Raw genomic sequence first — 288,358 nt, forward strand, 5'->3', positions numbered from 1 at the left:
CTCTGCAGCGCCGGTTCGATCCCCGGCTGCTCCCCAGCCACCGGAGGAGGGTCCCACATGGCGCGCAGACCTCTCCTGCCGCCCGCTGCTCCCCTCAGCAGTGTACTTCGGTCCTTCTGCCTGCTCTGCTCTCCGCTCTGGCTCTGAGAATTCTCTCACCCTCCCGCGCTTCTGACTGTACCCAGTGCATGTATAAACAAAAAAACAAAACAAATGAATAAATAAATAAATAAAACATGCCTCTATTTAAAAAAAAAAAAATAGTTTAAAAAAAAAAATAAAGAACTGGTGACAGAAAGTCGACTAAATAAAGTAGAGGAATCCTTTCGTGTAAGCATTAGAAGAGGGGCTCCATATTCATCTGGAATCCACTCAATATTGTATTTATGAATAGATATATATGCATAATGGGAACCCCAGGATTTAAGGTCCAGGTCAATTGTGGCCACAATGTAGCACTTGTGCTGAGCTACTTTTTGTACTAAGCAGTCCTCTGCCTGGGTGTTTTTGTGTGGACAGGTAATTGTTCAAATTTTGGATCCTTGGAGCCACTGGATACTTCTGCCCTAATTTCTCAATAACAGCCATTACACAGGCAGTTCAAGGGATACACTTGGCATACAAACACTCCATCATTGATTACACTAAGTCCAACTGGGCTTTAGTGGAAAAGTTGAAAATTTGTTATCAACCAGGATGTTGTCAGGTGGGTCCAGTTGTGTGTTATAATATTGCCTTTGAATGCTCTGTTTAAGAAATCTTTCCAGGGTCTATCTGCTGGGGCAGGGGTGAAGTCTCAGTGCTATCAAGCTATAGATGGAGCTATAGCCATTCACTGCAGCATGAGTTCAATCCCTGGCCAAGGAGATATCACCCATGGCGCAGCAGACCTCTTCTGTTTCACCCACTGCTCCCCTCAGCAGTGTATTTCAGTCAGTCTGCCTGTTCTGCTCCCCACTCTGTCTCTGGTGAATCCTCTCACCCCCCACACCTCTGATCTATACCCCAGTTCTTGTATGCATAAATAAATAAAAAATAAATCTTTAAAAAATCTTTCTATATCTCAAGTTAAAGGTAATTTCCTAAATTAGGTCTGTTTCTACTCTCTGTGCTGTCTACTCTTATACCGATACCTTACTGTTTTCATTTTATAGTAAGTCTTGATATTAATCAAGCAAGTCTTCTTACCTTACTATATTTCTTCACTGATTTTTGACTATTCTTAGCCATTTGCACTGTCATGTAAATTTAGTTTCACTTTTTCAAGTCACAAAATTCCTGTTGAGATTTGGAAATATCATCGAACTGGAAAGTCAATTTAGGAAGAATTTACAGCATTGCATTTTTCAATCTAGAAACATGTTCTTTTTCTCCGTTTGTTTAGGTTTTAAAAAATTTATTGCAACATTTTATTAACTGAATTGATTACCATGCATTTGATATTTTTTAAACTATTGAACTGTATTTTCAAAAGCTAATTTTTTCTTTTGCTGCTGGGATATAGAAATAGAATTGACTTGGCATCCATCAATTTTAATGAACTCTCATTAAATCTAATTATCTATACATAAATTTTTGAATATTTATACTTTTTAAATTAAATTAAATTTAAAAATTTAAATAGTTTTATATATTTTACTTGCAACCAATGACACCTTTATGTTTTGTTCACAATCTTTATAACTTTCACTTCTTTTTCTTGCTTTATCTCACTGAGTAGTGCAATACTGAATGGAAAGTAAACATCCCTTTCTCTTTTTTTTAGAAATATTTTGACATTTTGCTATTAAGTATGTGGTTCCTATAGGTGTTTTGGAAATGTTATTTGCATATTAGATAAGTTTCCTGTTTTTCCTAGGTTTCTAGGATTTTTATCATACATATGTAAGGTACAGATTTGAAATCAGAGGCTCGATCAATTACCAGATTTATTTTATTTTATTTTTTAATTAATATTTTATTTTATATAATTCTTACATCATTTTTCATTTTTGCACAATGTATGCATTTTCATTTTGGTTATAGTCCCCATATAGTTGCACCCCCCACCTATTTTGACCCTAGTCCTCCTTCTCCCCTTCCCTCCCCACGCCCCAGTGTGTCTCTGGTTTATGGTTGCTTGTTGATTTTGATTTTTATGTTGTATTAGTCTTTTTCCTAGTCCCTTATTTAGGTTTTCTAAATTCCTGCTATGAGTGAGACCATACGGTGTTTTTCTTTTTCTTTTTGACTTATTTCACTGAGCATGAATTGATCAGATTTTTTTTTTTTAAAGATTTGTTTATTTATACAAGCACTGGGTAAGTCAGAAGCTCGTGAGGGCGAGAGAATTCACCAGAGTTAAAGCGGGAAGCAGAGCAGGCAGACTGATGAAATACACTGCTGAGGGGAGCAGCGGGCGGCAGGAGAGGTCTGCGCGCCATGTGGGACCCTCACCCCATGGCTGGGGATGGAACCGGCGCTGCAGAGGCTGTGGGCAACTTCGCAACCCAGTGCTTAACCCCTGCGCCACCGGGGAGGCCCAGATTTTTAAAATTATTTTAAAATAGTGTTTTTTATTGAAAACTTACACAGAACTTCAATATATGAAGGATATAAATTGAAGTTCTCTAAGCATTTTGGAGCTCTGCTTACACGGTTTATTTTTGTTGCCACCAAACCACAGCTTCAGCAGTAGCCTTTCAGAATATTTGAAAAAACCGTGGTCCCCAACCAACTTACTTATTTCAAACCATCTCTTTATTGCCCAAAACTTTTATGTATATGTAATTTAACAGAAGTGGAATAGTAAGTAGCTAACATATGTTGACCATTTACCTGTGCCAGTTATATTTGCTGTTAGAGTTTACATGAATTCTTTTGCTTAATAGTCTCAGCATTTCTAGGCAGTAGATAACATTAATACAGATAATTTCTCATTTTTCAGATGAGCAGACTGAGGCTTGGAAACCTTAAGTAACTTAACTCAAGATCACGTAACTAATAGGTGATGGACTTTATTCCATTATCTATGACTCTTAATGGGTAAGCTAATCTGCTCTCTAATGCAGACACCTTTCATCCCAAACTAATATAGCTAGCCATGTTTGAAAACACCTCATGCTTTAAATTCTAGGAACATCTGTTACATGTTTGCTTTTGCCTACATTGCAGCACAGCTGGCTAAATAGGTGATGAAAGACATATAATCGAAGGTGACAACAAGAAATGCTGCTTGCTATTTGAAAACTTGTATCCGGAGTGCAACACATTCCTTTTTGAAAATGTATTATCGAGGCTAAATATATTAATTATTCACATCATCTCAGATGTGGTACTTGTCAAAAACAGAGAGGCTGTTTTCCCAAAACACATCACACTCAATGTGCCTAATATCAGATGCTGTTTATGTTCATTCTAAATTACTTCAGTGCTTCGGTTTGGACCTTTTCTATTAAATATGCATTGCCTTGGGTGAGTTATTCATTATGTTAAAATATCTGGAGACTGAGATACTGATTTATTTTATGTTCCAATATGTTGCAGTATAGATGACATCGAACCTCGTTTTCTTTTTCTTTTTTTAAATACTTTTTAAAAACGATTTATTTATTTATTTATCTATTTGTTTGTTTGTTTGTTTGTTTGTTTATGCAAGCACTGGGTACAGTCAGAAGCGCAGGAGGGTGAGAAAATTCACCAGAGCCAGACCGGGTAGCAGAACAGACAGACTGACGAAGTACATTGCTGAGGGGAGCTGCGGGGGTGGCAGGAAGGCTGCTGTGCCATGTGGGACTCTTGCCGGTGGCCCAGGAGCAAACTGGCAGCAGCTGCGGGCAGCTTCACAGCCCAGCGCTCAACTGCTGCACCACCAGGGGAGGCCCAGTGTTTTTTGTTTTTTTTTTCTGGTGGAGTTTCTGAACCATTTCTCTCTCTCTCTCTCTCTCCCACTAATAAACACCAATTGTATTTCCTTCTCAACAACTTATTCTTTGGTTTAATACATCATAACTTGGAATTGTATGGTTAGATGTTCCACACCAATGGCATCTTTCTATTTATTTACATTCATGATTGATGCTCTTCACAAGATAAAAAAGAAAGTGCTTCCGAGATATAGATACGCTGGCAGAAGTCCCCGAATGGAAATTCCATATGACTAGGTCAAAGGAGCACCTTTTTTGTCTATAATTCTGTCTTTACCTTCTCCCTCGTTGGGGAAGACCCAGACCTTTAATTCTCCTATTCATCTCTCTTCCCTTTAATTTGACAAATATTGTCTCAGTTCCTCCACTCTTTCTTTCCCCAAAGTAGGTCAAGACCAAGATAAAATACTGAGAAAATGTATCCATTTGTTCCTTGGTAGGGATAAGCAGGTTAAAAAGTACATATAGAAACACTGCTGTAAGTGAAGATATATCCAGGTCCATACTAGTCTTTAAAAAGTTAGATTCTGGGTCTCCCTGGTGTGCAGGGGTTAAAGACAGCGCTGTCAAGCTACCACCAGCCACTACAGCACCATTTCCATCCTGGGTCAGCCAGGGAGCTACACACATGGCACAGCAGACTTCTCCTGTCTCACCTGCTGCTCCCCTCAGCAGTGTACTTCAATCAGTCTGCCTGTTCTGCTCCCCACTCTCTCTGGTGAATCCTCTCACCTCCTGCACCTCTGACTTACACCCCAGTTCTTGTGTGCATAAATAAATAAATCTTAAAAAAAAGTTAGATTCCTCACAGATCATTGGTCATTCAGATCTTCACCCCAACTTTATTTATTTTTTAAAGATTTGTTTGTTTGTTTATTTATTTATGCACAGAAGAACTGGGGTATAGGCCAGAGGTGCAGGGGGTGAGAGCATTTACCAGAGACAGAGTGGGCAACAGAATAGGCAGATCTAGGGAAATACACTGCTGCGGGGAGCAGCAAGCAAGACAGGAGAGGTCTGTTGCGCTGTATGTGGGTCAACTCCCTGGCTGGGACTGAACTCAGGATGTAGCAGCAATAGTGCTGAGACTTAATTAACCCCTAGGCCACCAGGGAGGCCCTTCATTTCAGCTCTAGAACTGTAGTTTAGTATCGATACTACTTAGATTCGTATATGGTTGTGAATCTAATTATTTATGTCTTCTAGGAAATGAAATTATTATTTAATCAACAACTCATGTCAGAGTTTAATGATTCTAAATGGTTCTCCTGCTTTCATCAGAGATCATTTTAATCTTCGTGAAAAGCTTGGATCTGAATTCCAATTTAGGCTTATGTGAGTAAGAGCCACTCTTTCACAGATTGTCTACCCTGGCTACATTGGGGAATTAAAAAGAAAAAAAAAAAAAAAAACCAACACTGTGAAAATATCTGTATGGAAGTCAGAGGTTAGTTTGAATATCTAGCATTGTGTACCAAATCACCCCAAACTTAAGTGGTTTTATATACAATAATAATCATTCATCACTCTCATTGTTTTCGTGGATGAGAAACTTGAAATGACTTCACTTAAGGATTCCAGCTTGGGCCACAAATGAGACTGAACTCAAATGATGCCTGAGACTGCCGTTATCTGTTGAATCTTCACTCACATGCCTCACATGGAGCTGGGAAGATTCTGAGTCTGGAACAGCTTAAGTGCCTGGGGAATCTCTCTCTATTTTTATGTGGTCTCAGCTCATCATCACTCCAGGCATCTACAGGATACCAGAATTCTTTTTTCTTTTTTAAAAAGATTTATTTAATTTATTTATGCATACAAGAACTGAGGTGTAGGCCAGAGGTGGGGTGTGTGTGTGTGAGAGTATTCACCAGAGACAGAGTGGTGAGCAGAACAGGCAGATCTACTGAAATACACTGAGGAGGGGAGCAGTGGGTGAGACAGGAGAGGTCTGCTGTGCCATGTGGGTTAGCTCCCTGGCTGGGGATGGAAGCTGTGCTGTAGTGGCTGGTGATAGCTTGATAGCTCTGTGCCACCAGGGAGTCCCAGGTACCAGAATTCTTAATGTGGTAGTTCAGGGCTTTAAAATATGCATCCTGAGAGCCAGAGAGCCAGAAGGAAGCCTCACCATTTTTCAGCCTCACCTCAGAAGTGTCACTGTCAAAATATTCTATTCCATAACTTTCTATTTGTTAGAAAAGAGTCATAAAGTCAGGTCATATTTAAATCAAGAGGGAATTAGACTCCATCCTTTGATGGAAGGATTGTCAAGACTTGACAGATAAGTTTAAAACTACCAGAGGGGTCTGGGTTAGAAACAGAAATCTGGAAGTTGTATATATTGAATAAGTGTGAATAATTGAAGGCATGAGATCGGGGGTGGTGTGGAGGGGGAAGGGAGAGAGACAGAATGAATCAGAATGAGAAGGAAACCAGGACTGAGCCTTACAAATTTTCTAACAAGTAAAGATGGTTTATCAAAGAAGAGTGAGGTACCCTAACCAGACAGAGACAGGAAAACAATGAGGAGGATGTAATAATCATGTTGCAGAGGAGGAGAATGGCTTTGAAGATAATGTACACAGATGCTATTGTGAAGTCAAAAAAGATGAGAATTGATAGACTACACACATCTGATTTAGTAATTTCTGCTTAGTGGGAATTATTTGTTTCAAGTGATAAAGAGAGTGGGTTGCAGCAGGAATGGGAGATAAGGAAATGGAGTCAGTAAATGAAACAACTCTTTTGAGAATGTGACTTAGAAGAGAATGAGAAAAATAAGGCTGTGGTGTGAGAAGCAAGATCTAGGTCACTCAGTCTTTTCAAAGTTTGGCTCAAAGATTGCAACATCTGCATCTCCTTGTTAGAAATCTTGGGCTGGCCCCAAACACTACATATGAATTTGCTGTTTGACAAGATCCCCCACAACACTACATATGAATTTGCTGTTTGACAAGATCCCCAGGTGATTATTCTTTATATGAAAGTTTAAGAAACACAAGTCATATCTTTCACTTTATGTTTTGGACTGTTTTTCAAATGCATCATCTCATATTCCCATTGCCATATTTGAGAATGCCACTGTGGAACAGTGGTCTGCCTGCTGTTTTCCACAGAACCCTTCTGCAAGCTAGGGCAGGCAGGAGTTGGCATGTTCCATGCCCCTACCTCAGTTCACTCAATGAATTGAGAATGATTTTCATACTGAGCATCAGCAATCCTATAAGGAAAAAAGGCTTGCATGGTTTTAAAAAAAGGTTTGAAAATAATTTACCTGGGAGACAAATTATATACCTCGAGCATTATAAACTCAGTAAAACAATGAATGATGAACAAATGAATGAATAGGAAAAAAAACAATGAATGAATAGATTTTTAAAAAGATTTATTTATGCATATAAGAGTTGGGGTGCAGGCCAGAGGTGCCGGGGGGAGGGGTGTTGTTGTTGAGAGGATTCACCAGAGACAGAGTGGGGAACAGAACAGACGGAATGACTGAAATACACTGTTGAGGGGAGCAGCAGGCGACAGAGATTTGCTGCGCCAAGTGGGTAACCTGCCTGGCTGGGGATCGAACTCGTGCTGCAGTGGCTGCAGATTGTTTCATAGTGCTGACGCTTAACCCCTTGCACCACCAGGGAGATGCTGAATGAATAGATTTTCAGAAATGAGATGAGGGTTATAAAAAACTATCTAGTTCTTTCTCTCCATGGTCTTTTTATTGCAGGGAGTTAAGCTGCACAGAGAGAAAGGAAAGGAGAGCGAGAGGAGAGAGAGAGAGAGGAGAGGAGGGGAGAGGAGAGGAAGAAGTAAAAAAAATGGGTAATCTTTTTTTCTTTAGGTTATCCTCTTCCATTTCACTGAGTTTCTAGGGCACAACCAACACCAAACAACCTTCAGAAACTTTCCTCTCTCAGTCTCATCAAAGTTTAGTTCCTACACCTTTGAGGTATTTCGTTACTACCCTTGATGTCCTGCTCATTCATGTCCTTCATCCACTGTTGGTGTGAAGGTTCTTTTCTTCCAGGCAGCCCAGCTAGCATGCTACATATTTATATAATCCTTGATGTTATTGTCGACTAAATAGGAAAACATTCAAGAATCCTGGGAGCCTTTTAGTCCACTAAAAGGAATGTGATTTTTTTTAAATATTAATTTTTTTACATCATTGTTCAATTTTAAACAATATTTGCTTTCCCCCACCCCCTCAGGTGCAGTCCCCATAGAGTTTCCTTCACCAATGCACCTGTGCACCATCACCTCAGTCCCCTGTGCTCCTCCCTCCCTCCCTCTGATCCCTCTTCCTCCTCCTCCCCTACATTATGTCTCTGATTTATAATTGTCCATTTTTGTTTTGTTGTGTTTTGTACTGTTATTATTTTTTTACACTGATGTCTTGTTTGGTTCCCCTATATTCCTGCTATAAGTGAAACCATCCGATATTTTTCTTTTTCCTTCTGGCTTATTTCACTGAGCATAATTCCTTCTAGCTCCACCCATGTTGCTGTGAATGGCATGAGTTTATCTTTTTTGATTGCTGAATAATATTCCATGGTGTATATGTACCACATCTTCTTGATCCAGTCATTTATTTTTGGGCACTTGGGTTGTTTCCAGGTTTTACCTATTGTAAATAGTGCTGCAATAAACATAGATGTATAGGTGTTCTTTTGAATCAATGTTTTTGTGTCCTTTGGGTAGATCTGTAGGAGTGGAATTGTCGGGTCATATGGTAGCTCCATTTTTAGTAGACTGAGGAACCTCCAGACAGCTTTCCACAGTGGTTGGACCAGTTTGCACTCCCACCTGCAATGTAGGAGAGTTCCTTTTTCACCACATCCTTGCCAACATTTGTTGCTGCTTGTTTTTTTTTGATATGTGCCATTCTCACCGTGTAAGGTGGTATCTCAGTGTGGTTTTAATTTGCATTTTCCTGATTATCAGGGATGTTGAACATTTTTCCATATGCCTGTTGGCCATTTGCATAGGAATGTGATCTTTTTAATAACATTTCTCTGTCTCCATGATATTCAAGGTGTCTACACAAATTAAATTGTATTGGTGATGGGAGTGGAGCATTATCTGAAGATAATCAATACTACTTACTTTAACTTTTTTCTTTAAGACTCTATTTCTTGTTCTCCTACTTGTAAATATATACATTTTCCAATTTTGTTGGAGGCTTTTCTTCTTTACAGAAAGAAACATAATTTCCTTAAGGTTAATATTAATATGGAATTCAAACCCATTCATATGATAATTCCATCACTCAAATTTATGGCTGTAATTGAGAATCATACATTATTTGATCTAAGGATAATCAAAATGAATAGGGCTATGATCAGATCAAAGTGGGTTTTCAACATATGTAATACAAAAACTAAATTGGGTAATTTAATACTGCCTAATATAATATTTAATATTCATGGAGTACTTCCCTCAATTTCCTTAGATGAAGTGATTATTCTCTCTAAAGGACAAACCCGAATAAAGAAACCACCATAGATTCTGTTGCATATCAATTTTAACACCTGGAAATTCTTACCAACTATGAACTATTTTTCAAAGACATTAATTCATTCATTCTATAAATATTTGTAGAGCCCCGTGTTAGGCATTGAGGCAACAAAAACAAGAAATGATAATGTTTTGAGCTAGAGATCACTCTGAAAGTAATCACCATGTAAACATTAATTTTCTTGACATTTTCTTCCAAAGTAAGTGGGGGAACAGAACTAAAAATGGTAGATATTTCAGCGTCTTTTCTAACCTAGAAAGGATAAGGATAAGGAACAGGATAAGGAATAGCTAGAAAAGTAGAGTATTCTGGAGAAGGGAGAGTTAAGGGAAAGCAAATTGAGAATGGAAAGTATTTCAAGGAGTATCAGGTGCTGTGCTGAGTCCAGTGATTTTTAGCAAGGAAGAAGCCACTGCTGTCTTTGGCAAGAGATTTGTAGTGATGAGGGTAGAGGAAAGACTGTGCATGGGAATGATAGATTATATTTTCTTTAGGCTGGCAGTAATGGGAAGAAAAGACAAATGGAAGTAACTAGAAGGGAACCTAGGGTAAAGGGAGGGGACTGCTCATTTCAATGAGATGGGGGCGACTGCAGCCTGTTTTCAGACTGAGGGGAGAAAACCAGTCAATAGAAGATAAACATATTAGAGAAACAATAATGGATGGATTAAGGTCTCCAGGAATGTGGGAGAAATAGATACAGTTCTCTGTTGAATAATTACCCATTTTCATTATGGTGATAGGGGATGGATTTATTATTATTTTTTTTAAAGTAGGAAGGCAAATACATTTATAGGTTGACAAGAGAAGTAAAAAGTAGAGGGTTTTTTTTCCCTGATGACTTCTAATTTGTCTCAGTGTAATAAAATGAGGTCCAAGAGATTAAAAATTATGTTAACTGGAGAAATATATCAGAAATGTAATTTGGAATTATCAGTTAGTTCAGACATTCCTCCTCACCTCCCCTCTAGGCTGTCTTCAAGTGTGAAACAAGTATGAGTCCTTGGAATCACAAGGCAGTCACCCACAGAAAAGAAAAACACTTCTCTCTAGGTCTCTAACAGATGTAGAAAGCCTAACACTGGTTCTTTGTACAGACAGTTAAAATCAAAACACCTTAGCCATCATGGACACACACATACCATTTTAGAATTGAAAAATGGAGATATGTATGGTAAAGATCAAAAGAATGATACAAGAATATTTTATGTGCATTTCATGCTGATAAGCTGAAAATCCAGAGGGAAGGAACTTATCTCTAGCAAAATGTAATTGCTAATAATTTTTTATAAAAAACCCACATACCAATATTATAGAAAATATTGCAGAAATTAAATCTACTGCTTAATAAAGGTGTCAGCCTGTCTTACCTATACAAACTGTACTTCAGAGTGGGTAAATAGTTGATAAGAGAATATTCTTCTTTTCTTCCTCTTCTTCCCCAAAGGCTATTCACAACACACAGCTGTCCCTGACCAAGCCCCTCTCTCCTCTACAAAAGCAACTAAAATGAGCCAGGCTACTCAGTCAACACAGGGGTTGGGTGGAGTGGGGGGCCTGTGAGACAATGGCTTTGACCTCCAGGCCATAGGCCTTAAAGGTAGGAAAGGAAGGTGGACAATTCACTTCAAAAGGGTAAGTTGCTAGGAAAGTGGGCAGTCTGACTTGCCCCGGCCAGGATGCCAAGAGAAGGCCCCAAGAACCAGGGGCTGGAGAAGGGAACAGGTCCAGGTCAAAGATAAGGGAGGCAGTTCAGTCCCTTGGCACTCAGTAACCCCATGCCCAAAAGAACACCCCCACAACCACACTTGCATCCAAGTCCACTCACAGCCACACCACACACACACACACACACACACACACACACACACACATACCTGTTGGGGTTCAGATGTGGGGTTCGATTCCCCCTGAGAAAGATTTCATCAGGAATTCCCCTTTAGTGGCACACAGTGAGTTTATTTTATTTTAATTTTTTAAAGATTTATTTATTTATACATACAAGAGCTGGGGTACAGGCCAGAGATGCTGGGGGTGAGAGGATTCACCAGAGACAGAGTGGGGAACAGAACAGGCAGATTGACTGAAATACACTGCTGAGGGGAGCAGCGGGCAAGACAGGAGAGGTCTGCCTAGCCATGTGGGTTGCTCCCTGGCTGGCTGGGGATGGAACTCATGCTGCAGAGGCTGTGGATTACTTCATAGTGTGGTGCTTATTCCCTTGCGCCACCAGGGAGGCCCAAGATATGCCTTTTGAAAGGGACAGATTTATTAAAGGAGATGCTTGCACAGACACAGGCAGGCAGTCTAGGGACCAGATCTGCATTTTGCCAGAGCAAGGGGTATTCTTTCATAGTGCTCTTTGGGGGGATTCATTCCTTTGGAATTTTATCTACTTAGAGTCAAGTTGGGTTGGTTTTCTGTAATAGATAATTATTTCTGAACCTACCTGAGATCCATGGAAAATTGTGTAGCTGGTTTAACAACTGTTTAATTACCTCTACCTCCACCTCTTGTTTTTGTCCTTGTGAGAACTTTCATCCCCAATTTTTCTACTCTAAGCTTGTATTAGATCCACACCCTGGACCCCGGAATGTCTCTGGATTCGTGTCCAATGGGCAAAACTACACAGGGTTGGGGCTGCCAAATAGTGGGTCCTCTTCCTTGTACTGATTGGCTGCCTCACAGGCATCTATCTGATAACTATAAACAGTTCTGCTTTTTACAGATATGTGATGGGCCTCTGGAATTCCTCTAGGCACATGGTACAAGAGACGACTCTGGTGTTTCAGGCACAGTTAATTTTCATATCACAAAACTCCTTGTGGTTGCAGAAGGGACAAGTGAATTGCATTTCCAGGGTGTGCATCATCTTTTTGAGGGGTAGCTTCCATTTTGATTTTCTGCATCTTGTGTCTGCAGGAGGGTGAACATACACTTCTCTCACTAGATATGGGACAGCCCTTATCCAGGAGACAGTCAGTATTCTTTGTTGAACTACTTTAACTAATAAATGCAGAAGGAATGGTAGAATAACAAGTCACTATTTTTTGTAAGCCCTAATGAAACAGGCTCTAAGGAATTTTCATCAATGACTGCTGAAGTTATTAGGTGAAAGGCTGCTAGGGAACTTTATAATGAATGGATCAGGTTGACAGTGCCTGAATTCATCCATCAATCTCAAAATCATTCTAAGTAGGACAACTAGACATTAAGGACAATCATGATAGATACAATATGGTACATCATGCCACATATGAAAAATCTTCAACATCAAACACAAATAAAATTTCTGAAAACAAACAGTAAGACTAGCGTTACTATCTCAAATTAAGGGTATTATCACAATAAACCTTTGCAGTTAAAAATCAAGATTTAACTGGTGAGTTTCTTAAACACACACACATTAGCCAGGAATCAACTTTATCATGATAAGAAACAAATCTCTCAAGAAGGGACCTTCATCCCAATCTGGTTAATATTTACATTTTTAATTTCCTCAAAACTTCTGATTGGTTGATAGCGTCTATCTTTGATCATTATCACTAACAAATTGCAATGGTCAGCCCAGTGTTTTGTAGTCTTAAAATGTCTGTGCCAACATCACATCTACTCCAGGTTCCTGTTATTGAAAAACGGCACCTCTAGTACAACCTTAATTTGAATCAAAGTTGAATCAAAAATATTTGGGACTTAGATTTTTTTTAAATTTCATCTGCTCTAGATCTGTAATTTTGAGAACCTAAAAGTGGGGAAGACTTGGAAGAGATTAATATCATGTAAGGGAGATTACTCTCTCTTGAAGATTTGAACAGGAACATCAAAGTAGCCTTTACAGGAACATCAAAGTAGCTGGCAGCAATAGATCATGATCCAACAAGTTTGAATGATGTAGGGTTAAGTATCAAAAGTACGTATGCCAGCAAGAAGTCATTGAAGACTGTCCTGATCAGACTCCAGAGCCACCACTACTTGGGTGTGCAAGGCAGACTGACCCTATTTTGAAAACATCTAGGGCTTTTCAATTCAGAGGGAATATGGAGACTTCAAGAAGATAACGAAGTTCCTGTGGAAAGGTTTATGGACTGCAGGCTCTGCAGTGTCCTGATATCTAAGTGTGTGGAATACCTCCAAGTGATACACTTATAAATTGCAGTCAGTATCCTCTCCTGATGCTAAGGAGAGTAGTAGAGACAAGGAAAGTGGTAGAAGTTTGAAATAGCTGAAAACAAACAGTAAAACTAGCATTACTATCTCAAATTAAGGGTACTATCACAATAAACCTTTGCAGTTAAAAATCAAGATTTAACTGATGAGCTTAAATACACACGCATTAGTCAGGAATCAACTTTATCATGATAAGAATCTGGCAAAGCAGTCATTGGAGGACTTTCAAGCTGTGAAGCAGAGTAAGCTGAGGTTGAAGAACATTTTTGCATGATTATCTAAGCAGCCCTAAAGCAACTTGAACTGAGGGCAGAGAGGATGGGTGGATAAAGACTGGGGTATGATGGGAGGTAAAGGGGCCAAAGCAAAGAGATGCTGGATGAAGAGATGCAACCTGGGTTCTAGGTGAGTAAAGAAACAAGAGATGACAAAAGGGTGTGGAAGTTAGGGGGAAACACAGGAGGCAGTCCCTAGGGGAAGGAGAGGAGGCAGTCCCTAGGGGAAGGAGCTGACTAGATCAAAGGCCAATTGGAGGAGTAAGATGTGGGGAGAGCTAGAAAGTTGTGGTCAGTAAGCAATTTACTGGAATTCAGTATCAGAGGTGGAGCACATAACGTACAAAGGTCTCCAGGTGTGCCTATGGGAGGAGGTAGCTGAAATGGAATAAAGGTCATTGTATCTGTTAAGCCACCATGTAGCTAGAGGGTTGGATGACCCATCTACATGGATATTAATACTGATGACAAATAGTAAAAAGAAAGACTCTGGCATGAATTTAGGAGAATACCAGAGGGTTGATAGATGACAGAGTGCTTTTATTTAGCACTGTCAGTCCCAACCTCTAGTCTCTATTACATTTGGAGTCCTGGAGAGAAGTTCATGGACGCTGCCCCCCAACAAACACACACCCTAATTCCTAAATTAGGAGACAGTAACTGAAGTTCCTAAACATAAATCTCATATTTCAAAAGAGAAAAAAAGTGAAAATGGCAACAAGTTGTAAGTAAGAGGAATGGTTTCTCACAATATTATCAGTCAAGATATCAGGACATTTATTGCAAGTTTACTTTGTGCTTAGCATAGAGTTTAAGTATATAGGCTTTGGGTTCAGCAGTTCAAAGACCAAATGTGTCATTTAATAGCTGCGTGAGCAGGGCAAATTACCTTCCAAAACTTCAGAATGTTGTCTTAAAATTATACTACTGTTATTGCGTGGGGCAGGCGTGAATGGCATGCTCTTTGTAAGTATAAAGTACTTAAGAATAGGAAGTGCTGTACTATTACAATTTTCTTTCTTCATTCCTTAGGCATTTTTCTCTGGCAGTTTCTCCTTTGTTCATTTTAGAATGAAGAGAAATTCATCCACATGTACTGTTTGCCAGGGAGTGTGGAGGAGCCAGTTTGCACCACTCAGGATTGTGTGTGTCTCTTCCCAACTTGTGTTCTGGTGACGATCCAGTAACATTGGTAGATCCACCATGGTGGGAGTGTTAAAACTAGGGAAATTGGCAAATTGTACAAAATGGGACATTTGGGGTGGATGGTTGACAGATGGTTTGCCAACACACACAATGATTTGGGTTTCTGCTTGGGCGTTTGGTTCTCAGATCTGTAGTGAGACGGGGGTGCTGACAGGCAGCTTTCATCTAGTGGCCTGAGATTTATCTTCTCCTGGCCCCACTATCTCTATTACTCTCTGATTGGCGGGATCCAAGAAACATTACAATTGCCAAGTACCTCTATTTTCACAACTCTTTCTGTCTTGAAGTCTCTACAGTGTTTACATAAGGACTACAGCACTCCAGTATTACCCCAGTTCCTGCCTAGTTTTTTTTTTTTTTTAAGATTTATTTATTTATGCATACAAGAGCTGGGGTACAGGCCAGAGATGCAGGGGGTGACAGGATTCACCAGAGACAGAGTGGGGAACAGAACAGGCAGACTGACTGAAATACACTGCTGAGGGGAGCAGTGGGAGAGACAGGAGAGGTCGCCTGGCCATGTGGGTTGCTCCCTGCTGGCTGGGGATTGAACTCGTGCTTCAGAGGTTGTGGATTGCTTCATAGTGTGGTGCTTAACTCCTTGTGCCACAAGGGAGGCCCCCTGCCTAGTTTTTATCATGACATTTAAAAATTTTTAAAAGAGAAGAAAAGGAAGGAAGGAGAGGATACTCCAGGTCCATTGAAACACAGCTCCCATATGGGGAAAGGTTGACTGTAATTTTTCATGGCTACAGCTTTTCTTTCCTTCATTCAGGGCCAGGGGACAGCTTTCTGACCTGCCTGAAAACTTGCTTCCCCCCCCCCCACCAGTGCCATAGGAAGGGCATACAGCTGATTAAACTTTTCTAAACAATTCCATCTGACTTCTGCTAAATAGAGTTTCCCCCTTGCTTCTGCCCATCGGAAAACTGTCAGTTTTAATTGTGATTCTGGCAATCTTTCTTCTTATGTATTTCAATCAGAAGTTGAAAAATGTTATATCAGGATCTGCTGACTGAATGCCTTTTTACTTTGGAAATCATCCTAAGATGATTTTACTTACAATATTTTTGTTCTACCGCTTTTCATGCCCCCTCCCCCAACTGGTTATTAAATGGAATTATTTTGTTTTAATTCCTTTATAGAAAATGCAGATAGCAAGGACAGGATCCAGTTCAACCCAGTTTCAAGGGATTTCTTGGATGTACAATACTGCCCTGAATAAAAAGATACCCCACTATGCACAAAGTAATTAATAGAATTATGAACTTTGCCTAGAAGGATTGCTGAGAGCCAAGGAATACTCAAATCTATGGAAGTATGTTTTCAAAAATTATCTTTGAACTTGATTAGAAAAAGGCAATATCCAAACTGAAAATTTTAAAATCCTCTCCCCCACCTCAAACAAATGAATTTTGGTTAAGCATGAGACAAAACCTCAAATCAAGTATATACAGTGGGTACCAGTTACCAAAATAACTTTTCTCAGAGAAAATGTCTCTCAAAAACTATGCTAGAAAGACCTGTATTTTAGGAACATCCTTAGGAATGACTTATAGAATTGATAGTGGACATTTTTTAAGTAGGATCTGGTGATTAGAAAATGAAAGTTTATAAGATGCGTTTGTGAGATATTGAAAAGCTGGTCTTGTGCTATGGAGCTCTGTGGACTATGTGTGGGTGCTGGGAGGCAATGGGGAGGCTCTACCCACTTTCTGAATTTCTCATCAATAGGCAGTCTAGTAGGATGAGTAATGCAAGTTTATTTACTTTACTTCATGCTGTCAGGTTGTGATTACCTGTGGAGAGGAATAACTTCTATCCTCTGAGTGAGTCACCAAGTTGTTTTCTCTCTGTGGGAGCAACACCTTCCCTTCAACTTTGGGAGAGCCAGGTGAACATGAGTGCTAGACATTGTTAAGCAAATCGGAATCCTTTTATAGGGCAGTAGGTGCTATTTTGGGTTCATCAGAAGCACGGCAAGCCCAAGTAATCTTATTTTCTTCCAAGAAATTGGTAGATAAAAGAAAAGATACTGATAAATTATTTCTGGTTTAGTGAGACATCTGACAAAGACAACCATATCTTTATGCATAAATCTAGGAAATGTGATATAGAAAATAATACTATAGATTATTTAATTAGATTCTTAGCTAATTTAGTCATAGTGGTCAAATACTTTTAGATTAATCAATCCACATTGGCGTGGAGGGTTTTTTGGATAGCTTTATGAAGGATTCATAATTATTCATATTTTTATTAGCTACTTGATGAAAACCTAGAAATAATGCTTACCAAATAGATAAATGACTAAAAGTTGAAGGAATTGATTATGATTGGGCAATAGAATCAACATCTCCACAGAATGCATGTAAGAGTCTCAAAAGGTAAAATTTGGATAGACTAATTTGGCAAGCAATAATAAGACTACACCTAAATTTTGAAGATTGGTCTCAAAATAGAAGTCAAGGAAGCGGTTGAGAAGAGTGCAGTTCGAGGAAGACAATGGTAGCAGAGCTCTAAGTGTAAATTCTCTCAACGCTTCTGACTGTAGTGCATAAATTAAGAAGTCAAGGAAGACCTAGAATAGGTCTCTAAAAAAAGTGAAGGGTTAATGACACTACAAAGTGATAGTAATTAAATCAGTACAGTACTAGAGTAAAATACAGACACACAGCTCAATGGAACGGAATTAAGAATCCAGAAATAAAACCATACAGATATGACAACTAATTTATGACAAAGAAATAAAACCTTACAATGGAGCAAGGGAAGTTTCTTTAATATATGATACTGGGGAAAATGGAAAGTCACATGCAAGAAAATGAAACTTAGACCACCAATACCACACACAAAAATTCATTCAATGAAAGATTTAGATTAAAATACATTGAAGAAAACATAGGTGATATGTTCCTTGTCTTCAGTCTCAGAGATGTATTTGGGAACTTGACTCTAAGAGTAAGGAAAACAAAAGCAAAAATAAGTAAATGGGACTATATCAAACAAAAAAGCTTCTGCACAACAGGAGAAACTTGCAAGAAATTGAAAAAATATTGTACTGAATGGGAGAAGATATTTGCACATCAGACATATACTCAGAGGTTAATATCAAAATATATAAAAACTCATGAAACTCAACAATAAAAACAAACAACCCAAATAAAAAATGGTCAGAGGATCTCAATAGACACTTCTCCAAAGAGTACATGCAGATGGCCAAGAGACATGTGAAAAGATGTTCATCATCTGTTCTATTTAGAGAAATACAAATCAAAACAAAAATCTCATGCATATGAGAATGTCTATTATTCAAAAGACAAAAACAAGTGTTGGAGAGGAAACAGAGAGAAGGGAACCCTTATATGCTGTTAGTGGGAATGTCAATTGGTGCAGCCATTATGGAAAGTGTCCATCAATTGATGGATGGATAATAAAAACAGTAGTATACATAGATCATTGGAATACTATTCATCTATTAAAAAAGATAAATTTGTGCCATTCACAACAATGAATGGGTCTAGAGGAAATTATGCTTAGTGAAATAAGCTAGACAGAAAAGAACACAGTATGATATCACCTATATAGAGTTCACAGAGAAAACAAACAGATGAACCAAATAAAACAAAAATAAACTTTTGGACTATAAAACCCATTAGTGGTTACCAGAAGGGAAGGAGGAAGGAATGTAAACATAAACTTAGGTTGTATTAATAAGATTACAGCAAAAGAGAACTAGAATGTTTTTTAAACCATCACATCAAAGACATTCATGATTATTTATCATCATGGTTCAGGCTGCTGTTGTAGAAGTTATGTGAATCCAAAGATGAATCAGTCTAAGTTACTGCAGGAAGCTTCCACTTTATTCAGAGGATAAGTCTGCACTTAAATAATGAGAGCAGATGGTAGAAACTGAGGTATCAAAAAGAGAAGAACAGTTAGTCATTAATAAATTCAGAGCCAGAGATTATTTCTAGGAACAGAGATCAAGAAACATATTGATGGGGCCTCCCCGGTGGCGCAGCGGTTGAGCGCTGGGTTGCGAAGCTGCCCGCGGCCTCTGCAGCACCGGTTCGATCCCTGGCAGCTCCCCAGCCACCGGAGGAGGGTCCCACATGGCGCGCAGACCTCTCCTGCCGCCCGCTGCTCCCCTCAGCAGTGTACTTCGGTCCTTCTGCCTGCTCTGCTCCCAGCTCTGGCTCTGGTGGATTCTCTCACACTCCCGCGCTCCTGACTGTGCCTAGTGCATGTATAAACAAAACAAACAAACAAATAAATAAAACATGCCTCTATAAAAAATAAATAAATAAATGTTTAAAAAAATAAAAAGAAACACATTGAGCAGAGGTTAGTTGGAGTAGAGGACATGATCAAATCTCTTTTGTTTTATATGTAGGGAGCTTGTGCCTGTGTCCAGCAGATATTTGGCCCATAGCTACAGAGGGGCTGTGTCAAGGGCTCAGTGAATGTAATTAGAAATCCAAAGTGCAGAAATGGTACAGAAAGTAGTTAAATTCAGGTGAGTTTGCCAAGTGCAATAGTTTTTACAAAGGTTGGAATGATAAATTAGAACCAGATAATTGTGCTTTATTAATATCATTGGGAAGGAATTTTTATGTCTTCAAAGAGATTCTTTCTCCTCAAACATGGGTTGAGTTTCCCAGCTTTGCCTCTCTTCTCTAACAGTTACTGTTTTTAATTCTGGATTATTATTCTCCAATTCATGCCACTGGGGATTTGATACCTCTTCTGTACAAAACTGCACATGGACTGGTTTCCCTTTTCTCTGCTTTCACAGCCTACCTATACTTTCTCCAACCCAATCCCAGTCCATTCATGTCTTGTTAAGACTTGTAACTGGTTCTGAGATCAAGGCATACATCACAAAAACGTCTTTAAAGACTCATCACCCAAAGCAAAGAAAGTCAAGGAAAAGATAAACACCTGGGATTACATCAAACTGAAAAGCTTCTGCACAGCAAAAGAGACATTAACCAAAACAGAGAGATGCCCCACTGATTGGGAAAAAATCTTTGCACTCCAGTCAACTGATAAGGGACTGATCACAAAGATATACAAAGATCTCACATGATCCCACAAAAACAAAATAAATAATCCAGTCAAAAAATGGGCAGAAGAACTTAAAAGACATTTCTCCAAAGAGGAAATGCAAATGACCAACAGGCATATGAAAAAATGCTCGACATCCCTTATAATCAGGGAAATGCAAATTAAAACCACATTGAGATACCACCTTACACCAGAAAGAATGGCACATATCAAGAAAACAAGCAACAACATATGTTGGCGAGCATGTGGTGAAAAAGGAACTCTCCTATATTGCTGGTGTGAGTGCAAACTGGTCCAACCACTATGGAAAGCTGTCTGGAGGTTCCTCAGTCTACTAAAAATGGAGCTATCATACAACCCAGCAATTCCACTCCTAGGAACCTACCCAAAGGACACAAAAACACTGATTCAAAAGAACACCTGTATGCCCATGTTCATTGCAGCACAATTTACAAGAGGTAAAACCTGGAAACAACCCAAGTGCCCAAAAATAGATGACTGGATCAAGAAGATGTGGTATATATACACAATGGAATATTATTCAGCACTCAAAAAAGATAAACTGATGCCATTCACAGCAACGTGGGTGGAGCTAGAAGGAATTATGCTCAGTGAAATAAGCCAGAAGGAAAAAGAAAAAGAAAAATATCGGATGATTTCACTTATAGCAGGAATATAGGGAAAGCAAATAAGACATTAGTGTAAAAAAATAACAGTACAAAACACAACAAAGCAAGAACAGACAATTATAAACCAGAGACATACTGCAGGGGAGGAGGAGGGAGAGGGATCAGAGGGAGGGAGGGAGGAGCACAGGGGACTGAGGTGATGGTGCACAGGTGCATTGGTGAAGGAAACTCTATGGGGACTACACCTGAGGGGGTGGGGGAAAGCAAATATTGTTTAAAATTGAACAATGATGTAAAAAATAAAATTATTTAAAAAAGGCTTGTAACTGCTACACCTCATGCAGAGTAGTTGCATGACAAGCAAAGATGTTTGCATTTAACAGAACAGACACAGAAGTAGCATAATCACAGAAGTAATTTAAACAACTAGTCAAAACAGTAGATTGTAAAGGGGAAAACTGAGGTAGAAAAAGAGGTAATGAAAGTAAGATTTATGGTTGAAATTATAGGAATATATAGAGAAGAGAATGTTTTAAATATATAGTCATCACCAAAGCAGGATTTTGCTTACAGAGGAAATATGATAGATATTGACTGCTCAGTTAGGAACCAGGCAAGAATGGCCACCATCCCCACAAAAATTAACTTGTTTATCCAAGATTAGCCTACAACACTCAGTGGAAAATAAACAGAAGGTTAACAATTATAAAAGAAGAGGTGAGGGCCTCCCCGGTGGCGCAGCGGTTGAGCGCTGGGTTGCGAAGCTGTCCGCAGACTCTGCAGTGCCGGTTCGATCCCCGGCTGCTCCCCGGCCACCGGAGGAGGGTCCACATGGCGCCAGACCTCTCCTGCCGCCCGCTGCTCCCCTCAGCAGTGTACTTCGGTCCTTCTGCCTGCTCTGCTCCCCGCTCTGGCTCTGGTGAATTCTCTCACCCTCCACACTTCTGACTGTACCAGTGCTTGTATAAACAATAAATAAATCTTTAAAAAAAAAAAAAAATTAAAAAAAAAAAAAAATAAAGAAGAGGTGAAATTACTTGTTTCCATGTTAGCTTATTCTTGAAAAAATCAATAAAAATATAAAATTAAAAGCAAATGAAATAAATCAGTCTGTATATTAAATTGGTATTGTAACCCTAAAAAGAATTGTTTCTAGAACAGTGAACTCTGACTACATATCCTTAGTGAGATATGAGAGTAAAAAAAATGGCAAAGAAATCTTACACCTTTTTTGTAGTTACTTTAGTACTGCTACTGTTTTGGAAACTATTTCATGAACATCACAGAATAAAACAAAAGAAATACATATGTTAAATTATTATGAATCAGTGTGAGAGAAAATACAAATATACAAAGTATTTTAGAAAAACTTATGTTAGTTTTGGAAAATTAGAGTGGAACTGTCATTTTGGTAAGGTACACATAACAAAAATAACAGTGGCAAATGCCACCTTAATGGTGAACTATTGAAAGATTCCCGAGTTGGGAAGGAAATAAGAATATTTACTTTTATTACTTTGTTTCATATTGGATCCTAGCTAGTGCAATAAAACAAGAAGAAATAAAAGGCATGCAATTAAAAAGGAAGCTGAAAAATTCTCCTTATTCACAAATAATTTGATTGCATATTTATAGTCAAATTGAGTCTATAGATAACTTTCTAGAATAAGTTGAATTTAGCAAAAGTCAAGTGGATCTGACCTGTCACAGGCCAATGAGAAAAGCATTATATTTAAAAATTTTAACAATAGTCAAGTAGAAAAAAATGTTAAAATTACTGTTTACTATAGCATAGAATAACATCACATACCTAGGAATGAAGTCAAAGATATATAAGACATCTATAATAAAAACTGTAAGATGTTTCCAGGAGAAGCTTAAGAAGACCCAATTAAATAGTGATACACCATTCCAATCAATTATTCCCAATTTGATCTATAGATTTATTGCCATTACATAAAAATCTCACAAGTTGATTTAAAATTTTATATGAAGGGGTCTCCCTGGTGGTGCAGGGGTTAAAAATCTCAGCTGTCGCCAGCCACTGCAGCATGAGTTCAATCCTCAGCCAGGGAGCTAACCCTCAGGGCATAGCTGACCTCTCCTGACTCAATGCTGCTCCCCTCAGCAGAGTATTTCAGTATATCTGCCTGTTCTGCTCCGGGCTCTCCCTTTGGTGAATTCTCTCTCTCTCTCTCTCTCTCTCTCTCTCTCACACACACACACACACACACACACACACACACACACCCTCCCCCCATCACCTATGGTCTATACCCCAGTTTTTGTATGCATATATAAATAAAAATATTAAAAAATAAAATTTTATATAAAAAGTTTATAATAGTTTATCTTGAAGAATGGATTTGAAAGACTTATCTGCTAGAGTCAAGAATTAATCTAAAACTTAGTTTAAAAATTAATTAAGATACAGTGCTATTGGCATAAGGCAGACAAATAGATCAATGGAATAGAGAGTCTGGAAATAAAACCTGCTCTACACTAAAATCATCAGGGCAATTCAGTAGGAACAAGAATGATGTTAGAACAATTTAACATTTAAATGGAAGAAAAGGCCCCCATAACATCCTCGAATTTGTAACAAACCCCCAAGTTAATTTAAGATTAAATCATGAATCTAAGTTTGAAAGGTAAAACTATAATACTCTAGGGCCTCCCGGGTGCAGTGGTTGAGTGCTGGGTTGCGAAGCTGCCCGCAGCCTCTGCAACACCGGTTCGATCCCTGATCCCCAGCCACCGGGCGAGGGTCCCACATGGCGCAGACCTCTCCTGCGCCGCTGCTCCTCAGCAGTGTATCATCAGTCGCCTGTTCTGTTCCCAGCTCTGGCTCTGGTGAATTCTCTCACCTTGAACCCAGTGCTTGTATAAATAAATAAATAAATCTTTAAAAAAAAAAACAAAAAAAAAACTATAATACTCTAAGAAAAACACATTAGATAATACATACTCATGGCGTTGGGGTAGGCAAAAAGGAATACTCATATCTAGGACATAGGTTAATTAATCATAAAAAAAGGAAAGTTGATGAATCGGACTTTGTCAAGATCAGAAACTTCCTTGAGTCAAAAGCACCATGAAGCTAGTGGAATAACACAATATGTCTTGTATGAAATAAAGAGACTCGTGCTAGAATATTTATAACAGGTTTACCCATAATAGCCTCCCAATGGGAACTGGCCCAACTGACCATCAGTGGGAGAACTGATAAATAAACTGTAAACTGTATATATTAGTGAGCACTAGACGATCCTTTCAAATTTTGTATATTTTTGAAATTTTTTCACATTAGATTTTAGGTAGAAAAGTACAGGAAAAAACAAAGACAAGCGGTTGAGCGCTGGGTTGCGAAACTGCGCACGGCCTCTGCGGCACCAGTTCGATCCCCGGCTGCTCCCCGGCCACCGGAGGAGGGTCCCACATGGCGTGCAGACCTCTCCTGCCGCCCGCTGCTCCCCTCAGCAGTGTACTTCGGTCCTTCTGCCTGTTCTGCTCCCCGCTCTGGCTCTGGTGAATTCTCTCACCCTCCCGCCTTCTGACTGTACCAGTGCATGTATACAAAACAAACAAACAAACCAGCAAACAAATAAAGCATGCCTCTAAAAAAAAAAAAAAAAAAAAAAACCAAAGACAACAAGGCACTAAATATGCTTTTTAAATATTCCTGTGTACTTAGATCTGGAATGAATTTATGAACTGGCAAAGACATGCATCACATTATATGAAATTACTTCTACTTTATGTTCCATGTAGGATATCTGGGTATTCTTAGATTTAGAATATATATTAATAAATCATAACTTTTACTTTATCATATGGTATAAAGGAAAAAGAAGCATATGTACATCCTACATAACTGTACCTGTGACAGAGCCAATGCCTAATGATATTTTCTTTTTTAAAAAAAGATTTATTTTATTTACTTATGCATACATGAGCTGGGGTGTAGGCCAGAGGTGTGGGAGGGTGGTGAGAGGATCCACCAGAGGCAGAGTGGGGAGCTGAACAGGCAGATTGATGAAAATACACTGCTGAGGGGATCAGTGGGAGAGACAGGAGAGGTCTGCTGCACCATGTGTGTCACCTCCCTGGCTGGGGATCAAACTCATGCCCCAGAAGCTGCTGATAGCTTGATAGTGCTGAGACTTAATCCCTTGCACCACCAAATCTCATTTTTAATGAGATTTGAAAGGTATGGGATTGTCTGACTTTTTCATAATTATCCTTCAAGTGTATACTACTAATAAAATAGTTATTTTAAAAAACATGGAAAACACAGAAAAAATTATACAAATGACTCATGAGTGCACAAGATGCTCAATATCAGCTTTCAGGCAAGGATGCAATGAATGAAGAGGTAGCTCACAAAAGGGAGGCTACATGAAGAGCACAAAATTTGAGAGAAAGAAGTAAGTCAAACCAAGGATACACGTAGAAGACTAATTCTTGGAGAGCAGGCAGGATATTTCTTTAAGACAATAGGACAGGACAATCCAATACATAAAGACATCAGGAGGTGATGAAATTCAACAGTTCTCTTCAGATGGTTTCTACCTTCACATTAGTCATAAAGCAAGGTCATTCAAATAAAGTGAAAAGTTGAATATTTCATTTAGTTGAGAAAAATAAAGATTTTGAATGAATTCATAAGTTTTATTAGAATATATGGAGTTCTTTTTAAAACTTTTCTTGCCAATGATAAAATCGTAAAACTCCTTTATAGAGAAAAATTTAAGGCAATTAAAGAAGAAAAAAACAATTGTGATCTTCTGACCCTAATCTAACCACTATTAACATTTTGATGAATTTTCTTCTAGTCTAATGTGTTTAAAGAAATCTTAGAGTACTCAAAGTGTACAAGTAATTAATGTCTTGAGGTTTCATTTTGTTTTTACTTCTGAGTCTCCCTCCCCCACCCTCTTCCCCGACCACCTCATGTTTAGGGATTTCATAAATAAATTTACTTATGGGTCTCCCCGGTGGCACAGCGGTTGAGCGCTGGGCTGCGAAGCTGCCCGCAGCCTCCGCAGCGCTGGTTCCATCCCCGGCTGCCCACAAGGGTCCCACATGGCAAGCAGACCCCTCCTGCGCCCGCTGCTCCCCTCAGCAGTGTACTTCATCAGTCTGCTGTTCTGCTCCCGGCTCTGGCTCTGGTGAATTCTCTCACCCTCCCGCACTTCTAATTGTACCCAGTGCTTGTATAAATAAGTAAATAAATCTTAAAAAATTTTTACTTATAATTAAGCAGTAAGTCTCCAGGGGATTGACTATTGGTTCCAACTTTCCAATATTATTAATAATTCCTGAAAATATGTGTTCATGCCTAAATTAACAAGTAAAATGCTTAGTCAATAACTAAAAATAACTTTATGATTTATGCTACATAGTGCTATTTCAAGTACACAATTGGCAAATTGTTATATTGCCCCAATAATTAAAACAAAAGCAAGTCATCATTTTTTCACTAATTAGCCACAAAAAATTTGTTAGTAAGTTGTTATGAATTTTTTTGTTATGAATTTTTATTATGAATTTTTTTGTAAAACAATTTGACAGAAAGTATCAACAAACATAAACAATTGTGTGTCCTGGTTTTGACATATTTTATTTAGGGACATTGCTAAATTAGACCATGTCTTCTATGTACAATATAGCAAGGTATGCAGGATTTTCCATTTTCAAAGAGGTGATCAGCTTGAATATTAAAACCTGAAAACAGGGAAATAGAGCCGTCTTCAGTTGTATATGGCCATAAAACAGCAAACAGGACATTACGTTACAAATTCTGTTGAACAAAGATTTAAGTACTTGTAAAAAAAAAAATGAGTTGCAAATTATTCTCATCGAACATAACATACAACTTCCACGAAGAAGAAATTTCTGCAATTTTGTAACAAATGGATATTTTAATTATTGGTTAAAAAATTAAAATATCAGTAGTCTCCATTTGACCTCTCACCCAGCCTCTGCAAATGTGAAGGGTGACCCTGTGGGGGTGTAGAGGTGGCATTGCCAGAAGGTGCTAACCAGCAGATCAGCATTTGGAGGGTGAGGAAGATTTTTAATTTTTTTCAGCCTACTTTTATATTTTTCATTTTTAAATAAAATATAAGAATATGCAAGTTCTATAAAGTTGAATATATTTATAAAAATGTCAACTTAAAAAATAAGAACGTATTTTTGTTTTATGTTTGTAATCTCTAAAATGTGTATATAGTTCTGTATAAATTATTTTTTATGTTTTAGATATATAATGATGGTTAGTTTTATGTGTCAACTTAGTTAGGCACTTACTACCCACTTTTTCAATCATACTAATCTAGGTGCTGCTATAAAGGTTATTTTGTAGACTTAAATCAGTTGGCTTTCAGTAAGGATTATCCTCAATAATGTGAGTGGGTCTCACTTAATTAGTTGTAAGGCCTTAAGAACAAAATCTGAGATTCCCACACAAGATGAAAATTTTCCTCAAGAGAGTGTGGCATCCACACTTTCCCCAGAGCTTCTGGTCATACTGACCTGCTCTAGGGCCTCCCCGGTGGCGCAGCGGTTGAGCGCTGGGTTGCGAAGCTGCCCGCGGCCTCTGCGGCGCTGGTTCGATCCCCGGCTGCTCCCCTGCCACCAGAGGAGGGTCCCACATGGTGTGCAGACCTTTCCTGCCGCCCGCTGCTCCCCTCAGCAGTGTACTTCGGTCCTTCTGCCTGCTCTGCTCCCCGCTCTGGCTCTGGTGAATTCTCTCGCCCTCCCGCGCTTCTGACTGTACCCAGTGCATGTATAAACCAAACAAACAAACAAATAATAAATAAATAAATAAATAAGACATGCCTCTAGAAAATTAAAAAAAAAAAAAAGATTGTATACTGACCTGCTCTATAGATTTCACACTTATCTACCCTACAATCCTGTAGGATCATTCCTTGAATTATCTCTCTTCTTGACTAGTACATTATGTTTAGAAATAAGGTATATTCTTCTAAAATATTTTGTATTGTTTATTGAAAGTAAAAGACCCAAATAATAATTCATTGATATAAAAATGTAAACTCCAAATATTGAAATCAAACATACCTTACTTTTTTGGGTTTCTTTAAATCTTATTAAATAGGTTTATAAAAATAAAGGCATTCACAATTTCAGAGCTCAGTGTCCATTTAGTTGCACTGTATAAACACTGCAATGGTTCGTGCTTACTGTATTCAGACTTATTGTACCTGTTAAGGATAGTAAGGTAAACGGAAATGACACCAGTTGTTTTAACAGCAAAAACTTAAGGAGTTAGATAAACAGAGGTCAGAGGACTAAGAAAAGTGAAAAGGGATCCTGAAGGTAACATGAAGACAGTATGCCGCAAAGCTGGGAGAATAATGGAGAAGCTAGAATTTTGTGGTAGCACAGAACTAGGGCAGACTTTGAACAGGGAGAGTTGTCTGGCCAGGATGCTGGTTCTGGGATCTCTGCAAAAAGCTGGACATGAGTCAGCTGTCACTGAAGGACTATTGTGGCCGTGATGCTAGCAGGGACACCCAGCAAACAGGAAGGAGGAGTAGGTTCCTGTCCCTCCTGCTTTATAACTTCCTGGAGCATTCTGCATGGCAGTAAGTAGCAAATAGAAATAAAGTTTGCAGAGTCCAAGCAACTAACTCCCTCACAAACCAAAATGTAGAAGGTGGCTTGGAGTGCAGGAGACAATACAAATTTAAGAATAAAACAACTTGTTTACAAGTTGTTACAAAATGTCACTCTGCCACCATATGCTACTGTTGTGAATACAACAATCCTTCAGTTCCTGTAAAACCATGAATTGGAGCACAAAGAAAAACAAGACTGCTTGACATTATTGGGAAATACTTAATTGCATAAAAAAGCAAACAATGTTAAAAATGAACAATGATATAAATAAATTTTAAAAAACCTATTGCTTTCATGCTCTCTGACAAGGATTTGGCAAGTTCACATTTTTTTTTTTTCTGACCTAAGCACTTCAACTGCTCAAATCTGCCCTGAACTTCAAAAAAGTATTGCCCTCCAATGTAGGCAGTGGAACAATCCACAAATTTTCATGACACTGTAACACAATTGCCTTTTGTTTTGAGGATACAGGGCAAGCCTTGTGAAGAAGTATTTTCCCTGGGTCCTGAATAGGAGCATATATTGAGGGTTAGAGGTTGTGCTGTTAAGGATTAGAGGTTGTGCTGTAGCAGTGTTAATGGTAGAATCCCAAGTGGAAGACATGTTCTCTAATATTTTCTTTCTGTGCTAAATAAGTATTGATATTATTGCACTTAATGGCTAGTTAGTATTTATTAATGATGTTCATTTTAATATTATGATACATCAATACCATAATTTAAGTAATTCCCTAATGGCAGATACTTATTTTTCTACTCTTAACTTTCACACCTTACATTTTTATCTTTGCAAATTGGTGCTATTATTTTCTTGAATTACATTTTTTTAGAAACAGAATTGTTGGGTAAAAAGCCGAGTATATCTTTTTGTTGTTGTTGTTGTTTTTTTTTTTAATAGAGGCATGTTTTATTTATTTATTTGTTTGTTTGTTCATTTTGTTTATACATGCACTGGGCACAGTCAGAAGCGCGGGTGGGTGAGAGAATTCACCAGAGCCAGAGCGGGGAGCAGAGCAGGCAGAAGGACCGAAGTACACTGCTGAGGGGAGCAGCGGGCGGCAGGAGAGGTCTGCGCGCCATGTGGGACCCGCCTCTGGTGGCCGGGGAGCAGCCGGGGATCGAACCGGCGCCGCAGAGGTTGCCGGCAGCCTCGCAACCCAGCGCTCAACCGCTGCGCCACCGGGGAGGCCCAAGCCGAGTATATCTTTAAGGTTATCAAATATGTTGTTAAACTGCCCTCAAGAAAAGTGAGGCCCCTGGTTGTACAAGGGTTTTAAGTCTCAGCACTATCAAGCCATAGGCAGCCACTACAGGATGAGTTTGATCCCCTGCCAGAGAGTTAACCCACATGTCTTGCCTGCTACTCCTCTCAGCAATGCATTTCAATCAATCTGCCTCTTCTGCTCCCCACTCTGTCTCTGATGAATTCTCTCACACCCCACACCTCTGGCCTACACCCTAGCTCTTGTATGCATTAATAAATAAAATAAATCTTAAAAAAAAGGTGAGGTCACATTGCCCATTCTGTTTCTCATCGTCTTCATTATTCAACTTTGCTACTTTAGAGATCTCACCCATTTTCCTTTTCCTTTTATCTCACGGTCTCCCCATCTCAATCCATTCTATGCTTTTCTGAAGCTGTTGCAAAGATGTATGTTACTTTGCATTCTTCTGAAGAGATAAAACTTTGCAAAAAGTGTTTTTTTTCTGATTCTTCCAGGAAATATTTTCAGGGACCTGTGAATCATTTGAAACTGCAATAGCCCCTTTTCTTGTTCATGGCATTTCCCCACTGGCTTCATTTTATTATTTGTAGTTTATTTTCTGTATCCTTTGGAGATGTGACATCTATCCAGAGTTCCCTTGAGTGTGTCTTTTGCTTTGGTGCTGCTCTCTCTTCATTGGGGCCCATGAGTCAGAACTATGGAGAATAGCTGGCTGAAGCATACAACTCCTGACCCAATTCAAGTAGGCCTCCATCAAATGCCTACTGGAATGTGATGGAATCTTCTATACTTATGTATTGGCCTGTTCACATTTTGGACAGATTAGTACATTCATAAAAGATTACAGCCTCCTGCATGCACTTCTCAAGGGCTCTTGCCCTTTCTGAGTCCCCACTTCCATGACTCTTCTTTAGGGGCAGCCATATCACAAATTTGTTGCGTGCCTTGTATCTAATGTCTATCTAGTTAACAATGAGATCATTGTGTAAAAATATTTGCACTGAAAATCAACATAAATGACATAACCCTGTCTATCTAGGGAAGGGCCTAGGGTTCAAAGTGTCCACAGTGATTTGGCATTCCATATGTGTTTACACTCTAGCATCTTTCAGAGTTTTCAGCACTTGGTCGGCATTACCTGCAATCCTCAAAACCACCTCACAAGGTAAGTAGGAGGCAGGTATCCTTGACTCTGGGGAAAACAGAGTCACAAAAGAATAAGGTGGTTGATTCACCTACCAACTCAGTAGGTATTGGTGTCTCCCTTACTGCCCCTCCCTTGCTGCTTTCACCCAGGACACCATGCTGCCAGGCTTCATATCTCCTGAGCTTAGTAAGAAGGTCAATTCAGATGAGTCATTCAAACAGTTGAATTGCTTTGCTGCTGCTTAGAAAGTACCCTTAATGTGAGTTGCCTGGCTTGCTGAGAATTTGAGGTGTGGTGCTGGATAGATCTGAAGCTGCCCAGTCTGCCCTGGAGTCCTGGGTCATGTATTTACCTCTCAGATTCCATAAGTCTTAATCCAGTTCATCCTCAATAATAGCTTAGTAATTATGAAGTGCTTCTAATAATAGCAGAAGCAGATGGGCATACACAGTATCTGTCATCCTGAAGGTGCTTTAAGAAACTGCAGAAAGTTTTCTGAGAAATGGAAAGCCATCCTCTGCTCATGGATTGGAAGAGTTAACATTATCAAAATGGCCATCCTACCAAAAGCAATTTACAGATTCAATGATATTCCAATAAAAATTTCAATGACATTCTTCAAAAAAATAGAACAAATATTGATAAAATTTATATGGAATCACCAAAAACCCCAAATAGCTAAAGCTTTCCTGAAAGAAAAAGAAGGGAATGGAGGTGTCGCATGCCCAGACTTCAAACTATACTACAAAGCCATAATCATCAAAACTGCATGGTATTGGAACAAGAACAGACACACAGACCAATGGAACCAAACAGAAAAATCCAGAAATAAGCCCACAGATTTATGGTCAACTAATCTTTGACAAAGGAGCAAAGAATATGCCATGGAGCAAAGAAAATTTGTTCAATAAATGGTGCTAGAAAACTGGGTTGCTACATGCAAAGAATGAAGCTTGACTACTACTTCATACCACGCACAAAAACCACCTCAAAATGGATTAAAGAATCAGACATAGACCTGAAACCATAAAATATATAGAAGGAAATGTAGGCGAAATGCTACATGACGTACACCTCAGTAACATCTTTAAAAACACATCATCCAAAGCAGTGATAGTGGGGCCTCCCTGGTGGCGCAGCGGTTGGGCACTGGGTTGCGAGGCTGCCCACAGCCTCTGCATTGCTGGTTCAATCCCCGGCTGCCAGGCGGGGGTCCCACATGGCACGCAGACCTCTCCTGCAGCCCGCTGCTCCCCTCAGCAGTATACTTCGTTGGTCTGCCTGTTCTGTTCCCCGCTCTGGTTCTGGTGAATTCTCTCACCCTCCTGCGCTTCTGACTGTACCCAGTACTTGTATAAATAAATACAAATAAATCTTAAAAAAAAAAGGGAAAGTCCTTAAAAAAAACAAGCAGTGATAGTGAAGGCAAAGATAAACAGCTGGGACTACATCAAATTAAAGAGCTTCTGTACAGCAAAAGAGACAGTAACCAAAACAAAGAGACACCCCACCGACAGGGAGAAAATTTTTGCACACAACACTAATGATAAAGGACTGATCACAAAAATCTACAATGAGCTGATGAGACCCAACAAAAACAAAGAAAATAATCCAGTTAAAAAATGGGCAGAAGAGTTTAAAAGAAACTTCTCCAAAGAGGAAATGCAAATGGCCAACAAGCATATGAAAAAATGTTCAACAGCTCTTGTAATCAGGGAAATGCAAATCAAAACTACAATGAGATACCATCTTACACCAGTGAGAATGGCACATATTAAAAAAACAAGCAACAACAAATGTTGGTGAGGATGTGGAGAAAAAGGAACTCTTCTGCACTGCTGGTGGGAGTGCGAACTGGTCCAATCACTATGGAAAGTTGGGTGGAGATTCCTCAACCTGCTAAAGATAAAGCTTCCATATGATCCAGCAATTCCACTCCTAGGTATTTACCCAAAGGACACAGAAACATTAATTCAAAAGGGCATCTGCACCCTTATGTTTATAGCAGCACTATTTACAGTAGCTAAGCTATGGAAACAACCCAAATGCCTAAAAAATATGTGACTGGATCAAGAAGATGTGGTACATATACACAATGGAATATTACTCAGCAATCAAAAAAGATAAACTCATGCAGTTTGCAGCAACATGGATGGAGCTGGAAGGGATCATGCTCAGTGAATTAAGCCAGAAAGAAAATGAAAAATACCAGATGGTCTCTCTCAAAGCAGGAATTTAGAAAACCTAAATAAGGGACCAGGAAAAAGACTAATCATAATAAAGTAAAAATCAAAATCAACAAGCAACTATAAACCAGAGACATACTATGGGAGTGTGGAGGGGAGAGGAGGGAGTAGGATCAAAACAAGGAGTGGGGGGTGGGAATTTTATGGGGACTATAACCCAGATGAAAATGCGTACACTGTGCAAAAATAAAAAATGATATAAAAAATATATAAAATTAAAAAATAATAAAAGAAAAAAAAAAAGAAAGCTTTCTGTGTCTGTGTGGTCATAACTGTAACTATGCGTCTAGAACAAGATACTCATGGTACGGTAGATGGGAAGTCAAGGCATTCTATCAACCAGGTTCAGTAGAGAATATAACTAGATCCAGCTGACCACATTAGGCATGTCAACTGCCATGCACTGGCATTCCTAGAAGAATGAAAACCAGCATTTACTAAGCAAGTTTTTAAGAATCTTTTGGTTTCCATGGAATGTAGAACTATGATGGGTACAGCAGGTGCAGAGGGGAGCCAGCTGTGAATGAGTTAATATTAGCCTAAAGCTAATATTAGAAACTCAAAATGTGATCATTTGTTGGACTTAAAGAAATACAAGCTTGGTATTCATGGGGGGATAATATGATTGTTCCTGTTTCAGAGAAGGTAGGGTTTAAATTTACACACTGGAGAGATATGAGGAGACTGCTGGGCTTACAGGAAGTGAGGAGAGTAAAGAAAGCAATTCCCTGGAGAATAAAAATGAGGTTTCACCGATACGAATTTCAGGAGGCTCATGAGGTACTTAAACATTCTTCCTCATTTGTCAGATGAGATGTGGTCCTTTGGCTAGAGCCACACTTCAAGTAGGAGAGGCCAAGATAGAAGTAATGGGGATTGCAGAAGAATTCAGGGAGAGAGGGAAAGAGAATCTGAGATGAACTATGTTTCAAATTCCTGAAACAGAAATACACGCCAAAAACTAGTATAAACATATGCAACATATAAATATCTGTGACTCTTCCAGAAGAAAATCCTGATTCCACGATTTCACCTAGTATTAAACCTTAGATTATTTATTTTGATAAATAAGATTTTATTCATGAAATTAAGTCTATTTAGAAATTTTTCCTATTTATTATCTCATTGAAGGCTTCTGTAAAACCTGTCCTGGGCTGACATTCCTCATCTAATCTGAACACTATGACAATTCAGTTTTTAGTCGAGCATAGAAAGAGGAATAATCTTACAGAACCTGCCTAAGGGAAAAATCACTGTAACACTTAATATACAAGGCATACTTCTGGAGGGGAATATATTCAGTATCAAAAGAATTACCGTGGGTAGGGCAGTTTCGGTTTCACTTCCTTCTTCTTCAGTCATAATTTTAGGGGAGTGCCACGCTAAGCCATAAAACCAGACTTACACACTAAATTGTACTCACAGGCTTCGGTATGATTTCAGGGGCTTCTGGCATGATTGCAAATATTTCCATTGACTTTAAGTGACTAAATTATGCTTTCTTCCTCCCCACCTTCAAATTCATAGCAGGGAAAAATTCAAACATTCAGAAAAAGTTGAAAGAATAGTGAAGACCCATATGTCTTCTCAGATTCAACATGGTTAATATTTTGTCACATTTGCTTTTCTTTCTCTGGGAAGCGTATATGTTCATACACTGTGAAAGTAAGTTGTAGATATCATGACATTTTACTCTTAAACACGTCACCAGGATTGATACTTGTCATGCCTTTCCGAAAGTGAGAATTCTTGAACAAGTAAAGTCAAGTCTTGTTCAGAAAAGGGTGGACAAGAGCAATTGTCAGCATTTCTTCTGGGACTGGAGGTTTCTAGCACTTAGCTAATTCTCACATTGATTCTCTGATACATGGTGCCATTTTAGGAGGCATGCATAATAAATTTCATCTTGGTGGTTCTTGTTTCAATAATTGCAAAAGAGACAAAGAAAATCCATTTTAATTCTCCACTTTTGTGTCCATTTCTTGTTTCCTTCCAAAGATGCATCTTTATTACAATGTCATTTTGTACACACTAGAAAACAGAACTTGCTTTTTTCTTCCCAGAATACTAAGTATTAGAATTATTTTGTAATAAGCATTTGGAACTATTAAGGAGAAAGTTAAATTCTTTCATTATTTTACCTGTGACTTGAATCGTAATAAAATACTCACTTTCCAAGGTGAAAGATGTTAAACATCACATTAACACTTGCTTGAGATTATAAGGCCTTCCAGTACAGCATAATAATGGTTCTCTTCTTTCGAAAACTAATTATATTCCTTTAATGTACTCATAATATCTCTGCAATTTTTAACTGCTGTTTTGTTCCCTACCCATCTTATACACAAATACAGAACTTAGTGCCAGTTAATCAGTGGCCAAATTATAGAAGAGAGAATTTATTCATTAGGAAGTTACAGATGTCTGTCTTTGTTTCAGATCACAACAGAGAATTTAATTCAATGTTCTAAAAAAATTTTGATAGACAGCTCTAAAATGTCAACCCTGCTGTGGCACTTAATCCCTTTTTATCATTCCTTAGTCCTCACAACAGGTCAACATGAGGCATCTATGACAAATCCTCAACAGTAAGCATTTAAAATTAAGCAAAAGCTGTCGTGATTGGTCAATAATGATACACAAAATGGAGTAAAATTGGTTATTTTAGGTAAAAAGTAGTTTGGCTATATATCAAGTGCCTGTGAATACGCATCTACACCATGCATCTTTTTTTTTTAAAGATTTATTTATTTATGCATACAAGAGCTGGGGTACAGGCCAGACATGCGGGAGGTGAGAGGATCCACCAGAGACAGTGGGGAACAGAACAGGCAGACTGACTGAAATACACTGCCGAGGGGAGCAGCGGGAGAGACAGGAGAGGTCTGCCTCGCCATGTGGGTTGCTCCCTGGCCAGTTGGGGATCGAACTTGTGCTACAGAGGCTGCAGATTGCTTCGTAGTGCGGTGCTTAAACCCTTGAGCCACCAGGGAGACCCCTGCACCATGCATATTGCTGCAATTTGGGTAGACATTCTAGTCCAGGGTTCTCAAAGTTCAGAGTGCCTAAGGATGTCGGAGTACCTGTCAAAACTGCTGGATGCTGCCTCTGGACACTAGAGCTTCTGATTTGGCAGATCTGGAGTGGGGCCAAGCAAGCTCCAGTCTATTCAGTTCCCCAGGTGATTCTGTGGAGACCATGATAGAACATTCTTTGACTTATATTGTATCCAGCTCCTAAGGTGCCAAGAGAGTGGGTCATTGATCAGCGTGACTTGGTTGAATAGTACCAATAGTCTCCATCCCATTCTAGACTGGTACACCGGTCAGAAGAAACAAGGAACTCATATTCTGCAACTAAGAAATTCTGAGACGGATGCTTTCTTCTGTGGGTCCTGAAACGTACATATATGACAGCATTCTTGTGTAATAGTAGTTAAGAGAGCTGTGTGTGCAGATGCATTATGTGCATGTGTGAGAGTATGAGTGTGCACAGTTACTGGACCCAAGATTAGTCTTTCATGGCTCTATCTCACTCTTTTGGATAGTTCTGCTATAATGTGATGTATGCCTTCATAAAACTCACATGCTATGCCCAGTAATGCCATAAAACCACAGGGCTTATAGGAAAAGATGGGCTTTGACAGACAACATTTCAAAATATCATAAGTAACGCGTTAAAAAAAAGATATACAAACTGAATAAAAATGGAAGCACAATTTACACAGGCTAAATGATTGGAGAATTCATAAGCAGACTTTTTTTTTAAAGATTTATTTATTTATTTATTTATTTATACAAGCACTGGGTACAGTCAGAAGCACGGGAGGGTGAGAGAATTCACCAGAGCCAGAGCGGGGAACAGAACAGGCAGACTGACGAAGTACACTGCTGAGGGGAGCAGCGGGCACGGCAGGAGAGGTCTGCTGCACCATGTGGGACCCTCGCTGGTGGCTGGGGCTCGAACTGGTGCTGCAGAGGCTGTGGGCAGCTTTGCAGCCCAGCGCTGAACTGCTGTGCCACCGGGGAGGCCCAGTATAAGAGAAAAGAGTTGTTTATTTGGCTAAAACCCCTACAGATTGTTTCCACCAGAAGGTGCCAAAAACCTGAATTCATATATTATTTTCAATAAATAATTGAAAATAATTATTTATTATTTTCGCTGGTGGCTGGGGATCGAACTGGCGCTGCAGGGGCTGAGGGCAGCTAGACTCCTGGTTTAAACAAACATAAATAGATTTGAGATTTGTTTGTTTGCTTTTTCTGCCTTTCTCCCTAGTTATTGAGATAACATGGACAAATTAAATGGTAATATATTTAAAATGTAATACATGATGTTTTGATATATGTATGGTTTCCACAAGCAAGCTAATTAACACATCCATCACCTCACATGGTTAGTGTTTTTTGTGTGTGGGGTGAGGATACTTAAAGTCTTTTTGTGGTTCCACACCACACACTTAGATTTCAAGAGTGGTCCTACTGTTCTCAGAACTGATCACAGTGGTTCACTCTGCTTAAATTGTACAATGTGGTTTATAATGAACGTATACTTCACCTATGGGAGTCTGGGATTTGGGTATGAGCTAAATAGAAGATACTTACATGACCAAGCCCCCAATAAAAATCTTAGGCACTGAGTCTCTACAAGCTTCCCTGGTAGGTAACATTTCACAAGGGTAACAAATCCTCACTGGGGGAAATAAGTGTGTTCCATGTGGCTCTACTTTCAGAGGACTTCTGGAAAATTTTAACCGGTTTCCTTCTATCTTTGCCCATGTGCTTTTTCTGTTTTCTGATTAAGCTTTGCATGTTTACAGTGTAGTAAATCCTACCCTGACTACAATTACATGCTAAGTCTTATGAATCCTTCTAAATGATTATCACACCTCAGCATGGTCTTGGGACCCTCCACTTTATAGGAGACATCTTTCAAAATAGTTTTGTGATGACTCTTTTACACCCTAACACTTTCGTTGATTCTGGAAAAGTTTCTAGGTTAATCTTTTGGTTTGGGGATCCTTCTGCTACAGAGTAGTATGAATTTGTAGCCTCCCATACCTGTGATTTGGGGTTCTGATTTCTAATGGTTGTGACATCCCCTTGGAAGATAAATACTTTATGAACACATCCCTGGACAGTGGTCACTATCCCCACATTTTTTATTATCATGGATGGTGCAGCCTTGTCAACTCAAATTCCTACCTCTCATCCCTATGAACCCACTAATTCTCCAGTTCTTGATCTCTATAGCTATACTGATTTATCAATATTCTCTCTTTTTTAAAGATTTATTAATTTATGCATACAAGAACTGGGGTGCAGGCCAGAGGTGGGGGGTGGGAGGATTCACCAGAGAAAGTAGGGAGCAGAACAGGCAGATTGACTGAAATACACTGCTGAGGGGAGCAATGGGCAAGACAGGAGAGGTCTGCTGTGCCATGTGGGATGCTCCCTAGCCAGGCCGGGATCGAATTCATGCTGAAGTGGCTAGCGATAGCTTGGTAGTGCTGTCTTTAATCCCTGTGCCACCAGGGAGACCCTGATTTATCAATATTCTCTTGAAAGTTTTGACTTTAATTCCTATTTTGTGTCCTTAGCTGGGGATTTCCTTTACTGAATTTCAAGCTTAACTGTGTACTAAAATTTTTGTTATATTTGTTTCCCCCAATAATAGTATTTAAGGGTGATCCTTTTATATTAACTCGATCCATTCTGTTATCTACAAATTGGAATTTTATCTTTCTCATCTCGAGTTCTCTTTAGCATGGAACCCAGACAGGGTATGCAGAGGTATAAATTTTAAATGTATAAATATATGGATCATACACAACTTTGTTGACACTCCTCACCCCTACTTTGGCTTCACCATAGATTGATATCTATAATAAAATCTTTGGTCAATCGGGTCTTCCTGTTCATGATTTAAAACAAAATAAGACAAACAAACATAAAAAGCAAGAACTTGTCCAGTTTGTGGGCACAACCATACCTCGTCAAGATTATAGGTACTGACTTAATTATATAGACCTGAGCAGTGATTATATTCTCAACCCTGCAGAAGGCAGCAGAGAAAAGGAAGCATTTCACTTGAAGTATTACCCCAGAGAGGTTATTTCGACAATCCCATTGTCATTGAAGGGAACAGAAAGGGCTCTTGGAGGGGGTAGGTTATGGAGCAAGATCTGTTATTAATGGAGGTCTCTCAAGTCACTTTGTATGAACGATGAAGATTCACTTTTGGAATGACAGGAATGGAAAGACTCTTATCTGGGATCATCCATAATTATAATTCTTCTATGCACATCATTTATATGCAGGGTAGGATACTATACAAAAAAGAAGTATTGATTTTATAAATTCTGAATGCATGAAAGTGAAACAAATCTAATGATTTTCCAGAATTCTGTAGAAAAAGGTGGGCTAGACTAGATAGGACTGACATAATGAACAAAGGGAAGAGTTAGACAAAGCAGGATTAAAGAGTAGGGGTAAATGCTAAAGGCCTGGAGGCTGAGAAATGAGTTGGGCTCAGGACCCCAAATAATTTTATTTATTTATACAAGAACCAGGATACAGGCCAGATGCATGGGAGGGTGACAGGATTCACCAGAGACAGAGCGGGGAACAGAACAGGCAGACTGACGAAATACACTGCTGAGGGGAGCAGTGGGCAAGACAGGAGAGGTCTGCTGTGCCATGTGGGGCCCTCGCTGGCCGGCCGGGATTGAACTGGCGCTGCAGGGGCTGCAGACAGCTTCACGGTGCAGCGCTCAACTGTCTGCGCCACCAGAGGAGGCCCTCTTACAATAGTTATTGTCATCGCAATGTAATACTCATTTCTACAATCATTTGTTGATTGTTTAGGAGTTCACTTAACAATACATTCCTTGAGACGATCCATTACCTCTGTCTTAGTCATCCCAGGTCTACTGTGGCAGACATATAGTAAACACTTGTTGAATAAACGAACGGAGTCATGAAATCAGCCCACGTTAGGTGTTTCTTCACAATCATTTCCTGACTCTAGATTGAATTTCCAAACTCACTGGCCATCCCACATCTATTAATAAACCCCCACCCCCACACTGTTGTTTCACCTCTCTATTGATACAGCTCTGCTCAGCTGCCAGGTCAAAGCAAAGGAGCTGTGCTCTTTGATTTTTGTTTTGTTTTTCTGTTTTCATTTTGATTTGACTTGCTTTGGTAACATCTAAACAAAGGAAGTGGAAACATCTAAGATCCAGAGGAAAATGATAGCAAGTACTACTGTATTTACAATTTTACATTAGTAGTTCTGTGACAAAAGGTGGCCATGGAAAAGAAAACCAAAACTTCATTTTTTTCCCTTCCAATCATACCTTTGTGCCCAAAGGTTGTCCCTGGCTTTCATTTCAAGTTTGACTATGGATAATGGGCAACCTTTTCTTTGTGACTAAGCTCTTGAAAGTAAGTAACTAGATTCCTGGATTTTGGAATTTTCTTTCTTTCTTTCTTTCTAATTTATTTATTTATATAAGAACTGGGGTATAGCCCAGAGGTGTGGGAGGGTGAGAGACTTCACCAGAGACAGAGCAGGGACCAGAACAGGCAGACTGACGAAATGCACTGCTGAGGGGAGCAGCGGGCGAGACAGGAGAGTTCTGCCGCACCATGTGGGTATCTCCTGGCCAGCCGGGAATTGAACCCGTGCTGCAGAGGCTGTGGAGCGTCACTGTGCTGCGCTCAACCCACTGAGCCACCGGGGAGGGCCTGGAATTTTCTTTCTAAAGTTCACTACTACATGTTTATAATGAAGCATTTATCTTCTGACCTCCATCAACAGAAATGATCTTTGTATGAGTAATAGTTGTTTTAAGTTAATAGACTTTTCTAATTTTAACTTTTGAGGGCAAGGGTGAGTGCTACCTTTGGAAAACATGGTCTTATTAATATTCAGTACAGAGACAGGTAAGTAACATATACAGTTGAGGTGATGTACTATGGTCACTCATTCCTTTTAAAGAATCATGATCAATAAATTTGAAAGGCAGACTATTGTTTAGGATACCAGAATCTGTGGCCAGTTCTGCTTCTAACTGGGAATATTAATCAGAGTTAATGTACTTCATAAATTTGACTGGGAAAATTCCCAAGATGGCTTTTGTTTACATAGTTAATGAATATCTACTATGTGTTGGATATTTTTCTACATACAATGGGTGGTACAAGGATTTTTACCTATTATTATAAATAATTTATATGCATGAAATTAATATCATCAGTCATAACATGATGTGTCAAAAGAGAGGTGCTAGAGAGAGTTCAGAGAAAGCTGAGAAGTAATTAAGGAAAACTTGTGGTAGAGTTGACACAAAAAATGAGGAGTACTTCAGTACATAAAGAAGGGAATGGTGCTAAGAGTACATTGCACAGTCAGGACAGGTCAGGGCACTTCAGAGATGCTGTTGTGTAGGATGTATAGGGAAGAAAGGACATACCTCTGGGAAAATAGGACAGGGCCAGAGGATGTAGGGCATTGAATTCTAGTCTCAGGAATCTGAACTTCATTTTTCATAGGTAACAATAAAGCATTTCACAATTTAAAACAGGAAACCAACAGGAAGGTTTTGAGCAGCACAGTAATATGATTACTCTATATTGAAGTCATTGCTTCCCAAATTAGCAGGACCGTTAAAATCACTCTAGGGAGTTTGTTTTAAAATGCAAATTTATAGGCTACTCTCATATAGCTCTCCCAGATATATACTGATTCTGTTGCCAGGAGAGGCATCTCCCCTAGGGATAGTGATAACGGTGGTTACCTCCCAAGTCCAGTGTAGCAGATTTATTGGCATCCGTCAATTCATCACAGTGATGATAGCTTCAGCAATTTCTCTTGGTTAGACAGCAAGACTTTGGCGGTAGGCCTAGTTGGTTGGCCCATTTTGGTTCATGCTCCTTTTCTAAACTAGGTTCTTTAGGTTTCCTGATGATAAATTTCTTTTCTGCTAAATTTTCCAAAATCTTTGTCTTTTGTTTCCAACTAAGACCTCTTGGTTTTCCAGTAAAAACCAAGGAGTTTTCAGGAATGTCTAGTCTTTGCTCACACCTTATTATCTTCCTGTAACAGAGAGAAGAAAACATACAGAAGAAAACATACAGAAGAAAACATCCTTTGTCCTCTGGGAGAAAACTTGACTGTTTGGTAGTAGTCTATCCTTGGCCATGAAATATGCTTGACAAGACCTTAAAATGCTAGACTGTAAAAGTAAGATTTACACTGAGCATATTCACCCCACCCTGTCTCATCCCCATTGTGTTGCTCCCCTGCCTTGACATAGACTTATTTGGTATGGATTACTTACCTAGTTAATCAAAATTCCTTGCAACCATCTAATGCTTCAGTCTTCTAAAGTCTTGATTCTTTAGCCCCAAACTTCCACTCTTGAATTTAATTTCTCAGATTTCAGAGAAGTTGCAGCTGTGAGGCTGCCAAGACATTTTGGGAAGCAAGCAGCTGTCTACTACAGGTTTTAATTCTATTTGGTATCAGAGGTGACTTGTGTGTCTTTTTTAAAATCCCTATTTGCCTGAAATAGATTTTAGGAAGAAATGGTATCACTTAGTCTAGATGTGGACCTTCACCTCAAAACAAGATTGTGTGATTATATGGAGTCCAAACTTTTTGTATTGACAAAAGAATTTCTTCCTATATTTTACTATTTGCAGGGTCAGGAACTGTAAGTGTATGAGTTTTATTTTAAAATCAGCTCCTTTGTGCTAAATAGATACTTCTCCAAAGAAGACATATGGACATGTGGAGGCTTATAGGCACATGAAAAAAATATTCAATATCACTTATCATGAGGGAAATGCAAAAAAACTACAATGACATACCACCTCATACTTGTGAGACTAGTTCATATGAAAAACCCCAGAAACAACTGTTGGAAAGGGTATGGATAAAAGTGAATCCAGGTAATAATTTAGGTTAAGCAAAACTAATCAAGTTGAGAGAAATATATCATGAACTAAAGCAGGATATTCAATATCTATCAAAGAGATGGAGCTGAAGAGTTAAGAGACGGAGCAGAACACATGCTTCCTGCAGAGAACTGGACTGCTATATAGCAGGTGTGCCATGTAGCTCAGGGTCAGAGAGGATGGAATGAGGGCTCACACTGGAAAAAGAGATTAGAGAATTCTGGAAAAGATAGAAAGCCACCCACCCCATTGAACCATAGTGGCATCCACAAACTGTCACAAGCTCGTAGATCATGCACCTTGCACAATCATTCAAGTGAGAGAGAGCACTGAAGAGAATGATAAGGTGCTTATGAGCCCTGGTAGCTGTGCAAACAAACCAGTCTAGGATTTTCTAGTTACGTATGATCAAGAACTTGTTCAAATAAAAAGGCCTATTCCTGTGATCTCTACTTGACCACTTCTGCTCTGGTCACTAGAGATACTAGAGCACCCCTAGAGGGCAGGGATGGAAGTGTGAGCAGCTCTTCTAACTGGCAAAAGTTGGAGTTGCCAATGGCCTTGAGGAAGTCATACAGGTGAGAGCTTTGCACAGTATCAGGGACTGCTGTGGTGGTTAACCCATTTCTACTTGGAAATGTGCTTTCCAAGGGCAGAGCGAAAGATTGTGGCAAATGATCACAGGATTAAGATAATTTTTCCTAGCCCAGCGCCACACATTAGCTCCACACAATGGCAAAAAGAAGAAAGGTTATGCAAGTGGGTTTGTAATAACCTAGGTGTAGTAAAGAAAAGCCTTCAGAATCACTGCTTAGGGCCTCCCCGGTGCACAGCGGGTTGAGCACAGTGCTGTGAAGCTGTCCGCAGCCTCTGCAGTGCATGTTCGATTCCTGGCCAGCCAGGGTGATACCCACATCATGCGGCAGACATTTCCCCTTAGCAGTGTTTTCGGTCTTCTGTCTATTCTGCTCCCTGCTCTGTCTCTGGTGAATTCGCTCACCCTCCCGTTCCTCTGGCCTGTACCCAAGTTTTTGTATAAATAAATAAATCTTTAAAAAAAAGAATCACTGCTTAAGAATTAATAATAATCACATCATTTATCATCTCTGACTTACAGAATAATAAGAGGTACAATATGACTAGGCTTGCTATGTGCCAAGAATTGTGTAGTGCTTAATATATCCATTATTGCTTATCTTAGTGTGACAGGTAAAATATCCTGAACATATGAAATCTAGGTAGTTCCTGGGATCAAGTCATGTTATGGCTCTCACTTCCAGAACCACTCCTGAGGCATTCAGAACATAGAGGTGTAAATAATAATATAAAGCAGACACCATTTCCATCAGATGGTTAGACTATGAAGCTGCTGTCCCAACAAACAAGGAGGACATAACACAAAGACAATGCAAACTTAAAATCTACACTTTTTGATCTTAGGAGATTTTAAGGGAGAAAGAAGGAATATACTAAGAGAAAGTCTTTTCTTTGCTCCTTGGGGTTGATACTTGGGATAGGGTTAGAAACATCCTGTGAGTGTTAGAAATATCCAGGGAGCTCAAGAATATTATGCATGGTAAGTTCCTTCGCCCGGTGTTTTCCTGGGCTGGGGAAGATTGTTGGGGAGAAGGGCTATTTGAAAGGAGCTGCGGCTTACTATACTAGTACCTACAGGAAGGGGTCCAAGAGAGTGACCTCCCGTGTACACACTCCTCCCTCTCTCTGGTGTACCTTTGGGGCTCCTTACTGGCCAAATATAACTGGAAGCAAGTCAGCAAAGGAGGCAAAGCAGTAGTCTCTGAAAGTCAGCATTGGGACAAAGAGCAGGGCAGAGGAGATTACTGCTAGAAGGGAAAAATGGAAAACGTGGGCCTCCCGGTGGTGCAGCGGTTGAGCGCTGGGTTGCGAAGCTGCCCGCAGCCTCTGCAGCGCCAGTTCGATTCCCGGCTGCTCCCCGGCCACTAGAGGAGGGACCCACATGGTGCGCAGACCTCTCCTGCCGCCTGCTGCTCCCCTCAGCAGTGTACTTCGGTCCTTCTGCCTGCTCTGCTCCCCGCTCTGACTCTGGTGAATTCTCTCACCCTCCCGCGCTTCTGACTGTACCCAGTGCTTGTATAAATAAATAAATAAATCTTTAAAAAAAAAAAAAGAAAGAAAAATGGAAAACGTAGGGTACTTTTACTTGCCTTTATCATGTGTCTCTAAAACCCTTCTATGTCCAGCACACACACTTGCACACACACACCAACTCTCAACTAAGTTTTTCACTTAGTTTACACATAGTTGTACATGCTTTCCCCCTGTCTAAAATGTTCTTTCCTTCACCCACACTCTTCTTCTCTGTCTCAGTTGAGAAAGCATTTCCTCTAGGAATCCCTTCTTGTATGCAGAAGTCCCAAACCAAGAGGACCCCAAGTGCCTCTCCTCTATGGCCTCACAATTATTGTGGTTAACATTAAGTGTATACTATGGTAGGCATTATTCTAAGTGATCACTAACATGTGTTAACTCATTTATTCCTTACAACCTAATCAGCAAGGTACTATCATCATCCCCAGTTTATAGATAAGAAAACTGAGATACAGAGTGGTTAAGTGATGAAGATAACACAGTTAGTGATAGGACCTAAATTTGAATCTGGGCAAACAGGAGCTGGAGTCAGTGTTCTCAACTCCTATACTAGTCTGCTTTCCAAATTCTACCTATCCCTTGACTATTCAGAGTGTCTGATAGAAGGCACTAGCTAAGTGCCAGAAGATTTAATTGGTTACTCAGTTAATTTATGCAGGACAGACATTCTAGGTCATTTTTTTTAGAAGATTTATTTATTTATGCATACAAGAGCTGGAGCACAGTTCAGAGATGTGAGGGATGAGAAGATCCACTAGAGGCAGAGTGGGGAACAGAACAGGCAGATTGATTGAAAGACACTACTGAGGTGAGCAGCGGGTGAGATAGGAGAGGTCTGCCTCGCCATGTGGGTTGCTCCCTGGCTGGCTGGGGATCAAACTTGTGCTGCAGAGGCTCAGATTGTTTCATAGTGCGGTGTTTAATCCCTTGCGCCACCAGGGAGGCCCTCTAGGTCATTTTTTAAGACGACCTAAGTAAGGAAGGATTTGTTATCTAGCTTTTATTTTGTCCCCATTAAATGCTTATATGATGTGCCCAGGACCACGCTAAGAACATCTCATATCCCAGAAGTTATTTTCCTGGTTGCTCTTGGGACTTCAAGTGTCTGTATGATGAAGGATCTGAAAGTATGATTTCTGCAAAAACCATTAATGGTATTCACTGCAGCAATTATATTTATCACTTCCCACCTGGGAATTCAAGCCCTATCCTTTGCTCACATGGATGTGCAGTAACTTATGGATCTGCTGTTGTGTCTGACGCCACAGTTTCTGCAAAAACCATTAGTGGTGTCTGCCTTAGCAATGAGGTACAGGAATTGGCTCTTGGAAAAAAATCAAAGAAAAGAGGAAGGTGGCTATGTAGATGAGCTGTGGGAAGATGGTCTAACATACAGGAAGGAAATAGCTCTAAAAGGGAAAGAATGAAGAAGGCATATTGCATTCGATCAGAGTTAGACTGGGATATTGCAAAATAACTAAAATGTTAGGGTGTACTTTTTATATGACAGGTATGTCTTAAATGATTCATTTAATCATTACAGTAATGCAGAAGGATATTTTTCAATTTACAGATGAGAAAACTGAAGGTCGAAGAGGTTAATTCCTTGTATATCCAGAAAAGGCCATGTTGGGATTCAAAGTCTATGCTACATTTACCGTTCATAGCCCTCATGATACATAGCTTACAACTTCAGTGTTTAATACAGAGGCTGTAACATTACTCTCTCTCTCTCTCTCTCTCTCTCTCTCTCTCTCTCTTGCTCATTCTTTTATACATGAGAATTTATTGAGTGGCTAGATTATTCTAGGCACTGTGCTAAGTGCTGGGGATATTACTGAGATGAAGGCACATCCACAGCTTCAACAATCACATTAATCATTGTGAAACATGCAATGATAGGATGTTATAGGAGTGCAAGGGCACCTAACCCAGTCTTGGTAGAGGAAGAAAGGGACATTGATTACTTTTAAGGAAGGCTCAAAAGAGAAGTGAATTCAAATGTAGCCTCAAGAGATAAGGGATTAACAAGGAGAGGCAGTAAAGCAGTATAGTCCAGGAAGAGATTACAGCAGTACAAACGCCCAGAGGGCTCATAGAACAGAGGGCAGCTCAGCAGGAACTAGAATAACTGCAAGAGACAAGACCAGATGGGGTCCAAATGTATAAAGCCTTGTGTCTACCATAAAGCATCCTGAAAAAAAGAATAAATAAAAGGCCCAATGTGATTTTCACAAAACAGGCAATCAAGGGTGGATTTGCAGATAAAAGGCCACACATTAAAAGCTAGAACAAGAATTTTTCTTAAGATTAAATGAGATAATAAATAATTCTTAAGAATAAAATGAGATAGGGGCCTCTCTGGTGGCACATGGGGTTAAAGCACTGCACTATGAAGCAACCTCGGCAGCATGAGTTTGATCCTCGGCCAGCCAGGTAGCAACCCACATGGTGCAGCAGACCTCTCCTCTCTTGCCCGCTGCTTCCCTCCGCAGTGTATTTCGGTCAGTCTGCCTGTTCTCTTCCTATTCTGTCTCTGGTGGATCCTCTCACCCCACCCCCTGCATCTCTGGCCTGCACCCCAACTCTTGTATGCATAAATAAATAAATCTAAAAAAAAAGAATAAAATGAGATAATATAGAGAAAGTGATCCAGGCAGAAAAAGAAAAAGAAAAATACCGGATGGTCTCACTCATAGCAGGAATCTAGAAAACTTAAATAAGGGACCAGGAAAATGAATAACTATAAGAAAGTGAAAATCAAAATCAACAAACAACTATGAACCAGAGACACTTTTTGTGGGGTGGGTGGCGGGAGGGGAGGGATTGGGGTCAGAATGGGGGGTTTGCAATTGTATGGGGGAATATAAAAATAAAATTTATTATTTAAAAGAAAAAAAAAAAGAAAAAAAGAAAGTGATCCAGGCAGACTGACTGAAACACACTGCTGAGGGAAGCAGTGGGCAAGACAGGAGAGGTCTGCCTCGCCATGTGGGTTGCTCCTCAGCTGGCGGGGATCAAACTGGCACTGCAGAGGCTGCAGACAGCTTCACAGTGCAGTGCTCAACTGCCTGAGCCACCAGGGAGGCCTAGTTTCAACAGCTTTTTATCAAAAGGTGGAAGGTACTGGCATTCAGTGAAATATGGAAAGGAGGAGAAACAGGCCTAGGGAAGATTTGTGTGGATTTAAATTTTAGACATCCTCATGGAAAGATCTGTCACGTAATTGATTGCAAGGGCCTTGAACTCAGGATGGAGTAGAATGAACAGAACTACCTGAATGATCAGTGTAGAGGTCATTATTCCCAAAGTTGTCTAGAATCAGAACTACCTGTGGGACTTTGTGCAAATAAAGGTACTTGAATTCATCTAAGACCTACTAAACCAAAACATTCAGGAGACAGGATTTAGATGCACATGCTTTTAAAGGGATTCTGATGCCACGACAAATTTGAAATTTGCCGATATGGGTGGTTGTCATGAAAGTACACTGTTCAGACCTCCTTCAAGAGAAGTTGTATCCACTGTTGACATGGAACTCAGGGTGGAGATGCGTGATAGCAGTTTCTGGGAGACTTAGTCATATCATGGCTTTATGGAATAGGAGGAATTTGGGGTTCTGTAAAATGTTAGGTATGACTGGGTTGATTATATGTCCAAGGGAACTCTAGTCTGCATGAGCCCCTACACAATGATTTGACATAGTTTTATGATAAGACAATATAAATTTTAAGACCATCCAATCAATAATATCTTTGGGGGAGGGTAAGGAAAAATTATATTAAGCATGCACCCTGGTTTCCGAAACATTAAAACATGACATGTTTATGTCTTAGAGACAAGAAAATGTGAAAGCTGTTTCTATATAACTCTATCACACCCCTGGTTGGTGGAGCCCTTATCAGAACATTTATGTTGTTAAATGAATAAATGAGGAAGGCGTTGAAAGATGACCATTCAAGGAGAATAAGCGGAAATGAGATGAAAGCAGTCTGGATGGAGTTGGTAAGAATTTCCTAATACTGTTCATTCTTTGGGCTGATCTTTGTTAATTACAAAACCAGGCTTACACAAAAAGTTGGTGTCTTCTTCCAAGGAACTCTGAAACATAGAGGATTTTCATTTCTTTGAAATGGGTTTTTTGACCATTAACCAAAAAGCTTGATAATCCCTCAAATTCTCTACCAAAGTGACAATTCTGTTATATCTGTTTTTTAATCCTTGTCTTTGTGTTTACCTAGACATTTTGGGTCCTTACTTATACATAGGGCAAAGTTTTGTGTAATAAAGCTTCATTTAGTCTTCCTTTGAGATTTCTTTAAAATAAGAAAGTAACCTAAGAAAATTCTTAAATTTTCCTTTACTCAATTTACATATCAAAATGAGCATAATGCTAGAGTTGTGATTTGTATACTCTAAGAGGCAAACCCCTACTTGATGTAATTTACTCAAATGCCAGATTCTCCTGAGGAAGCTGGGCCCTCTTTATAACTTGATTCAAATGACTACTCTGATTCTCAATAGCTTTTTATGAAATTACCATGTAGAACCTAAATTGGTGCTGCTGAATTAAATAAATATCAGAGCTTAACATTCTTAATCGCAAACCCTCAATTTAACCAACCATTTATTATAATCAGAAAGCAATCAATATGTTGATTGTGGTGACAAGCAAAATGGAGATAGACTTATTAGTAATTACCCTATATTTGTGGTTCAATGTGATGGAGAAATAACTGGGAAGAAATTTTAAAGCACACTACAGTTAAAGAACTGGTTGCTATGTTTTGGAGCAGAGTGCTATATTGATAGTAGTCTTTAAATAAATTGAATAACACAGGTTGCTGTCAAACATGTGAATTATTCATGAAGCAGAGTTTGGGAACACTGAAGCAGACCCTGTTTATGAATATTCAAATGTGTTAATGTATAAATGACTGACCAAGCACTCACCAATTTTTGCATGAAGAAGAGATCTCAGAAACAAAGTGGAAATCTATTAAACAAACTCACTTGGGTCACTTACTTGAGGCATGCTTTATTTATTTATTTGTTTGTTTGTTTTGTTTATACAAGCACTGGGTACAGTCAGAAGCGCGGGAGGGTGAGAGAATTCACCAGAGCCAGAGCGGGGAGCAGAGCAGGCAGAAGGACCGAAGTACACTGCTGAAGGGGGCAGCGGGCGGCAGGAGAGGTCTGCGCGCCATGTGGGACCCTCCTCCGGTGGCTGGGGAGCTGCCAGGGATTGAACCGGGGCTGCAGAGGCCGCGGGCAGCTTCGCAACCCAGCGCTCAACCGCTGCGCCACCGGGGAGGCCCATGGGTCACTTACTTGAAATATAACTATGTGCAAAATGGGGAATGAAGCTCAAGCTCCAAGTTAGAGTGACATGTGGCCAAGGAGGGAGGCACTGGCGGTCTTCTGTGACTGGAAAAATTTGGTGACATGAAGGGTTTTTCTGCAGGGTCCAGGAACCTAGAGTTTCCATGCTCACATTTCTGGCATGATCCTTATTTCTTTCCTCTCAACATTTGGAACTATATAGCAACATACTATTGTTTGCCCTTTTTTGGTCCTCTTTATAAAAGGATGAGAGGATATTACAGGGCATTCTATTTTTGAAAAATCCTAAATGATAATTTTCTTTTCTCTGAATAACTCTCCACAGCAGCCTGTAAACCATGTTTTAATATTTCTGAAGCCTCATTAAGAAAAAAATCCTTATTTTGTAAAATTTTGGATATCATTTAGTTTTAAGAGGAGATAGTTTAGTAAAAGATAAAATGTAAAAATTGTGTGAGGCAGTCAGACTGTGTTGAGAGAATTTTATAAGAAGTCAGTGACCTGTGATCTACCAGTGCAAGATTTTCCTGGGTCTCAGAGGGTTCCTAAGACCTGGGATCTTGCATTTAGAAGCATGGAGTAATCTCAGGAAAACTGGAATGAGTTAGTCACTCTACCAACTGCCACCCAACTGAAACTACAAAATAAAATTATCAAATTTGGGAAGGGGTTTTACTCAACGTTTATCAAGTTTCCAAAGGACTAATCTACAAAACTGAAAGCTAATCTAGTAATTCATGAATGAGTATATATTTTCCTGTGAGTTCAAGCATACCCTCTGGGGTGTCCTGTCCCATTGCCAACACAGTTAAATTTTTATTATTTATTTATTTATTTTTTATGTGTGAATGTGATAGCAATTTTATTGGCAATAGTCTGAAACTAGAAACAGCTTAAATGCCCCTCAATGGTGAATGGGTAAATAAATCATAATGTAGGCATATAATATAATACTTCAGCAATAAAAAGGAATGAATTACTAATATAGGTAACAATATTGGTGAATTTTAAAACAATTCACTGAAAGTACTTAGACAAAAGAGAGCAGATAATGTCTAACTCCATTCATAAAACATTCTAGAAAATGTAAACTAATGCAGAGTGATAGAAAGGCTATCAGAGGGCCTCCCCAGTGGCACAGCGGTTGAATGCTGGGTTGCGAAGCTGCCCACAGGCCCTGCAGCACTGGTTCGATCCCCGGCTGCTCCCCGGCCACCAGAGGAGGGTCCCACATGGCGCGCAAACCTCTCCTGCAGCCCACTGCTCCCCTCAGCAGTGTACCTCGGTCCTTCTGCCTGCTCTGCTCCCCGCTCTGGCTCTGGTGAATTCTCTCACCCTCCCGCGCTTCTGAGTGTACCCAGTGCTTGTATAAATAAATAAATAAATAAACCTTTAAAGAAAGAAAAAAAAAAAGGAAAAAAAAAGAAAGGCTATCAGAGCTTGTCTGGAGACTGGGCCCCAGAAAGAGACAGGAGTTGGGGTATCATAGGGTAAAGGGATCCTTATTTAGGGTGATGACTTTCTGAAACAATCCAACAATATGTGATTTTGGATGAAGTCTTCCACTCCATTAACCTTCACTTTATCTTACCATTAGCCTAGCCTTCTGTTTTTGTTTTTTTTTTTAAAGGTCTAATATAAATTTATTTTTTTAATTTTATTTTTATATTCCCCAACAATTTCAATCCCCTTATTTTGACCCCAATCTCTCCTTTCCCTGCCCCCTACCCCATAGTGTGTCTCTGGTTCATAGTTGTTTATTGATTTTGATTTTTTCTTTCTTATAGTTATTCCTTTTCCTGGTCCCTTATTTAGGTTTTCTAGATTCCTGCTATGAGTGAGACCATCTGGTATTTTTCTTTTTCTTTCTGGCTTGTTTCCCTGAGCATGATCCCTTCCAGCTCCATCCATGTCGGTGCAAATTGCATGTGTTTATCTTTTTTGAATGCTGAGTAATATTCCATTGTGTATATGGACCACATCTTCTTGATCCAGTCATCTATTTTGGGGCATCTGGGTGAACACAGTTAAATTTTTAAATAGCATCTTTCAGATATGTGCGACCCAGAGTCGAGGGGAAAGGGATATCAGAATCACCACAGGAGCTTTGCAAGAATGTAGATCTTGAGCTCACTCCTGTTGAGATGGGGCTTGGGAACTATATTTTTATACACTCCCCAGATGACACAAGGCAAGTTTAGGAAGAATTGGCTGGGGAAATATTTCATCCAGGCCAAGCTGGACATGATGAATTATTCCTGCCCTTCACTAGGTAACTCAGGGACCACGATGCTGTGAGTGCATTGATTCTGTTTCTGGTGAGATCCTTGGTTTACCCCTGATTCTGACACAGACTGAAACCTAAGCAGGTCTCCTATACTTCTTGACCAACCCTACTTCATAGGGTTGTTTATGGAATTAGGTGATTCAATGTATGTGAAATATTTAGAAGCCTGAGAACCACAAAGTTCAATGAATATTAGCTAAAACCATGACTTAATGCCTCTCCCTGAGTGGTGATGAATAAATTGCTAAATTTTTGCTGTTAGTTTTTCCTTTTACTAAATTCTCTGAAGCACATCTCTTTCTGTTAATGCATTCTTTTTCTTCAGACAGTGCTTTACGTGATTAGGTTTCAGCTTAAAATATTTGACGACTTCAGTGTTTGGTTGGGCAACAATTTCAGATCTATTTGTGTTTCAGATCTATTCATGTTTCTAAAGATTAAACCAAAGTTAGCCTAATTCATCCTGGGGGTGCTATCAGATCTTCAAATATCTGTCTCTAGCCAATTTTGGGGTTGCAGCCATGGATAGCATGAAGCCATTTCATTCTGACAACATGATCATGAGTTGGATGGTTGAGAAAAATAAATCCTGGGATACAGGACACAGTGATAATGCCCTCTTTTGTCATGTCCATTTAATTCTCTCTCATGTTCATTGCTCAATTAAGTGGGAATTTGATGTATTTCGTATATTTGAATTGGTTTCAGCTAGATTAAGTTTCATTGACTCATTACCTAGTTCTTGGAAGGATGCCTCACTCCTGCCTCCATCTCCCAAGTAGAGTTACCATGAGATGTGAAAGTTGCCTCTATATTGTTTATGCTAATATAACAGTAACTGGCAACTTTATTACCAAATTATTTTCTTTTTTTTTAATAGTCACATAACCAGGTGTTTCTCAGCCTTTCTTGCAGTTAGACATGAGTTCTGATCAGTGGAATCAGGCAGGAGTTATTTCTGTACTTGTCTAAGAAAATCTCCTGTGCAACCCTACACATTCCCTTTTAACTCACCTGCCAACCTAGTACAAGGGGTCTGGTAAAGGCACCCACCAGACAGAAAGAGCCTTGGTTCCTCAGCCACTGCTCAGAAAAGAGTTGCCTAAGTAAGCTACCTGATTAGGAACAGCCACACTGAACCACTGTATTTCTGAAAACTAACATTGCATTGGATTTAGTCACCAACATGTAGGACTTATCTGTTTCATTAAATAACTTATCTGATTTTTCAATGAGGAAGGAAGAGCTACAGGTATCTATGACAAGCATCTGGCAAGTAGTATTTTTGACTTCTGACATTTTTAGTACTTTTATAGAATGTATTTTTAAAAAATAAAGTCATGTGTTATATATTTACTCTAGAAACATTGGAAAGAAAGTTAAGAGATGAACCCAGTATAGAAAGCCAGCCATAGATCAGTTCCTGGTTAGAAGATAAATGGAAAAAGTTTTCATCCACAGCAGAGACAGGAAGTTCTCTTTCCTGAGAATATGCCCTCAGAAGAAATCATTGTTCATCTAACAAAACAGTTGTCAATAGGAACCCCCAGAGGGGAGATTATGGGAGACCCTCCTAAACTGTAAGATACTTTCCTAGGGACAAAGCGATGAAGGGAAAAAAGTGGTAATAACATTTTGTTGACAATTTGCCCCATAAATGACAGTATTACTGGTCAGAGCAATGCATTGCCTTTCTTGCTCATGTTCCAGGAAGAGAACTGTCCTCGTCTTGAAAAAGATGTGTTTCTTTGGAGAATCCACTCAATTCCACAAGAGCAGTTACCTCCAGGTCCCAGCAAGAGTCCCTGCAAGGCCCCCTTATCAAGATACCTTATGAAGAATTTCCCTCCAGGTCAGACCACGCCTGTTCCTACCCCTCAGATCACTGCCAGATCTCCGTATCTGGAGAACAACGAGAAATGTTCCATGGAGTCCCCAAATCACACAAATGTGAGAAGTATCTCAAAATCTCTAGATGTTTTCCTGAGTTAAAAGTGCATGGGGGAAGACACAGTAATGAGAGGACGCTTATTGGCACTGAGTGTCCCAAAGGCTTTTTCTGGGAATCAGACCGACACTTGCATCGAGGATTCAGGAAGGTGAAAAGTCTTTCATGTGCAGCATGTACGAAGTCCTGTGGGCACACAGTTTACCTCTGGGACCATAAGAGAATCCATACAAGAGAGAAGCCTATTACTTGTACCTCTGCTAGAGAAGCCACCAACTCCCACAGCCACCTGAGGCCTCACCATAACATGCTTCTGAGTGTTCCCGCCACAAAGAAACTTCCTTGGCTACAGCCCTAATGGAATGTATATAAATATGTATGTGCGTATGAATATTTCCATGGCAGCTCTGCATTTAGAACACACATTATGATTCCTGCTTAGGTTTTCCATTATTATTATATTACTCCACTAAAATGCAACTTTAAGGAGAGCATGAATTTCTGTTTTGTTCTCTATAGTGTCTTAGATGCCTAGCCAAGTGGATAACAAATTTCAAATGACCAATAAACAGTTGCTGAATAAATGAAAACAAAAGAAAGAAAATTAAAATAACGCATACTTACACCATGTATCTCCTGGACTATTTTATATGTACATAGAGATATATTTTTCCCATAAAAAGTAGCACATCCATCTGCTGTATTTTATAACTTTCCCCATTATTTAACATTTAATGTAAACATTGCTATAGTCAGTCATTATTTTTGATGAAAAACTGATTAGGTTTTACTAATTAAAAACATGAGACCTATGATATACTATGAATAAAACAGTAGCACGATGTCATCTCAGTAATGGATATGAATCATACCCATGCACACACAATTCTGGTTCTTTTGATAAGACTCTCCACTCAGGATACCTTTCTCTCTTCAAGTTCCAAGAATGAGATTATTTTTCCATTAATCACTGAATTACAACATCTATTGCCATTTAGTGGAGAAAGTAACCACCATTTCCCAAGCATTACCTTTATCAAAGAACCAGTTCATAGGAGCCTCTCACCCTTCTCCTTGAGAAGCCCAGTCCCTTACTATTGTGAACTGCTGTTCACGAAATGGTAGAACATTTTTTCCTCTCAGCTATAGTAGTTTGATGAGACAAGGCCTGAACATAATAAGCACAATGACTTTTATCATAGTTTTACATTAGTCTCTCTCCTTCCCTGAAAAACATGATAAAAGTCACCACCCACTCTTGAATTTGATAATTCGGTGTCCTTGTTTTTCCAGGGAATATGGATGTGCATGATCCACAGCTAGTGAAGCATGGCCCTAATCTCACGACTGCTTCCCAGAGACCATCACGGAAGACCTAGAAATAATGTATAAGATCAAGAATCTCAATTTCAGGTTGAAAGTCGTAAAAAATTGATCGATATTTTTAATGATTGTACCATTATCTATTTAGGATCATGTTATTGAGCTTTAAGCTTGTTTTCAGTTTTTTTTTTCTACTACAACAAGTCCTGCTATGAATATACTTGTACAATAATCTTTGCATACATCTTTATTTTCTTAAGATAAATTCACTGAAGTGGAGTTGCTAGTTTAACATTTTATTATTATAAATAGTTCAGGGTTGCCTGATTTCGTTGGCCTTTACCCAAACCACAGCCAACTGTTAATATCTTTGTATGTAGGAGGCATGTCAATTTTAGGGTATGCATGTCAATTTTAACTATTACATCATAAGCAATTGACGAAGAAAGTGTGGACTCTCATTATTTGGAATTACAACCTCCCGCCATAAATACTTTTTGAGAAAGTTTATTGCAACTGGAATTCCTCGGAAAATGAGATGTTAAGCCTAGCCGAGGGTTGAAAGATCCATGGTCATTCTCCCACACATTTCTATATCTGAGGTTGGCATGAAAGGGTGCAGTTAAATACTGAGAAATATATTAACTTCCCTGCTGCATTTTATGTAGAAATCACTCTGGCAACGAAAGCTTTTTATTTTCAGATTTTCATAAGAAATTATTTTGTTTAAAAAACTTTAAAATGTTATTATTTTTTCTAGCTAATACCAAAGCTAGATGAAAATAGGCGGGATCAGATATGATTTTATTTATTTTAGGATAAACTCATAAAATGTTATATATACTACAAGTCTTGCTACTGAAAAGTTTTTAAGTCTTAGTTGTCTGGTGGGTTTCACAAACCAGGTATCTCAAGGCAAACAAGGCCAAGGCCTTAGAATTCTTTTTTTTTTTTTCAATTTCAGAAAGGAGTCCCTGCACTCTTTGTAACACCACCCTGGGCTCAATGATGTGCAACCCTGCAGGCCACACACAGCTGAAAAGACTCTTATCTTCCATCTGCAGATGAGTTTGCATACCACTGTCAAACCCGCCTCTTTGTAGGATGAGTGATCCTGGTATTCATGTCCTTCAACAGCTGACTTCAAAGATGTACAAGAGTGCAAGTAGTTGAAGGTATAGATAATAAGTTATATGCTCAATTATTGGTATATGCAGAGATATTTTTGGAAATATACTGGCCAAGAATATACTGCCCTAATTTTTTTAAATCAGGATTACACATAAGTATTTTCAAAATACTTCATGTGAGAACACTTGGTCTTGCGCTAAGCCATTTGGATGGATGGGTTGAGTCTGAAGGCAGATGATGTAAGTGCTTCACAGGGCTCAGTTTTTGAGGTGCCCTTACTATCAAAAGGGTAACAAAAGGACTGAACTATTTGCTTGACAAATTTAACCCTCCACATTTGTATTCCCATCTAGCTGCTCAATCTGAAAGCCCAATCTGACAAGATGATTGTGCCCCATCAATATCATCTGAGTGGTGTTTTTAGTGGCCACATGGGCACTTTTGGTAGTGTCTCTTTAAAATAACAACCTGCTTTTAAGCAACTTAAAGACAAACATTTATTTACAGACCCTAGCAGTGTGAAATATTGAAATGAACTTAACCTACAGTCAGAGGCTGTGGTTTTTATTTCAGTCTTTGTCCAATGAAAAATAAGCAATTGGGGCCTCCCCGGTGGCGCAGCGGTTGAGCGCTGGGTTGCGAAGCTGCCTGCAGCCTCTGCAGTGCTGGTTCGATCCCTGGCTGCTCCCCGGTCACCAGAGGAGGGTCCCACATGGCGCGCAGACCTCTCCTGCCGCCCGCTGCTCCCCTCAGCAGTGTACTTCGGTCCTTCTGCCTGCTCTGCTCCCCATTCTGGCTCTGGTGAATTCTCTCACCCTCCCGCACTTCTGACTGTACCCAGTGCATGTATAAACAAAACAAAACAAACAAACAAATAAATAAATAAATGAAAAACATGCCTCTATAAAAAAAAAAATTAAAAAAAAAGAAAAAAGAAAAATTAGCAACCGTTTCAATGTCCAATGATTTCTTGGGTCTTGACTAAAAATAAGTAGCTTTTGCCCTGAAATTAGTAGCTAAGTTCATGACACTATGCTATTGTTTCATGAAAAGATGTTCTAATGGTAGTGAGGGTTTTTATAATAGAGGTCATGTATCTTGAAATGGGATCTCACTTGAATTGTTCCTGATCAATGAACACAACTCTTTCAGAATTTTCTTTGAAGCAATGAAGTGACTTTTGATGCTGAGTCCTTTTCTCCTGTTAAAGGAGATAATTCCCTGATCGGCCATACCCATGCATATGTTGTAAGTTTAGGGTTGGAAGAAAAAGCTTCATTGGTTATAGGGCTTTCCAGAATTGGGAGGGCAGAAATCTTAAGCTAGGATAGATCTCTGCCCCATACATCCTACATCTGATGTGTGATCCTAGTTTGTCTTTTCTTTCTTTTTTTTTTTTTAATTTTTATTATTATTTTTTTATAGAGGCATGTTTTATTTATTTATTTGTTTGTTTGTTTTGTTTATACATGCACAGTACAGTCAGAAGCGCGGGAGGGTGAGAGAATTCACCAGAGCCAGAGCAGGGAGCAGAGCAGACAGAAGGACTGAAGTACACTGCTGAGGGGAGCAGCGGGCGGCAGGAGAGGTCTGCGCGCCATGTGGGACCCTCCTCTGGTGGCCGGGGAGCAGCCAGGGATCGAACCGGCGCTGCAGAGGCCGCGGGCAGCTTCGCAACCCAGCGCTCAACTGCTGAGCCACCGGGGAGGCCCCTGTCTTTTCTTTCTTTCAATCAGACCATATGATCATCTGCAGTATGCCTGATACTATGCTCAAAATGGGGCAGCAGAAACAATCAAGGATCCCACCAGCTACTGCAAATTGTCCACTCCAGAGACTGCCATATTCATTTTCCTCTCCTATCAAAGCAATTTTTTTACTCTAGCTCCCTGCAACCAACCTGCAAGGGGGTCTTTCAGCAGCCCCTATTTTGTTCCTGAATTCCCCATTTCTTTTACATGCCCCACTTCTTGAATCTGAGCATCTGGGCTTGTTTTCAATAACCTGGCTGGTGTCCCATCTTCTTTTCATACAAACCCTCTCTTGGTTTTTCTAGTCCGGCTCTCAGGCACCAGGCTTGCAACTGTCCCTAGTGCTGACAGACTCTTAGCTTGGAGTACTGGACTTCTAAGGGTGATCCACCTTGAATACCCCATTCCTAGAGTAACCCTGCTGGGTTACTCTACCCTCCTCTGCTGCTTACTCAAAGGTCTGCCATTGCACTCCCCCTGTACCTCACACACACCAGAATTCACTGTGGCTGCAGCTGCAGGTTCCTGTTCCTTCCCTGTGCTTGACTCTTTAGAACAAAGATGTGTCAAGGTCTTGCCACCTCCTCCCCTGCCAGCCAGCCATGAGTATTGCCAGGTCTGGCAGAATCCCATGGAGTGACACAGGTTACAGTCACACATGCATTAAATGCTGTGGCATTTGCTGTTCTGTGTAGATCCACGGTACAAAAAAATAGCCAAAGCTTGAATGAGAAGAGAAATGTCAGGGTCACATGCAAATAAATTCCCTCTTAGTGATATTTTTCAAAGCAAAAACAATGAGCTATATAATTTCACTATTTCCCAATTTTACATTCTGAGACACAACTGTAAAAGTGTCCTTGGGGAATATGCTGTGCAACTTCCTTTTATACCAAATTCCCTTATACTGTTATTATTTTGCATTACTCAATCAAAATCACTTTCATGTGTCTTCAAAGGACCAGCTAGGTAGCAGCATATCTTAGTAGAAAGAGTGTTGGCCTGTATCTGTACCAGTCCAATCTTTCTGGAACATACTAGCTATTTGAACCATGTAAGGCACTAATCTCTGTGAAGTTGTTTTCCCATCTGTGAAATAGGAAGAATAGTTTTTTGCCTGCCTAAGAAAATGCTGCTGCGGGGGTTGTTGTCAGGGATATAAATACATACATACATACATATGTATGACATTATTTGACTTTATTACTAAAGACATTTATTTTAGGTTATTTGTAAAACTTTCTGAAATTTGCTTTTGTGTTATAATTTTATTATAAACCATTTTGTGAAATAAGTTAAAAGGCATTATTTCCATTATTTGACTGAGAAAACTGAGATTACAAAAAAGAAAGTATGACATTTACTCAAGATATTAATGGTCAGCAGTAGAATCAAGGTGATAACCTGGTTGTCCAGCTTCCCCATTGCTAACCAGCTCTAACACTCCAGGCCTCGCTTTGTCTCATCTCCTCCAGCTGAGGTAGAGCTGAAGTGAACTCTCAGGTACCAGACAGGAATGAATAGCTGAACACCAGAGAGTGGGTAGAGGGTGAGCTCTCCAGAAAAGTGGACAAAAGTTGAACTGAAGGGTGAAAGTAAAATTCAGGTATCAATCTAGATATCAACTACCAAAAGAAAAAAAAAATTTGAGTGGGTAAATATGACAAAAGCCAACAGATCAGGATCAAACCAGCTGCCACTGAGCAGCTGTAGCTCCAGAGGTCAGGTCAAGCCCTGGGTGGTCTGTATTAATTTTCTGGGGAGGGATCCATTTGTGCCCCTTTGGAGGCCTGTGTTCTGACTTTGAAGATGTGTCCTCACTCATTTTAAAGGTCTTTCATTTATTTGGCTTGCACCCATGCACCAACACATATTTATTGACTATTTACCATAGATCATTAAATATGTTAAGTGCTAGAGATAGAGTTGTGAATACAAACCTCTGTGTTTCCTGTTCTCCTGAAGCACAGTCTAGTGTGGGGCCTCCAACTGAGCACTCATGACATTTTGTTGTAGGTGCTGTTCTGGGCACTGTAGCATGTTTAGCAGGATATCTGACCACTACCCACTAGATACTAGTGCCCCCTCTTCAGTTGAGACAACCAAAAATGTCCCAAGGCATTGCCAAAGGGGGAGGGGGTGGAGCTGATGTTGGGGAGGAAGGGACACATGGCCTGTGATTAAGAGAAACTAGTCTAGTATTAATAATGATTAAGAATTATTAGTACTGGACCTCCCCAGTGGCGCAGCAGTTGAGCACTGGGTTGCGAAGCTGCCTGCAGCCTCTGCAGGGCCAGTTCGATCCTCGGCCACTGGGCGAGGGTCCCACATGGCGTGCAGACCTCTCCTGCCGCCCGCTGCTCCCCTCAGCAGTGTACTTCGTCAGTCTGCCTGTTCTGTCCCCTGCTCTGGTGAATTCTCTCACCCTCCCGCGCTTCTGACTGTACCCAGTGCTTGTATAAATAATTAAATAAATCTTAAAAAAAAAAAAAAAAGAATTATTAGTACTTATTGAGTGCCAGGTTCTGTTCAACATATCTAGTCAAAAAGTAGCTAACAATAGGAACTCCTTAATAGATTCCACTGAAACAGCCTGTCAGATTCACCAAAGCTCTCCATTTCTTGCATGACCCACAAGGACCAATGCCAAGAGCCCATGGAACACTTGCAGCCAAGGACTCTGGTGTGCTTGTACCCTCTGCCCCCACATTTTGAGGCATATGCTTACAAAAAGAAATTGTCTTTTTACTCCAACTTCTTTGTGCCTATTGTACTCATTATAATCGTGAATTTGATTAAAAGTACATAACTGATTAAATATGAATGAGAAAAGGTGTTCCTAGGAAAATTAACTGGAGTGCCTTGGAAAGATAAGATTAAAAAGAACTTTTCTGTTCAATTTAAAGGATGATTGTAATAAGGTAGAAAAAATTGTAAAAACCTAGAAGATATAAATTCTTGCTATACCTTCAAGAATTCTAAACTGGATTGTTGTCAATGCATTATGGATATGTATTAGTAAGAAAAAAAGATGGGAAGTAATGGTAATCAAAGAAAAGTTCTATGCTTTACATGAAGATGCGTAAAATAAATGCATATCTGTATGGTTAAGTCAAAATAAAATGTTAAATGTATATATGTCACTTTATGATTTTCTGTTTTTAGTTGATCATTTGCCTCAGATCAATTTGCTTCAGATAAGAGGAATTCTCTTACATAACCCCCATTTTAGAGATGAATAGTTGAAAATTAGAGTACCAAGTAGGAGATGCTGAACCAGGAATAAAGTCTGCGTGTGCCTGATCACAGTTCAAACTTTTAACCATGCTGTGATATGTAAACACCTAGCCCCCAGAGGTTTTACATTACATTAAAAAGAGAGATGTCTGTTTAATCAAGGACATTAAGGACAAAGTTACTAGGTAGTAGAGTGAGAGATGTTTGCAATGTGTACAACCTATATGGATTCAACATTTAGAATGCACAAGGAATTCCTGAAACCAAGAAGAAAAAGAAAGCAATCCTTGGGCCTCCCCTGGTGGCGCAGCGGTTGAGCGCTGGGCTGCGAAGCTGCCCGCAGCCTCTGCAGCGCCGGTTCGATCCCCGGCCACGGGCGAGGGTTCCACATGGCGCGCAGACCTCTCCTGCCATGCCCACTACTCCCCTCAGTAGTGTGTTTCGTCAGTCTGTCTGTTCTGTTCCCTGCTCTGGCTCTGGCGAATTCTCTCACCCTCCCACGCTTCTGACTGTACCCAGTGCTTGTATAAATAAAATAAATAAATCTTATAAAAAAAAAAAGAAAAAGAAAGCAATCCTAACATAAAAATTGGCTAAGTATGCAACCAGTAATTGACAGGAGAACAACACCTAAAGACCAACGAGCATGTTAAAGAGTTATCAATAATAATATAATCAGAGAAAAGAAATTGAAAACAATAAGGGATACCACTCTATGCTGTTCAGTGGGAAGATATTAGCTGGAGAAGGTCACAAAGAGGTAGGCGGTGCAAAGATATTGGATTCAGGGGTACTGGTGAGAATGCAGAGGGGAGCAGCCCCTCCAGGGAACAATATGGCCTCACCCTACAATCCAATAATTTCTTTCTTAGATGCATATTCCCAAGAAACTTTATATAGCTTTATTAAGGGATATATAGTAGGGGATGAGATTGCTTCTTGCAGCATAGCTACAATCCAAGTGGCTTAGCTTGGGTCTTTCAAGTAGCTTGCCAAGATGGGAGTTAAACCAATTAAATAGACAAAGATTTTATAAGGGGAAACAGCTATGACAGAAAATGGGGAGGGTTGGGGTGACTGACATACCACTATGCAAGTCTGATACACTATGCAAGAAAGAGAAAGAGGGAGGGCTGGTTGAAACGTCCTAGACTGCAGGTAAAATCTAAGGAAGGCTCATATCCACCAGAAAGTCCACAAGTCAAAATCAGCTGAGACAGCAGAAATCCTTGTCTCTAGGAATGGGCCAGTCTTAGTGTCCCTGATGCACTTAGTCACTGGCTGGGAATGGCTAGTGGAGAGTATGATTTTGGATGAACCACAGAGATGGACTTCAGAACATAGCAGTTAAAACACTCCTGTGGGGCCTCCCTGGTGGCACAAGTAGTTAAGATGCAACCTACGAAGCCATCTGCAGCCACTGCAGCATGAGTTCGATCCCCGGCCAGGGAGCTACCCACATGGCGCAGCAGACCTCTCCTGACTCACCCACTACTCCCCTCAGCAGTGTATTTCAGTAGATCCACCTGTTCTGTTCCCCACTCTGTCTCTGGTGAATCCTCTCACCCTCTGCACCTCTGGCCTGTAACCCAGTTCTTATATGCATATATAAATAAATCTTTAAAAAAAAATAAAACACTTCTGTGGCTGGAGGTCTATAAGGACTGTGTTCATGCCACTTAGTTTTGGAGGTAAAGGGAGAGAAAGGTAAACCTGTATGTCAATCACAGGAAGAATAGACAGGAAATAGGTAGTAGACACACACCAGTTAGAAGTAAGCAATTAGAAATTTGCCTAACTGTAAGGCTAGGTCTTTAAAACAATGTGTGGAGTAAAAAAGAAGAAATGAAATGAGATAGCCAATACAATTTGCCCGCTATCCACCCATGCATTCTATTGCAGCAAGCGGTGAGCAGCAAAGCCCTAGAGGCCCTACTCCAGGAAACTGCCTCTGGACACATACCCGCTTACTCCTCTCAAACTCTTCTTTTTGGCTAACTTCAAGGTTTTCCATTTCCATCTGGTGCCCTGGTCCCCTAGTTCTTTTTTCTTCTTGCAATAGTTTTATTGAAATATAATTCACATACCATACAATTTACCATTTAAAGTATGCAACTCAATGGCTTTTATAAATTCAGAGTTGTGCAAACATTTAAACAATCAATTTCAGAATGTTTTCATTGCTCCAAAAAGAAACACTGCACTCTGTAGCCAACTGCTAAAACCCCAGTTGCTCCATGTACCACCACCCTGCCCTTACTCACCTTCTTCCTAAGCAACCTACTATCTGTCTCAGGTTTGTCTATTCTGGAACATTTCCTATAAATGGAATCACACAATATGTGATCCTTTGGGAAGGCTTCTTTCTTCATGTAGCATAATGTTTTCAAGTTTCATCTACATATCGGCACCTCATTCTTTTTCATTACCAGATGATATTCCATTGTATGGTGATACCATATTTTGTTTATCCTTTCTTCTGTTGCTAAACATTTATTTGGATTGTTTCCACTTTGTAGTGGTTATGAACAATACTGCTATGGCATTTGTTTGGAAGTTGCTGTGTGCTCGTAAGTGAACATTTCTCTTGGGTGTACACCTATGAGTGAAATTGCTGGATCATGTGGTAAGTCTATGATTAGTCTTTTGAGGAAATGACTTTCTGTTTTCCAAGGCAGATGCACCATTCTGCATCCCATCAGCACTGTAGAAGTCCGAATTTTCTATATCCTTGTTAACACTCGTTTCTCAGTGTTACTGATTACTGTCCCCTAGTTCTTGCTATTGGCTCCTGGCTCCTCTGGGGTTCACTGACCTTAGGTGTTCTGCACTTCCTTGAATTTAGGACTCTTCAAGACTCCCTCTAAAAGGCATCCTCTCATGCTGGAGGAATTAGCTTTTGGCTTCCGTAACTACAGAAAAGGGGTTTCAGATGGCGGTGTTCTCAGATTCCACCCTACCACATAAAGAGGACAGTTGGATGAGATGAACAGTTACCTTAGCCCTTTACTTTCTCTTCTGCTTTACTTGCTGGAGTGAAACTCTAAGGGGTCCAGGAGTAGTGACCTGGGGATAGCAACCATTTTAGGATTCCAACTTGCCAGGACAAGATGACAGCATACCCAGAGCAATTACCAGCTTAGAGGTGGACTCTCATTTCTTTCAGTGTTTTCATTTTGTACAAAATACAAAGATAAGGCAGAGGCGTGTCAGCATCAGGCGTGGTAATTATAAATCTCTGTTTTTACTGACAGTGCATTATAATTGCTAATGTTAACTGTCTTATCAACGACTTTGCTTTTATAGCTGGCTTATTTGGAAACAACTGTTGGCATTTGTACCATTTCTATGTGTTCCAGGCTGAAAAGTCCTAGCTCAGTGTGAGACAGATTTCAAGATTATCACAGTTAAAGGAGGAATGCCATCAGCACAATGAGAAAAACTATCAGAAAAGGCATGATTTATGTTTCTATTGAAGTCTCTACTCTGAGGTGCGGATGACTTAGTAGAATTTGCTGCCCTGGAAAATTAACCAGTATCTAGATTTCTCTGGCATATTTGAATTTCACCCTAGGAAAGCAGGTTCAGTGAGTACACTTCCCTACAGAAAATGATTCTGTACACAGTAGAAGTCTTTACTTAACAACCATTTAGATTTGGGAATAGATTAAATTCATTAACTAGGCCAATGTTTTCTCCCTTACTGTGGTCATTAGCTAAATTGCTAACTTTAGTTGTGAAACAGATAACCATGTTTAATGATAACCTAGACCTACTGTTACAGCATTTTTTATTTTAATGGGTATGACTAGAGAATACATTTCAACCTATTTAGTTGAAATTAGTTGCAAATTGAAAATATATAACCAATCAGCTTAAAATACTCACCCCTAGGTAGCCTTATATATAAACCTAGGACATAGTTTCTTCATCTGATGCTGTTGGCATTTTAGATCATTTAATTTTTTGTTATTGGGGTTTGTCCTGTGTATTGCAGGCTATTTAGCAATGTCCTTGACCTCTACTTACTGGATGGCAGTTCCAACCTGCCCTACTCCAATTGTGACAACTGAAAATGTCTCCGTACTTAGCCGAATGTCCCTTTAGGGGGAGGGGACAAAGTCACCTCTGCTGAGAATGACTGCATTAGGGGACTCGAGTTTGAGATTGCTGTTCTAGGAGCCATTAGATTTACAGAACTCATCTGCTACCTGGAAGGAGGGTTCACCAGTTGCAATGTGAGACCCAGTTTTCCTTTTCTTTTTAGTCTATGAAAGCAGAACTTTAATTTCATTTCCAAAGAGGATGGGCAGCAGCAAGAGCCAGCTTATGAGGCTTGTGTGGATCAGGAAAAACTTGTAACTATGGGTGAGGGGAGGCCCCAGAGACAACGTTTAAAGGAAAAGACCTTAGTACGTCCCTGTCATTTAAGTGAGAGGCCTTATTCTGTGGTGTGACATAAAGGGGTTTAGGTATCTGAGGCAGAGGAAAAAGGACTCCAACAGGTGAGAACAGGTGAATAGCAGGGCTGCCTGACTGCACAGTGAAGTCAGAGGACTGTGTTGTTCAGTGGCTGGGCTTCCTGTATAGCTATCACCTGGACAGGTCCAATTCAACCAAAGGCCAGGGATGGAAGTGATTTGTAGGTGAATAAATACGAGATGACTGCTGCCTCTATAATATTCATTCTAAGGATGCGGTAGGACATGTCCATCATCATCATCATGATTGTATGCCTTGGGTCACATCTCTCCAGGGAAGTTGCTACAATAAAACTAGATCCTGATTTATTCAACAAATATTTACTGAATGTACACACACTAGTGTGCAAGCAGCGCGCTGGGCTAATGTATGCATGGAGGGTCTGAGCTGGACCTGTTCTGTGATCTCTTAGGTTACTACTTTTCAAGTATTATGTAACTCAGATTCTTTTCCCTAAATGCATTATTAGAACAAATTGATATGCCATAATTTTTTTCTTTTTTCTAGCTTCACAAACTATTCCAAAAGTTGGCCCTGTAGTTTAGCCCACTTTCCCCCGCTGAAAAGATCACTTACTTTCATTCATAATCATCAAGGTTTCACTTAAATGTTTTCTTTTAATAGGTCTCACATTACTCAGTCACATCTTGATTTGAAGAAGAGAGCTCAGGCTTTAAATTCAAGCAAACTTGGACCCAAAATCAACTCTGTGGTTTTTCAAGGTGGTACATTTTATTATCTGTGAGACTTAGTTTCCTTGTCTATACAATGGAGACCATGACATCCTCCTCCACAGTGGTTGAGGGGATTATATGTAATAATATTTACTCAATAAGTACGGAATAAATTCTTATAAAGTGGATTTACATTTACGTTGCACAAACTAAACGAGGAAATAACTATTTAAATGACATACATATGGTATTCCTAAAATACTTCATAATGATAATTTTAAAAGAAATTGAACTTAAAAAAAAAGCCTCAGTAAATTGCCACTTTGTTGACATATAACCTCTCAAAAAGTTTAAGGGAGCCAATTTTGCTTTAGTATTGGGAGTTAAGTCTTAAGTTGAACACCAGATGAAGAAGTTGGCTTGTATTTACACACCATGCTGTACCAAAAAAAAAAGAAAGAAAGAAAAAAAGTGTGTCTTTAAACACCAGAATTACACTGGTGCAGCAAGATGCTCATACAGTGAGAAGCCAGCCAGTAGTCTAGAAAATTCAAGACTCTCTCTCAAGCTAAACCCAGAGAATAATATTCATTGAGGAGACTAGAGAGCAAAGCCACTGTCATTCCTTAAGTTGTTCATTCTTTCCTCAAGATAATTTATACAGCCATTAAGTCTGATGCTGCCAATAGTGGCCTCATGAACATCCATCAGGAGTCCCTGTTTCCTTGCTCCATGCATTCTATCCCAAATCCAGTTCTCCACACTAGTTGCCCACAGTTTGTGCTAAAATTCTGAAATCTTCAAGTTAAGTTTTTCAAAACTGTCTCTAGTTTCTATTCTAATAGTATAATACAAAACTATGAAGCAATTGTCAGTACTTATGATTGTTTTGTTTAGCCTGTTTTAGTCAATCCTAGAGTAAATCTTCTTTTTTATAATTAGAATTAATAAAAGAAGAAATCTTCACAGCTCACATATAGTTTAGAAATATACATTGAAGTAAGGTCATATTTAATGAAATACACATTGAAGTAGGTCATATTTAATGGTATTACTTCCGTTAGCAAGACTATTGCTGTGATGTGGCAGCATGGATATAGCATTATGCATTGAAAGCCCTTACTTTGTGTGGTGAGTTTAACCCCCTTACCTCTTAACAAATGCTAATTGTGTTGTGCTAACTGTGTCATCAGCTTATCTCAGTAGCCCTGTGTTCATTCTTGATACCTGCATATCTTCCTAAAATAGCTGGTAGTGCCTTTTGATTTTGCACTGCCTGTATACTTATGAATAAGTGCGGGAACATTAGGTTTACCATAGTCTTGCAGCATTACATATATTTTTGAATATCAGTTAAGATGGTAGTTTCTGTATGACAGAACCTCAAACAGAACATTATTTTTGAGATAAAATGTTCCACCCTCACAAAAATGGCCATGTTGTAATAAAAATTATGGCATATTAAAAAAAATTCATTGCTAAATATATTTTAGTTAAAAGTTAAGCACAGTGTGAGGAATTGAGTATTTTGGTTGTTCTTGGGATTTTCTCACAGAAGAGCAGTATATTGTGGAGTGTAAGTAGTGAGAAGGAAAGCAATTTTCATTTAACGACTTTTTTCCTTCTCTCACTTGCCAATTGTCGAAGACTGTATTGCTCATGAAAGATGGTTCTAGAAAGAGTAAAGTCAAGAAGGTAGCATTGGTAGGAAATGGTAAATAATGTTTAGATTTAAGCAAGTGTTTTCAACTAGTCTTAATCATTTCTATAGCATATTTCAAGAAGAAACTCAAACGTTCAGAAACTTCCACATTCCTATTAATACTAGATAAAAATCACAAACACAAATCCTTATCTGATTTCACCTTATAATATTTCTACTTCCTTTAAAATAAAAATGCTGGGTAAACTTTTATTTTTTAATAGCTGATACCTTTCTATCACCAAATATATAAGAAAGGTTTGAAAATAAATGAAATTATTGGAATATTTCTGATTTTTATTCAACCTTTCCTAGTCTCAAAGCAAATACCAAAGTTTAATACTTACAGGGACAAATTTACCAAAAAAATACTTTACCTTTTATCACACAATGTAAACAGCATCAATTTCAGCATAGTATTACATTGAAGAATAATAAACTAAATAATGAGGAACTGCATATTGAATACCCTTGTTTCTATAGCTTATTAAAAAATAAATTAAATTAATGATCTTAACATCATTTTACATCATTTTAATCTTGAACTGCCTGTTTTTAATCTACCTGATAGTACATGGTTTGTAATTTATTTCTCAATGGTTTTTAATGTGTTTCATAATAAGATTAAACATGCTCATTAGAATTTAAAAATGAAGTCAGACTTTCATGAAAGAAAGCAAGTCTGGCCTGACAGTTGGGTTTGACAAAGAGGACAGTCTTTACCAGTTGGGTTATATGGCAGACATTTTCCACAAATGGATTAAATCCACAGCTCTAAGGTTTTGACAAAAATATATTTAAAATGGATGACAAGGTAAGCCATTTTATTTAAAAATATCATTTTGGCAAGAAAGTATTGAAATAAAGAATATTTCCATTTTCCCTACCTTTTCTGAGTTTGGGTTAAACAGGCGCCTGTAAGTGAAAAAAATAAATAATACAATTAACAATTATTTGATAAGTCTTGGCAAAGTCTTTTTGGTATTCTTTTAATCAAAATTAAAGTAATTACGCTGGAGTATAAAGGCTGGGTAAAAAATCCTTTTGCAAGTCAGGTAGTCTTTACTTCTTTGCTTTCAATAAAATTTAAGGAGACAAAATTCAGTGTAAGATCATTAAAAATAATGTTTTATAGAAGATCACAACATGATGTATCATTAAGGAGTACAAGATTGAGTGCTGTTTTAATAACAAAACCCTTCTATTTCTATCTGTTTATTGTATAAATATGGTTTCTTAGAGTTTACTTCTATACAAATAAAAAATAAGAATAGAATTGATTTGAAATTCATTCTCATTCTAGTATTAAGTAAAATTCACACACAGGTACATGAAATAATTTTTTTAAGTTCCCATTCATCTTATTAAGAGATTGATTTTCTTTTCTTTTTTTTTTTAAGGATTTATTTATTCACACATACAAGAACTGGGATACAGGTGAGATGTGCCAGAGGATGAGAGGATTCACCAGAGACAGAGTGGGGAACAGAACAGGCAGACTGAGTGAAATACACTGCTGAGGGGAGCAGTGAGCGAGACAGGAGAGGTCTGCCATGCCATGTGGGATTCTCGCCGACCAGCTGGGATGGACCCTGTGCTGCAGAGGCTGCAGACAGCTTCACAGCACTGCGCTCAGCCACCTGTGTTACCAGGGGAGGCCCATGAGATTGATTTTCAATGCATTTTGATTTTTGCTCAATAATTTTTTTTTTAAATTGCCTATGGAGTCCATGATCCATGAGTCACTCTTTTTTTTTTTTTTTAAGATTTATTTATTTATTTATACAAGCACTGGGTACAGTCAGAAGCTCAGGAGGGTGAGAGAATTCACCAGAGCCAGAGCGGGGAGCAGAGCAGGCAGAAGGACTGAAGTACACTGCTGAGGGGAGCAGCGGGCGGCAGGAGAGGTCTGCACGCCATGTGGGACCCTCCTCTGGTGGCCAGGGAGCAGCTGGGGATCGAACCAGCGCTGCAGAGGCCGTGGTCAGCTTCACAACCCAGCACTTAACCGCTGCGCCACTGGGGAGGCCCTCAATATTTTTTTTTAAAGATTTATTTGTTTATGCATACAAGAGCTGGGGTACAGGCCAGAGATGCAGGGGGTGAGAGGAATCACCAGAGACAGAGTGGGGAACAGGACAGGCAGACTGACTGAAATACACTGCTGAGGGGAGCAGCAGGCAAGACAGAGAGGTCTGCCTCGCCATGTGGGTTGCTCCTTGGCTGGCTGGGGATGGAACTTGTGCTGCAGAGGCTGCGGATTGCTTCATATTGTGGTGTTTAACCCCTTGCGCCACCACGGAGGCCCTGATTTTCCTTTCTCTTGTTCCCATTGATAGCATGTTAAGTATTGCTCAGTTACACTGTAAGCTTTTGAGGGAAAAGGATTTTCATGGTGATCCCATTGTGCCCAGCATTCAGTTTAGGACTTACTTTCTATATATTGCACATGTTATGTAAGTGACAGAACAGTAGGAGTGAAAAGCAATCTTTAATTCCTATTCCCTGGAAAAAGGGGACTTTCCATATGTACCAATTTCAGGAATTTTTTTTTTTTTTTTGTGGGACCCTCGCCGGTGGCCAGGGAACAAACCGGTGCTGGAGAGGCTGCGGGCAGCCTCTGCAGCCCAGCGCTCAACTGCTGCGCCACCAGGGGAGGCCCTTCAGGAAATTTTGTGATCAAAAACAATAAAGTACCTGTGTATATACAGTAGACTTCATATACTTTATCATAAAAAGGATGTGTTATGTAAAACTGGGTGGTAAACTTTTTCTCCAGTGATTGGGAGAGGGGGAAGTAACACTGCTTCCTTAAAATGTGAATTACTTTAGCTACACTTGCCTTTCTATGAATCTTTAATCCTCTGGACACAGATGAATAACCTATGTTCTATGACAGTGGGCATATAAGCAGTCAAAATTACAAGTGTCTGTATAAAATCTTTACAAATTAATAAAATCTGCAGAAAATCATCTGTATGTTTCTGTTATGGCAAAAATGGGACCTAAGACTATATTTATAATTTGAATTAACAAAGTTTTGCTACAAAGAAAATGTTTTTCCTAATATTTGATACGAAGCAGGCTGTTGGAGGTACTTTCATGACGACACAGATCTTCCACTGGCCTGCGGTGGCTCAGATTGTGGTCAAGTAACATAGGACACTGTTTCATGGCTCTGTCACTGGGTGTGTTCCCTGCCACATTTTAAGTTATTCATCTGCACTTAATTTCAAGTCACTTTTTACTATGAAAACTCTAAACGCCTCAGTGAGGACAGTACGTAGAAAGTGTGCCAAGCCTCTGGTTTCAAAGTTCAGCTGATTTTGAGTTATTTGACTGGACAAAAGGTCGAAAGATATCTTTCACAGCAGGGAAAGTGTAATTTTCCATGTCTTTATGATGTTTTGAAGTGATTGAAGTGATTTCTCCCTAAAATTTCCACACACAAATAACTTTTACCATGGGTAATTATAATTTTGAGATGCCTTGGCAAGTAATCCTCTCCCTCCCATCCATAATCTAGTTTCCTGACTCATTTTTCATATGTGCCCTGGGAGGGGGGATTCAAAGGCGACCCCAGGATAAAACTCAGACCTTTCATGCTTGGACTAAAATTATGGAAAGTTTTAGCTTCTTTTTTTTTTTTTTTTCAAAGTTCAACTTTTTTTTTTTTTTAATAGAGGCATGTTTTTTTATTTTTTATTTTATTTATTTGTTTGTTTGTTTTTTTGTTTATACATGCACTGGGTACAGTCAGAAGCGCGGGAGGGTGAGAGAATTCACCAGAGCCAGAGCGGGAAGCAGAGCAGGCAGAAGGACCGAAGCACACTGCTGAGGGGAGCAGCGGGTGGCAAGAGAGGTCTGCGCGCCATGCGGGACCCTCCTCAGGTGGCCGGGGAGCAGCTGGGGATCGAACCGGCACTGCAGAGGCTGCGGGCAGCTTCGCAACCCAGCGCTCAACCGCTGCGCCACCGGGGAGGCCCGAAAGTTTTAGCTTCTGAAAATTTTCTCAACTTTGTGACATTACTGCAAAAGCTTCTGCTCTATCATTTGCTATGACATGTTTAAGCAGTGATTCAGAGAGGAGTTCTGGTGTTTGAGGTCATTCTTCTCTCCAAGTCTCTGTCAGGCCCTGTTACAATTTTTTGATTGTGCTTGCATCTCACTCATCCATGGGACCTTGCAATAGTCTTTCCTTTCCTACATTTTTAAACTTTCTTTTCCATACATGTTGTCACTTCTGCCTCCTAGAAAATCCTATGCCAGGGATGCTGACTTGAATTTCTTGCAGGTGTTATCTCTGCTGGCTACCAACGAATCGTTAGTGAATATTTTTATGTACTTTGTTCAAAATTGTTCATTATGATGAGGGACCTGGTACGAGTTAGACTTACTTTCCTCAATGAAGAGCAAATAGCCATAAGGTATGGGTAGCAGCAAGTGCATCAGTTAAATCTTGTCCTCCCTCTTTTGCTTGCACATAGAACTAGTTTCCTTATATGACCCTTTTGGGAGGGAAGGAAAGGTGGGAGGCAGCTTTCTGAGCCTCATTTCAGGGTATTTGATACGATTCCCCCCTTTTCATAGGTCTAAGTACCAGTGTGTACCTCTGGATTATCTCCTGGACTATTTGGTGATTAACACATCCTAGAACTATATTGTAAAATTTTCCCCCGTACGTGCAGTTTATATTTGGAGAGTTTCTTTTAATTTGCAAGTAAATTCATCATCAGTTCTTTGCCCTGTTGATCTTTTTGCCTTTGCTTCCGTACTGTCACTATCCTACAGAGTCTCGTCTAGCAAGTGACTGCTCCACCGCTGACTCCGTGAGCCGGTACACCACGGTCTGCACCCCCCACGCCCCAATTCCTGCAGGTCTTTGGAGAAACCACGAAGTGCCCGGTTGCTGTCCCCTCATTCTGGACTGACGACCATCAGCTATTACTCTCTTTTCCCGGGGCTTCCTCTCGTCCATCAATCTACTCCGTCGATTCACTCTTCTCCAGCTACTTAGGAAAGTGTCGAGCTGTCCCTTCTAAGTCTCCTCCGCGCGTCCCCCGCGCCCTACCTGACTGAGCGCTCGTCAGTCGGTCCTCAGCCCCCAGGCCGGCTCTGGGGCCTCGGCTGACTGGACGTGGGTCCGTCCCGCGCCCGCGTTTCCATCGCTGCCCGCTTCTCCGATTCGGCAGGAACTTTACCAGCCGGGAGGGGAAGGGCGGGTGCGCGCGGGTGCGGGTCCCCCAGCTCGCCGGGGGTGCGCGGCCGGGGGCGCGGGGCGCGGCGCGGCGCGGGGCGCGGGGCGGGGTGGGCGTGAGAGGGGCCGGGGGCGTCGCGGGCCGCCCTGCCCTATAAGGGGCCGAGCCGCCTCCGCCGCCGGGCGGGTGCCGGGCGGACCGCGGCGGCGGCTGCGATTGGCTCAGGCGCCCCATCCGGGGACTGGGCTCGGCGCTGCTCGTTCGCCCTAAAGGTACCAATATGGCGGAGGTGAGCAGGGAAACCGGGCAGGAGCGGCGGGCTGAGCGGGCGCCCGGCGGCTCCCCACAGTCCCTGGGCCGGCCTGGGGGATCCGGGGCCCCTCTCGCGGCCCCGCAGGGGGCGGCACGGCGGTGCGGGGGCCGCGGGGCGGCGACGGGCCGCGGCGGGGCCGGCCGGGGGGCGGGAGCGGGCGCGGGAGCGGTCTCCCTCCGGGACTAGGCCGCGGCGGCTTCGGCCCGGATCGGGCCGGGCGTCGGGCCGGACGGGGGCTGAGATCCGCGGCAGCGAGCCGGGACCCGAGGACGGCGTCGGGCCGTGCCCCCGGGCAGCTGACGCGGGCCGCCGGCGCCTCTGCGCCGCCTCCCGGGGCCGGGTGGGTGGAAACCGGCCGCCCCCCCCACCCCCCGCGGCCGTATTGCAAAGCGGGGCGCGGGCTGCGCCACTGCCCTGCGAGAGGAGTGTCCTGTGTCCCCGGCCCGCTGGATCCCGGCTGCGGCGCGAAGAATCCTCACGCTCCACTTTGCTCCGGACGCGGAGGCGAGCGGGATGCGCGGCCGCCTGGCTTCGCGGGAGGCGAGCGGGACTCCCCGTCCCGCAGCCCTGGAGGTGCAGGAGCCGCTGGGGAGTGCGGGGAGTTGACCAAGACCCTTGACCCTCTCTCCAGGGACTCCCGAGGCCCCGCTCTGCCCTGGGTCGGAGCAGGGAGCCCGGGCTGGCCAGCGGTCCTGGCCGTGTCCCCCGGGACTAGTGAGCTGGGGGGAGGGTGGTGGCGCAGCACGAACCCCTCGGCTGGTCCTCGCTGCAGCGGGGGGGCTCGCTGGAGGACCTGGGGAGGGACTGGACACCCTGGAAAGAACAGGCACCTTTGGGACTGAGGGGGGGGTGTCTTTGATCGCAGGAGAGAGGCTGGGGGCCTCGCGCGGTGGCTGGGGGCGAGTGTCCGCTTTCCTGCCTGCCCATGCGCGGGGCCCGAGGACAGCCTCGGAGTTGGAACTCCTGGGCCCCAAGGGGGTGAGCTGGGTGCTGGGAGAGCGAGTCCGTTTTAGGGAAGGGTGATGTGTTGCGAAGTGCTGTCTGGGCTGTGGAAGGCCGGGGAGGGGGGGATCTGGGGGCACCCCCGAGGTGCAGGGGCTGAGGGACCGATGCTGCGAGTCTAGTGCTCTGTTTGGCGTCTCCACTTTGTAACGCGCTGAGCTCCGAGGGGCGGTTTGGAGTTGCCTGGTAGACTCCGGGTTTCGTCCCGGGTCTGCGAGTCTGTACACTGGGGACCTGAGGAGGAAGGCGAGGCAGCCAAGAGGGGCCCGAAAGGGGCCGGGAACCATTGGAGCTGAGCTACGTCTTGTACTTTTGGCAGCTGCGGAGGAGCGCGGGGCTCCGCCTCTTCTGCGCCCTGTTGCCGGCGCTGCCTCTTCCCCGGGCTGCGCGATCTAACTGCACGTTTCTTCTCTCTCTCTCTCTCCCCTAGGCTTCTTTTGGAAGTTCGAGCCCAGGTTTGTCCTGTTTTCTTTGCTTTTCTGTGGGTTCCAGAGGGTATCGGGGGTCTGGAGGTCTGTTGCTAAAGGTTTTCCTCCCAAAATTTGTCCTGCGAGCTTTTCATTTCTTTTTAAGAGTTTCAGCGCACATTTGGTAATTAAGCTGTTGGAGGAAGGAACTATATTAAACTGTCCCTTTTCCCCTTGCACGTTGAAAAAATAGCGTGTTACAAAGCTGTTAACAAGTGTTCTTTGTCAGTAATGCCTTTAGCTCTCATACATCTTATTTTTTCTTCAAGCTTGAAACAGGTAAGCCCAAATCAGCTTTCCACTAACCATAGCAATTAAGTTAAGATTTTAATTTTGGTTTCTTATAGAAATCGACTTTATCAAAGTCTGGGTTGCTTCTATTAATTATTAATCATAATTCCCCATTTCCACTTGTTTTGTCTCATAAATTTTACATAATTGACAAAGATGTATACATTGTGTTAAAGTTGAAAAATGAAAGGTAAAGCTGCCTTAATAAAAATGAAAACAAAAACAGTTTCCAAGTTTGGCACAGAAAAGTGGTAGTACAGAATTTTTGAGGTGGGCCCCTTCTTGGCTGCCTCTTATCCCTCTCATAGTCTCATTTTACTATTGAGAATACTTTTAAATAACTCTGAGAGTCACCTACTTAATAGCAGAGCCTGGATGAGCTTCCAAGTCTTCCATTACATGTTGCCTTTGAGTGACAGTCCATTGCATATTACTTTATTATTATGTAAGGTATTATAAAATAACACCAAGTAGAAGAAATTTGTGGCTATTTTAAAAATAGCTGTCTACACCTTTACATTTAAAATATGTTTTAAGGTTTCTCTAATTTTGAATGAAACATTTCTTTGTTATAACTAGTTGACTTCAGGAAAACAGTATTTATTTATGTACATGATGCCAAACATCTGGATGATAATGGAATTTTTCCATTTTGCATCACTGTCTGCTTTTAAGAAGTGGTAATCTAAATAAAAAGCAAAAAGACTGGTTTTGGTCCTTAAGCAGACTTATAATCTGTTTTTAATCAATTACCCGATCTTCTAGAGAATTTTAGAGCTACATGAAATTCTTGAGGTCATCTAAGCCAACCCTATGTATTTACAAATGAAAAACTAGAGCTAGCTCCAGAAAGCTTAAAAAGACTTGCCTAGGTCTCAGAAAGCCAGGGACAAAGCCAAGGATAGACCCTCAGACCCTTCCATTTCTGATCCATGTTGAATACCTTCTACATTAAGGGTGAAACCTTCTGTGCAAGTGATAAGTATGTTACAGAAGGCAGAACTTTGCTCTCAAAGAGTCCTAATTTTGCCCTCAACAAGGTAGAATAGATAAATCATCCCTGACACCAACATGCAGAGGTATCCAGGAATCTCTCAAAAACAGAAATTTCTAATGGTGGATATTCTGCTTTTCAGTTATTGGATAACTATGTTCTTTTCTCTTTAAAAGTGATTCATACCATCTATAAACTTATTAGGTTTTAAGTGAACAGATAATACCTTTCAGCATTAAAAAATTCTGTACTATAAACCTAATGAATTTAAGTTTCATTGGAATTGTATTTTTAAGATTAATGATTAGAGCTCTTTGAACTCAGAATCAAAAACTTTGAAATTTTTGTCTGTTTTTTTTTTTTTTTTTTTTCCCTCCTGTGAAACATCTTTGGCTTAGTTCACTGTATTGGTAATGATCTCACAGCCCTTAATTGTTTGAAATTTTAAATATTTGAAAACAACTAAAAACAAATCCAGCTTTTTATGTTGCATATGCTTTCTTCCACATTTCCATTCCCCTATCCCAAAATTCTGATACTTATTTCCTTCCTTACTCTAAGAATCACTGATTTAATTAGATATTTTAATAAAACAAATGTTTACAATTTCATAGCTTTGATTTTTATTACCTTGGAATTATGAATCTTACTCATTTTGCCACTTGGTTTTTGGATTATCCTCTTGACTTCATATTTGCCATTAAAAAGCATTACGGCTTTATAAGCAAGATTGAATTAATATTGGTTAATTCAACTTGTAAAATGATACATCTTCTGAAAACTTTAGATATGATTTTCTGTATTTCTTTGTATAATTTTTAAGAACTTCATTAATCCAGAGTAATCCAGAGAAAGTATGCTCTGACAGTATGATGCATTATCTGATTAATGTTAAGGGACTTGAAATACCATTTAAGACATAAAAGTGCTATAGTGCTTTTAAAGACTGAATTGCTCTGTTGCTGTTTCACAGAAATTTGTTTTTGTTCCATAAACAGATTTCTGTTGTGTTTTGCACCTTTACTAGAGTGTTAAATTTAGGTAAAATTTATATTCTCTTCTCCCAAAGCATTTGGCCTGAGTGTATAACAGATTCCTGTCAAACTTTTCATTCATAATCCTTTTTTTTTTTTTTTTTTTTTTTTATATAGAGCATGCTTTATTTATTTGTTTGCTGGTTTGTTTGTTTGTTTTTTGTTTATACATGCACTGGGTACAGTCAGAAGCGCGGGAGGGCGAGAGAATTCACCAGAGCCAGAGCGGGGAGCAGAGCAGGCAGAAGGACCGAAGTACACTGCTGAGGGGAGCAGCGGGCGGCAGGAGAGGTCTGCGCGCCATGTGGGACCCTCCTCTGGTGGCCGGGGAGCAGCCGGGGATCGAACCGGCGCCGCAGAGGCCGCGCGCAGCTTCGCAACCCAGCGCTCAACCTCTGCGCCACCGGGGAGGCCCTCATTCATAATCCTTTTGACAGTTTTCTGTTGTTTTTAAACATAATGTATGTTAAACTAACTCATAAGTTTGACTTTTCTTTTAGAACACTTTTTCAGATCCACTCCATTTAAATCACTGTGCTGCTATTATAACTTGTGTTCTCATGAGCTATATTCCTTATAAAAGTGTTTGTAAATTACTCTGCCTCTTCAGAACATATGATCTCACTTTATAACCTGTAAAGGATATAGTAAATGCATTTTATAAAATTCACATATAAACATTAAAAGGAACCAGCAGAAGAACACAAATTATTTTCTTTTATAAGTAACCTGTGAATATGTAAAGTAATTCAGTTTGTTTCATTCCAGTTGGGTCTTTGTCTTCTGAGGATCATGATTTTGACCCCACTGCTGAGATGTTGGTCCATGACTATGATGACGAAAGAACTCTTGAAGAAGAGGAAATGATGGATGAGGGCAAAAACTTTAGCTCTGAAATTGAAGACTTAGAAAAGGTAAAGGAATTTTAGTATTTTAATGCAAATACAGTAAAGATTTTGAAATTCCATTGTAAATTACTATCTACCTGAAATGAAAATAGGATTGCATCTCTATGTTTGCAGAATGTTACTCATTTTTTTGGAGGGTACCTGAATAAATGAATTTTCATTTAATTTTCAAAATTGTATCTGTTAACCTAATTTTAAAATTTATACCAGCACAGTGAAGTGGGTACACCTGATCATCTACAGGTGAGCATATTGAGATATAGAGAACTGTGGATCCTAAACTTAGTTTTGAATCCATGCCTAGCCCTCTTCACATCATACATTATTGTACTGAATACCTGAACTTGAGTTTAACTGATCATTGAAGTAGATACAGGAGAAGCCTTTTCTTTCAAATAATTTATAATCTGGTAGAAAACTGTAATAAAAGTGAAAGAAAAACCTTTATCTTATTTTAAAATATGTTAGTAATATTCCAGTCTCAACCCCAGTTAGTTACCTTTTAAAGAATTGGCAGGAGTCCATGTAATTTTTAACATTTTAAACTGAAACCAATATAAAAATCAAATGAATTGGATTTTAAACACATATTTATACCAGGGCTATAGGGAAAGGCCTCCATAGGGGTCACCTTGAAAAAATGTCGGATTACATTTATCTATAAAGTAACCTTATTTGCAAATTTCTTGTCAGCCCAGAATAACAAAAGCTTTCAGGAATAATACTGAATAATAATAACCCTTATGAGTTTTCATACCTCTTTCTTGAAAACAAAACACATTCTTATATAATTTCCTCTCCTGTCTTTGTTAGGCTGGGGTAAGTTATTGCATTTCTTGCTTCATATTAATACATAATGAAGCAGAAAGCAGAATCTTCAGGGCCTAAACCCCAGGCTTTTCCTGTGAATCTTAAATTTTCTAAACACATCCATTCGACAAATCCAATATAGCTGCAGTTAGATTTATTCATTAAAATATATAATGTATAATATATATGTGTGTGTGTATGTACTTGTATGTTTACATACCTATACATTTATCTCCTGTGAAAGCCAAACAGATTTGGAAATAGAGCAGTAAAATCACTAAAATGAAATACTCAAGAAGAAAAGTTTTGCCTATTGCTCCTTTCAGGGGTAATGCTGAAATGTTGCCTGTTGATGAGACTAGATGAGAAAAGATAGTCAAGCGTGTCACACTCTGCCTTGGCTTTATTCAGGCAATTCCTTCTTACCTCTTAAGAGTGGGTAGCCTAGATAATCCAACTAGCATTGCCAATAGGCAAAGGGTTGTGGTAGTTCCTAGGATTGCAAAAATGAGCAATATGGCAATGTCCCTGAACTGTAGGAGCTACAGTCTAATATAGGGAGTCAAACAGAAAAAAGAGCTGTGGGAAAAAAGGTTTATGTATTTAGTGAAAGATGTTTGGCCTGGTGTGGAATAGACATATCTGTCCTGTAGTTTTTAAAACAGAACACTGCTGTGGGCATGAAGCAAAGGTCCCAGGTGGTCGCATAAATGCACCTTCCTTGATGAATTTGTATTAAAGATAGGTAGATGGCTGTCTAATTTCTGCATGACTTAAGAAAATGATTTAATTGTGCCAGATTGCATTTTAGCCATGCAAGTAGCTGCTTTGTTAGTGAGTGTGCGTAATCTGGTAGACATTTTTATATGCCAATGAAATTTTATTTTTTATTTTTATGTTTTATTCTTTTAGAAATTGTAGTAATAATTGCTTTGATCTATGTTTAGTGAGTTTTAAAAGGAAATTGGGAGACGTCTAGAGAAACAACAGCAAAAAGTTTCTTGCTTAACCATTCTTATAAATACCCAGTTCCTATTCCATAATTTTCGTTTTGTTTAGGAAATCTTTTTGTAACATTTATCACTGAATTTGCAGATTTGGAAAAATTATAGGCCTTTAATTATTTCAACTTCTCTGTACTGGGACAGTTTTATATTCTTGGAAATTGGGACAGGAAAATACAGGTGATTCCTAACAATTCTAGTGAAAACCTAAGAGCTGTGTATCTACTCAGAAGGCTGTGTATCTACTCACTCATTGAAAGAAGGACAAGAGGAGTGATTTCTAAGAGTGACTGCCCACTTCCTTTGAACTGTGATTCTTATCTGTAGTAAAAAAAGAAATTTAAATTTTTTTCTATACAATTTAAAATAATGTTAAATTCACTGAAACAGTAATTTAGGCATTGATACATGTTAATAGTTTTAGGGACTTGATGTTAATGTTCTTTTTCAAAAATTACAGTAAGTTTTTATATTCGTAGTAAATAGTAATAGTTTGGTGGTTACTTAATTTTAGTCATGTAGGTTATAGAAGGTAAGAGAGGTACAAAATCAGTTTTCTTACAGTAACACTTTGCTAAGTATAGAGAATAGTTTATGTGACTAGATTTTTGTTATTAAACATTAAAATAGGATTTATGTAACATCTCTGTGTATTTTCATTTTTTCATGTTACTGTTTCCTGAAAGGTTTTAACTTAATAGTCCTAGATTTGGGGCCTCCCCGGTGGCGCAGCGGTTGAGCGCTGGGTTGCGAAGCTGCCCGCAGCTTCTGCAGCACTGGTTCTATCCCCTGTTGCTCCCCGGCCACCGGAGGAGGGTCCCACGTGGCGTGCAGACCTCTCCTGCCGCCCGCTGCTCCCCTCAGCAGTGTGCTTCCGTCCTTCTGCCTGCTCTGCTCCCCGCTCTGGCTCTGGTGAATTCTCTCACCCTCCTGCGCTTCTGACTGTACCCAGTGCTTGTATTAAAAAAAAAAAAAAAGTCCTAGATTTGGAGCTATAACTTTTTAAAAAGTTTTTAACATTTCTGCTTTTATTAATATGTCAATTTTTCTCTTAATGTTTTTTGTCCAGTGAGAAAGTAGAAATCAGCTTTTTTGCCACTTAGACTTTGCTATAGTTTTCCTTAAAAGCATTTAAAAAAGTTGTGTGTATATTTTCTTGCAACCTTTATTTTAAGATAATCAGAGAGGTATTATATTGAAATTGATCTGTACTCCCCTTAGATAATTTCAGCTATGTTAGATGAGTATTAGCTTACTTCCTTGACTCAGAGACCTTGTTGATTGTAAGATATAGCATAGATTCAGAAATAGGTGGTGGCAGGAAGGAACATTGCTATGTGAAGTCTGTACTTTGGGAATGGGATGCATCCTGATTTCTGATCGGTAAGAATTTGTGTCATAGGGTCAAGGAAATTATGGCATTTTTTCTATTTACAGATGAGGAATTGGAGGTGAGAAGACTTAGGTGATTTGCTACAGTATTAGCGAGTCCTCTGCCTCTAAATCTTTTCCTGATATAAGCCTTTCAACTTATACAGCAGTTTATTTGTAAGTGTGACTAGATTTAAATGTGTCCCTTAAAATGTATGTAGGTTCAACAAAATACCTGAAAAAAAAAAAGAAGAGAAAAATCCTCATACCTGGATAACATGTTGGGTCTAACAAGTTCTTGTAGTCACAAGAGAGCTCAGAGATTTTGAGATTTGCTAATTCAGAATTTGATAAATTTTGAAAAAAAATTATTTTGTGCTTCAAAGAACTAAGTCTTATTGATAGGGTCTAATAGAAAGTTTATTTGTGAAGTGCTTTAAGACTTAGTTCACTGTTCCCAGTTTTGCTTTAAAATTTTTAGTACAGATAATTTGTGTTTCAGCACCTAGCTCCAATTTGGCTCATCCCTTGAATGTGTTCATGAAGTTTCCATTAAATTAGTTACCTTCTCTCTCAATAGATTATCATGTTTATATCTTTATGGAAAAAGTAAGGTTTTCATGAGTGACTACATGGAACCTCCTATTCACATCACACATACAAACTTAACTTTTATACTAATTCTTTCTTTCCTTCCTGTCCCAAAAGTGTTTGCCACATGCCAGACTAACTCGTAGATTTCATCCCTTCTGCCTCAATTTATTCTATTTATTTTATGTCTGCATGGAATCCTACCTCATATTTGGTAGACATTCTCTCTTGATCCTGTTTGCCCTTAATCATTGTTCCTTTGTGGTATGTATTTTTTCTTTTCCCATTCATTCCTTTGACTTTCCTTCTACCAACAGGTTCTAATGTCACCAATAATTCCTCATTGACAAAATATTCACATTTGTCTTTATCTTGCTTGAGTGCTCTTTGATATTTTCTTTTTTTTTTTTTTTGGAAATCTCTCCACCAAACCACCAGTGCTCATATACCCATTTACTTCCTTTCTCTACCTCCTCTACCATTTTCTCTATTCCCACTGGTAACCATTATCTTCTTTTTGCTGAGTTTAATTTTATTCCTTCTACTATCCTTGTATGATTGTTTTTTGGGGGTATCTGTATTCTGCTGATGAGTGAAACCATCTGAAATCTTTCCCTTTTTGACTGATTTCACTCAGCACAGCACAATCACCTTCAGCTCCATCCAGTTCTGTACCAAATGCCACCATTTCATTTTCACAGCTGTCTAATATTCCACTGAGTGTGTAATCCACACTTTCTCTATCCATTCACCTGTTGAAGGACACTTTGGTTCTATAACTTGGCACTTGTGAACAGTGTAATAGGTGTAGATTGATAAATTTTTATGTGTTAGTTTTCATGTTATTTGGATAAATTCCTAATAGAGGTTTTGCTGGGTCACAGAATTTCCATTTTTATTTTCTGGAGAAGTCTCCATACTGTTTTTTCTACAAGAAAAAGGATATATCAGATTGCATTCTACAAGGATATATCAGATTGCATTCCTACCTGTAGTGGATGAGCATTCCTTTTTCACTGTAACTCCCCAACACTTATTAATGCTTTTTGATATTTGACCAAGGACCATCCCTGGGTTCTCTATACTCACTTCTTCTTTAACTTAAAACAGTCTGCTTTCTCTTAGTTGTATGTCTGGTGCCTTTCTCTGTTGTATTTTTGGCTTTTCTTTACTTGTCCACGTATTATGTGATGGTTTTCCCAGCGTTCTGGCTTTTGTCTTCTCACTTTGTCTTTCTGGATATCATGTAAGCCCACTGCTTCATCTTTCACCTTAAATCATCTTCTACTATCCCACCCTCAATTGTGTCTCATAAGGGAGCAATAACTATTTAACCTCAGGCGAGAAAGTCTGTTTAGATTCTTTTGTCACTTTTATTCACTTCATTAAGTAAATTAATCAGATTCTTTTAATTTTGTTTGGATAGCTCCTACTTTAGTTCAAGCTCTCATTCTTCTCCTCCTATAATGCTATTTCCAAAATATGCTGGTATGTGGTAATATTCAATCATAAAAATTTTCCAGACTTAGCCTGTTGCCTGTAGGATAGTGTATCTTAAACTTTTTCTAATAAAGCATAGATCCTCTTCTCTTTGCTCTTTAGCCTCTCCCTGAGTGAACTCATCAACTCCTGTGGCTTTAAATATCATCTAGATGCTAATGAATGCCAGATTTGTATCTTTAGCCCAGCTTGATCCTCTGAGCTCCAGGCCTCTGGCCAACTTGACTATTCTACTTGGATGTGACATAGTTCTCTCAGACTTAACTTGTGTCTTCTGCAAAACTCTTAATTTTTTCCTGCAACATTTTTTTCTTCCTTTAGTCTCTTCTTTTTCAGTGAAAGTTACTATCACTTAGGCAGTTGATCAAATAGAAATTTAAGGCATCATTCTTTCCTCTTCCTTTCATTCCCATGTCCAGTAAGCCTCTTTAATTCCACTTAAAACAGTATCTCATCTGTTCACTTCTTTCCATGTCTGTGTCACTACCTTAACTCAGTGTGAGGCTTCTAAGTAGTTTCCCTGCTTCATTTTCCCCATTTCCTTACAGTTTTCCTCATGTAGCTGCCTAGTATTTAAGAAGCAAAAAAGTGCTATCACTCCTTTTTATAATTCTCCAGTGGCTTCCTTCTCTTTGCCCTGTTACTAAAGTCCAAGTTCTTTCCCTGTGAGGCCTTTTGTGATGTGCTTCCATCTCTCTTTCCAATCTCCTTCATTCTTTTCACCATGCTCTGGCTGTTGGATGAGTGGGAAACCACCTGAGTGTGTCATTTTCTTTGCTTAGAATACTCTTCATGGGATTGATTTCTTCTCAGGCCTTGGGACTGAGCTTACGACAACTTGCTGTCTTCCCAACTGTGAACCTATGAAAATTGGTATCCCGTATTATTCTGTATCTCAGGATCCTATTTATTTTCTTTACAGTCATCATAATTGGTGGTTCTAAACTTGTGTATTATCAATATCCCTGTAGATTGTAAAACTAGAGAAGGGCAAAACCTGTGTTTCATACCAGCACACTGTCCTAGCACACAGTCACAATCAGTGTTGCTAATGACGGGCCTTGTTCATCTGTCAGACACCCTTGTCATAATTCTTTGACCCCTTCCCAGTACCATTATTCCTGGAGTATTTAGGTCATTCTCTCTTATCCACCAATTCATACATAGCACCAGTTAGAGAATTTATTATTGCAGCCATCACATTATAACTATTAACTTACCTTCGCCCCCCCCCCCGAGACTGAACTTGAGAAGACCTTGTTTTTCAAGACATTCCATTTCCATAGCCATAGTTGGTAGACCTTCTCACAATACTAAGAACCCAGTTAATGCTGTATTGATGGGAAGGTGGCTGATCATTGTATGAAGAATAAACATTCCCATCTCACCAGCTCATGGAGGGAATTTGAAACTGTGAGGTTTCTACTGTTTGGTGTTTGACAAAGACTGCAACCCAATCTGTTTTATGTTATAACCAGCATGAGCCAAAGGGAATGGACTCTGTAAGAAGCAGAACTAGGGAGACTCTAAATTAGGTTTGGGGCACTTTCAAAGGGTTCTTTGGTTTGGAAGAGGAAGAATTCATGAGATTTCCCTCTGGCATGTCCATTCTGACTATCCAACTCAATTTGTGTGACTTCATGCTCCCCGAGTGACTTTTTACTGATTTCAGTTCCAGTCTGGAAGGATTTCATGAGTGACCAAATTGATATAATCATTACAATAGTGTATATATCCTACTGCAGATTTATAAGTTAGCAATCTGTCATATGCCCTATTCTAAATTCATTTAGCATGACTTTGTTTTGATCAGGCATGGTAAAAAAATTTATCTTGAAAGGTGAAGGCCAGTCTTTAGACCTTCTACCCTCATGCCCCCAGCTGTGTCCCCTGTGAGCCCTGGAGGGCAGCTAGCCACCTGGCTCTCTTGCTGTCATCACTGACTCCTTTCAGCTCCCTTTGTGATCAGCTGTGGGCATGTTTTACACTCTCTGCTTTAGTATTTTCATGCTGTTTATTTCCTGACTTACATATTTTGTCCTAAAGAGAAAACTAAACCAATAAGCAAGCTTTACAAATGAGTCTCTTAATAGTCTGGCATACACATTAAAGCTATTTAACAAATCAACTAGTCTGTGGATCTATTGCTTTGAAGTTATTTATTTGAATATATATTAGTAGTTAATTAAAATATTTTTAAAAGGAAGTACAAGTACATTCATTCTTAGATGACTTGGGGAGGGTCAGTGACTGGGTGAATCTGTGTGGCATAGCATAGGTTTTTATAACACAGCAACCCTGTAGGCAGAGTTTGCAATATAGCCAGTAAGGAAACTGGCAGCCTGGGATTTAAAACCACAACTAAGCCTTAGTTTTCTTAACTGTAAGATGATGGTATTAATATAAACTTAATTAGATGGTTTTGGGGAAAAAAATCTAAAACAAAAAGTATAGATTATATATACGGTAGTTGGAATTAAAAAGGACAGTTGCATTTTTTTTTTTAAAGATTTATTTATTTATGCATATAAGAACTGGGGGTACAGATAGTTGGAGGAGGGTGAGAGGATTCACCAGAGATGGAGTGGGGAACAGAAACAGGCAGATTGACTGAAATACACTGCTGAGGGGAGCAGCGGGTGAGACAGGAGAGGTCTGCTGCGCCATAAGGGTAGCTCCTTGGCCAGGGATTGAACTCGTGCTGCAGTGGCTGTGGATAGCTTCATAGGTTGCATCCTAACCCGTTGTGCCACCAGGGAGGCCCCGACAGTTGCATTTTGAACATTAATATATAAATTTTCTTTTGTGTTAGCAAATGTTCAGCTAAGGCTTTCTATCAGGTATCTTTTAATTAACATGAAGAATAAACCAAGTGATCAACTGTTATTTGCAAGGAAATGAGCTGAAATTACATAAAATCATTGATTAATTGGAAATTTGTTCAAGACAATTCTTTATACTAATGTGGAAGCTTTAAAAAAGATCTGTACTAAGGCAGGTACTTGAGTTTTTTAAAAAAGCAAAATGATGCTAGAAAATAAAAGCCGTTAGTTGTTAGGCTTTTTGTTAGTGTTCTAATAATGACGCTAGGTTTTTGATTCTATTTTCTGACAGTGGTACAAAAAGAACTAAAATTTGACTTTAATTTTGTACTGCTGTTTTGATAATGTGTTTTATGAACATTACAGGTATCACAATTTTCTGCAGTTTCATATTGTGACATTTTTTGAGTTCATGTTTGTGCCCTGGTTTGAATAGGAAGGAAATATGCCTCTGGAAGATTTACTGGCATTCTATGGCTATGAAACTACAATTCCAGCGGTTGCAAATTCCAGTGCAAATAGCTCCCCAAGTGAACTTGCAGATGAACTACCAGATATGACACTAGACAAAGTAAGTACAAACATTAAAAGAAAAATTCCAGATCCATTACCATGACTGTTTTTATTCAAGTTTCCTTAATTTAAATTTAAAGCATTTCGTAATTCAGAAATGAGAACATCTTTACTGACCCATTGTACCTATAATTTTGGTGATTAATTTAAATATTGTCTGGCTTTGATCACACTACCTTAAAGTGAAAGTAGTTTAAATTACTTTACATGTTTATATTTCTCCCATAATTTAAAGTTTTCTATATAAGCATCATATCTAAACTTATATTTTGCCCTAATTTGTTTTGATCCTATGAACATGAATGCATGGATTGATGAAACTTTCAGATAGTCTGGCTTAGGTATGGCATGGTTGGAGAGATAGTTTTCTTAAGTTTTTGGAGTGAAAGAGACCACAGCAGCCAACATTTCCATGATATATATCTCAAACACAGGCCTAGTATCTGATGAGAAAATTCTCACAGACATGATATCTGCTAACAGATACCTGGAGCATTTTCCTTACCTTTCAGATCTCAAGCAGGGAGAGCAGTCCACATCTTGGAACCCTTTCCTATGAGTTGTTCCCACTGATTAGTCAGATGTGTTATTAATGTAGCACAATCCTTATTAACTATAGTCATTCAGCGAATATTGAGTGCCTAGCCTACTGTGTGCCAGGCACCAGGATGACTATATATTTCAAAATTAAGGTTGTTTCTTTTAATGTTTATTACTGTTCTGAGCTATTCATTAACTGGACTGTAAATGATTGGAAAAGGGGTATTTTTCTTGTTTTATTCATGTTGGCAGAAAGTGAATTTAATTGTTGACCATTTAGAAGTAAGATTATTTTTGTTGTAAATTCACTAAAAGTTAACCTGCAGCTTCATTTCTGCATACCCACAAATAGGCAAATTGTTTATTAAATTATGGGTGTAAAATAACATTATTATTAAATATTATATTGTTATTAAATGTTATTAAATATGTACATGAAATACGTTATAAAATTTCTCAAAACTAAGGTGATTTCAACCAGTTTTTAATTACATCCTCATATAATATGTTTATAAAGAATGTTACAACTTTTTTAAATGGGTGAGAGGTAACCATTTCTAAACTCCCACACTATACTCCGATTCTTACAGGAAGAAATAGCAAAAGATCTATTATCTGGTGATGATGAAGAAACTCAGTCTTCTGCAGATGATCTGACACCATCTGTGACTTCCCATGAAACTTCTGATTTCTTCCCTAGGCCTTTACGATGTAAGAAACCTAATCAATGATGGATTGATAGCAGCTTTGATACTCTAACTTTGTATACATTTTATCTTAGTAGTTTATGTCAGAATATTCTGTCTTAACTGAAATAAAGTGCTAAACTGAATAAAATTATAACTTTTTTGGGATTAGAGGTAAACTGATAATGCTGTCTTAAAAGTAAACCAGTTGTTCCATTTTGGTTTTGTTTTCTTTCCCAAGATTCATCTGCTACTATGGTAACCAGTCTTAGTTCATCCATGAAATTCTATAGGCATTTTTTAGATGTCTGTTAGCTAGCCCTTGTTGTTCTTGTTTTGAAAACTATCAGTTACTCAAAAAGTATTTTTTTAATTTTAGTGATATACGGAATAATCCTTTCCTTTTAGTTCTTGGTATATCCCTTAATGTATATCAGTAATATTTAAAAAGTACTTGAAGTACTTTCTTATGTGCAATCTTGTTTATTTCTTAGATATTTTTATTGTAGAACAGTTTAGTTAGCAAGTTCAAATAAACAAAATGTGTGTTCAAAAACATCATTTTGATGGACCCAATGTCCAGGTTTTTGTGTATCTCATTCTGGATTAGTGTAATCAGAACTCCAGTGTTTTGCATTCTTTTTAAGGTGACTCTATTGGTTTTCTTTTTGTCTCCCCAAATTTTGACTATATACCAAGTAATTATAATACTATATACTTGTTTAGTGTTTTTAATGTCTTGTTATGACTAATGTTAAAATGTGGTAGTTGTATAAGAGGTTTCATATATTTGTGCTGATCTCATTTATTCAATACTTTTTTATAAACTATCATGTGCCAACCACTGTTCTAAATACTGCAAAAAAGTAGGCAGTATTTCAACCTTTTGTTGATTTTCCTCTTTTAAGCAAATACTACATGTGATGGGGATAAGGAATCAGAAGTTGAAGATGTTGAAACAGACAGTGGTAACTCACCTGAAGATTTAAGGAAGGTAAGTTGATTTACCATCATCACTTGGTAGACTATGTGGACTGAAGTAGCTTTTAAAGGCATCTCTGAATTAATTTAGGATAATTTTGTTGTTGCAAGATGAATTTCTTTTGACTTGAACCTGATTAATGAGTTTTGGAACTCTTCTTATATTAATTTTTGTACTAATTTGTTTTAACTTCTAAATTTTCCTGTAGGAAATAATGATTGGTTTGCAGTATCAGGCAGAGATTCCCCCTTATCTTGGAGAATACGATGGTAATGAGAAAGGTATGGAGGGGTTTTGATTTTGATAATATTTTGATAATATTTGATAATACCCAAATATCCCTTAATATATATGTTTAAATATCTGATTATTTACCAACCTTGGTAGTGTAAAGATAGTTTTGGAGTCAGGGAAGATTCCAGATTCAAAACATTTAGGCATGACTTAGGAAAATTGTCCCATACATGTTTCTTAGGTAGTATGCTAGGTGTTTATCTGTTGAAGTAGTGGAGAGCCTCTTCAGGTGCAGCTGTTTGGACAACATCCTGCTCTAGTAGAAGTGGGTAGAATTCTATCACTTTAAATAATGAGAATGTTAGGAATATAGTTCTCTTGGAAAGAAAACTTTTGAGGAGAAAGAAGTTCTTCTGCCCTAACCCTGAAAGAGTAGGTGGTAGAATATATGACATCTGCTTTTTTTATGCTATAGTAAATCAGTTTTCAATCACATTTTTGGTAGATTCCAGCTATGATTGGTTCTGAAAATATGGAGGGGGTAAAGTGGTGGGAAATTAAAATGCAGTTTTACCTTCCTAGCTGAATTTGGGAACCAAGTAGGTTTGACACATCGATATTTAACCTTTCACTGAAGAGTTGATTCATCCCTGTGAAGTCATTAGGGCGAAAGCAGCGCAGTGACCCAACACTTATCAGGTTATCCCTCATTTAAAGGATGTGAAAATTGGCTGCCTTGGGTTCATTAGCTTTGCCAGCCCCTATCAACACAGTTTTCCTAAACAGCTTTCAAAGCAATGTGAGACAGTTTTCCCAGGGAAGCAAATGGTAGTTGATCACCCTCTGATGTCCTAGCCTCTCTTCCTTCACATGCAGATGTCATACATACTTTTGTAGCCAAACATAACATAGGTAATGTTCTCTCTGTTTTATACATTCAGGAGGAATATTTTATCTTCTCTATCTTTTGAAGGGTAAAGCCAGACTTTTTTTAAATCTATTTCAGTTTTGACCAAAGAGTAAAGTAACTGGTTTTAGAAACTTACTCAGAATTGACTCTGACTGCTTCACAGGCATACCTTTCCTGATCCCTCCCTGGGAATGATAATTCCGGCCTTAATTCAGTTGTGAAAATAAAGCACCATAGTCTCTGGTGCCTAGCGAGCTTTCAATTAATTTTTATTACCTATATTTATTATGTACTTGCAATAGATTCCATTTGAAGCAGTAAGATATATACTTGGACAATATATATTATTTTATTGTATAGTAGAATCTTTGTGCACAGCAACAGCATGTGTGTTAATGTATGCCCCTTGTTTTAGTGACATTTTGCTTATCAATTTATTAGTCTTTTTAAGCAATAATGGAAAATTTATTTATGTTTCTCATTTCCAGTTTTGATTATCTTGCTTCCTGTTTTAAATAAAAAATAACCTTTGGGGGTATCGATAAAAAAAATGCCTTAGCTTTTTCACTATTCTATTTTTATTTTTGTTGACAGTTTTTATCCTCTAGACATTCCATGGTACCATTTAGGGAGTTCAAGAGAAAACTCCAATGAGGTTATTAAAGATTTTACACAGGTTATTTTTACCCCCTCATTAGAAGATCGTAAGATGCCATTCTGACTTTTTACAGTAGATTTTACTGCAATACTACCAATAAAGTTACCTGCTCTAGACTGGGGCATTTGGCCCTTAATAAAGTTAAAAAATTTTTTTAAACTTCTAATGAAAGGCTCAATTTTCCAGGCAATTAAATTTTTGATATCCTCAAAGTAAGTTACTTGTTCCAGTTGTGTGTACCTATCAAGGAAGAAGAACAGTTTATATACATCTTTGAGTGTGCATATTATTTTTAATGTGCTAATGGGATTTTCTTTATCAGTGTATGAAAATGAAGACCAATTACTCTGGCGTCCTGGTGTGGTTTTAGAAAGCAAAGTTAAGGAGTACCTTGTTGAGACCTCATTAAGAACTGGAAATGCAAAAATAATGGATAGGATTTCTGCAGGAACTCACACAAGGGACAATGAACAGGTACATTTAAACTTAAGTTGAAACAGCAGCTAACTACTAGTATCTTCTTATATTCAAGTATTTTTTGGATGTCTCTTTTTCTGATAGATTTTCAAACCTTGGGAAATACTAAAATAATTCCTAAGATTTAACAGTGACCACTTTATGTTTTTTCATATATTTTCTTCTGATCTTTTTTCTATACATATTTTACTTTAGATTCCACTTTATATCATTTTAATCATTTAGTCTTATTTTTCTTTGCCATTAGATTTTTTTAATACCTCATTCTTACTGACTATATTCCATCCTGTAGTTGTAATATCACTTAAACATTCTGTGTGGTTGAATTTTTAGATTTTACAATAGAAGTATCTTTTTTAATAATTCCTGAGCTTCGTTTAGGAAGTGGTTAAAAGGTGTAATGTCTATTAAAGTTGTATAAATTATTTTATGAGAATTTGTTAAGCCCTCCATTCCTGTAATGCAGAACACTCTCCTGATTGTGTGTGGGATGGGACTGGAAATAATAACTGTGAAGAGTGTTTTGAATATCCCTAGTTTTGCCCCCTGACGTCATTTTGCCCCCTTGTATCTTTTCACTATGTATCGTTAGCCTAGGTGATCCTGACTACTGAGTACTGAGAGATAGGTGGACTCAAACTTGAGTTCCCTAGTGACATAGAGAAGTCATACTGAACTTCAAAATAACTTTGTTAGCTGCCAGAAAGAAATTCTGTCTAGTTTTTCTATGGATATTCCTGTTAAAAATTATAAGTTAATTTTGGAAGAAATAATACCTTTAAACATTAAATCTCCCACTCCTAGAATATGATGTGAGCATCCACTTTTTTTTACTTTTGTAAAAATTATTGAAAATTTTTTAACAGCATATGCACCTAACAAATTTTACTTCTTTTTTTCTTTTTTAAAGATTTATTTTATGCATACAAAAACTGGGATACAGGCCAGAGGTGTGGGGGGGTGAGAGGATTCATCAGAGACAGAGTGGGGAACAGAACAGGCAGATCGACTGAAATAATACACTGCTGAGAGGGGCAGCGGGCGAGTCAGGAGAGGTCTGCTGCGCCATGTGGTGGCTCCCTGGGCAGGGATCGAGCTCATGCTGCATAGCTGCAGATAGCTTCATAGGTTGCATCTTTTTTTTTTTTTTTAAAAAAGATGTATTTATTTATACAAGCATTGGGTACAGTCAGAAGTGCGGGAGGGTGAGCCAGAGTGGGGAACAGAGCAGGCAGACTGATGAAATACACTGCTGAGGGGAGCAGTGGGCACTGCAGGAGAGGTCTGTGCGCCATGTGGGACCCTCGCCAGGGGCCGGGGATCGAACCGGCGCTGCAGAGGCTGCAGGCGGCTTCACAGCCCAGTGCTCAGCCGCTGCACCATGAGGGGAGGCCCCATAGGTTGCGTCTTAATGCCTTGAGCCACCAGGGAGGCCCACAAATTTTATTTCTTGTTATCTTTTATATGTGTATATGTACTAATGCTATTGTAAATAGGATCTCTGTTATTCAACATGTTGATTTAGAGAAATGTCAATTTTTTTTTAAGTTATTGAAACTTTAATGATTTTTTTAGTTATTTCTCTTAGGTTTTCTAATCATGAAGTTAATAATTATACCTTTTCCCTTTCCTTACCATTACTGTATCTCTTATTCCTGCTATATGTCTTACTGTGTTAGCCATAACTCTCAAGAGACATTTGATACTAATAAGTGCTTTTAGGCTTCACTTGCTTGAAGGTAAAACATCTCTAAGGTTTTTACATTAAGAATAATTACAGGGTTGGGCCTCCCCGGTGGCGCAGCCATTGAGCGCTGGGTTGCGAAGCTGCCCGAAGCCTCTACAGCGCCGGTTTGATACCCTGCCGCCGGGCGAGGGTCCCACGTGGCGTGCAGACCTCTCCTGCCACCCGCTGCTCCCCTCAGCAGTGTACTTAATCACCCTGCCTGTTCTGCTCTCCGCTCTGGCTTTGGTGAATTTTTTCACCCTCCCTTGCCTCTGACTGTACCCAGTGCTTGTATAAATAAATAAATCTTTAAAAAAAAAAAAAAAGAATAATTACAGGGTCTACCTGGTGACGCAAGGGGTTAAGACATTATGAAGCTGTCCACAGCCACTGCAGCACGAGTTTGATACCCAGCCAGGGAGCTGCCCACATGACGCAGCAGAACTCTCCTGACTCGCCCGCTGTTCCCCTCAGCAGTGTATTTCAGTCGATCTGCCTCTTCTGTTCCCCACTCTGTCTCTGATGAATCCTCTCACCACCCACACCTCTGGCCTGTACCCCAGTTCTTGTATGCATAAATAAATAAATCTTAAAAAAAAAAAAGAATTCCAGCCCTTGGTTAGATATAGGCTATCTTTATTATAATAAAGCAATATCTAGTATAACTATTGTAGTTTTTGTCTTTTTAGGGTTAGAAATGGATACTGATTATCAGATTTTTTTAAACAACTGTTGAGATTATTATTATTTTTTTAAAGAGTTATTTATTTATGCATACAAGAGCTGGGGTATGGGCCAGAGATGTGGTGGGTGACAGGATTCACCAGAGACAGAGTGGGGAACAGAACAGGCAGACTGACTGAAATACACTGCTGAGGGGAGTAGTGGGTGAGACAGGAAAGGTCTGCTGCGCCATGTGGGATGCTCCCTGGCTGGCCAGGGATTGAAATCGTGCTGCAGAAGCTGTGGATTGCTTCATAGTACGGTGCTTAACCCCTTGTGCCACCAGGGAGGCCCCCTGTTGAGATTACTTTTAATGTGTTGATTATTAACCCCTTGATGTATTAATAGGTTTACTGATACTGATAGTCCTTGCCTTTTTTGAAACTTATTTGGGAAGGTAGATTATTATTTATGAACTCAAAGCTCTGTTTGCTATTTAGTATATTCATAATCCCAAACAGATTTAGTTGGGATAAATTCTAATTAAAAGAAAAAGACATCTTTCATAGTAGATGGAGTTAACTGAGAACATAACTGAGACCATTATAAACCCCAGTCATTAAAGAACCTGTTCTATCCTAAGTCTGTTACTATATCCCTTTCATTAAAACTCTGAAAGGCAAGGAGTATATGTTAACAAAATATTGCAATAATATTTCCCAGCTAGAAAAAGAATCCTTTAAAATAAGAGTATTCCCCAACTCAGAAGGCCTGGCAGTAAATAAATAGTCAAGAAAAATCCTGGTAGACGTCTTTTGAGAGGTAGAGTGAAAATGAATGAACTCATAGGATACGTTCCAGACTGAATTTCTGGGCAAACATACCGTCAACTTTCCTGAAATTAGAGAGCATTTCAACTGTTTGTCAGAACTCTTAGAGTAGCATATTTCTTTGTTAAAATGCTGTTACTAAGCATGAAATATCAGTGATTTTTTTGAAATAGATTTTTCCCTCTCTTTTAGGCATTATATGAACTTCTGAAGTGTAACCACAATATAAAGGAAGCAATTGAAAGGTATTGCTGCAATGGAAAGGCATCTCAAGGTAAGAAACACTTAGGGTCAAGAGAGGGAAGTGATAGGGGATGGTCATTTGGGGATTGGAATAAGCAAAGTATCATAAAGGACAAAGTAATCCTATAGCATTTTTGTAAGATGTGTATTCATAGCAAATAATTTTTTCCTTTTCTTGCCCTCTATTTTTAGACGTACCAGAGATTGTTCAAATACAAATTAGTTACCCCCCTGTCACCTCCACTTTCTTGAAGAAATAGTTACAGAACAAAGCAGACCCCAGAGATGACAATATATCCAAAGTAATTAACAAGAATGATTTTATGATTTCATTGGAAAAAAAAGTTGTTTTTTTCTTTTTTTTTAAAAATCAGACAGGAAATAAAAAGGATATTAAAGATTAAAAAAAAGAAATGTATAATCCATTGCATTTATTGCAAGAAGTATATTTTTAGTAATCATGTGATAATATTTTTGCAATGCTTAGGTTTTGTATGTGTCAAGAAAAATAATCATTTCATTTTTTAAAATCATACAAATGTATTGCATGCACTGTTGGCTTTCATTAAGTATATGTACAGTAAAATAGTTGTTAGTCATATTACATAAATGCCCGGGGCTTATAGATTGAAGTAGGCTGTTGAAATGTTTTCTTGTAAAAGCTGCTTTGAAAAATTATTTTAAACTTGCAAAACTATAAAAAATTAAGTGCTGGTTTCTTCTTTAGTTAGGATTACTTTTCACCTTTATGGTGAACTGTGAAATGGCTTTGGGGATCTGACCCTCAGTGTCAAATGGATTGAGGTACTTCAGGTGTCCTCTGCCCCAAGCAAATTTGAATGTTAACATCTTCCAGGAAGTTTTGTTAGTTCCTAACGAAGGAACTTAGGTTTTATTGTAAGACCAAAATCAAGTATTTTCTCCCATAAAGAAATAACCTTATTTCTCTAATTAAAAAACGTGGTCATTGTTTTATTTAAAAAAAAAAATCAGAAAAACATTGAACATAAATTATAAAATAAAAACATTAAATTTATATTAACCCCCCCACCCCCATTCGGAGAAAAGAAAACTAGTGTCTATATTTTGGTATTCTAGATTTTTCAGTAAGATTTAGGATATGCATATTTTTGATAATTCTTACTGAAATTTCCTACATACAGAATTCTTTTGTGTGTATGTATGTTTATGATGACCTTTTATAGGGAAAACAAACAAAATAAATCAGTAATTCATATAAACGTTTTGAGGCCACTGAATTTTTTTTTTTTAATTTCTTTAGAAGGAATGACTGCGTGGACAGAAGAAGAATGCCGGAGCTTTGAACATGCACTTATGCTTTTTGGAAAGGATTTTCATCTCATACAGAAGAATAAGGTAAGCTAGGCAACATAGTTTGGACAAATTGATTAGTAGTTACAATGAATATAAGCCACTAATTTATAAGTTAATTGGGTAAAAAAGAAAGTAACAACTTGCCCTGCTTCTAGCATTTCTAGTATTGCTCTAAACATGATTGGGACTTGCTCCCTATGCCAGCCTGCTGATGGGATAACTCATGATATAGTCATATATCGTTTGACATATGCAGATATCATACTTACAGGAAGTAAGTATGAAGAGTAAGGATTCACTATATTTCAGGAAATCTTGCTCATATCTTTCCTTGCCTTTCATTTCTTTCTAAGCTGTTCAGAGATTTGTGGCCTTAAAATGTTTCTTTTCAGCAGTGAGAACTGCATTTGGCAAAAGAAGAAACATCAATTACTAAAAAAACAGCTAAAAATATTCTAACATCCAGTCCTTAGGAGGATATGGAGCAACAGGAACTCTCATTCATTGCTGCTGGGAATGCAAAATGGTATAGCCATTGTGGAAGCATATTTGGTGTTTTCCTAGAAAATCAAGCATACTTTTACTGTATTAGCCAATAGTCAACACTCATTGGTATTTACCCAAAGGAGTTGTCCATGGAGAAACTGGCACATGGATGTTTATAGCAGTTTTTGTTAGAACTTGGAAGCAGTTGAGATTTTTTTTTGATAGAAATAAATAAAATAACTGGCACATCCATACAATGGATTATTATTTGGTGATTTAAAGGAAAAAGCAAGCTATTAAGTCACAGAAAGACACGGAGAAACTTTAAGTGCATATTACTGTATCAAGCCACTCTGAAAAGGTTACATACTGTGTGATTCTCACTATATGACATTCCAGAAAAGGAAAAACTGTGGAGACAGTAAAAAGACTAGTGGCTCCAGGGATTAGCTGGGAGAAAGGGATGAAGAGGTAGAGCACAGAGGATTTTTAGAGCAGTGAAACTGTTTTGTATGATACTATAATGGTGGGTGTATGTCATTATACATTTGTCAAAACCCATAGAATGTACAATGCTGAGAGTGAATTCTAATGGAAATGATGGACTTTGAGTGACAAGGTGTGTCAGTTAGATTCATCAGTTGTAACAAGTACATCAATCTGGTGGAGGGCATTGATAGTGCGGAAAACTATGCCTGAATAGGAGATAAATGGAGACCATACTTCCTGGAAATACGTCAGAAAGAAAAAGAAAAATGTCAGATGGTTTCACGTATAGGAGGAACATAGGAAAACTATACAAGAGATCGAAAGAAAAAAAAAACAGACAAAACTAGCAGTCAAATTATAAATTGGAGACATTCAGCAGAGGAGGGGAAGAGAGAGGAAAGAGCAAAAGAGTCTATGGTAACAGTTTATGGGTGCCTTGGTGGTGTTAATTTTATGGGGACTGTGCCTGAGAGTAGAAATCAAACATTGTGCAAAAAAAGAGCAATGATACAAAAAATATGTAAATAAAAATATAAAAAAATGAAAAGGAAAAGCTGCTCTGAATAGTCACGTGCATATTTTTTAATGGACAAGTTTTCAATTCCTTTGGCTAAATACCAGTGAGTGATTTCTGGGTGATATGTAAGAGTATGTTTCATTTTTTTCGAAAATGCTAAACTGTCTTCTAGCATGGCTTGTACCATTTTGCATACCTGCCAGCAGTGAATGAGAGTTCCTGTTACTCCATATCCTTGCCAGCATTTGGTGTCAGTGTTTTGGATTTTGGCTACTCTATTAGGTGTATAATGGTATCTCATCATTTAAATTTGTATTTCCCTGATGACATAAGATGTAGAACATAAGATGTACAACGTTTGTCATCTATAAATCTTTGGTGAAGTGTCTTATTAAGGTCTTTAGCCCATTGTTTGAGTGGTTTTCAAGTTTTTTATATATTTTGGATAGCAGTCCTTTATCAAGTATGTGTTTTGTAAATATTTTCTTCCACTGTGTGGTTTGTCTTGTAAAAGTATCTTTTACAGAATAAAAGGTTTTAATTTTAATGAAGTCTTACATACCAGTTTTTCTGTCACAGATTAATTATGTTTTAGTGTTTATCTAAAAAGGTGTTACCATCTGCAAGGTCATCTAGGATTTACTCACATGTTATTTTCAAGGAACTTTTTGATTTGCTTTTTACTTTTAAGTCTGTAATTCATTTTGAGTTTTTGTGAAGCATAAAATCTGTGTCCAGAATCTTTTTTTACATGTTGGTGTCTAGTTTCCAGATTATTTGTTGAAAAAACTATTCTTCCTTCATTGAATTGCCTTTGCTCCCTTGTCAAGGATTAGTTGTCTGTATTTATGTGGGTCTGTTCTAAGCTTTCTATTCTGTTCATTTTATCTGTTTTTTTCCCTCCAGTACCACAGTCTCCTGGTTACTGTAGTTTGTACTATGTCTTGAAATTGGATCATGTCAATCCTCTAACTCTGTTCCTCTGCCTCAATATTGTATTGGCTATCTTGGATCTTTTTGCCTTTCCAGATAAACTTTATAATTAGTTCGTTAATATTTATGATTCTTGCTGGGATTTTGATTGCTTGGGATTGCACTGAATCTATAGATCAAGTTGGAAAGAACTGACATCTTTTTTGTTTAATAGGTTTTAATGGGCATATGATACCTACTTACAAAATTTGCATAACTTAACGGCATATTGTAGTAAAGTCCTACATCTTACACACATGGAACAGCTTAGCAGTCTTCTCAAAATGTTTTTCTTTCAAAAATTCCTTATGAAAGGAAAAGGTTCTGTTTTACATGGTCTGTGCTGAAGTTATAAGTATCATTTTCCTCTTCCGTCATTTTATCCTAGACAGAATATTGCAGACTGCTCATCTGCTTGAGATTCTTTAGGTTAAACTAGTCCTTTTCTGCAGGGGACATGTCTGTGCTCTTTTCATCAGCTTCTTCAACATTTTCCTGGTTATTGTCAATGTATTCGTACTTCTACTCCCTCCTCTCTTTCTGTGTTGGCAATTCTTCAGGTATGTACTTTCCATCTGTTTTTCCATTTGTCAGATCCAAAGACTAGAAAAGGATGCTGTTGGCTAACCGAGGGCCCCTAATGTATGTTGTGTGCATTATTTTTTCCCACTTATTCCAAATCAAAGCCCCATGTCTTTTTTTGTTTTATTTCATTTTTGTTAGTATTAAACCCCTGTGTCTTTTATACAATGCTCTCACTGAAGTGAGGAGGAGTCCAGGAATGTAGGGGGATGGCAACAGTCACTAAGGAGGCACCTATCAACTCTGACCCACAGCAGTTAGGTGTCACCTTCTACATTTGGTCTTCCACCTTTGTGATGAAGTTCATTTCTTGAGCAAGCAAAGTAAAATATTCTGGAGATTTCTTAAAGTCCAGAGCAGTAAATTTCAATACCTTATGTTGAGCATCAGCCTGGAACAGGGTTGCACTGGCAGTCTGTACTGGTTTTACTACTTCAGTTCTTGCTGGACTTCCTCAGAGCAAGTTAAGTGGAGACATATTGGGCTGTGTATGATTGTAATTTGTAAACCCTGTGGATGCACAGACAGTAAGTATCTGTTCTATTTTAAGCAATGTCAATAGGTTATGCTGTTTTCCACGTTTGGGAAACCAGTTACTCCAACCCAAATGACTTTGCCATTTCCATGCAACTTCTAAGAAGCTTCCAAAGGCATTCTTTTCCAATACAGACGTCACTTGGGAATGAGGCTGTTTTCTTTCTTTCCTTAATTTTCTTCCCTCTTGTCCTTCAGATTTGTTGAGGCTCTGAACATCACTGTTGGAAATTCCTTCTTTTTGGTGGGACCCTCGCCGGCGACCGGGGAACAAACCGGCGCTGCAGAGGCTGTGGGCAGCCTCGCAGCCCAGCGCTCAAGCGCTGCGCCACCAGGGGGGGCCCTCCTTCTTTAAAATATTAGCCAGTTCTCCAGATCCTCCTTTGGTACCAAATCTGATTTATTTAATACAGGTACCAGCTTTTTCTGTCCGTCCTGAACAGTGGCTTCTTCTCTTGGGGACATCCATCACCAAAAGGACCTCTGGCATCCAGCATCTCTCTAGCACATCAGAGGCTTCAGTCACCTTTAAATTCCTGACAGTACAACTTTGGATTCTGTTTGCCTGACTTGACTTTGTTCTTATCTTCTTACCTTTGCATTGCCAAAATTCCTCCTTCACAAGTTCCATATTGGACCATTCAATTCCAGAGTCAGTTTCAGGTTTTCTTTTTCGGTTCCTTCTGCCTGTCAAGTTCCTGCTGCTGTTTAGTTATCTCGGCCTCTTTGCTCTTCCTCTTCTACTCCCTGAAGAAAAGACTTAAAGGGAGGGCCTCCCCGGTGGTGCAGCGGTTGAGCGCTGGGTTGCGAAGCTGCCCACAGCCTCTGCAGCACTGGTTCGATCCCCGGCTCCTCCCCGGCTACCAGAGGAGGGTCCCACACGGCGTGCAGACCTCTCCTGCTGCCCTCTGCTCCCTGCTCTGGTGAATTCTCTCACTCTCCCGTGCTTCTGACTGTACCCAGTGCTTGTATAAATAAATAAAAATAAATCTTAAAAAAAAAAAGACTTAAAGGGAGCATTGTGTGGAACACCTGGGTATTTCCTAGGTTTCTCAAAATCCCATGGTTGAGCCTCCTTTCTCAATTTTCTGGGCACTCTCAAAACTTTTTTTTTTTATTTTCATTTTTTAATTTTATACTGCGTATGGCAAGTAATGTGTTTACTTGCTTTCTTTAACTTTAGCTACTTCATACTGGAGTTGGGAATATCAGAGAAGGTGTTGACAGTAGCTACAATGTCAGAACTGACATCTTGACAATGAGTCTTCCTATCCACGAATGTGGAATATCTTTGATTTCTTTAATCAGGGTTTTGTAGTTTTCCTCATATAGAAGTTGCATCTATTTTGTTAGATTTATAAGTATTTCATTATTTTGTGATGCTTATGTAAATAGAATTTTTATTTATTTTTTTAAAGAACTCGTGCTGCAGTGGCTGCGGACTGCCTCATAGGTTGTGTCTCAACCCCTTGCGCCATCAGGGAGGCCCTGTATATAGAATTTTTAATTTCAAATATCAGTTGATTATTGGTATATAGGAAAGCAGTTGACTTTTGCATATTAATCTTCTATCCTGCAACTTTACTGTAATTTATTAGTTCCAGGAGTGCTTTTGGTGATTCTTTGGAATTTTTTATATGTACACAATCATGTTATCTTTGAAGAGACACCATTTTCTTTCTTTCTTCTCAGGCTATATTTTTTAAATTTCTTTTTCTTACTGCATTAGCTGGACCTTCCAGTATAATGTTAAATATTTTCATGCTTGTTTGGATGTATGAAAATCCACTGTTTTTCAAAGATGAGATGAAGTGTTTAATTTAGTGAATAGATAAAGCATTTTTAAGAAGTTGCTCTTTTATATCTAAATAACATACAAGTTTTGCAGTGAATTACGAAACTTATCCATTCCTTCCATAAATAAGTCCTGTCGCTTACTGGAAATTATATTAAGCACCAGAAATAGTGAGTTAGACAAGAAGAGCAAATCTTGGACTTATGAAATTATCCTCATTATTAGTGCGAAGACATTTCACTAATGTTCAGAGCTTCACAATTGGGAGGATAGAAAATAAGACCCATGGATTGAAGTTACTGAGTTGTGTGTTAAAAAAAAAAAAAAATTAATAAAAATGGGTTGAGTTTGTTGATCTGTTTTTTAAAATACAACTTTTTTGTTAGGTGAGAACTAGAACAGTTGCTGAATGTGTAGCATTCTACTACATGTGGAAGAAATCTGAACGTTATGATTACTTTGCTCAACAGACAAGATTTGGAAAGAAACGATATAACCATCATCCTGGAGTTACGTAAGTATTGTGGACTTGACTTCAGGGACTTTTGTTTTCAACTGAATTGCAGTCATAAACTAAATTGGGGTGTTTTTTTCAGGGACTATATGGATCGTTTAGTAGATGAAACAGAAGCTCTTGGTGGGACAGTAAATTCTTCAGCCTTAACTTCTAACAGACCTGAGCCTATTCCTGATCAACAGCTGAACATTCTCAACTCTTTCACTGCCAGTGACTTGACAGGTGAATTGAATATCTCTTTATGTCTTTCAGTTTAGCTTGGGGCAGATTGTGTCCTCTTTGCTTCACCTCACAGGATCTCTTATTTGAACCATTTTCTATTTCTTTTTTTTTAGCTTTGACCAACAGTGTAGCGACCGTCTGCAGTCCCACTGATGTGAATTGTTTGGATGATAGCTTTCCTCCACCGGGCAACACACCCCGTGGACAAGTAAATCATGTGCCTGTTGTAACGGAGGAGTTACTCACCCTGCCCAGCAATGGGGAAAGTGATTGTTTTAATTTATTTGAGACTGGATTTTATCACTCGGAACTAAATCCCATGAACATGTGCAGTGAAGAGTCAGAAAGACCAGCAAAGAGATTGAAAATGGGCATTGCTGTTCCTGAATCCTTTATGAATGAGGTCTCTGTAAATAATTTGGGTGTGGACTTTGAAAATCACACACATCACATCACCGGTGCCAAAATGGCCGTTTCTATGTCTGACTTTGGCAGTCTGTCTGCCAGCGAGACCAATGGTTTCATCAGTACACACGCTCTGCATCAGCATGCCACCCTTCACTCTGAGTGACATGAATGAGGGGCCCAGAAACAGTGGGTGTTGCAGTACCAGTAAACTTGAGGAAAGTATCAGGTTTGCTTAGTCTTTCACTGGAAGTTTGAACATTTTTCACTATGACATCAGTGATGTCAGTATGTATAGAACTATATCTTGATTTATCAAGAGTATTTTCATTTTTCAATCCATAAATGTGGAAATGAACTATGATCAGCAGAGTTGGGAACTAAGATTGAACTCTGTGGTGCAGCTTTAAGCTCTGCTTATCTCTTCCTCATCTCCCAATACCTCTTCCCCACTCCCTTTTTCTATTCTTTTCTGTTCCCTACTGCCCTTTCTCCCAATTTAAAAACCTGTAGACAGAGGCCACCAGCTCAAAACCAGCACAGATGTTCTGAACTGAATGGAGTGGCTTCTTTTCATGTAAATTCCTTTTGCCGTAATGGATGCAGTGGAATAACAATGTTTACAGGTACCGATCCAGATCCCTGCTCAATGTAGCATTTTTGGGTTTATTTTCTTAATTAAATAAAAGCAGGGGTAGGTTTCTTTAACTGCACAAACATGCAAGGATTTTTTTTAAATGGAAACTTCTCTCATGTTATTCAACTAGAGCACTTCAGTTTACAAAACACCAAGTCCATCTTGATGGAAGCCAGCACGAGGAACTGCGTGCAAATTATGAAGACGCTTGCTTGGATCCTGTTTCAAAATTTTAGACCAGGGCTACCTTACACAGAATTGGCCATTTTATTGTTGGAAGATTTCTGTGTAACTTCATTCATTGGCTAAAAATTTGGTGTTTGAAATGTGGTATTCAGATGGGGTTTTGTCCACCCTTGTCAAGACTCTTTAATTGTGAAAATAATACCGGTCATTGAAATTTAGTTTATCCAGAGGCAACTGATTTGCAAGGCACAGTCTACAAATCCTAGGATGTTGCCACTCAATGGTTTACATTTTGGGACACCTCTTTAAGTTGTTTGTAGCACTGCAGTTCAAAGTGTTAATATTTTAGGAGGGCCTTCTAGATTTTACACTTAATGCAGTAGAACCTTGAAGTATATTTAAGCATTTTTTGTTTAGCTTGAATAGTTGGCAAGCAAAATGTGAATTCCTATCTGAAACAGAATGGTACGTTACCACTTTTAAGTTTTTTAAAAAGTGATGGACGTTCAGCTGCATCTCAAATTCAGTTTTATTTTTATTCCAAACATTGTGACTGAGAAGCCATTGTCATAAACTTTGGCCAGTTTTGCTCTCCAGACATGCATCTTTAAGTTATAAGGTGAATTCAAACAATATGTAATACAGTGTTAGGATATAATAAGCTTTGCTTTTATAATTCAGTTAAAACACAAAATTTTACTTTTTTGCACTGTCTTAAAATTTTCAATTTCTACTAGTCTTGCTTTGCTAAAACCTTAAATGTTTGGCTGCATTGCTTATATTTGTAAGTATAAGTTGCTTCAAGGTTGTGCTGATGAGTAGATAGGATGTAGTGAGCTTAGTAGTGATGGAAAAGGGAGGGTATTTATTATACAAACTGTGAACTGCAATGACATCCTCGGTTTTGGATGATGTGTATTCATGTTTTTCTTTGCAGCATTTTAATGAAGATTGCTTTGAAGTGTTTACGCAATAGCACATTTACTATAAAATTTAGTTTAGTACAGTGGACAAAGGTAGTTAAATTAATAACTTAAAACCAGTTTCTAATTTATACATCTAAAGTCTAGCATTCCTGTATGCACACAGTAAATAATGGGTAGCCTGGGCTCTGTTTCTCTCAGATATTGTATCCAAGTTGTCAGTTTCTTATTGCTGTGGTGTTGTTCTAAACTAGGATTTCTTTTCTTTTGTTAAAATCAGTATACCTTCTATAATTTAGAAAGATACTGGCCATGATCTTCCATTTTTAGAACTTTAATTTTTGTTCTGGGTTTACAGTGGCTGGTCTGTATAAAATAATTTACAAAGAGGACTGAATGCGAATACCAGTTGCACTTAAATGAACATGCCCATTCTCAGTAGCTGATGCAGTAATATATTCAGTTTATCTATGCATTGCTGGGATCTTGATATAAGATGGAAACAGTGTTTCTTATCTAAACTTTTGATTATCAGCAAGTTGAATGGACACTTTAGTTATTTAAATAAAGATTTTTGACCAAAATCCAGAAAATGATATGAGAGAAAAATAAATTCCAGCTAGTTTAATAGATTTTTAAATGCCGATCTGGTTTTAGCCTCTTAGAGAGAGCTAACTAGCTGGTAACGTTTACTTTTAATTCCTTGTTAAAATGAGGCAATAATTTGCAAGATTTTTGTACATATGTGTAAATCTTCATATCTTTTTAGACTAATTCAATATTTTCTGACTGCTTCTGCCATGTATAATACCATTTTTGTGCATGCTTGATGTGACTTTCATAAATTGTACCACTAAGACTTTATCCATGTAAAATAGCTATTTATTGAATTTTCTTTTTAAGCTGGATTTACTGTTGTTTTTCCTCTCTGTTTAAGCATTTTAACAAAGAATTTGTTACTGTTTATTAGAAGAATTGCGTTTGAGAGCATGAAAATAACTGATTTGCAATCACACAAAGAAACAATGCCTTTATTATCAAGTGTTAAGCACAATTCTTATAACAAACTGTGATAAATTCTTTTTTTTTTCTTTTGCCACATTATTTTTGTATGAACAAACCAAAAATCCATGGTGAGCAGTTGCAGTGTTGGCTGATGTATCTTTTATGTACAGGGAATATGAAGAGGACAGCGGATTCATTTAGAAATGTAACTGGTGCTGTGATTATAGCAATACTTTACTTTTGTTAGTTGTATTTCATCTATTTCATGCTAGCTTTTTAAATGTTTAGTTTTCCTCTTGTCATGGTCAACTGCTGAATTTACTTGAAGGATGTAGAATACTGTTTAAACAATACTAAAGTGTGTACAATTAGGTCAAAGAATTGTGCATTTGTTTCCTTTTTAATTTTTTAAATTGAGGGTCATAAATATTTGAGAACGTCAAATCTAATAGCGCATAGTGATACTATTTAATTTAACCAAAGTATAGTGAATATTTCAACTTTGAATGTAAACTAATGAATGAACATGACCACCAAGGAGATTGTTTGCCCAGAGTTTCAAAGCACATTGTCTACAAAGGAAATTGAAATAATTTATAGAAATATTGACATTACTATGTTTTTTAAGAAGTTCTTAATTTTTTCACTAAAAGGAGGAAACTATTAGTTTTATTGTTAAATATGGTAAATATTAAAATTCCTCTTACATGACCAGTGATTCCAATTGTCCCAGTTTGAAATAAGTACCCTGTGAGTATGAGATTAATTAGTGACAATCAGAACAAGTTTTAGTACCAGATGTTCAAGAGGAAGTTGCTATTGTTGCATTGATTTTAATATTTGTACATAAACACTGATTTTTTTGTGCATTATTTTGTATTTGTTGTACTTTAATACCTGGTGTACAGTTCCAGAAATAAAAATCTGGAAATCTTTTTTTCTTGGTTCTTGTATCTGCCAAATAAATTTTTATTTAAGCTATAACAAATGGGTAGCTATTAAACACTGTTAAATTGGTTTTAGATGGAGTAAATTTGATAGGTAAGTAATAAAGATTGATAAAATAAGTTTTCTTTAAATCCCCTATATGAATTTCTATCAGTAACAAAATTCTAGTCATCCCAAAGTGGGGATTATACTTCGTTTAATTCAGGAAATATTTACTGAATGTCTGCTATGCTTCAAACACTGACCAAGGTAACTATCCTTTAGGAAGACACAATAACTGAAACTTCGTCATAGGTTATTATTTGAAAGAATCTATTTATGGTAAACTGGTTTTATCTATAATACTTATAGTTTCATATGCTAATCATACTTCCCTAAGCCATTGTCTTTTCAAACCTAAGATCTCAGTTTAATTTCACAAGTTTGTCCCCATATTTCATTTGCTCTGACCAGAGCTTGCTTTATATAGTTCCATTCTTTTTTTTTTTTTTTTTTTTTTTTTTTATTTTTTTATTTATTTATTTTTTTAGAGGCATGTTTTTATTTGTTTGTTTGTTCGTTCGTTTTGTTTATACATTGTTTATACATGCACTGAGTACAGTCAGAAGCGCGGGAGGGCGAGAGAATTCACCAGAGCCAGAGCGGGGAGCAGAGCAGGCAGAAGGACCGAAGTACACTGCTGAGGGGAGCAGCGGGCGGCAGGAGAGGTCTGCGCACCATGTGGGACCCTCCTCTGGTGGCCGGGGAGCAGCCGGGGATCGAACCGGCGCCGCGGAGGCCGCGGGCAGCTTCGCAACCCAGCGCTCAACCGCTGCGCCACCGGGGAGGCCCTATAGTTCCATTCTTAATATGCAGTGATAAGAGTGTATATAATATCCAGATTTTTTTTAATGATTTATTTATTTTTGTATACAAGAACTGGGGTACAGGCCAGAGGTGTGGAGGGTGAAAGCATTCACCAAAGACAGTGGGGAACAGAACAGGCAGATTGACTGAAATACACTGCTGAGGGGAGCAGCGGGTGAGTCAGGAGAGGTTTGCTGCGCCATGTGGGTTGCTCCCTGGCAGGCCGGGGATCGAACTTGTGCTTCAGTGGCTGCGGAGAGCTTCAAAGGTTGCATCTTAACCCCTTCCAGCACCAGGGAGGTCCCAAGATTTTTTTTTTAACAAGGATAAGAAGAAGATGAAATGCATATACCTTGACTCCATGCTTTGGTTACTTCCATAAAACCACATTCCTTTGCTTACTGTCACCAAAGGACCTTCATGTACAGACTCTGGAGGACACATATACACAGAGGGCCTTCAGAGCTGGGACAAGCACAAGGGTTTTAAATACAGCCAGGAGCACAGCCAAGTACCATGTGTGAGCTACATAATACTTGAGGCTTTTAGGGAGAAACAGAATAATCTTTAGTGATGTCAGTTTCTATGAATGGTAGAGTTTTTGAGTCTGCTGCTGCTTTGACCTCCCAAAGGCTTTATAGCATTTGTACATTTGTACACTTGCACATTTCACTATATAACCTTTCATCTTAATTTAAACTAGTCCTGTGACCATAACACTTACATTTCCCAACCAGGTGAGTAAGCCCTCATCCTTTTCCTGTCTCTGCTGATTTGCTGACAAAACAGTGCACAGGGGCACTGAATTCATGGTCCTAGACCAGGAATTGACACATTTTTCGAGGTTTAATACACAGTGGCTGACACTTTTAGAGAGACATGCTGTGTATACTTTGATTTTGGTGTGCTGTTTTTTATAGGTGTAAAGCCAATATTGCCACAAATTTGTTTCCTGGTATAGAACTCAAAAGCATTTCACAAGCATGTTAGAAATGAAATCATCCATCTATAAATCTAAAAAATTATTTGAAAAGAAAGATTTTTTTTTAATATCAATGTTTTCATCTTTTAAAAATACTTTTATCCCTCCATCCTAAACCAAGTCATGGTACTAGGCAAGCTGTATAGTCCTGTGAACACATTATAAGCAGGAACCATGTTTTATCCTTCAAATCATAGGATCCTTCACATAATATTCACTAGGGGATCACCTAAATTACTCTTAACCCATTGGAAACTTTCCGCCAACTTTAAAAAGGAAAAAAAAAACTTGTAAGAAAAAAATGGTATAAAGAAGAACTCAGATTAGACATTAGCATTTACCGTATTTGACCTCCCTCTAGAATACACATTTTCTTCCTCAACTGTTTTTAAAAAGTAATTGACACCAAAACATAACTCCTAAATACTTTAGCCCATCTAACCTGTCCATGGGAGTTAGTTTCCATGTTCTACATAAAGTCCCAGATAACAGAATTTTGAGCAAGTAGATTGGCTCTTTTATGAGACCCACTGGTTTCTCAGGATTTTAGTGACACAAATGAAAAGGCTGAAAAAAGAATCAGATATGTTCACAGATATGTGTATATATAGATGAGAAATGGCACAGAAGGCAGGCAGGTGAAATGTGGAGTTTCAGTAGTGGCACATGAGGATTATAAATTTCTATATATAGTTAGATAAGGTTACTAAGAAGGAGGGAATTAATTGTATGGCTGCCTAGAGGAAGAGCTTTGCAGGCAGAGCTAGTATAAAAGCCCTGAGGTGGGATTGTGACAGGCAGGTTTAAGGAGTGGCAAGGGGGCAGGTGTGGCTGGGGTGGAGTGAGCAGGAGGTGAGAGGTAGTGAGCAGCTAGATCATGTGTGTGAAGGACTGTATTTTCTCCATGGTAGGTGTAATTGGAGGTTTTTGAGCAGAGGTAGTCAAGATCTAACATTTAAAATAGTCAGATGTAAAGAGGGCATGAGTGAAAAAAGTAAAGGTAATTAGACGTCTGAAATTCCAGTGCACAGAAAAGCTGTTTAGTGTAGCAATGAAGGTGGTCAGTATCTTGTCATATAAGTTTCATATGAGGATTTGAGGGGCCCAGTAAGTAATATTATTTTCCCTATCCAATTTGGACCTGAGAGTTGGATGCAGTAGTCAGGTCAATGAAGATCAAAGTAAGTATTACTAATAAAACTCTGGAGAAAGTGGCTTCAGAGTCATATTTGTTCGAGTCACTATTACTCCACCTCTGACCTAGACTATCAGTTCAAGAACTCGACTGGGCAGACTGCACAAAAGGGCACAGAGCAGCCCAGGGCATACAATGGTGGCAGAGTGCACAGAGAAGGAACTAGAGGGGCCATGGGTGACTAGTTCTCCAAAGAAAATCTCAAAAAATAATCACTCTTCAACTGGTGGAGTAGATAAGTCAGGAGCATTACTAATAGAAATTGGAAACATGAGAAATGGGAAATGTTTTTTCTACTAGTAACATTGTCTTTTAAGTATATTCTTACGTGAAAAACTTTTATAAATGACTTTTATAAGCTGTGTGTATGTGTGTGTAAATGTTCAAAATAGAGAAAATAGTATGACTCCCCATTTTTCTTTTACCCATATATAATAATCTATATATATACAAACACCCCCTAATTTGTTCATGGCAATATAACACATTTTTGGTTAACATGTAAACCCAAACAGATATACAAAAATAAAAGAAAAATTGAAATTGAAGAAAAATTGAATTAAGTTTTGAAGTAGGTTTTAATTTCAAAAGCTATAATGTATTTACATGGTGTAGCAGACTTCTCCTGTCTCACTCGCTGCTCCCCTCAGCAGTGTATTTCATCAGTTTGCCTGTTCTGTTCCCCGCTTCTGTGTCTGGTGAATCCTCTCATCCTCCTGCACATCTGGCTGTACCCTGGTTCTTGTATAAATAAATCTTTAAAAAAAAAATAAAAAAAAAATTATAGTGTATTTAAGTGAAAACCAATTAAAACTGATTTTCAAATTGCATTTGAAGTTTTAATGAAGCAAATACCTTTTATCAAAATTGAAGCATAAATATATCAATACAAACAAAAAAATTCCCACTCCAATTAGATTAGGTTTCAAAATACTTGTTCTACAGGTGGAACCCAGAGAAATGAGTAACAAAAAACATTTAGAATTAACTCACGCTGAAGTTCCAAAGCTAATTTCCAATTCACAGAGCTAGCTGACAATTGTATAGTAGTTTGAAAAAAGCTCTTCTCCTTGCTTGATATCTCTGAGTGCAACAAGAACAACACATCGAAGTGGGCTGAAAACAAAAAGAAAAAACTACAACCATTAGCAGTAGTAACAGATACAGGTTCAAATTTTTTAATATAACCAACATGGGTTTTATAAGTGTAATTATTCAGATTTCTCACTATCATTTTAGCTTATGTATTAGATTCATAAGGAAATAATTCTTAACCCTGATGGAGGTATTTTAGAGTATGTTTCATGTAATTTAAGTTTATACAACAGACTTTCTTTTGAGAATTTTGTTTTTGAGATTTTTTTTTTTGAGAATGTTCAGGCCTCTGAAACTGGTATAAAAAGCATGTTAAAATGACATTCATCTTGCAGGGAAGAAGGAGAGAGAGGGATCAGAGGGAGGGAGGGAGGAGCACAGAGGACTGTGGTGATGATGGTGCACAGTGCATTGGTGAAGGAAATTCTATGGGGACTATACCTGGGGGTAAAGGGGAAAGCAAATATTGTTTAAAAATGAATAATAATGTAAAAAATAAAATGACATTCATTATAGTTTAACATAAAAAATTTATTTATATCTTTGCAGTCTTCAAAACTGACATGCAAAATGAACTAGAATTCTAGACCATACTATTTATGGACACACAAAACATATATGTACACCCTCAATGTCCCTCCTTATGTAACTTCTCCTGTACTTGCTCACCAGCAATGACATTACCCCAGAGCATTTGGCTCAAAAAACCCTAATTGTGAAATACACAGAGATACAAAGTTACCAACTTTTAAGTGCAGGCAACAGTGAGTTTTAATTTTATCACTTACTTTAAAAGGAAATTAAATCCATACAAAACAAATTTGTAGCAACTGGCAGCTCAGTGAATTGATACAAAGGTTTTTATCTTCTTATGGCATTGTAATAAAGAACTCTAAGTTCTAGAGAATTATTTCTATTAAGAAATTTTAAATTGACTATTCCAGTAGAATTTCTACTTAACGAGCAGCATATAAATGCTACATTGAAAATATGTACCTTCTTCTCAATATTTCCCCCTTTTTTTTCCACTGCAAGTTTAGGAACAGGGAAATAAAGTGAAACAATGTGCATTTGGCCCCTTTCTTTTAGTTAGAGCTCTCATCAGAGGTAGAGAACATGATCCTTACAATGATTAAAGTCAAACAAACTGTTTGAAGATTGTGTAGTATGAAAACAAGAATCACTGGGAAAAACAATTTACACTGATACTTGCAAAGTACTACACAGAATGAAAAATGATAATAAGCAAATGAGCTAAGTTAATGGAAAATTTTTAATTTCAAATAAGGCTACATTAACACATCAAGGTATGATAAACATAAAAATCTAAGTTGTAATTTTAAAAATCTAACAAAAAAATTATCACAAATTCTATATAGCTTTTTCTTAGAAAATATGTATTTTTAAGTATAGCATAAGACAGAACATAGGAATATCTCTTCCAGAAAACTAACCTTTGTTTGTCATAGTTGTAGGCAATGTTTGGAAGGTATTGCTTCAGTTCTATAGGGAAAACTGCAGGCACATCAAATTCCTGATAACAGACATTAGCTGCTCTGTCTAGGAACAAGTACATGCTTTTTATAAACAGAGCCATTTTACAAGATCATGGAAAACAATCCTGAAATATCATACTTGATAGGTAGTTTTCTAAGTTAACAGAACATGTTCAAATTAATAATCACTGTTATGTTCCAGGCAGGCTAGATTTACTATGCAGGCCCGATAGGTCCTCACTTAATCCTTGTTAGGTTCTAGGAAACCACAACTCTCAGCAAAATAACATACAAGGAAGCCAGGTTCTTCAGTAAACTATTTTGTTCAACTTCTTCCTATGTCTTGATGACTTTCTAACTTATAAAGATGATGTTATAATGATACAATGTAATTGAAATAAAGGACCTATTACATGTTTCATTATTTACTTTTTGGAGATAAGGAAACAGTGGTTCAGAAAGGTTAAAGGTCAAGTAGAAGTGTCAGACTGTCTCCCTAACAGCGAACATATAAACTGAATGTAGCCAGATGATACAACTTTTACTTATGGGAAGCCCTAGAGAAGGTATAAGACTCACAAACATAGCAAAGAAAGGGATTCCAGTCATGATTAATCCATAAGGCTACATCACGGCACTGACAAAGTAATCCAAGTTAATCATAGACAAAATGCTAAAATAATAATCAAAAGGGCAGCTGTTATCCAGAGCCTCTATTTACTGCAAAATTAGAAAAAGTAAATAAAATAATTCCAATTAATGTATATCATTTTTCCAAATTCTCTCTTTGATACCTGCTCTCAAAAAGTTATTATTTAAGGGCCTCCCTGGTGGTGTAAGGGGTTAAGTCTCAGCACGATGAAGTTACTAGTAGCCACTGCAGCACCAGTTCGATCCCTAGCCAGGGAGCTAACCCACATGGTGCAGCAGACCTGACTCACCCGCTGCTCCTCTCAGCAGTGTATTTTAGTCAATCTGCCTGTTCTGCTCCCCACTCTGGTGAATCCTCTCACCACCCCCCCCCCATACCACTGGCATATATATACCCCAGCTCTTGTATGCAATAAATAAATAAAATAAATCTTAAAAAAAAGTTATCATTTACTTAAGGGCTTTAAATGGCTGAGAGAGTAAACAATTGCTTCTGGTCCTCAATCATGGGCCAAAGGAAAAGAATTGCCACTGCTGTATTACTATCTTGTCTCACAGCCCCATCACACCAACTTACCATTTGAACAATTGTTGACATATTGTCCTACAGCCAGTGGATTATGAATTTCTGATGTTAGCCATGTACTATCACTCATTTTTAAAGGACCAAGTTGATCCCTCCCATTGCAAGATCTGAAACAGATGAAAGCATTAGCTAAGGGATTATTCTTCTGTATCATAAAATTCAAAATATAAAATTAACCCTAGAACTGCACAAGTACAACTTCTCTTAAAAAGCTTTTGTCTAATCAATAGGGTAACTGAACTGCTACAAAGCAGATGCATAAATAGAATTTTATTTAAAGTATAAGTGCCATTGGTCAATCATTGTGATAAGTGAAGATTCTGTCTCTTAAATTACAACATGGTCACCAACTTACCTGTATACAACTTTTGAAATTCCTTTGTCATTTCCATCAATGAGTACCCCATCCAGGCATCTAAAAATAAATGGGTTTCCAATGGACTGGAAAAAGATTGGTTCATACTTCTGATATACTGTACCTAGTATACAACAAGACAAAGATATCATAATGTATTATAATACAAAAAGCATAAACAGCATAAGGACCTTTGTCTGGAACATAAATGGAAGAACTTGTTTTTAATTTCTCTACCTTTTGTAACATTTTACCTCCTATCTGGACCATAACTATCTCTTTGGCTAACTGCCTCCCTTAAAAAGCACCCAATAGCAGATGGAGCACAGAACCAACCTGTTCACATAGTTGAATAAAATATGACCCTATTCTGGCTAACAAAAATGTAAACACAACATTTTAGATTCAGTTTTACGAAGTTGTGTTTTCAGTAGAGTATGACTTGATAGCTATTAAGTCTTTCAAAAAATACATTAACAAACACATGCTATAACTATACATGGGAATAGATGAATCTGACATTCAGTTTGTTTCCCTTTCACTAACAGTGGAGGAAAGGAGAAAATGAATGTTTACTGGGTGCCTCCTATGTTGCAGATATGTTAATCTATTAAATTTATTTTAGTATTGTTTGTTGCTAGCTTATTCTATCTTATCTTTACAGAGTTGGTCAGTTGTATAGGAAGAAACTGAGACACACTTGTTTAGGAACATAAATCAGAAAATAGCAGAGTTACTTTGGAAACACAGGTGACTTAAACACTCACAGTTTTTCCCACTATACCAAATAATAAAATATTAGTTTAATAAGTAAAATAATCTACTGAACATTCCAGTCAATGATGTTTGGCAAAGAAGCTGCTTTGCCTTCCAAGTGTAGAAATAGTGAGAAGGTCTTCATTGAATGATTTAAATGGATTTTAATTCATATTTAAACCCAAACCACTTTTGCCTTTAGGTATCAAATTAAGCCAAACTGACTTATTTTCTAGTGCTTTCTTAGTAGATCAGGTCCTTGAATAAAGTCGTTTCACTATAACATTGATAAAAAATTCCAGCCAACCTTCAACAAAATGATATTGGAGGAACTGATTTCATCATATGTCTTTTCACTTAAAGTCACAGTTCCTAAGAACATACCAGTGATAGTGAGGATTTATTACAAAATAGGCCATACTATATTATCTGAAATTTAAACCAAAAACACTCTCCTTAAAATAAAAATGCATTTATCGCAACAAATACTACCTGATACTTTACAACAAATAATTTACAAATAGTTAAATTCCATATCAGTATCTTTAAAACCTGGAGATTTGAGCTTCCAGTTCAACCCCTTACTCTAAGAATTACAAGGCTGGGCATTTTGTTGAAATTATAGCTATCTGCAGAAAAGAAGACATGGCAACTAACAGTGCCATTACCAGGATACATAGATACAACCGCGCCTTTTGGCACCAATCCTTTAGTAACGAAGACACCCTTTCCAGCAGAAATCAATGAACTAGTTGCTCGAGAAACACTGAAACCCAATGTCTTATAAAGAATTTCTTCTGGTTTAAAGATATTTTGCTGTTGATGTCTGTGTTCAAGCAGTTCCACCCTTGGATGCTGAGCTGATAGTAGGTCTTGATATTTTGATTTAACAGATTCTGGAAGCATAGTCAAGATATCTGACTGCTTATTGAAATCATTTATGAACAGCGCCTGGAAAACTTTCAGTAATGTTCCTAGGACATCTTCATCTGAGATAATTTTGTCTTTGGATTCCTCTGGAACATATCGGAGGGTCCTGAAAACAGGAAAAGTTTCTATTCACTACCCTTCAACTGATAAAAGTCAAAACAGTCTAGAAGCTTTCTGAGTTAGGGAAGATTATCCTCCTATAAAGGGCGCTAAGAAGTTTGGAAAGAACTGATGGGGACACTTCTAGTTACCTAACTCCCGACAGCACTTTTCAAGTTAGCAAAAGTTAATATGAGAGGCCTCTCCTGTACCAAATGCTGTTTGGGTACTTACATTCACCATCTCATTTTTACAGGCCAGGAAACAGAGACTTGGAGATATTATGGAATCGCCCACATCTAAAGCCAGGAGAGCCAGAAGCAGAAACAGAGCTAGCTCTTACCCTTAGCTTCCCCTATTCACAGCCATTATTTGCAAATGATCACATAATAAGAATCCCTATATTGCAATGGCTCTTACAGTGCAGTTTCAGACAAATTTACATTATTACCTTCACCTTCTCTCCCAAGAGCACTTGTTTTTTTTAAGATTTATTTATTTATGCACACAAGAACTGGGTGTAGGCCAAAGGTGCACGAGGTGAGTGGATTCACCTGAGTGGGGAACTCAATTGCTGATCTACTGAAATACACTGCTGAGGGGAGCAGTGGCGGAGACAGGAGAGGTCTGCTGCGCCATATGGGCCAGCTCCCTGGCAGGGGTAGAACTGGTGCTGCACAAAGCTTGACAGCGCTGTATCTTTAACCCCTGTGCCACCAGGGAGGCCCCCAAGAGCACTTCTTTAATGACTGCAAAACCTTTATTTCCGTAAAGGTGTTATTTTTACTCTTGAAGAAAAAAGTTAACAATTACTGCCTCACAATGATGCATATGAATTCCCAAGTCTGTACTAAGAGAACTTGGGGCAAGCTCCTTGGTTACTGAAGGCCCTTCACGGAGCTAGTGCCAGTGAGCAAAGAATTTTTTCACGTCCCTTTAAGACTGCGGTAACACTCGCCCCAGCACCACCCACTCCGAATTCAGATGCATCATTCAGGGACCGACTCTGTGTTGTAAACCCTACACTCCGATGTGCTTTTAGTGCCTTTTTGCTCGTTTTTATGCGTCAAATACTCTAAGCTGTTACCCTCGCAGCCGAGCTGTGAAAATAAAACTCGGTTTGACTTTTCCAAGAAATTTCAAGCTCTTAACTAAGGATTGGCAGAGAAGGCCATTCACGTAACGCAGTGGGAGCTGTCTTCTTTTTCAAAAGTTTCTCTTTTCTGGCCAGACACAGGCGCCCCAGCCAGCGCAAACCGCAAAAGCTAGAATTTGTGCCACAGCAGGAGAAAAGCCCGGGTCGCGTAGACCTCGCGGCGCAAGGTACGATGGGAAGCAAGCCCCGCGCCCACCTGGCGCTCCACCGGCTTCAGCCTCGCCCACCTAGGGCCTCGCCGCCACAGGCCACGCCCACCTATGGCTCCGCCCACCCAGTGGCCGCCCGTAGCAGGCCCCCGACCGCCTCGCATTCCACCAGCCCCGGTCTCGCCCGCCCACCCGGGCCCTCCGCCCACTGGCTCCGCCCACTCGGGCCCCGCCCACCAGCTCCGCCCACCTCGGGCCGGCCCGCCCGCCTCAGGCCCCCTCCGGCCTCTCCTAGCCCCGCCCGCCCAAGACGCCACCCGCCGCGGCCTACCTACCCCACTCAAGGCGCGGGCCGCTGAGGCTCCGCCCACCCGAGGCCCGTCCGCCCTGAGGCCTGTAGCGGCGGCGGCGTCGCGCGACGGGACCCGGACGCGTCGCGCCGGCCGCTTCGCCCGCTCACCTTGGGTTGTGCCGTAGGTTCAGCGCGATCCAGGGTACGAAGCGGTACTTATAGCGGCGCCATCGCTGCCACAGGCCCCGTAGCGGGCGGCCCGGCATGGCTGCCCCGCGGCGCCGCGACGAGGACGGCGCGGGAGAGGTGGGTCGCGGCCCCCGCCCGCCCGCCCGGCCGCCCGGCCGCCCGGGCCCGGCCGGCCGGGAGGAGCGGAGGCCGCGCTGTCCCGCCCCGCGCTCCCCGCCCTCAGAGTCGCGCTCCTCCGCGGGGGCCGCCCGGCCTCCTCCCGCCCTGGGCTGCGGTTCCGGCCCGTGTTGCCCGCGCCTGGCGGTGGACATCTCCTTATTCCCCTTTTTTTCTTCCTTTTGCTCGTGTATTTTCGCGCGCGCGGGCACACACACTGCTAGGACAGGGGGAGACCACGCGTAGTTTTAATGGGGACACGCTACGGCCCTGCCGCAGTTACCTTCAGATCAATAGTGGAAGGAATAAATGTGTTGGTTTCCTGCTCTTGGCCTGGGAGTGCGGATGAATTGAAATATAAATTGGAGCTGGAAGGGATCATGCTCAGCGAAATAAGCCAGAAAGGAAAAGAAAAATACCGGATGGCCTCACTCATAGCAGGAATTTGGAAAACCTAAATAAGGGACCAGGAAAAAGACTAATTATAATAAAGTAAAAATGAAAATCAACAAGCAATTATAAACCAGAGACCCTGGGGCGGGGGAGGGATTAGAATCAAAATAAGGGGGGTGGGTGGGAATTGTTTGGGGACTATACGATGAAAATGCATACATTGTGCAAAAATGAAAAATGATGTAAAAGTATATAAAAAAATAAATGGAAAAGCTAGGACCTAATGAAAATTCAGGCAAATCCTAGTGGCCTTGGGTTAGCTAATGTGTGCTAGTCCATAAAGAGAAACGATAGAAAGACTGTCGAAGTCTATGTCACTGTAATATACAGGATATTGGCAAACTCAAGAGGTTTTTGCCATCAGGTGCTGTTTGGTAACTTGGCCTAAATCTAGACTTACTTGATTTGCTAATTGCCGTTTATTCAATTCCGGGATGTGTTAATAAATGGTTTCCATGCAATGGTCTTCAAACTTGAACGCAAAAAAAATAGATAGTTGAATCTTTACCTATGGTAATATGCTTATCTTTTTTAAAGCGTTTTTTGTATATATTCTTAGTGCCAGTGCTTTTAAAATTTAGAGTATTAAAATTACCTTTTCGTTATCTGGCAAGTCATAAAAACATTTTCCTTAGAATCATGGTGATAAAGCTAAAGTCTTCTTTAATCAAACCCTATATCCTGTACTTACCCCAATCTTGGTCCTATCTGCTCTCCTCAGAAGTTATCAGGGCGATGTATTTTCTGCCAGTCTTACTTCAGTGTATTTATTTACCTGTATGTTTCTGTGGAAAAATACAAATTTCTATATAAGTTTCTATAGCTACATAAAAAATACAGGATTTTGTGTTTTTAAAATACTCAAGTATCTGCAGCTTCTTTTATTGATTCAAAAAATTTTGCAGTGCATAAGCATATTGTGTTCTGTCATTTCTAAGGTTTTACCTTCAAGTTTAGTATTTACAGTAATTTTTTGGTAGGTATACTTTATGGGTTTGAAAAGTTGTTTTTGGTTTGTCAAGAATTTTTGTCTTAAATTTTAATGATGACTATCAAATGTTTTTCATTGCTCATTATTGAGATGATCACATGATTTCTTCTGTTTTGTTAATGTAGTGAATTATAACATACTTTTTAAAAAAATCTTTTTTTATGCGTACAAGAACTGAGGTACAGGCCAGAGGTGAGGGGGTGAGAGGATTCACCAGAGACAGACTGGGGAAAAGAACAGGCAGATTGACTAAAATACTCTGCTGAAGGGAGCAGTGGGCAGCAGCGGAGAGTCAGGAGAGGTCTCCTGCGCCATGTAGGTAGCTCCCTGGCAAGGGGGCAGGGATAGAGCTAGTGCTGCAGAGGCTGTGGACAGCTTCATAGGTTGTGTCTTAACCCATTGCGCCACCAGGGAGGCCCCTGTTGCACCATTCTTGAATTCCTGAGGTAAGTCTACTCAGTTATGAGTACTACTTTGGTTATCCTCTGTAGGTTTTTTTATGTTTTTGTTGTCCTACTGCATCTATGTTAAAGTGTTTTTAAGATTTCAGGCTCATGACTTGTTTGTAATTTTATTTTCATATTTTGGTATTCAGTCCATGCTGACCTCATAAAATAAGTTAAGAAAGGGTCCCTTCTCTTTTTTTCTAAAAAACAATATTTATATAAGATTAGTATTATGCCTTCCTTGAATTTTGATAGAATTCACCAGCAAAACCATCTGGTTTGTAGCTTTTTTTGGTGATGACCTCCATTTCTTTTAAACATGTAGGGTTATTCAAAATTTGTGTTTCATCTTGTTTCAAATTTGGTAACTTATATTTTTGATGGAATTTGTTCATTTCATCTAAATTGTCAAATTTGTTGACATAAAGTTATTCATAAATAATTGTCTTCCTTTTTATGTCTGTATGATCTACATGGTAATGCCACTTTCATTCCTGATTTTAGTGATTTATGTTCTCTTTTTTTCCTCCATAGTATAACTGGAGGTTTGTTGATCTATTCAGTTCAACAGTTTTGGCTCTATTAATTTTCTATATTAGCTACCTATTTTCTATGATCATAATTTCTTTATATGTTCTGCTCGGGAGTGAAAGTGAATGTTAACCTAACCTGAGGTGAGGAAGGGGAAACAAATGTACACAATTCTTTTCATAAGTTTTTCTGAAATGAAACTAAAGGCAGACAAGTCTGGTAAGACTAAATATCCTCTAGCATTTTTGTGTGCTAATGAGAATTATTCAACAGAAAGAAAGAAATTGAGATGGCTAGGTAATTTCAGTGTACAATTTTTGAAATGCCATGGGAGCTGATTCATTGCCCAAGTGGAGAGGTTGTTCTCTGACAGGAGACTCATCTTGAACTGTAGCAAAAGAGAAAGCAGAGTGTAGGCCCCACAGAAGGTGTGGTAGTGGTTTTCACTGGAGAAATATGAGGACTAAATCTGAGCTTCTAGTTTCTCAGTAAACTATGAGGCAGGATTTCACCTGAGAAGAGTTAGCACTGTTAAGATCATCCTTTAAGTTTTACTCTGCTGCCCTCTTCTGGATGTTCAATAATTGCCTAAATTAATTCTACTTCTGGTCAAGTAGTATAGGCTTAATTGACACTGAAATATAGGGAGTCACTTAAAAAAAGAAAAAAAGGAGGAAATCAAGTTAAAAAGCAAAAAGAAATACAGATCAAAAATATGCAAATTTAGAAATGTTCTCTGATCTTCTTATTTTGAAAATTACTAACTTATAGAAAATACAGTGAATAACCATGTCTTCTATGTAGGTTCACAAGTTGTTAACATGTAATATTTCCCCTATCTATTTGTCTGTCTACCCACCTACCTACTAATGTAGGTATATATGTATTTATATACATATGTCTGTATAAGTACAGATAGGTAAAGATAGATATCTGTATATATTTTTTCTTTCCATTTGAATGTAAGTGTCATATGTTAGCTTCTGAAGAATAATGACATTTTTCTACATAATCCCATTACCATTATCACATCTTATAGTATCTGTATTTATATTTCAATATATTTAAATACAGAATCTATATTTAAAATTTTCAAACAGCTTTTATAGCTGTTCTTTGTTTTTAAAATTGGATCGAAGTTCACAAATTACATTAGTCTATTTAAATCTAGTCTAATTTATTTTTATTTATTTATTTTTAAGGATTTATTTATTTATACATACAAGAACTGGGATACAGGCCAGAGGTGTGGGGGGGTGAGAGGATTTGCCAGAGACAGTGGGGAACAGAACAGGTAGATCTACTGAAATACACTACTGAGGGGTGCAGGGGGGGGGAGACAGAGGTCTGTTGCGCCATGTGGGTTGCTCCCTGGCCAGCCAGGGATTGAACTAATGCTGCAGGGGCTGTGGATAGCGTCAAAGTGCTGTGCTTAACCTCTTGTGCCACCAGGGAGGCCCTAAATCTAGTCTAATTTAATCTACCCTATCTTTTATCGTATTTCATCACATAAAACTTTATGAAGAGATTAGACCTCATGTCTTGCAAAATGTTCTTTTTTTCATCATAGAACAAATGTACACAACTCTTTTAATAAGTTTTTTTGAAATGAAACTAAAGGCCATTGTAGACACGTACCATCCCTCCCACAGACTAAGGCAGGATGATAATATCTCACAAATGCATCTTCACAACATGCATGACACCCCCTTATTGACCTTGCCCAGGGCCTTTAGTCAGGAGTGCTACTTCCATTGCAGGCTGCATTTGATGGGTACTATACGGCTATGTCAGCAAATTTCAGTCTCTCCTGATCTGTAATTTTTGCTAAGAAATCTTTTGAAAGCCTAATGGGGTGACTTTGTAGGTTATGCCCCCCCCATTGTCTTTAAAATCCTTTATTATTGGTTTATGATGGTTTATTATAATGTGTCTTTCAGATGGTCTTTTTGCATTGAGATAAGAAGGTGTTCTATTAACTTAGTGAATTTGTATATCCAGTTCCTTTCCTAGGTTTGTGGATTTCATAGCTATTATTTCTTTAAACCTCATCTCCTCCCTTTTCCTGGTACACCCATATCTTATTTTGTCTCTCCTAGTGAAGTCTTATAACTATCACCTTTTCAAAAATCTTATTTCTCATTCCTTTCCCACCTCAATAATTTAAATACTTCAATAATTTAAATACCTGTTTTTGAACTCTCTTATTCTTTCTTCCATCTGATCAGATGTGATAGGCTTTATTTCCAGTCCTTTGTAATGCAATCTTCATCTCATTTATTGAGTTCTTCAGTTCCTGATTTTCTGTTTTTCTTTTAGAATTTCAGTCTCTTCGCTAAAGTAGTCCTTCTTTTCATTAATTTTATTCTTGAGTTCATGGATTTGTCTTTCTGAGTTTGTAGCTTGTTGAGTTTCTTCATTAACAGCTATTTCGAATCCTTTATCAGTTAGATTACAACATTCTGTATCTTTGGTTCATTTGCTACAGAATTGCCATTTTCTTTTTGCGATGCCATTTTACCTTTTTTTTTTTTTTAAATATTTATTTATTTATTTATACAAGCACTGGGTACAGTCAGAAGCGTGGGAGGGTGAGAGAATTCACCAGAGCCAGAGTGGGGAGCAGAACAGGCAGACAGATGAAGCACACTGCTGAGGGGAGCAGCGGGCAGCAGAAGAGGTCTGCGTGCCCGCGCCATGTGGGACCCTTGCCCTGTGGCCAGGGATCGAACCGGCGCTGCAGAGGCTGCGGGCAGCCTTGCAACCCAGCGCTCAACCGCTGCGCCACTGGGGAGGCCCTGCCATTTTACCTTTTTTAAAAATACTATTTGATGAATGTGCTTCTGTCCATGCATTTGAAGTAACACCTTTATTATTTAGGTAAGACTATTTACTTTGTTTTTTTTAAAAACATTTATTTGTGTATACAAGAACTGGGGTACAAGCCAGAGGTGTGGGGGGGTGAGAGGATTCACTAGAGACAGAGTGGGGAACAGAACAGGCAGACTGACTGAAATACACTGCTGAGAGGAGCAGCGGGTGAGTCAGGAGAGATCTGCGCCATGTGGGTATCTCCCTGGCCGGGCATCAAACTTGTGCTGCAGTGACTGCGGATGGCTTCATAGGTTGTGTCTTAACCCCTTGTGCCTCCAGGGAGGCCCAAGACTATTTACTTTGATTCAACAGGTTGACAATTAGGAGCCTTTCTTGCCTTCCAGGAGGTGGCGTTATAAGGCAAGTTTTTGGTTTCCCTATTAGTAACTGACTTGTTTGTAAGTTGGGAGTGTGAGCCTAACAAACAACAGTGTAAACCATTGCCGCAATAAAAAATAAAAGCTGATGAAGGGGGGTGGGGGGAGAAAGGTGGTGGGAAAGTAGAGGGAGGTATGCTTAACACTCACAGCTTTAGGTGTGCCTACAGCCTGCATGGGGATCCTTGCGTTGCAGAGGGGTGTGGGCAGACCTGGTAGAAATGGGCTGACAGCAGGAAACATGTTTCCTTACATTTGCTTTCTTTGCTTTCTTCCCTTACCTTTTCCTCCTCCAGGTAAGGAGTTCTCCAGTATCCAGGGTGTTGCTAAGGAACACTGGACCCTCCAGATGTAGCCCACAAGGCAAGGGAAACTTTCATTCACCCCTTTTCATTTTCTGCCTCCTTGCTGGAGAGGTCGCCATAGCCTCCAGTGCCTCCTTGGCTCTGTATATCTCCTCTGACATCCTGTCCACTCAATTTCAGATGTACAAATGGATGAATCTCTCAGCTATCCAGGGGGCCTGCGCAGAAGCACTTTTATTGTTATGAGTGTGCAATTTGTTGTAAATCGAAGGGGAGAGAAAAAGGACTCATTCTGCTATGATTCTGACATCATTCCTCCATCTGTTGCCTATTTGTCTATCTTCTTTGAAAAATGTCTATTCAGATCTGTCCATGTTTAAATCAGATTGTTGTTTTTATTTTGAGTTGCAGGTCTCTGGGCTTATTTTATGCCAATATTATACAATTTTAATTACTAGCTTTATAGTATAGTTTGAAATCAGTAAGTGGATGTCTCCAGCTTGTTCTTCTGTCTCAGGATTGCTTTAGCAATTAGGGGTATTTTTTTTGGTTCCACAAAGATTTTAGGATTATTCTATTTCTTTTTTTTTATTATTTTTTTTTTTTATAGAGGCATGTTTTATTTATTTATTTGTTTGTTTGTTCGTTTGTTTTGTTTATACATGCACTGGGGACAGTCAGAAGCGCGGGAGGGTGAGAGAGTTCACCAGAGCCAGAGCGGGGAGCAGAGCAGGCAGAAGGACCAAAGTACACTGCTGAGGGGAGCAGCGGGCGGCAGGAGAGGTCTGTGCACCATGTGGGACCCTCCTCTGGTGGCCGGGGAGCAGCCGGGAATCGAACCGGCGCTGCAGAGGCTGCGGGCAGCTTCGCAACCCAGCGCTCAACCGCTGCGCCACCGGGGAGGCCCAGGATTATTCTATTTCTATGAAAGATATTGCTGAAAATTTCATAGGGATTAAATTGGATTTATAGATGGTTTTGGTAGTATGAACATTTTAACAGTACTAATGTTTCTTATCTATGATATCAGAAGATTTTTTTTTTGTGTTGACTTCAGTTTGTTTCTTCAAAGTTTTTAGTGTCTTTTTACTTCATTGGTCAAAATTATTACTTTTACTTCATTGGTTAAAACTTATTTCTGATTATTTTATTATTTTTGGTGCTATTGTGAATCGGATTTTTTTTCAGATATTCATTGCTAACAGATTATTTCTGTATGCTGATTTTGTATCCTAAAATGCTACCGAAATCATTGATTAGTTCTAAGTTTTTTTTGTGAAATCATTAGGATTTTTGATATGTAAGATCATGTCATCTGTAAGCAAAGATTGTTTTACATTTTACTTTCTTTTTTTTTTTTTAAAGATTTATTTATTTATTTATACAAGCACTGGGTAGTCAGAAGCGCGGGAGGGTGAGAGAATTCACCAGAGCCAGAGCGGGGAACAGAACAGGCAGACTGACGAAGTACACTGCTGAGGGGAGCAGCGGGCTAGGCAGGAGGTCTGCACGCCATGTGGGACCCTCGCTGGTGGCCAGGGATCGAACCGGCGCTGTAGAGGCTGCGTGTGGGCAGCTTTGCAGCCCATCGCTCAGCCGCTGTGCCACCAGGGGAGGTCCTACGTTTTACTTTCTGATTACGATTTTTTTTCTTGCCTGACTATTCTGACTAGGACTTTCAGTACCATGTTAAATAGGAACGGTGGGAATGGGCACCTTTGATTATTCTTTTTTTTTTTTTAAAGATTTTCTTTTTTTTTTAAGATTTATTTATTTTTATTTATACAAGCACTGGGTACAGTCAGAAGTGTGGGAGGGTGAGAGAATTCACCAGAGCCAGAGCGGAGAGAAGAGCAGGCAGACAGATGAAATACACTGCTGAGGGGAGCAGCAGGCGGCAGGAGAGGTCTGCGCGCCTTGTGGAACCCTTACCTGGCAGCCGGGGATCGAACCGGCGCTGCAGAGGCTGTGGGCAGCTTCGCAACCCAGCGCTCAACCGCTTCGCCACCGGGGAGGCCACCTTTGATTATTTTTAACGGAAAAGATTTTTGCCTTAATCATCATGTTAATTGTCGAGCTTTCATGTGATTTTTACTATGTTGAAGAATGTTCCTTCTATACCCAATTTGTTCAGTTTTTATCATGAAAAGATATTATTTTGCAAAAAATTTTCTGCATTTATTGATATGATTTCTCTTTCATCCTTTTTAAAAAAATATTTATTTATTCTATGCATACAAGAGCTGGGGTACAGGCCAGAGGTGTGTGGGGGGGTGAGAGGATTTACCAGAGACAGAGTGGGGAACAGAACAGGCAGATTGACTGAAATACACTGCTGAGGGGAGCAGCGGGTGAGATAGGAGAGGTCTACTGCGCATGTGGGTAGCTCTCTGGCTGGCTAGGGATTAAACTTATGCTGCAGAGGCTGCAAACAGCTTCATAGGTTGCATCTTAACCCCTTGTGCCACCAGGGAAGTCCCTGTCTTTCATCTTTTCAATGCAGTATATTATTTATTGATTTGTGTTATGTTGAATTGACCTTGTATGACAATAATAAATTCTATTTATTAATCATGGTGTGTAATGCTTATATAGTATTATTGTATTTGGTTTACTAATATTTTGTTAAGAATTTTTGCATCAGGGCTCTAGGTCTATAGTTTTGTTTCTTAGTAGTGTTCTTATCTGACTTGGGTATGAGAGTCATAATGGTCTTGTAACATGAATTTGGAGTATTCACTCCTCTTCAGTTTTTGGAAGAGTTTCAGAAGGATTGTTATTCTTTAAATGATAGTTAGAATTCACTAGTGAAATCATTTGGGCCTGGGCTTTTCTTTATTGGGAGGTTTTTGATTTATTGATTGTATCACTGCTCATGTTGGTCTCTTTAGATTTTTTTATATATTCATGATTCATTCTTGGTAGGTTGTATGTATGTAACAATTTATCCTTTTCTTCTGTTAGCCAATTTTTAGTTTCTAGTGTTGTATATTTTCATGCTACTATTTAGCATCCTTTCATTTCGGCTTAAAGAACTCCTTTCAGCTTTTGTTGCATGGCAGGTCTAGTGATAATGAATTACTTCAATTGTCAGTTACTGGAAGATTGTGACCCTTTGGTGGTGTCATGTTTCCTTGATTTTTATGTTCCTTGTAGTTTTGTATTGCTGTCCTTCATTTCTTTATTGACTTCAGGAAAGATCTTTCTTGTCAGCCCTGCTAGTAATTATGTGGAAAAGAAAACCTTGAATGAACCCTGCTGGTGTTAGAATTGGAAGGCTGGTGTGAACTCATGGTTTGTATGCATTTTGCATATGTATGCAAAAAAACTATATACATATCACACACATATACTGTGTGTGTATATATTAGCTCTCTCTATATAGAGCTATATATATTATATATATATTATTATATATATCGATAAATAGTAGCTCTTTTAACTTTGTCTACCAAGGGGACCTGGGAGCAGTGACACCAGGTACAGGTTGCCTGTCTAGCACCCATACCATATTACTTTTATTTTTAAATTGAATTTCATTGATTTACCATTCATTTACAAATCTATAGAATTTCAGGAATTAGGCTTTATACCTTGATACTATATCTTAGTTTTATTTGTTTTTATAGATTTATTTATGCATACAAGAGCTGGGGTATAGGCCAGAGGTGTGGTGGTGGCGGTGGGGGGTGTGTGTGAGAGGATTCGCCAGGGACAGAGTGGGGAACAGAACAGGCAGACTGACTGAAATAAACTGCTGAGAGGGGCAGCCGGTGAGACAGGAGAGGTCTGCTGCACCATGTGGGTTAGCTCTCTGGCTGGCCAGGGGGATTGAACTCATGCAGTGCAGCAGTTGCTGCAGACAGCTTCATAGTGCTGCAACCCAATCCCTTGCACCATCGGGGAGGCCCATAGTTTTAAGTGCCAGTCTCCTCTAAAGGTATCAGACGTTCTTTGGAAAAATGGCTGATGGTAGTTGAAGCAGTGAATATACATTGTGGGTATGAAAGTATGGAAGTGTTAAAGGAATAGTGGTGGCTTGTCAATAGAGAAGCTCTGAGAGTCTCTCTGGCTAAATATGACAATTTGAGCACATGCATGATGACGGTAAGATTTTTATCTCACTGGAAGGGAGTCTACAAATCCATTTTTATATAATGAATAAAAGTAGGAGAAAAGAAAGCTGTTTCTTATAGTAATATGCCCATTAATAAAATATAGAAGGAGTACAAGAACTAGAAAATGGTTTGGCAACCATCAGAGTAATAAGTCAGGCAAGAAACCTAACAGTAGAGAGCTGAAGTTGGATGAAGAATATTTATGTAGTCTGAAAGTATCACCTTCATGAACTACTTAAGTAAAGAGTGGATATTAATTACAAAGAGTAAATTTACAGGATGAAGTTTACTCAGATGATCACAGTATTACCAGAAATGGGACAAATCAACCTCATATTTCTTGATAAAACTTGCTGAGAAGGGCACAGCGTCACTGTGATATTCCTGTCACAAATTCATACTCTGAATCAAATCATGAGGAAGCACAAGACAAACTCAAATGGAGGGATTTGAATAAAACAAAAACATAATCTTAAAAATTATTGAAGTCATAAAGGTGAAGGAAGAACTAAGGACTGGTTCTGGATTGAATGAGATTGAAGTCTTGTGTTCTAACAACTTTTTCATATATATGAAATGATTTCAAAATAAAATAACATTTGTTCAAAAACGTTTATTTACTATAAAGACAAAACACCAAAATAGGTACAAATACTATAAAATTGGTTCAATGGGGTAAAAATTTTAATTAAAATATCTTGATATATTTAAAATAACAAAGGATACATTTAAGCCAAATTTTCTTAACCCAGAGATTTTTTTTGTAACATTTGCTTACACAGTAAGGTGCTAATAGAAGTTAGCCCTTAAGCCCTGGACGTCTTAGGAATCATAGTCACACAGCAAATATAATTTCAATGTGAAAGTGAACTTTGGTAGAAGAAAAATCTATAGGACACCTGAGGTAGTAGAAACTGGAATAAACAGCAGTAGACGTTATTTACAACTTGAGTACCAAATAACATTAAGAACACAAAAATAATTACACAATACAATTTTCAGTCCAGCTTTGATCCAAAGAAAATAAGAATATTACATCACATTTGCATTGAAAACAAAACAAAACAAAACAAAAAAAACACCACAATTAACAGCAAGCTGAGGGAACTGCAAACAAACTCAAACTCAATGGATTTTGACATCTAGAGGCAGTTTGAGTTTGAAATGTGGTGGGCATGGTGATCTACAAAGTAATACTGATTAGCTGAGGTTCCTCAGTTTATACAGTTTACATTTCTGTCAGAGACAGTATTAATATGACCAATGATCTTCCAGTACATAAAATGGCAAGAGTGCATCCTTTAAAGCTTGCACATGAGAGACTTGAGAAAACAATCTTATTAGAATTGTGAAAATTCTAAGTAGTCCAAAAAAAAAAAAAAATAGAGAAAATAAAAAGAAAGTCAAGTACAACACATTTAGAGCTACCAAACTTCACATTTCGGTACTATTTTTAACTCTTCAAATATTGCCAATCTTCCAAAACAAAGGAATGTAAAATTTTACTAAGAAAAACATTCACATAAAAAAACTGCCTTTTAAAAATTATATGCAATATATCCCTGTAAACTTATCTTGTAACTTATTTTACTTCCAATTTCTGTTGTACATTTAAAATGTACTTTATATAGCTTATTTAGTTTATCCTGAGTCTTTGAGAATAACCAATTCTATTTCACTCTGCAGCAATTCAACTGGCTTCTGAAGAGTTAAAACTTAACATTGCAAAAAGTTGTATTAAAAAACTTAATCAGTACTTGATTTAAAAGACTCACAAAAAAAGATAAAAGAGCTGCCATTTTCCTTCAGGATTCCATGCATCTGAATTTAATTCAGGCAAAAACCGTCAGATAATTGTGCAAAATCTAAGGAATTATTAGTGTGTAAATGAAATTCAATTTCATTTTTTTTCTGAACACATTTTCTAAAAGTTCCAAGCAAATTTATTATTTAAAAACACTAGTACTCAATTGATAGTTGAGTAAGTTACTCTTTCTTTACCTATCAGCCATGTCTGCTTTATGTAATGAGTTGATGCATGGTAGAAGGAAAACAGCAGTTACATGTTATCAGCAGTGATGATGAATGATGGGTTGTTACAGAGTAAGACTTAAATGGTGTGAAGTCTCCTATAGTTTGACAAAAGAAACCAATACATTAAAAAAAATTTCAAATATAATTGCAAACTGCATCAGAGAATCATTGATTTTCATTTAATCTATATTTAACCTGCATGAGAAGAGCAGCGACTGACTCAATGAAGGTAGTATTTTATATTCCAATTTTAAAAACAAACAAAATTAAATGTGTATTTAAAAAAACTCTTGCAATAGCAAGATATTTAATAAACTCTAGTTCACACCTAGTTCTATTTTTTTTCTCAGCTTTGATAAGATCACCTTTCCCTGAATATGAAACAAAAATGAAGGTGAAATGAAAATATAGAACCATAATTTCCAAAACGAAATGAATGGGCCAACAGTAAAATGCACAATAAACCACAATTGCCCAGGCATTTAAAAAATAAGGGCCAATTGTGGGTCATGAAGTTATTGGCTTTAAAAAATATATTTATTTACTGCTACTCATAGCATATTCTGACCTAAGGGAGGCAGATAGTGATTTTTTTTTTATAGCCAGTGACAAAAAACTGAACGGAATTGCAGAACCCCTTGCTTGTGATTATGATATGAAATGGAAGAATAATTGAAACATTACAATAGATCCTGAGCCCCTCAGCTGCTAATATTGCTGAAAAAGTGCTCCAAAAAAATGCTTTTGTTAATTAGACATGCAAACTTCATTGCTTTCCTGTTCACCTAGGGCCAGTTCTTTGAAAGGCACAGTTTACAGTTTCTGCACAAATTGTGGACTTTTGCATACTAAGCTTAGGTACAGATCATGATTTGTCAATCACATACTTAGGTAAGGGTTCCCCACTGGTCTTGTTCATATCTGTTCAGTGGCATGAAGGCCAGCAGATTATCAACGTGGTTCCCCACAAAAGTTTTTTTCTCTTATTGAGTATCCTGTCTTCATTACAGTTTATTTTTATAATTGGCTACCATGTAGTACGGAAGACTGGATGCTTCAGTAGCTCTCTTGCTGGAGGTCTGTCCTGAGGTTGAAGTTCTAAACAACGAAGAGTCACATCTCGTAAACCAGGAGACAGATGTGAAGGGATTGACGGAGCAGTAGTTGCACTAGCAATCTGCAGGAGAAAACACCAGGGTTGAGGCTTCTACAATTGGAATTTTCTGGAATAGAAGTACCTATGCACACATTTTATAACCTCCTGTGCACAGAGGAAGTGAAGAGGAATTGAGTGGACTTTTTGCTAAATCTGGAGAAACTCACTCACTGGTTTCCTTAAGAATACCTCTTCATGGGCATCCCTGGTGGCGCAAGGGGTTAAGCACAGCACTGTGAAGCTACTCACAGCCTCTGCAGCACCGAGTTTGATCCTTAGCCAGCCAGGGAACTACCCACATGGCGCAGCAGTCCTCTCCTGTCTGGCCTGCTGCTCCCCTCAGCAGTGTATTTCAGTCAGTCTGCCTGTTCTGTTCCCCACTCTGTCTCTGGTGAATCCTCTCACCTCCTGCACCTCTGGCCTGTACCCCAGTTCTTGTATGCATAAATAAATCTTTAAAAAAAAAATACCTCTTCATGTATATATTTCTCCTAGGAACAATGATTCAGTTTTTTCTCATCAGTGTTCACAGTAACTTTATAGAGCACAAAACTATTGTGAACAGTGAGAGCTAACTATATAGGCTGCTAACATTTACCACATTAAATTCCTGGACATATATACATAGTGTTATTTCAAGGAACATACACCTTCATCTTAGATTGACAGTTAAAGAGAACCCATGAGAATTTCCCTCCTGCCAGTTTTAGCAGGAAGAAGCAATTTTTATCTCACAATTACCTTAAATATCAAAGCAAGATGATTGGAGTGTTTTTCTGCATTCCAAGGTGGTTTAGCACAAGCCATTTCTATAATAGCACAGCCAACACTCCATACATCACAGCTTCTACCATACTGCTGACCTCTTAGTACCTAAAATAAAGCAGAAAGTTAATTTGGAAATATGACTCATCAAAAAAGATATCTCATTTATTTCATCAACAAGCTTAATCTCCTATGTGACATAAAAATATTTTGGAAAACTGAGATTCTGAAGAAGAATCACATTATAGAGTCTTAAAAGCAGCACCAGTGTGCTTAGAAAACTACAGATCAAGAGGACAATCACTAATCACAACATGTGCGTGTGAAGAACTCCGAACACAGAAAAGGCGGAGTTCAGAATAGCAATGCTTAAACTTCTGTCACTACTAAGTCCTGACTCTGTGGGAAAAGAGAGAACAATTTTGAAAATTTCTATTATGTCCATTTTGGGTTTCCTACAAAACAACTAATATATTACTCAATAATTCTGTTAGAAACAGCCTTTAAGCTGAGCTGTTAAAATCTATATTTAGACAAAGGTGGAAAGGAGAGGTTAAAAGTCTGAATTCAATATCATCATTAAAATCTTATTTTGGGGGTCAAGATATACACATACTAGATGCCACTGCAAAATAATCTGATATAATGTCACACAGAACTACAAAATATTTTCTTTCATCATATCCAAAGCTGCTTCTCACCTCAGGTGCCATAAATGCAATTGTTCCCAGTAACTGTCCCTGAAACTCTCCTGCACCAGTTCCTTTTGAGGCCAACCTGGCTGCTGCTCCGAAATCTGCAATTCTCAGTCTCTGACCTGTGCTGTCAATTAGCAAATTGGCACCTGTCAAGAAAAAAACAACAAATGACTTTATATTTTAGAAACAAAAGAAGAGATTAAAAACTCAGTAAAATACAATGAAACAGGATAACAACAAAACAAATGGATTATATGTCAGAGGTCAGAGATTTACTGTCCCTTTAATTTTACTTCATTTTTGCTAAAGGCACAAGGGGCTTCTACAGTGTAAAAAAAAAAAAAAAACTAAAGAATTTAAGAAAAATCTGAAAAAGTATCAAGGTATAAGGGCAAAGAAGACAGACTCAATGAAGTTTTAAATAAGTATTGAAAACCTTTAATATGATTTCCAACAATATCTTTCTCAAAGTTCAAAGTTTAGTGTAGTTTGCATTTTAAAGCTAAAGTTTTGTTGAAACATACTGACCTAGATCAATTAAAACTATAATCTCATAATTGTGGCTTAATCAAAAGTTGAATGGATTATATCAAATACTAGCTAAAGATATTCATTACAGAAAGCCAAAGTTGTGAGTTGTGCTTAAAAATAAACAGCTGCGAAAGACTTGAAAGATTTTTCTGGATGTGTATAATATCTCAATTATTCCACATAAAACTAGAACAGGAGACTTGGATTCTACACCTGGTGTGCCATCAACTAGCAGTTAAGAATGTTAGAAAGTCAGAGCCTGCTGAGGGAAGCAGATTATATGATTCTTAAGGTTCCTTTTCCTTCTAATATTCTAGTGTTTTGAGTTACTCAGGCAAAACATCCCATGGTTGTTTTCAAGTTAGTAACTATCAACAAAGGTCTGAGTTTTTAAATTACATTTACATTCTACTTATTGCTAGTAGGTAGACATTAAAAGAATTCCTACCTTTGACATCTCTGTGAATGATCTGGTTTTCATGAAGATAGGAAAGGCCACGAAGTAATTGTTCAGTATAGTTAATAACTACTGATTCCTTAAAGGCTCCATATTTACTGAGCAAGTGAGCTACAGATCCCCCTATAAGACAATAACATATAATAATAATAATAATGTGCTCCAAACACATTGTGTTTTTTATATATTGAAGGTTTGTGGCAATCCTGGGTTGAACAAGTTTATTGTTGCCATTTTCCCAACAGCGTGTGCTAACTTCCTCTCTCTCTGTCACAATTAAGGTCATAATGCATGGCACACTTAGACAACAATATACCATAAGCATAACTTTAATATGTACTGGGAAATCAAAAACTCATGTAACTTGGTTTATTGTGGTGGTCTGGAACCAAACATGCAATGCATTTCTGAGGGTGTCTGTAGTTTTCTGGAAGGTTAGAAAGTTTTAAAAGTTAACAATTTTGGATGAAACTGTTTCTGAAATGTACAATTTACCTTTTTCAATCACGACAAACAAAATGCCTTTCTTAATGACTTACGTAAACAATACTACCATTTTATTTAGTAAGAAGAGTGTGGGAGGAACCACAGATCCAGAATTAGCCTCCATGTTGTATTATTTAATAGCTCTGACTTGGGCAAGTCACAAAATCCACAAACAAGTCTCATTTTAAAATGTTTATAATAATCCTCCTAAAACAATTACCCCAAATTCAACCAAAATCAGAGAATGTACTATGGAACTGATCTGTAAATAGAAATACACTTTTCAAACATATGCACAAAAAATCTAAGAAGTTCAACCAAGTGCTTATGTAAGTAATTTATTTTACTTTATACATTGTAAAATATAAAACTCAGTCTTTGTTCAAGTAGATTTGACAAAGTTCAATTTTATGCATGAGTGCTAGTTGACCTGTAATAAGTTCAAGTTTTATTTGTATATTGTCACATAAAAATCTCCTAAATCTGTCCAGTTAATGATGGTCAATTAGAAAAATATGAGTCTTATATATGTCCAGTTTAAAATAGTTATTCTCATGAAACAATGCTCACATTCATTTAAAAAGAAACATTGAAAAAGCTTAAGAGGTGGGCCTCCCCGGTGGCGCAGCGGTAGAGCGCTGGGTTGCGAAGCTGCCCGCAGCCTCTGCAGCGCCGCCGGTTCAATCCCCAGCTGCTCCTCGGCCACCGGAGGAGGAGGAGGGTCCCGCATGGCGCGCAGACCTCTCCTGCCGCCCACTGCTCCCCTGAGCAGTGTACTTCGGTCCTTCTGCCTGCTCTGCTCCCCGCTCTGGCTCTGGTGAATTCTCTCACCCTCCCGCGCTTCTGACTGTACCCAGTGCTTGTATAAATAAATAAATAAATCTTAAAAAAAAAAAAAAAAAAAAAAGCTTAAGAGGTGATGGTAATTTTGTTTTTTCACTTGAATATATTTAAATGAAGGAAAATTGTAAATACTATAAATCAATTGGAAAGTTAAATCCATGTGCTATTATTTGTAATTTAAGACATGAACACACCTGCCATCCATTCAATGAAGAGATTATAATTGCTCTTTTCACATGTGGCTCCCAACATCCTAATGATGTTTGGATGATTCAGATGGCTCATCATTCTTATTTCTTCTCTTAATGCTTCCACTACTTCTTCTTGCTCAGAAGATGTGTTTCTGACATATGTCACCTGTTTCAATAAACATGTTCACAGTTTTCAATTGTGATGAATTTCTACTTATAATTCTCATTAACAATGTGATCTAAAATGGACAAATCCAAATTAGCTTGTTTGTTAACAGGTGTCATTTATGCTCATGGATCCAGTGTATATACTTCATAAAAAATTCTATTTTAGAATATAAGAGTGTAGCTTAAGAAGCTACACCCCTCCCAAATAACACCCCTCCCAAAAAACCAGGGCAAAAGTCAATGCCCCAAAACTCTGTGCAGACAGTAAAAAATGAGAAAAGCCCAAACATGGGAGAAAAACCAACACAATTTTAAAATGAAAGGTTCATTATTTTCATAACTTGTTAAGCATACTCATTATAAAAATAAATCTCAAGATGACAGTGCACCAGTAACATTGCTGAAAGGAATATGAAATTAAACCTCTATTAACTGTGAAAACCACAAATAGAAACAATTTCTACAAGTCCCATCTCGGTGTTGCAACTTATAATCATCAAGCTTCATCTTTTAATAATAGAATAATAGTATATAATAGAAAGTAATAAATAATAGAAATGATGTTTTTGGTGCTTTGGCTATATCCTTTATTCTTTTTATTTTTTCATGTCTCATTTTATAATTTTAATTATTTCTGTGCTTACTAAATACTTACCTGTTTAACAGCCATTAAAGTTCCAGTTCCCACATCTTGAGCCTGATAACAAGAAGAAAATGCTCCAAGGCCTATCTGCTGACCCTTTAGCCATTCAGTATCTTCTCTATAAGGTTGTTTAGCTTTGGTATGTCCCGGTAGAGTCTCTGGTGTCTATATATTAAATGAAAGTAATCTTTTTACTGTTAAAAGTAATAGTTTATGAAATTAGCCTGGCAAATTATTACCCTTGTTCAGCCTGACTTCCCAAACCACCTATAAACTTGACCTCTGAATGGACAGTGTTGGTGACCAATGTTAAATCAGAAGTGATCATCACTATAGATCACAGAAATGTCTTTAGTGTAGGCAAAGAATATTTTTGCTCAAACAATGGCAACAAACATATTTTATATTAACAAGTCTATGTGAAAAACCTGTTTGTAATTGTTAACTTACTGTTAAAAACATTTCTGAAACAGATTTTAGTCTGGTCTGAGGAAACTCTAACCTCTTAAAGACTATACTTACATCCTGCTGAATAATGATGATATCTTCCCCATTTTCAACCTGTAGTTGAGGAACTACAGGAAGGGCATCCTGAGACGCTGACATTGCCATGGCAATTGCTAAAGCTTCTTCTTCTTCAGCTTCCATCTTTTCTTTGCACTTTTGATTATGATTCACATCATCTTTGTAGGTATCATCATTTTCATCCTTTTCAGGAGAGAGGACGGCAACTTCTGACTTAAAAGTTACTGTTGTATCACTTGAAGGCATAGATGCTTCAAGAAGGTCCTCAATACTGGAGTTCAGCTCTGTATTGACATCTAATCTACATTTCTCCTCTACTGGGGTGAACACTGTATCATCACTGGGTATAACAGCATTACTACTGCTGCTGCTACTACCATAGCTGTCATCACATTTGGAAGTACTGTTCAGATCAAGTGTCATGCTATTTTTTGCGGCATCTCCCTGTTTACTTGTATTACCTGGGGTAGGTCGAGATGGCTTTGGCCTGTGTATATTACTGGAGGGAAGGGGTCTTGACTGAGTGAAGATTAGGGAAAGTTTATCTGAGTCTTTGTTTTCAGAACAGTTTCTCTGGAACTGTAGAGAAAACTTGCGCTGTGTTTGAGGAGATGCAGAAGGTATTTTGCAGGGAACAAATCCCTGAGGTCGATGCTTAGAGACATCTGTTACAGTGCCAGCTGGTACAGATGGGGCAGATGAAGAAGGGGTTGACAAAGCTGGGAACATTATTTGGGAATGATGAGATAAAAGAGAGGAGTTCAAACACTGACTGTGGGGTCTGCCTTTTGTTTGAACCATTGGCTTTGGTTGCTCCGTTGTTGTTGAATTAGGAAGTCCTACTGAAATGCTGACCAGTCTGTCAGAAATGTCCTCTGAACTGGCACTCAGTTTTGCAGCACAAAGTCCTCTTCCAGTTTTCTCTGAGTGGTTTGTGTGCGCAAGGGAACTGTTCTCTGTGGCTTCTGGATAGCTTTTAGGGACAGATGCCTGCAAAAAGCTGTCATGTCGACCGTCCACAGTGTCTTCTATGCCCAGCTGGATGGCCTCTGCAATTTCAACCTCATCTGCTATAGCCATCAAACGACGACGCATCCTGGTAAAATGAGTGGAACTAGAAACATTCAGCATTTCTAACAATTTTGAAAATACATGGGGTACTGAAGTAACCATCCTTGCAGAACTCAAATATATCCTTCGGGAGAGTTTACCAACCATTGAGTGGGAATTATCAATGGACTGCAAAGCAAAGGTTAAGAGGGACAGCAGCTTCTTATACCTGGAAGAAAAATACATTCAATTACTAAACAATTTAAAATTACTGCAAAATATATACAAATAAAAAAAAAATAGTACTAGCTTACAGCTTGTACATTTCAAAAAGAAAGTCATTTCAGTATCAAGAATCAATATATATTTAAATAGCCTAAACTTAAGATTTTATTAGTATTAGTATTTATTTTTATTATTTAACAATTACTATATTATTAATATTAATAACTATACATTATTACTTTTATTTATTAGTATTAGTAACCTATATATGCTCTGTAGTGCCTCAGTTTTTCAGGACTCTCTCTTGGAGGATGTGAGGGAGGGTGGGCAGGTAGGTGGGAAGAGGAAAGTTATTATAGTTTTGGAAGAAAAGTTACCTGACTTCAACAGGTTCAGCTTGTGAAACATCAGAACTGACAATATGAGGATAAAATTCAGCAGGAAATTCCAAGAGCAGTCTATCTATTAGACAAAGGCGGCCCAGGAGTTCTTGCCAGTTGTTTGATTCAGTTTGGTTTCCAAGAACACAACTTAAGACATAATCAACACCACCAATGCCAATGGATCCTCCGAAAAAAAAGTAAAAATAATTGAAAAACAGTGCTATTAAACCTAAAAGATCAAAAGGCATAAGGCCAACAAAAGTATTCTGAATTATTTTAAGAATTTCCCTTAAATTTGCATTTTTAGTTAGCTGACTGAATCAATTTATAAAATTATTTCAAAATCCTCATCAGTGATTATGAGATTAGACAGAACGGTAAGGAAAACCATAAAACATGATGCATTCATTAAAATTTTTTACCAGCTTTAAGTATTTCTCTGCCAACTGCCAACTCTCCTGCTTGGCCTTTGCACAGCTCCAGCAGTGTTGATATAGACAGCTGACTTGTGCGACTGAAAATGAAAAGGAAGCATCATCAGAGCTGGGCCTCGGATAAAACACACATTTAAAGGAGAGCAATGTAATGCTTTGTGAAAAAGTGGGGAAAAAAATGTTTTCAGGAGAGTTTTCCACTACTGAAATTATATTAACAATGTCAGCATAAATATTAGTGTTTATTATTAGCTCTAATTTCACAAATTCTACCTTATCCTCTACATTAAGCAAAGAATCAAGTACTGGCTTTTACATAGCAAGTGTAGATTTAAATATTAAACCAGATAAAGTTTGATAACCAACCAGAAAAAACACATTCATTATCATATTTTGTTAAGAAACAAAGGTCCATTTTTATTTCTAAATTTTTCACTAGGAATCTCCTGAATTGAAAATAAAAGCTTCCTAGTCAAAACCTTTATATTCTTATAGCCAGAGTGAATTCCAAGTATTATAAAACTTTACAGTATTTATGTTCAGACATTTTTAAGCAATTAGGTAAGCAACCTAACAGAAAGCAGACAACAAGTTACACAAAGGCATTTAAGTTCTCAGAAAAATATTTTAATATTAACAAATGACGTGAATTTTTCTATGCATTTTGCAAATGATTTTTGTAATGCTACTGAAATATAAGAACAAGAAAATCTCTAATATTTCCAATCTGTAGGCTTGTGTAGACAATGTAGATAAAACGAGATAAACTTTATGAAATGAGAAACACATCAAAGCTAATTTTTGAGATCCTCTATAAACTGTATCATGTGACTTAGGAAAGAGACAAAGGTTGCACTGAGAGAACACCAAAGTGGTTGTAGTGGCAGAAGCAAAACAAGGGAGATTCAACAGTGCTCATACACCTGAGATCTGCTGGGACATGAAAGAGAAACTAACTTCCCAACAACTGTTTGCTGTAGTTATGTTTACTGCTGTCCGCAGCCTCTCGGGTGAGTTCGAGCCTTGGCAAGGGAGCTACCCACATGGCGCAGCAGACCTCTCCTGACTCTCCCACTACTCCCCTCAGCAGTGTACTTTGGTCTATCTGCCTGTTCTGTTCCCTGCTCTGCCTCTGGTGAATCCTCTCACCTCCCATACCTCTGGCCTGTACCCCAGTTCTTGTAATCATAAATAAATAAATCTTTAAAAAAAAGTGGTCTTTTGCCCCCACTTTATGGAAAGGGAAAATAAAAGAGAACCACTGGTCTATAAAAGCATAGATTGTATTTATTTTACTAACACCATATCTCAACTTCCCTACCTCATCTTTCTTTACCCACCACCTCCATTTAGGATTAATCTTGTTTGTTGTTGATTTTTAAGGATATTGCAGGGGTAAATGTAATTTGTTGTTTTTGTTATCTGACATAAACTGTCTTATTTAGAATGGAATTTCATTGCACAGAAAATAGTAGAATGTTTGGTCTTGATAATAAGGCAAATCAGGTTTAATGATTTTAATGGTTCCTATCCTGTGTAACTCATTCTCTTAAGATTATACCTTTTATATAGGTCAACCATTATTCTTATCAACTGGACTTCAGATTATGAATATTATCTAAAAAATAAGAAAATCAATTGTAACACAATAATGTGGAGCTCTCTGCAGTTTGTTAGTGTGACTTTTACTTGCCATTTAGTTCTCCCTAGTTCTTAAAAACTTTAAATGCCATATTTTAATTTTAAATCTCACATTACAAAACAATAGTCAAAGATTCATTTAATAAATATATATCAAATATTCACTAAGTATAAGGCTTGGTGCAAGGGTTTTTTTCTCTCCCCCCCCCCCCAGAGAGAGACATAAAAGTTTCAGTTTATTAATTCTCTCATGAAGAATCTGCACAATAACCACAGATAAAATCACTGCAGAATCTTATCTCCTTCCTTTTGCCAGCACCAAAATGTCCCTTTCTTTCTCCTGTTTTTGCATTCCTTTGCTGTTTTCTTGAGGTCTTTTTCTTCTCATGCAGGCCATGTCTTTCGGTTCTGAATACAAATACCTTTTTTAGTTAGTTTTCCCTCAATTTCTGTCTTAGATACTACTGCCTTTCAGGGTAAAAAATGTTAATGACCATTTGTTTTTGCTGAAGCAGTTGGTCATGAACTTCCTGATCCAGATAGTTACTCTGTCATTCATGGTGGTGATGGATCTTCAGGCAGCCAGGGAGGCAAAAAAAAAGCAGTGCTAGGTTTCTAATACAAGAGCATGTGAAGCAGTTTGTCAAGAGGACCTTACCTATTGGCATCTGCACACTTGACTAGAATGGTGTCTACAACTGGCCGGAGAAGTCTCTGCAGTTTGATTCTTTCTGCCAAACTATGGCAAGGTGTATATACTAGCATGGCTCTCAATGTTTTCTGGGGAGAAAAAACTAAAGGTCAGTTTAGATACATGTAAAAAGCATCAGAGGACATTGGCCTATTCTGAGATAATTTGACAAACAATACCAGGAATAGATTATAACCTATAAAAAAATAAGAATTCATGATTCCATACTGACACAAATAATTAAAAAAGAGATGAGGCATTAAGGAGCTCTCTGAACTATTTGTACAATTTTTAAAAGTTTGAATTAATTTCAAAATGAAAAGTTAAAAAAATTATTTTAAAAAGAAAATGCAAACAAGTCAACCTTGAAAGAGTTTCCAAAGGCCAAAGCTGGAATAACATAACAAGGTAAATAATGACAGTACTGGATTATAATCCATAGAATAAAACACCTATGAATTTATATTGACATAAATTTTTAAAAATGAATACATAGGTGGGTGACAGCTCTTCTTTATAGAAGAATAAGTCCAACTAATTAATGTAGAGGGAAAGAGGGAAATAGAAAATCACCATTGGAAAAGCACAGTAATAATTACTATCTGTAAAATTCACCAACATGCTAAAACCAGTTGGTAAAATTTGGAAGAGAAATGATATTTTCATAATCTCAAAATATCTCCCCTAAGACATGAATAGTAACTTGCAGTGAGAAACCCACAAGACATTACTTTAATTATGTGTGAAGGACAGCAGCACCAATAAGAAGACAATGACACTGCATACTCCCCGACATGATGCACTGAGAACGGCACATCACCTTTGTTGGTATTCTTGTGAAAAATGTATAAATACAATGTAATCATGAGAAAATACCAGATAAACTCAAACCGAGAAATGTTTTTCAACAAAACTGGCCAGTAAAATTAAAAGGTGTCAAGGTCTAAGGCAAGGAAAGATCAAGAAGTTGTCACAGATGGGATAAGATTAAGGGAGCATGAAAAATAAATACAATGTGAGATACTGGATTAGATCATAAAACAGAAAAAGGCATTAATGGAAATGGTGGTGAAATCTGAATAAAGCATGCAGTTTATTTATAGAGGCCATTGTTGGGACAACTTGAGATATCTGAATATGGAGTTTATAGTATATAACAGCACTGCTATTAATGCTAAATTTCCTGAGTCTGCTGACTGCACCGTTCTTATACTGAAGGATGTATTTGTTTTTAAAAGATACATGTTGGAGGCCTCCCTGGTGGCCTAGGGGTTAAGTCTCAGCACTATCAAAGACCTGAGTTTGATCCCTGGCCAGGGAGCTAACCTACATGGCATTGCAGACCTGTCTCGCTTGCTACTCCCTTAGCAGTGTATTTCAATAGATCTACTTGTTCTGCTCCCTACTCCGTCTCTGGTGAATCCTCTCACCCCCTGCACCTCTGGTCTACACCCCAGTTCTCCTACACTAAAAATAAATAGATTTTTTAAAAAAGAGATACATGTTAAAGTATTTGAGGTGGAGTGTCTTGATGCCTGCAAGTAACTTTCAAACTGTTTGGCAAAAATATATACAGATGGGGAGGGAAGGGGATAAAATGAAGAGAAGAGGGAGGGAGAACTTGCTCTGAGAGCAAGACACATTTCTGCCTTCATTGTGCTGGATACACTAATTGTAGAGGAAGCAGAATATGGTATCATTCTCACAGTCCCTATGCTTCAGGAGCCAACAAGCTAGTTGCAACAATTTGACCTAAAGAAGAAACAGATAATGAAATAGTCTAACGGAGTGAACTTAATGTGGAGTGGTCAAGTATGAACATAATGGAGTGGTCAAGTATGCTGACAGTTTGTGTTGGAAAATAATAAGAGGTGAAAAGTGGAGCCAATAATATTGTCTTTAGTCCATAGAATGCTGGTCACTCAAGATGCTACATGAAACATGAGTCCATGGTTAGAGAAATTTGGGAAATAATATATCCTACCCTTGATCTTACAGAATCCCAGGGTACATTAGCTTACTGATGGTTTCTAGAAGCCTTATAGTGAATAAACCAGACCCATTTTACCTTGTAAAATTCACTGTTGAATTTTACTGTAAAATTCACTGTTGACCAATTTTAACTGAACAGAGACCTTTGTTCAGGAAACCTTTCATAATCCTTCCAAACTTCCACAAAATATGCTTGAATAAATGTTGCTGAGGCCAAAGAAACCTCTAAAGATTTCTGCACTAGGAAATATAAAGTGGTATCTAAGATGTGTAGATACATTTTACTATGCTATATATTTAATAGCCTTACAGTGTAACAGACATATGGTTAGAAGTTTCTCCAAAATTTCATTGCAACCTAAGAAGTAAGTTATTTGTTTGAAAAAGAGGAAATTTAATAGTCCTAAAGTCACAATGCTAACAGGAGGAGAATCAGAATTTGAAGCAAGGTCTCTATAATCTTGACCATATGTCCAGGTTGCACAGGCTAATCCCAATTTAACTAGCAAATTATTCAAAATTATTCCACTTTGAATGATAAATTAGGTGACAACTCCGATTGACTCCAAACACATGTTCATAACCATCAGGGTATACTACCTTCTCAAGAAGAAGTTCATCAGGCACAGTTGTTATAGAATGGACTCAAGAAAAGACTTGAGAGTAGATGCAGATAGATCAATGAGCTTTAAAAACAACCCAGGTAAGAATTACTCTAAAAGAGTGTGTGTGTCTGAACTAGGGGGTGGGGAGTGAGAGAGTCTGATATTCAGAAACATTCTTAGTTGTCATGACTGGGGGAAATATGTTGCCACTGATATCTAGCAGGTAAAGGCCAGAGCTGATGCTAACCATCTGACAATGCACAGGAGCCCTTCCCTGCCTCCAATAAATAATTTGCCCCAAATTATTTATTATATTAATAGTACAGAGGTTATGAAATAAAGCTACTTACTAAAGCAGCAACGTACACTTTGTAGACAGGGTCAGCACAGACCATTGACAAAACGTTGCAGCACGCCTCCACCACGTCTCCTGAGATACTGGTCTGGGAAGACCCACTGGTGGCTCCAACACTTGGGCTGCTTCCACTGTTGCTCCCAGAATTTCCAGTGCTCTCCCCATTTGCCAATAGCAAGGCCCCACTAACATCATGGGAAAGACGTCTGAGAGCCATCTCTCTTACATTCCAGTTTCTAGAAAATAAGCAGCCAACGAGTTCCATTCCAAATACCTATAATTAAACATATACTGTAAGTTCAATGTGAAGAAAAACTAGGGAAACTAAAGTATTTTGAGTTATTACTAAAGGAAAATTGGACATTTTTAAACACTTCCTCTTAGTATCATATAAACTATCACATATCCAGCCACTTAAAATCACAAGGAGGAATTTTATACTTATGTTTAATTGGTAGTTATCAAAAGTCATTAACATTAGCTCAAGTACAATTAAGAGTGAATTCCATTAAATAATTGGATGGATGCGTATAAATTTCTATGCCTGTACTATGCTTACTATAAAAAAAAAAATCTGTGAAGAATTCCAACTTTCTTTTTGTATTAAGTAGTTTTATGGAGGAAAAAACTGAAACAAGATCTAAAAAAGCCAAGAAAGGTACTGGAGTGGAATGGTCAGTAGCTAATACAGTATTTAACCCTCAGATGAAAGTGATAAGTTAAGGGCTTTTATTTTATTTTTGTCTTATATAAAAAGGTAAAAAAAATTAGACAAAACAAGTTGGACTAGAAAGAATGGAAAAGTCAAAGACCAAGGAAAAAAATTTCTGTGTTAAAGTCTGCAAAATATAATGATATTCCTACGATTGAATGATTACTGCATGTCATTACATCATCATTACCACATCTGTAAAGCTAAAGGGTCCCTAAAGAAAGGAAAGGGTACTGGTCATTATGGACTACTTAGCTAAAAGTAAACTTAATACCTAAGATAACTTACCATATGAAAAGTTTCTATAGATGTTAGGAATGAATAAACATAATTTTAGGGAAAACAAATCAAGACATATTAGTATGTATTTTTTCTAAAGTGATAATAAAGGAGAATATATCAAGTAGAATATACACTTGATACTGTTAAGGAGCATAACACTATCTAATATCTAGCATTAATTGTCTTACATGGTAATGAAAAACTAGAAATATATACTCTACTCCAAATTAAAGCTTAAACAAAATTAACTAGACCACTACCTTGAAAGAATGGCATCTGATAGTAATAATAGTTCAATACCAACTCAGAATTCTCCTGGACTCACATAGGGATGGGGAGGGCCTAAATTCCATTCATGGACTAGATGAAAGAAATAAGATATATTTATTCTTTCTAAATTTTATTTGACTTATCAGAGGTTGCTATCATTGCTGAGAAAAGAGAATTCGAAAGCTGCAGAACTATCATGATCACAAAAAGTAAAAACATCCTAATGACAAGAATGTATGGAGTTTGTGCGTCTGTTTACAATTTAGCAGAATTAAACAATTTAACATGATCAAAAAGAATTACTTTATCACTGCCTACTGGAGACACTGTCTAGTTTTAAATCCTACACTATAAAAAATTAGGGACTAAGCGAAAACAAAATCATTAGAATCCAACAAACCAACAGTAACTTGCAACTTACTGAGGATAAAAAGGCATTATTTACCCAGAAGAGAAGTTAAGAAATGGAAACTGTCCATACACATAAAATGACCAATACAAGATAAAAACCACATTTTTTTTCTTAATTCATCCACTCAGCCACTATAATGCATCTATTAGAAGCCATTATGACATACAAAGAGAAACTGGTTTAAATGGCAACAAATAAGAAAAGTGACAGAAATTCGTAGCAGGAATGGGATTAAGTGTTGGAATGAATGCTGAAGGATTCGAGTGTCTATCCATGGATAACTTTTATGTCTGTTACTTCAAAAAGAATGTTTCTAAAGATGGTAGGTAAGAGTACAAAGAAGCTTTGAAGTTTAAAGTCTCTAATAAGCAGTATGGTATTAACACCAAAAGTAAAATTAAAATTTAAAAACAATAAAAATCTTGCAGATAAACAAAAGTACTTTCTTGAATCATAAACAAGTGGGGAGACATAAATATTAATTGGTTTATAAATATTTTGGTTTATATGAGGAATAGGAACAACTCACCTGAATCCATGGCTCAGCTAAATCTTTATAAGCAGGAGGGATTTGCTGAGTTCCATAATGAGTAAGGTTAAAATTGCTCTCCTGGTTCCTTCGTTGTGATCCAGCCAAAGGTTGCTGCTGTATGGTTTGCTGCTGTGCAGCTCGAAGGGAAGAAGGGGAATCTACAGGGCTTGATAACTCGTGGCTAAATGAAAAAGTAACAAAGCTTGGTAAAAATAATAAATAGATTTAAATAACACCTGCAGAACACTTAAAACTTTTGTTAAACATATCCAAATCACTAATTCAAAAGTGTTACCTGTAGAAATCATGTGATCTCCATTTAGATCTACAAAGGGGACATATTAAAGGTTCTCTATTTCTTCTACATTCTTCTGCCCCTGAAAAATGAATTGCATAATACTAAATATATGTAATAACAGTTTGTAACGGCTAGTATAGAATTTATGTAGACAAAACCTTAATAATCTGATACACTATCAGAAAGCAGGAAATATAGGTCACATTATTCTGATATTCATAAGTTTTGCAAATGCTTATTTATTCATTATAATAGGTATTTTGCTTTTTATTTTTCAAAATAGTCTGCCCCATTTGATTGCCTAGTAATATTATTCCAAAACTTGCTTTGATGTTACCTCTCTGTGTGACCTTCTTCCACTCTTTCTCTCCATGTACACCTTCCAGGTCAGAATTACTTTTTAAATTCTATACACTCCTTTCATTACCACATGTATCATAGTATATTACATTTCTTTGCTCTCACAGCTCATTTTCTAATAGTTCCTAACCTCCAATTTATTGAAAACTTCATGCAGGGTCTAGATACATTTCTTTTCTCTCAACTAATATCCCAAGTCAACATTAAAATCCTAATTAACAGTTAGCTCATAGAGTAACCACACTGAATAAGCATAAAGAGAAAAACAGCAATATGTACATACAAATTGACATGCAGTGGTGGTGCAGCTTATTCCTGCAGCCATCTTCACACACTGTAAGACTTTCCTCATCAAGCATGCCCAACAAGCAGATAGGACACATCTGTTCCTCTTCATCTTTTATACTATGAGGAAGGGAAAACAAAAGCATTAAGATACAACACAAAATGAAAACTATATGCTAAAATCAATTTTGGCATTTATAAAATATGAAAACAATTATTAGAAATCCTTGTCTAGGAGCATGTTATATATAACTATTTGAGAAGAATTTATTTCTCCTATCAGTAAATTAATTTTAAATAGATTCTTATAACTATGTATCTATAGATGTGGATATGAGTGCATCTTTCTTGCATAAATTCAGTTCAATACGTAAACTGTAATCTTAGAGAAAAATCTACTTACCCCAAATTCTGCTAGTGCACCTTTTGAGCAAACAAATTGCTACAAGGTTTTGACTATGGGCAAGCACACCACATGCCAACAGTTCTAAGATTCCAAGTACCAGGAAGGGACATTACAGCCCATCTATCCCACATACTAAGTTTGAAGGTTCATCTAAGATACTTTCGGTAAATGTATAAATTGATCCAACTTTCCTATCCTATACACAATTCTAGAAACATGTCACTTTTCTAATGGACAAAACCATCTTTCAATTAGTCTTCCAGAAAGATATAAGGAAAAAAGGAAAAATAATAAATATGTTTTAAAAATGTAAACCATTGTATTATTTAGTATAATTGGAAAAAAAGCAACCAAATGAACAGAAGTAGGTTAAAAAAAAATGGTATACCCAGACACTATGAAATCTTAAAGAACTTGTATAGAATAATTTTATGGCAAAATCACAGCTTTATTGTGTATATTTGAATTATACTGTATATATCTGAATATGCCTAATATAGAGTGCTTTTAAAAACTAGTAAGAAAATACAATAACTCAATAGTAAAATGAACAAAAAAGATAAAAAGGCAATTGAAATTAAATAAATAGGTTTATAACCTCTGCCGCTATAATGGTACAGAAAAATAGTTTCCCATGTATACTGCTGGTGGGTGTAAAACTGAATTTTCTGGAAAGGAATTTGCTAATTTTTCTTCTATTAAAATGTACATACATATCTATGACCTAAAATATCTGTTTCCTAGGATGCTATCCTACAGAAATATTTTAAGTACATAAACATAGTAAATAAACAACAAAGTAAATAAACAACATAGTAAACAACAAAGTAAATCATTGCACTTAATAAGTAAACAAAAAAAAAAGAGGTAACTAAATGTCCATTAATTATGGCAATGTGAAAATAAATTATGGTGTATCAAGGCTGAATGAACAATTTTCATGTATCTGTTAGTCCCTACTTACATACAGGACCTTAAGTTCCTGTTGACAGTTTTAATTTTTTTGGTAAGGTTTTGCTAATCATTTTAAATGAATAAAATACTACCAGATATCCAGATAAATGGTTTTCTTCCCACTGATTTTAGCCTTTATATATAAAAAGTTGTGGCTACAAGAAACAAAAACCTTATCTGCATAGCATAATCTCATTATATGAGGATTACAGTTTCTGTGGTTTCCCTCCATGTATATGCTAATCCAAATGAATCACTACAACCCCCCAATTTTGGCCATTTCATATTAGAAAGATACCTTTAGTGATCTTAGAATGAAACTTTCTACTTTAATTTTGGCTTCCCGATGTTAGGCATTTGTTATTTTTCCCCAAAATAAAAAGTTGTAGAACTGTGACTCAAAAGGAAAACATTCCTGGAATAAATATGGGTAAGGAAGCTTCAGAAATAAAGCTCTTCTACTTAGAAGAGATGAGGGGTAGAGGCCTGAAGTGGAAATAAACCTCAGCAAGTAGACAAAGGGAAGTTTGAGAAGCACTGTACATTTAAAGTAATAACTAAGATTAACACCTACTGTATCTCTTCAGGTTTGGGTTCTGATTTTACTTGAATGAGCTATGTGCCCTTCTTTGGCTTCACTTATCATTGAGCCATGTAAACTAGAAAATGTGATGTCCAAAAAATCTTATCAAACTCTTATTATTCAGAAATCAACTCATTTAATCAAAAATTCACATTTTTCCATAGATTAAAAACCCTCTCTCAATTCTCTTCAGTAGGCCTTGTCCAGATAGCATCACTTTTTTTCTTCATGATTTTGAAGTAGTTACAAGTACTTAAACGATTGATGGGATGAAGATGGGACTTAAATCTTATTCCAATGCTTCTCAAACCAGGTGCCTCAGGAACACACTGGAGGTGCCCTTGTAAAGAGAACTATCATTCCTTTCCAGAGTAATTTAAAAAATGCAATTAAAATCAGTAAAGAAACATTAGAAAAGAAAGAAAATTCGCATGAATTTTTATGATAAAACTGGAAAAAAATTTTTACACCTGTCATTTTGGGCTACATCTCAGATCCTTCAGGGTAATGATTTTTTCTTATTAGTTAGTAGGCATATGAAAAGTTTGAGAAGCACTGTAGACTTTAAGTAGTAAGTACTATATCTTTCAATTACTACTGATTAGTCTATTTGTTCAAAAGAGCATGCTATGTTCTCATAGGTGAAAAAAGCCTAGAATGAGAATTCCCTGAAAGTATCTATGAAAGAAGTAGCAATGTTATACAATTTTAAAAAGAACTTTATAATAAAGAACTATATTTTCCTGGGCCTCCCCAGTGGTGCAGTGCTGTGACTGTCCACAACCTCTGTAGCATGGGTTTGATTTCCAGCTGGCCAGGGAGATACCCACATGGCACAGCAGACCTCTTCTGTCTCACCTGCTGCTCCCCTCAGCAATGTATTTAAGTCAGTCTGCCTGTTCTGTTTCTTGCTCTGTCTCTGGTGATTCCTCTCACCCTCTTGCACATCTGGCCTGTACCCCTATTTTTGTATAAATAAATAAATCTTAAAAAAAAAAAAGAAAACACAACTATATTCTCCGTATAAAAGAACTATATTCTCCCACTATGCAGTGTTCAGCTTTATTACCTGCAAAACAGTGATAAAACTTACCTAATGAGGTTGTGAGACAAAAAAATTAGGTCCATGGCACAAGTAATGACTAATAAACAGGACCCACTTAATATAACAACTACCACTTGCTCTTCCTGGTGAAATGGACATTCATTATATTCTGATATTTACAGTGCCATTTTCCAATGCTATATATGCGTAGAAGGCTTTAATGTCCTTTACCCTTGATTTTAACTTGAAAGCCAAGATTCTCAGGTTAAATCATTTTAGAGCAACTTAACAAGTAGAAATATATATACACATAAAATTACCCTTAAAATGAAAAAGTAACACTGTATTAATACTTTTAATTCCTTCAAAGTACTAACCTGTTTTCTGAACTAGATGTGGAAGTACTAGATGATGACAATGTATGGGAATTTGACATGCGTGAAACAAACTTCTGGATGGTGTTACGGGATGGAGCTTTGATCCGCGAGCTACGCCTACTGTGATATTTCTGGAACAAACTCTCAACCTAACATTGAAAAAAGACAGTAACAATGATATTTGTGCCATAATATACAGATAAAGAGCTCTAGAGGTTGAATTTCTCTTTTATTTAATAGGTTGCACATAGTTATTTTTCTTTTTTAAAGTAAGTTTTTCAAAAAGCTGTTTTAAGAGTTTCCAAAATAAGAATCCATATAGTTTACTACTAAGGACAATGTTTTCTCAGATCATTGTTTACTTTTTTTTCAGTCTAGAAGAAAAAACTGGTCAATGGATCATAAGAAAACTTTATATGCATCACATAATTCTTACAGACCTCCTCATCTTTAAATTTCGAGCTCATGGAAAAATTTCAGGAATATACCATGAAAATTTGTTGACACTTTTGCTCTGAAATTCTATTAAAAGTTACCTCAAAATTCTTTAAAGTTTTTCTCCATAACATTGGGTCTGAAGGTTCCAGTTGAAACACCCGGAGCATAACAAATAATAGATGAATACAAAATGTTCCACGCCCACAGCTGCAGTTCTAAAGAATTAAAAGAAAACCCATGTTAATAAACCTGTCTTTTATAGAAAGACTAAGTCTGACTTGTTTTTATATCTCTATGTTTATTATACTAAATCTTCTATTGACTTTCTTCGTTGTCCTTACACACATATCCCTTGTTTTCCCAAAGTTTGAAATATACCGCTTCCCTTTTACAGAAGATCTACATCAGTACAGCAAGTCTTACGTAACACTGTTTCGTTCATTATAAGACTGATGAGGAAAAAAAACCTCAATTCGTGGCCAGGGCCATAGTGTATGGAATCTGCAGTCTCCCCATACCTGCCTGGGTTTACCCCAGGTACTTCAGTTTCCTCACACATCCTGAAGATGTGCACATTAGGTTCACTGGTGTGTCTAAGTTGTCTGATGAGCATGGGTGCCTGTGTGAGTGCATCCTGACATGGATGAATGTCTCCTGTAGGGCTGGGTCCCACCTTGCATCCTGAGCTGCCGGGCTAGGTCCTGGCCATCTGAGAATGATCCTGAACTGGAATAAGTGGGTTGGAGAATGACTGTATACAAATTATCATTTTATATTAGAATTTTCTGGTTCTTTATTGAGGAGTCTAGTGATGTTTTGTGTCCAGAAATATGCATAGGAACTTAACTCTCTGTATAAGTCTATGGTAAAATTGGTTTCACGGTATGTTTTGCTATAAGTTGCAGTTTCCAGGAATCTATCCACGAAGTGAGAACTTACCATCAACTATTTTCATTAACTGGAAGTAATCTGAAGAGGATTTTTACTTTTGCATACATGATGAAAAGCTAAAGTAGCATTCAGCATTAGTTTTGCCATGAGCAAGCAGTTCCAAAGGAAGTACACTCCCTAAGTGGAGAGGTACCACCATGCTTTCCCTGGGAGCTACTGTATATGGGCTACATATTTATTATCTCATTCCTACTTTTACTATATGTAATGTTATTTTAGGTTTCATGTGTTGTTTGGAATGATTTTGTAGGCTATTTTTTGAGTCTGAGAATGTGCAAAAGTTTTTCTATATAAATTCACAGTAACTGCTTCTTTGCTTTAAGCTATTTCAGTTTACAGTCCTTTCCATAAAAATGCTTCACTTTTGGATAGCAGGAGAAACTGTGTAGTAAGATATCTAAGGATACATAAGAAAAGTCTATAGCTGTCTCCATGATTACTCTCTTCAGTGAATTTATTAAATAGATCAAATCTGTATTCTAAAGTACATAAAATCATATTAAAAATCTTCATAAATACATTCAATAAAAAAGTTTAGCCCCAAATATATTTTAGATTCACTTTCTACAGAGAACTCATTGATCTAAATTTAAGAATGTTACAGTGTCATAAAACTGAGTTAGCACCCAACAGTAATAAAATATAAAATGGTGACAAATCCTACCTGAGGTCCAATAAACACCCGGTATTTATTGTCAGGACTGTCTCCTCCAATCAGGAAAGAGTTGGGTCCTATCTGCTGAAGCAAGTACAGTCTGGCCCGCATCACTTTGTTTACACGGCGATTTGTTTCCTCAGGGCTATATGGTGAGAAGCCATCCGGTGAAGGGGCTCTTCGGGGTGGTGTGATTCTCCCGCTCTGAAACTTCATAAATTGTTTTTTTGTTGAGTAAATTTCTCACTTCTCCATAAGCAACAATGACCCAAACAAGGTCAAACTAGAGACCCATGTGGCACTTTACCAAATGGTAAAATAGATGAAAAACTGCTTTAACATATAACAGTGGGACAAAATGCTATTTAAAAATGCTTTTGTCTGACATTTTCATCATGAGTAAACTTCTAAAATCTCAGTCATCCCTCCAATGAACATAATATCTTTGGCTGAGAGAGAAAACCATGTGGTAACTTCACAAATTATAAATATTTTTGTTCTTTGACAAGCATTATGTAGATGCAAATAAAAAGTTCACCTCAAAGGCAGGGAAATGACTTGTGTCTAGTGTTAAAAATTAAACATCCAATTTAGTTCCATGGAAGGCATTACGAAATGCTCTTTTGCAACTGCTAATGTGCAAACACCGCCTCGGAATTCCTCCCATTCCATTGATGCCCCCAGAATTTAATCTTTCCGTAATGCCCAGTGGAAACTGTAGTTCTTTCTGATGCCTAACTGAATAGGTAAAGATAACAAATGTTGGTAAGAACACAAAGTAATTAGAACCTTCACATAGTGCTGGCGAGAATGTAAAACAATACAGCTTCTTTGGAAAATATGTGACCCAACAATTCCATTTCTGGATTAAAATCCAAGAGAAATGAAAAAGTGTCTACACAAAAACTTGCACACATAATGTTCACAGCAGCATTTTTCACACTAGTCAAAAAGTGGAAACCTCATTGTCCATCAACTGATAAATATGAATAAACAAAACCCTGGTCATTTGGAAAATTTGGTTCACTAAGTTATACAGATTTCCCAAATGTTCACACATTTCATTTTGCAATATATAAAAAAATCACCTCTTATAATATCACCAATCTCATTCTAAGTACTAGGAAGCAATCATACTTACAGTTTATGTATATGGGCTTTCCAAAATTCTAATTTTTGATTGAAATCTTCAATTTTACTACTGGTGACAAAAGCACTTCAGTTGTTCTATGTGAAATGTATCTCAACTCATCTTAAAGAAAATATCTGTCGCATACCCAGATAAAGAATAAAATTTCTAATGCCATAGCTTTAATTCAGGCAAATGCACCGGTAGTACCAACGCTTTACCCAGTATGACAAATGCCAATGCAATGAGAATCAAGATAATATCTCACTTTTATTACAAAATTAGCTTTGATCTAATTGATCCCAGAAAGGGTCTCAGTACTCGACCCCTCCCACTACCCAAGGCTCTGCAGACCACCCTTTACCCATGGCAAGTCAATCTTTTCTGTGCCAAACATAAGTCTTAAAATGGTGGAAACTTAATATATTTGTTGGAGCATTAACTTACAGGCACTGGAGAAACTCTCTTTCTTCTGACTCCTGGCGACTCTGATTTCACCGAGCGGCCTGATGGGGAGCTGCCAGGGGAAGGACTGCGTCGACCTTTGGTTGCTGACGAAGTGGCACTGGCCTGGCCCTCTCCTTGAGACTCAGTTGCCAGGTTATTGATTTCAGATCCATCTCCTTTAACGGGGATTGGTTTTACCACCTAAATTAAGAGCATTCCAATATTTTGATTATTCAAAAATATAAAAAAAGTAAGTAAATGTTAACAAAATAGAAAAAGAAATGAACTCAACAATTTTTCATTATGAAATATAAACAAATATACCAGAAAAGATACCAAATTTAATTTGGTATTACTTTAGACCATAATAAATATATATTTTTACCCACACAGATTTGTCATTTAGTGTTTTTTATTGACTAGTTAAAATGTTATCTAATTTTAGAATCTGGTGTTATCTGTTATTTGTCCTCAATCGTGAAAAATAAGCACTATAACTTTCACAGCTTATTTATTCAATTAGAATGAAGTAGATGTTTCCTTCTTCATTTGTATTGAAAAAATACAAGATCTTAAAAAAAAAAAAGAAAAGAAAAAATACAAGATCTTGATTGATGAAAATAAAAACCATCTGGCTTTTCTTCCCCTGCAATGTTATAAAAGAATTTAAACATGTATTTCAGAAATACCAAAAGTAGCTAGAAATTTAAAAGAGTATTCTTTTAAGTAAAATGCAGTTTAGAAAACCTGTTTGTTTTTTAAAACAATTAGGACTTTCAACCTAATCTAGCTATGATCAAAGGGTCAAATTCTGTAGCCTTAGTGCTGTCAAAGTTCAGCAAACCTTACTGGCCTTTTCCCCACTACTGTTCTACTAGTCAGTCCCGCGCCCACCCAGTCCTCTTGCTGAGCTTTCACTCACACTCTCCCCACAATCCACATCTTCCTACACACCTTTCCTTGGTGAAAACTTACCCATCTCTGTTTACAAAGAACAAACAAAAACTTGCATGGTGTAATCTGATACTGGGTCACTTTAACGACTGAAATTGACTTCTCCCTTTATAAGGATGAAGAAGCAAATTTCAAACTATTCTTACACTTTAGAAGAGAGTAACAACAGCAAAGGATGGCTTATGTCTGTCTACCTTTCCTAGATTTGGGAATCTAGATTTTCTTACCCCAAACCCTGGGCATCTTTTTAATTTATCTTAAACCCCATGAGTCTACTTTAATTTTTTCTGCTTTCCTAGAAGATTTCTGGAATTAAGATCCCTGAATTCTATCTTAGAGATAAAACACAAAAATAAAATTGGAGAAACGGTCACGTTTGAAGTACCATACAAATCTCCAATAAAGTAATTTTAGATACTGACATTAGGGGCAGTGTTGCTTGAAGCACTCTCTCTCCCACCAACCAGTTTCGTTCCTAGAATAGCAGACTTGCTTAATGACTATAGTTAGAGCTATGTTTGTTCCAAGTGGCTAGAATATCAAGCAAATAAAACTACTGCATTAAAAATGAAGAAAAGGGGCGGGGGGAGCTTATAAGAGGGCCAATTTATGTTTAATCTTCCATTCTTCGTGTGCTTTCTTCCATGCAGCAGGTAACCCACAGCCACTCACCACAGGGCCTCTCCTGTTTCTCCTTTCCAGCCACTCGTGCTTCCACGCTGGCATACAGGTTGCCTTCAGTTTCTCCCTGATCATTCGTTCTTCTGGGCGGTCTTCCATCTTATGCAACCCCTTGAGAGTTTCTTTATTTTCCATCTCACGACTGAAATGGAGAGAGAAACAAGGAGAATGAGTTGTATATATGAAAAATAATTTCCAAGAACAAATAGAACATTATGGTTCTATTGATCACTTTCACTGGACAAGCAATGAAGAGATAACTGCTAAAAACCCTTAAGATTATTAAACAAGGGCCTCCTGGGGGGCACAGCGTGTTGAGCGCAGCACTGTGAAGCTGTCCACAGCCTCTGCAGTGCAGGTTCAATTCCCAGCCAGCAAGGGAGATTCCCACATGGTGTGGCAGACCTCTCCTGTCGTGCCCGCTGCTCCCCTCAGCAGTGTATTTTGGTCATCTGCCTGTTCTGTTCCCCACTGTGTCTCTGGTGAATCCTCTCACCCCTCCCCCACCACACCTCTGGCCTTACCCCAGCTCTTGTATAAAAATAAATAAATCTTAAAAAAGTAATAAAAAGAGAAATAATAAGTTATTAAAAATATTATAAACAAGGTATGAAAATATCATGAATTATGTAGAATGTTACTGCTGAATTTATAAAATGGATAGTGTTGAATATTGTCTGGTAATATGAGTTCGATAATGCCTTAGCAAGAAAGGTTGAATATAGAAGGTGCAGGCTTACAAATAATATAAATGCAGACCATGAATCCTAAGCAATGCATTGACGAACACATTCATGAAGACTACATTGTTTTAAATTACACCACTCTAACACACTCATGTATGTAACACACAAATGTTCAGAGGAGTATTTTACTTCCATTCTTCCAAGAACTTCCAATTTATCTAAGGATTTCCAAGGCTTTAAGTAGACATGATAGTATTTGGTAGATAAGCTCATTTTTTAAAATAAGCTAAATAAATATTTCATAAGCTAAGGGAAATCCAATGGCATTTATCTATCATCTTATAGTTATTTTCCCAAAGCTTAAATAATGAAATTGGATATTCCCAGACCAGTAATTCCACCAAAAAACAAACAAACAAAATATTTGGGGTACTCCATATAAAAAATATTAAGTGGTATATTTTTACCTTTACTCTATAATATAGTATAGAGTTATAAAATAACCTATAAGATAGTAACTTTCAAGAATTGATTCTACAAAGCCTGATAGGTAAATCATCCACTAATTTCAAAATATACCCATATCCACATGTAGTTGTATGCAACACATTTTATATATGGACCTTAAACCTTGCTTCATAAGGAAAACAATTAAAGCTATTGTACTCTGGGAAAAGTAACAACTTTAAAAATACTAAGCTGAATTCAAAAACTATTTTGGAAATTCTATAAAGCTACAGAACAGTGATTTTTCTACATTGATAGGAAAAGGAAATACTCAAGGAAATACCAGAGATGATAACTGCAAGCTTACTAAAATGTCAAATTCAAACTCTACTAGGAATTTTCCAGCTAATCCTAACAATGAAGCAGCAGTATATTTAGAGAACCAGCAAAAAGTCTACTGAAAGGACACAGTTAACTAGTATCACTGAAGCATCAATACTCTGAGGGAAATGGAAACCACTATGTTAAATCCCTGTGTCAAAGACTGGCTGAGATATTTTTAGGCATGCAGAAAGCAATGAACATATGAAATTTGCAAAAGGGCATTAAGAACATACAGTAGAATATTTTCTACTGTAGGTAACAAAAGAAAGGGGCAACAAAAGAATTAAAATAGTGGAAAAAATGAGAAGGGAAGAAAGAAAAATAGGAAAAAAGGAATATACTTAGAAATGTTTGGTTGTTTTTCTTCATTTCCTAGAAGTGTTTGGCTATTTTTTCCTGCTCTGATTAGTTCATAGGGTATAAATACTAGGGGCAGGAGGAAGACAGAGAGGAGAGTTAAGATTTCAGGAGGAGAAAGAGGAGTAAGAAGGAAAGAGGAGGAGGTGAGGGGCAGAGAGAAGGCAAAGGGAGGCAGGCAGAGTGGGAGAGTGGAGAGAGACCAGAAACATAAATGCTTTTTCTCAAATCATCCTGCTCAATCAATACTTGCTAAAGGAAGTTCAGGTTTATAGATAACTGAATTATCGAGCTGACTGCATACCAAAAATTCACTTACAGCTCCCTAGTTTGAAAGGCAAACACCTTCCCCTTCAGTAACAATGCTGAAAGGCATCCTTAGCTTCCCTGGCAAGATTGAAAAAAAACAAAAAACAAAAAAAAACAACTTTTAAAAGTCACACAGTGGAATTGCATTGCATATTTACACCAGGAGCTCCTGCACTCGCTGGCAAAGGTACTTATCTTCTTTGCTCTGTCCTTGTATGTCTCTTCTCCCCTTAATTTGTTTTATGAATGTCTCTTCTCCTCTATCATCAGTGTGTGTCTCTCTCTGGCGCCCACCCAGACCCATAGAAGACCGTCTCAGCAAACCTTCCTGGATGACGAGTTCTTTAAGCGTAGGCATCATTTGCCTCTTTCTTTTCCACTTGTTTAAGATTATAATATTTTAAACCAATTTCTTATTATAAATAAAAAGGGATGTGCATACTAGTGACTGAGCTTTTGTACATATCTGGGATTATTTCTTTAGAATAAATGCCCAGAAACAGAATGTTGGATAAAAATGAATACGGATTAAAACAAATACTGGGAAATTAAGTGCAAGAAAACTTATCATCCATTCACAACTCCCCAGTTCATTTGCTGAATTAATTACCTGATATGAACTAGCAATCTGCTTTCAGTCTTACTCCGGTCAGAGTAGCCAGGGTCACTTTCTCCACTGAAAAAAAATGCTCCAGCGGTATCCACACCCCCCCCCCCCCCTCCGCGGGTCTACAAGGTGCTGCACCATCTGGTCCGACCTCAAATGACCCCACCCTTGTTTTTGTCACTGCTTCTGGTTTTTTTCAGAGACTAATGAAACTGAGTAGATAGGACTTTCCCCCCCCCACCACCCCCAAGTAGAAAAGGATTTACTGTAAATTTCTTTGAATCAAAGATCCCATTGATTGTAATTCTTCTGTTTTTTTTCACTGCTTAGTCTTGGCCCACTTTGTTTCCTATTTACCTATTTTTCACCTGGTTGATTCTATCTGCTCTTTATGTTGTCCTCAACACCCCAGAAACCTTTCCAACCTCAATAAGGAAACCCTAGTTTCATTTCTTTCACAGCTGCACTTTTTCTTTAAAGTGCCCCTTACAATTTGCAAACCTCCCTCATGAACTGTAAACTCCATGAGGCAGGGACCAATGTTTTATTCACCACTGTATATACCCAGCATCGAAGAATGCCTTATAAGAGGAATTAAAACATATATTACATGCATGATCATTTATTAACACCTTTGGCAGCCCTAAGGACCGTCCCAGTTTTAAAATTTAATGAATACTTAAGTTATTTAATCTCTTTATAATTTTGTCTTCAAGACTAAATTTACGATTTAAATGTTATTAAAACAGCAAGATTCACAGTTGCTAAATTAATCTGCAAAGATAAACCAAGGTTTTCTAATGTCTTCACAAGTAATAATTATGTATCATTAATTCTAAATTGTTTTTTTCACATTTTAATCTCTGAAATCTGAATGCCTCTTAAAATTAAATGGTGTTGTAATTATTAAGTGTTTTTTCCCTTTCTTCATTATATATAAACGGTGCAATTTACAATCAAAAGGATCTTTGATTCAAAGAAATTTACAGTAAATCCTATTCTACTTGTGGGGAGGGGAGGAATCCTATCTACTAAGTTTCATTAGCCTCTGAAACAGAACAAAAGTGGGAAGAAAAACAACTTTTTCTCATTTTTATTGTTTTGTTATAACTAATGTATAGTCCTTATATATATATATATATACGCAAATATATATTTTATATATTTATATTTTTTATATTATATATATATTTTATAAATATATATTTATATATATATCAAATATACAGTAGGTGTGTGCACATGCCTGTGTGTATGTATACCTGTATATAGCAGAGATTTGTCATATTATCCAACTAATATTATAGCTATAGCAGGAAACAGCATTGTTTTGTTAACCTAAACAATCTAAAGAGCTGCAAAATCAAGGGAGTAGAGATACTGCTGGTCCATTTTGGTTGAACATGACTATTTTGAAGTCATTTTGGCCATACCTATTACCTAGGACTATACCTGCTATTTTAGCTAAAATAAAACCTTGCTATTTCTAACTTTTTTCCTTAACAAACATGTATTTTGGAAAATTACTTCAGACTTAAAAAAATAAAATGTTAGCAAGATAAATGAGAAACTTCACCATTGTTACTGATTAAGCTTCACCTCCCTTTCCTATTTGTTACAAAAACATGAGGTTTAGTTCCTTGTTTTTTTTTTTGGTTTTTAAACATTCCTCAGAATGAATTTGTAATTGACCCAGTGCTTCTAAGAACCTTTCTCCCTGAGATTAAGTTTCTTTCTAGATGGACAGAATTTACCTGCTAAAACCCGAGATGCTTCAATGGTTGTTCTCAATGAAGCCACTTGGTCCTCCCTTTAACTAATCCATTGTGGACTGTCCCACTTATAACTCTCCCCTCTTGAATTCCAGGAAATTCCTTCCTAGTTCTGCTTCCAGTCTTCTGAATCACCTCATCGGTATCATGTAGTAGACCCTCTTCCGGGGCTCCCTTAAATGCCAGCCACTGCTGTTTTTTCACAGCACTAAAATACTCCTTTCCTAAGAAGCACACTAAGATATTTGATGTATCTTCACCTTTGCAGATGATGTTTTTCCCCTGACAGGAGTATCTTTTGTCATCTCATATGCCCTCAGTAAAGAACGTCTTACCATTGGTTTTATGGCAGTCAGCCACTCTGCCCCAGTATACTGATATTGATTATTACAGCATAAATGGGAGCATTTAAGTTTCTGCTTTCCTTAGCACATTGGGAACTTTTCCACAGCAGATTAAAACATTTTATCCATTTTCTTATCATTAGTGCCAAATGTCTAGGACAGGTCACAAAAGGCATCTAACTGCTGCCCCTCCTGTTCTGAGAAACCAGAGTTAAGCAGCCACACCATCTCCTCTTGTGAAGGTGGTGTCTGATGCTCAGGACACCATACTTTATACATCTGAACCCATCCTGCATTCCACAGGCCTGTAATGTGCACTGGCCCACAGACCTAGTGTAAGGCAGTGAGCATCTTAATGAAATCGCTCTCTCTGGGAGTGTGAGTGAAAGATACATGAATAGTGTCATTGCAGGAAGAATGGTGCTGGAATATAGGAAAAAAGCAAAGTAGTAAGTAGGAATAATGAGACAGGAATAAAGAAGAAAAGAGAGAAAATAGAGCGAAGATGCAATCAGAGATGGAGAGAGGGGAAGAAGCAATAAAAGGAAATGTGAGAGTTGTACGAGAGTCCCCGGGGTTCAGCTAGAGGACCTGCAGCTATGTTTGTACTTCCCCACATGGTCAACGGCCAAGTTATTCAGAAGCCGTGTGCATGCACTGCCATAGGAGAAATGTCATGGGTCCTTAACTCTGCATTGAAATAAACCCTAACATGTTTCTCTCTTTCATTCCCAAGGAGCTGGATTAAAAGACTAATTCAACACATCACTCTGGTAGTATCTGATAAACACTCAAAAACATCCTACCAGATACACTATGATGTTTTGTAAAAGTTCATCTTTAGCATGAAAATGTTAGTCAATAACTAGTGATTTGGAAAACCCCCCCCCCCCAAACTTATGTCACAACAGAAAAAGTTAATGTTACATGCCAGGAAAGGTGCTATGTACTTTGTATGTATTACCTTACTTCACCCTCCCAACAACTCAACAAGGTAGTTACCATCTGAGGTTGGGTGACATGGCCATGGTCACAGCCTGGTTAACTACATCAAAAGTTAAATAATATGGAGGTCAAATAACAAAAATGATAATGTATTATTTATTATCAGCAATTATCATATAAGCAGTTCACCAGCTTAGTGATTTTGATCAAATCATATTTATACACTATTCTAAACTGTCATTTACATATTAAGGCCAATTTTTTTGAAACCATGGATTGATTAATTTCTATTAAAATATCATCCAGATTTCCAGTTTAAGATTTCTGATTTCAGTTTTAATATTAAAGTTATCCTCCAGTAAAAATTACAGATTTTGAAAAGTAGGACGATATAAACACATGAAGAGTATTAGGAAATTAACCAAAATTAAACCAAATGAATCTAGTAATGGATAATCTTATTGCAGATGCTTGCTCTCTAGCTGACGGAGGCCAACCTAGACAAGAAAAGCGCAAGTGCTTTACAAGTACCCACAGCAACAGATGCCATGGACTTTATAAGCATCTGCTGATTCAGAGTCAGAGTGTCTTATCATCACCTCTAATTAACAAAGATCTTGGAAATAACACTGCCAATGTTGAACCCAGCACACATAAGAGACACACACAGCCCATTCAAACCATAATTGCCTGTGAAACATTTTAACAACTTCAAAGATAACAAGAATAGTCAAAAGGTTCTCCTACTTCTAAATTATTTGTAAAAGACTGGTTTAACAATTATTTTACAAATATGAGATGGAGTTTACAGAAGGCAGAAGGTTATCAGACAGCATTAAATCTGTCTTAAAGTACCAACACTATATATATATATATTTTTTTTTTTTGGTAGCGTATTACTTGTGACCTACTATCTATAAACTACTTACTTCAAAGTCTCCCACTAGAGAAGACAAGTGACTCAAAAGAAAATTGTATTCTACAAATGCTAAGTAAACTAGATTGCTAAGTAACTGAATACTGGTAATGATAACCAAGGGTATTACAAATTTCAGACACCATTAAAACGAAATTTTCAAACGTACATAAAATATTGGTAACTACTAATGAAGACACTGTTATGATGAATAGATGGTACATTTTTAAGTTACAAAATAAAACAGATTCTAAGTTGTTTTATGAGTCTCATTTTCATTTAATTTTAGTCAAGACTATTTTATGATTAAAAGGCACCTTTCTTTATCACAAAATAGGAATATGCAAACATGAATTTGATAAAACTGCCTTGTAAGAAAAGTAAACGCTGTTAAAATTAACATATAAACATCTTGGATTATACTTCAAAAGCCTCCAAAGAGAGGTAAAACACGAAACTAGACTTTCAAGTGGACATGTTTATATGTTAAATATCAAACTAAAGGGACTGTGTTTCCTGTGGCTGAGGTAAGAGATAAACAAAGAAAAAAGATAGAATACAAAGAGATTTTTTTTTTTAAGATTGATTTATTTATACAAGCACTGGGTTACAAGCCAGAGGTGTGGGAGGGTAAGAGAATTCACCAGAAAGGGAGTGGGGAGCAGAACAGGCAGACGACCGAAATATACTGCTGAGGGGAGTAGCGGGCACAACAGGAGAGGTCTGCCGCACCATGTGGGACTCTCCCTGGCTGGCCGGGAATCGAACCCGCACTGCAGAGGCTGTGGACAGCTTCACAGCACTGCGCTCAACCTGCTGCGCCACCGGGGAGGCCCAAGATTTTTTTTTTAAATCACTGCTTTACACCTGCCTAGTCCAGAAAAAAGTGTAAAGCAGCAACGAAGAAGCTTGGCTCATATGTTTATTAGCATATCCATGTCTCTCAGACACAGTTGGCAGATTTCATTAAAAGTCACCACATTCAAGTTATTAATGTGCCACAAACAAATCAGTGTAATATGCATCATTGATGACATCACCCAATAGTGGAACTGATGTTCTATTCAAATCTATAAAAAGGATCATTCTTCCTTCTAAATGTGCAAGATGAATATAAAAATCAACAAACTGAAATGAGAATGAAACCAGTTTGACTATTTTATCAAGAAATCAATGGACACATAGATGACAACCCATATGTACTGGCATGTATGTGACTAGCAGATCAAGAAAATGTCAAACTGCAGTAGAAGTTAAAACTTGCCAGGAGAAAAAGATAATTCAGATGGGACGATTCCTCTCTCTACTGCAAAATTCAAGGCTAGTGGCAAGAACTGATGCAGAAACAATCAAGATAGTAAATAGTATCTAAATAGTATTTAAATAGTAGTGACTATTTAAAATTGGTAAGAATTTTAAAGAAAACAGGATGAATCAAATTAGGTTAGTAAAGAAATGAAAATCCTAAAAGACTAGCAATTTAAAATCAGAAAATATATTTTTAAAAAAGCAGCCAAGGAGAAAAACTAGGAAAGGTGAAGAGAGACATGGCTTCGAATTAACACCCCTCAAGTGTGGGCATAAAAGAAATTATACTAAAGTGAAATCAACATGCTGTCAGTTCTACAATGACAAAGACTCACTTTCAGTGAATTTCAATGACTTCAGGTCACATATTATGAAGTAAATTTGATGGCAGTATTTGTGCAGACAAGTGAGAACTGTAAAAATGAACTAGACAGAAATGAGTCTCGTGTCTTTGTAAGATTCATCATCTCACAAAATAAATGAAAATACCAGTGACAGAAAAACAATGCTGTTCCGCTACCGCTGACAGACAAAACAAATGGACTGAAATAGTTACTAGCTGTCACTGGAATGTTTACTACTTAAACTAAATATTTTTCAAAAATACATTTCTCACTCATAAAAGCAATCACCTATGTCTAAACACTACCATTCCTCCACCCACCTTGTCAGGTGGAAAATTCACACTATTCTTTTCACCCATGAACTCAGAAGATCTACCAGCAAATTTAATGTAATTATTTTCTCAGGGCAAATATTTACAAAGGGACTTCAAGACCAGTATGTCCCATTTCTCATTTGTTCCTTTCCAACAGAAACTCAAGAAAGTTTCAGATACTTTTAATCCTGTAGGTTTGTATTCTTTTGATATTCAGTGCTAAAAATTCCCCTGTTTATTCCTTCTTTTGTTGTGTCCTTGCTACTTGACAAAGAACCATTAGAAACCTTTGGGAAAAAAATGGGATGTTATGAGCATCCTCTTCCTTAATTGTTGAACACAGATCAGTAAGCAAGGAAAAGGATGCTAATTTTTTACAGTATTTGGCTAAATGTGTATTTCCTTTCAAGAATTTCCCGTTTGTGCTACTTGATAAATCTAGGGTTGGGAATGTTTAGAAGAGAAGTGATTCATAAATGTAGTGAGCTTTTACATTGCAGTAGAGAAGCAGGCTGGAACTCCTCACACCACTGTTGTGTGGCAGTTTTCAGCAAGGCGGTGCGACCTGTCCTTCATCTAGCAGCACAGGTCTTTAGTTCACGACACAGAAGCAAGTACTTAGGGTTAAAGAAAAGATGGCTGTCACCATGCTGGTTTTCATCAAAAAGATTCCCAGTCAGTGTTACATGGAGGCATGGGTATATATTTTTCTTTGGAACCTTTTCCAAAAGGGTATGTGATTACATTTTTACTAAATCAGTTACCTTTAAAGAAGAGTGGCAGTTTAAGTTTTCTTGCAAGAGATCAAATAAACAAAGTTAATAACTGGGGAGAAATGGCCTGTTACTGTAATATTCTTCTTCCACAGTTTAAGAAAAGTGGCTTAAAGTTAAAATTTAACATTTTGAGCACCTTCTATATTAACAACCCTTGAATTGTTTTGCCTGGCCCTAGATTAATGGAGAAGGTACAGCACTGAATTAGAGCACAAAGCCCTCTTTACAGCCTTTGCTAGGAGAATAGTTTCTTTCAAACCCATAGAACAGCTAGTACTATTTCTATAGTACTTTCTTCTAGCTGGTGGAATGGCATGTTAACTGGGATGCTCAGAATGAGGAAGAATGACTTCCTGACAAATGTAGCTTTTCTTCTCTATGCTTTAATGCTAGAAAACCACACTGTTCAATGAATGCTGGCACACTTGCTTACTCCGTGTAAGCTCTGGGCTAGGAACAGAGATACAAAGTGGAATAAAGAAACAAGAGATGATTAAGAGGGGATTTCTATTTCTCTAGGTGCCTAGTCTAGCAAAACAGGGAAAATACAATACCACCTCTGCAATAAAAGAAGTATTTTTACATTATCATAAACAACTGCAAGGATGGAGTAGATGTCCGCCCCTAACTATATCTAGTGGTGAGTCCTGGAAAGATCTACGGAGAAGATGGTGTCTGAATAATTTTAAAGGAAAGCACAGAAGTAGCAGGCAGATTAAGTGGGGATTAATCTAAGTGAGAATTCTGAGTTATAAAACCAGGTCGCCCTGACTCCAAAACCCTGTCTTCCCTCTTCTGCACTATGCTGGGTCACAATTTTTTTTTTAACAATATGTTCACTGGAAAACAGATGAAAGTACAAAGTACAGCTATTTTCTTCAAATTTCAGGAGGTGTCAGTGTTGACCAGAGACACCTGGAATGTGAAGGCTGCCACACAAGGTGGTCTACCACCCGCGTGATACCAAGTCAGAGCTAGGAGGAGGGAAGGGTGCCGCCTGTCTAACAGTTTCTTTAATGCACACACACCCACAGTCCAACCCCAGCAAATGTGATAAAATATTTACATTGTTAAATAGAGAAGGAAGGCTGTTCATCATACTATTCTCTTTTGGTTTTTTTTTTTAAGATTTTTTTTTTTATACAATAGCTGCGGTACAGGCCAGAGGTGTGGGTGGGTGAGAGGATTCACTCAGACAGAGTGGGAAGCAGAACAGGCAGACTGACGAAATACACAGCTGAGGGGAGCAGCAAGCATGACAGGAAAGGTCTGCTGTGCCATGTGGGTATTTCCCTGGCTGGCCAGGAATCACACCCATGCTGCAGAGGCTACGGACAGCTTCACAGCGCTGTGCTCAACCCGCTGCGCCACTGGGGAGGCCCTCATCATACTATTCTCTTATATTTTATCTCATATTTTTCTGCCTGACTGAAATATTTCCTTAAAAATAAATAGGTGCCACTGAATTACTACTCCCTACATCACAGGAGGCCTCATGGAAGCAAGAAAAATATCAGGATTGGGGCATCTGGAGATTCAGAGTGAAGTACTGAGTGCCAATTGTCAACTACATGAGCTTAAGCGACACCAAGCTTTCTGAATTCAAGAACTTACAAATCAGAGCAGACCACGAGATAGTATTTTAGGGTCATTCAAGTGTGGATATTTGATTCATTATTAATGTCACTCTACAAGTTCTATATTCCTTGGGGGGTAGATATAATATAAAAATATACAGTTTGATACAAACTCCCTTTTATTATTAAATCTGAAGAGCAGTTGCTAATAGTTTCATTAGCATAAATATTCTTTGCCATCCCTATAGTCCAGTGGCTACCAGTGTTTCCAAATGTGAGAATCCTTTCTTAATATTACCATCAATATTACCACTGATGTGGTCCACATATGATCTACAGATTCTGTGAAAATTCTTGACTGGGAATTTTTTTTAAATTTATTTATTTATTAAGATTTATTTTTATTTATACAATAGCTGGGGTATAGGCCAGAGGTGAGGGAGGGTGAGAGGATTCACCAGAGACAGAGCTGGGAACAGAACAGGCAGACAGACCAAAAGCACTGCTGAGGGGAGCAGCGGGCATGCCTCTGGCCTGTACCCAGCTCTTGTATAAATAAAAAATAAATCTTAAAAAAAAAAAAAAAAAAAGAACTACCAATCCACATGGATGGAGGAATACTGGAAGTGGGTATCTGCATTAACGACTTGCCTCAGAAAACTTCCCACATGACCTATAACCAAGTCATGATCAAACAATTTCTGTACTAATATTATTTCATAGGACACTGAGGTCTGCCCAGTAGATCTGGACCAATGACATATAATCCTCAGCCCCCTTCAGTTATTCCTTGGGGTGATTTCTTCCCAGTGATTTGCTCACCTAATTCCTTCTCACCGACTATCCAAATATCCAGCTTAAAACAAAACAAACAAAACCCCTTTGGGGCCAGCTAATACATTAAAATAATGGGAAAGTTTTGAAACTTGCAAAGTGCTGAATCATGCTTATGCTCAGGTTCTACAACTGGTTTTGGAGGCCAAACTTCCTCTAAGAATGCTAGCCTCCCTGGTTAATCCACTGGAAGATGGGATCAGGAGTAAACATAACTTCTTTGTTCATAGTTTGGCATAAGCTACCTACTGGAATTAGTTGTAGTACAGAGTTGGAGAAACTAAGAATTCAAAGTGAAACAACATTCTAGGAATGAAATGGAGGGAAGGGAAAAAAAAATCTTCATTCAGTAGGTGGCACTCTTTCCTTAAATATGTAACAAGGAAATATAAATATCAAAGATGTCATCTGCCCACTAGAAGGCATATTAATTCGACAATCTGTCCCAAATGTAGTCTGAATCATTCCTTTCTGTCTACCTAAGTAATATATTCTTCATTTCAGTGGAATTCTGTAGGTGTTCACAAATATGTCAAATTCTTTTCACTGTAGCAAAAGCTACAAATTAGCAGAATCAAATAATTGCATTTATTTTAATGGGGCAGGTTGTGACTTATGACTTAGTCTGGTATGTACTTCAAAAGACATTCGTAATAACCATTTCCTAATTTTAATGAATTCAGTTATTAAAGAAAAAGAGTCTGAATGGATAGGGTGCAAAGGACTTTACTTGTAATATATATAAATAGTATTAATCCTTTTTTAAACATGACAACTCCTTTTCAGGAGCAAGCATGTGAATATTCTTTTTTACCTAGAATAATTTAACTCAATTCATTACTGACTTTTAAGCCGAAAATTGGAAACAAATCGAACAGTGACTAAAATTTTAATTTATCTAGTATACAGAAGCAATGGTCACAATACAATGTAGTCTCACCTCATTGCTTAAGTTTTAGGACCACCAGATGCTGCCTTTAGGCTCCCCTCTCCAGTCACAACTCCTCTATCTCAGCTGAGGGAGTTAGGGCCCTTTACTTATTGTCTCTAACACTTGACTGTGAGATCTGAAGCCAGAAATGTCCCTTGCCCTAGCAGAAGCTTGTGTATGGAAGATGCTCAATAAATACGTCCTGCATAAAGGGACAGACTAATGTTTCCCCATGGGCTGTGTTTTACTTGAGAGCAAGTCCTATGTCTTACCTTCCATTCTAACAGTACTGACTCAGATGCTGGTATTGAACATGGCAGGCTGTGAGGATGCAATGACTTTCCAATATGATCTTCCAGATAGGAAAGATCTCTAAGGTGTGAAAAAAGCTTTACTGTAGCCTTTTTGTAAGCAAGCATCCACCATTTGTTCTAGGGGCACTGCAGAAGGAGAGAAGAGCTTGGCGCACCAGAGGCGAGAAGGGTGATTTCATGACCAGGAAAACAAAGACTTGTCCAGAGAAGAAGCTAAGAATCATGAGCCCCAACTCATCTCCATTTCAGTTCCCATAACTTTGGAACTTGTCCATGTACCCAATTTTGTTAATGTCTGTTGATTTTCTTGTGGTCAACAGGAATAAGAAGTCTTGAAGAAAATTCCAAAAGATTTTATGTCTTCAAGAGTAGGAATAGAAGCCATGAGACTATGTCCTATTAGGAAAGCAACCTGAGAAGAAAGAGAACTAGCTGCAGAGGGGAATGGGGGGCCTTGTTAATGAAATGAGTGTGCCCAGGGAAGTGCAGAGCTAGAACCCCAAATCCAGAATACTCAAATTTGGAGTCTCCTAGTTTGGGGGGAATACAGCTGCAGGATGCTCTTGAAAACACAGTATGAGCATGAAAAAGAGCACCTGTTTTCCCGAATGTCAATTTTATTCCAAGATTGGGAGGGAGGTGCAGTCTAACAGTTTTATGTTGCAAATAGAACTACAACTTTAAATTCAAACAAATTTAGGTAAACATGAAAGTGGGACTTGAATTAATTTTGGTCATTGACCCAAGTAAGCATTCCCAGGGCGGTGAGCTGCACGGGATGCGCCTGGAGCCCTTCTCTTAAATGAAGTTCGCTGAATGGATGGCCCAAATGCTCAATAGCTAAAGCAACTGTTCTCAACAACTTTCCCAGAACAGAATGATATCCACACACACAACATGACAAAACCTCAAAAAATATGTAGGAGACATGATTCATCAATGCCATAATCTCTACCAATAGATAAGTAACAAATCACTCTCAACCCTGAGGTGGAGGTAAAAGTATCAGCCATATCGTCTCCACTTTCTATCTAAGAAAACTTATCAGTTATGCAAGACAGTAATATTTATAGGGATATTTCTAAATAGATTCTAAATTGTTTTTCTAAAAATAAATAATTTTAATACGTTGACACTTTGTTATTACTAGGAAAGTACTCTGGGATCACCTCCCCAGGTGTGTCCTAGACCTTCAACAGCAAAATCTGGCTATTAGTCAGGAACACATGGCCAAGTTAAAGTGGAATAGGGACAATATTTCTCTGAGGTAGCTACAAAGGACCACCAGGAAGGAGGTAAAAAATGCAAGAACCAGCTGGAAGACTTGAAAAGAAAGCAATGCTCTGAAAACTTGGGATAAGGAAGATCACTTCCTTGTTTGTGTTCATGTCATCCTAAGTGAGGGCTACAAAACATTAAAAAAAAAAAAAAAAAAAAAAAGGTGCAACTAGAAACCATGAAATAGGGTCCAAGCACACTTGCAACCATGTTTTTGTTAGAAACTAGTATCTATGAGAGCAGAGATTTTTGTGTTCCACCACTGCTATATTTCTACTGCCTGGCATATAACCAATTCTTAACAAACTTTTGAGTGAATGAATGTTTTGTTAAACCATGAACTACAGTAACTTAAAAACAAAGAAAACTCCTATCTACCAATTTGATAACTGTGGCCAACTTTTAATCACAGACTGGCTTTCTATTCACCATCTAGTCAAGCACCCTGCAAGTCTCCTCCTTGAGAAATGTCAGTGTTTCTGAAAAGCATGCTAATAAAAGAACCTCCTCTTTTTGCTCCATCCCTTTAGCCTAGAAGCATTCTCCCCTCTTCTAGCCTTAAAACAAAAGCTAATCAAACCCACTGCAAAATGCTTTTTGCTTTTCCCAACCACGCTGGGCTTCTGCCTCTTTCCACCACACACCCCCACCCCAACTTCCCAACTCTCACAAGGTACCTGTGCTTCTGCACCGCTCTGCCATCCCTTCACAAGCGAAGTGGCTCTGATCCCCACCACCCCACTAAAACTGCTGGTCTTGAGAAAGCCACTGCCACCCTTGCAGTCCTCACCCCGTGGCCGCACTACTGCTGACCATCTTCTCCTTGGGCTAAGTATCACCCCTGACTTAGGCTCCTTTGTGGATTTTTCTCTGTTCCTTTCAGGAAGTTCTGGCACTCTCCCAAGGGAGGACTCTGAGCTAGAATCTCCCTCACTACCCCTTCATAGGTATGGATATGAATTAAAATTGCTAACACTAACCCCTTGTTTATTCTTCAATCCTTGGAGACTGTACAAGATTCTAGGCACAATTCATAGGGTTCAACTAAACAAAAGTATCTTTAGAGAAAAACACATGAAGCCCTAAACCCTAATCCTAAAGGTGGAACTTAAGATTCCACCCAATGGTAGAATATTAAGATATAAAATGAAGGCTATCCTACTTTCCACAAGTTATTAATAGTACTAAAAGTACATCTAATATAATCACTTTCTGACATGGAACCATTATTTTGGGGGAGGGGTCAACTCATACTTTCATTAAGAGAACTTTCTTCAAGCACAGAATTTCTTCATTTTCCCCCCATCACCTACATCATTTGTTCTCTAAATGGACAATTACTCATGGTGCTATCTTCATAACAGTGTATACACGAGTAATATCCAATCCAGGTGGAACCCATAAATAATTCCCAGTTTTCTCCAAGTGTTTCTCACAAAACTATCTACCAATAATCAATAACTAGCAAGAGAACATAAGAACCAAATGATCTTATCCCCGCCTCAGCTCCTATGTGGGGATAACTAGTTCCTAGCACAGTAGTGTACATGTAGTGAAACAGGCACTGAGTTGAGCAGAGGAAGGAAGTTCCCTCGAGCAGCATGTGTAAGCTTTACAGGACAAGTATAGTACTACTACTATTTTCAAAAGTAAAACAAAGGAGTGTCAGAGACAGTTATGGGCAAAGATATTTATCTCTCCTTGAAGGAGATTTTAGTTTTACCTGAATGACCTTTCTAGAGTTAAGCTTAGACATAATCTCCTTTGTTTTGGGGGACGCCTAGGATTAGAGAGATTACTGACTTCTCTCAACCACTCCACTTTAATTCTCAAAAGAGATGCCTAATGAACGCGAAATAAAGAGCCCACGTTTGACAGGCAGGCATCCTTATATTATCTTCCTCCCTCGTAGACAACAAACGTCAGTAAGAGGGTAAATGAACTGGAGTCCATTCACCCATACTCTGCATTGGATGTTAGCTTCAGACGCTAGTATCTTAGTTCAAACAGGCATTACCAACAACTAAAACAAACTAAACGAATGCTGAATTGAGCTTAAATTTAAAACTACTGCAAAGGAAAACTATTTTTTTTCCCCCAAGGCCCATTTATAAAGAGTTAGGTTACACTGTAAAGAAATACATTTTAAAATGCCTGCGGTATCCAAGCATGTGTGAGAGGAGGGAAGGCGCCAAGAAAGGAGTATGTAAATACAGAGCAAACATTTTCATTCTGCCCCTTATCACTTGGTTGCCTGAGCTTTCTGAAGTTCTCCCACCAACAACTTGAAAACAGAAATGATGCCTGTGTCATGCCACGCTTCACACACTGTCTCCCTCTTCCTTCCACAAGGCGGAGGATTCCTTCCACCTGTGTTATCAAAGAGGACTATTTTTTTAATTGGGGTATAAATGACCTGTAACATTGTGTCATTTCAGGTATAAGTCAATATTTGTACATATTTGTGAAATGAGATCACAGTAAATTTAGTTAACATCTGTCATCAATGACAAAATTATTTTTGTGATGAAAAAATAATCGACTCTTAACAACTTTCAAATATTCAATACATTGTTAATGAGTCACCAAGCTGCTTATTACATCCTCATGACTTAATTTCTAACTATAAGTTTGTACCTTGACCTTCTCCACCCATTTTTACTCTCCTCCCTTCCCCCTCAACCGCCACCTCCAACAATCACCAATTTGTTTTTGCCTTTTTACCCTTAAGATCCCACATATGAGTTCATAAGGTATTTATCTTATAGTCTAACTTATTTCACTTAGCAAAATGCTCTTATGATCCATTCATGGTGTCGAAAATGGCAAGATTTCCTTTTTTTCTTTTTAATGACTGAATCACATACCATTATATACCACATTTTCTTTAACCATTCTAGCTTTTCAAGTTAGTGAAAAGTGGAATGGCTGGATCATATGGTAGTTCTAATTTTAACTTTTTGGAGAACACTCCATATTGTTTTCCCTGATAGTCACACCAATTTGCATTCCTACCAACAGTCCACAAGGGTAACCATGTCCACTTTAAAGCATGTCTCCAGGTGTACTCCCATTCAGCTAACAAAGGTCTCCATATTAAGAAAATTTAACCGTATTTGCAGCCTGGACCAGTATACTCTCTTCTCTGGCACAGCAAACACACAATGTGGGCTACTAGATTTACTTTGCACTTAAAACTGGTCTCATTTTATAAGAACTTCAAATAATGATGAAAAATGTTAAAGTGTGTCACTGATACTTCCTATATATTTAAATATCCTAAACATGATCTAAAAGTCATCACTACATGATTTTTATTTCAATGGAAGTCAAGACAAGGGAATGAATAATATATAATGAAATCTGTGCTCTGATGTAGCTCAAATCCATCTCTGGATTTAAAAAAAATACAAAATTATGCATAAGAGGTTTTCCTAAATGTTAAGGGCAAAGGTCTGGGTCAAATCACCAGGGTTCATATGTGGGGTTCACTGACACTAGTGGCCAAAGTTACCTCACCTCTCACTGTCTCTGCCTTCTCATTTGTAAAACGGTAATACAAATGCACTTACTTCACAAGGCCCTGAGGAAGTTAACCATTATTGCTAATTCCAGTAAGACAAGCACAGCAGGAGGATGCTGCCAAACCAGGATGAAGGGAACACAGGCTGCCCTCAATACCCTGCACTGCAGTGCGCAGCCTCCTGAAATGACTGAATCTCTCAAAGGCCATTCCAATATCGAGAGAATCACGAGGCTATCCTTTAGAATTCCAAAATGATGGGACCATAAATCTTAGTGCTTTGCTAAAACATTTCTGAAAACACTTCAGAGACACTGTCACATGTAATCTTTGCAAATTCTGGAAGCAGGGAAGGTGAAGCATAGTTATTTCCATTTCAAAAATGAGGAGAGTCAAACTTAAAGAGGGTGAAGTAATTTTATTCAATGTCCCACAGAAGCAGTAAAATGGTATGGGGGGCAGGCCTGACCGGTTTGAGGAACAGGAACACCAAGTCTGCAAGAAACAGTTGGAGGGCAGGTTATATATCTTTCAACCAAAACGGGAAAAAGGAATGAGTTATGAAGAATGCCTTTTCTCTTGAATTTGAACAGCAATTTGATTAGACTTTTCATATGAACTGAAATAGTAAAGGAAGCTCAAGTTGTGTATCAGAATAATTTTGGTTTTCAAAGTATTATCCACATTGTCTCACCATCATATAAAGTAGGGATACTTGCTTTTTTTGCTTTTTTATTATTTTATTTTATGTATTTTTACATCATTTTTCATTTTTGTACAATGTATGCATTTTCATCTTGGTTATAGTCCCCATACAATTCCCACCCCCCTTGTTTTGATGTTACTCCCTTCTCCACCCCTCACCTCTCATAGTGTGTCTCTGGATTGTAGCTGCTTGTTGATTTTGATTTTCACTTTATTATAATTAGTCTTTTTCCTGGTCCCTTATTTAGGTGAGGTCAAAGAAGTCTCATGGGATTCACCTGTTTCTGATCTTTTTCATGAGTTCTACATAGGCAATCATAAATACCTTCATATGACCAGAATGTTCAAAAGGGGGTTAAAAAATGTCTAAAACTTAAGAATAAAGAAACAATGATTCTAAATATCATTTAATAAGTGCAGAAATTAACATGCTATTAATTTTTGGAAACAAACATGTACAGGCTGATCTAGTTATCTGATTAAACTTGAATTACAAAAATGAACAATTTGGAAATTCTTAAGGTACAAATCAGAGGATAAAAGCATATAGACTTAGGTCTTCTGTGGGCAATCTCTGCTCTCAGTCTAACTACTCTGAAAGAAGAGTGATTAGGTTGAGACTCTGAGACTGAGTCTGGCCAGCAGCAACATGGAGCCTTTTGTCTCTTTCATTCCATTTCTGATCAGATCTTCTAAAAAGACCCATTGGCTGTTTCTATGCTCTAGTAGGTGAGAAAAGGTCAATACTCTTTTGAACAGGATTATTCAGGAAGAGTTCTTAGTGTTGTCTGAACCAATCTATGTTAAGGAATCCATCCTGGTTCCAGCTGTAGCACAGCAACACATCCCTCCTCTGTGCCCAGGATCCAAGGTGAGATCTGATGCTTTACTTGCCAGATTTGAGAGACTCAAAATAGTTATTGGGCTGCAAGAAAGAATCTGAAAGTCACAGTAGCTAAGAGAGCTGATGGTGCCAATGCCCCATGACAATTATAGGAGACACACAATTCTGGAGGAGTCAGTTAGGGTTATCAGGTCTCCAGAGAGGTTAGTCTTTGAACCTTAAATTTAGATATATCTTTAAAAAAAACCTAAAATTTTATGCCATTTTCACAAGTAAAAGAGATGTGGAAGACAGGGCTGAAATTATGAAGTTTCCAGGCTATTTCAATGATTTATAGAAAAGAAGATTTCACACATGAAATTGCCTAAGTATATGTGAAAGAATGAGTCAACATTTTAAATAGATTTGAAGTAGAAACTCTTGGACAAAATATAAGTGGTATGTCAGTGTTTTCTTTCAGTGTAGGCAAACTCCCATATTACACTTAAAAAAAATCAACCCTGAGGTATTTTAAAAATTAATAATTGACAGTCAACAAGTAAGTGTATGGTATAGGTAATTCAAAGTGTAAAGTAGATTTGATTACAAATGCAAACCCTATCAATGCCCAATAATTTATAAGATGAGATTTTTAATAAAGCACTGAGAAATATAGGAAAAACTGAGTAAACTAGAAACCTTGCTATAACCTAAAATTCAGTGCAAGCAGTTCAACAAATACCCCACAATAGCAAGTGTCAGAAAACTGGCAGTATGGAGTGAAAAGGCAATACTTCAGCAAGACCTAGGGGAGGAAGTAAAGTGGCATGTGTATATGTCAGGAGGGGGAAATAAGAAGCAGAGGCAGAAATCAGAAAAAGTTTCTTTCTTTTTTTTTTTTAAGATTTATTTTCACTTCCTGGTCAGGGATGGAACTCAGGCCACAGTGGCTGGCAATTATTATAGGGCCGAGATGTAACCTCTGCACCACCAAGGAGGCCCGCCGAGGCCCCCCCAAACAGTTTCATCTCGACTTAGGTAAGGTATCATTTTGACTCAGGGTAAGGTCAACCACATTCTTTACTTAAACATGAAACTTCTACTAATTTGTTTTATCTGCAACGGCCAGAATTTGGGGGAATCTTCAACAACCACCAATGTGTGGTATTTTGTGTCATTTTGAACACATTTCTTTAGCAAGTTGCTATATGCAGAGACAACTTGACTTCAGACAAACCTGACTTAATTCCAAACTTTGGCACAAGAAGGTAATAGGGAAGAGAGAAAGCAAGACATTTTTGAGCATAAATCTTTTCTTTCTGATGCCCAAACCGCCTTTATGGGCCACAGCCCAAAAGGGGAACGCTTTGTTCTTATGTGTCTTTGGCATTATTTAAAACTCTACTAGCAAATCCTCTTGAGTGCAGGGAATGCTCTATCTACTTTTAAAACTGCAGGATGATTTCAGTTTGCAGTGTACAAATAGCAACCTAGCTGTCTTATGTATTGATGACAAAACCTATATCCATTTATCAATCAGTCATGAAAGGCTAGAAGAAAGATGTAAGGTAACCAAAAATGCAAAAGGACTTGTCACAGCCTTGTTTGGAAATCATGGACTGGGGGCAGGTAGTAAGTGCTCCCAAATATAAATGATCACAATAATCAAAACTAGGAAACTGCATGCACGTGACAGGAGGAGGAAGGATCAAGCATTCTTCACCACCAAGAACCTAAGACAAGTAATTCTTGTTGGAGAGTCATGTCGTGAGCAATGAATCAGGAGCAGCTTCAGTTCTGTGAATGAAGAACAGCAGCAGGCAAGAGGGGCTAGTGTGAATACGATGCTTCAAGTTGGTGCAATCACAATGACTGAATTAAATCTATCTGAAGGTAAAAATTTTCTAGAACTTCAGTCCAAAAGTTTTAGATTAGAAAGGAAAAAAGATTCATAGTGAAATTTATACTTTCTAGTAATTGCCAATGCTGCGCCCATTATGTGAAAAGAACCCCCAAAATATAATTAAATCTGGATTTTGACAAGGAAACCATACAACTAAGTATTGAATAACAATTGCATTTTTAAAAGTGTGAAGTGAAAGATAGTATGTATATATGTATAATTATAAAAGTTACAAATATAAGAAAAAGTCAAAGGACTGCTTTGCTTATTAGAAGTTACTGCTGAGAAGTATGTTTCTGTCAGTCTGCCTGTTCTGTTCCTTACTCTGTCTCTGGTGAATCCTCTCACCCCCCCCACCCCCCCGACCCAACAAACCTCTGCCCTGTACCCCAGCTCTTGTATGCATAAATAAAAAAAAAAGTTATTGCTGAGAAATGTCCCTTTCTTAGATAAAGTAAAAAGTTTTTAATAGCAAAGTTATCAAAAATTAAATTTTTTTAATACTGCTCTTAAGCGCATTAACTAATTGCTAGTCTTCCTTATTTTCCCTACTTTGCAAAATAATATTCACTCAGATTAGTTACTTACATATCTTCTCATCAATGTGGGTTAACAAATGTGATTTCTCTCTTTTCTGAGCCTTCAATACTTTTCAATTTTATTTCTCTTTATAGTTGGTACCCAGGTTTAGAAGTTCAGGAGTTTGTAAGTCAAAAGATGAATTGTTATTTTAATAACTACAACTAATTTTAGCCACATTAATTAAAAATTTTGGGGGGTAAACAAATTTAAAAACCCCACCACTATCCATACTCTTCCTCCCACCCTACCCCTGCTCTCTGGTAACCTCAGTTCTGTTGTCAAAGTCAACTTTGAAAAGAATAATCTTTTAAATACATTTCCTCATTGCTAATGAGAGAATCCAAACATTCTGTGAATATAAAGTAACATTTATTGTGTGTTCTAGAAATTACAATATACTGTAGACGGAAAGAGCTGAACACTGTGCACAGCAGGTGAAGTTGAATAACTACAACTTGGGAAGAGGGCTTCCACTGGCCTCATGTCCCTCAGGTGGAGACTGAGGTGGGTGAGTGCAGTCTGGCATCAGGAGGCCTGAGCGGAGGGGAGGAAACAGAGGTGCCTTGGACCCAGGCCCTCTCTTGGGGAAGGGACCTTTAAATTCTGCTCTTGGCCTCGTGGCAGGTTTGGAAAACTGCCTTGTGATGTGGAGATTCTCCTGAGCTCTCTAGGGACTTGAGTACTCTGAATGTCTCCACTGTCTCCTCTTCTTGTTTTGAGTATGTGAATCTCCCTTCCATTCTTGAACTAGGGTATTGAGTTACTCCATCAAAACCAAGTTGGCCCTTGGCACCTTCTTTAAGTGTCTGCAAGGCTGGTTATCTTGAATGACTCTTTCTTTAGTCTGGCATTCTCCAAAGATGTCTTTATCCCTGCATACTCCTTTACAGCAGCACAAACCTTGTCACTTTGGATTGCCAGTGTTCTTGCAAGCTGCTTTCCATGACTTACAAGCTAACTTCTAGCACACTGGACAAGTCTGAATATGAGGGGGACGCACCATTGAGCTGGTGAAAGGTGGACATACCACTGATTTCCACTGGAGGCTGTGGAAAGTAAGTTGTGGACTCAAGCAATAGGGCAACAGTTCCACTTACCACCTCACCAAACTTTCCAAGGATTAGCCCAAATCCGAGACCCACAGAAGATGGCAGCCCCTGTCCAAACTCCTACGGCACTGATCCACCACAGGGCTCTGGCCAGTAACTGTGGATGCACCAGACACAACAAACCCCCAGAACACCCCAACATTCTGCCTAGAACCCAACCAGCAACTGGCATCCTGGATTGGTCAGTTATATGGTGGGTGGGGAGGGAATTTATAAGTAAAATATGATTCCTTCAATTAATTTTTTTAAAGATTATTTATGCACAGAAGAGCTGGGGTACAGGCCAGAGATGCGGGGGGTGAGAGGATCCACAAGAGAAAGAGCGGGGAACAGAAGAGGTAGACTGAAACACACTGCTGAGGAGAGCAGAGGGTGAGGCAGGAGAGGTCTGCTGCGCCATGTGAGTTGCTCCCTGGCCAGCCGGGGATCAAATTCATGCTGCAGAGCCTGTGGATTGCCTCATAGTGCTGTGCTTAACCCCTCGCACCACCAGGGATGCCCCACTTCCACTAATGTTTAATGGTTTTTCTTATTTACCTCTTACTTGTTTATATCAATATAAAGTCAAAATACAGTGAAATGTGACCATGTTAACCTGATTAATCTTTAAAATTTATAATCTCTTTAGATAGAACCTAAAACCTCTATTCACATATAAAATATACCCATTAACACAGAAAATATTCTTCTTAATAAAGAAATAATGTCCAATTAAATTTCTGGAAAGTTGCTAAAACTAAAAAAAAAAAAACTACTAAGAGGTTAATGTAAATCAACCTCTTCTTTTCACAGATGAGAAAATAAGATTGATCATAGGTCCTCAATGACACGCTTTATCCCACATCACATAATTCCTTATCTGTAGGAAGGTTTAAATAGTAAGTCTTCACAGTTACTTGCAGGAACATTATTGATAGTTAACATTTACTGAATGCTTTTCTAGCCAAGAATCATGCTTCCTTATCTATTCTACTCTCCACCATTCACTCCATTGTAGAGATGAGAAATTAGAGATTCAGAGAAGGTAAGTGACTTCCCTGGAGCTCAACAGTAGCAAGTGGTCTGATTCCTAGGCCCCAGGTTTTTAATTATTATAGTGTGTAGTCACTAAATGTAAACATGCAGCTCCATAATCATTCTCAGGACCAAAGTGGATGGAATTAGTTTTACATGAGAACATGTCCCAGTCTGTGAACCTCTGAAACTATGGGGAGTTTTGGGAAGTACAAGAGCCACAGCTTCCAGACCTGTGGGGCTCAGACTATCTTGTACCAGCGCTGATGTATCTCCTTTGCGCCTCCTGACCCACTTCCTGGCATGCTGTGGTTACCTGTCCAAGCACAAAGGCTTTTCATTTTGTCCTAAGCATGGAGATGGAGGATTGGCCTGTGGGAGCAATATGGAAGCAGAGAGCTCTATAACATTCTCTGGTCAGGCATCTTTGTCCCCAGCTTTGTTCCTGAGACCCAGGCACACCCTGCCCTCCCAGACAAAGCACCTGAACTACACTTGCAGTTCTCCACATCAGTACAAGACTTCAAGCTTCTGGGCCTGTGTGTTTGCTCCACATCTACCTTCAGGCCACAAAAGGTAGACGCCACACCTACCTTCAGGCCACAAAAACTCCCTGGAAGTCCTTTCCACTTGTATAATTTCTCAGAACCTGGTGCAGGATCCTCTCCTTTCCCAAGAAGCCCTCCAGACATTACCCCACTTGCCCTCCCTGCAGGCTGAGGCCAGCACCAGACTAGTCATCAGGTAGACTGTTAGCTTATAAAACTCCTTCACAGGCTTCCTCCCTGGTGGGTCCTAAGAACCGTGGTGCCCACCTGACAGCAGTCACTCAAGAATGTTGTCTTTTTTTCCCTAAGAGTGTTCTTAAAGGCATGGACATTGCCCGTGTTGGGAGTAATGATGCCTTGACACCTGGCCTGTTTACTGCATTGCCCTTTATTTCTTGGGAAAGAGAAATCACAGACCAGACAAAAGATAATTTGAAATGATCCTACATCTGATGTGCTCACTACAGACTCTGAGCAGCTGATTCACAAACCTTCTGACGTATGCACGCAGGCCAGCATCAGCTCTGTGCTCACAGCATTTGAGCGTGTTTGTTCTCTGACTTGAGATTGGTCTTGGATCATTATCTGTGATAGCAATACATCACTCGGCAACACGTTTTCCTTAAACAGCATCTCTGAAATTTTTAACACAAATTAACAGGAATATCTAATTCATTATATAACATTTTTTTTTTGGTAAACACTATCGTTCGTAAGACAGGACTGCATATGAGATGCCAAGGAAAAACTGAAAAGGTTTAAAAGGAGCAAATTTAACTCAGATGCTAAGAAACTTAAAGCAAGGAGTTTAGCAGAATTTATAGGACAATATATGATTTCTGCAGAACAGCACCATTTATATTTAGTAGAATACCAATAATTTTTCATTGCAAAGGGAATAAAAATTTATTTTAAAAATATCTCACAATGGGGGCAAAATGAGTGTTCCACGTAGATGAACTGGAACTCAGCATGTTGAGAATAAAGGAGATCTAGGGGAGCAAAAATATGAACATGACATCAAATGACAGGAGCAGGGTCCTAGAAGGGGGAGCAGGGATTTCTAAAAGAGGGGACTGGGAGAGGGGCAGAGTTGGTCATCAGGGACTTCTGAGCTCACTAACAAGTCTGGATTTTATTCTGTGAATGAGGAGAGTGCAGAAGTGTCAAGATCAGACCTGCAGTGCTGAAACCTCTCCCTAACTGCAGTACAGATAAAAGACGCATCCAAAAGCAGGAGGATGGTTAGAAAGGAGACTCTGCAAGAATTGGGATGAGGTGACAGTGGCCTGACCCTGGGTTAGCAGCTGTGGGGGTGGATTCCAAGGCTAGCAGAGAACAGGCAACAATAGAACTGGTTACTGATTGGACGCTGAGGGTGAAAAAGCCAGAGGAATAAGAGCACATCAATTAGGGAGATGGTGGCAGGGATTACAGGGATAACCGAGGGGGAGGAAGAAGAGGCTGGGGAGGACCAGGATTCAGTTTGGACACGTGGCGGCTATAGTGCCTGGTAAAACTTCCTCCTGGAAAAACAACCTTAGAGGTAGTTGGATGCAGGTTTCTCACTGAAGCAAGACATTTTAGGCACCAAAACATCGACAAGACAACTCAACAAAAATAAAGCTAATAATCTGATATTCTTTTTTCTCTAGTCAATGACTTTCTTTCAGTTTTTGTACAAACCTTGAAATGTGCTTATTTAGGAATTTATACTCAGTGCAAGACAAAGATCTGAAATAAAGTCATGTATTTGAGAACTTCCAAATATCTGTAAACTTGTATAAGATAAAGAGGACACTTAATCAATAACCAGTGCTGGGGCATCTAGACAGACATTTGGGGGGGGGGCGGGGGCTGGGAGGGCAGGGGAGAAAGACAGAGCTATATGTCATCCCTTAAGCTTTGGATAAGAGATTAAAGTATTTTCTTAAAATACTTTAAATGCTGTAAGAATGCTAGTAGAAAACACCGTTAACTTTTATAATTTTGCAGTAGAAAATAACAGTAGCTATTACTATGTACCATGAATTGTTTTTAAAAAATTATATGAACATATTTAGTCCTTGTAACAACTCTGAAGCAGTTATCTTCATTTTATAGTAGAGAAAATAAAAAAAAATTAATTATCTTCCCAGCTATACTACTTGGTAGTAAATGAAACTGGTGAAAGCCCAGGTGTCTCATCTCCCAGCACTACACAGCACTGCCTCTCTGGAGAGCTATTTTCTAAAACCTAGACACAGGAATGATAAAAGAATTGATTTGAAAAAATATTTAAAGCTTCTCTATAAAAAACCCACTATGATTGAAATTCAGAAGTCATAACACAAAGCAGAGGAAAACAATTACAATAAATATCAAAAGTAATATTCTAATATTTAGAGAATGCTTACAAATAAAATAAAATGGATAATTCTATGAGTAAGAAGAAATACACAAAAGTAGTGTGAAATTGTCAATAAATATAACAGAGTATACAATGATGCTAAAAAGGTAAGAAGTGCCATTTAAAATAAGAAGCAATCTTTTAACCACTGAATTGACAAAAAGGAAAAACTGATAGTATTCAATGTTGGCAAGCATGTGGAGCAATAGGTACTGTCACATAGGGCGAGGTAAATGTAAGCACAACGACTTCACAGGGCAGTTTGAATATAAGATCATTTTCTAATATGCATGTCCTTTGACTCAGCAATTATACTACTGTATACTTGCTAAACAGAACTAAGGGGATAACTCAGAAAATTTATATAAAATGGTAGTCAATGATGCTTAATTAACAACCAAAAAGCAAACGATATAAATGCCTAAACATGAGAAACTGGTTAATTATTGAGACATCCACAGGATGGAATTCTATGTTGTCAGTAAAAAGGTAACTCCATGTTCATCCAAATAACTAACAAAATAGTTTAATTATACAGTAGACATAGTATAGTCCTTTTTGTTAAATGATATACATTTAAAAAATAAATTGGGGCCTCCCTGGTGGCGCAGGCAGTTGAGCGCCTCACTGTGAAGCTGTCTGCAGCCCCTGCAGCGCGGGTTCGATCCCGGCCGGCCAGCCAGAGAGGGTCCCATGTGGCGCAACAGACCTCTCCTGTCTCTCCTGCTGCTCCCCTCAGCAGTGTATTTTGTCAGTCTGCCTGTTCTGTTCCCCACGCTGTCTCTGGTGAATCCTCTTACCCTCCCACGCATCTGGCCTTTACTCCGGTTCTTGTATAAATAAATAAATCTTTAAATAAATAAATAAATAATAAATTGTTCCATTGTTTTCAAAAGGACTGTCCAATCACTCCATTAATGAAATTTAATTCTACAAATTCTGAATCCCAGAAACATCAAAAGTATAAAACATCAAAAACAACAAAACATCAAAAGTAAGTATGGAGTTGCTGGTATACCAGAATAATTGAGATATATTTTCAAAATTCAAAATGAATTCACATTATAATACCAAAACTCTTTCAGGAACATTAATATCTACATTAATCTGTCACATCTTTTTAAAAATCTAAGGTTCAATGAAAATAATTTATTACACACAAAAATTTAAGAATATCAACAGAGAGCCTCCCCGGTGTCACAACGGGTTGAGCACTGTGCTGTGAAGCTGTCTGCAGTGCCAGTTTGATTCCCGGCCAGCCAGGGAGATACCCACATGGTGCCACAGACCTCTCCTGCCTCGCCTGCTGCAGTGGATAGGGAGTTCTTGAAAACTACATAAAATTGCATGCTGCTTACTAGAAAAGGGATGCTGAGGGGAGCACCTTCAGCAGTGTTTTCGGTCCGTCTGCCTGTTCTGCTCCCCACTCTTCCTCTGGTGAATTCTCTGACCTTCCCGCACCTCTGGCCTGTACCTCAGCTCTTGCATAAATAAATAAATCTTTTAAAATAAAAAAAAAAAGAATATCAACAGAAATTCAGAAAAAAATTAAGATGCAGCCAATTAATTATTTTGTAGGAAAAAAAATAAGAAGATAACGCCTGTTTCAAAATACTTACCTTAGTGCATATGGAGATTAAGAATGCTTTAGCAAAGTACCCATCTCATTAAACCAACAACTTTGTAGTAATTAAATAACTTCATTAATGTTATTACAAAGCTAAAGCTTACTGCCTGACTCTTCATAGGAGAAAGGTCAGTTGGTAGTGGTGGTAACTAATTATCAAGTATCTTAAAGAAACTGCAAGGTATAAAATGACTCAGGTCAACAAATAAAGCAAGACCGTAAGACATTTCTAGTAAGCAGCATGCAATTTTATGTAGTTTTGAAGAACTCCCTATCCACTCAGTATCATCAAGGCTGGAGGACTCTGAGTTATCTTAGAAGTTTACCCCTTTAAGGATCAAACTACTTTAAATAATTATCTTGGATGGAAATCTTCCTTACTATATAAGCTTTCTAATTTTAGTCTACTGAGTAGGAACACCACTTCTGTGAGCCATGGTTGTGTATATATATATATATATATATATATATATATATATATATACACACACATATCATATATATGTATACACACAATCTTGAACACACCATTTCACAAATAAGGAAACTAATGTCTAAAAATCAATGTAGGGGAAACCATTAATAGCCAAAACTTAAGAGACTGCTCTTAAAAAGTTTATGCATGTTCTATTCTCATTAATTATCACTTTCCAGTGTTAACTGAAACACTACCCCAAGTTTCCAAGAGAAATTTAAAAAATAAAGGGGCATTATATAAAAAATAAAATAAAAAATAAAAAGCAATGTTTCTATTTTGCTGTGATTTAATAAATTGGACATCTTAGAGGCTGTTCAGGTGTGTGGAACTGAATGTTCCAACACCAGGTGGCCCCCAATTGCAAGTTTTCAAGGCTTCTCTCTCCCTGCCCTCAGGTTTCTGCTAAACTCCTCTCTTCACAGGACCTGCCTCTTGTTCACACGCCAGTCCTTTAAATTGCTGCATGTTAGGGAAAACAAATGGACAAGACGGCAAGTACAGTATCTTAAACAAGTGTCAGAGAGTTCTGAATGAAAGCCCTTGGAAGTCTTCTAAGTGTAAAATCAGAGAACTTCAAAGCATAGATTTAGTTACAAGCCCTTTGGCAGTGAAAGTTTTTTCTCTTTACTTCTTAGAGCTAAACCGCGTTCTAGATAAGGGAGGCTGCAGGATTTAGTTACCACTAGTAGACTTTAAAACGTTTTCTGTTATGTGGGTTCTTGGCTTCTGAAATCTTAAATAGAACCTATCTAGCAAAGCTTTTCTTTAATGCAAATGTGAACTATTTATTCCAGACTGAGTTATTATTAATAACAAATTAACAAATTATGGATGAAGTAGAGTTATTGGGACAAAAATCCTAAGCTTAAATTCTGAGAACTTGAAAAAAGAACAATTATATTAATACAGACATCTTTGAGTATATTCATAATAATATATTAGGACATGAATCCTAAAAACTGGTATCTTAAGTTTAATTTCCCAGAGAACTTAAAAAAAAAAAAACCCGGGCCACCCTGGTGGCACAAGAGGTTAAGACACAACCTATGAAACTATCTGCAGCCACTGCAGCACGAGTTCGATCCCCGGCCAGGGAGATACCTACACTGCGACGCAGACCTCTCCTGACTTGCTCACTGCTCCCCACAGCAGTATATTTCTTTTTTTTTTTTTTTTTAAAGATTTATTTTTATTTATTTATACAAGCACTGGGTACAGTCAGAAGCGCAGGAGGGTGAGAGAATTCACCAGAGCCAGAGCAGGGAGCAGAACAGGCAGAAGGACCGAAGTACACTGCCGAGGAGAGCAGCAGGCAGCAGGAGAGGTCTGCGCACCATGTGGGACCCTCCTCCAGTGGCCGGGGAGCAGCCGGGGATCGAACCGGCGCCGCAGAGGCTGCGGGCAGCTTCGCAACCCAGCGCTCAACTGCTGCGCCACCAGGGAGGCCCAAACACAGCAGTATATTTCAGTCGATCTGCCTGTTCTGTTCCCCATTCTGTCTCTGATGAATTCTCTCACCTGCCACACCTCTGGCCTGTACCTCAGTTCTTGTGTGCATAAATAAATAAATCTTTAAAAAAATTTAAAAAAGGAATCCTATTAGTGCCTAAAACATTTTTATTTATTCATACACCCATATATTTAGTATATATTCTCTCACATTCTCAGCTCCCTAGTATGTGCATAAGAATTACATAAAGACAGCAAACTCTTTTTACCTATAGCAGATTATCAAGCAGTACAGCAATTTCCTCTATAGAGCATTAAATTATCCTACTTTATATTCAACTATTCTACTACGTCATCTACACACTTGGTGTTTAATAGCCTAGATACCTCCCGATGACTATATCACAAACTGATAACTGAGAAACACCAACTGTCTAGACTTCTGACCTTTAACTTCATCTCAGGAAGGTCCTATACCACTTCTGACCAAAGGGGAAGAAAAGATGATTAAACTTGCTGTGACATTATTACCCTCAGTGATTTAGTCAACAATTTGCTAAGTGCTGGGTCTCTCCCTAACCAGCCAAAGGCTCAGCCCACTTAGATCTTAAGGTCTTCTAAGGAAAGCAGCCTCTCAACAAATGAGGTGGTAAATGTAAAATAACAACACTGACAATAGGGACACTGGTAGGAAGCCAGTCTGGGCAATCAAGAAAGGAGCTTCTATGAGGAAACATCAATAAGGTAAAATCTGAACAATGAGGAACTGGCTGGAGGCCTGGGGAAAGTATTCCAGGAAGAGGGGGGTGTGTCATGCAGGAGTTGGTGTACTGAAATTGAAGAAATGAAAAAAGGCAATTTTACAGAAAACAGGGGTGAGTCTGATCTGAGATAAGCCTGGCGAGACAGGCAGAGTCCAGACCAGGTAAAGACTCAGCATGGCATGTTATGGAGTCTATGGTGTTTAACTAAAAGGAAAACGCTTGAGGATTTTTAAATTTCATTTCATTTATTTTTCTGGCAGGAAGTTGTTATGATCAGATTTACATTTTGAAATGATCACTCTGGCCACATAATATAGAGAATAAATTGGAAGGTGGTAAGTAGGTTATAGGAAGCAAGTTTGGGGAGTAGTATATTAGTCCACATGAGATCACAGAAGCCTGAGCCAGGGATATGATAAAAGGCCAAATTGCCAGCCTCTGATGATGGACTGAATACAAGGAGGTGAGGGTGAAGATGTCAAGGATAACCTCTAGGTCCTGGTACTGTCATTTTAAGACCAGGGAACAAGTTAGTAAGAGGAAGTATAGGGGAAATTGTGAATATGGTTTTAGGCGTCTGAGTATAGATGTGCCATATCGACAACTAGATATAGGTCTGGTGCTTAGGAGAGGTCAGGGCTAGGAAAAGAAACCTGCCACCATTTGTGACTGCCCAACAGTTGATCTTGGAGCATTAATGATACTGGGACCAGGCTGGATGAGACAGAATGATAGACGCCCTAGGACCACTCTGAGGACTGTCTAACATTAATGTTCAAAAGGACAGTGATGGGATATCAAGAAAAAATTATCAAGGTTAAGAAAATCGGGGGGTGGGGGTTAACCATTAGCCCAAATAACTGGGTACTTTCAAATACCAGAACTCAATTTTCTCAGTACTTGAAAGTTGAATCATGGCTTCAATTACTTTGTAAATACACTTAGTTATAAAAGCGAACTAATTATTATCAGTTTTACATTACAGGAAATGGGTCAATATTAGCAATCACTACTTGTTAAACACCAACTAATGCTAAAATACCAATGTATACAAGCTTACAAGAAATCTTGCCATCAAAACTTGTCTTAAGCTAAATCATGATTAAAATCACTTCAGGTAAATTAGTCCAATCTTCCAACATATTCACTTAAAAATAACCACTTTAGGAAAATTAGTTCATCCTAACATTCATGGACTCTGAATATTTATGGGTATCAGACACTAGTTAAGATGCTATAAAGAATGAGACAGATTTCTTGCCTGCTAACAACTGCTATTTAGTATTCAGAATGCTGTAAGACCAGTTTGAAGATTACTTGATTATCAGTTAAGTGATGACTTAGGCAATAAAGAAAAGCAATGATCATATTTATTTGTAAAGGGTAAAGCTTCTGCCCACTCTCCTCACTCCACACAGAGCATCACTGTTATGCTTACATGCGATACACTTAGTTAACTTACTAACTAGCGCACTGCATAAGCTCCAGGGACTTTTTGCAGTCTTCAAGAGCTCTGATGGGTTCATTGAACAATTCCCAGATGTCAGACCGTACTTTCAGAAATACATGCTTGCTGGGTTTAAGAACTTAACAGTTCCAGGACTCTATAACATCTCAATCTATTCCCCAAACTAGCCAGACTGGTATTCCAAAGACTCAGTCACTAACAATACAGAGCTCCCTTCCATACCAAGCATACCTAAACCCAGTGTGATGTGCCACAGAGTAAATGAAGACCCAGATATCTTCCCGATTATCTTACACCCTAGAGCATATTTTACATTTCCTTATGTTGTTTTTGTTTGTTTTTAACTAGCAGAGTTGCTGTTACTAAAAATAAAAATTGAATTTAAAACCAGAACTGGCAGATACTGAATTTCTTGCTCCCCATTTCCCCATTTTAATTTTCTCTTGCAAGAAAAAAAATCATGCCTAAACTTGCAGTGCTGCATATACTTCTTGTAAGTGTGTAGGCAAACAGGATCAAGAATCTGTATCAAGATTCTTTTTCCATTACTGTGGAAATGGAAAAGCTACAGTATATATCTGTCCTAAGAAAAGGGTAAAAGAGCAAATGAAAAGAGCAAAAATTATCAGACCAATGCACAGGCACAAGCTGAACAAAGCGATCAACCCTACCTACTAACCTGGCTGGCTAATTCTCAGAAAACTAGGGAGGTACCTTGAGAGTCACTACAGAAATAGGACTGGAAAGTTGTTGATAAGATTCAGAGACTAATTTTAATCTGGGTGTCTGGGTGACCCCTCTGTATAACCATCTCACTTACAGCACTTACAAGGTATTGTGAAAAATGTTCATATGAGGCTGTGTATTGAGGATCATTATCTTCACCACTTAAACCATCACCTTGTAGAGGTTCTTAAATGTTCGATGTATGAAATCTAAAACAATAACAAAGGGGGTAGGACCCAGCAATACTGGAATAGTTTCACCACCTGTGTCATTATTCAGATGAACGAGTCATGTTAATTCCAGGTTATTTCCTTTCATTTATAACTTAATATATCACATATCAATAAATCAAAGAAACAATACTATTTATTTTCTTTGCCTAGGATGATAAGGTGATCTTAGTACAGTTTACTTGTATGACATGTAAGAGGCAGGTTACATAAAGCTATGCATTATATATATGCATGTATATCAGAAGACAGATTTATTGGCACTCAGTAGAGACCTACTGTTTATTATGACTCCTACAGAACAACTGTCCTCTTAAAAATCATCAATTTGATTATTATTTTGAAAAAGAAAAGGCAGTCAGCATAAAGTGATAAAAAGAAATGAATGTAGAGCCAGACCATCTTGGATTTGAATCCTACTTCTGTCTTCTACTTGTGTGATGATGGGGCTTTAGCATCTCAGATGAGTTTCTGCCTCTCCAAAACACAATTTACAATGCCTTACAAGGTTATAGTGACGACAAATGAGATAATATATATAACATCTGACAACTGACGGCAAGGAAGTGATTATAGAAAAGGCATCTAAGCATTTACATACACCTAAAATTCTCTCATTTCATGCAATAAGAGCACCTGACTGATTTCACTGCTTTACAATGAGTCATTTACTTTAATTCTGTTCTTATTTTTCCTTATGTTTAAAAATGTTCTTAAATGACTTAAAATCAACTTGGGTTTATTCCTAATACTGCACCTTTCCTCATATTAATCTACCCATTTACATTTCAAAGCAGCTCTTTTTTTATGGTATAAAAAAGAGGACTGAGGAACACAACCAAGTCTAAGGAGCATACGTGGTATATCTGGTGTAAGTAAAGCATTCCAAGGTTAGAGATGCAGCTCTAATGCAGCCTCTGGAGACTACTGCTTTTCCATGCCACATTTTTCTATCGCCTTCTTCACAGAGAAATATCCCTTGACCCAAGAAAATGGGATACAAATGCAAAAGCCATGCTTTCAAACTTAGAGCACTTCTGAATGATCCTATTTTTTTCAACGCCCAGTATATTTCCTCAAGGGAATCTATTCCCATTAGCCACCCATCCTCTCTCCCTTTGGAATGCTCACAGCAGGTGTCAAGGACTGATCAGCAGACAGCATAGGCAAGCTGTAGCTGGTTCTTTTTTCTGCTATTGAAAGCAAAGACCACTCCTTTCTTTCCATATTTTGAAACCTCCAAGTCTACAAGTCAATGATCATTTCTAAACCATGCAACATATTATGCTTGATGTGTACAGAAGACAGGAAAGAATATCAATGAACAGAATTACTTCCTGGTTGGATTTTTTTTTAATCTAACAAAATGGAGTTATTATAGTGCATTGAAAATCATATATTAAGGAATGTTGGTTAGCCAGTCACCCTTGCCAAAATCAGATATGAAAGGAAAACAAAAGCTGGCAACAATTCTGGCTCTGATATTTCACTTTCAAAATTATATTTAATAAGGTTAATCTTTGAAGAATGCATTAATTTTCTTACCCAATTTAAAATAGAGCTGGAGACAATTCATAACTACAAAACTTACAAATTAATGTATGGCCAACTTATATAATTACCTCTATTGTTTTGTAAAATCACCAACTTCATTTGTGAAAAAATTTACTGACAGGTGATGTTTCCATACCTCCTCTACCAAAATGTCACTACATTTTATTTTTAACCTAACAGCTTCTAAAAGGAAGTGAAAGCTGTGGGCTATATGAAGATAAAAAAGCAGCCTATGAAATAGCTTTAGCTTTAAACAAAAACGAACATTAACAAGTACAGCATATCTTGTTCTTTCATGGGGCCAGCAAATTGATAGTTAGGTTTTTTTGTTACAAAAATAGGATGGAGTAATTATATCTACCAAACTCACAATAGCCTGTTCAATGGAGAGTAACACTGTAATTTTTCTTCAAAGACAGTAAATAGGAAGAAAAAGCCCCTAATTCTGTATTATAAGGAAAAATTCCAAACCCTTGGGCGCCACTTACAGGCATAAAACTTTCACTGATTTCAGTTATTACCCCAAGAAGAGGGACAGACTTCAAATCTTCTGTTTTTAATAAGTATTATTTATATTTCACTTTATGTTACATTTTATATTTATACTTCACAAACATTTTCTACTATTACAATTTCAACATCTAAGGATCAAAGATTGCGGGAAATTCTGAAATAAAAAATGATACAATTATCTTTAAAAAATACAATAGGTCTTTAGACAGAGGGTTCTTTAGACCAATACTACTACTGAAACACAAACATGTTTCAAAATCTCAATGTTTGATTTTTCTCCTTAAAGTATGAATGTAATTATTGTCAAAAAAGGTAAACTGAAATTTTACTGAATGGCTATTAGAGTTTATACCGACAGATTCAAATAAATTTCAACCCCACTGACCAAAAAAATGGAGGAAAAAAGTCACTGTAGTTCAACATTTTCCTACAAAAGGAATCCTTAGATATGACATTTGGGTGAAGAAACAGCATTCTGGCTAATGAAATGCATTAAAAAATTGATGAGGCTGAGCAACACATTATTTCATATACTGTGCAATTATAATCCAACCCTTAAACAGGGGGTGAGGGAAGACACGTAGGTTACAAAATGAAAACATTAAGCATGGATTACTCAATCCCTGAATTCTATCTGCCTCCCCTTGAGTCTTATTTTGTGTGAGACAACCCTGACTTTCTCTACACTGTTTTTACAGTGGTTGTTCTGTTACTATATGCATAGATAGCTCATTAAGACGTCTAGAATGCTAAATTACTTATTATATCCTAAAAGCTGGTCTCACTGAGAATATACAAGATTAATTTCTCAAGTTTGGAGGCTAATATTTTAATCTGGATCTCACTTGTGTAACAACTTCAAAGAATTATTCTAGTTAAGTGGTAATACAATCTGCAAAGAAGCAATTAAATGTAGAGGAGGCTATCTCCTTTCCTCCCAATATTACCATGCTACAGTGCTGACCATATTTTTTTTAGTGTTTTTTTTTTTGGGGGGGGGGGACTTCCAAAGTAATAAACGAAGTGCAGCTTTAACCAAATAATCAAGTTTTTAAAATATCATTTAAAATAACAACAAACCCAAGGATTCCTACTGTCCAATTCGTCTCACAAGGGAAATGAACATAAAGACCCAGTCCATAAAATACTCAGAATAAAGGTCAGTGAACTCTGCAGGGCAACGTATGACTCTCCCAGAAACATTTCCATAAACTCAAAATAGCCATTAAGATAGTGCTTTGCATGCACTAGCCCGAGTTTTAAAACCAGGATTACCGTTGTCACACTTAAAAGAATTTCCTTTGCCAGAAAAAATTCCCAGTTGCCAAAAAAAAAAAAAAAAAAGAGGCCAAGAAGCGCCGGCCCGAGTTACCTTCCACGAGCGGTAACTGCACAGGCACCACAGATGATCCGAGCTTCGAGCCCCCCGCAGTGGCCCCCGGAATGCGGCCGTGGACAGGCCGCGCGTTCCACCGCGCCGAAGGCGCACCGGCGCCGCGGTCCCCAACCACGCCGGAGGGGGTTCGGGGGAGCAGCCACCGCCGCTTAGAAACTGAATGGCTAACACATCCGGCGCCGGCTCTCACACTACTCCGCCAAAAGCAACTTCAAAGGCCAAATTCAAACTCCCCACAGAAGTCACTCAAGTTTTAGCGGTGCAGCCTGCACTCCCCAGAGCCCTCGCAGCCCCCGGAGGGGCGCGTTTGGGCGCACCCCATTCCCGGGCTGCAGGCCCGCCGGAGAGCGCAGCCCGCCCGCCCCGTCTTGACAGCGAGACGGACACGTCGGCCGAGCCCGGTACCTGCAGGAGGCTGCGCTGTCACGGCCGCGGGGACCCGGCAGGAGCCTCCTGCGCCCCGCGGAGCCCCATCAGCCTCGGGCTGGGGATTCCCACCCGCCCCGCCCATTTTTGGACCCCCAGCTTCTTGCAAGTAAACTCTGGCCTCGCCTTCCGGGGACGCCGCCCCTGGGGTGCCGCGAGCCCCCCTACTCGGCACCGCCAGGCGCTGAGCCCCGCTCCTCGCGGACCCCACAAAGCCAGCCGCGACCTCCCCACCTCTGCGCCCCGGTCCCCGCAGCCGCCGGCGCGTCTGTCACATGTCTGCAAACAATAACAAACTCCCGGTGCGTCCGCGCCCCGGCCCCCGTCCCGCCCCCCAGAAGTAGTCTGGGGCGCCGCGGGGGCGCAGGGGGTGCCCGCGGGCGCGGGGCTCGGCCAGCCGCCCGCAGCCTCCCGCGCCCAGCCCCGCGCCGCCCCGCGCGCAGCCCCGCTCCATTCATTGCGCCGCCGCCGCCCCGAGCCCCGCGCGCCCCCGCCGCGCCGCGCCGCTCACCCGGCAGGGACGGCCGCAGGAGGAGGCTCGGCGCCGGGCGTCCGCTTCTCCCCGGGCTCGGGCCCCGCGGGGCTCGGGGCGCCGCTGTCCGGCGCCGCCGCGGGCTCGGCAGGGCGGGCGCCGCCGCGACCCGCGGCTCCGGGCGGCGGCGGCCCCGCGCCCGGCTGGGAGCCGCTCCCGCCCGCCGCCGCGTCCGCGGGCTCCGGCGACGGGGACGGGGACCGGGAGGAGCGCGGCGGCGAGGCGGCGAGGAAGAGCGGCGGCTCCGGCAGCTGGTCCAGCTCCACGCTCCGCACTTTGCGCAGCTGCCGCCGCCGCCAGTCAGCCCGCTCGCGGCCCCCGCCGCCCGCCTCCCGCAGCAGCCCCGCGGCCGCCGCGGGCGCGCTGCCCGCCGGGAGGGCCCCTCCGCCGCCGCCCGCTTCGGGGATCGCCGCCCCGGCGCCCGGGAATCCCGACGACGAGGCGCGATTCCCCGCCGCCGCCGCCATTTTCTCTCGCGGGCTACATTGGCTCGGCCCCTGCGCGGAGGGAGGGGGCGGGGAGAGCGCAGGGGGCGGGCGGACGGGCGGGCGCTGCGCCGCCAGCGTAGGGCCGCCTGCGCCGCCTGCGTGAGCGCGGCCCGCCGGGCGCCTGGCCCGCACCGGCAGGCGGGGGCGCCGGCAGGTGGAGGCGCGCGCGGGGGGCCGCGCGCGGGCGAGGCGCGCGGGCCGTGGCCGCCGCAGGGGCGTCTGCGCGCTGCGCCCCCCGCGCCGCCAGGTAGTGCCGGGCCGCACCGGGGAGAGGAGGAGCCTGGCGGCCGCCGCGCGCCGCTTCCTCCCCGCCGCAGCCGCGGCCCGGAGCGCCGAGGAGCCGCGGCTCCCACCGCCGTGCGCGCTGCGGGGGCGCGGGCCGGGGCGCCCCAGTCTGTCATCCGCCCCGCTCCTTCCACGGGGCGTCGGGGCGCGGGCCCCACCCCACCCCCGCCCGCGCGGACGTGCAGGTGGCGCCCTGGGCGGTCGCCTGCTGCAGAGCAGGAGAAGCCCCAGCTCCGCGGACGCGCTGCCGCGCACCAAAAAAAGTCAAGTTTTTTAAGAAACGCACGTCTCTTTTGCCCCCAGACCCAACGCGTGTTACAAATAAGAAAACCTCAAAGTTTTGTGGGATGTCGTGTGCACAACCGCAGGCGCCTCCCGCTGTCCCCCCGCCCCGGGCTGCGGAGAGGCCGGGCCGGCCAGGGGCTCCGCGCGCGGGGCAGGGCAGGGCGCGCGTCCCCGGGGAGCACGTCTGGGGAAGGAACCAGCGCGGTGCCAGGAAGTGCGCGCGGTGTCACCCTCGGCCAGGTCCCGGCCCTCCGGGAGCCGATGCCTCTGGCTGCACGTCCCTTTTCCCGGCGGGGTCGCGCCCGGGTGCGAATTCGCTCCTCCCCAGGGCGAGCGGCGCCGGGGACGCCGCGGCGTCCCGAGTCCCTGGGGGCGTCTCCGCGATAAGGTGCTTTGGAATGGAAAAAACTATTTAGATGTTAATGGCTTTCGACCTTTTCTGCAGGCAGTAGAACTTCAGCGTTTCTGCCCTTCCTTCTTTTCCTTGAAATGGTTTGTCTGTAAAGGGAGAGCTAAGCACCCGAGAGCTGCGCCCCCGTATTTATTTTGTGGAATATTAAGACACTGTGGGAGAGCGAGGAATTCCTCTTGAAGAGAAGAGATCGCTGTCTTGTCAGTCTGCATATGTTAGGCGTAAGAGCTGCCTACGAAATTCCTTTGGCTTCTTGAAAATAAAAAAAAAAAAAAAAAAAAGGAAAACCCCTTCTGCGCGTGAATGTTAACTGAGGAGGAGGGTGATGTGTCCGAGGGATTTTTTTTTTTTTTTAAAGGTTCTGATTTCATATTAGTTCTTGAGTACTACTACAGCTGCCAGAAGTTAGCTTTAGATAGCTACATGCAATGGTACAAATTCTGAAAGTTTAGATAAATCTGTTAAAATCTTAAGTCCACATTTAGGATATAATTATATGCTCTTTTAATGGCAGCCAAGTGTATCATCAAAACCAAACAGTAGTTATTTCCCAGGTCTTCCCGGATTGTCACACCCACCAAATTCTAAATTGAAAAGGGTAAACTTTCCTTGTTCCTATTTAGATCGAAAAACCTTTAAATTTGCACACACAAGCTCAGGTACCTATAAGTGAGAAAGCGGACATCTTTCTCCTTCCAACCTTTTTGATGTTTGGCCAGGGTAACAAAGTAGGACGGGATTTCAGCCAAACACAGTTGCCTCTTAATTTGTGCACAGCGACAAAAAGGTGAGCTAGTGAAAGGGTACCAAATGCAGCACTACCTGCTAGCTGCAATTGTTTGACCTCCATCCACCACACACCTGCATGGGGAAACCTAAGTGTTGGTCTTTAACCTAGTTTTTGGCACATTCAGCCATCTCCCCCTTATTTTTTATATAAATGAACAGTCTTTAAACATCCACACATGGCCAAACTGATTTTTTAAAGAGAAAGTCAAAAGACATGCTTGACTGAAAGGGGTGTTCTTTCTTTGCCAGATGTTAAAATAGTCTTCTTGAGGAAGACACACTTTCTGCATTTCACCCAAGGTTAAGATTCTGGCTCTGGTTTTGGTTCTGTTGGGTCCTGCTTTGTATTTCCAGCACTAAGACATGTTGAATTGCCTTCATTTGCTTCTTTAATGACACAAAGGAGACATGGCTCTTAGACGGTTGCTCCTACTCTGAAAACTCCAGTTATGATTTCTAAGCTCTTTATTTCCATTCTCTCTCAGATACAAGCCTTGCAATCATTTATGCCCTGACAACTTCAGTAACCTTTATCCAGTGCTTTACAGATCACTGCTTCCACATGATGCTTCTGGGAATTGCCTAAGTCACACTTCAGTTCCTACACCACATCCATTTGGAGGGTTTAGTTTAATATTGGTGCATTTCTTCACTGTGCATAAATATTACTGACATTGGAAAGAACAGTTAATATGCACTGACAGAAATATTTTAGTCTGTACATCATTCATCATGTGTTAATTAAGTACCTACTGTGCATATGTAAGAAGTTTTCTTCATCTTTGGGCATAGTGTTTGTTGTTTTTCATATTTATAAATTTAAATACATGCAACAATGCCACCCATAATTTTTTTATTTGTGGGTACTTATTGGACCAATCAAATTTCAGATTCGTGTGTGTGTGTGTGTGTGTGTGTGTGTGTGTTCATGCCCATGGGAGAGCAATGCTTAGGTAGTCATAAAAAGAATGCAACCTTGAGAACAGAACAAATGCTGCGGTTGTCAGGTTTATAAATATTATGATATACTTGCAGAAGAGTTAAGGCTAAAGCTTGATTTCTCCATGCTCTTTTCAGACACCATATTTTCCAGGTATTTATAGATGTTCTAAGTCAGGAAATGCTGTTATCTGTGGGAAAGCTGACCCCTTACGAAGGCACTGCTACTGATGTTATAGTAGAAAGTTTCTAACCAGTCTCCATTGAGCTAACTCATCTGGTAATAGACACCTGTCATTGCATACATTTTGCCACAGTACAGTGTATGCCCCATCGCACCTGTACAGGTGAGTCTTGGGCCCCCAGAGAATCTGTCATACTTGTTCCCAAATCAGATTACAACTATTATAACTATCCTTCTGGAATTTAATGAAGTAATACCTAGTTGATAATTAACTTAATAAAACATGCTATATGAGTGCAAAAAGAAAGTTATTCCACTGAAATCTACATTAAATCCTTTGAAAGAATTAGTGAGAAAAAATCTGTGAAATTGCTTGTGGGTGTGATGATTGAAAAAGATTGGGAGGAAAGCATTCAAATCTCGAAGAATCTATAACAGTATCAGTTCTCACTTTTCTTTAAAGAAGCTAAAGCTGGAAATTGAAGAAAATGAGATAAATGCTGGCACTACACTCACAAGACTAAGATCCTACAACCAAATACTGGTTAAAAAAACCATCTATCTGTCTACACATACATATACACACACATATTTATGTCATATAAATATTTTGCATGCATTTGCATGCACTTAAAATCAAAAACTAAATTTTGTAGTAAGTAGTCAAAAACAGTGAATTGGGATTTTATATTTAAAAATAAAATTACAACTTATGAAATTTGATCTTACAGTTAACAAAATTCTGCTTACCTTTACTACTCTGGAATGATTCTTTGACCGGTGTTGCTTGCTTTTTTTTTTTTTTAATGTATGATAATATAGTCTTCTTTTCATTTGACTCTCATGGCTTAATATTAACTTATTTATGCAAAAAATATTCAAAGACTCCATACATTTCCCAAAGGTTCTCTGTAATATTCAATTGCTTTCTTTATCGTGGTATCCTTGTCAACTCTTTATTTGTAGTTCTGTGGTCTGACTCTGCTAAATCCTACACAATGACAAAGTTTATATGTGAGCTGAGAGGTTCCGTGGGCTTCCATTGACTTCATCTACTGCATGTTACAACACTGTATCTTCAGTTTTCAACTGATTTGCATTGCTTTGGCATCAAAGCTACTAAAAAAGTAGCCAAAATAGGCATTCACTAAAGCAGTGCCATCCAGTAAAATATAATGCAAGTCACATGTGCAATTTTAGATTTTCTGATAGCCACATTAAAAAAGAAGAAACAAGTGAAATAATTTCTATAATATTTTATTTTATATAATATGTCCAAAATATTACTATTACAACATGTAGTCAATATACAAAGTTTTACTAATGAAATATTTTACCATTTATGCTTGTATTGGATCTTTGAAATCTGGTTATCCTTAGAACATCCGAAACATTTTGGACTCAAGTGCTCAAACGCGGTTACTATGGAACAGCACAATCCTTGAGCCAAAGTTCCTAAGACTTAGGAGTCTTAGGAAATGTGAAATGCCTGGTTAGGCCAGATTGGCTATAATAAAAAGAATCCACATGTATATATTTGGGGAATAGAGAAGAATCACAATAAATACACATTAGTAATATATAATTCCATAAATTAGTCTTTCTACTTTCAGTAGCTAAACTTTCAAATAAATTTTAGGCCCCTTCGTCAGAATATCTTCTTCTTAACAGAAGGGGCCCGCTTCCCTGTGACAGCCGTGCCCGCTCTGGGAGCTGCACCCTAACAGGCCACAGCTTTCTCCTTGTGTCCAGGGGCGTGCACCTTGCATGTAGGAGATGCTCACTTAACAGGAGTTGATTTAGGTGATCACAAAATGCTAAGACTCCTTAGGATTTGACCGTTAATTACAACATTTTTTTTTTTTAACCTAATAGGGAGTTCTCTTTCCTTAAAATGATACTTCACTTGCAAATTTACTTGTGTACTCCTTTTAGAAAAGGGAAAAAGGAGAAGAGAGAATAAGAGAGAGACAGGAAGAAGAGAAAAACAGAAAAGGAGCAGAAAGTTTTGCAGTGAAGTCTCAGAAAAGCTTAAGGAAGATGAGAAGCTATAAATTCAAGACTTAATACAACATTTCAGGAGCGACTGTGAAGAAGAGACAATGGTGGAGTCAGGTAGGGGTGAACCCTGAAGAATTGGCCTGAGGGAAAAGGAGGTGCTAAGGCATTAAACATTTGGATTAAAGCCTGTAAGGAGAAAGGAAATGTCTGCTTGTACGCATACTATTTCTTTTTTTTTCTTTTTTTAAAGATTTATTTATTTGTGCATATAAGAACCGGGGCACAGGCCAGAGGCCTGGGGGTTGAGAGGAACAGAACAGGCAGATCTACTGAAATACACTGCTGAGGGGAGCAGTGGGAGAGGCAGGAGAGGTCTGCTGCACCATGTGGGTCTCCTCCCTGGCTGGGGATTGAACTCGTGCTGCAGTTCAATTGAACTGAACTGGGGATATGAAGCTGCTGTGGACAGCTTCGTAGTTCTGCATCCTAACCCCTTGCACCACCAGGGAGGCCCAGTACTATTTCTAACACATGAAGAAAATTGAAAGTTTGTAGGTAGAGGACACTGAAAAATGTCAAGAAGCAAAGGAAGTTAAAAATGATTAATAATTGTTAATAATAAACATTTACTGAGCATTTACTCTTTGCCAGTACAGTGATATGTGCTTCATGTATGTTAACCCATTTGAGTTACACAGTAATGCTACGAGGCAAACACTATTATCATTTCGATTTTATGGATGAAGAAACTGAAGCACAGGGAGGTTAAGTCACTTAATGAAGACAACTCAACGAGGAAGTGGTGGAGGCAGGATTTGAACTTAGAAACTCTGGCTCCATGGCCCATTCTTTTAACTTCAAAGCATACATTTATATGCCTGTGTGTATAAATCTTCATTATTATTATTATTACTATAATATGTGAAATGCCTTTGTTGTTTTCCTGTGCGTCAAGGTAATTTTTTTTTAGTGAACATAAAAATACTCATGAGATCTTTCAGATTTCTTGTCTCAGTACAATTTTTATCCCCCAATATTTTAAGAATTTCAAGTAAAAATTTTACCCAAAGGGTTTTTACTAACACAGGCTTGTGAGTGGAGAGAGGGAAATTATATAATGTATTTCTTTGAAAAAGAATGTATGTATGTAAACATTTACCTTTACATTACTATGGATCTTAAAATTTTACAAAGAAATGGAAAACACAGAAGGAGCAACGTGGCAGGGATCCACGGGGGATTCAGAAGGCATCAGTCTTGTGCTTCATCTCAGCTCTTCCTTTACTAGCTATGTGAGTTCTAGGAAGTTATACACACATTAGTCCTCACCCTTACCACTACTTTGGCACACACTGGCCAGATGTCCATGTCATCTGCTGGCCTCTGGAGCTCACTTGGCTGACTATGCGTGTAGGGTAAAGAAAATGTCAGGCTTTTCTGCCCTCCTGCCATCAGAATAGATGATGGATCCTTATCCTGAATGCATGCCTGATGGCGGGCACCTGGAATAGGGTGTGGGCATAGGTAGATGGGATTCAGCTGAGCTAAGACTGTGCTTTTTAAGGGTGGAGTCACAGGGACGCCAGCAGAAGCCCAAGCAGAAGCTGAGTGAGAAGCAAGAGAAGCAGAAGCCGGGAGAAGGCCGGAGAGCCCAGAGTGAAGACCTGCTGGGGGCTGGGAGGCTGGCAGGCCTCCAGCCCCCCAGCACCCCTGCCTGCCGTATGCCTGGTAAACCCCAATAAAAAACCTGCAGAAACCACTGAGGAGTCTGACTTCTCCTTTACCCAGTCTGCTGGATCAGAAAACCTACTCAGTGGCCCATTCCTGCCTTTACAATGTGGCAGTCTGGAAGAGTTACGCTCTGACCCTGAGCAGCCCTTAACCCACGATAGCAGTTGTCGTGCCTATGGCAGATGGCACCATCTTGTGAGAAACTGGAGTGTCCTTCTCTTCCCAGTTCCAAGTTCAGTGGTAGCTTAAAGTTGGTCATTAAGGGAGTGTTTGCACCGCTGGTTTCAGCAAACACTATACATCAGAAGTCCCCCACCCTCTCCCAGAGCTTTTCGTTAACCGCTGACCAATATATGAGCTCTATTAACCTTTGGGTGGGATAACTCAGGGTGTGTTTTGCAATAATTTCTAATTTTTTTTTTACCTGCAGAATGAAATAATATATGGCTAAAATATACTCAGTGGAGTTAGAGATTAACCATCATTCACTGATCCTATCTTAACATATCAAGGGTTATCAGGCAGTGGGAAAGAACTGACCATGTTATTTCCATTGGTTTTGTTGTATCAATAGCTACATAAAAATGAGAAAGTCTGACTTTCACCTGGATGAGAAAAAAGAGGCAACAAAGTGTTTTGCCCTAAGGTTTTAAGATTAGAAGAAATGACTGATTCTTGCTGGTGGTTTGCTTGCTGATTTTTAAAAGTGTGCTTTGTTTTTAACTTACTATTAATCAGCGATGCACATTAAATCAGCTTCATTAATTTCCTAGCATACTGACATTTTTTAAAAAAGATTTATCTATGCATACAAGAGCAGGGGTACAGGCCAGAGATGTGGGGGGTGAGAGGATTCACCACAGAGTGGGGAACAGAACAGGCAGACTGAAATACACTGCTGAGGGGAGCAGTGGGTGAGACAGGAGAGGTCTGTTTTATCATGTGTGTTGCTCTCTGGCTGGCCAGGGATCGAACTCGTGCTGCAGAGGCTGCAATTGCTTCATAGTGCAGTGCTTAACCCCTTGCACCACCAGGGAGGCCCCATACTGACATTTAAAGAGGTGGGTAATGTCTGGTGTACTGAGGACAAGAATAAACAGTTACTATTGGTAGGATTTAATCTGTACTGTGTCAGCCTAGATCCTAGCTCCCCATAATGGAGCCTAAGACTGGGAACAGAAGTGGGAGAGTGAGAAAGGGAAAGAGAGAGCCAGTCCAGGCAGACTTTTCCAGCTTGTCACCACCCATTTGGTCAATCAGGATCGTATGTCCCTGCAGGACATTCTGGGGAGCTCTATAGTTCGTGCCTTACAATTGCCCACCAGTTCCTGTCGTCAATGGGTGAAGGTTGCGGCAGGGAGTGTTAACTTTTCACAGTTCACTGTGCATGTGCAAAAGCTGAGTTCCATAGCATTCCTCCACATACTGAGAAACACTGGGGCAGAAGTGAGAGGTAATGAGGTGAGCCTGGAGTGAGAAGTATCAACAACAGGCGGGCCAAGATGTGTGGTGAAGAAGGGCCAAGACAGAGGGCAAAGTGAAATATCTTTCAAATGCTTAAATAAACCTATATATTAAAGCAGCAGTATTACTGTAAAGGGAACCAAGAATGTTCTCTAGAACTGTGTTTATGTTTATGAAAGAGTAACAATAAACCAAATGCCAATTAGTATGGTTGGGTTTTTTAAATGATGCTGCCTAAATGAGTACTCAGTAATAAAGAAGAGTGAAATGCTCCATCTGCCTATTTATTGTACTGACAGAGAAAGACGTCTAAGATGTGAAAAAGCAAGCGTAGTGGCAGGAATGGGCACAGTGCAGATTTTCTATGACCTGAGCAGACGGGGTAAAGGAGGAGAGAGTCCTGGAGCCCTCAGTGGCTTTTCAGGCTTTTATTGGGATTTACCAGGTACACAGCAGGCAGGGGTGCTGGGGGGGCCCGGAGGCTGGCAGGCCGGTAGGCCACCCAGCCCCCAGCAAGTCTTCACTCTGTCTGGGCTCTCTGGCATTCTCTGGTGGTCTCTGCTTCTCTGCTCTCTGCTCTCTGCTCTTGTGATTCTGCTTCTTCTGCTTCTTTTCTTCTCGTGGGACTGCTGGCGTCCCTATAATGCTGCCCTTAAAAGCCCAGTCTTAGCCCAGGTGAATCCCATCTACATATACCCACCCCTACTTCAGGTGCCTGCCATCAGGCATGCATTCAGGGCCTCAAGGATCCATCATCAATACTAATGGTGGGAGGGCAGAAAAGCCTGATATCATTTTACTTACCCTACAGCAAGCAACAGAGCAGCATATAATTCCATTTTTGTAAACTCTATACATATTAGTTTATATATTTATATTGTAGATAATGATAATATAATATAAATTTTTATATATTTAAATACATGTATGATGGCAAATAGTACCTATTAGGAGTTGGATGGAGGAACTTTCACATTTTACTTCTATGTTTCTTGTACATCTTAAAATAGACATGGGCTTTTTCAATACTTATAAATAATAAATCTTTAAATAAATAATAAGTTTAAATCATGTGTAAAATAATAAATCTTTTTTTAAATATGTGATATTAAAAGCTATGATGCCAGGTTCTGTTTTTAAACATAAATCTTTTTTTTTTTTTTTTTTTTTTATAGAGGCATGCTTTATTTATTTGTTTGCTGGTTTGTTTGTTTGTTTTGTTTATACATGCACTGGGTACAGTCAGAAGTGCGGGAGGGTGAGAGAATTCACCAGAGCCAGAGCGGGGAGCAGAGCAGGCAGAAGGACCGAAGTACACTGCTGAGGGGAGCAGCGGGCGGCAGGAGAGGTCTGCGCGCCATGTGGGACCCTCCTCCGGTGGCCGGGGAGCAGCCGGGGATTGAACTGGCGCCAGAGACTACAGGCAGCTTCGCAACCCAGCGCTCAACCGCTGCGCCACCGGGGAGGCCCCATAAATCTTTTTTTTAATGACAACTTTCAATGTTTTATTTTTTTTTACATATTTCTATTTTTTTAGATTGTATTATTTTTTATTTAGGTATTCACACTATATATGATTCAGAGCTACAGGATCATACTGCTACATCACACCCACTACCAGAGCACCCCAAATCTTCCACCATAGTCCATGGTGCCCCTTCCACCCTTTATTCCCCACCTCCAACTTTTTCCTACAGTCTCAATTCTACAGTCGGATTTCTAGGGTTTTTTAAACATAAATCTTTATAACAGATTTCATTTACTTATTTCCCCCCAAACTTCAGTGGCAAAACTTTGACTTGGCTCTGAAGATTTCCAATATCAGCCTGAAATTACAACCTTGAAGAGACTGATCCTTGCAATATATATTCAGTGCATGCCGTGGACATAGAGCACGCCTTTCAGTAATTTATTAATTTATTGGATTGTTTTTGCTAACTTGAAAACACAAACTAAAAAAGAAATACAATTTAGCAGCATTAAGAATCTTGATTTTTGGACTTAGTTTCATACCACTCTGTATTTCCTAGCAGGACACCTATATTGACTTCCATCTCTAATTTACAAAGGAAAAGAATTTCTTAGATCAAAAAAGTGAATACATCATTGTAGAATCAGCTCTGGAACACAGGAAATCTCTGCAGAGAGCCCTCTCCTTCACACATATTAATTGGCAATTGCAGGAGACATCTGTTGCTTCAGATGATTTAGTGGGCAGAGAATCTGGTAGGCCAGGCTGCAGGAGGGCAAGGCAGCATGTGAAAGCTTAAACAGAAACATCTCCTTTCCTCAATTTTGTAGACTTTGCAAGTTGTATCTTATCCCAGACTGAGAGAACAAAGGCAAACTGAGAACTACCTTTCTTGGAGAAATGCTCAACACAATAGGAAAATTACAAGGCCATGTTCTTTACTGAATGTATTAGTGTAATATAGATGGGCGTTACTGTGATAGCTCATTGGTATATGTGAAAACCTGGCACTTCCAGACAGTTTTATGTTAAGAAAATATTGGACTAGGTAGGCTAATTAGGGTCATGGGTATGAACTTTTAATCCTTTTTAAAAATCCACTGTTGATATCTATAGGAGGATATGTCTAAAAATTTTAATTTGAAGATTCATATCTTTTAGAAATAGGATATGACAAAGTAAGTTTTCAAATATTAGAATGTTCAGGGATGAAAATTATATTGGAATGTCATTGAAAATCAAAAGCATCTGAAATGTAAGAACATTTCTAAGCTGATTTAAAAATTGTCATCTTTTCCTAATGCTATGATTTTTAAAACAGCTGACTATAATATATATATTGGTACTTAGATTCTGCATTGATGGTTGAGCAGACCTGGGACATTTGCATTTTTCTATTCTACTGCTTTGAAGGCTTATTGGCTGGGACCTATGTCTCTTACTGCACTTTCAGGCCAGGCCCAGCTCTTCATAGTCATATGATAGAGGCCAATTGTCATCTGGTCTGGCAAAAGAGAAGAGGCAGTTTCCAAAAGGTCTAGCCTATCACATGCTGGAGTCGCTGGAGGATGAGCATATGTTCAGAGTGGCCCCTTTTAACTCAGCTGATTTTTGATCTTACGTTTCACCTCCTCCTTTTCCTTGGATGCGATTTTCATTTTATTTGAAGGGTCGTATCTTAACACCTGTCCTAACTTTTCATATTAATCTTATCAATAATAATAATGATGGTGATAATAATAATGTTAGCTAATAATGAAAGCCACGGTTTCCTTGACCCGGGGAAGTTACCACTGGATTCACTGATTTCCTTATCAATATATACCAGGTGGCTGTTTTGTGAGCTTACTAAACTCAGACAGGGTCTTAATCTTTCTAATTGACTTTGTGATATTTAATATTTCTATTATTTTTCCTTGCTTTTGTACTTTGCCAAAAATGAGTTGATTATTTTTGAAGGGGGAGGAATATTAGATAACCCAGAAAACAAATGTATATGTTAAAATTGTGATGGAAGACTATAGTTAGGGACAGATATCCATGAGAATGAATAATTTAGGGTTGAGTTAAACTCTGCATGGCAGGTGTTTATGTATACTGGCACCTCATTTTATCCTACTGTAGCTCTTCTTCCAGATAGAATTCTTTCCAGCTTGAAGACTTGGAAATGGAAATTTAGGGAAATTGTTTTAATCCTGCCCCAATTCACATAGCTGGCAAATTGGCAGAACTGCAAGCTAAATTCAGTATTTTTCCACCAAACATCATTCTTTCCAGGAAGAATAAATGTATTCTTTGTATAACTATCAAGCATTGCTTAATCAGCCAACAAATATTTATTAAATGCCTATCAGGTACCACATACTTTAAAGTTTTTTTGAGAAATGATAGTATAACAATCACTCACAGTCTTCAATCAGCTCTATTCTGAGCAATAGCACAAAATTTCCCAGCAATTCACAAGGCTGAGAAGTTTAGTGGGTGCTAAGTAGCAAAATTTCTTTGAATGATGCTGAGTAACTCAAAAGGACTGTGCCTGCTATGTCTCCTCATTAGCATTATGCACTAGATCACTGAGACTAAAGTTTCATAACAGATTCTAGGTATTTCTCTAGAATTATCCAACATGATTAGCTGGCATTCAGGATACTCATATATTAATATTTTTGAGAGTTCAGTGTTTTATTTTTTGTTTTGCAAACTGAAAGCTTCATACTATTTGGTTCTTTTTTTTTTTTTTTTTTTAAAGATTTATTTATTTATTTATTTATTTATTTATTTATACAAGCACTGGGTACAATCAGAAGCGTGGGAGGGTGAGAGAATTCACCAGAGCCAGAGTGGGGAACAGAACCGGCAGACCGACGAAGTACACTGCTGAGGGGAGCAGCGGGCGGCAGGAGAGGTCTGCGCGCCATGCGGGACCCTCCTCCAGTGGCCGGGGAGCAGCCAGGGATCGAACCGGCGCCGCAGAGGCTGCGGGCAGCCTCGCAACCCAGCGCTCAATCGCTGCGCCACCGGGGAGGCCCTATTTGGTTCTTTTTGATGAAATTACAAACAGGATCGTTTTCTTTTAAAAAATTATTTATTTGTATATATATTTTACATCATTGTTCATTTTTGTACAATGTTTGCTTTCTCCTCTCACGTGTAGTCCCTTTTACCAGGTAAAATTCCCACCACCAATTCACCCATTCACCATCACCATAGTCCCTTGTGCTATTTCCTCCCCTGAAGAATGACTTTGATTTATAGTTGCCTGTTAATTTTGTTTTTTTAATTTATTATAATTATTTCTTTCCCTGGTCCCTTATTTGGTTCCCCTACATTCCTCCTATAAGTGAAACCATATTTTTCTATTTTCTGATATTTTTCTATTTCCTTCTGCCTTATTTACTGAGCACATCCCTTCCAGCTACATCCACGTTGTTGCAAATGGCATGAGTTTATCTTTTTTGATTGCTGAATGGTATTTCATTGTGTATATATACCACATCTTCTTGATCCAGTCATCTATTTTTGGCATTTGGGTTGTAACCGTATCTTACCTATTGTCAATAGTGCAACAATAAACAGGGGTGCAGGTAACAGAATTGTTTCCTTAATTTCTTTCCTTTCTCCCTCATTATTTGCATGTAGGAATGCAACAGATTTTTTTTTTTAATATTGATTTTTTTAGACTGCCTCTTTACTGTATTCTTTAATTGTTTCTAAAAGTTTTTTAGTGGAGTCTTTAGAGTTTTACATAGAGATTAACTTCTTTTATAATCTGAATTTCTTTTATTTCTTACTGCACAATTGCTCTGGCTATCTTGATAAACTTGTTACATAAAATACATGCAGCAAAACAATAGTATCCATTTTTCAGAGTACATAATCATATACATCAAACATATTAAACACAGAATGACAGTCTATGCAGGAAGAGGTAAAAGACTGAATCGTGGAAATTAAAGGACATAAGTGAGCGAAAAAAAAAAAACAAGAGAGGAACACTGTATTGTGTATCAACTGAAAGAGTATAATTAACTCAGTCTTCTAAATCTCTGAAAATGAGGGGAAAAAAGTTAAAATGAGCTCAGTGGCATCATCTTTCTAATAATACTAGAGATGGAGGTTTTAGGTCTTCCCTCTGAAAGAACCCCTAGACCATGCATTAATCTATTTGTTCTCTGTTGATCTCTGCATTTTAGCTCCCCAACCATAACTGATCCCAATCTTTCTCATTTACAATCTTGACATTCTACCTTAAGCACATGTAAATGCTAGGTCAAAATATTTTTGACCTAGTTTGGTGTTAACATTGAATCAAGAGAAGTTTTTGCCTAAGTAGGCTTTGCCTTACCTGTCCTTTAGAGTTACTTGGTTAAGTAATAAAATTCTCTCATACAATATTTTATTTTGCAATGATTTCTTTCTTTTGTGAGAACATTTTATTTATTTGCAGCTTATAGCACTGATTGGGCCGCTGGTCATGCATTGCCTCTGTTTACTTCGCTTATGTTGTAATTTATGTCTTAATGCACTTAAACCCTTTCTTCCTGAGCAAATTATAAACCTCTTATCGGCAAAATAAATACTTTACGATTTTTTATATGCCACACAGTAACTGTCATGTAACTTTTCATAAAACAGGAACTCTATAAAACTGATTAATTCACAGATGGACAGATGGTATTTTTGGATCTACCAAACTGATTTGGAGTCTCAAAAAAATATTTTTTAGAAAAAGATCTCAGGTAGTGCTTCCTGTTGTAGTATTATGTATGGTTCCTTTGGTGTGTTTCTGTTTAGAAGTCAGTGTGTTCACCGTTTTAGACTACATCAATTTTAATTCATATACTTTTTCATGCTTTTACATGTAACAGGTGACTTGTTATGATTTTCAATATAAAAACAGAATATTCATTGGGTACTATATAGAATATCACAAAGGGACAGTCCTGCCTTCAACAAGTTAGCTGAAACAAGTTCATAAAAATATAGTCATTCTGATGTGATTGCATGGGCTTAAAATTAATTGGGTTGAAACCATACCTATTGTTCCAACTAACCTTAGTTTTGAAACTTAAATATGTATATTTCCTATGTGATCTTGCTTTGCAGAGATCTTTAGTATTGACTGGAAGGAGCATTTCAGCAATCTTATTTTAGTAATTGTACCATATCAAACACAACAAAAGCAGTCCCGAAGCTGAAGAGTATAGCCCTTTCAAAAAGGGTTCATGTAGCATATTCAGAAGGTCGTAGGTCTAAATTCCACTGATGCCTTACATTCTAGTCTCATGGCAGAGAATGGGAGAGTGTAAATGAACATTTTAAGTTAGGCTTCCTCCATGTGGTCCTACTCGTTCTATTTCTTGAGTGTTTGCTGTTTCAGACTAGAATCTGAGTCCTGAAACCAGTGAGAAAACTTGCAACCTCTAGTATCTTTTCTTAGTCACTTAGAAGGTTTAAAATCATAGGTTGCCTTAGAGAACCCTTTAGCCTCACTGACAGCTGAGACAGTACAGGATGCTCAACAATTATGTTGTGTTCAGTATACCAGCAGAGCAAGGACACCCTCTCCCTAAAAATAAACAAACAAATTTGACATAGTTGTCCAGAATTTCACACTAAAAAATGTAGAAAGAAGCTATTTTAATTTTGGCATGGATGAAAGTTTTGTGTCATAAAAGGAGTTGAATTAACAATGGGTGGGGTCCCCAAAGGCCCTGGTTGCAAGAAACTACACTATGGGTACAAAATCAAGTGACAATTCTTGAACTTCCTGTATTTCCATTGGATAATCTAATTTTTACAGGTGAAATTGAGATACCATTTTAGACGCTAGACATCTAGAAGCTGTCCTATCAGGAAAAAATCAATTGACATTAAGTTCCATGAGTATCTGAAAGCAGGTTATCCTGTTTCAAGTATCTAAGTATCTAAATATGTCACTAAGTCATCTGAAAAAGCCCCCAAGCACCAGACAGCCACTTATGGCTTCATTCAAGTGGTGCATCCTAAGTGGATTCGTGGACATGAAATATGGTCCTTGTTTTTTTTTTTTTTTTTTCTTGTAGCCTTCAAGTCCATTTGATTTGCTGAAGAAGATACAGAAAATTCTCTTCTTTTTCATTCACTCTACTCCAGAATCACCTAGAAAGATTTTATTTGCACTTTTTTTTGATTTTCTTCACAAATTTATAGACATTTGATATCATTTTGACAGTGGAGAAAAAGAAAGTTTGTTACTTTTAAAAATTAGTTTTTAGGGCCTCCCCGGTGGCGCAGCGGTTGAGCGCTGGGTTGCGAAGCTGCCCGCGGCCTCTGTGGCGCCGGTTCGATCCCCGGCTGCTCCCCGGCCACCGGAGGAGGATCCCACATGGTGCGCAGACCTCTCCTGCCGCCCGCTGCTCCCCTCAGCAGTGTACTTCGGTCCTTCTGCCTGCTCTGCTCCCCGCTCTGGCTCTGGTGAATTCTCTCACCCTCCCGCGCTTCTGACTGTACCCAGTGCATGTATAAACAAAAACAAAAAAACAAACAAATATAATTAATAAATAAATAAACATGCCTCTATTTAAAAAAAAAAAAAAATTTAAAAATTAGTTTTTAAATAATACTTTTCTCTTGTGTGCTTAAGGAGATATAAATTTAGCTGATGACTTTATTTGGAACAAAATTTTAGAAACACAGAATAATGAAGCTTTTAATATTTTATTTCTTAAATTATTAAGCCATATTACAGAAATTGGTGACAACAATAGATACTCAGTTTTAAGATATATTACTATTACAGTTTTAATATTACAGTTCATTCTTCAAATGAAAAAAAAAAAGGAATAAAATACAATAAATAAAAAAGAAGACCTCTCTTTTATATTCCCTTCCCTGAATACCAGTTGGAATTTTGATTGAAACTTACATTGATCTCATAGAATAATTTGGGAGAGAACTGATCTCTTTATTGGCTCTTTCTCTCCATGAGATGATTAGCCTTTTATTTACTTGCTGTGCCTTACTCTCATATGTGGAATGAAGAGTAGTAATACTATTTACCTCAGAGATTTTTGGGGGGATTAAGAATGTTAATACACAAACTATACTTAGAAGAATAGTATAAAATACACAGTAGGCATTTGAAATTATCATAGTGTATTGGGATTTTAAGAGACTGTGAAATAATTCCTTCTTTTTCTCCCAAATGGCTCTATGGGATATGGATAAATGGTGATCAAAACACCATTTTGAGTACTGACACAAGTGGTTAGGGAATGTTGCTTTAGATTAGTGAAAACGTGCCTTGTTAACATTCCTCTGCTCTCTTTCCCATTCACTCTATATAATCTTGGGATTTAGGGCAAGTTTGGGCTTGCAAAGTGGATACACCATCCAGTTTTTCTACTTCCTGTCAACTAAGGTTAAAATAGGACAAAAAGAGGGTAAATCACCAATGCTTGGAGCAGTTCACTACATCATCTCCATCAAATAGAGTAAATGGAAGTCAGATATATTCTTTATCAAAAAGCTGACTTACGGAGTGAGAAGATCTAAAGTATCACTGAAGGAAAAGTTGCTACAAGAATATATGTTGGAAGATTTCCACAAAATATTTGCTTTCATTCTGATTTGAATGAAACCTTCATGAAGGTTTTAGCATTTTTGGGGGTGAAAATGTTATTTTTCTAGGAGTTTAAATTTATCATCTTAAAGTAGCCCATATAATCTATTTCGATTTAAAAAAAATCTCCATTATATTTATAGTGAATGTTCTTTTTCCCCATATCTAGTGTTGTTTGGGCTTTATTTTTAGTCATAACAGAAATTTGTCTATTTTTTCAGTATTTTCAAAGACCTAGAGTTTTTATTAATATGCTATTTTGTTTTCTGTTATTAGTGTTTGCTCTTACTAGTTAGGTAATTATCTACTAATAACTAGGTAATATTGGGAAATATTTTTATTGATAAGTCAGAATTGGAAACCAACAATATTTCTCTTATTTATTGCTGCTGCAATATTTAATTAATACTAAATCATAACAAGATTTAAAATAGGCTAATCCTTCATTTACTTGAAAATTATAACTTTAAATCACTGATTTTTTTAACAATAACAATTTCAATTAAAAATTGGCTGGTCTTGAAAACATTGACAAATAGAATGGATAAGGTGAATCCAAGGGTCGAACGTAAACAACAGAAAACATATCAAAGTACTATTCTCATTAAATAGAGATAATAGGTAGAGTTTCAAATTAGCTACAGTCTGGCACTCTACATAGCTAGAGTTTAAATCCCATCTTTCCTACTTTGTAATTGTGTGACCATAGACAAGTTAGATGACCAGCTTGTGCTTCAGTTGCATCATTTGTGAAGTGGGGATAATAATTATTCCTCTTGCATAAGACTGATACCAAGATAAATCAAGTTAATGTATGTAAAGCACTAGAATTAGTAATATTTAGCAAATACGATGCAAATACCAATTATAATTATCTTTTCTTATTTCAAAATAGACTTAACAGTCCATTAGAGCTGTAATGTCCAAAGGTAATATATTGGGAGCAGGAATTTTCTGTTTATTCTTCTTATGCCTTTTCAATTTCTATGTTTGCGTGCCTTATAATACGTGTTAGTAGGAAAGGATACTTATACAGGTTATTAATGAATAAACACACTTAAGTGTAGAGGATTAAATGGTCATTTCTTTTTACAGGTACTTAGTCAAAAGCTTAGAGATGATTGCATTACTGAAGTATATGACACTCCTAACTACAGAAGGGACTTGCAATTTATAATTTGTAATATACACTTTGTATACATTATCCCAAATGCCAGGAAGACACGGAGCATACTCATAGTATGTGCTTATCATCAGAATCTGATTCTTGCCACATCCAGTGGGCAGAACTGAATGATGAGGACACAGGCAGATCAGAGTAAAGCATTTAAGTCAGTCCTACCTTACAACCTGCATGAGGCATTTGGTAGGCTTTGCAGGGCCTCAGAGAAGTTGACTCATACTTTGTTAGCCTATGTGCTCACCACACACACACACATATAGTACGGCAAAGACACAGGAAATATAAAATCCATTGGAATATAAACATATCATACCAACATTTTCTTCTGTGTGATGGTTAATGAATGATTTTTTTGTGTGTTTACTTTTCTGAAACTTTAAAACTTCTATGAGACAATCACACAAAAACATTTACTATAGAAAGCAATCTGGCCATCCTGTCTCCATGATTCATTTTCGATTTTTTTGAGTAAAATAAACTGAAGATGCTACCAAAACAACAGCTGCTCAGCTATAAATTACTAAAACAAGCTTCTTGTGCAATATCATCATTTGAAGGACTGTATTTAAAGCGACTTACAACTTCATGAAGGATTTTACTTAACACATTCACACGATAGAGCTTTTGAAGTCATTTAGGGAAGGTCTGGGGATTACAAAGGAACAAACCCCGTTAGCTTTGCTGAGAATTTGAAAATTAATTTATGTAAACAAAAAGGAAAGCCATGTTTGCTAGAAAATCCATATGCCCACTACCGTCTTTAATTGGGGTTCCAAAAGAAACTGCTCATTAAAAAACAAAGCATTTATGCTCAAAGAGTTATCATCAACCTCATTGACTAGAAAGATAACACCCAGAGGAGGTGGTGGTAATTAGTGGGAACCTTGGGGGCATTTAAATTACTAGCTTGCAAAATTCTGTTGTCAGCTTAAAAAATCTTTTTACTAAAGCTCAATTTCTAAATGGAGTTTTTTTTTCCTTTTTTTTTTTTAAGCGACAATAATTCAAAGCAATGTCTTTAGCACAGAATCTACCTTGCATTCAGTGCTGATTCATGCTCACCATGGGCAAGTTATCTACTTCTTTCTCAGCTTCTTCATCTGCTAAACAAGGATAATAATGCTCACCCTTACAAGCTTGTTGTGTGAGTTCATTAGTTAATGTTGGCGAATCATTCTAAAGATGGAATGTACTGATTATCATTACCTTTGATATTTATATAATTTAGGGCTCACACACTGAATTTTTTAAATGAGAATAAGTAAATGTGACGTTTCTTTTTTTTTGCTTGTATATGTGTCAATGTGTTTTGGTCCTTTCAGAAAAGTAAACATTGTGAACTGCTGGTTAATTTGTTAATGAAGGTATACCTACCTTGAATGTTTAATTGACAGACTGGCATTTATAGTAATCTGTAAGTGTTGGGATATATAAAGACGACTGTAATGGTTTCTTATGTCTTTGTTATTTTTTGCTTTTTGAGGATCTAGAGTTTTCCTCTGCCTGAATAAAACAAAAGAATTTTGGGAGCATGAATACCAAATGCTTATTACTTTCCTTATATGGATGCTTTCACATTTTCCAGATTTAGTGAATTTCATCGTTTTAAACCTAAATGGTTTTATTTTACCTTCTAGAGTACAAAGAACATATATCATCTCAAATTAGCATTTTCATGTTCCTTAATAAATATGTAGAATGAAATACATGGTTCAGATGACATTTCAGTCTTAATTCCTTTGAGGAATAGTCACACTGTTTCCCACAGTGGTTGTATCAGTTTACATTCCCACTAACAGTTCAAGTATTCACTTTTCTCCACATCCTTACCAACACCTGTTTTTCCTTATCTTTTTGATAACAGCATACTAACGGTGTGAGACGATTGCTCACTGTGGTTTCAATTTGCTTTTTTTCTGATGATTAGTGATGTGATCATCTTTTCATGTGTCTGTGGCCATGTGTATGTCTTCCTTAATGATTTTTTGTTTAGATCATAAGTGTCCATCAATAGATGAATAGTTAAGATGCGATATACATAAACAATGGAATACTACTCAGCTGAAAAAAAGACAAAATGCTCCCATGTCTTAATATGGATGGACCTAAAGGGTAGTATGATAAATTAAATAAGTTAGATGGAAAAAGACAAATGCCTGTGGTTTCACTTTGGTTTCACCCATATGTGGAAGATAAAGAAGCAAAGCAAATGCACAAACAAAAGTAAACACTTAGATTCAGAGAACAGTTTATTGGTTACTAAAAGGGAAGGGATCAAGTGGTAGAAAAAGCAGGCATCTAGACTTTTAATGGTGATATAATTCTCTACACCTGAGATTTATAGCTAATCCTATCAACAAGTGCTGTTTTCATAAAAGATTTAAAAAAACTCACTTTGCAAATACACAGGTATAGCTGATTAGCAATGAATCACTGTCCACTTAATGAGCACCTTCTACCTGCTAGCTAGCTTTGGTTTGTGAATCAGTTGTTTTAAAAATGTAGTTTCAGGACCAGCATCACTTGGGAACTTGTTAGAAAGATAAATTCTCGACTTTATCCAAAACCTCTGAATTAGGAACTCTGGGAGTGGGGCCCAGCAATTTGTTTTAGTAACAAAATCTTTATTCACCAAAATCTAAGGAACATAGTATACAAAATTGGATTAAACAGACTGTTTATCGATGTATAAACTCTCCACATCAGTCCTTGTTGCCTGCATTTGGACCACTGGCCTGTCAGCACTCACCTTCCGCGTAATTGCTTCTATTTAGTGATTACACATCCATGCTTTCAAGTTTAAGAAATACTGAGCTATCACCTCTTGCATCTCCATTCCATAAGCAGAAGTAGGTATTGAAGTTGGAGTGGAAGATTCTTTCAACTGAATTCAATTCTTCTTAAGTTCATAATCAGCCCCATGTTGTAGGGGTTAGAGTAGGGTCCACACCTGTGCAGGTGGCTATATAAGCACTTGAAGGGGCGTCAGAGAGTGAGCATGATGGCGGGTGTCAAGAGTGGGTGGGGCAGGTCTTCGTTTGTTCCTGTGCTTTTGGCTCTGGGCTTTTGGTGTATGTATTTCAGTTGGGCAGAGCCCCTGGGCTGCACCAGTGTTCTGCCTTCCCGTCTGAATGAGCTCTTTTCTGTCAGGCAACGTGGCTTCACTCTCAAGTCCAAAAGTAAGTAGTGGAAGCACTGCTCCCTGCCTGGAAGTTAGGGAATGTTTCAGAAGCTTCCCAGTGATATTTTGTGGGCCCAGTGGGGAAGTAGATGTAAGTGACCACAGATATTTAGGCTTCTAGGAGTAGAGCAAGTAGTTAAAGGTAGGAAATATTCTTCAGCTGGTCTAATAGGAAAGGAATTTGTTTGTTGATCTCAGCTCTGTTGTTCTGAGTGTGAGGTGTTAAATGTTGTGGGTGACACCTTAATATTCTGTGTACCAGGATGCCCTAAAGTGTAGTAGGTACAGTTGGTGGCCTGGGCAACTGCAGCGTAAGAGATGTGGCAGGCCAAGGTATGTCCTCAGTCACAGTGACTGGGCTGTTTGCCAGCCCCAGGGCTAGCCTTCTCTGCCTTAAAACCGGCTGTGGTGATGGTAGCAGAGGACGCTCTGCCATCCCTGGTTGCTGTGGAGAGTCAGGAGCTCATCTTGTGGTGTGTATACATGGCCGGGTCTGCTAAGTCTGGCAGCCTCACACATACCCTGTGAGTGGGGAAGGAGCAGTTAGGGAGGCCTTGCTTTAGTAAGTTTCCTTTGTGGCACAATCTGTGACCACAGCCTCCTGGCGTGTCTTCTTCCTACAGGTGCTCAGTTCCTCCATGGTTACTGGCTTCTCAGTTTTGAAGCAGCACCCTTCTCGGGGGTTTCCTTGGTACAGCTGTGGGCCTGGGTGCCAATTGCCCCCCATGCTACCGAACTGGTTCTAGAGTTCGAGGAACCTCGAAGAAGCCCCAGAAGATACCTCCTGGGATCTTTCCCCATTATCTTTCCATCCTATCATTTAGAGAAAGGGTCATTACTGGAGATCTACTGCTTATTAAGGTATTGGATGGAGCTGGTCCCCAGCCTCCTGGAAGAGGAAAAGCTCCTTTCTACTGCTCTGGCTGATGCCAAACTGCGCGAGTGTGTTAGCGGCGAAGACAAGCGGGATCTAGTGCTGCTGCTGGTGTCCCCGCTTCTTGCACAGCTGCATTTGCTTCACCTGCCTTATGTGCAGAAGCCCTTTCTTCCTGATGTGGAACAGCTGTTCCTGGGGCTCCAAGGTCAGCGCTACTGGCAGGCAGAGAAGCCTGGCCAGGCAGAGAAGCTTTGTCATCTGCAGGATCAAAAGGTGAACCTTCACAGAGCTGCCTGGGGCGAGTGCATTGTTGCCCCCAAGTCCTTCAATTTTCCTCTTTGTCAGGGGACCTGCCTGACCCTGAACAGTGAGTACCAGGAGACGAACTTCCAGTGCCAGGAGGTGAGACATGGATTCTTGTTCTTGTAAGGATTGTGTTGGCAGTACCCTACTCGCTAGGCTGCCTTTTTAACCAAAGAAGCCACTGAAGGTGGTACAAGCGCAACCAAACACATCTTTCCCCCATGTGTTGCCCAAAAGACACATTAGTTTGTCAAGATTGTTCTGAAACAGCCCTGATCAAGGAGCTTCTCCCCATACCCTCTTCCTTTAACACATACCCCACCTAGCCTACTAATGCCCAGAAGTAGGGGACTGTGGCTCTAATAGTATCCACTCTCCTCTTTGTTCCTGCAGAGAGAGGCTCCTACCTGTTCCAAGATCTTCCGGGTCTGTGGTCCCATCAAGGTCAGGCTTTTCTCCTTGATGGTCCAGGATGACGAACACAAGATGAGTGTGTATCACATGAACACGTCCCTGATAGAAAAGTGTGGCTGCTTTTGAGATACCTGGACTCTCCTATCCCATAGCCACTCAAATCTCGGGACTCCCATGATGGTTTGGGGTTGGTTTTCAGAACAGTGAAAGTCCTTTGAAGGACAGTGGGATTTGATTTAGTTCTCAAAATACAGTAAGAAGGATAGAATCATGAGAGTTATCCCTCCTTGGATACTTGTACTCTAGTACTGTTCTCATCACCTCCATTGCTAAGAGCTAAGGCCTGTTTTGTGTCTAGATGTCTGAATATTGCTCTGGATTGGGTGTTGGCCAGATTCAGTGCCACACTGGGTGTCACTTAGGTGGGGAAGGAACTGATATAGAGTTGTCTACCCTTGGGTTCAGGGAAAAGTGTTATCAGTGTTAAGCAGGTCTCTGCTTTTGGGACTCTCAAGCTATTCCCCTGCTCTTGCCCTTCTCTGTATCATGGGCCTGGGGTTGGCCTAAAGCTGGTCTGGGTCTTGGAATGTCAGTTCCTCCCCACCTAGCACTCCCAGCCTCTTTGGAGTAAATGAAATCTCTAGCCAATGGAGTGCTATGTCATGGGCTAGCCATGGGTGCAGGACACCAAGGCATTAGCTGCTAGTGTCAGATGAGGACCTGGGAACCAGGAGGCACAGAGGTAACTGGAGACTAGCTCTTGGAGGTGGGGCCTTTGACCTCAAGGAAGGGCTAATTTTCTCATTTAAGGAACTTTCTGCCTAGTGACTAGTTTACTAAGTTAATTATGGTCTTTAATTAAAGTACAAGTGTGGTGGATCTCTTGTGTTAGAAATGTACCTCTTACTACCCTTTTTTCTGAATCAGAATGAATATATGTTTGGTCTTAAATCTTACTGTTAAAGATCACAGAAAAGAAAAGTAACTAGAAAGCTCTTTGAAATAAATGTTCAGTGTTCACTCAAGTGACTTGTGGTTTTCATTTCTAAAGCCTAGCTGCAAACTAAAAGGAAGTACTGCAGTGCAGATATCATTGCAAAAATAACTAGCTGGATTTTGGTGCAAAAGAGAAAGCAAACTAAATATGACACTGCAGCATTTACTCAATGCCTTAATATTACATTATCTTTCAAAATCTAGGAATAAATCAGCTACACTTAATAATCTTAAGATTGCTGTAATATTCAGTGTTCTCAGCAGATACTCAAAGTTCTCCACGTTAACCTGCATCTTGCAGCGTAATCTGTGTAGTTGACAGTGTGTTTGGATGGGAGCTAAATTAGAGAAGGCAGGTCTGGTTCCTGCCTTTCCTAGGCTGTTAGTGGATTTTCATAAATTAAGAGTGCACTATCTTATTTCCTAAATTTTTGGTACTTCTGCAACTGAAAATTGCACAAATTTAAGGAAGTAGTTTCTGCTTTAAATGTAAAGAATAGCAAAGGGTGTAATACAAAAGATCCAGCTTCTACCACCAAGCCTGTCTTGATAATTACTGCTTTGCCTGACATGTACCCTGCCAGCTCCTAAGCTTTAAAGTCCCTCATGTGGGTGTGCGCTCTGGAGTTAACAACAGCTGACACTCTGTAGAGCAACCGCCCCTCCCTCTCAAGGTCATACTACCCCAATATGGCTCCACCTCAGTTTAATTAGCTTTTCCTACCCCTTCCCACTGTTCTGCCACTCTTGATCAATAGTCATCTATTCATCAAGGATCGTTGTCTGTTTAGGTATAATTTGGTTGTAAATATGTAGAGGTGGCAAGCCTAGTGGCTTCACAATGGCATCATCTCACTGAACCCTCCTCCATCAATTCTTATGTATTTTTTCCCAGTTTATTTTAGAATAAGCTTAAGTTCCATAAAGTCTGATTTGAATTTACATTGAGGTGAGGCTATAGAATAATTTGTGGAGAAAAGATTTAAGGCTTACCCATTTCATTTTACATTTAATGAACAAAAAGACCTGAGTCATTTTTTTAAAATTTAGGCCATAGCTATTTTTTAAAAATTTTTATTTTATATATTTTTTACACCATTTTTCATTTTTGCACAATGTATGCATTTTCATCTTGGTTATAGTCCCCATACAATTCCGCCCCCCCCCCCCCGTTTTGATCCTACTCTCTCCTCCCCCTTCCCCCCGCCCCGTAGTGTGTTTCTACTTAGATTTAGTCTTGGATGGTCCAGATTACTGTTGCAAATGTGAATGGGACTTTTATCTGCATGCATTTATATACCATTAGCCTTATGACCCTCCCCTTTCTGTAACTCAAATTGTATAGACTCAGCATTGTTTTTTTGCTAAAGACCAACCCAGACTTCAGTGCTTTTTTAGTCCTTTGGAAAAATTCCACTGAATAGCTTTTTCTTTCACATTTGGATTGGTGGAGTTATTAAATACTAGTGACTCCCTAGCCTTGATAGAATGTAGGACAGCCAAATGGTGGTATATACAATTAACTATTAGAAAGTGGATTGAATTTGACTGCTAATGTCTGAGTAGTTTGGATCTACATACAATAACTCTAGAACAACATGGGTTTGAACTGCTGATATACTGAGATTTTTTTTTTCTTACTGTGGGTTCCACACTGATGGATGTCCACATCTGTAGTTAGTTGAATCCCCGATGTGGAATGTGCATATGAGTATACATGTGCAGAGACTGACTGTATATGTTCTATGGGTACTTCTACTCTGGGGGTCGGCATCCCTAACTTCTGTTTTTCAAGAGTCCATTTTACATTTTAGATGTCATGTTTCATAGCTATTTTATGTCAGGATAATTAAAAAGGTATTTAATTTATATATACAGAAATCTTCTATAAGAAAAAGAATCCAGAAGTCCTGTTTTAAGACCTGGGCAGTCCTATTAGAGCCTCAACATCAGAATTTATATCCCAATGGAGAATACATTCATGGAAATGTATTTTGAGGGGATATACTTAAATACTTTCAGACCACTTCTCAAAGAAGATGAAAGTTGGATGACCAGCAGCTGGCAAACCAGGTAATAGAAGGTAGGTGCTTTCCAGCTGAACAATGCAGCACCATAAAGCCCTAAGGAGAACAAAGAGTAGGAAAACATCATTCAGATAAGTGCAGAAAGCTTAATGGAGCTGGAGATAGGCTTGAGGTGGGGAGAGTAAGCAGATAAACCCTGGGAAGATGAGAACTGTTTGGGCAGAATTCACAACATCATGTGCATTCCAATATTGCTATCTTCATGACAGAAGTTATGTAAGTCACAGATGGACCAGGTCATGTGTATATGGTAAATTGTATTAAAAAATTGGAACTGTCTACAAAAGCTGAACACAAGGATGTCATGCCCTATGACCTGGCAATTTCTCTCCTAGGCATCTATATCACCAAAATTACAGCAGTAGTTGACGTAAAAACCTCAAATTGGAAACTACCAAATTGACATCACCAGTAGAATAAATAATGGTATATACATGAGGAATACTCAGTAATGAAAATAAATATAGTTGTTTGCAGCAGAAGTAATGAGTCCCACAGACATGATGTGGAGGGTGAAAGCCAGACTCCGTAGTGTATGTGCTTATATGACCCCACCTTCATAAACGACAAAAATAGGCAAAAGTAGCATAAATGCTCTATGATTGTGCTTAAATGAGATAATCAGTACAGTCAAATTCACAGAGACAGAGTTTAATGGTGTTTGACAGGGCCTGGGAGTTGGGGAGATATGAATAGATTGTTTAATGGATACAGCGTTTCAGTTTGGGGTGATTAAAAGGGTTTTGGAGGTGTGTCAACATGTTTAATGCCACAAGACTGTATACTTAAAAATGATTAAGATGGTAGTTTTATGTTATGTGTGTTTTGCCACAATTTAAAAGTAATGTATATTTTAAGACAAACAAAACTAATATTGTTAGGATAATGGTTACTGTCAGGGCTGGAGGAGAGCATGAAGGAATTTTTAAGGTAAAGGGAATGCTCCTATTAATCAGGACAGGGGTCTTTTTTTTTTTTTTTTTTTTTTTTAGAGGCATGTGTTTTTTTTATTATTTATTTATTTGTTTGTTTACACATGCACTGGGTACAGTCAGAAGCGCGGGAGGGTGAGAGAATTCACCAGAGCCAGAGCAGGGAGCAGAGCAGGCAGAAGGACTGAAGTACACTGCTGAGGGGAGCAGCGGGCGGCAGGAGAGGTCTGCGCGCCATATGGGACCCTCCTCCAGTGGCCGGGGAGCAGCTGGGGATCGAACTGGCTCCGCAGAGGCCTCGGGCAGCTTCGCAACCCGGCGCTCAACCGCTGCGCCACTGGGGAGGCCCAGGACAGGGGTCTTTTGGGGGTTTGTTCAGTTTGTGAAAAGTCATCAAGCTGTATACTTACTGTGCTTCTTTCTAAGTATTATATTTCAATGCAAAGTTATCCTGGATGAAAAAGAAAACTAATGGGAATTTTTAAAGTGAATTAATTTGAAGCAAGTTATACTACTGAGTGCCAGTGAAGGACTCTTCTCAGTCATTTAATCCCTGACAACATTCGGAGATAAATGCTGCTTTATAGAAGAGGAAACTGAGGAGGGAGTCATTGTCTACCCCTACTAGATTTGTAGTAGGGGGCATCCCAAACATCTCAATCTGGGTTTTTACTGCTCAAGGTTTGTTCCTTTGACTCCTCAAAGTTTTCAATCTTTAAAATAGAAGAAATTCTAATTAAGCAAACAAAAAGGAGTGTTGGTGTGAAATTGCACGTCTCAACCACAAGGTAAAAAAATTTTTTCTTTATGTAAACTTCTCACTCAAGTTAGTTTCAGGGTAAGCTGGACTCACAGGATGGGTGCTCATTCTGGAGAGCTCAAAAGCAATTATGATAGGCTTATTTTTTTCAGTGAATTTTTAAGAAAAAAATTATAATAGTTTAAATTTTTAGAGCGATAAAGTGCAAACAGATTTGAAAAACTCATGAATCAAGGCTTTTATGCACAGACATTTGGGAAAATGCACATTTTTAAAATGTACATAATGTACATCTTTTCTGTTAAAGTAGGATCTTTATGTTCTTCAATCCCAGTTATTTTCTGGGGGAAGAAAGATTCTGATCACTTTCCCTCTGGACTCTGTCCTCTGTCTCTCTTTGCCTTCTCCTTTCCATATTTGTTTCTCTAAGGCCAGTTTGCCTCCCCTCACCACCCACCCCCATCCCCCACCCTTTCTGTTCTATTGAGTTTGGCAAGAACACCCTGTCTGCCTTGAGTGTCAGCCGCATCCAGTTATGTTTGGCTGGCTGGTCAGAGCTCAGCGCCCTGGGCCTGATCTGCTAGAGTGCAGAGACATGTGCCCAGGTCTGGCTGCTCGAGGCCCTGTTCTCTGTCACACCCCATCAGATTTTTGAGACACCAAATTGCCCCAGGGATTTGGCCTGATTAAAATAAACTGTTCAGAACACTCTTAAGAGAGTATTATCTGGGAAGGTTGGGAAAGAAAAAGGAGTCATCTTGGAAAAGATAAAGGAAGACAGTACAGGAAATGGGAACTAGATGGGGGCAGAGGTTAGCACTTATCACAGCCAATCTGATGCATCTTGCTCTGTCAAATGTCTCTCAAATATCTCCTTTGACCAGCATTTTGCAGGCTCTCTGTTGGTAACTGCCACTTATTTCGCAGTCCTGAATTGAGAGATCGGCATGAGAGAAGAATACAGTATCTATTGCAAAGACTCCCATGTGAGACCCATTGTACTGTCCCCTTATTTTAGCTTGAATCCAGGCAGGCTGACATATTTTAACTGGGGGGTCTGTGTGCGATCTCACTCACTGCAGACAAGCCATTCTCCTGCCATGTGGAAATCTTCCATTTCCCTTCCCTACTGTGTCTCTGGTCAACAGTTATAAACTCTCTTAGACAGCTGGTTGTATATTAAAGTCTATTTATAACAGTCAACGGACAACTGCTTGTTTATGGGGCATCATGGCAATTTTTGCTGAGGAAGGACAATTGGGGCATTTCTTCTGTAGTGGAGGGGATTCAGCCGCTGGACTCCACAAACATTGCTTCGCTTGTCTTCTCACATTCTGTGGACTGAGGTTACCCTGGGTGCTAATGGTGAATTCAAACCCGGCACAGACTGCTGTTTCTTCAGAGGAGGTTCTTGGGGGCTGGACAATGGAAAAAATGAAACAATAATACTTTGTGAGGAACAAAGAAGTATAAAAGTACTCTTAGCAGTGAGGAACAGCATACTATATTCAAATTCTGCAGCAGAGTTCACGAAACTAGATTGTTATTTTTCCTTCTTAAAATACGACCATAGGCTAACTTGTTAACATTCAAGAAAACTTTCTATTCTGGTGCATCTTGAGGTAGTTTTTAAAAATTTCAGAACTTAAAAAAAAACAACAAACCAGAATATAAACAATTGTTAACAAAACTAAAATCTCCAGGTCATGAACGGGCAGTGAAATAAATATGCTAGTGGAAAAAAATCTGTATTCCTAAAGAATGTTTCATGTTTTTCTGTTAGCTCTAAGTTTAATGCGATGGCTTCTACCTTCCCCAATTTTTTGCATAGAATAACGACGCTTTATTTTAAAATAGTATCTATTAGATTTTTAATATAACAAAGAATAGGAAAAAATTTAACTGGGCTCTTTGCTCAGTGCCCAGATAGCACTTTTTATATTAAAAAGAAACTGTCATTAGTGTATAGGTAGAAAGCTCAATCAGGCAACTTTAACCTGAACATGAAATAAAAAATAATAGCCACTGCTCATGATTATTGGTCCAAAATAATTGTGTGTGTGTGTATCTTATGTGTAGACATATCCATGGGGGAGTTTTAAGCAAATAGAGACATCCTGCAGGGGAGGAGGAGGAAGAGGGATCAGAGGGAGGGAGGTAGGAGCACAGGGGACTGAGGTGATGGTGCACGGGTGCATTGGTGAAGGAAATTCTACACCTGAGGGTTTGGAAAGCAAACATTGTTTAAAAATGAACAATGATGTAAAATATATATAAATGAAAAAATAAAAAATCAGAATGAAAGTTAAAAAAATACTAAAATGACAATCTACTTCTTGGATGACTGATTCTGATTTCAGTTTATTTCATGTCATCTAAAATAAAGTGTATCTCATTTATTTGTGCTTCTTCAGGAGATGCTAGTAATTACAACATATATAATTTTGAGTGATTTTAATAGTGAATAAGTTGTATAATTTGTAAATTAGGATTTCAAATGTCTTAGTGTTTTTCACTTCAGGAAGTTATTCCTAAGTGACCATGTACCCAAGTTTAAACGCTTTTGCTGAAGCATTATTTAACCCTTGGTTTACTATGTATTTTTTGGGTCAATCTGGAAAAGAAGCTTGTTTTGCTGCAATAATTTGTTCTTGATTTTGTACTAATCTAGAATTACTTTTGAGAAACAGCAGGTTAGAGCCCATCATTTTGCTTGGTAGGGCCTCTTTAAGATTTGGTCCTTGGGCATTTTTCTTTCAGTTTCTGCCTCTGCAAAAGGTAAATTAATAATGAGGTGCAGATGAATCAAACTGAAGCCCTTTCAAAAGGAGCCTGCACAGCAGTTTCAAGGTTTCAGTTCTTACATTTCACTTCAAGTCTCAGAGTCTTCTGGGATGCAAACTGCAAAAACCTGTGGAGATTGGAGTCAGTTTCAGGTTGTTCAGACAAGATCATTATTCTTATTCCTGGTTTCCACCAGAGACAGAGCTGAAGGTTGAGCTATTTAAAGCTTTCCTCGTGGCCACATAGATGTTAAACTGTCAGAGATGGGCAGAGAAAGCAGTCAATTCATTGCAAATAAAAGCCCCTTTCTGTGGGTTTATCAGTGAAAAATAGTAAAGGTTTTACATTGACTGATGTCTCTGTGAGCTATTTGAGGTGTAAATAACTGAAGTGGGGAGAAAGAAACTTAAATGGGTCAAAAAAGTATTTTCAGAATTATATTCTTTACATGCATATAGAACTTCAGAAGGGAGGACCCAACAAAAACAATAGTGAAACATTTTAGGTAGAAAACCTAGTGCATTCATTTGGGGTCATATTTTAGTCATGGTTTTACTGGTCAACAAATCAGTGGGATTTCCCATTCTAACAGATGGTGTGAGACATTTAAGAACTGAAGGCTCTTTGAGAAATAAGATTCCTGTAATAAAAGTCACAGTTTATGTCATGTCACTTTTAGAAAACAAACTATAGCTCCTCAGGGTCAGCCAATCCCTAAGATACAGAATAACCCTCTAACTAGAACATATCCCTAAGATGCCAGCACAAATTCCTTCCAGGCAATTTTGGAGGCAGGAAGGGCCTGGCAATTATTTCCTTATTCTTAAAAATCATTGATAGGGTAAGTTCCTAGGAGCCATGGGAGGCAGGAAGGGTCTGACAAATCTTTTCTTATTCTTAAAAATCACTCATAGGGTAAGTTCCTAGGAACCATGAATGGTGATTTTGAGCATCCTTTTTCTTTTCTGTTTATTTTCTTTTTTTCCTTTTTATTGTTGAAACCACAGTAAGAGTGGTTTCCCAAGCTCACTGAAACAAAGGAAAAGAACATGCTTTCACCAAAGCTTTCTAGGAAACTTTGAAAGGGGGGAGGTGAATCATTCAGGAAAGTGACTTAAGGTCATTGGTGACAGAAAAGATTTGATGTGCAAAGAATCAACCAGAGAGAGAGGGAAAGAGAAAAGCACAAATCTTGGACAAAAGCTGTAGGTGCTGCGGATGGAGTAGGACTCTGGGGAGCCAAGGGGCTTCAGAAACCACCTGAGAGTCTGTTTGAAAGCAGTGGGTACAGCTGGCACTGTACCTCCACGGTGGTCCTCCACACTGGCTCACTTGGGCCCAGGGTTGTCAGAGGCCACTCATTCTTAGTGCACATTACAATCTCCACAGAGAGGGTCTACGAAAGTTGTTTTCAGGTAATTTTAATGTCCAGCCGTGAAATCAGCTTCGGGGTAGGGAAATAACTTCTATGGGGTATGAGGGAGTGAATACTCCAGAAAAGATCTTATAAAATTCCAGCATGGAAACCCTCGGAAGGTATTAACCTTGGGTAACACTTAAGGTAATCCCTTAAGTGTTGGAGAGATAATCCTTGTGGTTGAGCTCAGAAAGTAGGAATCAACATGGGGTTCAAATGCTGGTCCAGTCACTTACAGGTGTGTGTCCTTAGGCAAGTTTCTTAATTTCCTTAAGCCTCCGGTTCCTCATTTGTAAAATGAACTCATAATCCTTGTAAGGAGGCTTCAGTTCTGTAACTGTCCTGAGCATGCTTCTGGGCATGCAGAAAACAAGCAGCAATTGTAGCCACTCTCCCTGATTGCTAGCCCTCACCCCTCCACCCCAGGGTTGTTGAGTCTGATGCCTGAAAAACCCAAATGTTAATATTTTACCCCTGTTTCTGAACTCCGTTAATGCCCATTGTGGATACTAAGGGACTGTGGAACATTTTTTAATGCTCTACACATTTCTATAATGTATAATGCCTGATACCTGTTGATTTTTTTCTTTTTCCCAAGTCACATTTTTTCAATAGAATGCAGGCAGAATACATGAAAGGACTGAGTGGTTGTTGTCTGAGTGATTGTCAGAACAATGAGGAGAAATCAAACGTGCTGACCCTTTCTAGAAGGAAAGAATAATGACATCATCACCACCTAAACACAGACTGCCCAACTCAACTGCACCACATCCTGCTGAGGTGAGTGATAGAATTGTCTCTTGATTTTTCAGATAAGGAAGTGGAGGTTTATAGAAATGAAGTTATTTGCCCAAGGTCACAGAGCTAGTGAGGTGGAGGAGGAGGTATTCTAACTCAGGTCAGCTTACCACACACAGCTCTGCCAGTAATTTCTATGCTTAACAGACCTCACTTGCTGGGGTGGATGTCAGGTTCAAGGTCCTCCAAAGCAGACTGGCTTCCTCCAAAGCAGGCTGGGTAATGGGAACTCTAAGGAGCGTTTCCTCCAACTTGCTAAATACTCTCTTCTTTAGTATATGGATTATTGTTTAGTAGTGCAACAGGGTGGTCCCCAGGAAAGGGGGAGGTTCCCTGCCCCACCCAAGGGAGGGTGGAGCTGAGCAGGAAGAGGAGAAGCAGAAGAAGAGACTGAGGAAGGAAGCAGGATGGAGCCAGGAGACCTGGAGGAGGCGCATGGAGCCTAGAGACACGTGAAGAAACTGAGCTTGTCTTTTGGTCGTGGACTGGGTGACACAGATGTGGGTGAGACCCGTGGGGAGGTGACAATGGCAGCTTTTATCTGGATGTTGATTTTGCTCTTTTCCTTCCGGGCTTGTCCGGTTGTTTGTGACCCTTTTCTGTGGGTCCCCACTGGAAGATGTTTTAGACTTGTGGCAGGCTTTGGGGCCTTGCTCTGGGCCGACCCCATATGGATGGAGTTTTACCCACGAGGGGATGGGTAACTTTGGGTGCTTCATTTAGAAACTAGACTCTTTGCCTTACCTGTATTGTTTTCTAGTTTTTATTAAAGTTCCTTCCCATTAAAGTGTCATATGTTTTGTGTTGATGCGGCGGATGGCAGAACCCATTTAGAATAGGCAGGTTTGTGGGGGTCTGGGGTGCCCCTCTCCCTGTCCTATAACACTATGTTTTCTGTTGATGCGGCGGATGGCAGAACCCATTTAGAACCCATTTAGAATAGGCAGGTTTGCGGGATTTGGGCTGCCCCTCTCCCTGTCCTATAACAGTAGCACAGTTACTATACTGGTATTTTGGGAGCATGATGTCTTGCTCTTGTGATTACATTATTTGTCTCTACACAATCTTTGTGACTTTACTTGAATAAGTAATATAATATAAGGCAACGCAATGTTTTGAGAAAAGTTACATCAGTTTTATGTTTGAATATTTTCTTCTGATTGTAAAACAGGCAAAAAATCAGAATACAAAACAGTATGTCTGTTATTTTAGCCTACTTTAAAGTGCACATTTATATATTGGAATCTACAGAGGACAAAATCTTAGATATTAACACTAGAATGTTGAGTGGTTAACTCCATAAGTTGGGCTTGGATTGACTATCTTTCTATTTTTCTGCCTGTTTGTATTGTCTGATTTTTTCTCTTATGAGGAGTATGCATTACTTTTATGATCAGAAAAATAAAAATATATGTCTACTATAGAATATTTGAAAAAAATCCAGAGAAGTAGAAAGAAGAAAAGAACAATCATTGCATTCCTACCACTTAGCTAAAAATACTGACATTTTGGCAAACATACTTGTAATCATCTCTCTCTATATGTATATTATATGTATATTATATTATATTATATTATATATGGTCACATATATTTTATAGTACTTACAGTTTTGGGGGACTCAATCTCTTGTTTTGTTGATTAGAGTTATAAGTATGTTCTGATGATATTAAAAGATGAAATGACTACATAACAAATCATAGGCACAATTTACTTAAAAATTGCTCTTTTTAAAACTTTTATAATGATCACCGATGACATTTTAAACATTTTGTTCATGAATATTGATCAGTAGTTCAGTTTTTCTAGATTGCTAGGATTATGGGGTTAATGTGGATGGTCATAATTTAGTTATCTATTGCTACGTAATAAGCCAACCTAAAGCTGAGAAACTTAAAACAATAATTTATTGTTGTCATTCATGATTCTGGGGGTTGAATGAGCTGAGCATGGCAGTTCTTGCTTGGGGTCTCATGTAGTCAAGTGGGAGGCAGCAGAATCTTTACTGGGCTGGATATTCAAAAAGACTTCTTCATGCCATGTCTGATGTCTCCGTGTGCCCATACATGGTCCCGTCCTGTGAAGGGACTGGAATATTTCCCCCCAACCACTCAGGATTCCAAGAGGAACAAAGGGAAGCTGCCAATTCCTCAAAGGCCACGGCCTGGAGCTGGCACAAAGTACTCTACCACATTCACAGGTCAGCCTAGATTCAAGACATGGAGAAGTGCAGTTTACCTCCTGATGGTAGGGTGTACCTACCGGGAAAGGAGGAACGGATGGTGGCCATCTTGAAAGTCAAGCTACCACAGATCATTTTAGAAGATGTACTAAAGTATAATTTGGTGCAGTTTCATTTTTGTATACCTTAGAAAAACTGAAATGTAATCAGCAGTAAAGAGACAATTCTATCACTCACCTCATGTATCATAAATTATGGTATTGTTTTAAACTGGCAAAATAAATCAACATTCACAAAATTCTGCAGAAAGAAATTTCTATCAGAATCTTGCTAATGCCTCTTGGAGTAGGGTGAGTGAGGTGGGTGGGCCTATCGCAGACCTGAAATGTTCAGTGAGGGCACCACTGGGCTGGAGGAGTTCCTGTGGAATGACTTGTGCCTCAGGCAAGCACTAACTTACCCACCTTCGAGGTTCAGCCCAGGCTGTCCTGTCCAGGCCAGACCGCCAGAGCCAAATAGCAACCTGGGTAGGGGTGTCAGGAGGGAGGGTGTGGAGATGCTGGCAGGGCCGTGTCCTGGGGCACCCCTGGAGGGAAAGGGCAAGCCCTGGCTGGGGAGGGACTTGAGATAGAGGAGCTGTGAGGAGAAGGAAGAAGGAAGCACAGGACAAGGTGATTAATTGGAGACAAGAATCTCCAAGTGTGTTCTGAAGATAGAGCTTCACTGCAGTGCTCAGCAGTGCTGGGCACGTCATTTCACGTACTGTGACTCTTCCACCTAATGACTAGAAATCCAGCATTCTGCACTGTGGATCCGTGACCATGTGGTATTGCAAACTCTGAACTACTTTGGAAAGGGGCAAAATAAAGAGCGCCCTTTGGTCGCTTCAGCCGCAAATGCTCCTCTGCGCCTTTGTTGACACTTACCTGACTCTGTTCTTACCCGACCTTGCCCCTCCCAGAAGGGATCTCTTCACCCTTAATTGTCCTAAAACTCCAGAGAGGCAGGAGACAATAGTGATTAGGACTGTGGCTTCTGGAAGTCAATGTTCAGATTTAAATTCTGACTCCGCTATTACTGCATGGGAGATGTTGTGGCTTAGCTTCGGTGCACACTGGCTATCTTATCTATAAAGAGAGCGTAGGGGCAGGAATGGGTACAGTGCAGGTTTTCTATGATTCTAGAAAGATGGGGTGAAGGAGGAGTGCTGGAGGCCTTGGTGGCTTTTTAGGCTTTTATTGGGATTTACCAGGTACCCAGCAGGAAGGGGTGCGGGGGTTTGGGGGGGCGGGAGGCTGGCAGGCCTCCCAGCCCCCAGCAAGTCTTCCCTCTTCCTGGGTTCTCCGGCCTTCTCTCCCGTTCTCTCTGCTTCTCTGCTTCCGTTTGTTCTCTGCTCTCCTGGTGTTCCCGTGACACCACCCTCAGAAGCCCAGTCTTAGCCCAGGAGAATCCCATCTACATATGCCCACACCCCACTCCAGGTGCCCGCCATCAGGCATGCATTCAGGACTGCAGGGATCCATCATCAATGCTAATGGCGGGAGGGCAGAAAAGCCTGATATCATTCACTTACCCTACAGAGAGACTCAAAGATAGTCTCACCTTGTGTAGGTGTAGTGAGGACTGAAGTTCATTCATTCATGTAGAGTTTCTTAGAACACTCATAAAGCATTGCTTCTCATTTTTTTCTTATACTGTATTTTTTGTTTGGTTGGTTTTTAAGGTTTGGTTTTAAGTTGACAGCAAAATTTAACAGAAGGTAGAGCTATTTTTCTTATATCTCCTTGCCTCCATATATGCACAGCCATGTCTACTACCAAAATCCTGGTTCCAAGTGGTTGCATTTGCTGTAGGTGATAAAACTGACAATTGATACATCAGTATCACCCAAGGCCCTAGTTCACTTTAGGGTTCAGGTTTGCTGGTGTAAATTCTGTGGGTGTTGACTACAATATAGTATCACACAGAACAGTTGCACTGCCCTAAAATCCTTTATTTGTATAATTTTAAATTATAGTTCTATAACCATTTGTGATACTCAATTTGTATAATTTAAAATTACAGTTTGCCTCAAGTTGTAGATAATAAGACATTTCTTATATATGTTTATTTCCTTTTCTAAATTAACTAAAACTTAGTTTATGTGAACTGTTCAATTTTACTTGCTCCTCAGAGCCAAGCCCAACCCTTGGTAAAAGTGTTTGGACTAATTGGCAGATAAGTGGCAGATGAAAGAGACCTGTGCATGGAGCAAATTTAAGTGAGATTTTTCTTTTCTTTAAAACTTTTTAGCATTTTATACATTTTCTCTTGTGAACATATTATTTTTTTATTTTATTTTTTTAAATTTTTTTTTCAAGATTTTTATTTATTTATTTATTTATTTATTTATTTATTTATTTATTTATTTATTTATTTATACAAGCACTGGGTACAGTCAGAAGCGGAGGAGGGTTAGAGAATTCACCAGAGCCAGAGTGGGGAGCAGAGCAGGCAGAAGGACCGAAGTACACTGCTGAGAGGAGCAGCAGGCGGCAGGAGAGGTCTGCGTGCCATGTGGGACCCTCCTCCGGTGGCCGGGGAGCAGCTGGGGATCGAACCGGCGCTGCAGAGGCCGCGGGCAGCTTCACAACCCAGCGCTCAACCGCTGCGCCACCGGGGAGGCCCTGAACATATTATTTTTATGACTTATTTAAAAGATCCTGACCTTGTTCTCTGTTCTTCAGCCCCTTCTTTACTCACTGATTCTTAATCCTGGCTCATCTTTTGGTAGTAGTGAACTTGGTGTTATCTATGGCAGGTGACATTGCATTTTCTAATTAGCATTCAGTCAAAAACTATGTTAAGGGTATACTCTGCTGTTAGATACTTTCGTCCAAGTCTCAGTTCCTTCTTCCTGGCTATGTGACCTTGGGTAAGTTACTTACTTCTCTGTGCCTGCCTTACCTCAGCTATAAAATGGGATGATGATGGCAACATATTCAAAGAGATTTGTGAGGATTATCTGACTTAATACATGTGGGGAAACACAGATGGTGATTGGCACATAAGTGTGCCAATAAGTTTTAGCTTTTGTCCTGATCATTCCCAAAAGCTTGTTAGGACACTCAGGATCAGTCCGCGCAGCTTCTGTTCCAAGTAAGGACTACAGAGTCCGTTTGTGTCCTGCCTTTTTACTGCCACACCCACTTGTTGACCTGCAAAAGTATAATTCCGACAGAAAGAGTTGCATGTTCCATTTTTGTACAAATCTAACTTTAGGCTTCTGCTGCCGTTTAAACTAAAGCTCTCTTAACGAAACACATCAAGATAATAATTAAAGTCTTAAAAATGGGATTACAAGCTAAATTGTAAAGGAGGAATCTGTTTGCTGCCTTGCTCTTACCCTTTAATGGCAACAGTAAAATGTAACAATTGAGACTGGAATGTGAGTTGTCCCTGCTGAAAGTGTTTGGTTGGAAGTGGCCCAGGGAGATCAGGTCACCCTCTATCCCAGCTCATTTTCACACGAATTATAAGCCAAGTTGTATAGTAGGAGATGTATGTGCAATGGGAGAATATCACCCTCAAAGCTAAAGCACCATTGTTAGAGAAACAGTCAATGTTGTGACTCCTTCCAATAAAGCCAAACCTGCAGTGAAGTGTAAACCAACCCCCTTTGGTTATTATTATTCTTAGGTTAGCTTGAAGTTTCCTTAAAGATCTTATATTAGCAAGGCTTGATTTGAACAGTACAAAAATCTCAAAGCATAATATTTGCAAGAAATAGCTGACGTGTTCTTACACAAAAAATTTCATTTATTCAACAAACATTTTTGAGCAGGGACTGGGTGCAGAGGTAGGTGCTAGGAATACGGAGGTAAATAGACCAGTAATTATTTCTCTCTTCATGAAGTTCTTAGTTTGTTCAAGAGTCAAAGACTGACTAGGGAATCAGCAATGTCCAGTGCCTCAATATTGAGGGATGAAAGAAAAGACCCATCCCTTTTGTGTTTTGGTAAAGCTCTAAGATTATTTCCTGTGATTCTAGGTCAAGTCTCAACCAGGAGTGTCTAATCAACTCTCTCTTTCCCTTCCCCTTTCTTCACAACCCCTCTATACTTACCCTTCTTTGCCACACTGGTATGCTATTTAAAATCCAGGGATGGTGTTTCTGATTGGTGGATGTATTCATAATCTGGATTTTCCAGAGAAACAGAAAATCTCTATCTATCTATCTATCTATCTATCTATCTATCTATCTATCTATCTATCTAGTTATAGGAATATAAATCTATGTAATTAATATAGATATACATATCCATGTAATTACACTATAAGGACTAAGACTTATAAAGAATTAACATAAAGAATTGGTTCACACAGTTTTGGAAACTGAGAAGTTCCATGATTGGTAAGCTTGGATTTCCAGAAGAGCTGATAATATAGTTTCAGTTTGAGCCCAAAGTTCTAAGAATCAGGAGAGCCAATCACATAAATTCCGGTTTCATCCAAAGACAGGAAGAGACTGATATCCCAGCTGGAGGTAGATCAGCAAATCCTCTTACTCTGCATTTTTGTTTTATTCAGGCCTTCCATACATGGGACAAGATCCAGCCCCACTGGGGAGGGTAATCTGCTTTTCTTACTCAATTGATTTGAATGATAATCTGATCCAGAAACCCTTACAGTCATACTCTCACAGACATACCTAGAATATTATTTAACCAAATACCTGGTTATCTGTGGCCCAGTAAGTTGACAGATCAAATTAGTCATCACATTGCTTCATGGTCTTTTGGCTAAGATCAAGTGGAATTAGCCACTACAGCAAATCATGCACCCAAGTTCTAGTTACAAGGGAAGCTGGGAGAATAAATATCTGGCCTCTTAAGCTTGTGCATTCAGATGGGGCCTGTGTCTCAAGATGCAAGACTCCTCAAACCTCTGCAGGAAGGGTCAGATCCTGAGTGACTAAAAGGAATGAAAGGCAAATGTCTTTTGCAGAGCAGAACCCAGCTTTTCAATTCTACTGCTTCATCACATCATGGTTTTGCCACAATGCTGAAAAAAGTTTTTTCCTTTACTTTCAAAAAACAGTCTGGTGGGGTGAAAGAGCACTGAGAATTCCATTCTTCAGTGTGTATTTAATAGTTTCTACACTGGAGCAAATGCCATGGACTGATGTTTTTTTCATGGGAATTCTAGCCCCACTCTCTTTGGCAGAAAGTCCTAACTATTTTTGGAAGTTGGAAAAAAATTCAGAGAATCTGGTTCACTTTTGGTCTTGTACAGTAATGTTATTTTTATGTATCTAGGACAGTGACATGGTCAATGCTTATTTTTAATTGACTTTCTGGGGACTCAAGGGTGGGCTGAGAGGTCAGGAGAAGGCAGGAGAGTTACTCATTCTTGGCTGGAACCCCGTCTTTTTGGTTTGTACTCACTAGCAAAAGCCCTCTTCATCCTGAGTGCCTGAAATTGCTTCCCTTCAGAGTCAACCAGGCCTCTCTCTGGTCTTATTTCTTTTTGAATCCAGCTAGCATTTTCTCTAAGAGTGCTTTATCTCAAGAATCAGGACACCAGCATTTGAGTCACAGCTCTGTCACTTAATCATTGTGGGTGTTGAGCAAGTAGCATACTCAAGTCTCAGTCTCTTTATCTATGAAACAAAACTAATGGATTAAATAATCCCTAATCAGGTTGGTTTTGGCTGCAAAGCGAAATACCCACATAAAAATAACTCTGCCCCATTAAAGATGACTTAAAAATAAGGGACATGTTTTGTTAATATTCTGGACTTAGGGTAATTTCATCGATTGGTTCAACAACTCAAGGATAAAACTCAAAGCCCTGGGCTTTGTAGTCATAGCGCTGTCACATTTAGCACGATGCCATTATAGTTCTAGGCATCAAGAGAGGACACTGTGACAACAGGTCAAAGAAGAGCAGAGGGAGTACTTCCTTGTCAGTTTTTTTATAACGGAGAAAACTTTTCCTAGAAGACACCAGCAGACTTCTCATCTCCATGCCATAGTTCCAAAGGAAGGTGGGAAAATGACTATTTTGAAGATTTGAAGCCTCCATCATACAAGTCAATATTTATCAGTGAAATTAAAGACCTGGGGCCTCCCTAATGGCCTAGCTGTTAAGTCTTAGTGATCACCGCCACGGTCTGAATTTGATCCTGGCCAGGAAGGTAACTCACATGTGGCACAGCAGACCTCTCCTGTCTTGCCCGCTGCTCCCCTCAGCAGTGTATTTCAGTCAATCTGCCTGTTCTGCTCCCCACTCTGTCTCTGGTGAATCCTCTCACACTATTCTCCCCACACCTCTGGCCTGCACCTGGTTCTTCTGTACATCAATAAACAAATCTTTAAAAAAAAAAAAGAAAGACCTGCAAAATCCTTTTAGTTACCAACATACTGTGATTCTGTGGGTCCTTGAAGAACTTTATCACTGGCTACAGGATCAGGCTTTGCATTGGTGCTTGAGTATTGGATCTTGCATGACTTTGGGAGATAAAGAATAGTGACCTCTTCCTATAAAAGGTACATGGAATGAGTGGATCTTAGCAATTCTCTTCAGGACATTTTTTATAGGGGAAGTAATGAATTGCTTGTGTGTGTGTGGCAGGGGATAATTCCCCTACTTTAAGTATAGAAACATCATGTAGATATTGCTAATATATTCTTTCTATGCAGTTTGTATTTTTGCCTAATTTCCCTCTCCTCTCTATTGCATTCTTGCTCTGTGACAATGCTGGAAGTTTCCCGTTTACCCTGGTCATAGGTTGGCATCTGTGGAGGCAGACACATATATAAGGATTAACTCCTGTAGCTCTCTGGAATCCAATTCTTCCACTGAATTTTGCCATAAATTTCACATGGTATGTCTTTCTATTACTGGTACTTCTAGCACCATAGTGTCTGCAGATCAAATGGCTCTAGTGACAGGGCTTCTTTTACCATAACCTGGACCTGCTGTGGAGTCCATTTCTATTCTGGGCCACACAAAAGTCTAGCAGCCTTTTGTATCACCCACTGTTTTCCAGGATGTAGGACATGCTGTCTTCTGAGCCTTGAGAGATGCACCGCTGTTGTACTTCCTTCTTAATGGTGTAGCAGGGATTTTCCTCCTGGGGGCCTGTCCACATCTACTACTCATGGCTCTGGATCTGAAAACAGACTGACCAGGGGTATTCAAATTTGGGTATTTAGCAGATATTTTTTCCAAAATGAATAAAGGAAGGTTGCCACTATAAGAAACACAGCTAGAATAATTTTTGCTAATTTTAAAATCTGAGATTTCAAGCAAAAGTTAAAATTCTAAAAAACTGTATCCACCACCATGAGCTTTATATCTTCCCAATATTTAAACATTTTTTTTAATGAGATGAGTGCTATGTTAACAAATTACTATTACATGTTAGCATTATTAATATTACATATTAGTAAATGTAACTTTTTGTTATTGTATAAAGAAATGTGTCAACATTTGGAAGATTTTTCATAACTTTAGTATGAACTTTAGTATTTTTCATAACTTTAGTAAAGTAACACTTTCCAAATGACAACATAGTGTTACATTATAACATAATTTAAAAATCCATTAAAATGCATGAGACCATTGGATTATAATGTGACAATATGAAAAGTTCATTAATATGGGTTGAGACTCCACATTTCAACTAATCTTTAAAACACTACTTATTGAATTTGGTATAGTGCAAAACATATCCACAATTATCTGCAAAAGCTATTAAAATTGTTCTCTTTTCTCCAATTGCATATGTGCATGAGGGTGGGTCTTCACATATATCAACCAAAATACCATACCAGAAAAGACTGAATGCAAAGCAGGAGGACTCAGCTGTTTTCTATTAAGCCAAATATTATAAAGATTGACAAATATGTAAAACAATGTCACGCTTCTCATTCCTATTTTTGTGTTAGAAAATGGTTATTTTTGTTAAAATATGTTCTTTACATTAGCTTATAATGGGTTTATTATTTTTGAATGAGTAAATATTTGAACATTTTTCAGTTTGGATTCTATTGCTATTGATATAGTACATATTGATAGACATAACTTAAGTTCTTTGAGTCCTCGATAACTTTTAAAGAGTATGAAAAGTTCACAAGATGAAATATTTGACAAGCACTGACCTATTAGGATAATTGGTTGCATTCCATAGAGTAATCCTAAAGTCTGGCACTATGGCAAGTATACATAATAAATGATCTTGTGCTATCATGTGTTTTTCCTTCTCAGCACACATATTTCAGTGCTCCATGCAAAACATCAATGAAGCTGATGTATTCACCCAGCATTTCCATCATCCTCTGCCCATGATACTTCAGAAGATTTGTGATTCTGGTTTTCACAAAATAAGCCTGTGCCGTTAGCTTAACCCAAAAGATTTAATCAAAGGAATCCAGTGTGTAAAAAACAAATAAAGAATGTGTTTATCTCCCATACTTAATGGTGATCCCATAGTTCTGATCCCAGTCACAAAGCTTTGTCATCTTCTCCCTATATTTGTGAAGGTAAAGAAGCTAATCAAGAAAAACATACATAAGGTCCTTCTAATGAATCACAATCACTTTTCTTTAGTTTGCTTGTTAGGTACAGTTTGATTTGTAAATTGCTAATTTTAAAAGGACCATCGCTCACTTTCCTTTATCTCCAGGTAGCCTCTTGGGCCTCTTTAGTTAAATGTACCTTTAGCACCTTCAGGTCCTGAGGAATAGATACTTTTTGAATCCAGAAGAATAAGATAGCCATTTGGTCTTTGGCAAGCAAACTGCCTCTTATATATCTTTTTGAAATAGTGTCTTGGCCAGTAAAAGTTGTAATTTAAGTTGTAAATAGGATTCTGTTTTCTAACATGATATTATCAATATTCTTCACCTTTCCATCCTTTGAGCCACCCAGACTATGAGCCATTTAACTTTTTTAAATTTAAATTTTTTTTAATATTTTATTTTATATAATCCTTACATCATTTTTCATTTTTGCACAATGTATGCATTTTCATTTTGGTTATATTCCCCATACGATTGGCCCCCCCCCCTTATTTTGACCCTAGTCTGTCCTCTCCCCTCCCTCCCCCCCCCCAATAGTGTGTCTCTGGTTTATAGCTGCTTGTTGATTTTGCTTTTTACTTTGTATTAATTAGTCTTTTTCCTGGTCCCTTATTTAGGTTTTCTAAATTCCTGCTATAAGTGAGACCATCCGGTATTTTTCTTTTTCTTTCTGACTTATTTCGCTGAGCATGATCCCTTCTAGCTCCATCCATGTTGCTGCAAACTGCATGTGTTTATCTTTTTTGGTTGCAGAGTAATATTCCATGGTGTATATGTTCCACATCTTCTTGATCCAGTCATCTATTTTTGGGCATTTGGGTTGTTTCCAAAGCTTAGCTATTGTAAACAGCTGCTATAAACATAGGGATGCAGGTGCTCTTTGGAATTGATGTTTCTGTGTCCTTTGGGTAAATACCTAGGAGTGGAATTGCTGGATCATATGGAAGCTCTATGTTTAGTAGGTCAAGAAATCTCCACACAGCTCTCCATAGTGGTTGGACCAGTTTGCACTCCCGCCAGCACTGCAGGAGAGTTCCTTTTTCTCCACACCCTCACCAGCATTTGTTGTTGCTAGTTTTTTTTTTAATATGTGCCATGCTCACTGGTGTAAGATGGTATCTCATTGTAGTTTTGATTTGCATTTCCCTGATTACAAGTGATGTTGAACATTTTTTCATATGCCTTTTGGCCATTTGCATTTTCTCTTTGGAGAAGTTTCTTTTTAGCTCCTCTGCCCATTTGTTGACTGGATTATTTTCTTTGTTTTTGTTGAGTCTCATCGGCTCTTTGTAGATTTTTGTGATCTGTCCTTTATCATTAGTGTTGTGTGCAAAAATTTTCTCCCATTCGGTGGGGTGTCTCTTTGTTTTGGTTATTGTCTCTTTTGCTGTGCAGAAGCTCTTTAATTTGATGTAGTCCCAGCTGTTTATCTTTGCCTTCACTATCACTGCTTTGGGTGATATGTCTTTAAAGATGTCTTTGAGGTACATATCATGTAGTGTTTCGTCTGTATTTCCTTCTATGTATTTTATGGTTTCAAGTCTTATGTCTAGTTCTTTAATCCATTTTGAGTTGGTTTTTGTGCAAAGCCATTTAACTTTTTACAGCAAATGGACAGATGATTCTTGAATCAATGTAATTGCTTTTGGAGTAACCAATGTTTTGTATATATATAGTAGTATCGTTCTACTTGCTGATGAAGTATCAAACCCAGGAAGAGCCTCATTTTTATGGAGGGAAGTAAAACATTTGGAAGGGAATTCAGTTACCTTAGAAATAAATATATGTGCTGATTTAATCCAAGTCCCAGTTTTTTATTTTCAGACCTACATTACAACTAGCTATTCTTTGAAATGAAACCTCAGCACATGCTAAACTTTAGCTTTCCTGGCATTAACTACCCTATGTGGCCACACTGAACTGAATCATTTAACAGAGGCATTAGTGATCTTCCATTTAAATATTGCAGACATTTGGAATTTTCTTCATGGAAATTAGCTAATAAGCTCATTATTTTCTAATGACTATTCCAAATGAGAGGGAATAATGCCACATTATAGAGGCGGATGCTTGCTATAAGAAAGGGTTCCAAAGAACCAATGAGCTATGATATGTGTCAAAATTTTCAGTTTTTGATTGCTTCTGGAATCACTGGTGAAAGATCAGTGAATGCTGCAAATAACCTTAAGTTACTGAAAACATTATTGGATGTGATCAAACAAGCTTGATAGTAGGCTAATTATTCCTGAAATCTGTTTACTTTTAGTCTATTGTCCTCATTTAGTAGATTGAGACTCCAAAGGAGGAGTCTGGTGGTGCACTGGGGAATGTAGAAGATTTTTCCCTTTTTTGACAGTGGGGTCAATCACATTTGTGCCAATTCCTGGAAACACTGTGCCTTATTGAAACTTTAATTTAGTTAGTTAGACTGTCATCTTGGGACCCACCAAACAGAAGTGATTCTAAATTCTGGCAAGAAATCTCTTAGGGATTTTTTTTTTTAATTTTAGGTAATTAATCAGTCATTTTATAGCAGGTGAAATTATTAGCTTGCAAACTAGAATTATCCTGGAATTTACAAAGCAAAAAAGAGACTGCTTAAAAACTATATATTCAAGTGCAGATAACTTGGAGTCTATTATTAACTGAAATTGGTTAACATCTTACTTCTCTGAAAATGTGCCTGGCATACTGCCTGCTGCCTGAGAAGTGCTATCCTTAGACTTTGGCATGCAAGCTATTGATTCTGATGGCAAGCAACACACTAGCCTCTTCTCTCACCTAGATTGTCGATGGTCAAACAATGAGAATTTTTCCACTATAGGCCCATCTTTAGAATTGGTCTCAACCATGTGTTCTATGCAAGACCTACTTTAAACTCCATTAAATATACATACATGTTGATATAAACATTATGCTACCTAACACCCCCAAAGTAGCCAAGGAAAAATAAAAGCAACAAAACTTGTCCTATTTAGATAGTAAAATGGTGGTCACCAAAGGCTAGGGAGTGGCAGGGGAGGGGAGATAGTAATGGAAGGGTACAAACTTTTAGTTACAAGATTAATAAATTCTGAAAACCTAATGGACAGCATGGTGATTGCAGTTAACAATAATGTATCACTATATACTTGAAATTTACAGGGAGTACATCTCACACACATACACACAGATAATGATGGGAGGTGATATATTAATTCATTTGATTATGGTAATCATTTCACAGTGTGTACCTACATCAAAATATCACTTTGTAAGCCTTAAGTATATGCAATTTTTATTTGTTAAAAATAAGTAAAAAGAAAAATCAACAAGCTATTATATTTAAGACACGGCTTTTATAATTTCATGGATGTGATTTAATTTTTTGATTGTTACACTTGATTCAGATGCAACAGAGAATGTAGTTTCATAGACTAAAGTCTGTAGAAAGTAAAATAGGCATTCCAAAACAAATTCACTGAGTTTGCTAGAATAAAGCGTTGCCGATCCCTTTACCAGTAAGACTGAATACTTGTGACCCCCAAAATAGATAGAATATGCATGATGTAACTAGAAGTGTCAAACAGAGACAAGAAATATCTTGTCTGCATTTGAACTAGCAATTTCTTGTCTCTATTTGAACTAGCAAGCAGGTTACTGTTTCGAGCCAGAAGTCCTGGGATTGAGTCCTGGTTCAGACACTTAATTATTTGGATGATTTTTGGTGAGTCTCTCAGCTGGTCTGAAGTCTCTGTTTTCTCATGTCATTTCACAATGACAAAATCATATTTACTTCAAAGGTTTGTCCTGAGGATTTGATGAGATGATGAGTGTAAATGTTGTTGAGGAGTAAAATTGTCACATAAACTTGAGTGGTTTCCTCATAGTCATCAAATACCCACGTCCTGAACAAGAGCTTGGTTAGCCTTTGTGAATAGTGGCTATGCCTACTGGAAAAGCCAGAGACAGTTGGCTTAAACAAATAAACCAATAACTTCAGCTAGGGCACTTAGTGGGCTGTTTATTCAGCCACTATTAGAGAACCAAAAGCATTTACACATAATTAACATTTCATCACTTTTATTTTTGCCAAGGGAGGTTTTGACCTAAAATAGTTTTAGTATTCGCATGCCAATTTTTTTTTCCTTCAAATTAAGTAGTTCTATTAAAGCAGGGAAAGAGAAAATGCCATAAGCAATTGTCCCTTGCTTCATAGTTGATGTGGCTGGATAAGTATGGAAAGAGATGATCTGTTTCTGTGGCACTTTCTCCAGGTAGGGATAGAATCTCAGAAAAGACCACCCGAGTTAAGCCTGGCTGTTATTGATGAGTCCAGGGTGCTGATTACTAGAGCATTTCTCTGATACTTTAGAAAATAAAGCAAAAGTGAATGCAAAAGTGAATGCAAAAGATACCACATTTGAAGATAGTATTAAAAATTTTTTTTTAAGGAGCATACTTTTTTTTTTAAGATTTATTTATTTATACAAGAACTGGGGTACAGGCCAGAGACATGGGAGGGTGATAGAATTCACCAGAGACAGAGTGGAGAGCAGAACAGGCAGACTGACTGAAACGCACTGCTGAGGGGAGCAGCACGCCGGAAAGAAGAGGTCTGTCATGCCATGTGGGTATCTCCCTGGCCTGCCAGGAATTGAACATGTGCTGCAGAGGCTGCGGACAGCTTCCCAGCACTGCACTCAACCTGTTGCGCCACCAGGGAGGCCCAATAGTGTTAAAATATTAGCAATACATGCAGCCTGCATGGCATGAATGTGGGAGAGAATCTGCCTCAGAAAGCAAAATAGCAACATCGTTTTCTAGTAGGGTTCCACCAGGTCTTGTACTATTGTCCCTAGGTCTGACTTGTTCTGGAAGAGAAATCATACAGAACTTTTATTATTCCCCAAGTTTTATTGAGAGCCAATTGGCATTTAACATTGTATTAGTTTTAGGTGTACAACCAGACAACTTGATGTATGTATACAATGCCAGAAATTATTACTACAATAAAGCCAGTTAAAAATCTATCATCTCATAAAGATACAAGTTCTTGTTGCTGTGATAAATGATAAGATCTACTTTCTTTAGCAACTTTCAAATACACAATATGGGGTTGTTAACTTTAGACAGCAGACTCTACATTACATCAAAGAAAATGAATCTTGTAAGTAGAAATTTGTACTTTTTGACCCCTTCCCACATTATTCCTGCCTTTGTCAACCACCAATTTTTTTCTCTGTGTTTACTGACAGTACTTTTTTTGATTATGTGTATGTGTGATTAATGGACTCTTAATTTTTAGAACAGTTTTAGGTTCATAAGAAACAAGTAGAAAGTACAGAATTCCTGTATGGGCCTTGTCTCCTCCTGTTGTAGCCTCCCCCACAAGCAGCATTCCACACCAGAGAAGTACATTTATTATATATCGATTTGTATTTTAATAACAGATACGTAATGTCATGTTTTACTGCTTCTTTTCTTCATTCCCTGTTTTCTAGGAGATTTTGATTTTTGCCCACTTCAATTTTGCTAACCACAGTGCAACTCACAGACCTCATCCAAGCAGATGGGTCAGGGATTATAGTACAAATTATAGCACAAATTGACCTTAAAACATCAACCTATCTGAGTGGTGGATGTTATTATATTTTTTCTTTTGGTTGAAGTTTAACCAGTTGTTTTAATAAAACATTCAAATATTTTGCAATAAAGACCATTAAGAATCTCAAACTCTTCATCTTATGAAGCCTAAATGTTCTCATGTCTTGGCTAAGGGCTGAGTTCATATTATAATTAATCACAGCAATCTATGTTTAGGCACAGAATGTCAGCCCTGACAAATACATATAAACTGATTAGATGAAAAGATCTCTTGGGCCTCACTGGTGGCGCAAGGGGTTAAGCACTACACTATGAAGCAATCTCCAGCCTCTGCAGCACGAGTTCGATCCCCGGCCAGGGAGAAACCCACATAGTGCAGCAGACCTCTTCTGACTCACCCACTGCTCCCCTCAGCAGTGTACTTCAGTCAGTCTGCCTGTTCTGTTCCCCACTCTGTCTCTGGTGAATCCTCTCAATCTCCCCATCTCTGCCCTGTACCCCAGCTCTTAGATGCATAAATAAGTAAATCTAAAAAAAAAAAATAAAAAGATCTCTTAAAATGAATAATATATGCATAATATGAAATATAACAAAGGATAAAATATGCCAGTTGGGAATTTTATAGCTAGTTTGGCCAAATTAATTTTATCAACACTCTACCCACCCCCTCTCCCACCATCACTAGCAAAGTTCTATGATTCAAAACAGGATTTCCTGTATGCTACCAGAAGCATCTGTGACTTTTTAGGTTCTTGCCAGTTCTTCTAAAGTTCCTCATTTCGCCCTTTCAATCTCTTGTCCACATTTCTCCTGAACCCCTCATATAGCACAGTGCAGGCTTGTGCCTCACTTGCCCAAAGGGGAGAGTGAGAGCTGAGATCTAGCCCTGTGCCCCCACATAGGTTTGTGGGGCTATGTGCCCCCACATAGCCAAAGGGACATCTTTCAAATACTAGCAGAGGGGCTGCCATCTTCCTCCATGTCTTAATGAATCTGCGTTCCCTCCATACCCTATTTTCCATTCGTAGGTTTTTAATCTTCCTTGTCACAGCCCACCCGCTTCTCTCCTTCTAGGAACCCCTGTGCCTCTCCAGCTGTCCCACAGGCCATTCCAAAACTTCCTCACCCTCTTGTTTCCAAAGAAGCTCTTCTAATGCGATCATCTTTTAGAAGAGATATTCAAGTGGATGTTTTTATAGCATCCGTCAGAGTACAAGAGAGAAAACAAACTTCAGGGGTCTGCTGCATTGATTTTCATGACTTAAAAAAAAAAAAAGAAAGCTAGGTTGAGATGAAATGTAAAATTATCAAAAGCAAAACAGGAAACAAATGTTTTTTTCAGCTAACCATTTCCGACTGAGGACTTTCTGTGTAACATGGTCTATGAAAAGTTTACTGTTCAGCCTGAAACAGATTGAAATGATCCAGGGGGGGACATAACACCGAACCCCAGGACTGTGTGGAAGCAATGTTCAGTGCCAGGCCCCCCGAGCTGCTGTGAGAAGGCCGGCTGTGAAGGCCGATGTGTGTGTGGAAGGGAAGCCTTTGAAAGCTGTCTTTCTAACAGGATGAATGTGAAAGCCACTGGGGAGGGAAAAAAAAAAAAGGCAGCACAAAACTGCCACTTGAGCATTGCTTCCTGCCCGTAGCTCTAGCTCTTTGCTGACAGTTATTCTTAGGCCTTTTTTTGGCTTCAAAGGTTTCCTCTTTTCTATTTTTGGTAGTGGAATATGGATTTAGATCTGCATAACCTCTCTTGACTACTAATCCATGCCCCAAAGAGAGTAGTGCTGCTGTTTTCTGTAGTTATCAGTTCTCTTTCTTTTCAGCACCTCCAGATGATTTTTAATATTAAGGACACAGATTTATGGGAAGGAGTCATTGAGTTTTCAAACTGATTTGTAGTTTCCTAATTTGCACATTCCTTTCTCCAGCAGGGGCATCTCAGAGATCACGTCAAATAATAGGGCCTGACTTCTGTGATGAGTGAAAGAATCCAGGTTGGTAAAACAGATGGTCATCGAATAGCCCAAAAGTAAGCAGGGATGATTTGCATTGGAGTAACATGTAAACAATTAAGCACAATTCCATTTTGAAAAGAAATAATTGATGCCTATATAATCTAAAATTAGCTTAATCTATATAAACTGCAACAAAAAAGTCCAAACTTTCCCAGACTGGAATGCTCAGGCCTCCAGCTTGTACAGAGAAAAACGTATTACCCAGAGCAAGCATTTTAAATTTCTTGGGTGTTTCATTTCATGCATTCAAATCTTATTCTTGAATCACTTCTATTTTTTCTTGATCTTGGTGATTACCTGTGTTTGCTCAGGTCAACTACTAATACTAACCTCCATAATGGTCTTTTATCCAAATATCTATCTCAACACTTTAAAACATATATTATGCCCTCAAGTTCTCCTATTAAAATTCTAGGGCTGTCCTCACTTGACTGAATGCAAGTTGGGGATCAAGAATCTGTCTTGTCAGTCCAGTTGCCTCAGCCACGTGGTCTTAATCAGATCTCCCTCCCTGCCTTTCAAAAAGAGGGGATCTTATACTTGAGGAGGATTATTATGGGAAATTGCAAACTGAAGTGTAAAGGGGTCAACCTACCTTCCCCAGGTTACTCACATATTTCTGTCCACCACAGCATCTGCTTTGACCTTCATAACTCTCTAGAACCATGAACCCATATTCCAGAAATATTCTACATGTGCCACTGATTTTATTTTGTTTTGCAAAGAACAGAATGAAGAGAAATGTATTGTGATTGGGAGTCAGAGTACCTATCCATAGATGCTTTGCAAATGGATAATTGGTATTAAACCCCCCAAAATATAGATCATATATTGGGTTTTCAATATTGGGAAGGTGTCTTTAAGTATGTTTTACATAATAGTTTTGAGCAGCAGGCAGCATATCTGCTAAGTGGCAGTACTGACAGTCAGCTAAAAAGCTATATAATAGGGTTAAAAAGAAAACCTCCCTTAACTTTTTTTCAGAGTATTTTTATTCTGATGAATTTTTTTAGGGGTTATTTTAAATGTGTCCCAATGTCAGATTTGTTCAGAAAGAGAGCACTGTTTCTCCCAAGAGAATGACAATTTGCCTTTTTTTTTTTTTTTGGTGGAGCAAAACACTAACTTTTAATAGACTATCTAGCCTTTTCCATACACAGTGAGTCCTCACTCAGAATTCCTATGCAACTATTCAAACTCCCGGGTTGAGAAAAGGTTAAAAGGAACTGAAAAAGTCTATAGTGGCTCTTTCTGAGATGCACTCCAACACTTGGCAGGATGAGGTGTTCCTAGCAGGTGCTGGATTTGCTATAAATGGACAATTTATAAACAGAGCTGACAACTGGGAAAACAGAGCAGTGGGGAATGCTGGCATTCCAGGGGCCAGTGGTTGATTTCCTATCAGATGGTCCTCAGCATGGAATTATTGATAGCTGCTGCTCTGAAAGAAAGCCAGTTGGCTGCCGCATAAAGGGCTGTACCTCAATTCATGCATGATCTGCTGCTAGATATTTTAAATAGGTCAGTGCAAATTAGCTTCTTCAGGTTGGTACTTCCTTAATTAGTAATTTAATTGCAAAGTCTTCTCCTCTCTCCTCAACCTTGACTGAATTTAACTCTCTTCCCTTTCTGTAATGCCAGAGAACTGGGAACTGGGAGAAGTCTGACTTAGATAAAAGAGGATCCCGGGTAGCAAGGGTGGATTCTGAGCAGCCCCTTCGTGACCAAGGCCAATACAGAACCTGGCTAAGGCAAGCACATGTGTAACCCAGGGCAGCATTTTTGGCCTGATGTCCTGGGGGAGAAAGGAGCAGGGGCTTTGTGCACTGAACCCTGGGGGGAGAAACAGAAATGTGCAGCAGATGCATCTCATTTCCCTCTTGCTGTTTTTCAAGGGCTGCCAGTTACACTGGGACATTCCTAAGACCCTTCAGCAAGGCTGCTTTGAAAGTATTCCCATGGTGCATTCTAATGACCACATCCATAGTTTCCATTGCTTTTGTTTATTTTTTTGGACCATCCTCCCCCTCCCCCAATGGAAAAGCTGGATGGTAGTTTCTGGGTGATGACATGGGATGACATTCCTGCATATTTGTCCGCAGCCTTGCATACATAGGTGTAGCGTTCTGCTCAGAGCTAGTGGGGCGGCCATACCTGTTTGTTCTAGCTGTACAAGTGGTTTTTCCAGGAGATGTTTGGCTGGATCTCTGCTTTTCTCTTGACCACACCCTATTGTTTTTCTCTTCAGAGGAACAGACTGAGGGCCTGATCCTATAAAGACCTTTGGCTTCCTTACAAGGAGTGAAAATTGTACAAGCCTGAAGATTAGGTTATAGAATTGGACACACATCTGAACACGAGAACTGGCCTGGGTATGAGGACTGTTTGAGTAAAAGCACAGGGCTTTGAGAAAATCCAGAGGGACTGTTTGGTGCCACATACAGCAAACACCTCTGGTTTAGAGAGGATCTGAGGCATTCAGGCAATGAATACTTTCTGTGGAAAGTCTTGTCTATGAGTTGAAACTCCTGAGAGTCTTGCCTCTGGGAGTCTCAGCTTCGTCAGCTGTGATAAGCTCTCTGATAAATGTGTGACAAATCTTACTGAGCATCTATTATTTACAAAGTTCAGAACTAAATACAGCAGGTCCAAGGAAGGATGGGCACAGTACTGAAGTTTATGGTGTGGTTAGGGAAATATATTCTCATGAAAAGATGGTAACTTGGGAGCAACGGGACTTTCAGATGCCACAGACAATGAAAGAATGCTCTAGAATGACTTAGGAAGACTTGGGGGTCAGGTAGGTGAGGGAAGATGTGACGAGAATGATAGCACTGAACTGGACCCTTAGCGGTGGTTGAATCTCTGTTGTGTGAAAGGGAGATTGTTGCAGGGTTGGGGATGCTGAGACCCCTGGTGAGGAGATGGCTCTAAGTTTGGGGCAGAGCAGGGCCGGGGGTGGGGGTGGGGGTTGCAACAAGAAAGTCCTGGGAGGAAGTTGAAGGATCATGAAGATCTGGAGGTGACATGAATTTGGAGTTCATCATCCTGGGACATTTCTAATCAAGGGAGATGAGGAAAGCAGTCTGTGAGGAAGGTGAAGGCTGAGGAGAGCAGCTGTCTCTGCTTACAGGGTCCAAATCAAAGCCCAAGGCTGTCTCCAGAGATTTGTGCACTGTGTGGTATGTTCTACTCTGATTAGTTGGAGCTCTCCTTCCTCAGTATCCCTCCTCTCCCTCACAGCTCCTGATCACCACCTGACTCATCAAGGACCCTGCAAGCTGCTTCTCACAATGTCCGCACAAACCCAGAGCCAGAGTGAAACAAGGCAGATTTTTTTTTTTTTAGATTTATTTATTTATTTATACAAGCACTGGGTACAGTCAGAAGTCAGGAGGGTGAGAGAATTCACCAGAGCCAGAGCAGGGAGCAGAGCAGGCAGAAGGACCGAAGAACACTGCTGAGGGTAGCAGCGGGTGGCAGGAGAGGTCTGCGTGCCATGTGGGACCCTCCTCCGGTGGCCGGGGAGCAGTCGGGGATCGAACCGGCGCTGCAGAAGCTGCGGGCAGCTTCGCAACCCAGCGCTCAACCACTGCGCCACCGGGGAGGCCCAGATTGATGATTTTTTTTTTTTTTTTTTTTTTTAAAGTTCAATGCTTCACTCTCAACTTCCCATAAGTATAGCCCTGATTGATAGGAGGCCTTACCAGACATTTGGACAATTGCTTATTTTCATAGCTAACTCAGAAGATCACCTTTAGCATCTGTTCAACTTGCCAGACAACTAAGGCAGAGTCATAGATCTGGGGGTGGCAATGGGGTATGCCCCTGGTCAGGAAGGGCTCGTCCGCAAAGAGCTATAGGATGACATGGGTGTGGACCCCTGTTTCCTGAAAATCTCCTCCCATTTCCTAACACCTCTAGTGTAGCCCACAAATAACTTGGCCATCACTGGTGAGATAGTTAACAACACAGAATCTGAGGCTCCACCCACATCTAGAAGATCCGGATCTGTGTGTTTCTCAAGATCCCGAGGGATTCCCATGCACTGAAGAGTTTGAGAACTTAGCTGGATAGAAGGATCACCTGTGTAGCTTTACAACATTTCCTGCAGGGCCTCCCCGGTGGCGCAGCGGTTGAGCGCTGGGTTGCGAAGCTGCCCGCAGCCTCTGCAGCGCCGGTTCGATCCCCGGCTGCTCCCCGGCCACCGGAGGAGGGTCCCACATGGCGCGCAGACCTCTCCTGCCGCCCGCTGCTCCCCTCAGCAGTGTACTTCGGTCCTTCTGCCTGCTCTGCTCCCCGCTCTGGCTCTGGTGAATTCTCTCACCCTCCCGCGCCTCTGACTGTACCCAGTGCTTGTATAAATAAATAAATAAATCTTAAAACAAAACAAAACAAAAAAATATTTCCTGCATATGCCCACCCCAAACAAATGAAGTCAGAATCTCCCTGGGTAGAACCCAGGTACTAGCATTTTTTTTCAAATTCTATGTGCAGCCTGAGGTGAAAACCACTGATTTACAGTGGATGTTAGCTGCTGTTTCCAAGGCACCAAATTCCCCTTGTGTTATAAAACAAACCAACACCACTAACATTTAAGCCACAGATCCAGATGGAGTCAAAATAATGCTAATCAAGCATTTATTCAGAGTTGCTTAAGAAACTGGCCAACAGCAGATGTAACCACTTATTCACTCAGAAGTGTCAAGATTGTTAAAATTTCTAGTCTTGAGTAGTCTCTTCTGCTTTGGAGGATGACTCCACAGAACCAGAAGATAGCTACCCTGTCCCTAACCTCCCTATAACAGACATGTGCTTGAGGTGCCACGCTCCCTGCCTGCTGACAGCAGAAACTCACTGAAAAATTCAGAATATTGATTTTTCACACAAATGCTCACTTTTGGGAAACATAAAAAGGTTTGAAAGTAGCTTTGCACCAATTTTCAGGCTAGGGTAGATTAAAATTTTAAGAAGTAGCATGGTTATTTCAGTACATTTTCTTTCCCATTGTGGCCTTTCAGTTACTCAATATTCAGAGTGCTCAACACCCTGGTAGGTTGACAGTTCTGGCAGTTCCTTCAGGGATAGCAGAACACTTAATATTTTCTGGAAGCAGATTCATGATGAAGATCAGAGGATTTTAGACGTTGTTGCTGTGTGCAAAAGAATTCATAATTTGCACCTTGCAATGCCCAAGTTGCTCCTAGGCACCCTCGCTCTGGTGCTTGAAGTTGGTATGCCTTCTGTCCAGACAAGTAGCTTCTTGGACTATTAATTATGTAATTAAAAGTCTAAACCTTCTCATTTTAAATGATAATAAAATGTTTAAAGGTATGTTGCTTGTAAACCTATTTTATATTTTGTCTTTCCATTTACTTCCTTTTTACTGTGTTTTATCGAGGGCGGGCTGACTGGCCAAGCCAAGCTAATTATTGCCCTATTGTTTTTGGAAGACTAGGTGACACCAATTCTATTATTGTGTGAGTAAATTGGGGCTGCTTTTCTCTTGCCCCTTCACTTCTAAGGCGTGTTCTGCTGTGGCCACTCTGAGGGGATGGCATCATGAAGCTGACAGTTATCACTGAGAACACTAACTGGTAAGAAAGTATCAGCAGGGGCAGAGACTGCAGGAACCAGGGGAGTGAGACAGTCGCGAGGACCACTGTAATGGAGAGAGGAGGGTTCCAAAATGAAAATTCCACTCTCTGTTAGTTAGGAAGATATTCAAGACCATGGCTTATGCTGGCACTGGAGCAATTTTAAATTGACTCTCATATAAATCCCACACCCTGAATTAGAGTGAAACCCAGAAGTTATGTGGTATCTCTGAAAAGGGTGAATGCTAAAGGGTCAGAAGAGGTGGCTGAGTAGCTCTTCTTCCTACCATAAAATCTAAAACATTTTATTTTTTTTTTAAAGATTGATTTATTTATGCATACAAGACCTGGGGTACAGGCCAGAGGTGTGGGGGGTGAGAGGATTCACCAGAGACAGAGTGGGGAACAGAACAGGCAGATTGACCAAAGTACACTGCTGAGGGGTGCAGCGGGCGAGGAAGGAGAGGTCTGCAGGCCATGTGGGTTGCTCCCTGGCTGGTCGGGAATCGAACTTGTGCTGCAGTGACTGCAGATAGCTTCATAGGTTGCGTCTTAAACCCTGCACCACCAGGGAGGCCCAAAATCTAAAACATTTTAATATGAAATGTAATCCAACAATATCTTTTATTTTGGATTTTTGCTATTTTTTAAAAGTTTATAAAATAAATATTGATGGTCTTCTTTTTGGGGGGAGTGTTGAGGAATAATATAGCGCCAGTCACACTTAAGAAATGATAGAAGAAATAAATTATTGCTTTCTTGATAAAATTTTATTTGTCCCCAAAGTTATATAGGATATATCTTAATTTTATTTTTTAAAACATAGTGTGCTTCTTCCTTTACATAAGTAATATGGTAAATACAGAAGAATAAAGAGAAAAATATCACTGGTCTCAAAACTATTTCTGTTAATATTTTTCTGTAGTTTTCTTACAAGCTTTTCTATCAAGATGTTTCACCTTTTTTTTTTTTTTTTTTTTTTTTGGGCAGGGGAGGGGTTGGGCAGGTGGAATATGAGATACAGAATTATTTTTAAATTTTAATTCAATTGAAATTGATTTGATTTGGAGGCTTCTGTCATACTTGGAGTCACTGGAGATTCTTTGACACATTGTAAATATCTGTTTGAAGAACTTAGAATAACAGAACTGAAACTGAAAGAATACTCATTGTTGATGAAGAAGTGAGATGTAGAAAGAGTCATAACTAGCTAGTTGCGTGTAGAAACTTATTTTGGACTCCCAGCCTATGTGTCCTTCAAGTAAATATTCTTATAGAATAGGGAACCAGAGAACCAGAGAAAATTTAGGGTGACTGGAATTCTTGTAAAATATCTTCATATGAATAAACTGATTCCTTAAAAAGAGAAAATGAAGTGAACTCAGATAATGGCAAATGGTTAAAAGGGTGTGTTTGAGAGCTAAACTACTGGGTCCAAGTTCTGCGCACACCAATAACTAGTTCTGTGACCTTGGGCAAGCATCTTATTTATTAAATTTCTTTATTTTTTGAGCACCCACTATGTGCCAGGTACTCTCTGTGCTGGGGAATGTAGCAGTGACTGAAGCAAAGCCCTTCCCCAAGAAGTTATTATGCTGAAAGTGAGAGACAAAGAAAACAAGTATGTTAAAAGTCCGGAGGAAACTGCAGAGAGGAGAAAAATAAAGGAAAATGTGGGGAACAGGAAGAGATAGGAAGAGGGTGCTATTATACAAAGGGAATACCTCACAGATAAGGTAACATTTGAAGGGAAATCTAAAGGAGTTTCTTTAGATCCTCCAGTCTTAGTTCCTTCATCTCTAAATGGGATAGTCATAGTGTCCCTCATAAGGTAGCACTGAGAATTCAATAAGAAAATGCATTAAAACAAAGTACTCCATTGATGGTAGCTATAGTTCCTGTTGTAATTTCTTTTTCTGTCAAATGGAAAAAATTAAGTAGAATTGTAAGGACCTTTGCAGTAACAAAGCTGCTGTGACACTCAGTCTTTGACTTGTATGAGTCCATGATTTTGATGGAATCCTGGACCTAAAGCTCACTCCCTATTTATTCTTAGCCATATCTGCCAGCACTGCCAACCCATTTGACATCAGTTAGAGATCTTAACACACATCTGAGAACAGCTAAGCCAAGTTGAAAGGGTGAGAACTCAAGGTCTAATTCCTTATGCAATACAACTTTTCACTGTAACCTTTAAACCAAGATTCTATCTAGTGGAGAAAAGTAAATGAGATATTCTGTTCATATTCACAAGGATGTTTCTGTGGATACAAGATACTCCCTTGCTTGAAGGGATAATATTAAAACTCATTAAACCTTGAGTAGACAAAGTGCACAATGGTGCTTATTATGAAGAAACTGAAAAAACAGCTGAGGGCTCTGCCTTGTTGGCATTTCTAAAGTAATGCATTTTAGTTAAAAAAGAGAGTGCCCACATTCTCATGGTCCCACAAAATGTAGAGTGTTTGTGTTTTCAACCAATATCTGAGAAATGACTTTTCTGCCTTTGCAAAAGTTCATGTTCCAGGGAATGTCTTTTTACATCATGATAGGTAATTGTTTTTTAAAGCAAGCATTTGCAAAATTCCTCCTAGGACTTCTGAACATGTTTATTTCTTTCTTTTGAATAAGAATGCCTCTAAACCTGCATGTTGTGATTTTGCTCCACAATATGAGTCTAAACCTCATTAACAGGCTCTGGTGTTCATGAGGTTGTAACTTCCCCAATAATAATATGTAAGATTTTCTATTTAAAAGATGATTTGATTCAAAATGAGAAGTGCTCTCCATGAGGCTTTGTCAGACAGGCTAGACTCTTGCCTGCCCCTGAGGCATCTGGGTAGTCTGGGGAGAAGCTTGAAAGTCATTCCGAGAGTCAAATTATACCTGACAGTTCTGGCTGGGCATTGCAGAACTTCTTCCTTCTGGGTAACTACAGATCTATTAATGGTTTTGTACTTATGGAAGAATTTGACCTCCCCATTTTAGACATTTCCCATTTAAAGGCTCATGTTGTCTAGTGTTCCTTTTTTGACTGCTGGCAAAGGTGCATTCATGGTGGTCTCTGAGTTTATTGGGCCTAGGAGGCTGAGCCCAGTTATCAGCAATATGCGTGTGTGCATGGTGCATGCCTGGCTAGCTGGCAGTTGTGGTCTGATTGCGGAGGCTGCTCATTTCCCCTGTTGTCTTTTCTTGAGCCTCTTCACCACGAGCCCTTCCAGAACACCACAGGGTCTCTCATAGCTAAAAATGATTTGAATCTAAAGGTCCTGCAATCTGAATTTGTAGAAATTCCTACCAGAATGAGACCCAGGTCCCAAGAGGTTTGGACTATCTTCTTTTTTTTTTTTTAAACAAAAAGTCAGAGTATCTCAGAGGGAAAACAAGGGAAGTGCTGTGTTTTCAGTGGTAACGGGAATGCCCAGCATGCTTGTTCATGCCAAGTAATAAGACTGTCCAAAATAAAAAATATGTGTCAAAGACGCAAGGATGATGTCCATTTATTTCGAGTGTTTCATCTTTTACGTTTGTCCATTTTATAATTTGATATGGAAGTAAAGGCAACATTCATAGTGAGAGCTCTGATGTATTACCTTTCTTACATTAACTTTTGTGGTAGCAGAAGGTCTGTATGACACTTTCCTACTTCTCTGGGTGTGATCTAGTAGCCTTAGTCATGGATTTAACACGTCTAGGATTTCCCATTTCACAATTATGCCAGGGTGCTTTCCAACCTCTTCAGTGTAACCCTTAATTAGATAAGGAGGCATGTGGTTAAGGACAGAGGTCACTCCTGATTTTGGGGCCCATTGTACCTCGATAACATTTATGGATTAACATGTCTTTTTAGTATCTGTTGATTGATAAAGTACATGATATAAAAGAAAGCTACAATGAATTCAGTTACATGGTCTCTATTTAAGTGTACTCAAATAAAGGCTTATTAGTTATATAATTAATAGTTCATAATTGTATTGAATAATTTGGATACAGACCATAAAACTGGAGCCTCCTTCTCATTTCTTGATCTGAGCTTCAATTTCTGACCCTTCCCTGAAGGAAACTACTATTAGTACCTTAGCTTGTATCCATCCATACCTCTCCTCTGTGCTCATCTCCATATTTACACGTCTGTACAAATTCCCGGTACCGCTCTTTACGTATGGTATGTGTATATTTTTACACAAACTATGTCATACTCCGTATGATGCTGCAACTCAACACTATGTCTTGAAGTCATTTCATGTCAGTTCATAGAAAACCCCACCTTTTTAATCCCTGTAAAATACCATAGTTATTTTACCCATTCCCCCACTATTGTCACATACAATTCAATTTTCCTTCATATTTTTTGCTATTATGAATAGTAGCAAATATATATATATATATATATATATCCATCCATCCATCCATCCTTAGGATTATGTGACCAGTGGTTCTCTAGAGTAGATACCAAGAAGTAGAATTGCTGTAATTTTATTTTAGATGAAGCTATATTTTATTAATCTCAAATTTAGATATATTTGAAACATAATGGAATACATGTGTTAAGGCATTGTTTATTCAGTATGAAAACAATGCTTAGTGCCAAAGGATTGAAGGAATGCTGTTTAGGAATTTCTAGCAGAATGGAAAGAATACAGGTCTAGATGTTATCAGCCTTGCTCATGGTACACTAGCACCATGCCTTAATATGTCTGACTTTCTTGTCTTTGACCTGTAAAATTGCAAAAATAAATCCTGTTTATCTCCCTGTCTTAATGAGTAAATGATAAAATTACATAAAGATTCTTTGGATTTTTTGGTCCCACAAAAATGACATACTAAACTATTGTGGAATCCGTGCGCTTGCCCCAAACAAACACTTAGACAAACATTTTTAAAAATACATAAATTATTTAAAAAGAGAAAGTTGAACTCAAAGGAGAAAGGGAAATCTTCAAATACCAGAAACAAAGAGAGAACTCAAAACCAGTGTGAAAATTTCATGAGCAGAGGTCAACATGGCCCAAATGCTTAGGGATATGGTGGCTCAATGCCCAAAGACAAGGCCTTTTGCTACTCAAAGTTGCTGAGATCCCAGAATGAAGCAAGAGCCATGGATGCCTGCGCTTTCAATAAGAAGTGAACTTTAAAAACTCCGTAGTGACCCAGGAAAGCTCCAAGAAATTAATGAGTTTTGTTTGCCTGTGCAGAAGAAAATACCTCCCATGATAAACTGAAATTCCATCAGTGTGTTATGCATGGTGAAGGACCTGAATTTACTCTATTTGCCTCTTGGGGAATCCCTGTCTGAGAAATGAATGTAAAAACTGACTAACTGACTATGGACTATTGAAAATTCTGGGACTTCTTTAATGGGAAAATTAAAAATCATTCTCAAAAGTACATTTCTATAATTTAAAACATACAAACAAAATTTGCATATGCATTCCATAGGATGAAGTGATAGAACAAAAATTAGAACTTATGGAACTTAATAAAACAACATGAAAATCAGGAACTTAATAAAACAACATGAAAATTAGCAAATAATAAAATAAGCATGTCTAAAATAATTAAAGAAATAAGAAAGGGGAAGTCAAAATAATGGAACAGAGAGCAAATTTATTTGAAAAACATCACGAGAAACTTTAGAAAGGAAAATTACAGCTATTGAACTTAATTGCACTTTGCAAATAGATACACATGATGTGTCTGTTATTTTAGGATACTTATTATTCATGAAATAGTGGAGGGAAAGCAATCGTGCACATTAGGCCATGCCAAGATGCTCTAAATGCATGATTTGTCATGATTTCCCATTCATCTGATTTTGAGAATAAATTTTCTTTATCTATAATAATCTAATCCACAAAAATAATAGCTCCAAGGCACAGAACATATAAATCATACCCAAAATTTTCAAAAGTCTCTGAACTTACTTCTTTGAAACTTGTAGTCTTCTTTGACTTTTATCTTCTTTTTCAGGGAATAAATTCATCTGTGGGAATATGTGTGCAGCTATGTATAAATATACATATAAAATGAATTTGAAGGCAAAAAAGAAATACCTGTAAATGTTGAATGCAAGATTTCAGAAACACCTTGTATTCCATCAAAACAATGAAGAAAAGTTGTTTTTGCTCTTCTTAGGAGTTGGTTGGCTAAACCTGGAGAACTAGATGCTGCTTCCTGTCAGTAATGAAGTTGTTCTGGAGGCTTAGATTGCAAAGAGATTCTAATTGACAGGGTGCTAAGGAAGCATTTACTTACATGCCATGTGGAAGGAACAGGTGGGCACAAGAAGCAGCCCAAAGAATTTTTGCTTTGCAATAGACCAGAGATTCTTCTGAGATGTCGATTTTTGTTGGCTGTGCTGCTGGTAAGAACTAAACTCCCTCTACTAAAGGGTCTAGACATTTTCTGCATGATTGTCAAGTGTTTTTCTGATCTTTAATCTCCCAAGAATGCTTATATTTTTGTTTCTATAACATTTGCAATGTCAGATCCTGAACTGATCAAAAACATGAAACCTGCTAAGAGAGAGTATTTATTAAGATATTTGTTCTTGCCTGAGCTTTCTATCTCTTTGCTTAGGAATTTGTTGTTGTTAATATTATTAATGCAACAAATACTAAGTCACTTTGTAAATAAGATGATAAAATTCTAAATTATCATTGGAAAAATATTTTCTAGAGCTTATAGGGAAAAAGTCTACAGTTTAGACTTATTGGAAAGTACAGAATGAATTAACTTAAAATGCTGAAAAAATCTGCCATAACCAGTTAAATGGAAAAGAGAGACGGAATGACATTTGGAATTGATTTCCCCCTCCCCTCCAAAGAAAACAAATATACTGTTAAGTTCTTCCCCTAAGAACAACTGAACACAAGACATGTACCATCCAATTTGAAAATAATGGGACTTACATTTAAATCATGGCTTATTTCCAGCAATAAAGACTATAGACTTGAGTGAGCTCTTGGAGCCAAATTCAGAGCTTGACAATGCAGGTTGGAGAGGGAGGAATGACTGGCTGGTTGGAGACATTGAACTGTAAATCATTTCTTCTAAGCCTGTTCTGTTTTGGTGGAAACTGAAACATGCAGTGGGGGGACATATGTGATGCCAGAACATCTGAATGAAAACCAAAAGCCTTCCTCATCTTTAGAGGCCTGCCTCTCATCCCCTCCATGTGCGGGACTCGTCTTTGGGATGGCAGCCTTCTTCACATCAGTGATCAGGAATTGGCAGCCAGGGAACAGAGGGCTATTTTTGTTTTTAGTTGATACTCTGTGGGACTTTCCTCTGTCCTCCAACTTGCTTTTGTTGGCTGTGCTCCTGCACCGAACTGCTCACTCTTCCTGCTTCAGTTTGTCCTCTTTCTCAGTAAACTCCTGAGTCTCAGTTTCCTCATTTGTAAAAGCTCAGGGCCTCTACTATGGTGAGAAGTTGGGAAATGTTCATTCCCTCCCTAAAAATGTACATTATTTCCCATCCACATAAGTGAAAATGATAATAGCAAGAGGGAGAGAAAGAGGACAGTAAGCTGATTCTCCTGCAGATCTCTCCTCTTACTGTTTATGCATCAGTGTTCATTAGGGAGATTGGCCTGTAGTTTTCTTTTTTTGTGTTGTCCTTGTTCGGTTTTGGTATAAGTGTAATGTTGGCTTCATAGAACGTGTTTGGTATTATCCCTTCCTTCTCAATTTTTTGGAAGAGTTTGTGAAGGATAAGCACTAATTCATTTCTGAACATTTGGTAGAACCTTACTGTTCGTGAATTCCCACATGGAGAACCCTAGCTACACCTTTTTCCTCCAGCTCTCGACCTTTTTGCTCTTCATGTTCAGGGGAGCCATTGTGATGGAGTGATCCCCTAAAGTGTGGATGCCTGTTTTTCTTTAGATATTTGTGTACTCTCCACCTACCTTATTCCCTTACTGCTTCCCTTGTCTTTCATTATAAAATACTGAATTTATGGGTGAATTTAGAAGGGAGCTTTCAATTTTCTCTTTCTTAGTATTCCTAGCAATGCAAGTGCCTAGAAACCCTCAACAGAAGATTTTGATTTTGCTATAGGAGAGGAAGACAAGAGAATTGGGGCAGTGGGCCAGGACAGGGGCAAAGTTTGAGGGGTATAAAAAGATGGTGACAGTAGAATGTGGTAATGGTTGAAGCAGATGGATCCACTTAAGGTGCTCACAGCAGAGTGTCTGGAAACCGATCCACACTGAGAAGGCCCTGAGAAGGGGACGAGCTCCCCAGGAGTCTGTGAGCTTGTCTTTCACCTCTGCTTCTTTGAGTTTCCCAAGATTGCCTTCTGGAGACTTCGCTCCTGCTGCTGGTAGCTGGGATGACTAGTAAGAAGGAAAATCACTGATCTCACCAAAATATTCTTTGTTCTTTTGCATGGCACCTGTAGCGTGGCAGTTACGATTCAGGCTCAGCAAGTCACCACTCAGGCTTACTTCTTTGGGAGAATGTGTTTTGAGCACCCCGAAGACCTATCTTGAAATCAGACTTTGGAATAATGGCTGTTTGGAAGTTAAATTTGACTGATAATGCAGTCAATTATTCAGATTTTTTCTAAATGACCAGATGGTGTGAGGCTAACAAATGCCATCTAATGGGATTAAAGGTTTCTGATGTCTGTGAGTGGCCAGTGGCTGAGGCACAGTGCTATCACAGGACACACATAAGTAAGCCAGCCACTTTAACACCTGAAATCCTAAGAAACAAGCAATCTCTTATTCGTAGGTGAACTTTATTTGATTGTAGATATACATGATTGTTTTAAGAAATAGGGCAGGCTTAGTTTTCTTTAGTACCTTATATTGCAATAAATCATTCCTGATGTTCTTAGTCTTGGTGTTTTCAATGTAATTGGCTGCACTTAAAGTGTCTGATCTTGAAAAAACAATAGGGAAGTGCATTAAAATGAGTGCACTTGAATACAAATGACTCAGTTACATTAAAAAGGGGAAAATCCATATATTATCCCATTAATGTGCTGCACTCAGAATGTCAAATCCTGAAAAAGAATAGTAATTATGTAGTCATTTAAAAATGTGTTTTCAGAGAACATTTAATGGCTTCAGAATACGCTGCCATTATAATGAGTAGAAAAAAATAGATCACGAAGATATACTTTAGAATGATCCAAGTTTTGTAAAATGATCCCAATTTTGAATATATGTACAAACATGCATACATATGCATATATAAATGCACAAACTCAAAGAAAAATGAAAAGACTTGAATTTAACAAAGAAAAAGGTTAGCAGTGATTACCCAGGTGGTTAACTTTAGGTATGATTTTAATTTTCTTCTTTACAGTTTTCTGCATAGTCTACATTAGGCAACTTTTAAATTTCCTAGAATTAAAAAAAAAACATTATAAGAGAAAAGAAAATCAAAATGAAAATAATCAAGGCCTAAAATAAAGACCCCATTGCATGGGGAAAAATATTTTCAAGTAAGGGAAAGAGGATCGTGCACAGAAGGGGGAGAAAAAGCAAAGAAGATTGTAACTAGGTCAAGAACATACAACTTTCTCTCCAGAGTTCGGGCATTTTCCTTTCTACAACTGCACCCAACCTCTCCCAAGTGGATGTCCTTTAATTTCTGGAAGCCAAGTTTCTGAACTAATCTCAAGAGAGCTCGTGTTTGCTCCTGGTGAAGCAGCCCCCACGGTATTGTGTGTGAGCCGTGTTGTTACAGGCTGCTGACTGTTGCTGTTGGGGGCAGCTGTCCGAAGCTGGTTTTGTGTGGTGCTGCCAGAGGTTTACCTCGTCTTCCCGTTCACCATCTGGAAACCCTAAGTCTGACTCTGTCACGAACCCATGGTTATCACACTATGAGGCTCGTGCTTCCTCGAGCCTGACTTGCCAACCATTCCAATCACCTGTGATCAGGTACCCCCCCCCCCACCTTTTTTGTTCCCAGGTTGTCTTCTATAGCTCTTCAGAACTTTAACCTTCCACCTGAGCCCTGGGAGGCTAGCTACCTGGTGACATTACTCTGAGGTTGCCCCAAATGCTGATCCCAAAAAAGAAATGTGCCTGTCTCCTGTCTGGACCTGCCAGCCACACCCAGTGAGGTTGCCTTTTACGTAAAGGCTGGGTTTGCGAACAAGAGCTTGAGATTGAACGAGCTTCAAGGGTTTAGAGGGTTGTGTTATGCTCTTTTAGCTTGTTTCTGAGCCAAGATAAAAAAAAAAAAATTCAGAGGTTTACAAAGCAGCTGATAAAGAGGCTATAATTACTTTGGTGAAATAATTTCTCTGAAAAGAATATTGTCTATCATAGATTCTGGACTCTGAGCATGAATAAAACAAACCTTTCCTTAAACATGGTTTTCAAAAGAGTTATAATGCATGTAAACACTGGGCCCCTATAGTGAGCACTCAGTAAGTATTAACCCTTTGTGGTCAGCTAAAGCACTAGAAACACTGGGATGTGTTTCCTTTGTGTTCAATGACAATTTTAATCACAGCAGTGGTTCTTTTGTTTCTAGACTAGAAATGTTTCAGCTCCAAGGTCTTTATGTTATTTATGTTTTAAGCTCCTTGTAAAGAACGTTTTGTCTTGGAAGAATGGAAAATGGGGTGGGGAAAGGTTAGGAGGAGGATAGGGGACACAATATGTCTCGTCCTTCTTTTTCTGTCTCTCCCCACAATCCACTTTCTTTGTTGACTCCATGGAACGCCTCCACTACATGACTACCTGGAAACATTTCCTGTTCATTAAGAGATGGGCTTAATTTAGATCTTTTCTGGATGGACAGAGGAATTTGGCCAACGACCTGATGAGACGGGCATTTTGTTTCAACAATAATTTTCTTTCCCACTCAGTAGGCTATTTGCTCAATTTGTTAAAATCCAGAGACTTGGAGGCAATCCACTTCAGACAGGATCTGAGCACTGGGAAGATTGGAGGACTCCTATCTCTCTTGGAAAGAAGACTCTCATTCCATTCTGTGCTGAGGGCAGGGGTAATGTGATAAAGTTTGGGGAATTCCTTTATTAATGTGGCTGTTATCTAGCAGTTGAAAAGCAAAATTTGAAGAACCATACATTCTTGGAAAAGCTATGAAGCCTCTCCTCCAGGGTTTGAGGAGTCTGCTTTGGGAGACTTCCGTCCCATTAGAAGTGGAGAAATGCCCTCTGCCCTTCCTTCAGGTTTCTTCCATAATATCATTCTTGTTTTTGAAATCTGCCCCTTTTCCTCATTTCCTCTTCAAATGGCATTCTCAAACTAAAGAAATCAGGGACTTCTTCCTCCTTTCCTGCCTCCTTCCCTCTGTTCCTTATTTCTGTCTAGGTTTGTTGTGTCTTTTCTTTTGAGGAAAATACTTTTCATTCATTTCTTTATGGCTTATTTTTAAGTAGCCACTCTGTGAGAGTACTTTGTTTCTATAATCACATAGAACAGTAACATTCTATCTCTCTTATGCTCCTTGAGTCCTGTATCTCAGAGAATGCCCATCTATTACTAGAAAAAGCATGTGCAGGAGAATAACAGATACTATACAATGAATGGTTTCTTCTGGAGAAGTCTTCCCACTAGACTTTCCCCAAGTGCCTGTGTTCTCTCTAATTGGAGCAAGGTTGTCTACAGGAGAAGAATCCATCTGAATGGTAGCATTTTGAACAAATATATTTAAACATAATAATGGTAGCAATAAATTATTATATTATATTATATTCCCAAATATTTTGTTTTGTTTTTACCAAAAAGCTTACATTTTCTAATAACTCAGAGTATTTGTATGGCCACTTAAAAATCTTTTGAAATACCCATCTTTTCAGTAACAACATGCTCTCCTTAACCATGGACTTTCAATTCTCTATTACATGCAGTGGTTCAGAGGAAATTTCCCTAACCCACTGAACAGAACACTGGATATATGGAGACAGGCTTTTAGGAACACCCCTTCTTTATAGGAAAAGTAGAGATGTGGGGGAAGGGGAATATGAAGGGTTGCTGAGAGGTAAGAGGATGTTGCTTTCTAAATTCAAAATGTAAATTAACCATCATGAACATACAAAGAATTGATGGATTCACAGTGAAAGCAGGCAGCATGAAATCAGAAGTTTATGTAATTACAAATTGTGATAGACCTCTGAGTCAAAGCATAGATTAGTGGTTTTGAAAACAAGGTGCTTCTCTTCAGTTTTTGATTCTAAGTAATGTTATAGCGTAATGGAGTGTTAGCCTGCTAAATTGTTGTAACAGATGCCCATGTTCCCATCTTGTTTGCTCTTCAGTTTTTTTTTTTTTTAAATTTATTTATTTATTTATACAAGCACTGGGTACAGTCAGAAGTGCGGGAGGGTGAGAGAATTTACCAGAGCCAGAGTGGGGAACAGAACAGGCAGAGTGATGAAGTACACTGCTGAGGGGAGCAGTGGGCGTGGCAGGAGAGGTCTGTGTGCCATGTGGGACACTCACTGGCAGCTGGGGATCGAACTGGTGCTGCAGAGGCTGCAGGCAGCTTTGCAGCCCAGTGCTCAACCGCTGCGCCACCGGGGAGGCCCTGCTCTTCCGTCTTAATTCATGTCTGAGCAGTGGTTCTCACACTTTAGTATGTATCAGAATCATCTGTGGAGGTTATTAAACATGTAGCTTCTGGGGGCCTATTTTTGGAGCGTGTAACTCAGCAGGGCTGTAGGAGTGCCCAGAAGCTGTATTTATGATACACACTGTCGATGGCACAGGTGCAAGTAGAAACTATCATTTGAATTGAGGCTTTGAAATGTAGAGTCATAGACCTCATCTCACGTTAGTAAACATTTGTCACATATTCACCATAAGTCATGTCCTAGGCTAATATCTGGATTAATTCTTGGCTTGGCCTTCCCATCTAATACTAGGAGGACAGCAAGAATATCTCCCTGTTAATTGCAGAGCAATTAGTCAGAAAGAAAAAGACACAGACTGAATTATTTCACTCATATTTGGAATATTGAGCAAACAAACACAGACATAAAGGAACTCACAGCTGACCCAAAATAAACCCTAGAAATAGGACTAGAGAATTGAGCTAATTAGAGGGAGGAGAGAGTGGTGGTAGGAACAAAGGAAGACAGGAGTCTATGGCAAAGGACTATGGGACTATGGGACTATGGGTGCTTGGATGGTGGCGTGGGGTGGTCACCGAAGAGGTCTGAATATATTGCCCTAAATCATATACAGTGTTACATACATGGCAGGAGTCTGTCATAGTGTTTGTTATTTTGTTAATGAGTACATAATAGATGCTCAAAACTTTTGACTTGCTAAATGGATGATTTTATTAACATTATTTTACTTATAATTTCAAGTTTAATAAGATTCATTGTAACCAATCACTGACAATTTGTGTATATGGTTGTTATTTTGAACATACAAATAGTCCTGGAATGTTTCTGTTATTAAATAGGATTAAAACGAATAGCTTACTTGACTGTGTTCTAAACTCTCTCCTATAATGGCATGGGATTAAGAAGCAGATGGATGAAATTATGAAAGGTTTAAAGCAGAAAAAAAATTCATATGTTTGAATTTTAAATGGAAAAATTGAAGCTAGATAGGGTGCCTCAGAAGGGGGTGATGGGTATGGAAACCATGTTTGTAACAGACATAGTAGAAGGAGTGGAAAATGCTTTGGCTGCTGTCATATATTTGGTGGAGAGGAAGGAGAACATGGTGTTTATTTCCCAGAGGGAAAACTGCAGGAGGAATCAGTATGGGGTAGTGGACAAGAGTTTTGCCTTCTTATCTTTGTTAGGATCCTCCAGAAGTAGATTTGGAAATTGGGTCTCAAGTGCAAACACTGAGAAGGATCTCGGAGAACACTGATGGGGGGAGTGTGAAAGTGAGTGGGTGAAGGGAAAGTAGCCAATAATGGGGGTTATTGAGTGTGTCAATGTTGGAGGCAACCAAAGTTTCCTCCCACTCGGGGAGCCTGTGTGAACCACACACTGCACAGCAACCCTCCTGAGGGGCAGCCCTCCCAGTCACTGGTTGAGGGGATGCCGCTACGGATGTTGGTTCTTTGGCATGTCTCACCAAATAAATTTCAGGAAAGTGGTTCTGCTATTAGAGAATGATCCCTGGCCCAGAGATGCAGGCACAGGCACTGGGGAGTCTTGCCAGCACACACTAAAATGGGGAGGCTGAGGATGGATAGGGAGAGCATCACCACATTTATTAGAGAATAAAGATGTCTTTAATTAGAGAATAGAGATGATAATGCTTGTACTTACTACATATGGCTCATATGGAATTTCATGGCATATGCCAAGCTCTAAGTACAATGCTTGGTATATAGTAAGTTCTTGATAATGATTAATTAATTTTTATATTATTATTAAAATCATATTATTATTAAAATCATATCAATTATGTTTGGCAGAAATGCCAAGCAATGAGCTGTCTGCTGATATCAGATGCCTATGTCAAGGGGGAAGTAGAAACTGTCCCTCTGTCAGTGACCTGTAAAAGCAGTCCCATACTATGTGAGAGGAGGGGCCTCTGAGGCACCCTCTTGCTCTAGTTTCCACAGTTAGTCAAATCTATGTGCCAGCAGCAGACACATTTGTGCCTCAGTCTACCCGATGTCTCCTGAAGCTGTGATGGACAGGTCTGCATTGCTGCCAGGGGCCACAGCCCTCAGCTGCCTTTCTTGGGGTTTTTCCAAAGCAGGGCAAACTCAATATGCAGCGGAGTTAATGCTTCAGGGGAGTGGACTAATGGGGTGATGTTAATGATAATGAAGACCTAGTCCCGATCCTCTCAGGGCTGATGGGACTTAGATAGAGATGGTTAAAAAGCAACCAAATAATGAAAATAGCCCTGCTACCTTGGAGATATGCTTGAGGTTCTCTGAGTAGAGCTGGGGGATCACTTGGGAGACGAGGCTTGAATTCTGAAGGATGAGCAGAAGTCAAACAGGCAGAGAGAAAGGAAGGTTTTCCATTTGGAGGGGCCAGCAAGTGCACCGGCATGGTAGAGGGAGCGTGGAGCCAGAGTACATAAGCGGGGGATCCTCCAAAGATGGGAAGGAAAGGCTAGCAGGGTTGCACAGGCAGACACTTAACCTTCAGGAAAGGGGATCCTCCAACTTTTAATCAATAGAGAAAAGGCCTTTAAAGACCAGATCAGGTAGGAGTGAAGAAAGTAGACTGGAAGGAGAATTTTATTTATTTATTTTTAATATAATTAAAAAAATATTTTTTCTTACATTGTTGTTCATTTTTGGACAGTATTTGATTTCTTCCCATAGGTGTAGTCCCTATAGTTCTCCCACCACTCATGATTCATCACCATAGTCTCTCGTGCCCTCCCCTCTCCTGTTTTGACTCCTCTCCCTCCCACTTGCCAAATTCATTTTTCTACTCGGCTGGTGGGAGATTTTAGAGGATGGCAGAATACTTAGAAAGACACTCCAGCAGCAGAGGAGAGAAATAATGAAAGCCACAGATAGGGCAGCTAAGCAAGTGGGGACTACAATGATTTGCATAATCAATACTTTAATGGACAGGAATAAGGCTGTGGAGGCAGAAAAAGGAACGATGGAAACAATAGCTTTTCTCTTGTTAAAAGTCACAACAAAGCATTTAAAGAGAACTGCTATTAGTTGCTTCCTTAAATGGCTTGCAGATGACACAAATCTCCCCCTGTATCTTGAAATGGGCCTTAGAAGTGTTATAGGACAGGGAGGGGGCAGCCCAAACCCCACAAACCTGCCTATTCTAAATGGGTTCTGCCATCCACCGCATCAACACAAAACATAGGAGACTTTAATGGGAAGGAACTTTAATAAAACTAGGAAACAATACAGGAAAGGCAAAGAGTCTAGTTTCTAAATGAAGCACCCAAAGTTACCCATCCCCTCGTGGGTAAAACTCCATCCATATGGGATCGGCCCAGAACAAGGCCCCAAAGCCTGCCACAAGTGTAAAGCATCTTCCAGTGGGGGCCCACAGAAAAGGGTCAGAAACAACCAGACAAGCCCGGAAGGAAAAGAGCAAAATCAACATCAAGATAAAAGCTGCCATTGTCACCTCCCCATGGGTCTCACCCACATCTGTGTCACCCAGTCCACGACCAAAAGACAAGCGCAGTTTCTTCATGTGTCTCTAGGCTCCATGTGCCTCCTTCAGGTCTCCTTCTGGCTCCATCCTGCTTCCTTCTTTCCTCAGTCTCCTCTGCATCCTCTTCTCTTCCTGCTCACCTCCACCCTCCCTTGGGTGGGGCAAGGAATCTGGAATCTCCCCCTTTCCTGGGGACCACCCTGTTACAGAAGGAGAGTTCTATATGCTCATTTTAAGTCCACTAGTAACTCACATCCAGATTTATTTCTAGAAGCATTCGGTTCAAGTGAACTAACATCAGCATCTCCTTCACAGATCTTTGGACAGAATATTAGATTGCTTGGCTTTTTTTTGGTTGTTTGTTTCTTGGTGTGTGGAGCTCTTTCCTGTTACATGGTATATAAAAAGATGTCTTGGAACAACATGTATTGGAATGTGAGGGAAATTTTGTGAACTCATTCCAACCATTTGCAAGAGTGATGAATGATATGAGAAAAGGCACTTGCCAAATTCATCTTTCTACTTGGAGAACGGGTAAAATATCAGGTGCAATATAAATATAGCTCTTAAAAGGAGGAGAGTCTCTCCATTATAGATGAGCCAAAAACTGATAAGTAACAGCCCCTGCAATTATACAAAGACTGAAAGACGAGGCAAGGAGGAATTACTTGCATCATGCGCTCCATAGTACCCAAGAAACCCATCTGTAACAGCTTATGATTAGTGGAGCACAGAGACACCAACCCTTGGAAACATCTATGCATACATTCCAGAATAGTAACGTTGTACTTTACCCTTAATGAAATGATGAATTATTATGCAGTAAAGGAAAACTTGTCTCAGCAAACCACTGATTTGTGCTCTAGGACAATAACTTTATTCTTGGATCCTACCATTCCCAGCTTTCTTAGATTGTGGTCTTTCATCTCCAGAAGTGAACAACTTGCAAATTATACTAAAGTAAGTAAAATGAATGCTTCAGACTTGAATACCATTTGTAATATACATTTGCTCCTATTTGTAATATACAGTAGAAAGTATTTTACTCACCTTTTTGTATCTTAGTAATGATGGATTTGACATAGAATACTGTGGTTTGTGGCACTGCTGGGTCCTCAATTCCCTGCTGACTCTGGTGCTGCTAGCCTGTTGGGGAATTCTGTAGGTCATCTGGGTACTGTTTTCAAAAAGTTATTAAAGCACCAGCCCTGGAAAGATGCTGGAACTGGGGTCAGGACAGCCCTGTCTTGCCTTTACTACTTAGTAACCATCTTATCTGAAGCCACAAAGATTTATATACATGCTTAACACATCCTGATAATTGGACTGCAACTTAATAGGCTCTGGTACCTGTTGAATAACCAAATTGGGTCCAGCAGGAAATTATAGGTCATGGCAGGGAGCTGGGTCTAAAAGCCCAAAAGTTCAAATTCAAAATTACCTTAGTCCCAGACTGTCTTCCTGAGTTGGCCTTGCTTTACCATGTTCTTTTCTGCAATTCTTGAGCACCTCCCAATTTGTGTCCATTTAGTTTTGTTCTTGAAAATGTATTAGTCTAAGACCATTTTGCATGCACATACACTCTCTTTTGAGCTCTGACAATATCCTATTAAAGTTCCCACTGTGGTACAGGTATCTCCCTTGTAAGAGTACATGAAACCTGAGGATTAGTAATGGCTGTGAATTAGCCATCTTTGTGCCCCAACAATGCCTCTTAAAGAATTTTGCCCATCTATCCTGAGCAAGAAACAGGAGAATGTGAGCTCTACCAGGGTGATCTTGTCAGTTTAGTTCCTGGTATATGTCTAATACTAGAACAGCAACGATATACAGCTGGCACTAATACATGTTTGTTGGCTGAATGATTGTTTTCCTCACTACCTATCTCCTACATCTTCCATCAGCTGAGTAGCCTCTGAATTTCTACCATCCATTTTTCGTCCACGTACTTCCAATACCTCCATGATGATATGAAGAAGGTTAATTAACACTGGCAGATAAAAGCCATGCCCTTGGAATCTTCCACCAGCAGAAATACAGTTTAAAGGATGATTTAAGCTGGGATTTTAAATATTGGATTTATTAGATAGGGTATAATTATACATAATGCTCATGTTTCAAACACGATAAATATATATTTCTTAATCATGTGGAACCCTTTATTTCCAAAAAATAGCATCTGACCAAAATAATAATATCATATATTAGTAACAACAGAATTTAATTAAACCTTTTTTTATATATATTTTTTACATCATTGTTCATTTTTAAACAATATTTGCTTCCCCCACCCCCTCAGATAGAGTTTCCTTCACCAAATGCACCCCCCTAGAGTTTCCCCATAGAGTTTCCTTCACCAAATGCACCTGTGCACCATCACCTCAGTCCCCAGTGCTTCTCCCTCCCTCCCTCTGATCTCTCTCTCGCCTCCTCCCCTGCAGTATGACTCTGATTTATAATTGTTTTTGCTTTGTTGTGTTTTGTACTGTTATTATTTTTTTACACTGATGTCTTATTTGGTTTCCCTATATTCCTGTTTTAAGTGAAACTATCTGATATTTTTCTTTTTCCTTCTGGCTTATTTTACTGAGCATAATTCCTTCTAGTTCCATCCATGTTGCTGCAAATGGCATGAGTTTATCTTTTTTGATTGCTGAGTAATATTCCATGGTGTATATGTACCACATCTCCTTGATCCAGTTATCTATTTTTGGGCTTTGGGTTGTTTCCAGGTTTTACCTATTGTAAATAGTGCTGCAATAAACATAGGTGTACAGGTGTTCTTTTGAATCAATGTTTTTGTGTCCTTTGGGTAGTTCCCTAGGAGTGGAATTGCCAGGTCATATGGTAGCTCCATTTTTAGTAGACTGAGGAACCTCCAGAGCTTTCCACAGTGGTTGGACCAGTTTGTACTCTCACCAGCAATGTAGGAGAGTTCCTTTTTCACCACATCCTCGCCAACATTTGTTGTTGCTTGTTTTTTTTGATATGTGCCATTCTTACTGGTGTAAGGTGGTATCTCAATGTGGCTTTAATTTGCATTTACCTAATTATAAGGGATGTTGAACATTTTTATCATATGCCTGTTGGCCATTTGCATTTCCTCTTTGAAGAAATGTCTTTTAAGTTCTTCTGCCCATTTCTTGACTGGATTGTTAATTTTGTTTTTGTGTGAGTTTTTTGTATATCTTTGTGATCAGTCCCTTATCAGTTGACTGGAGTGCAAAGATTTTTTTTTTCCCTATTCAGTGGGATGTCTCTCTGTTTTGGTTAATGTCTCTTTTGCTGTGCAGAAGCTTTTCAGACAAACATGATATTAAAAGAAAATCTCCAGAGCTGAGAACTATTCTAAATTCAAAACATTCTTAATTAAATTCATTAATAAAAATGGATCAATATTTTCTTTTCACAGGAAATCACAGGTGATAGGGACCAGCAGTTTCCAAACTCTGTTGGTCTGGTGATTTATCAAGGCAGCTGACTCCTGAGTTGCCCTCTACTTTAGCAAGTCACATGTTGCATCCAAAGCCATCACAGGAGAGTTTTTCCCAGAGTTGGCTCACTCACTGGTTTACTTATCCTGTGGAGTCTTTCCCTTCCTTTCCCATCACCCACCATTCCCCAAACAAATCCACTTATCAAGTGATTTTCAATATCAATTGAATGGGAGGAGGGGAAAAATGACAAAATTCAGTTTCGCACAGGTGCTATGACCTGCCTCCGTGAAGAAAGGCTACCTGGATGCCTAAACAGAACCCAGTTTTGCACAATAACTCCCAGCTGCAATGTGAGGCTCCAGGTAATGTGATCTGCTTTCACACAGCCTAGTGTTAGGGTGTTACTGCCACTCACTGTAAAGGTTACTATCTCTTTTATTGTAATTACAAAAGCTAACTACAAAACCTGAAACCTTGCTGGGAAATTGCCTACCTACACAAAGAACACAGAGACCCTATCATTTCAGAGTTCAGTTTTTTCCAAGCTTCCTTGTAAAGGAGTTTTTGTTTGCCTTGCAAGACTCGGACCAAGGAGGATCTGCAAATCCAGGTTAGCTGATGGCCTGGAGGGGTTCAGTGGAGAAGGTTCTCTTTGAATGCTTGCACATAGATCCTTTAAAATTTGGTTTGCAAAAATTAAGTAAAACTGCAGGCCTCAAACATCTTAGGTAGCTGGTAGTGGGGGGGGGGTAAAAGAAGAGAGAAAGAGAGATTGGGGAGATAAAATGGGGGGGAAGGGGGAAGAGAGGAGGAAAGGGAGGTGCAGAGGGAGAGAGAGAGTAAGCACTAATTGACAGCTCCTGGTTTTTGAGCCCATCAACTTTCCTTGAAGGTGCTATAGTGTGTTCTTTCTCCCTCTTTTTGCTTTTCACCCTTGCGCTCAAGGGTTGAATACTATAATCACAATGCAAGAGGGTGTGGGGAGGTATTTATTTTTATCCCAACTGCCAGCATCATCACAGTGTGTGTGATCCAAATTTACACTCCGCATATATGCAGCATGTGGGCCTGCTGCTGGGCCAGCTGCTTTCCCCAAGGCTGAGATTGGTTAAGTTTCAAGTTTTGCCTCATCAAAAAATGTGATAGCAAAAATGTGTGAGTGAAACATACATTCACAGTAGCTTACTTAGCAAATATTGAAATGTGTTCTAAACATGTGATTTGCTGTTCAGTGGGAGCCAAGAATGAAGAGAGGTGGAGGGAGTATGTGTGTGTGTGTGTGTGTGTGTGTGTGTGTTTGCATGTGTGTGCATTAACTGGGGCAGACACAGGGTAAATGCTTTAAGCCAACACTGCATCCCCCCTCTCTTCTTACTAACATTGTACTTGTTCAAAGATTCAAGATCTTATTTCCTTGAGATAGGTGTGGCCTTGTGACTGGCTTTGGCTGACTAGACTTGGGCAGGGTATTCTGTGTGACTTCCAGGAAGGCTTCTTTAACAGGAGGGAGGACACGTTTACCCTTTGTCCTTCTTGTCTCCTTGCTGGCTGGGAAGCTGATAGGAGGCTAGTGCCCCAGTTAGCCATCCTTAACTCTGAGGTGATCTTGAAGACAGAACCCAGTGTTGAGATGTGGAGTGGGGGAGACAGGAGGAGCCTTGGTCCCTGAAGGCTTTGCTGGGTTGGCATATCAGCCCTGACCTGCCTCCTTTAGATTTTTCTTTTTCTATAAAATGTTTTTGTGTGCTTGGATTACTATTTTGGAGTTCTTTGTTAGGAACTGCCAGATGCAATTTTTTTTTTTAAAGATTTATTTTATTTTATTTTATTTATTTATTTATACAAGCACTGGGTACAGTCAGAAGCGCGGGAGGGTGAGACAATTCAACAGAGCCAGAGCGGGGAGCAGAGCAGGCAGAAGGACTGAAGCACACTGCTGAGGGGAGCAGCGGGCAGCAGGAGAGGTCTGCGCGCCATGTGGGACCCGCCTCTGGTGGCCGGGGAGCGGCCGGGGTTCAAACCAGCGCAGCAGGTGCTGCAGAGGCTGCTGGCAGCTTCGCAACCCAGCGCTCAACCGCTGCGCCACCTGGGAGGCCCCAGATGCAATTTTTAATTGCTCTACCAACCTGAAGTTTAACTTCAAGACCCAAATCAGTGGGTTACGGCAAGGGACAGAGCAGAGAGTGAGTGCACACAGGCTGGCTGTTAATGTCCCTTTGGGGAATCATTAGATTTACCAATTATCTCCGAGTTTACACTTTCCTGAAGAAATAAATACCCATTTTATTCCTACTTTGTGTGGTAATCACAAGCGGTATAAAAATGTTGACTGAACTTAGCTGCCCTTTTTTACAGTTCAGCCAGTGTAATTCAAACTTGAAATTTGTGTATTGGTTTGTTTCTTCATTCATTCATTCATGAAATTTAGTGCCTATTAAGTGTGAGGGGGTAACATAAAGTAACATAAAGACAATGAGAGGAAGACTCTGACTTCAAACTTACAGAGTAGAGAGAATTAGTACTAGTAACAGTCAATATTTACTGAACACTCACTATCAGATGCAATGTTTTACATGTATTATCTTATTTAATATTGATAACCATTCTTGAAGTACATGGATTCCATTATGTCTCTCTCATTATACAGGCAAGGATATAGTGGTACAAGGAGATTAAATTGTGCGAAGTCATTGTGAGTGCTGAAATTGGAATTTCAAAAGTACTTATGCACTTTTAATATTGATGCAGTAGCTAATTATTTGACAATTTATTAAGTCCATTCTATGTGCCAAGCCCTACATCATGTTATTGGACAATTGTTATCCAAGTGTGGTCCTGGATCAGCAGCTGAGAAATAAAGAAACATGACCTCAGTCCAGACCTACTGAATCAGAAACTGGGGATGGGACTCAGCTATTTGGGTTTTTGTTTTATTATTTATTTATTTATTTATTTTTAATATTTTATTTTATATAATTCTTACATCATTTTTCATTTTTGCACAATGTATGTGTGCATTTTCATTTTGGTTATATTCCCCATACAATTGCACCCCCCCCCCTTATTTTGACCCTAGTCCTTCCTCTCCCTAACCCCTCCCTTAGTGTGTCTCCGGTTTATAGTTGCTTGTTGGTTTTGATATTACTATATTATAATTAAGCTTTTTCCTGGTCCCTCATTTAGGTTTTAACAAACCTTCGAGGTGATTCCGATGCCTGCTGCAATTTGAGGAACCAATTGGTATGAATTAATAGATAAATGTGACTTATTTAAGTATGAGGGAAAAACAGATCTAAAAATATTTTTACCTCAATGTAGACAAGATAATGTATAGAAAGGAGGATGAAATTCCAGCAAGTTTAAGTTTGCTGTCAGATTTTCTAGCTTTTCAAGAGAAGTTGGGAATCCAGATTTTAATGGAAAGTTTCCCAATTCTAAATGTGGAGCCAACACAAATTAAAAAAAAAAATGAACTTGCAAGATGAAACCTATCAGGTGCAGTCTGTGACCTGCTATGGACAGTGGAGAGGCTTTCAGTGTTTGATTAGGGTCTGCTGATTTTATATATGTGATGATATGTCAAGATAAATTTAAGTTCATAGAGACAGGCAACATTCTGTGTCTTTGTGTAATTTTAGGAAAGACAGAGACAAAGATCAAAAGATAAGTTCATATATCCTGAGAAGGTCCTCATTTCTCAAAAGAAAAGAAAGAGAGAGAGAGAAATTTCTAATTTTACCTTCTTTTAATACACTTTTAAAAATTGCATACTTTTAGATTTTGACATGTCTTTTCTTGTGAGTATTTTGTATAATTGAATCCAAAGTCAACCAGCTTAAACCTAACATCTGAAAAACAGTCCCATAAGGTCCCTTTGGGTGGAGCAAATGGAGGGTGGATTGGTGGTGGATAGGACACCTGCTGTGGGCTGGTAAGGAACTGAGGGAGTTGGGGAGGTTAGTTGGCCCCTAATAACTCTGAAGTATTCTGCTGTTCATGGCCTGATCAGTGAGCTCAGAAAGTGGAGTTTTAGCTCTGACTCTACTATAAAAAACTGACTGTCTTCCAGAAAGCTGTCCACCCTCTCTTGGTCTCCATTTTTCCCACCTGAAAGCAAGGATTTAAGACTTGCTGTATTCTGAGCTTCTCATTTTTAGAGGTCAAGGCTGACTAATGTCTAGCCTATAAAGCGTGAGATCTTCAGGCTTATTGTTGCAATTTCTCACTTTGGGGATGATGGCCACGTATGAAATGTTGTAATGAATTATTTTCTGTTGGATGGTGGTCATGAGGGAAGAATGAGGGAGAAAATAACATTGATAAGCACCTCACTGTAAGCACCATGTTTTTATAGAGGTATGTTATTTTATAAATTGTGTATCCTCCATAACCACTTCTGACTTTCTCCAGATGCTCAAAAACTTTTGTTACTTATGTGTCTGTCTCTGTTCTCTCACTGTGTTTCTGCCCTGAGAGCTTCAGTTTCATTGCTGAGTAAGCCACACTGTCACTCCCACCACCCAGGCTGCCATCGAGTTTAAGTAAGAGCAGATAAAAAAATTAATCAGAGGTAAATTTTAAACTTTAGAGATAAAATTAAGAAATCTTTTCTTTTGTCCTTTATGGTACTCTACACAACATGGGGTTGCTGAGGATATGGCTCAGATGTTTTACTTTATCAGTTTTTGAGACTTTTTCCAATATGGTACGTCTCAGATAAAAATGAAAAAACAAATTTTAATAGTTATGTGTTTAATTTAATGATGGAAAATGGTGTTGGTGCCTATCTATAATGATGATAAGCTTTCTTTAAAAATATTTATTTTTTAGTTTTTAAGACACGAGTTGATTTAAATAATGCTATTGAGTGACTGACAACACACATATTGTGTAGAATTATAAAAACTGGGATGTGATACTAGGATTGTCAGCTATTGACATACACCTGCAATAAATGCCTTGAGATTGGAATTGTGGGACAAGGTGAAAGCTTATGGATATTTTTGATGAGGGGAGGAGAAAGGAATATCATCTTTAGCAAAGAAAGGTAAGGTGGATAAAAGAGGAGAAATAAAGTCAAAAGAGGGGTTGGAGTGAGGTCTTGAAGGAGAAAGTAGCATGAATTGCAGTTCTATAAAAGAGAAAGGAAAAAACTCACTTTAAGTTTGAGTTCAGAGTACCAGGTGCTATGCTAGGTGTTTTACACACATTATTTACTATGATTGAAGGCCATATAAGTCAAAGAGAGATTTGGATCCTGAAGGGAATCTAGGAAGAAATGGGTCCTAAAACTGGAGACAGTGGATGAAAAGCAAGCATAAGATGGCTGAGATTTATCTAAAGGGGCCCTTACTTAGGTCAAGGGCAGATGGACAGTGGGCATAGAACAGCATTGTCACACAGCTGCAGTGATATCTGAAGAACTTTTCATTTGTTAACCCCACATGCGCTGCTCATAAAGGAGCTTTCATCCCAGAGGATTTGTAAACTGAGGTAAGACTATTAACCATTGAGGTCTCAGCTTCCAATCCCATGTTGTATATAGCACAGTAAGAGGCAAAAAGAAAGATTTCTTAGTTCTGTCTCTAGAGTCTAACTTTCACCTCTGATCATGTGTTTTTTTTTTTTAATCTCAAAAAAATTTAATTTTTAAATATATTTTCACATCATTGTTCATTTTTAAACAATGTTTGCTTCCCTTCCCCCACCCCAGGTGTAGTCCCATAGAGTTTCCTTTGCCAATGTACCATGCACCATCACCTCAGTCCTCTGTGCTCCTCCCTCCCTCCCTCTGTCTCTTTCCCTCCTCCTCCCCTGCAGGATATCTCTGATTTATAATTGTCTGTTTGTTTTTGTTTTGATCATGTTTTTATCTATTCTTACTCAGTCATGATGGTAGCTGGGGAACTGGTGAATGGGTGGTAGGGTGAAAGTATGGCTTATTCACAAGTCAAACTGAAGATTTCAGAATAACTCTTGTATTCCATTGTGTATATGTACCACATTTTCTTGATCTAGTCATCTATTTTTGGGCATTTGGGTTGTTTCTATAGTTTAGCTATTGTAAATAGTGCTGTTATAAACATAGGCGTGCAGGTGCCCTTTGGAATTAATGTTTCTGTGTCATTTGGGTAAATACCTAGGAGTGGAATTGCTGGATCATATGGAAGCTCTATGTTTAGTAGGTCAAGAAATCTCCACACAGCTCTCCATAGTGGTTGGACCAGTTTGCACTAATGGAATATTATTCAGCAATAAAAAAGATAAACACATGCAATTTGCAGCAACATGGATGGAGCTAGAAGGGATCATGCTCAGAGAAATAAGTCAGAAAGAAAAAGAAAAATACCGGATGGTCTCATGTATAGCAGGAATTTAGAAAACGTAAATAAGAGACCAGGAAAAAGACTAATCAATACAAAGTAATACAAAGTAACAATCAAAATCAACAAGCAACTATAAACCAGAGACACACGGGGTGGGGTGGGGGGGAGTGATGGGCAGGAAGAGGAAGGACTAGAGTCAAAATAAGGGGGGGTGCAATTGTATGGGGAATATAACCATAAAGAAAACGCATACATTGTGCAAAGATGAAAAATGATGTAGGAATTATATAAAATAAAATATTTTAAAAAATAAATAATATTAAAAAAAGAATAACTCTTGTATTGTGACAAAGTATAGTTTTTATTTATGAGATACTAGCATAATAAAAGCAAAAAAAAAAAAGACCCATCAAGCCTTTGTATGGTATTTAAGTTACCTTTTGATTTCTTCTGTGTCTTGATTCTACATGGCAGTGAGTACCATTTCTTTACCACAACTGTGGGGAAGGCATTTGACTTCAATGAGAAATTACCCAAGAAGAAATGTGGGACTCAACTGCAATATCAGAATGTCTTGGATCTTGGCTGTAGAAACACAAAACAAAATCCCCTTTCCAGTTTTATTTAGACCCATACTTTAAATTTTTTTTCCCGCTTCTCTGGGGAGTGTGAGTGATGGGGAAATCATCAGAAACTATTACAACAGTTTGGCTCTCCCCTGTTCGCATCCCAAAAACCAGGGTGCAGGGGTGGACAAAGAATAAATGGAACTTGAGTTTCAAAACTTTCTATGCAATAAAGTTTCACATTTGTAGCCTTTGAAGACTGAGAAAGATGTGAACTGAAACAAACTAAATTGAACATTAACAAACAGCTTGTGGAATTCTCTTGCCTTTTTTTGGCAAGAAACTATACACAGCAATGATTGTGAGAACCCTCCTTTTTATTCTCAGTTACCGTGGCTGCCCAATATCTGAAGCTCTCTTATCTGCCTAGACATTCTTTGATCCACCCACCTTAAATAGAACAGGAAAAGATTTTGTTTGATTTTATTTTTAAGCATTGTAACACCCTGAATGGAATTTTTTAAGTTGTATTATACTAGACAAATTAAAACATCTAAAAATAATACCTCAAAATGTGTTGTTTATAATTTGATGTGGAAATGAATAAAAAGTCAATTTAATCTTGGGTTAAAAAAACTTTAACAAAAATTATTAACACCTTCCTTCTTGATGTCCTTCTTATCTTCTCTAGTTCTTTCCTTACTTTTCACTGTCATTTGAAAACATAACCAGTTGACTGAAATCAATAGAATCTATTAAAATGAACTTCTGGCAACAATTAAAATTCTTTTGACATCTTAGGATTTGAAAAAGTGACATCAGTTCAGTCATTTTGATATTATGATTTCTTGGGGAGGGGAATATTAAGAAACAATCTGTCAAATACAAAAAAGAAATTACTCAAGAGATCATGAAAATTAAATTAATTTTTCGCTGTGTTAATCATAAGAGAAAGCAAAAACTATCTCCTAAAGAACTTTTATAACATGCCAAACCAATTTCCTTGGAATGGAATAAACTAGCAAGGGAATCTGATCTTTCAATCGGTTCTTTGGCATTTTTCCAACATGTGGCTAGCTAGTGACATATTATTAAGATGAATTACTAGAATCTGGGGGCTAAATTATACTAAAAACATGACCAAAAAACATGACCAAACTTTAACAGATACATAATAATGAAGGACATGAAATTGAGTATGTACTAGGACTTCTGAACCTTTAAGTGAATTGAGGTGAGTGAAAAAATACATTATGGTTGCTGTACAACATATGGTTGTATTACAAGGTAAGGACTCACATTGTTTTACTTTCAAATAAGGACATGAACCTTTGGTGCAATCTTCTTTTTATCACTTGGGGAAATTAAAGGACTTCTACCTTGATCATTCTTTGACCCAAAACCAAAGTTCAAATTCCTACAATGTTTGGAGATAATTCTTCCTGTTCAAAGAAAATGATAATAGAAAAGAACATTTCCAGGTTGTATTGTGTTGTTAGTTACAATAATATGCCATGCCACATGTTACTTTTCAAAAGTAGCTGTAAGAAAAGATTATACCTCCAGTTCCATCTATGTTATCACAAATTTAGCCCCATTCTGTACTCCTTGATCTTGTATTCAATCTCAGTACTATCTATCAGATCCTAAAAACTAGTGAATGCTGTATACTACCCTCAGAAACTCATTTTCATATGGTCTGGGATGATTTCCGCAAATATGGAGTTATATGTAAAGTACTGTAGGGGATTCTGGTACACAGTAAAGCTTGCTAGCCACTCAAGTGTTATGTGGTTCTTGGACTGAGGTGGCAACAGGAAACAAATCAGTCTTTATTATTGTTTTGCATTGTGAAGCTTGGATATTGTAGAATGCAAATCTGATCAAAAAGGAGGTTCCACAGAGTCCTTAAATTGTTGCTTAAAGGTTGCCGAGAGGAACACACCATGAGCTTGAAAGTTGCCCTGGTCCGAGGACTTAGAAAGGACATTGGAGCTGAAGCCTCCCCCTTTGGGACTGGAAATTGCTCAACAGCAGGGTGGCTGAAGGGGAAGGGCCTGCAGGCAGGCTGCAAGTTCCAGCCTTTATCCTAATGTGGTCCCCCTTTTGTCCTAAAGCTTTGGACTATTACCCAACAAACTGCTCAAATGTGTTAAACTCTCAGTAAATCAGAATTGAAAAGGCAGAAATGTTCACATAACCCCACCAACTGGGAGAACATTTTTGCACCCAACACTAATGATAAAGGACTGATCACAAAAATCTGCAAAGAGCCGATGAGACTCAGCAACAACAAAGAAAAGAATCCAGTCAAAAAATGGGCAGAAGAGCTAAAAAGAAACTTCTCTGAAGAGGAAATGCAAATGGCCAACAGACATATGAAAAAATGTTCAACATCACTTGTAATCAGGGAAATGCAAATCAAAACTACCATGAGATACCATCTCACACCAGTGAGAATGGCACATATTAAAAAAACTAGCAACAACAAATGTTGGCGAGGATGTGGAGAAAAAGGAACTCTTGTGCACTGTTGGTGGGAGTGCAAACTGGTCCAACCACTATGGAGAGCTGTGTGGAGATTTCTGGACCTACTAAACATAGAGCTTCCATATGATCCAGCAATTCCACTCCTAGGTATTTACCCAAAGGACACAGAAACATCAATTCCAAAGAGCACCTGCACTCCTATGTTTATAGCAGCACTGTTTACAATAGCTAAGCTTTGGAAACAACCCAAATGCCCAAAAATAGATGACTGGATCAAGAAGATGTGGTACATATATACCATGGAATATTACTCAGCATTCAAAAAAGATAAACACATGCAATTTGCAGCAACATGAATGGCACTGGAAGGGATCATGCTCAGCGAAATAAGCCAAAAAGAAAAAGAAAAATACCGGATGGTCTCACTCATAGCAGGAATCTAGAAAACTTAAATAAGGGACCAGGAAAATGAATATAAGAAAGTGAAAATCAAAATCAACAAAAAAACTATGAACCAGAGACACTTTTTGGGGGGTGGGGGGCGGGAGGGGAAGGATTGGGGTCAGAATGGGGCGTTTGCAATTGTATGGGGGAATATAAAAATAAAATTTAATATTTAAAAAAAAAAATGTTCACATATGAGAGAAACTTAGAATCCCCAATGAAAAGGCCAATAAAAACATTTTTGAGGTCTTTGGATGATGGTTGTGATGATTCACATCTGATGCAAAAGCAAAAGAAACCCAAATACGTTGAATACATAACAAGATCAAGGATTTCCTTAGCAGAAAAGTGTCCATGATGTTTACTTGGTTATGCCAGTATTTATTTTATTAACATTTTCATTTCTTGTTTCTTAGCTTTCATGTTTAAGCCTAATAGCCTTAGGTTAATTGAGGTATTTTTTAAGCAAAGCTTTGACTAAGCCAGATTTTTATGATGAAAAAGGTAATAAATCCCTGATCACCAGGGTTTTCGTGTTGAACAATCCAGAGGGCTGTGACTATGAGGAACGTGGCTATTTGCTCTTATACCTTTTTTTTCCCTCTGTAATTGAGCAGTATGGGGTGCTTACTGTATGCCAGAGACTAGACATTCTTTGCATGGATTATTTAATTTATTCCTCACCATGACCTCAGGATGTAAGTATTGTTATTATCATTGTCTCTCTTTTAAGAGATTAGGAACTGACACTTAGAGAGGTTAAGTAATTTTCTCATGGTCACACAGCTGATAAGTGCTAGAGCTGGAATTCTGACACTTAGAATCATTATGCTTTTATTATCTCCCTGAAGAACTTTGTTACCACTTACAAAATAAAATTTTCAAGGCCGGCCCATCATCTGCCTATTTCTCCTTAAGCAGATAGCCTTTAGATCTGTGCTGTGGCCCTCTCTGCAATGGGACCAGCTCTTCTCCTCTATCTTCTCATCCCTTGAAAATGAATGCCTGTGCCCCTCCCTTGTCAGGAGCACCTCTCAGCTGCTGAGTAGCTCACAGTGTCCGGTGGTGCTGAAACAACCAGAGACAATGACAGACGAGAGCCTCACAACTCGACAACCCCGCATCTTCTGAACTCACTTATTCTTAGCTGCAGCTCCCATACCAGAGCCATAGCAAAGGCCATGGACACAGTAGCCAAGTTCACTGGGGTGGGGCTGCCATCATTAGGAGTGGCTGGCTCTGGGCCTGGACTGGGGACTGTGTTTGGGAACCTCACCATTGGTTATGCCAGGAACTCTTCTTTGAAGCAACAACTCTTCCCCTGCATCATTCTGGACTTTGCCCCTTCAGAAGCCATGGGACTCTTGCCTGATGGTGGTCTTTCTCATCTTCTTTGCCGTGTAAAGGAGTTATTTCCACCTTCCATGGCTCATGTGCCCTGAACCTTTTCCTGTAACTCCCCAGGCAGTCTGGGGAAAGTGGTTTAACCAGGAAGACAAGTAAATACTGTGCTAATAAGGAAAATAAAAAACCAGCCTGCGCTTTCAGATGCACGGTCATACCTGCTCATGGCTAAGTTTGGCCAAAGGGCCAAGTTCATTCCAAGTATGCATAACTGAATAACAGGAACTGAATTAGCTTTTCTTGAGAACAAGAATGTAAAACTATGAGCTAGAAAGAACACCACAGATTATAACCAATTTGTTTTAATTCAAAGCAATTTGCTAGTACACCCAGGCTCACAGCAGCATTATTCACAGTGGCCAAGTGATGGAAGCAACCCAGTGTCCAGCCTTGGATGACTGCATAAACAAAATGTGCTATTGCAGGCAATGGAATATTATTTAGCTTTAAAAAGGCAAGAAATTTTATGGTAAGTGGAATAAATGAGTTTGAAAAAAGACACAGGTTATATGAATCCATTTCAATGAGCTATCTTGGTGTAGTCAGCCATAAAAGCAGAAAATAGAAAGGTGGTTCCAAGGACTGGGGCACGGGGAGCTGGTGTGTTATTTAATGGGTAGAGAGTTTCAGTTTTGTGAGATGGAATAGTTCTGGAGATGGTTTCAGAGCATTGTGAATATGCCTAACACTACTGAATCATACACTTAAAATGCTTAAAGTGGTAGATTGTATGTTTTGCATAGTTTATTGTAATAAACAAATAACATTCCTTAATAGTGAGCAATGTACTGAAAATAAGTCTTAAACCCAAATAACATTACTGTCACAGAACTCCAAAGAAATATTTACAATCTCTCTTTATATGAGAAATAGCTAACATGGACTTTTCTTGAATGTTTTTTCTTGAATGTTAATTTGTTACTCTCAGTTTATGGTGCATCTATCAGGACTAAAGGGGTGATAATTGTTCCTATGACAAAAGGAATGTATAATATGTTTAAGCTATTTAGGTTATAATCACAAAGTAAGTATTATTATTATAATTTTAAAAAATATATTTATTTATTTATACAAGCACTGGGTACAGTCAGAAGTGCAGGAGAGTGAGAGGATTCACCAGAGCCAGAGCAGGGAACAGAACAGGCAGACTGACGAAATACATTGCTGAGGGGAGCAGCCGGCAAGGCAGGAGAGGTCTGCGGCCATTTGGGACCCTCGCCGGAGGCCAGGGATCGAACAGGTGCTGCAGAGGCTGCAGGCAGCTTCGCAGCCCAGAGCTCAACCGCTGTGCCACCAGGGGAGGCCCACATAGTAAATATTATTGCTGCTGCTGCTCTCTTGAAAAATAAACTATTTGGAGCGATGACAAACAGTTTGTTAGTTCCTAGATGGAAAACAGTTTCTCTAGATTAATACCTAAAAATGACAGCCATGAACTAGAACCTCTTTCAGCCCTAAAACTCTACAAAGCTGTGATTATTATAAAACTATTGTCTCCAGGCCTCCCCTGGTGCCTCAGCGATTGAGTGATGGGTTGCGGGGCTGCCCGCAGCCTCTGCAGCACCGGTTCGTCCCCGGCCGCTGGCGAGGGTCCCACAAAAACAACAACAACAACAACAACAACAACAAAAAACCAAAAAAAAAAAAAACACAAAAAGAAAAAAACCAAAACAAACAAACAAACAAACCAACTATTGTCTTCACCGTTGACTGCATGGTATATTTCTGAGGGCCTCTGCCTTTTTCATTGCTAATCTAACAGGCAGGATGGGAGTCCATGTATTTGCAAAAGGTGGTCTGAATAGCAGGAGACAGGGACTATGACAAATTCTGTAGGCTGGATTTTGTCTGCAGTTGGCATTCCAGGGAGGAGGTCGGGAAATATGGAGAGGTCTAGGCTGTCCTCCCAGTTCTTACTGGCTGGGGATAGGGATGGGGGTGTGGTGGGGAATGGGGCACAACTCAATAGATCTCTCTAAATAATTCACTATTCTCATCTGTGAAAAGATAAGACTGGACTAAATGAATCTGATGTTCTCATCCTATTTCTTCTTTAAACATACCTCCGTGTGTGGAACAAGAATATAAAACAATGGCACCTCATTAAAAATAAATAAAAACTAAAATTTTTTTTTGGAGTAAAAAAAAGGAAAGGGATAATAAGGATATTTTTAGAAAACCCATTAAAAGTCATTTAGATCCTAGTAATGGAAGTAATTTCTCAGGGAGATTGTATAGGATGGGAGAGAAACAACGGGAGGTAACTATGGGCAACAGCAATATGCACGCCCCTGGCAGAGCAAGACTGACACTTAGGAGGGGAAAGCAACGTGCATCAAGGAGAGGGTGGTAATAGCTTAGTGCTTAATATTGAAGTAAGGAAATAAATCTTCCTTCTTAAAACACTAAAAATAAACATTATAAAGGCAATCTAGGCTATGCAGCTCAAGGAGCAGGAGTTCAGGAAGAGACCCCTCCAGTGCCCACAGTTCCAGTCTGTAATTCATCCTGCCTCTTCCATTGTTTATTGAAAGGATCATCCAAAAATGTCTATAGGTTTCATATTTTTTTCTTTAAATTTTTTTTATTATGCATAAGTTTTTTTATTTTTAAACAATGGGTTTAATATTTATAGTTAATAAACTTTATTTTGGTTTTAAGCATCTGTAAAATGCGAAGTATAGTAGTAGGGTTTAGGGTGCTGATTAATTATTAGATATTGTCTCCATAAATTTACTATGTCAGGTAGATGTGTGCTTAAGAGAGGGCACAAAAGAGGAGGCTTTGGCTGTAGACCCTCGGGGAGAGGTGCTGGAGTTTGGTCATGAGGCTGATGGACAGTGGGTTGAGGGAGGGAGAGGACTGAGTGGATTTGCAGCCTGAGGGGACAATGACAGAACTTCTGCGCCTTTAGAACTTAGACCCCCAAAGCACTAGAGAATAAAGTCTACCCTTCAACTCCTTCTGCCCACGTGGACAATTCCCTACGGCTAAAGGGGAGAAAGGAAAACACAAAAGCTGGGCTGAGTACAGTGTTTCGGAAGCAGCGGAGTGAAATACCGAGAACACTCAACGGAATTTTATTTGCCCTGGGTTCTCCAGGTCCCCAGGTTCTGAGGAATAGAGAGGCTCTGTCAGTACCCCCAGAGCTCAGAATCACACACCTAGAATGACAGGAGAAATGGGTAATTAACTTTATCTTCTTGGCCTCCGGTTTCTTATTTTTACCATGAAGAACTTGGATGGAGGGTGTGTGTTTTCAAACTTTCCTTTTTTAGGAGTGGTGCTTTTTCTTGTTTTGTAATTTGAAGCAAAAGAGAAAATAGTCAAATAGAAAAAATTTTAAGGATGAGAAATAAAACATTGCCGCATGCCAGAAGTTTCTCTTACTTTCCATCATGAGTCCTGATTATAATCTTCTCTCCTAAAAGGAAATGTTTTTCACTGTGTGATAATCATTTACTTTCTTTTCTTCCTAGTTTTGTTGCCTATATGTGTATCTCTGAACAATGTGGATTTTTAGTGCCCTTTGGCAAACCTTATATAAATGGAATAACTTTATTTTTTTGTGTGTCTTGCTTTTTTTCATACAAAATTGTGTTTGCAAGATATGTCCATGCTGTGGCATAAAACTCTGGTTTATTGATTTCTGCTGCTTTAAGTTTCCCATTGTACGAACTGACCATAATTTATCAAACCATTATACTAGGGATGGACATTTAGGTTGCTTCTGATTTGGTGCCACAGTAGATAATAGTGCTGTGAACGTTTATAGACATGCTGGGTCACATAGATATGCATCCTGGGCACAATATACACATTATTCTAAGATACCTATCTAGGAGCAGGATTGCTGGTCCCAGGGTATATATACCTCAGACTCATTTCCAAAGTGGTTATATAGAGGCTCTTTACCTCCCTGAAGAAATCCTGATGTACAAAGTCAGGAAATAAATAGATGACAGCAGAGCTACTCTGATTGAAGCAGGGGTGCAACCTCAGGCTTGACTTTCTCTGTACTGTGCTCTGTTGGTTCTTTCTTATGGGCCAGTAACACCTTGCTCTCCAGCATTCTATGTTGCTTCTATGTTCTCAATGCTGCTTTAGAAGACAATAGATTCCAGTGGTTTCTCACCCCAAGTTCAAGAGAGAGCCTGACTTTCTGACCCCCAAATAGCATGTCTACTAAAAACTATTTTAATTCGGAAAGCCAAGAATTCTACTTTTAAAGTAGGTATTTCCTTAGATCCTCCCTAGGAAATTCTTATTCCATAAAGAACTGAAAAAAAATTTTTTTTTAAATGTACACCATATTCCCTCTTGGGTCTGTCTATTTTGTTATGATCCCAAATTACCTTGACTTAGGTCTTGGTTGGAAGTAGAAAAATTATGTCCAGCAGTTATGTAAGAGTAGCTGAAAGCAATTGGATTAAAATATTCCATTGATTTAAGTCCAGAGAGGATGAATCAAAATACTGAGTGCTATTAGCGATATAAGGAGAATAATTGAACAGCATCTGATATATCTGCTTGTTGCTGGCTGGTGGTCATGAAACTATTGTCTTGGTTTAAGGTTTAGAGGGAGTTCAGGTTGTTAGGAGTTATTATCTCCACCAAAATGACAAAACATTGCAATGGAGTCTTTCCTCAATGCTGTCCTCTGCCAAAAGCATAACACTAAAGCAGAATTGATGCTGGAACAGTCCGGGTAGTAGACAGGCCAATGCATGTAATGCATATCATTAAAAATAGTTAGCACAAAGAAATAGTTGTTATTGTGCTTCGTCCAAGTCGGACTTAGTAGCTAATTAAGTATAAGCTCCTTCTTTTTTATTTTTTTTCTCCATGGCCATATGCAGTTTTAGAATTCTTACAACACAAACTGTTTTAAAGAAGAAGTTAAATACAGAACGCATTGAGTTTGGTAGAGAAAGTTTAAAGGTCTGCATTTTCCCACCAAAGCTATTTAATATCAGCTGCAGAGTGGGTGTGTGTGTGTGTGTGGAAAGGTTGTGACCTCCTTATTTTTACAACCATTGCCATGATTTCATAATACTGGCAGCAGTCACCCAGAGTGAAGAAGTAGACTTTATTACAGTAATTATATGCCAGAATGTGGGTATTAAAACAGAAAAACTTTTCTACTGATAATAAATGTCAAGGAAAAAATGACTTTACCCAATAAATAGCCCTTCATCAGTGTTTTTTAACATATTAATGGCCTCAATGAATGAAGAATGAGATGTATCCATAGGGTAGAAGTTCAAACTCCCTATAGCCTTTTTGCCTTATTTGTGATGTGGTAAGAAGGGCAGCTGAAGGGTATCAGGCATGTTAGCAAGTTAGGTTTGATTTTGTCCATGGCAGATAGTCAGATATACTTTCACTTGAGTAAATATAGTTATTGGTTTTGCAGATAGATTAGTTATTATCCTAACTGAATTAGTCTGTTGTTTCTGGATCACTTCATTGCTTTTCCTGATGTATTTTGGAGGGCTTCTGAATGCTGGAAGAAATAATGGGGAAGAGAACCTTATCTTGAAATATGGTAGTTTTCAGACTAGATTAAATGAGAAAAATACGAGGACAGCGAAAAGCCTGAATATGTACCGAAAGGCATAACTTCTTGAAAATAACCATCTTCTGAACTATATAGGCTTATGGCTACAAAATTACATTCATCAAGCATTAATTGTGGGGTTCACCAATATAGCTCTGAAATAATAAATGTGCTGTAAATACAGAAAGTCTACACCAGGAAAACATTTAATTTACTCTCCATTGAATTTAGTGAAAGATTGATTAATCCCAACAAATAGTAAAAAAATTAAGTACTTTTTATCTTTGATTTCAATGGACTTGTAAGCAGACAGTTGGATCCTTCTCCAAAGTGCCCTTTCAGCCTATCATGTAAAGGAGAATATATGCAGAAAAACAGTAACAACAAAGCAAGATTTTGGTTCCTAACCTCTATCATATAAGTATCTTGAGAGCACCCTTTTCTTGAATATTTGACCAGTTGCTCAA

At 38.9% G+C, this 288,358-nt stretch overlaps 4 protein-coding genes, 1 long non-coding RNA gene and 2 pseudogenes across 9 annotated transcripts; 3 read left to right on the forward strand and 4 right to left on the reverse strand.

Moving 5' to 3' along the window:
• Nucleotides 1-12,047: 12,047 nt before the first annotated feature.
• On the reverse strand, nt 12,048-14,264 carry LOC119260437 (transcription elongation factor 1 homolog; annotated as a pseudogene).
• Nucleotides 14,265-19,247: 4,983 nt separating this feature from the next.
• Nucleotides 19,248-74,206, reverse strand: LOC129144746 (uncharacterized). Its single transcript, XR_008549274.1, has 3 exons — nt 74,083-74,206; nt 69,899-69,926; nt 19,248-19,314 (listed from the first exon to the last, which is right to left on the reverse strand). It is a non-coding gene; the product is annotated as an uncharacterized LOC129144746 (long non-coding RNA).
• A 235-nt stretch (nt 74,207-74,441) lies between these two features.
• MIER3 (MIER family member 3) lies at nt 74,442-105,251 on the forward strand. The gene is made up of 13 exons (XM_037529072.2): nt 74,442-74,498; nt 75,955-75,979; nt 79,079-79,224; nt 87,753-87,887; nt 89,020-89,140; nt 90,024-90,109; nt 90,306-90,378; nt 92,222-92,373; nt 95,788-95,869; nt 97,121-97,215; nt 102,935-103,062; nt 103,145-103,287; nt 103,401-105,251. Exons 1-13 carry the CDS (start codon nt 74,490-74,492, stop codon nt 103,856-103,858), a joined length of 1,653 nt encoding a protein of 550 aa, XP_037384969.1. The 5' UTR covers nt 74,442-74,489; the 3' UTR covers nt 103,859-105,251.
• Nucleotides 105,252-108,252: 3,001 nt separating this feature from the next.
• SETD9 (SET domain containing 9) lies at nt 108,253-118,293 on the reverse strand. 3 transcript variants are annotated; one of them, XR_008549234.1, is made up of 8 exons: nt 118,148-118,279; nt 116,022-116,389; nt 114,598-114,721; nt 114,234-114,349; nt 112,964-113,069; nt 111,408-111,530; nt 111,021-111,170; nt 108,253-108,668 (listed from the first exon to the last, which is right to left on the reverse strand). XR_008549234.1 is itself a non-coding variant. In XM_037529167.2 (7 exons), exons 1-6 carry the CDS (start codon nt 118,243-118,245, stop codon nt 111,443-111,445), a joined length of 900 nt encoding a protein of 299 aa, XP_037385064.1. In that variant the 5' UTR covers nt 118,246-118,293; the 3' UTR covers nt 108,675-111,170; nt 111,408-111,442. The 3 variants fall into 3 exon arrangements, 2 of the variants coding, with proteins under 2 accessions (XP_037385064.1, XP_037385065.1); XM_037529167.2 differs by lacking the exon at nt 108,253-108,668 and having other exon boundaries at nt 108,675-111,170; nt 118,148-118,293; XM_037529168.2 differs by lacking the exons at nt 108,253-108,668; nt 118,148-118,279 and adding an exon at nt 117,535-117,552 and having other exon boundaries at nt 108,675-111,170.
• Nucleotides 118,294-129,014: 10,721 nt separating this feature from the next.
• Nucleotides 129,015-194,757, reverse strand: MAP3K1 (mitogen-activated protein kinase kinase kinase 1). Of its 2 annotated transcripts, none has more exons than XM_037530371.2 (20): nt 194,245-194,757; nt 156,055-156,205; nt 154,429-154,629; nt 152,862-153,062; nt 151,345-151,461; nt 150,809-150,957; nt 147,442-147,563; nt 146,796-146,877; nt 146,498-146,681; nt 144,288-144,566; nt 141,308-141,429; nt 138,997-139,088; nt 138,569-138,758; nt 136,914-138,195; nt 136,404-136,556; nt 135,584-135,746; nt 134,052-134,183; nt 133,076-133,218; nt 132,351-132,482; nt 129,015-131,630 (listed from the first exon to the last, which is right to left on the reverse strand). In XM_037530371.2, the coding sequence occupies exons 1-20, from the start codon at nt 194,730-194,732 to the stop codon at nt 131,481-131,483; spliced, it is 4,533 nt and encodes a 1,510-aa protein (XP_037386268.1). In that variant the 5' UTR covers nt 194,733-194,757; the 3' UTR covers nt 129,015-131,480. The 2 variants fall into 2 exon arrangements, with proteins under 2 accessions (XP_037386268.1, XP_054544300.1); XM_054688325.1 differs by lacking the exon at nt 194,245-194,757 and adding an exon at nt 179,140-179,708 and having other exon boundaries at nt 129,016-131,630.
• A 21,354-nt stretch (nt 194,758-216,111) lies between these two features.
• On the forward strand, nt 216,112-218,910 carry LOC119260797 (nodal). Of its 2 annotated transcripts, none has more exons than XM_037529874.2 (3): nt 216,112-216,279; nt 216,905-217,560; nt 217,855-218,910. In XM_037529874.2, the coding sequence occupies exons 1-3, from the start codon at nt 216,174-216,176 to the stop codon at nt 217,999-218,001; spliced, it is 909 nt and encodes a 302-aa protein (XP_037385771.1). In that variant the 5' UTR covers nt 216,112-216,173; the 3' UTR covers nt 218,002-218,910. The 2 variants fall into 2 exon arrangements, with proteins under 2 accessions (XP_037385771.1, XP_037385772.1); XM_037529875.2 differs by having other exon boundaries at nt 216,905-217,431.
• Nucleotides 218,911-269,371: 50,461 nt separating this feature from the next.
• LOC119260438 (ATP synthase F(0) complex subunit C2, mitochondrial-like) lies at nt 269,372-282,331 on the forward strand (annotated as a pseudogene).
• Nucleotides 282,332-288,358: the final 6,027 nt, after the last annotated feature.

Source organism: Talpa occidentalis, unplaced genomic scaffold, assembly GCF_014898055.3.
Source record: "Talpa occidentalis isolate TD23 unplaced genomic scaffold, MPIMG_talOcc4v2.1 talOcc4.6, whole genome shotgun sequence".
Taxonomy (NCBI): Eukaryota; Metazoa; Chordata; class Mammalia; order Eulipotyphla; family Talpidae; genus Talpa; species Talpa occidentalis.

What these genes read in the sequence shown, in the direction of transcription:
- MIER3 (XM_037529072.2), top strand. An exon ending in CAGATATGACACTAGACAAA is followed by an intron (nt 87,888 to 89,019) that starts GTAAGTACAAAC and finishes CGATTCTTACAG; the next exon opens with GAAGAAATAGCAAAAGATCT. An exon ending in ATACGATGGTAATGAGAAAG is followed by an intron (nt 90,379 to 92,221) that starts GTATGGAGGGGT and finishes TTTCTTTATCAG; the next exon opens with TGTATGAAAATGAAGACCAA.
- SETD9 (XM_037529167.2), bottom strand. Translation starts at nt 118,245, where the DNA reads ATGCCGGGCCGCCCGCTACGGGGCCTGTGGCAGCGATGGCGCCGCTAT. An exon ending in AACCTACGGCACAACCCAAG is followed by an intron (nt 116,390 to 118,147) that starts GTGAGCGGGCGA and finishes TCCTGTTTTCAG; the next exon opens with GACCCTCCGATATGTTCCAG. An exon ending in ATTTCAAAAGTTGTATACAG is followed by an intron (nt 114,350 to 114,597) that starts GTAAGTTGGTGA and finishes CATCTGTTTCAG; the next exon opens with ATCTTGCAATGGGAGGGATC.
- MAP3K1 (XM_037530371.2), bottom strand. Translation starts at nt 194,732, where the DNA reads ATGGCGGCGGCGGCGGGGAATCGCGCCTCGTCGTCGGGATTCCCGGGC. An exon ending in GGGTGTTTATTGGACCTCAG is followed by an intron (nt 151,462 to 152,861) that starts GTAGGATTTGTC and finishes TTAATTCTTTAG; the next exon opens with AACTGCAGCTGTGGGCGTGG. An exon ending in AAGTGTGCAGATGCCAATAG is followed by an intron (nt 139,089 to 141,307) that starts GTAAGGTCCTCT and finishes TTTCATTTTCAG; the next exon opens with TCGCACAAGTCAGCTGTCTA.
- LOC119260797 (XM_037529874.2), top strand. Translation starts at nt 216,174, where the DNA reads ATGTATTTCAGTTGGGCAGAGCCCCTGGGCTGCACCAGTGTTCTGCCT. An exon ending in CTTCACTCTCAAGTCCAAAA is followed by an intron (nt 216,280 to 216,904) that starts GTAAGTAGTGGA and finishes TTCTTCCTACAG; the next exon opens with GTGCTCAGTTCCTCCATGGT. An exon ending in CGAACTTCCAGTGCCAGGAG is followed by an intron (nt 217,561 to 217,854) that starts GTGAGACATGGA and finishes TTGTTCCTGCAG; the next exon opens with AGAGAGGCTCCTACCTGTTC.